Source organism: Podarcis muralis, chromosome 2 (genome assembly GCF_964188315.1).
Source record: "Podarcis muralis chromosome 2, rPodMur119.hap1.1, whole genome shotgun sequence".
In the NCBI taxonomy this organism is placed as follows: domain Eukaryota; kingdom Metazoa; phylum Chordata; class Lepidosauria; order Squamata; family Lacertidae; genus Podarcis; species Podarcis muralis.
The window spans coordinates 99,982,114-100,227,835 of NC_135656.1; the positions used below are offsets into that span (position 1 = coordinate 99,982,114).

General features: G+C 43.3%; 7 protein-coding genes across 10 annotated transcripts; 4 read left to right on the top strand and 3 right to left on the bottom strand.

Annotated features, from left to right (window-relative positions):
* The first annotated feature begins 18,117 nt into the window (after positions 1-18,117).
* Positions 18,118-27,235, top strand: PSMD6 (proteasome 26S subunit, non-ATPase 6). Its single transcript, XM_028719496.2, has 8 exons — positions 18,118-18,390; positions 21,190-21,395; positions 22,475-22,620; positions 23,779-23,998; positions 24,101-24,209; positions 24,995-25,163; positions 26,256-26,333; positions 26,919-27,235. Exons 1-8 carry the CDS (start codon positions 18,246-18,248, stop codon positions 27,013-27,015), a joined length of 1,170 nt encoding a protein of 389 aa, XP_028575329.1. The 5' UTR covers positions 18,118-18,245; the 3' UTR covers positions 27,016-27,235.
* A 2,765-nt stretch (positions 27,236-30,000) lies between these two features.
* Positions 30,001-132,845, bottom strand: ATXN7 (ataxin 7). Of its 4 annotated transcripts, none has more exons than XM_028719498.2 (13): positions 132,718-132,845; positions 117,623-117,715; positions 101,005-101,301; positions 99,603-99,671; positions 82,963-83,067; positions 47,028-47,283; positions 44,472-44,731; positions 42,864-42,946; positions 41,231-41,496; positions 39,329-39,527; positions 38,710-38,831; positions 37,056-38,001; positions 30,001-35,033 (listed from the first exon to the last, which is right to left on the bottom strand). In XM_028719498.2, the coding sequence occupies exons 3-13, from the start codon at positions 101,288-101,290 to the stop codon at positions 35,016-35,018; spliced, it is 2,610 nt and encodes an 869-aa protein (XP_028575331.2). In that variant the 5' UTR covers positions 101,291-101,301; positions 117,623-117,715; positions 132,718-132,845; the 3' UTR covers positions 30,001-35,015. The 4 variants fall into 4 exon arrangements, with proteins under 4 accessions (XP_028575331.2, XP_028575330.2, XP_028575332.2 ...); XM_028719497.2 differs by lacking the exon at positions 132,718-132,845 and adding an exon at positions 132,441-132,578; XM_028719499.2 differs by lacking the exons at positions 117,623-117,715; positions 132,718-132,845 and adding an exon at positions 101,969-102,254.
* Positions 132,727-144,076, top strand: THOC7 (THO complex subunit 7). The gene is made up of 8 exons (XM_028719501.2): positions 132,727-132,866; positions 134,628-134,745; positions 138,037-138,164; positions 140,629-140,715; positions 141,638-141,695; positions 142,490-142,556; positions 143,530-143,599; positions 143,852-144,076. The coding sequence occupies exons 1-8, from the start codon at positions 132,848-132,850 to the stop codon at positions 143,917-143,919; spliced, it is 615 nt and encodes a 204-aa protein (XP_028575334.1). The 5' UTR covers positions 132,727-132,847; the 3' UTR covers positions 143,920-144,076.
* Positions 143,409-151,588, bottom strand: C2H3orf49 (chromosome 2 C3orf49 homolog). The gene is made up of 5 exons (XM_028719502.2): positions 151,373-151,588; positions 149,054-149,388; positions 148,106-148,236; positions 146,029-146,139; positions 143,409-145,201 (listed from the first exon to the last, which is right to left on the bottom strand). The coding sequence occupies exons 1-5, from the start codon at positions 151,492-151,494 to the stop codon at positions 145,007-145,009; spliced, it is 894 nt and encodes a 297-aa protein (XP_028575335.2). The 5' UTR covers positions 151,495-151,588; the 3' UTR covers positions 143,409-145,006.
* Positions 151,589-155,526: 3,938 nt separating this feature from the next.
* LOC114591875 (cadherin-related family member 3-like) lies at positions 155,527-206,140 on the top strand. The gene is made up of 16 exons (XM_077923506.1): positions 155,527-155,605; positions 156,636-156,785; positions 162,460-162,653; positions 167,428-167,599; positions 169,170-169,258; positions 177,950-178,050; positions 181,780-181,890; positions 183,014-183,210; positions 184,296-184,473; positions 186,828-186,990; positions 188,480-188,582; positions 189,770-189,868; positions 193,979-194,214; positions 200,318-200,489; positions 201,304-201,548; positions 205,657-206,140. Exons 1-16 carry the CDS (start codon positions 155,527-155,529, stop codon positions 205,867-205,869), a joined length of 2,502 nt encoding a protein of 833 aa, XP_077779632.1. The 3' UTR covers positions 205,870-206,140.
* A 139-nt stretch (positions 206,141-206,279) lies between these two features.
* LOC114592777 (cadherin-related family member 3-like) lies at positions 206,280-209,319 on the top strand. The gene is made up of 3 exons (XM_077923479.1): positions 206,280-206,453; positions 207,354-207,402; positions 208,140-209,319. The coding sequence occupies exons 1-3, from the start codon at positions 206,400-206,402 to the stop codon at positions 208,301-208,303; spliced, it is 267 nt and encodes an 88-aa protein (XP_077779605.1). The 5' UTR covers positions 206,280-206,399; the 3' UTR covers positions 208,304-209,319.
* A 19,172-nt stretch (positions 209,320-228,491) lies between these two features.
* On the bottom strand, positions 228,492-234,507 carry SNTN (sentan, cilia apical structure protein). Its single transcript, XM_077925067.1, has 4 exons — positions 234,354-234,507; positions 233,450-233,484; positions 231,063-231,202; positions 228,492-229,065 (listed from the first exon to the last, which is right to left on the bottom strand). Exons 1-4 carry the CDS (start codon positions 234,467-234,469, stop codon positions 228,907-228,909), a joined length of 450 nt encoding a protein of 149 aa, XP_077781193.1. The 5' UTR covers positions 234,470-234,507; the 3' UTR covers positions 228,492-228,906.
* Positions 234,508-245,722: the final 11,215 nt, after the last annotated feature.

Sequence of the window (245,722 nt, forward strand, 5' to 3'; positions counted from 1 at the left end):
AAGCAGAAATCTTTGTGATTTCTTCTGGCTCTATGGAGACGCTGAGATTGCTTTCTCCTCCCTCTTACTGGCCCCAGCTGAAGATACATCTCTTTGTACAAATGATCATTATCTGTTGCTGGGTTTCAGACAAGATGGGATACAGTCCCCCCACCCCCACCCTCGACACAGCAAATATTTTTGCATTTGTTATTTCGGCCTTCTTGCCTCAGCTTTTGCTCTTGGAAACCCTGGCTAGCTCTTTCTGCAAAAGATTGGCTGGTTGCCTGACACAGCATGTATTAGTTATGAAGTTTAAAAAACCACATATCCATATCTTGAGGATGTTCTTCTCTCCTCCAGTAGGAAAAAGGTAGAATTTGTTTTCCTCTTTTTAAATAAACACAGGAAGAAGGGGGTTTTTTAGAACCCACATACACAAACAACATCAACAACATTTGTTGTTTAGACCTCCGGGTATAGGGCGGTATATAAATTCAATTAACAACAATGACAACAACAACAACAACTGTGAGATCTAAACTATGCTAAATGAAAAACTTCCTCCTTGATTCTCAGAGACGTGTGGACTGATTCATTCAGTTGCTTTCCATTCTTAGGACCTTTCTGAGACTTGAGATAGATGATAGTGAGGGACCACTTCTCAGGGCACACACCCATATTCCTTTTGTTCCACTGCTTCCTGAGCTTAACAAAGTTTCAGATGCACAAACCAGAAAAACCCAAGGTGAAAGTGAGATGAGTGGGTCCACACCATGTGCACCAATCCCTCTTTCAATCCTTCTTCAAATATCTTAAGAAAAGGGTTAGATCCATAGATCTAGGCACACCCTAAAGTTGTAGAATAACAACAGGGATCGTGGCAAGGAGGAGAGAATATAGAGCAGGAATCTGTCTCCCTCAGCTGCCACGTGGGGAAGAGGCAGTTGGGGAGAAACAAAGGCAGAATGAGAGGTGAGGGAAGCAGACAGACAGAAACACAGAAAGAAGAAAAAGATGCCTCCTCCCACCACTGGAGCCACTTCCACAGACACAGGCAGAAGCCGCAGGTCCATTCGAGACTTTTTCTTCTGCCTGCATCTGTTTCTGTTTCATGCATCTGTCTCCCTCTGAGCTCTGCTTGCCACTTTTTGTGGAGAAAGACCTGTGGGGTGAGGGGCTGTTTTGTGGGCATGCCTTCGGCCCTCCAAATCTGCCGTACCTCTGGTCAGCTTGGCGCAGCTCTTTTTTTCTGCAGGAAAACCTCCCATTTTGGCTTCTTAAACTCTTGGTTGTTGTCATTTTGGTGGTTTTCTTCCTCTTTACCCCTTCCTTGTCAATATTAGTTTGTCTTGTCACTACCCCACTTCTTCCTCCTTGAAATAAATAAATTCCCTGGGTGCACACACACCTTTATGAAATGTACTGTGCATGCTGTAATGGTTCTAGGGGTTGCTCGTGCATAAGCCGGTGCCAACACCTGGCTGTGTTGCCTGAGTGAACCTTTCCTGTCCGGACAGCCACTCACCCGTGGCTGTCTCAATCGCTGGCAGCATCCGTCAGTGGGCGTTTCTTAAACTTCTTCCAACATAGAAGTTCTTTCACACCCAGTCTCCTCCTACTCTCCCTGCGCAGAAGCCTTCTGCGCAAGGAGGGCGTAGGCAGCGGAGGACCCTTCCTCCCCCTGCTGGTTCCTGGCAAGGAGTCATGTGACTCCCTCTCAGATTCCCCCATCTACCCCCCTTCTCCACTGGAGCTGAGCTGATTCCCTTCCCCAGAAGATGGGCTGCCTCTCCCAATCCCGGGACGCTCTCTGGGATCCCTCTGGAGCTCTCTCTCTCCCTCCAGCACTGATGGCAGTTCCCTGACACATGCCTATGGCAGGATCATCAATCTTCAGTCTGATTTACTTCCTAACTATAGAAACCCTCTGTAGGTATTCTGTAACAATAAAAATGAATGCGTGAAACAGGGAATTGGGGTTGTGCCCACAAACATCCGCTTTCAGGGACCTGCATGTATTTTAAGATCCCACCTGCACAGGAGCTTATGGGCTAAGCTTCCCACCTGCTCCTTATTTCAAGGAATGGTTCCTTATCTATAAAGCAGAATAACTGCAACTCTCCTCCACAACTTTTAATGAATTGCCTGGGAGTAAGTCCTTTTGTACTCAGTGGGACTTACTTTCAAGTTAGAGATGGGGAAGAAATTCAATTCAGCCTGCATTTAAAGGCAAATCTGCTTGATTTGCACTTTCTGAAACAGTAGGCAAAACAAAAAAAAGCCACCCTTCAAAATTCATTCTTCTTTGAATTTTGCGATACAGTTCTCCAGCCAAGTCCTGGTTAAAAAATGCATATGACAAAGTAAAGTGTGCATTAAAATGCACTTGTTCATGAAAATAGTATGCAAAGGGCATTAAATTAGGAGCGAGAGAGAGAGTCAAAATTACATACCAGTTTGCACTAAACTGCTGATTAATTTTTTTTTTTAAAAGCAAACTGATGTGGAAATGTGAAGAAGTGGAACTTAAGATTGGAAAAATGAGAAAATGGGAGAAACAGAAACAGATATTTGTTCATCCCTAGTTGCAAGCTGTGGGCAAATAGCAGGTAAGGAGCAGCATTGATGGAAAACACAAGTCTATGAAGGCCAGTCAATAACTATTAAGTGCATTCAGAACCTTAACCTTATTCATCAGTTGTTTTTCATCATGGCTTATATGCAAAATCTGTTCTGAATGCTTCTCTTTAATTTAAAAGGAGGGGGACGAGCTGTTTGAAGCAGACAATCACTCCTACTGTTGTTTGCAAAAAAGATTCTAGTTTTGAAGGCTTACGGGAAAGGTTCGTTTTTACTACAAGCTTGAGATTCCACTTTCTTGGAGTTCATTGGCACAGCTTGGTCGTTTTAAGAGCCAGAGCAAATATTTCTTTGGGCATCTACTTACATTGAGTATGTTTTCGATCGCGCATAAGAGAATTCAGAGGAGGAAGCTGTAGAGGAAAGGAACAGAGTTTTCAGAACAAAACCAAACAAAGTCTTACCTATGGGGACATGAGATTTAATATCCCCCCCCCAAAAAGGATAATGGGGCACAGAAGTAGGGGAAAGAAGTTACAAAATCTATAGTCCAGTTCAAAACGGAGATTGCTGTCTAGAGGAGAACGCACAGACATCCTACCCCATTGCAGGTAAGAAGAAAAGTGCAGTGACAGAAAAAGAAGATTAAGTTTCTATTGTTCCCCTTCCCACCAGACAAGTTCAGAGGATATGACATCATAGAGTCGTCTTTTTGTGATTTTCTAGCAATCATGCATTTGTGATTTGGCTGCAGATCCTCACACACCACTGATCTGATCCAGCAGGCTCTGACTGTGTATGTTATGCTTATCTGGGACAAGGAAGTAGACTCTGGAGTCTCTAGCATTATGTGGAAACACGTCCAAGAGCATCCAGACAGCACAATATCATCCTGGCATTGTGACATCATTGTGCAGCACGATGCTGCTCTGAGCTAATTTAATGATGGCAATATATCTAACATGATGTCTTCGCTAATACGAAGCACCTTCCAAGCAATTCATGCTGGAAACCTTTGGCTCATTTTTCATGAGTGCTGCTTACCTAAGTCACCCTTCTCAAAACAATATTTGAGCACAGATAGTCTCAAAAATTCACATTTCTCTCAATTTTGCGATTCAGTTATCTAACCAAAAGGATGTGTGCAGAAGTGTGCATGTCAGGGAAGAAGTGTGCATACAAATACAATTATTAGTGCAGATAATGTACAGAAATGCACATTATATTTGGGGAAATTACATACCAGAAGTTATGCAAAGCAAATTTCTAATGAATTTTTGCAAGAACTTTTTTTAAATAATAAAAAAAAAGAAATAGGCAAAATGGTGTGGAAATGAGGTGAACTATATGCAGTTATGATGGGGGGGGGGGCGGAATCTGAGAGAAACTTCAATGCAGATTTGCCCATCCCTAGTGGCAGCTCAGGGAATTATCCTGAACAGCTTACCCTACACCAAACACATTCAGGCTGCCATCTTATATACACTTACCTGGATGTAAGTGCCATTTAACCCAATGAGACTCCCCCCCCCCCTTGGATATGTATGAGTTGCTGCTGTTAGACCCATAAAAAAAACAACAGTAACCCCTACAGAAACCTCCTGTTTAAATCAGACAGGAGCAAACTGGGATTGCTTTTGCACTGTATGCAATCAGAACATCAGGCAGACATAGACGACACACACCTGTCAACTCAGCGCAGCAACTGCTCCCATTCATACGGCAGGGCACAATAGCTACGTAGTGCAGAAGAACAGCCAAAAGCATCTCAGCAGCTCACCAAGGCCCCAGGGGGGCTGTCAGCTGCTGCAGCTGGGTATCTGTCCAACTCCTCTCTTTCTCTCTCTCTCCCTCTGCATTTCGGTTGTCATCATCAGCCGGCACAGTGCCGGAGGAGCCAAGCGCTGCCTACAAAACACATTATTGCTCTATGATCAGGCTGTCTCCTCTGCGGATGGGAGTGGGCGGAGGGGCAGTGGAGAAATCTTTGTTCATCCTAGGCCGGCATGTCATCTGTCAGAGTCATACAATGCACCGCTGTGCCTGCATTTCCCCCGTGAACCAGTGTTCTTCTTGCCTTGATTGTCAATTTGATAAACTGCAGTTGTTGCAGGCGCGGTTCACCTAAGAGTGGTTCAACAAGCAATCCCGCTTCACAGGGAACTCTGGGAATTGTAGCTCTAGGAGGGGGATAAGGGTTTCCTAACGATTCTCAGCACCCTTAACAAACTACAGCTCCCAGAATTATTTGGCGGAGGGAACCATGACTGTTTAAAGCGGTATCAAAGTGCTGAAATTTGTGATGTGAATGTGGCCTTATACTTCAAGACCACTGCTTGGCGATCTAAGGATCTCACTGCTCTTTCAACGTTTGAAAGTACCATACTTTTCCATGTATAAAGCGATGTAAAGTAAAGGTAAAGGGACCCCTGACCATTAGGTCCAGTCATGACCGACTCTGGGGTTGTGGCGCTCATCTCGCTTTGTTGGCCGAGGGAGCCGGCGTACAGCTTCTGGGTCATGTGGCCAGCATGACTAAGCCGCTTCTAGCAAACCAGAGCAGCGCACAGAAATGCTGTTTACCTTCCCGCCGGAGCGGTACCTATTTATCTACTTGCATTTTGACGTGCTTTCAGACTGCTAGGTTGGCAGGAGCAGGGACCGAGCGACGGGAGCTCACCCCGTCGCAGGGATTCGAATCCCCGACCTTCTGATCGGCAAGTCCTAGGCTCTGTGGTTTAACCCACAGCGCCACCCGCGTCCCATAAGGTGAGGTATTTTTATTTTAAAACTATGTTAAAAATAGGGGGTTGTCTTATACAAAAATAGTGTGGGGTGGGATGGGTGATTGGTTGCAGCTGCAAGCAGGAGCTTGTCTTCGGTGATTTGGTGGGTGATTGGTGGCTGTGTCAAGGGCTGCTTTGGATTGGTGGCTGCTGTGGTAATTTGGCTGGAGATTGGTGGCTGCGGCAAGGGCTGCTGTGGATTGGCTGCCACTGGGGCAATTGGGCATGCAATTGCCGGCTGCTGTTGGCGAGTCGGCAGACACTTGGCGGCCTTAGTTTTTGGCATTCCCCCCCCAAAAACCCCCCTGAACAACTCTGGGCAACCCCCCCCCCCATAAGCTCAACAACCCTAGGCCATCTCCCCCCAAATATAGGGCTTGTTTTATACATGGGGGCATTATACACAGAAAAATATGGTATATTTTAAAATAACCTATATTGCTTAGATAGCTACAGTATTTGGACATATGGACTGCTTATGTTAACATCTGTGTTAGAATTGATGGACTCTTTTTGTTGGCAATGTGAGCTGCTGGTGTTTCTTTTGTCTTTTTGTTATATTTTTTATGTATACACCCACCAAGGGGAAAAAATAAAAATAAAGAAAAATGCCTTAAGCCGTAAGGTATTGGACCATTTATCCAAGAAAAAAGAAATATGCACTGGAAGTTTTATGGGAAATGTTACACTCGGGATTGGCCGTCAAAATGCAAAGAGCATAATTCGGTACGATGTCTGTGTCCAAGCAAGTTCCAGGTTGTCAATCAAGACTGAAAAGTAGATTATCAGTGATTTTCAGTCAATGGAAACCCATCAGTGAGGGACAAAGCAGAAGCAAAAAACTAAAGTGTTTAGAGTTAATTGCCAGTCCCAAACAGGAAACATGAGGACTAGTTACAAAAGAGACGGATCATCAATTGAAATGGACCGTGGGGGTTAATTACATGGATTTCCACTATGCTGTTAAAACATGGCATAGCTGAGATAGGCAGGTGAAGCAACAGCTAGACAAAACAACAAGCATAAACTAAGTAGACTGAAAAGGGAATAGAACTTCATTTCTAACCACCTAAGAAGGAATTGTATTTTTAAAAAAGAGGATTTTGCTGCCACATCTGTATTTTTAAAGAGATGAGCGTCTAATTCAAATGTATGCATTTCTTTCTCTTCATGGTTCATGTATGCATCTTGTAACTGGGTTCTCCCCCTCCTCCTCCTCCTCCTCCTCCTCCTCCAGAGTAAGTGTGGGTCGCCATCACATATCACTACTTCTGGGGCCTTTTTACTCTAAAGCTTTGAACAAACACAGCCAGCGCTGCGTTTTCTTAGCACACATCCACAGCATACATTTAAAGCACAGGACTTCCCCCAAATAATTCTGGGAGCTGCAGTTTGTTAAGGATCCTAGGAATTGTAACTCTGGGGGGGGGGGGGCAACAGTTCTCAGGATTCTTTGGAGGAAGTAATAATAATAATAATAATAATAATAATAATAATAATAATAATAATAATAATAATTTATATCCCGCCCTCCCCAGCCGAAGCCGGGCTCAGAGCAGCTAACAACAGTAAAATGATACAACATTCATTATAAGCCCTGGATTCTTCTGCAGCCTGCCTCGTCTCTGCCTCTTGACTCCCCTCTGCCTCTGCTTTTGCTTCTGGACTGCTCTCTGCCACAGCCTCTTCCTGCTCACTAAACCTTGTTGCCTCTTCAGCTTCTGTCACCACCGCCTCCCAGTCTGCTCCCTCTTCTCCCTCTGACCACTCACTGCTGTCCCACCACCAACCCCCTGGCTCTGAGCCTTCTTCCCTTCGGGATTCCACAGACAATGCCTTCCACTGCTGCTCTGAATCCAGCCAGTCCATGACACGCACCACCTCATTAACAAACAAAGAACTCTGCATAAATTGGAGCAGACCTTGCTTGGGAAAGTTCGTAGGCATGTGATCAAATCTGCACTTCTATGTTCTGATCTAAGCATGGACCAGGAAGGTTCTCATCACATTGCAGAATGAACCAAGATTCTCCCCCATCCCTTATCTCATTTACATGTAAACAAAGAAACCCCAGAAGGGACAGTATTAAACCAAGGAAAAGGCCTTGCTCTCAAAAAGTTCCTTTTTGTGGTTGGCCATTTTTGTAGTACCCACGTGGAGGAGGATCATTGCGGGTATGCTTACTCATTTGCCCTCAATTCACTATTTCTGCAGGTACAACCATTCATTGTAGCAAAGAGCCGCGATACAACATCAAGTTGCGCTGAATTTAAAAGGCCGCATTATAGCTGTTATCACAGTATTGTATGCTGCAGCTGTTCTCCGGAGATTAGCATACGCATTTGGATAATGTGATAAAAGACCAGACCTAAATAGAATTCATGTAGCACTTCTCTGCAGAGGCGCACGTCTTCCTGGCATGAGGTGAGGAGGAGTTTGAATGCGCTCTTTGTAGAAAGAGAGAACAAGAACAACAGAATCCTCCAGAGAGGCCTTGGTTTTGGAAGGGAACCTGATCACAGGTAACTAGAAAAGATGGGAGGAAATGATGCTTGTCCTTTATTCCCTCTCCCCAGCAAAGACATAGAACCCAAGCAGGGCCCTGCAAAAGCGGTTACTCCAGGGTCAAAATCGGCACTAAGCTGCCACGTGTGAATAGAAGGAGAAGGAAGGCATTTGTGAAGGTCAGCCAAGAAGGAATGAAAACAATGTTTGGAATGGGAAGATGCTGAAATGATGCTCCAGTTCTCAATAGGAGCATTTCAGAGGAAGAAGAAGGAGAAGAGTTTGGATTTGATATCCCGCTTTATCACTACCCAAAGGAGTCTCAAAGCGGCTAACATTCTCCTTTCCCTTCCTCCCCCACAACAAACACTCTGTGAGGTGAGTGAGGCTGAGAGACTTCAGAGAAGTGTGACTAGCCCAAGGTCATCCAGCAGCTGCATGTGGAAGAGCGGGGAAGCGAACCCGGTTCACCAGATTACGAGTCCACTACTCTTAACCACTACACCACACTGGGTCTCATATACCAGCCACTATCAATCTATGAATGGGACGCGGGTGGCGCTGTGGGTTAAACCTCAGTGCCTAGGACTTGCCGATCGTATGGTCGGCGATTCAAATCCCCGCGGCAGGGTGCGCTCCCGTTGCTCGGTCCCAGCGCCTGCCAACCTAGCAGTTCGAAAGCACCCTCGGGTGCAAGTAGATAAATAGGGACCGCTTACTAGCGGGAAGGTAAACGGCGTTTCCGTGTGCGGCTCTGGCTCGCCAGAGTAGCTTCGTCACGCTGGCCATGTGACCCGGAAGTGTCTCCGGACAGCGCTGGCCCCCGGCCTATAGAGTGAGATGGGCGCACAACCCCAGAGTCTGTCAAGACTGGCCCGTACGGGCAGGGGTACCTTTACCTTTACCTTTTATCAATCTATGATAGGTGGAGAAAACCATCCTTTGACTTTCAGACTGATTCCCTGATTGGCTGATGGTATGGACCCTGGAAGTGCGGGCAGGGTGGTGGCAGCACGGGGACCTACAGATCCCCACCCACCAGATTGGCCAGTGAGGGCTGAATCTCCTTCCATGCTGACTGGTGGTTTAGGGATGTTGGGGACTTCAGCTGAAGACAGAAACAGGAGTGGAAATTGCTGGTTTGCTTATGGGTTCCATGTCCAGAATGGAAACCAATCCAGTGAATACAATTGGTATTTGCTGCTGCTGCTGCTGCTGTACTGCGTTTCCTTAGCACTGAAATGAATGGGGTGGAATAATGCTGATGACACATTATTGGTTATGTGAATTTAATAAGCTACGTAATGTCACCACAGTGGATGGTGAGACAAATAGCAGAAAAATACGAATAGGAAAAATGACGAATAGGAAAAAGAACAACAGAGGAATGGTGCATGCAAGGAATACAAGGGGGAATGGAAACTGATGGCTTCTGATCTGCCAAGGCAGATCAAAAAAGGAGAGAGAAAGATGCCAGCTGCTGACCACAAGGCCTCGTTGGCTGTGCCTAGGGAAGGACCCTGACCTGTAGAAGGACAAATCGAGCTGAGTCAAGGTGTGAAGAGAGGGAGGGAGAAAGAAATTGGGTTTGAAAAAGGAGAAAGGCAGGGGAACTCATTCCAACAATATTGAATGCAATAGCTCATTTGCCAATGAAACGTTCAAAACTAAAAACACACCTGAAAAGCAGATAACATTCCCTGCGACCCAATCGCCTTCAGTCCTTCTCCCCACCTCCACCTTCAGAACACTTTGTGGGCCATTATTATAGGAGCTGCTTCTCACATGGGCTTATAGGTGCTGGTGCCACATGCAGATGTATTCATCCGATGTGCATGCAGAACTCTCTCTCTCTTAATATTATTTTATTAATTTTCCAAAAACAAAAAATGAAAGCAACAATACATATTCAAACATAAAAAAGTAGAGTTGACTTCCTACTCCCTTCCCTGGTTCCACTGTTTATCATCATACCGCATGTCCATTTTAAATGATAAAATCATTAAAATTACTTATTGTCCAGTCATTATGTCTTTACAAGTCTTTTCAAAATCCTGCTAATGTGTTAACCTGTGTGCATTGCTTCTGTATATATGCAATAAAGTCCTTCCAATCTTCTTTAAATTCATTGTCATCTCTTCCTCTTAATTTCAAAGTCAATTTTGCCATTTCAGCATATTCCATTAACTTCACTTGCCAATCTTCTTTAGCTGGGACACCTTCTTCTTTCCAATGTTGTGCTAATAATATTTGGCACCCACAGTGGCCAAACTGATGGGAACCAACCCCTCAATCAGGATGGGAGTGCAATAGCACTTTCCTGCTACTGTTCTCAAGCAACTGGCATAGACACCCCAATCAGGCATCCACACGCCAACCAGGCATTGCCATCAAGTGGATGGGAATGACTAGCTTATGTAAACAGAGACAAACTGGGGCTGCCGATTCAGGAAAACAATGATCAAACTCAATAAAGTATCTAATTGTGTAAATGAGCTCCCCAGCCAAACCAACAACACTGCTTCTATTGCCAACTCGTGCCAATAGTCTCAGTCCTTGGCTGCTCTTCACCTCCCCCAACAACATTGTGTTTTTTGCGGGGGGGGGGGGTTAAAAGAGCATCTTGTAGTGCAATCAATACCCAGAATGTAGCAGAGTGATGGCAAAGAAAAGGATGTAATTTGTGCAATCACGCGAGGGGGAAAAAAAATAACCACTCTGCTTTGGACTTGTGAAAGACAAGGGCAATCAGTGGTGCTTCTGAAGACCTTCGGAATGATGTGGAAGAGATGAAGAGCATGCAATTATAAGTGAGCGCAGCAAAGCTGTTCTCGTTAATTATACACTAAAGCAATGGGAAATTAACTAACCTGTGGATGCCACTGATGTGGCTATAATCAGCCATCAGCCAAAGTGTTTCAGCAGAAAGAAAAAGATAGTTTGAAAAAAGAAAAACCCCACAGCCAAGAGTCACAAAAATCACTCTGAAAACAAAGACACAGCCATTCAAGCATTCAGCAGGAAGTGTGAAAACAAAGCAAAGAAGCAATAAGGTTGCAAGACCAAAGACGTGCACTCCAGACAAATAGGATGGCACTTGACAGTACCTCTGCCGGTCTCAGGTCACAGCCACACCATACACTTAAAGCACGTGCTTCTGACTTCTCTCAAACTGTAGGATCCTTGTACCTCATTGCAGCTCTTCTGCTAGAGCTCAGTCCCAGGTTCAGGTTATGACAGCTGAGGGGCTGAAACACAGACGCGCTGGGAGAAGTGAGTTCTGCTGGCACAACTCTGTGCCAAAGTTCTCTGTTTTGCTGACACAGCTCTCCCAGTCTAAGACCCAAAACAGGTGAGAGTGTTGGGATTCACAGGATGCTGTGTAAATAAGTCTGCAGGCTTCAGTTTGCTAGTTGATGCAACAGGCTGGTGCAATACTTTTTGTGAAGGTGCTGGGTCAGAATGACTCAGCAGCAATGTGCTGACAGTTGATTGGCTGTCATCTGTTTAAAAGGGAAGCCTGTCCAATAGTGGGCGTGGTGTAGATGAGTGTGGAGACTTCTTTTGCCTCAAGGTGCAGCCAGGTACTCTGATTATACGAACTGCTTCTGTAGATATTTGTATATATATTTTGCTCACAATAAATAATACTGACTAAAGAACCTGGGACTCTGAGCATTCTGCTAAAGCGCCACGAGGAATTCGTGACAGAGAGGTGTGGTGGGACATCCTAGTCTCCTTCAGGCTCAACCATGCCCCAATGATTATGCAAGTTTGTGTTTCTTGGATCTAACTAAAACTCCTTTCCAAAACCCTTTGCCTGCCTTCGAACCCCAGACCCTCAGCATGTTACAAAGGCCTATGAGGCAAGAGGAGCTAGAACACAAACCAAACATTGGAGAAACAAACCATGGGTTGTTGGGTTTTTTTTAATCTTCTGCGGAACAGCTTGTGGTTTGTTAAACAAAACCATGGCTTAGCTCTATGTACAAAGCTGGCAACAATGAACTATTTGTGACTACTGTATTATTTATTTGTATTATTTTCCCCTTGAAAAGCCTGGCAGCGGGGAGGTATGCTTAAAACAGAGGTGTTTTTGAAGATTTCATTGCAGCTGATTACTCACCTGAACAGAAAAGCTGGCTTCACATAGATGAAGTGCCTTGTCCATTCTGCTGTAGTCAGAACACCTCTCTGTTTCTCCTGTGTGAAATTGTGGCTGTACTGTCTTGCTGATGCCGACAAACGGTCATGGATATGGTCAAGAATATTTTGCTGAGACTGAGCAGCTGTGCAGGTTGGCATGCCTCTGCCAACTATCTGAAGCAATGTAGCAGGAAAGTTGAGTGACAGAGGTCTGGAATTCCCTAAAAATCATTATTGAATTGTAGAATTGGAAGGGACACTGAGGAGCATCTTGTCCAATGCCTGCAATGCAGGGATCGAACCAGCAACCTTGATTTTATCAGCACCATGCTCTAACCAAGTGAGCTACAAAGTGCACACAGTTAAAAAGAAAACCCAACAAGCAAAGATGAAACACATGTGGGTGCACATTAATTAATTTAATTAATGTTAAGGGGGTGTCTCAGAAAAATGAATTCTATTCACATTACTAGAAAGGTTCCTTATGGTATCCCCCACCGCCCCGTTAAATTAAACTGTCATAAAGGAAAGACTTCCCCCCTCCTGAACATTATTAGATTTAATGCGCTCATGTACTTAAGAGAATGTTGTTAAACTTTCCTCTGGCTTAACTTCACCAAAGTCAATAGAGTCACAACGCCAATGGAGCATTTTGCTCAACATAGCTAAGTTTATGACAATTAAAGAGTATTATTTTTGGACGTGAAGACTTCCACGGATTGTAAAATGTCAACAATAATTAGTTATTTAAACAGCCCATAATCTTCTAGAAACCTTTCTCAGCAAAACACAGCATGCAATACACCCTCTGGGTTTGCAAAAAGATGCAGAGATATATGTTTATTAGATGCGATGTATAAATCAAGGATGTATCAGTATTCCTCTAGTCAAGGCTTTTAAAAGCACCAAAAGAATAAAAGAGTAATGGGGGGAAATGGGCTTCAAATGCCAGTTGCTTTGAATTCCCCCATTCTGTGAGCGGTAGGAAGCTGCAGAGTAGCTTTGCAGCAGCACCAGTTTCCTGCGGGATAAGAGACCTTTGAAGACTGCATTGCACATTTAGTAATAAACACAGGATCGCTTTTCTCTACCCGGTCAAAATCAAATAGCCCAAATTGCCTTTTTTTCGACCGTGCTTCACATTTAGGTCGGGCAAAAGAGCCCCACAGTTTCTGGTCACCCTACAGGCCGGAGTGAGTGAGAGCCATTCTAATGATTGCCACCATTAATTCATACCTTCCAACATTTCTCCGATGAATATAGGGACATCTTATTCCATAATAATGATAACTTTTATTATTTATACCCTGCCCATCTGACTGGGTTGCCCCAGCCACTCTAGATGGCTTCCAACATATATAAAAACATAGTAAAATGTTAAAGATTAAAAAAAAACTTCCCTATATAGGGATGTCTTCAGATGTCTTCTAAAGGTTGTATAGTTACTTTTCTCCTTGGCTCAGGGGTCGTAAAACCACATACCATCTGATGAAAGTAGGGATGTCCTGCCATACCCTCGAACAACCATACCCTCAAATCAATCCGGGATGGCTTCTGTAGATCCAGGAATGTCAGTATTCAATTGTTTGAGCCAAATGGTGCCAAAACAAACATGAATGCTGGGGACCTAGATGCTCTACTACTGAGTTATGGCTCCTCTTGTAAACTGTCGTGGGATCGCCAGCAAAAAGGAAAATGTTGATGCAAAGGAGAAAACAAGAATGTGATTGTTTGAATTTTGCATAGGTGTCTTATTCATTCTTCATTGTTGCACATGCAACAAAGGAGAGATCTATGAAGAAACTCATTTTTTTTAAAATGTCAGGTGGACATGCAAATGTCTTTGGCATAAGGATAGGATGTGCAAAAACTGTAGCACTGGTAGCAGAGGCCACTATTTTTGAGGGAAAATAAACCTCAGAGAATTCATGGCTGGGCGGGGAGATGGCAGGCCTCAGGAGCACTGCTCTTGGAATTCAAATGCAAGACCTTTCTCAATTATGCCTTCAATTGCTTGCACAATTCAACTCATGCTGCTTAGCAATATTTTGGAGAAACAGGGTGTTACAGTTAACAACACATTAGTAGTGATGGCACCATTTCACCTTAGGATGCCCAGAGGAAAAAGAGGCAGCAGAACATAGAGTAACTGTGCTGGGGGATTGCTCTGAAACACTGCCATCTTGCGAGTATTTAGAGATAATACAGCATAAATCTGCTTTAAAGTTTTGGCAGCAGCTTCATTCCCAGCACTGCTTTAGGAATTCGAAGAAACCGAAAAACCCCCCAGGGTGGTTTTGAAATTAGTGGTTACAGTCAATGCACTTCTGAATAGAATCTAATTATATCCCAAACACAGAGGAAAACCTGATCTATGATCTCAGGAACCTCCATGCAAAATATGGTTACAATATCTTAAAAGAAACATACAAGGGAAACAACTTTCCAAAATATACAGCAATGCTAGTGCTGCTGGATTCATCAGTAGGACAAATATGTTGTAGTGTAGCAGTCCAGGAAAACCTCCTAAAATATTTATCCCAGTTGGAATCCATGTTGGATTAGATTTGTGCTGCTGTTTATTTGTTTTCAAGCATCATTTACACATTACTTGGTTTTTTAAGACTAATCCCAAGCCCCTATATTCTCACTCAACTGCTTTGTTCTGCAGAACCAGAGGCAAACAAGGTGGTCACATACGCAAGTCACACGATAACCTAAAATAAACCTTTTCAAAAATATAACAATATGAAATTAAAATATAAAATTTATATTTAATGACACATCATTTATATCAGGCAATATAACACTTGTATGACAGGAGCAAGACTTCCAGTGAAAAGGAGGCATGACAACATTTTGTCATGACATCAAGTCTATTCTCCTTATATATATTTCATATGTGACAGTGTAAAACAGAGTGTTACTGTGATTGTTTTCATCATCCCTTTCTTCAAGGCTTTTGGTTTGCTCTTGTGACTGTTCTCATCATTTCTTAAAGTACTGTTTTTATTAGCCATCTATTGGAGCATGAGAAATGAAATACAGTCGTACTTTGGTTCTCGAACGCCTTGCGACTCGAACGTTTTGGCTCCCGAACACCACAAACCAGGAAGTGAGTGTTCCAGTTTGCAAACATTCTTTGGAACCTGAATGTCCAACGTGGCTTCTGATTGAGTGCAGGAAGCTCCTGCAGCCAATCGGAAGCCACACCTTGGTCAAATGGACTTCTGGAATGGATTCTGTTTGAGAACCAAGGTAATGCTGTATAATAAAACCTTATGGGATCAAATTCTGGTGAATTTCGCTGGATACACAAAGGACTTCCATGTGTGCCTTGGAGCGCTTCCAGACGATCTATTTATTGAGCATTCATCCGGATTTGTTTGCAGGGAGAGATTTGACAACGTTGCCTATTTAATGAGGATTCATTCTGGCTTTCTTCATGAGGTTAGATGGCGTTGCGTCAAAGCAAGTGCTATCCCACACTTTTCTAGAGCATGTCCCCATCCTTTTATCTCAAGAAGCCTGATCTTTTGGGAAAGTTTGTTGTGCAAGAACTCTTCATCAACTGTACCTGTGCAACCGGCATTTGCTGGCGTGCAACTGAGTCCAACCCCATAACAGCAACAGCCTGGACGCACCTTTGGTTGTTGCTCTCAGATGTATGGATAAAAGTGTGAACTTTTGAGGCTGAGTTGGGACAGTTCATGCCTCATTCATGGAAATACTTTGTGTGTGGTTTCTCTCCTTCTCTCTACCTCCCCACAACCGTGCAGCTGGATTGCATCTCCAATAAAAAAGTGACGAAATGTTGTCCTGTAATGTTCCGTACTGATGCATATCTTTAGGCTCTCCATCAACTGCAGGCCAGCTTGGAGCAGCGCATTAACCTTCTTGCTTTGATAGCTGCGGTTGTTCTCTGAGCGGTATTCAGATAGCCAGCGTTCACCGCCAAACAGGAAAGTAGATTATTGAGAGCAAGCTCAGTAATGAAGATACATTTAATAAGCAACTCCTGCAAACATTTTCCGGTACCAATTAGGGAGAGGGAGTGAAATGAAATGCGGTCGGAAAATTACTGTGAGCTGTGCACTAATGAAGTGACAGAACAGAATGCAGAGGGAACCTTAGAGGAGATGAATACATGGTAACAAGGCAGGGAATGATGTGGACCTGCTGACACTGTTCCACTGCCTGCCAAATTGGATTTTGAACATGTGAATTACCTAGACCACTTTCCCCCCTTCGCCGTCAGTCCAAGAAGAACCAAGAAAAGTGCATAGCCGTACGAAGCTGCCTTGTAGTGAATCAGACCATTGGCCCATTTAATTCTTAAGTCAGTTCCAGGCTTATTCAGTCATTCTCCTTCCACCACCAGAGTGCACAAGGAGGAAGGAGGAGGAGGAGTCCATTGGCCTTCAGCTGTCCCACCCCCAAACAAACTTGGTAAAGCCATCAGGGACTCTTTCCTACTGACTAAGCTGCTGGCTCGTTTCCTGAACTTGTTTCATGTGCACACATTCTAGGAGTCTTGTGAATTTTGATCTTGAGACCGTGGTAATAGCGCATCTTAGCAAATTTACCCAGTAACATGCACTCACACAGGTCTTCAAATGCGGATGTTCTCCGTTTCCTGTGATGTGAGATTGAGTGTTAAAGCATTATGAGAATTATATGCTCTGTGAGGGCAACAGGGGTCTCTTAACAGTCCAGGCACCCTTAACAAACTACGACTCCCAGAATTCCTTGGGGGAAGCCATGGCTGTAGTAGTATCATAGTGCTTTAATGTGGCCCATGTGTTTATGAGCAGGACAGTTAAGGGAAAGGGCTGTAGTTCTGTGATAGAACCCTCTGCCTTGCCTCCAGAAGGTCCCAGGTTCAATCCCTGACATTTCCAGGTAGGACTGTGAGAGATTTCCCCTCTGAAACCCCGGAAAAATCATTGCTAGTCACTGCCAGTAGTGAGCTAGAGTCTAGACAGACCAGTGGGTCTGACTCTGTATAAAGCTCATTTATAACGATGGTAATTTAAAAGCAATTCCAGACAATGTATTTGTCTCATATGGTTTTAATTATATATGAACATGAATGAATCTGACACCTATTATTTAATGTGAGATTCTTGCTGGCAGAAATTAGGTAGCAAGCTGTGACTGCAAATAATAAGCCTGTAGCAAAGCAAGCTTGAAAACAAACAAGGTAAGCAACAGAGTCCTTCGGTTCCGTAAGAAAATAGATTAAACATGGGCATGGTCTCCCCGCGACCTTTTTAATCACATTTGTCAGTGATTTACGGTTTATCCGGAGCAAGTCCCTAAATCCTGAATTCAGCAGCACCTATGAGCTCTGAAACAGCACCATCTGGTGACTTCATGTAAGATTACAATGCAGTGAAACAAATGACCAGCAAATTTGAAGTTGTTGAGAGGATCAAATGGGAAGGAGGGAGATAACCACATGCTGAACATGGGATGGAAGTGGGATTTAAAATTAAAATAACCAATCTGGCTTTTTAAACAGTGTCTTTCTCGCTATGTTATGTATTTTTGTGTTTTATATTGTAAAAACCGCCCTGAGATCCTTAGATGAAGGGCGATACAGAAATATAATATAAATAACTAGATAGATAGCTTAGCCTCTCCTTAGGAGGGAAAAATGTGGGATTTTAATAATAATAATAAGAAGAAGAAGCAGCCTGTCCTCTCATGGTGATGGGGGCGGCGGAAAATAGGTCAGATTTCAAAATAAATAAAAAATAAGCCACTCATTGAGAGGGGGGGGTGGAGTTGGGATTTCAAATAAGATAAATTAAATAAATAGAAATGAGCTTGCACGCTCATTGGGAGGAGGGAAAAGTTGGGATTTCAAATAAGATAAATAAAATTAAATGGAAATAAACAGAAATGAGCTCGCCCGCTCATTCGAGGGGAAGAAAGCTGGGATTTCAAAGCAAACCGAGACGCCCACAGGAGGAGCCTGCAGGGGCGTGACGGACTCCTCTGGCCAGACCGAGGCCGCCCCTCTCGCCCCGCACATGGCGGGCTCCGCGCCGCGAAGGCGGGACCCGGAAGTGCTCCTTCGGCGGCGGAAGAAGATGCTTCCTCTGCCGGCTGCTTCCGGTTCCGGGTGACGGGCTGAGTCACTCCGCCGCTGCCTCCCTTTCTCGCTCGCCCGCCGGCCGACCGAGCTCCTGTCCTCGCTCAGCTGCCGGGTCCGTCCCCCCCGCTCCGCCCGCCGCCGAGATGCCTCTGGAGAACCTGGAGGAGGAGGGCCTCCCCAAGAACCCCGACCTCCGCATCGCCCAGCTGCGCTTCCTCCTCAGCCTCCAGCCCAAGCGCCCCGACCCGGCCGTGCGCCAGGAGCTCATGGCCGCCATCCGCGAACACGGTGAGTGAGGAGTCAGGCGTCTGTTACCCCGCCTTTTCCCTGACTGGGGCTCAAGGCGGCTCGCAGATCTGGGAAAAAAGGGCAGCTTCAAAACATGCGGGGGGGGGGGATTTACAACATTTAAAACTTTAAACTTTAAATGTCGTCCTGGGACTGATTGGGGTAGAAATTCCCTAAACGGCATAGGAATTTATTCATGTATATAACTACCGCGGCCAGAATGTCATTTGCCCCAAGAATGGAAAGAAAAGAAAGATTGGGTACAAAAGCTCACGGACTCTGCAGAAATGGCGAGCGGAACTTACTGGGAAAATAAGAAATCGAGAGAAGAAGCTTTTAAAAAATAAATTAATAAAAGAATGTAAATGATTTGTTGGATATGTACCAGTAAATTGTAAACAGATAAGGACCTTGGCAGGATCATTGTAATAACCTGCAGTTTCGCAAGAGTCAATAAATAAAGTAGATGAATGAAATAGTAAGTTGATTTAGAATATGCAGCAAATGATAAATATAAATTTAAGGAACCGCAGAAAGAGGAGGAAGGAAGTCTGGTTCTGAAATGTTAAAATGGCTGTAAAACTATTGAAATGTGTTTAACTGAGAATCACTTGTTGTTGTCATTTATAGTATGTACATCTTCAGGGAGTGTTTCACAATCTCTTTAGCCGTACTGGGGACTGTGAATAAAATATTCCAGTAGCATTTAGGTTCCACTATGACCTCCATTGTGTAAGATCACATCATTTCAGAGATCTTGTGTTTGGAAGATAGCAGCTCCTTTAGGTAAGGGGTGGGCACTTCTAGTAGATCTCTGGGTGATGTGCAGTACACCTGTAAAGGTTTCTGACTCCCATTTGTTGAACAATGGCAACAGCAGAATGACACGCTCTCCAATATCCTGGAGGTGCTCTGGTACTCAAAGCAAATCTTGGGATCAGTAGACTTTGATAATGTATGTCTTTAGAATCTGTCTCTCTCTGGTTAATTTGGGGGTTCTAGTAAAAAAATAAACCTAGATTCTGCAATCCTGAAATCTCCCCACTGCTGCGCTAGGTCAGGCAAATAGGTAGCTGTTGCAATTGTATGGATTTTCTTTCAAATCTGGATTCAAAATGAGTAAATTTTTTGGCATGTGCCTTTACTTTACCTAGTTCTGCTGGATCTCTCAGTGGCTTTTGATACCATCGATCATGACATCCTTCTGGACTGTCTAGAGGAGCTGGGGGCTCTGTTATACAGTGGTTCTGCTCCTTTCTCCTGGGCCATGTCCAGAAAGTGGTGTTGGGGGATGAGTGTTCAGACCCCTGGGCTCTCACTTGTGGGGTGCCTCAGGGTTCCGTCTTCTCCCCCACACTTTTTAATATCTATATGAAGCTGCTGGGAGAGATCGGGGGTTTGGGTTGGGTGTTCATCAGTATGCAGATGATACCCAGCTCTACCTCTTTTTCAAATCAGAACCAGTGACGGTCCTGTGTGAGTGCCTGGAGGCGGTTAGAGGAGGGACGATGGCTAACAGATTGAGGTTGAATCCTGAAAAGACAGAAGTACTGTTTTTGGGGAACAGGGGGCAGACAGGTGTGGGGGACTCTCTGGTCCTGAATGGGGCAACTGTGTCCCTGAAGGAGCAGGTGCACAGCCTGGGGGTCATTTGGGACTCACAGCTGTCCATGGAGGCACAGGTCAATTCAGTTTCCGGGGCAGCTGTCTACCAGCTCCATATGGTATGCAGGCTGAGACCCTACCTGCACGCAGACTGTCTCACCAGAGTGGTGCATGCTCTAGTTATCTCCCACTTGGACTACTGCAATGCGCTCTACGTGGGGCTACCTTTGAAGGTGACCCGGAAACTGCAACTAATCCAGCATGCAGCAGCTAGATTGGTGACTAGGAGTGGCTGCCGAGACCATATAACTGGTCTTGAAAAACCTACATTGGCTCCCAGTACGTTTCTGAGCACAATTCACAGTGTTGGTGCTACCTTTAAAGCCCTAAACTGCCTCGGCCCAGTATACCTGAAGGAGCGTCTCCATCCCGATCATTCAGCCTGGACACTGAGGTCCAGTGCCAAGGGCATTCTGGTGGTTCCCTCGTTGTGAGAAGGGAGGTTACAGGGAACCAGGCAGAGGGCCTTCTCAGTTGCTGTGCCCGCCCTGTGAAACACCCTCCCATCAGATGTCAAGGAAATAACTATCCGACTTTTAGAAGACATCTGAAGGCAGCCCTGTTTAGGAAAGCTTTTAATGTTGAAGTTTTATTCTGTTTTTAATGTTCTGTTGAAAGCCGCCCAGACTGGCTGGGAAAACCCATCCAGATGGGTGGGGTAGAAATAATAATAATTAAAAAAACAACATCAACAACAATAATAATCAAGCACAAGTTATGAAGAAGTGGCCTAATCAGCTCAATGTGGTACTCTTGGATGGATCCAGAGATAGTGGATTTCAGGGAGCTGTTTAAGATTTCAGTGTAGGAGTGTGCCATTATTGAATGCACTCTCACTTTTAAAAAGCATACACTATGATTTTCCTGGTTTTATCCTCGCAAAAACGCCACGAGGCAGGTTGGGCTGAGAATGAGTGTGAGCTGGTCCAAGGTTGCATTTTTTGCCTGAGTGAGGATTTGAATTTAGGCCTCCCCAGTCTCAGGCCAAACACTTCGATTCACTGCCTCATGCTGGTTTTCTGCTTTTGTGAGGGGACGAAGCAATGTTAATTTCTTCTGAACTTTTTGCTGTTGTGATCTAAGATATGATTTTGGCAGGGCTAATTGTTCAAATGGTTATGTTGTCGTCCACAGACATGGCCCCGTATTATGAATCCCTCTGCAAGTCACTTGATTGGCAGGTAGATACAGATCTCTTGAATAAGATGAAGAAGGCAAATGAGGAGGAGTTGAAACGCCTTGATGAGCAGCTGGAAGATGCAGAGAAGAACTTGGGGGAAAGTGAAATCCGTGATGCCATGATGGCCAAAGCTGAATATCTCTGCCGAATTGGGGACAAGGTATTTATTTTTTTACATAAAATAAAATGTGTGTAAAGCGCTTTCTGGGTATTTGCCTCCACATTCTCAGAACATGGGGTGGGAGGGAGGGGCAGGTGGGCATGCGTTGGCCCTGCCATTCCGATTGACTTTTGTGCATTGAGCAGGGTGATTTGAAGAGGATCTCTTTGTGTGCTTGGTGATCAGGAACCCCGTGTGATCAGAGTTCTCAGTTGTGTGGAGGATTCTGAGCGCATTCAATTGCATGCATGGAGTTCCCCTCAATGTGAGAAGGCCTGAAGTTGTAGCCAGAGAAATACTGGGAGTGGGGTCAGTGAGCACAACCCCACTTCTGCTTCCATGAGTTCTCAGATTGTGGTTTTGCTTCTCCCCAAAAAGCCACAATCACAAACCATCTTTAAGCCTTGGTTTGTCGTTTATTGTGCTTGCACCAGGGGAGGAGAAGTCAGGAAAGTTGCATGAATATGCTGCTCATTTGTGGTAAACCATGGTTAGCCAGAAGCTGTGGCTTATTGTTACATGTCAATGCACTCCTTTATCTCTGTTACAGTGGTACCTCGCAAGACGAATGCCTCGCAAGACAAAAAAAACTCGCTAGACGAAAGGGATTTTTGTTTTTTGAGCTGCTTCGCAAGACGATTTTCCCTGTGGGCTTGCTTCGCAAGACGGAAATGTCTTGCAAGTTTGTTTCCTTTTTCTTAACACCGTTAATACAGTTGCGACTTGACTTCGAGGAGCAACTCATAGAACGCAGTGTGGTAGCCTTTTTTGAGGTTTTTAAAGACTTTGGTGATTTTTGAAGCTTTTCCAAAACTTTCCCGACACCGTGCTTCACAAGACGAAAAAAATCGCAAGACGACAAAACTCGCGGAACGAATTAATTTCGTCTTGCGAGGCACCACTGTATTTGTTAGCTGAAAGGTTCATGCTCCTCATACATACCTGCTTTCCTTCAATCAGTGGGGGAACATAGTGCAGAACCTCGGATGGGGCAGGGGGTACGTGTTAGCAAATTAGAGATCTGTTCTCCAGAGCGTCAAATCTGCGGCATCTAACTTAAGCAAATGCTGTCTTGTCAGGAAGCTGCTCTGACTGCCTTTCGGAAGACATATGACAAAACTGTGGCTCTAGGACATCGGCTGGATATTGTGTTCTATCTCCTCCGAATTGGCCTGTTTTATATGGACAATGACCTCATCACCCGGAACACTGAAAAAGCAAAAAGGTACCATTTCTGTTGTTGCTGCTGCTACCTTGATGTGCAAAGCATTAGTCTCTTGCTTAACAGTAATACAGGTTCTGAAGATATAGTCTGGTTGCTAGGGAATGGCTTCTTTATGTAGCAGGGAGTGTATACTTTAGATGAAGTGTGGCATGAAATTCAGAATTTTCAGAAACATGATGATCCTTAAAAGGATTGGATACTTCATTTCATATATTTTTAAACAGCATGTTGGGGAAAATCGAAATACACAATACTTATTGAACAAAAAAACATTTTAGGAACCTGAAAGGTGTTAAAGATACCAGAAGAATACACTTTTATGAAAATTAAAAGTGCCAGTAGCTTTTATTCAGTCAGTGCTGACAAACACAATCATCTTACATAGGATGCATAGTCATATGCCCACTTATCTGGGAGTTAGCCTCATTTATCTTAGTTGGACTTGGGTTCTAAGGAACCACGCCTAGGATTGGGATATGAGTGTCTTAGAAGGTAGTAGGCAAAATTAGTTATCCTTAACTTAGAATTAGGGACGCGGGTGGCGCTGTGGGTAAAAGCCTCAGTGCCCAGGGCTTGCCGATCGAAAGGTTGGCGGTTCGAATCCCCGCGGCGGGGTGCGCTCCCGTTGCTCGGTCCCAGCGCCTGCCAACCTAGCAGTTCGAAAGCACCCCCGGGTGCAAGTAGATAAATAGGGACCGCTTACTGGCGGGAAGGTAAACGGCGTTTCCGTGTGCTGCGCTGGCTCGCCAGATGCAGCTTGTCACGCTGGCCACGTGACCCGGAAGTGTCTTCGGACAGCGCTGGCCCCCAGCCTCTTGAGTGAGATGGGCGCACAACCCTAGAGTCTGTCAAGACTGGCCCGTACGGGCAGGGGTACCTTTACCTTTTTTTTAACTTAGAATTACTACTTCATTTATATCCCACAGGATCATTGTCTAAAAGAGTCATAGATCAAGCCATACATCGGAGTAGTTGATAAGAGCTGCAGCTGAAAGCACACCGCTTTGTCAAAGGTTGCAGTGTAGTCTCAAAGCAAAACCATCCCATAGCTTTTGTTTGAACTATTGTAATAAAGCTAGTTAAGCAAATGGATGAAAATGCTTGTGCATGGCTAAGGATGCTGGGGAAATAACACACATACCTGTTTTCTTTTAAAAGCCTAATAGAGGAAGGAGGAGATTGGGACCGTCGGAACCGCCTTAAGGTCTACCAGGGTCTTTACTGCGTGGCCATTCGAGACTTCAAGCAGGCAGCTGAGCTTTTCCTGGATACAGTTTCAACATTTACGTCTTATGAACTTATGGATTACAAAACCTTTGTAACATACACAGTCTATGTCAGCATGATTGCATTAGACAGGCCTGACCTTAGAGAGAAGGTACGCCAAGCAGCTACTTCCACAGAGAACCTTCAGAGTGTGCTTTGTGTTCCTTATTCCTTTCATGTCTGATTTTTGCTGGCTTTGTCTGATTTCTTTTAGGTTATCAAAGGGGCAGAGATTCTGGAGGTTTTGCACAGTTTACCCAAAGTCCGGCAATATCTTTTTTCACTCTATGAATGTCGGTATTCAGTTTTCTTCCAGTCGCTGGGTAAGGAAGTGTTTCTGCTTTTTTGCTCTGTGGGGGGTTACTGGGCTGTTAGGTGGGCAGCACACAGCTTGTGGGTTACATGTGCAGCCAGCCCACCCAGACTTGCCCCCCCCCCCAACTCCTAGGATTAGACAGAAACAAAAAGCACACATCCACTTCCCTGTACCCACCAAGACTTGCCCTCCCCATCTCCTAGGGTTAGCAGTCTCAAACCTTTTGGCCCATCCTCAATCAAAGGAGGGGCAAGAATTAAGCTGAGATTTCCAAGAGGTAAGTAAAGCTGATCCAAAGCTGGTTCTGGATGTAACTGCTTCAGCAGGCTGAACAAATGAGAAGGAAGGTGGAATGTGTTTCATGAGCGCAGAAGTAAAATGCCCACAAATAACATAAGATTTGGTCCTCGCCACTCAAGTTTAAATACACTATGTTTCCCATGTTGTCTCCTGGATGAGAGAAGCTAGGTTTATTCAGTCTTTCTTAAGGGGCTGGCCACACAGGAACGCAGGTGCTGATGTTAGCAGATACACAGGTCTCCCCAGATAGGCTTAACCTGCCCTCGCTTGTTTGCATCAGGCGTAGCCAGCGTGATGTCCTTCAGATTATGTTGAACTCCATCTTCCATCATCCTTGCCCATTGGCTATGCTGTCTGGGGCTGATGGGAGACTTTATAGTGTCCACCAATATTCAGTGGCACATGGTTCATGCTGTTAAACTACCTTCCGGGGAGAAACAAAACTTTTGTGAAACACAGACCTCATTTTGTGTTCTTATGTTTCCCTTTCAGCCACCGTAGAGCAAGAGATGAAGAAAGATTGGCTGTTTGCGCCCCACTATCGCTATTACGTTCGGGAAATGAGAATCCATGCCTACAGCCAGCTCCTAGAATCCTACAGGTCGCTTACACTAGGTTACATGGCAGATGCTTTTGGAGTCTGTGTAGAGTTCATAGATCAGTAAGTATATATCTCTCTATATATTTTAAATGCATTTCTACAGTTTATAGTGATTCCTGTCTAGATAAGGGGTTAGGTCATTTGATGATATCTTTGTTTTTTTAAAAAAAACCGTGAGGAAGAACCATTGATTGCAAGACTTGCAGAGGTTGGGTAAGGCAAGAATCACAGATTTGTAGAGTTGGAAGGGACCCCGAGGGTCATGGAGTCAAACCCCCGCATGTCATCTGAGCAGAGGAGCCTTGGGGTGCTTGTGGCAGCTGCACTCTGTACAGACTCCACCCTTCAGTTTTGGAACAGGAAGACTGGAACTCTTCCTGAGGCTTTTATAACCCAGGATCTACTATACAGTAATATGCTAGATGGGTGTGTGTATGCCTGTGAATATGGCAGTGCTGCAGCTGGTGCAGGGTGGTTTGGTGCGCCTCCTGCTGATGGAGGGAGGCAAGAGCTTGTACAGCTAATGCTCAGCAGCTACACACTTGCTTCTTCTGGGCCCAGTTGAAGATGCTGGTGCTGTATTTGAAGCCCTTTATGGGCTGGGAGCATCACTCCCTGCGGTTATCAAATCCGGGCCTGCTGTGCATCCTTGATGTGCTATAAAAACTTGCTAGGAAGGCTCCGTAGATTAAAGGAATACTGCTGCAGCATCTTATTTGATTATGCCATTGCATACTGCACCAGAAATGCTAGCCCACGTGTTACACAGGTGTAAGCTGCAAGAGCAGAAACGTCTGTGAGTTGCACTGCAGCAGCCACTAAGCAGTCCTAGCCCCATTGTGGTTTGCTAATTGCAGTTCTTTAGTTTGATAGCTGTAAACAGAGCAGAATTATGCTGGTCGAAGCACTTTCCAACATCTTTCAAGAAGTGATTGCTTGCATCAAGCTAGCATGGCTGTAGGCCACAATGTTAGGCTTGTACCTGCCAGCCCTGAGGCAAGGCCCCAAACTGGACCAAAAAATGCCAGTCTTGCATCATCCACCATGAAATTTCAGGTGCTTTGCAACAGATACAGATGGTGGTGTCCTAAGCGCGCGCTCTCTCTCTCTCTCTCTCTCTCTCTCTCTCTCTCTCTCTCTCTCTCTCTCCAGGGAATTGTCAAGATTTATTGCTGCTGGGCGACTACATTGCAAAATAGACAAAGTCAACGAAATAGTAGAAACTAACAGGTACAGTATGTTGGACACCACACCCACTAACACCAAAAAACTAGTAGTGACATCATGCTTAACATTAAGGACTTTGCAGCCTTTTAATTGCTGCCCAACCAAACGCATTGCATACGTTTTACAGATGGAGAGGTAGTAGCTTGCCCAAAGCCAGGTGAGATAAGCTCTGCTCACCCAACTCAAAATACTCTTTCTACTGGAACAATATCTTTATTAGAGATAGAACCGTGTGTTTCCAAACTTTCTGCCTTCTCTCATCAGCTCATCTGCCATGGAAGATACCAGGGTAGGTGACACGATTCACTCTCAGCAAATGGGGTGGGGCAGTACTGGCCAGGCTTGTTGCCCAGCTGAGCTAAATATTACTGAAGACACACCCATGCTCTCCTGCACCTGTGTGTTCCAGGGAAGGATTAGTAGTGATGAACAAGCTGCCTTTCAGGAAACTTTGCCTGCCATTACTGCTTTGCTCATAATGAGCTTCCTGTTCAGTATTTTGAGGAACTCTTTAAACAGTTTTTGGGAGCTGTTTGATAAGTCATTCCTAGTGAACCACCTGACTAAATTCTCTCTCTGTCTCTTTAGGCCCGACAGCAAGAACTGGCAGTATCAAGAAACCATTAAAAAAGGAGACTTGCTGCTAAACAGAGTGCAGAAGCTTTCTAGAGTAATCAATATGTAACTTTTAAAAAAGCAAAAGGGGGAGTGCGTAATTGAGACTGAAGCATTTTGGAAGTCATCGCTGTATGGTATTACTTCTGCTATTGCTGAGGAAATTGGAACCGTGGTATAGTTAAGGGTTGTTTTTTTTATAGGCTACTTCCATACGCTAACAAAACTGTATAAATGTTCTGTTTGTGTTTTCAGATCAATTTCATTTATTAAATGTATAATACAGTTGATTTTCCTGTTCCTTGAGTGGGCTTAATTTGGTTAATGAAATTGGTTTATTTTAAAGCAGCAGAGATGCTGCTTGAGATGGCCTGAGTGGGGCCACTTGCGTTCCTGCTGCCCAAGTGATCAATGACCAGTTGAGCTGAACCAGGAGCATGGTGGGAGGTTTAAAGCTTCCCCCCTCGCCATTCTTGTAGCAGACAGTATACATCTTCCTGGGGTGTGGCTGAGATTAACCAAGAACCAGGTGAGGGTTGCCCACTTGTAATTCAAAGCTAGAGTTTGTCCCAAAACTGGTGGCCTGTTCCCTGTGGGAGAGCATATATTAAGTTAATTAACATTCTCCCCCCTTCCTCTTTTGACCAATAAATCTATCCAACACAGCTGGCCAGCTCCCCCCACACAGGTAAATGTGCTGCTTAGATAAATTGCTGCCATGCAAAATTATGTGATGCTAAGCTTCTGTGTGAGATTTTAGTGTCTGCTTGGATAGGGAGAGTTGGGTTGGGGGCTGCAGCAGCAACCTATTGAGAGATGAAATGGGATCATAAATATTGGATTGCTCAAGCAGGGGAACAGAAAGCAATTAGAGCATCATTAGGCCTCTGAAGATAAGAGACAATATTGAAAAGCAGGCTTCTAGAAGGTACATTAACGGCCTTGATGAGGTGTGGAGAAACTACTCAGTTAAACAGTACATCTAACATGAGGCATCCAAGGAATGTTGGCTGACACAATCCACACTTCGCAACCTGCTGTGCAAGTAAACAACAGCTTCCTTCTAACCATAGTTTCCTTTATCTTGGAGGCAAAGAAACCTGAGCAGGTCTTCTAGAACTGAGAATGAGCTTAGCATTTATGATTAACCCTTAAACAAAACCTACCTTGTAATAACTGAAAAAACCTCTACATTTCACTGCTGTCCTTTAAATGACAAGGGTGAATGTTTCTAATAATCAAGCATTTTGTCACTATAAGCTCTACACAGTATGTTGTGTACGGTCTACAGCAGGTGTGTGGAGCCCAACCTATGGCCAAATCTGAGGCTGCCATGTTTACTCCTTCAACCCATGAGGCTGTTTGGGGAAGCCATGTCTGCCCACCCTACACCTGACATCATATAGGCAAAGACAGGGTTTGACAAAAGCCACTTTGTGCAGCTCCCAAGGTACACAGCAAGCAGCTGTAGACAATTAGAACGCCTCAAAGAATAGTCAGCGCACTCCTGTGATATTTGTTCAGGCAACCATGTAGAGGACATTTTCCTTAAACGTTCATGAATGAAGAACAAACATCAAATCTCTGTGAGACTTTCTCAAGATGCTGCCCCAGCATAAGAAATGGCAGCTATAGATTAGGGCTTCTGCAGCTTAGTTTGTTCCATTTCACTTGTCAACCCGTAGCTTTTATCAAATCCTTCAGTATAGAGCAGGTATGTGCAACCGGTCGATCACAGGGGTGTTATTGGTTGTTCCTGGTTGATCTTGGGATCCTGATTGATAGCCAGCCAGAGCCGGGGGCGGGCGGGAGCTCAACAACTCTGGTCAATCCTCCCCTTCCACACACCCACTCTCCTCCTGCCTCCAATAACTTGGGAAGACAGGCGAACTAATATCAGTGTACTGGAAGAAGCAAAGATCACCAGTGTTGAAGCAATGATTCTTCAACATCAACTTCGTTGGACTGGTCATGTGCAGATGCCGGATTATCGTCTTCCAAAGCAACTACTCTATTCTTAACTTAAAATGGAAAGCGTAATGCTGGTGGTCAACAAAAGAGGTTTAAAGACTGTCTCAAGGCAAATCTAAAAAAAATGTAGTATAAACACTGACAACTGGGAAACACTGGCTCGTGAGTGCTCCAGTTGGAGAACAGCCTTTACCAAAGGTGTTATGGGTTTTGAAGACTCAAAACTAAAGACACAAAGGAGAAATGTGCTAGGAGGAAGGCATGCTTGGCAAATCCACACTGATCAACTCCCGCCCAGAAATCAATGTCCCCACTGTGGAAGGACGTGTGGATCCAGAATTGGCCTCCACAGTCACGGACTCACTGTTAAAACCGGGAAGACAATCTTACTCGGCTACGAGTGATCGCCAAAGAAGATCACTGCCAGTTTTTTTATCCTGTGAGTAGATCGCAGTCTCTTGCAAGTTGGATGTGCCTGGTATAGAACAATTGCCAGTGGGAGATGGGATCTCTTTTACTTGATGGAAAACTAGAAAATGTGTTGATGCTCCCAATTGCTCTTGACTGCCTCTAAAATGTGGGATGGAAGCAATGAATTGGGCAACCACTTCCCTTGATGGACTTTTGAGGGCAGGCAGTGTCAGTGAGATATTCTCTCTATCTGCATATGCCATAATCTGGTTTAGTGAACCCAGAGAGGGGCGGTAGCATTCACTCACCTTATGCCACGGCCCTGGGTATTCCAAATAATTGTTTAGCCCACTGTTTCAGCACTGATTAATGTAGGAACAGAAACTGGACACACTCAAAGTAAGGGAGACTGGAGAGACTCATAATCTGAACTTGCAGTGTAGGCAAATCACCGTCCATACCAAAGCTGTGTCCCTTTCTTCCTGTTCTTTAAAAAGTTTGCCTCAAAAACAGTAGCAAATGAACACTAAACCAGCTTTGCTGTGCATCTACCTGACATACATGGGTTGGGATTCTTGGCAGGCAGAAGCTAACATGGCCCATCTTTTTCCTTCCGCTACGACTAATTTTTGCTGGTCTTCGTAATGAAGCAGAAACATAATTGTGCATCTCATAAAGACAACCTAATCAATTTTATTGCCTTGTTTCAGTAACATCTTGTTTACACAACAAGCTAATTTCCTGGTCATGAAGCAAAAGCACAACTTTTTTCTTATAAATAGTATAAATTATTTTATTTACAGAAACTTGTTACAAAACAAATAGACTATATATTTATTTTCTTCTTTTAAATATCCAAAGTAATTTTTTTTCTACCCCATGACATTTGTTCATGTACTATACAGCAGCCAACACAAAAAAGTTCAGCTCTGAGCAGATGCTCTTGAATATGTATACAAATTATCAAACTATTCACACATTTTACACAGGAGATTGCTTTTTCCCCCCTTTCTATGGAGCCGGGCTCAACTCCAAAAGCAAGAAGCTTCCGCAGCCTACATTCTTATTGACATTATGTAGTGCTCATTAAAAAATAACAATAATCACCTTTCATAAAAAGTAGGATATTTTGCACAAAAGCATTTAAAATAAACGACCTTCTGCTTGAGGAAAGCAGAACAATCTTTTCAAGCCCAATCCCCTTCACCGTACAATTCCCCCCTTTCCCAAAAAGACAAAACAGAAACAAACATCCTTGGCAATAACAACTCTTGCCGGAAGACGACTTACCGGAAGATGATAGGTTGAAACCACACTATGTGAACCGCTCTCACTCAAACCTCACTGGAACGAAGAGGGAGTTACGCATTTGCTAAATCCCATTCATTTCAGTGAGGCTTGTGTAGAGGATAGCCTGGCGGCGGCTTGTGTTGGTAGTTTGTAAAATTGCTTTGAGAGGTAACTTTCCCCCCCAATAATACAAAATAATGTCAACATTCTGTTGTTGTTTCGTTTCGTTTTTAAGTTCTAGCTGATAGCAACAGAAGAAAATATTCAAATTTACTTGTTGAAAAGTATCTCCAGAACCCTTGGCATTATTTATGAACTAGGGAGACTCGCTTCAATCGGATCTTTTGATTTTGTCTTATCCCGCCCCTTCCGCCATCCTCTCTCCCGCATTAATATGTAGTCATATGTAGGTGGGGAAAGCAAGCTCCGATTCTTTTTTCCAACAGAAACATTCAAGTCTTTAAAGGAGAAGCTGTCTAAAAAACAGTCCAAGCTTAAAATCTAGATATATAAATCAGGCACTTTCAGTTTTTCCATTAGTTTTTTAAACCACGTAAAGACTCACATACATGTGCACACATACACAAATGCTAAAAGAAAAAGGAAAAAAAAAGAATTAGAAGCCGTGGGTCATAACTAAAAGGTAGTCTTCTGGGACTCAGGTAACTGTAAGAAATGTTGTGTATACCAGAGCAGGCCAACCATATGCATCTAAATGCCACACAGCCTTCCTGCTTAGAGAAGTGGCGCCTGCGGGCATCAGACTGCAATGCCAGAGCCTTCGTCTGTATCCAGCAATTCCCAAGACATTAAAAGAAAGAGACACAACTCTTCCCCCCTCCCCAAACAAGAGACATCCCTTAAAAACTGCAAAGTAGGCATGTTATCTATTGGATTGGCAGTGAACCACTTCAAATTATAAAAAAAGTATTTGCTTTTCTCTTTTTAATTAATAAATACTAGATGATTTTCAATTGTACCAAAACTGGATATAAGAAAAAAAGACCTGTGCAAAAATACATATTTAAATATGTACAATCAATTAACAAAATATGTCTTCTGAAATAGGGATACTTCAATATTTATAATAGAACAAGAAATTCCAAAATAAAGATACAAAAGTATGGGTTTCATTATTTTCGTATAATTCTTTGTTCATCATTGCAACATTTTTTAATTTTTTTATTTATTTTAGGTTAAGAAAACTGCAGGAGTCATAATGAGAAGCTGGAAAGACTATAAAAATTGTATCTCTTAAATTAATACCAAAATCTTTCTAAGAAACAACCCAGCCACTGCAAATCTTGCAAGATAAATTAAATCTGAAATTTCCTTAATTATTTACAATAAGAATGTTGTCAGACAATAAAAGCTTCAAATACAATCATTCCATTTATTACTAAGCCCCCAAAATGGAATATTGTTTGTATAATATTTAAGCAAGTCTACACTTTGAGGGCAGGCATAAATTAAGACGTCCTCTGGTTCTATTCATGGCAAGTTTTAAAATTATAAGCCATAACAGACAGATACAGGCCACAATTCCATCCTGGAATGTCACTTACATAAGCCCCACTGAATGCATCAGGCAGGCTTTGCGCAAGAGCATGGCTGTGTTTGTGTGAAGCTCCCGTTTCAACATGGCTTGCAGTGGAGACATTCACAGTGGGAATTGGGCCCAGAGCTGCAACTCATATAAATTAAACACAGTGGTTAACTGCTGAACTTTTTACAAAGATCTGCATGTCTTTTAAGGAGCCTAAGACTTGCTTTGATGCTTTCAGAGCAACATAATATTTATAAAACAGACATTTTTGAGTACTTAAAGCCACTAAAGGTTTAACTTATGAAAAATTTGTCAGCCTTCGAAGGTAAATCTATCAAAACCAAATTGCACTTGTGATCAAAAATATCCAACACATGGGAAGGAGTCAGTATCGATTTTCTCTCTGCGGAGCAGATACATTACTTTGGTCGTCTCCTCCCATGCCCCAGGTAAGCCAATTAAGAGGTTTTAACATTTTATAGCATCCTCTCGAAATCTCGAAACTGAAGGGTTGTTCAAGCCCTCCCTTTTAAATATTTGCATAATCATCACCATCCAAAATATTACTCCTTTACTTAAAAAACAAACACATGATCTTTTGTGAATTCAAGGCTTTAGAGTTGTCTGCATAGAGTCTTGTTGCTTCACTGTGTTTTAATAATCGTAGCAAATTGGAAAACCTCAACAGGTTTAAAAAACAAAACCCAAGCAGCTGCTGCTTGTGGCGGTTTCAGAATCCCTGATGTGCAATGCACCACCATGGTCGGGAGAGAGGCTGGGCTGTGTGAATTAGATAGGCTCAGATTGTCTAATCTCAGCAAGATCTGGTGCCCCTTTAAGGCAGAAGTCTACAGGCACACATTCCACCGAGAGCTTCTCCTGCACAAGCCCTGTTGAGGATCGATTCAGACAATCAGCTTTCTTCCTCAATGAGTCCTGCTAACCATTTGGCCACGCATTTTACCAAGGATAGGAGTGGAACAGAGCTAGGTGATCTGATGGGGTACCCAAGGTGCAATGGATTCTGCACTTATCACTTTGAGAAGTGATGAAAACACAGCATGCTGAGAACTGTAGCTTCAGCAGAGTCTGCAATTAGTTGGCACCCTCAGACAATCTAGCCTCACTTGATTATTGCAAGAGCAAATTCTCATTGGGGAGGCCTGTCTGAATCCACAATCCAAAACACACCCCATTGAAATGGATAGAAATTTACTTTCTACGGGCTTGCTGAAGGAAAGCTCTGCCTGTGTTATGACCTATGGTTTGGGGTTTATTTTTATTTTTTTCCTTTCACGTGATAAAATGTGTAGAAATTCCAGGTTGTAGTTGGAGATTCACTAGTGTCACAAACATCCAGATCAAATGATAACATTAAAGCCCTTCTGAGGATATTACTTTAAAACAAAACACTTTTTGCTCATGGGAACGAGGGGAATGACCACTTGGGACTGGATGGCGTTTAAAACACTCCCCCTTTGCTCACAAGATGGCTGTACAAGGGGTGCATTTAACACTGAGCTCAGAATTTGAACTGGCACTTAATGCAGTCATCCAAAAAATCTGAATGTGGACTTTATTGAACGGAATGCTAATTTGGTTATGTGAACAAGGCATCAACTTACTGGAAAAAATCTTTCAAGAAAAATAGCAGTGAGATTTCATTGTTTTAAAGGTTTGCATTTTAGTTTTATAAGGACTATTTTGTGTTCTGTTTTTTAAAAGGTTGGATGGTACAACCAACTTAGATTGGCATTTTCAGTTTCCCCCTACCCACCTACCCAAAACAACAAAGGCTTATGGCATACAGTATAGGTCAAGAAATATATTCTTTGGGAATAGTTTTAGAGGTCATTCGCCATTTTGGATTTGAGAGTTTTGCATCTGGGTTTGGGGGGATATATTTTTTTTAAAAAAAGATCAAAGCAATTTTATTCAAAATCAAGCAGGCACAGCCCTCCTCCATACAATGTCGCTGTGCAACCTTATTTCATTTCAGTGGCAGTTGTACAGGACCCGACGAACGCTCCACTGGAATGAATGAAGAATACTGAGCAGCTGTGCTTGGTAGATGATGCTCATAAAATTGTTCTGTACCATGTGATTTCACTATTTAAATATGCTTCTTCTTTTTAAATTTTTTTCAGTGATGGCCATGAACATTTTTGTGTTTGTTTTTTAGAACTCCTGACAGCTTCTTATCCCAAATTACTTGCAAAAGGCTGGGCAAAATGTAGACCGTTTTTGTTTTCTAAGTTGTGCTATTTTTGCATTCCAATCAAGGAACATTGCTATAAAACACTAAAGCCGTATTCCCTTGTTGAGGGCTTCTTCTTCTTCTTCTTCTGTTTATTGTGCCTAACACATTGTGCCCCCTCCTTCGTGAGGGGTTTTCACTGGACAGTGCCAAAGGGGCAGTTAATTATGCCTATGACACTATCAGAAGAAAAGAAAAAAACAAGTCCACAGTAATGTTCTTTCCCAAACATTGCTTTGCCCAACCAACCTAGATCAAATAGTGGCAAGGTGATGTACTCCTGTAAGTGAAATCTCACAGGGCTTTTGTAGCAAGCTGTCCAGACCACTGGTAACACTGAGAGGAAACATCCTGTGGCTGAACGGCAATCCAGAGTCCATTTCCAAGCTTCGCTGCTACAGACATGGCTTCAGGGAAACTCCTTGATTGTGTGACAGTCCAGTAGATTTCCACAACTGAGGACTGTGGGAAGCTGGGAGAACTCAAAAGGCATCTTGGAGTCCAGGATTTCCAGATGGAGATTTATTCATTTTTCCCCGCTTGTAGTGAAAATAATCCAGTTCTTTTCTTACCATGGCATTGTCTGTGTCAACTGTTAGGGACGAGCCTTTGGCTTTTGCACAAATGAAAAGAGGAAAAACAGATAAATAAATATTAAATATTTTAAGTGATAAAGCTATGCCCAATTATATCATCGGGGATCCCCAAAACATGCTTTGGCAAAATTCAGTGGCACAGGTTAACAACCAAACATCTACTTTCTTGGGGTGGGGAAAAGCTATATGCATTTTATTGCTATATCATCAGATTTGTTAGGCATATTTCTGTATAGGGTTCTTTGTCACAGCAACAGCAAAAACTAACCTACTTGACCCCTCCCTTTCTTATGCGTCAAAGGAAAACCTTTTTTTATTATTACACAGTATATGAGCAAAGTTCAATCAAGGCTGAAAATTATGAAGTGGCTCCTAAAATTTCAGTAAGGTTACTGATTAAAAAAACATGAATTTCTGTTTTATTGCCCAGTCCCATATCCTCCCTTTAGTTCACTGTGGTATAATATTGTCAATTCCAATCAGCAACTTGTTCATTTGCAACAAGGCACCTGCCCCCGGTTGCTGAGATGACCAGTAATTATCAAATAAATAAGTATGGAACCGATTATGCCCTGTTTCTTGGTGGGTGCAGCAGATTAAAAAACACACAAAACTATTAGTTGATCCACTCATGGTATTTAAGCTACAAGCTGGCAATCTGGCGAAAGGCAAACAGACTTGAATCCCACTGGCACAAAGCTATCTGTTTGAGTTGTTTTCAAGGGCACAAACTAAGCTCTTCCAACTTGCAAGCAGCCCCATGGGGTACCCGTTTCTGGCTATGTGAAGGAATGGACTGGATGAGAGCCAACAAACGGAAGCTCAAGCCAGAGAAGACTGGGGCACTGTCAGTGGGTGGTTCCCTAGACTGGATGGGTGGGAGGTCGCCTGCTCTTGATGGCGTTATATTCCCTCGATAAAGGAGTGGGCACACAGCTTGGGAATACTTCAAGATCCTTTGCTGTTGCTTCAGACTCAGGTGGCCTCAGTGGTGCGGAGTGCCTTCCCTCAGCTTCGGCTGGTGGCCCTAGTCGAACTTCCATTGTCTCTGCTCTGATAACAGTTAGGTTAGGTTACTGCAACGCATTATACATACGGCTGCCTCTGCTAGGGCAGAATTCAGTGGCCAGGCTGCTCACCAGGGCAAAATGGTTTGAGCATATTACATCAATCCTGGCCCGACTGCACTGACTGGCTGCCGATTAGTTTCCAGGACCAATACAAAGTGCTGGTTCTGACTTATAAAGCCTTAAATGGTTGAAGAACGCAATACATCAAGGACCACCTCTCCCTGTATGAATTGACCGGGACCCTGCAATCATCTGTTGCCTTTCTTTGTGTGCCTCTTCCATGAGAGGTCTGGAGGGCAGCAACACAAAAATGGCCCTTTTCTGTGGTGGTTCCCTGCTTGTGGAATGCTCTCCCCATAGAAGCTTGCCTGGTGCCTTTATTACATATCTTTAGGCTCCAGGCAAAAACTTTCCTCTATAACCAGACCTCTGGCTATTCTATGGCCTTTTAAATGTGTTTATGGAAGCAGGGTTCATTGGTTTGTTTTTGCTTTTGCTTTATTATGTATTTTGAGTTCTCATTTTGTATTTTTATTTTGTGTACTGCTCTGGGATCTTTGGATGAAATGTGATATACAAATTTAATAAATAATAATAATAATATCCTCAAACATGAAGGAGTCTCTGGTTTCCCATAGCTGAAAACAGGAAAGCCCTCCAGGATATATAGGTGAGTCCAGTTGGATCGTGCTATTTCCCCCAACAAGGAATCTGTGCCATGTCTTAAAAATTCAACAAGTCCCAAAAGATGAAAGGGAATTATGCTTCTAAGAAGCAACAGCATCCATGGGGAGTTAATAATAATAATAAACCATTTTGCAAAGCAAAGCATACACACACCCAAGATATCCAGCGCCAACATCTCTGACAAGAAAAAAATCATCTCCAGTAGGCAAGTAACTGTCCGGAATGGGAATTTGTCAAAGTAACTTGTCTGGATATCAATATGGCCCAAGTAAGATTTCATACCTGATGAAGGATAGAATTGTTCATCAGTCCTTGTGTCCCTGGGATTGCACCAGTGTGTTTCGTGTGAATGTTGTTCACTGGCGGCAATTTGGCAACCTTGTTTGCTTTGCTGCTGCTGTTTATGCTGCTTGAACCAGGCGAGCACTTTCTTTTCTTTCCTATGAATTTGTCTAGGGAAGGATGTGAATGTGAAAACCCGCCGTGCGAGTTGACCGTCAGCTCGCTGGACTGGTGAATGAACGGCCCCAATGACAGGGTGGAATCGCCACTGTTCACCATCACACTCATTCTTTTTATAGATTCTGCAGGGCTCCCAGTCGGAGGGCCCCTCCCTGATTGGTCATGTTTGAGGCTAACCGAGTTAGCTTTACCAGTCATACAGTTGAGGCTGTGGGACGAAGACATCCCAGGCGAGTGATAAGAAGCCCCAGAGTTTCCAGAGTTCACCACACAGTTCTTCCTAAAGGACTCTGTGGAATGAGAAGAAGGTGCTGGCAGCGCAGAACTGTTCTTACGCTTCTTTCCTGAGCTGCCACCGCTGCTGTTGCTACTGGTACTGTTGCAGTTGGCACTGCTAGCAGAAGATTCCTTAGGCTTGAAAGACTTGCTGGATTTCAATTTCTGAGGTTTGCTGGACAGAGGCGACGGTACCGAGGAAAGCACTGGAGGCGTGGAAGGGGATGTAGACACTTGTCTTGATTGCATACTGCAGGCAGGTTCTGCTGCACCAAAACTTGCAGGGTTGGCATTGAGCGTAGTCCCGTGGGATGGTACCGATTTCCCACTGAGGGATAAACAGGAAGGAGACACGTGTGCTGGCGAGGGCATAGCTGTGGTGGGCAAGAGGAAACCTGTTGTGCTGGAGCCGAACTGTGACACAGGCGTCGAGCTTGTCCGGTGTGGAGCGCGCAAGGATGTAGTGTTGCTTGTCGCTGGAGGAATTTTCCTAGGCAGCAGGGAAAAGCAGGTTGTTAATGCTCTGTGGGTTAATTCTATTTTGCCCGCTTGAAATAAAAAAAATCTGCTACCTTAACAGAAAGAAGACTGAAAAGGTACAGTGGGCACAGAGTCAATGAATTCTTGCTGGCAACCTAACAGATTAATTTTGAAGGAAGAAAGCAATGTCCAAATCTCTCCTCCTAAGAACCTGGTTAATAGCTCTGCTGGACCAAGCCAATGGCACCTCTAGTCCAGCACTCTGTTCTCACAGTGGCTAACCAGAGGCCCATGGGAAACCTGCAGGAAGGCCTGAGCACAACACTATTCTTCTCTCCTGCGGTTTCCAGCAACTGGTATTCAGAAGTTGTCAAGGAAATCTGGTTTTTCTGCTCTCTTCTGTCCAAAAGGGTTCTCTCGCTCAGACCTCTGGGTTGGCTGCCTGAAACTGGCAAATGATCTCACAATGTATACAAGTGTTACCTCTCTTGTGCTGGGTACTCAAGGCTACGCTGGTAGTTCATTAATTGGGAAGGATGCCTCAGTTGAGGAAATGGATCATTTCCATTAATTTAGAAACACCTAAGACAATGTGTTCATGCTTAATGTTAACACTCCTTAACTGCAAAAGAAAACACGTTTTCCTCCTTCACCCCGTGCGTGCAAAACACCCCACTTCACAATGAGATATATGACAGCCTGTTCTGTTTCTACTCACTTCCACATCTGTGAGTTAAGATGCTTGTCCACCATGACATTAAGTGCACATCGAATATGGTTCCACCGCTTATCAAACACGTAGTAACCTCTTCCAATTTGTCGACTACCAAATGTGCAAAACTGGGGGAGAGGGATAGTTACTTTAGTAAATTTCTCAACCAGATGTTGCATATTAGCAAATATAAAATAAAGCAAGGACAAATAAAACAGTTGCAATAAAACAATACAGAAAGAATTACAAGCATTCATGATTATCTGTGGCTCTCTTACAACTCAGAATTTCCATCTGAAGGAATCCAACAAATATACTATATATCTTATAGAGCAGCCGATTCTGCCCAAAGATCTTATTTCTCTGTGGAATACTGATGCTAAAAGCAGCCTTTCAGCTTCTCTGTCACCAGGCCAGCTTCTTGTGTCTCACAATAATTTAATGCCTACCACAGCAATTGCAACCAACCCGTGTGATTCAGTATTCAGCAGAATTCTGTATCCAGACCCACAGCTACATCTGAATGCTCCTTCCTCTAGAGAACATGAAGTATTGCTGCTTATACACACACATTTAAAACTCCAAGCAAGCGAAATACAAGGAAAATATAAATTGGGAAACGTACAGCAGCTGGTTGAGGATGATGATCTGAATAAAGACAATCCAGTTTTTCAACAGGCTCTTCTTTTTCATCACACTCTCCCTCATCGCTGGATAACCGAGATGCTGGCTCAGCTGCAGGTAAGGGAGCATGTGGAGATTCATGGACTGATGGAGATTCATTTGGGGCATTCCCACTTTGTTGGGCTGGGCAGCCGGGAGGCCTTCATAAAAGAGGAATCACAGTTAAATACCAACGAATGTTTTATAACTTGGCTTAAAAATGTATTAATGCATTTTTATAGAACAAAGGTCTTAGATTTAGAGCACAGGACATATTCCTATATAGGCAAAATGGCACAATAAATTGGCAGACCACAACAGTGTCAAAAGTAAGCAATAAGCACTTCACTAGAGGTTGATGACAAGCAGCCTAAGAAGAACAGGAAACAGAGGGAGATCCATATGTTCTCTCTCTCTTTTCTAACCTTTCTGGTGGTCAAAGGCTTCAAGCACTCTGATGAACTGAGAGTTGGTGTAAATTCAGCCTCCCCCAACCTGGTACCCTTAGATGTTATGGACAACAATTATAGTACCAGTACCAGACAGCATGGATAGTGGCCAGAGATAATGGGGGCAGTAATCCAACAATATCTGGAGGGCAGCAGGCTGGGAAAGGCTGGTGTAGTGGTTTGAGCGGTAGACAAGGACTGAGGAGACCCAAGTTCCCATTTGCGCTTAATCACAAAACTCACTGGATGCCCATGGACCAGTCACTCAGTCTCGTACATTTGACAGGGTTGTTGTGAGGACAACATGGGGGTGGACAGCAATATATACATGTATTGTCTTGAGCCCCTCTGAATAGAAACAAACATCATCTATCTCACATATCCAAGCTGTTAAAATTTGTATTTTAACATGAAATTACAACACATATGCACATGCATGAAGAGTAATAGTTTCTTACAAAAAAATAATAATAATCACACATTGGACCATTGTAGATCCCTGAAAATCCGTTCTAGAGAGTTGGGGAACCCTACAGAACCACACAGAATTGACAGTGTGGGGGGCTGCAGGGGGAAATTGGTGGAAACTCTTCTCTCTCTGTCTTACATTAATGCACCCCTCTGCTGAATTAAAGGTTGCACAGCTCTTTCGACACAGAAAGTACAAGGGGTTCATATGCCAAAAATACAGCTAAAAACAACTATGATAACCAGCCCTAAACTGGGCAATAGCCTTTGGTAACTACAATGCCTTTTGACTTAGAGCGCTTGCTTAACAGTCGTTCTTAGAAATTAAAGCTTACCTTACACAGATTGCCTGGAAAAACCTTCTGCTCACACAATGTGTTGATAGGATTTTTATTTTTAACCAAAGGCAGACTAATCACAGAAATGTTTCTCGGCTTTAGAGAGAGGCATATGGTGACTCCTGGCCTCCAATTCAGAATAATGGAGACTTTGACCAAACCTTTTCAACTATTTGGCATTTACCGCCTTCAGCCGCTGCTCTATTAATGTTCTCATGCTTCTCGACTGTGGAACAGGTCACAGTGATCTGGGCTACCGCCTTACCCTGAAAATATCTAAGTGGTCTGATCATTTATCTTCATTAACTTGTTACCATGCTAAGCTTAATAAGCAGAGCTAATTCAGATCAATCCAGAGTTTGTGAGAGTGCAACATAAAAGCATTCTGCACTGCCTATACTGGTGTCATAGGAATTCTAATGTGAGACTGTGGTATGGGTCAGTGCAGACACTGAGGGCGAAAGGATCTTAAAATGGGAGAGCTGGCGCTACCTGGAGTGGCACAAATGGAGCAGATGGACCAGACAAGCAAGTATTCACCAGACCTAATGCAGAAAGTCACAATTCCTCAAGTTCCCTCACCAAAAGTCACTGGATGATTTTATTTACCTTGGAAGACTGGGGGTGTGAGGTTTGGGTTTAGTAGGTACTAAAGGCTTTGATTCTGTAGGAATAACTCCATGAGAATTTTGGTGCAGCTCCTGGGAAGTTCTTGAAGGTGAGGGATGTGGTTCCCTGAGAGGGGGCATCTGCTGATGATGATCCAAATGGCGGAGTAATTCTTTTTCCCTGGTTTTGCTTTTGTGCTCAGCTAGTAATAAATCAAATCGTTTCCTTCGACCCTGTACAGCTCTCCGTTGAGTTAGGGAATGTGTCTGGAAATTAAAAGGCAACCGATTACTCCAGGTTGAAGAGGTATACCTGTGCAATATATGTAAAACCAAGCCTTGAATATACCAAGGTATTGTTATGTCTGGCATTTCACTAGTGCAGATTTATCCTGTTTGCTTTTAGGAAAACAGAGCACAATACATATGGGGAGGTGGGTAGTGTGGTCATTTATGAAGCATTTTTGGATCAGGAACAGTGGAATGGGGAGAATTGGCAGTGGTGGGGAGACCTGGCCAAGAAGGAACTCCAATCTAATCCACAAAAATGGATAGAGGGAAGAATACTAGGAATACAGAGAGGAAAATGGAAAAGAGCCTATTATATGCATCATATGTCTGGCTGCATAAATATATGAACTGGCATGAAGTGACACAGGCCAAACTTTCAAACAAGACCTGCAAATGCCATGTGCCATACTTGCATCTGGCATTAATAAGATATTAAAAATGAGCATTAAACCCATTAAAACGTCATAATCATGGAGTTTCTTAGCTCATGGTAAATCAAATTCAGTACATATGCTCCTAACCATAGATAGTACAGGAATTAACGCTGGATTTGTGTATCCAAGTTCCGCAGTGTTTGTGATATAATATAGTGGTGTTTCTTGAATTTCATTAATACCCACTTAAACATAGAAATGCCATTTTGTTAAATTACATTAGCTGCTGCTCCCTCTGCTGGAAATATAGGTGCTGTGCATAGCAGTTAAAGGGTTTTGTGTACAAGCCATTCTTCAACATGTTATAGCTATAAATACCCTACCCTACATTTTTAGTACCAGTTCAAACCCAGCCACAGATTCACAGTTGCACATCATCTTTGGTAATAAGGACAGCAAAGAGGTTTGCAGTATTGCCCTAGTAAAGGAGCTGAGGTGACAGTGTGAATGCAATTCAGAGCATATCTGATCTATATTTTTATACTGCATTTGCTTATTTTCTTTAATCATTTCATTTGCATTATTTTAGGATAGTAATTCCAGTATCTGAATTTTCTCATCAGAATTTCCTGTGGCTTTGCCTTGTTTCCCCATGTCAAAATATGAAGTCGTATTTAAGCAGAACTCCCTATTTTGCCAAAACCTATTTGAGTATCTCCCATTTTTTTAAAAAAAAGTGGGTGGGAAGGAGGAACTGGAACCATTTAGCTGCATTGTCTGAAAACACATAAATGAAGATTTAAATTAAACTAGATTTTCTTCCTATTACAGTCTAGCTCTAACCTTCTTACTAGCTTCCATAACAGTTTTCCAAGTTGTTTTCAGGGAGTTGTCTGAATCACCTAAATCATACTTTGACTTCTCTGTCCTGACGTTCAGAAAACTTAGTTCATTAAGAAGGTATCTTACCTTGCATGTCAAAGACCTAGTACAGGGTTTCTTCGTTTCTATGTCAATGACACCACAGTAGATATCAGGATCAAATTCTCTCTCTGTTAAATACAAATAATAATACAAATAATAACAATGCAAACAACAACAACAGCAATTTGTGCTTCATTCAGAAATTGAATTTGTTTATTTCAATGCAGAACTAACCCCAGAGTTGCTTTTGAGTTTAAGATGTGAAAGCAAGTAAAGGTATTGCCATACTTGAATTTTTCTTTACACCTACGCCCCTCTTCTTTATAGAATCCGTGAGAAAGAAACCACACAGACTCAAAGACTATGCTTTGCAAAGAAATATAAATTAAAGTAAAACTAGAAAAATGAATCATACTGTCATATTCTAACAGTTCAGTGTTACTGACATATACTATACATTTTAAGTCAAGTGGAAGCCACATCTCTCTTACATTTATATAGAAATCTACCCATTTATATAGGTAAGAAAATGGGAGGAAAACCTTCTTAAATTCATATATTAAGATTTCAAAAACACACAAACTGAAGAGATTAAGGAGCAGGTCATTTATTTTTTATTTTAAAAATAACAGTGCTCTTCTTTAACTGTACATGCTTCAATAACTGGCAAAATTCCGTAACTGTGGGTCCATAAATGGTCACAGCAGCTAAGACCCAAGAGATCTATATGTGCAACCCCCCATCCCGTAAGTGCTTTTCTTCCGATCCCCTGTCCAAGAGTCAACACACTGTTCATGGCTTGCCTCATTTGCTATCAAAGCTTCCAAGTTGAAAACTATATAGCTGTGTGGACTGTGTCGGTTCTTGGCCTTTATCTAGGGCTATTTCTTGCACCAGGGAAATGATTTCATACCACTTAATTCACCTAGGAGGATTAAAAAATATATATTATACTTCAAATGAGGGACACTTTAAAGGAAATAGTGAACGTTTTCACTATTAATCAGGACTTGCGTATTTCGTTTTGTGCATTTCTAGCTCATGCCACATTATGATGATTTAAGGCACATTTAATAATGTTGGCTAGGATCCAAGGAAGGCTGGGCGTGCATATGCGGCTGATTTTTCTGACCAGCAGGATCTCAAATAGTGCTGCACCAGGAGAAAAAGGGAAGCTGAGTAATATCTGTGCTTTGGAACCAACCAAGAGTTAGCATTTAGATCAGGCATAGGCAAACTCGGCCCTCCAGATGTTTTGGGACTACAACTCCCATCATCCCTAGCTAGCAGGACCAGTGGTCAGGGATGATGGGAGTTGCAGTCCCAAAACATCTGGAGGGCTGAGTTTGCCTATGCCTGATTTAGACAGCATTTCTAGTGCCCAAGATTTATTATCATACAACAGCTCTGCTCAGATGTCACACTAAACTTTGGTACAGCAATATGTGAAAGAGCCCAAACCTTGCATGTTTCATGTCCCCTCCCAGACCCAGAACTTTGGCTAACCAGTTTCACAAATCGTTGGCTTGTTAGAAATTAACCATAGTACATCTGAAGCCGGAAGACTATGCTTCTGAACCCTTGCCAGTTGCTCTTTTATTTTTATTGTTAGGAAGCGAGATTAAAAAAAAAAAAAAGCCTTATAAAAATTACCTGACAATCTTTTGTGTAAAAATTTCCTATTATTTGTACTCTCGTCTTGCTTCTTTTCCGAGTATGGAGGCACAGAGAGAAGACCTTTACCATTCAGTATCTGTCCAGGGGAAGGCAAGGGTGGCTTTGGTATTGAGGGATTAAGGCCAGTCTTTATTGAGGAGCTCACAGTAGTAGAACAGGTTGGACCAACAGCAGGTTTCAATAGTGCACCATCTATCTTTGGATGTATTTTTTCCACTTTGACAGATGGAGTCATGCTGCAAGGAGGAAATAGATAATTTATTGTAAAAAATATGTAGACTGCTTTTCATCAAAGCAGTTTCCAACACAAAGTAAAATACAGCTGAAACAGAAATTAGGAGCAGCGATACATAAAACAAACAACCCTAAACTCCAGAGCAGATCAGCCAGGTCCTCTAAAAGCCTGGGAGAACAGATGCATCTCCATTAGATATGTAGCCATCCATAGGCCTCTAAGGGGAAGGGAAATCCACAGCTGGGGTGTAATTACTGAGAAGGCACAACCTCACACAGCAAGCAATATTCTCTGATAATCAGTGCCCCCCACAAATCTGATGGCACAGGCTGGCTGATATGGGAAAAGGTGGTTCCAAACCACATTGGTAGCCAGTGTAGATCCCACAAAATAGATGCTATATGATGTGTAGAGCAAGCAAAATTGTGGCCAAGGTGTTTCAACCGAGGAACGGCTATAGCTGCTGAACCGGCCATAGCTGGCAATAGGTACTCCTAGCCAACAAAACTACTCGAGCTCCCAACAAAAACAATGGATCTAGCAGCACCACGTACCTGCTGCTTCAGAGACAATGCAAACTCCACCCAGAACAGGCCAAATACACAGTTCCCAAACATTAGAACCACCCACCAACAGCACCCCTCCTTTTGTCAGAATCCACCTTCCGTTTACTAGCCCTCATCCAGTCCATTACTACCTCCAGGCACCAGTTCAGCAGAGATATAGCTACATCTGGTTCAGATGTTATGAAGGAAAGAGCTGGGTGCCATCAGCATACTGATACCACCATGCCTTAACCCTCAATGAGTGCATCCAGCAGCTTCATACAAATGGGAAACAGCACTAGGAACAGAATGAAAAAACTGTACTGTGCTTTTTGATGACTAAAAAACTGTGGAATAAGTTAGAGCCTGCATACTGATTATGTGGGTTTTTGAATTTTATGGCGTTTTTTAAAACAAACAAACCTTTAAATCAATTTTCAAAGAGAAAATACAATAAAGAAACATATTTTGCATTTTTTGCTGTTGACCCCAATGATTTATGTGTGTCACTATTCCGTTTTACCAGAAAAGTGAACATCTCAATAAAGGCTCCCTGCCCCTTTTTAATTTGCAAACGGTCCCATGCTTAATACAATCATTAGGCATAGTTGCGTGTTTGATGGGTGCACAGACCACAATGTGAATTGCCCATCTGGGCAAAGGTTGCCACTAGATCCAAAGGAACCCATGGACTGAAAGGGTGCTTCCGTTAGTGGAGGACAAAGTCTGGATCCAACTTACTGTGTTCAATTCAAAATAGAAAATAGGATGTCTGGCTGCTCATCTCCCTTTTATAAAGCGTATGCACATTTTATTCGATCACGTTTGTTCTTCTTTCTCAGGTACACAATATATCAGATTCAGCTGTTCACTTTTTAGAGTATGTGCGCAGAAACCATGTGACATTTAATACATTCCTACTTCAATGTTGCACCAGTATGATTTCTATGTCCAACAACTTTATAATGTAAACCGCCCTGTGATCTTTGGAGGCAAAGTAGTGTACAAAATTAAGAAATAATAATACACAAAATATAAAAATGAGTGGGTGGCCCTGACCTTCTAACTCAGAAGTTTCCAGCATGCTAAGGAAACTCAGGAAACATATTTAATCCCAGTTTGCAACTTGTAACCAACTCTTAACTTTCTTTTTGCCGTATGAGTATGTTTCCTCCCCCCCCCCCCATTTGATATGGTTTTTTCTCTTTTTCTTTATCATCCTTCCCCTTCCAGAAACATTAAAAAGTGCAGCAGTGATGCTGCTGGTGCAGCCTCCTTCATATTGGATTGCAATATAATTTTAAGTCACAGCTCAGCAGCTAAAAGACCAAAGCCCTACCCTGGCGCAGATCAAATATTCTGCATGAATCCTATAGGCTAAGCCCTTCTTTTGTACCCATGTGAATTATTCTCTTCTTTCCCTTTCCAGCACTAGTGAAGTATATAGGTCTACACACTATATTTAATGATAACCATTGTTACCTCTAACAATTATTTGCAAACCACCCACACCCCAGTTTAATGCAAGCATGGTTCCTGTTAGCTCCAGAACATTATGTGCCACTATACTAGTGACTGGACGAGAAAGGGAATGGGTGGGTGGAAGATATGAATCGATCTTACGCCAGTTACTGGGAAGGAGCCCTAGACCAAAATGAAATATGTCTTTTCAAAATGAGATATACAAAATTGAGATAGTATTTGTATCCATTGCTAAACATTTAGTGCCTCTCCTTATAAGAGCATACTCACATTTTGTCATGGGGACCTTTGCTATGTACCAGGTGCATTGGCCTATTGTTTCCACTGATTGGCGGCTTGTCTTTGGGTGACTTCAACAACTTGGAACTGGATGATGACGATGCACTAGTACCTCCGCCACTGGATGAACGACTGCTCCCACCTCCGCTGCTACCTTTGCTTTTTGAAGTCAGAGGCGAAAAGAGGGAGAATACTGAAGAGGAAGGAGGGGTTAAAGGTGGCTTGCTGGAGGAGCTGTGTCTTCTTTCTGGAAGGGAAAAAGAAGGAGCATGTTAGCAAACACCGAGAATATGGAACTGGTTCTAAACCAGGTTGGAACTTCTCCTGCTCCACTGCATGTGGAAATAAAAAGCTGCTTTTTCTGGACACAGATTGCTGCTGTGCGTTGGCTTTCCACATTGTGCCCACTGTTTTTCCATACAGCTGTTGTTTTACTGTTTGTTTTGCCATTGATTGCTTGGTTATTGTTGGTACTGTTTTAACTTGGTAAACCACTGTGAAAATGTTACATGAAGTAGTGGCACACATTTTATTATAATAATAATAGAAGGTAAAGGGACCCCTGACCGTTAAGTCCAGTCGTGAACAACTCTACTTGCGCTTTGATGTGCTTTCGAACAACTCTGGGGTTGCGGTGCTCATCTCGCTTTACTGGCCGAGGGAGCCAGCGTACAGCTTCCGGGTCATGTGGCCAGCATGACTAAGCCGCTTCTGGCGAACCAGAGCAGCGTACGGAAATGCCGTTTACCTTCCCGCCGGAGTGGTACCTATTTATCTACTTGCGCTTTGATGTGCTTTCGAACTGCTAGGTTAGCAGGAATAATAATAATAATAATAATAATAATAATAATAATAATAGTGTTCATTTGGGTAAGCGTGAATATCTCTTTGCTGTAGCTTGTCTTTTGTCCCCCAGGGATCATCCCACTTTCTCCAAGCTATCAGTTGGCAATGGAAAGAAGTGCTGGAGAAGGTGGCAGGGCAATTCGTCTCAAGTGGGAAAACGGCCTAGTCTGGCCCTGGGCAGGGTCCTAGCAACCTCAGTTTTTTAGTTGGCAGCCACAGCCACCTATTCCTGTTGTGGTCATGCACATCTCCCATTTATCCACTCTAACGTGGCTGGCAGCTGAATATTCGACTTAAATCCCTTGAACAGCAGCACTGCATTGAAATCATTATGAAAGTTTTATCTAGGGTCATTCAAACTTATTTGTTACATTTATATACAACTCAAGTCCTCTTGGCAGTTTACAAACTTATTTGAAAACCCCCACTAATTATCATTTAAACTTTTGCCATCACCATCAGTTGTAAACAATACTAATCAGAAGGAATACAATCTAAAAGTCAGCAAAGACACAGCACTGTAAAACCATTTCAAAACCAGCAAAAGAACACTGTCGAATATGCCTTTTGTAATTAAAAGGCCTGGGCAAATAAAAAAGTTATGGCATCTAAAGTATTCAGTGGGTGTGAACAGTACTTTTTTTCCTTTAAAAATGTTTAGGGGTACTCTCATTTTGACTCAAGAAAATCACCATTTTATAGTTCAAATCAGGGAAAACAAATACAGTAAATGGACAAAAGTACAAAGATTCACAAAATGTTTAGGGGTATGTGTACCCCTGTGTCCCCCCAGGAAAAAAAGCACTGGGTGTGACACAAGCCTCTTGGGGGAGGGCATTTTATAAACAGGGCATCAACACTGAAAAGGCTCTCTCCCTAGTAATACCCACCTTGTATTAAGAAGTGGGAAACCTAGAGAAGGACCTCCAGTGAAGATCTCAAGTACTAGGCAAGTACCTATAGGTGAAGGAGTGCAAGTTTCTGGTCTGCATGTCATGTTAAGCCAAACCATAACTTAAGGCAAGAGCGTGCAGAGCTTAGCATGTCATATGAATGCAGGCTTGTGGTTTAGATCTCCTGGACAAACCATGAGCCATAAACGCCTGAAAGAATCTTGGTTGTAGCTTGTGGGTAGTCTGGCGAAAGCTAAACCATGAGTCAAGTTCGAACGACATGCTAAGCCAAACCATGGTTTAGTAGTCAGGGACGAGCTAGGTGGCCATGATCTCTTCTTTGGAAACCCATGTGCTTGTGGTAATGTGTGATGTGCACACCAGGCCATTCATTAAGCAATACTGCATCCATTAGGTTATGAAGAAGTGTCAATCTGCTACATTCACCTGTTGATGGAAATCGTAGGCGAGAAGAAAGCTCTATGCTTTCTCGTGGGCTTCCCATTGGCATCTTGTTGGCCAATGTGAGGACAAGATGCTGGGCTGGATGGGCCACTGGCCTGATTTTGCAAGCTCTTATGATCTTAACCAGGCTCAAGGCTGATAAGTGTAGGCTCCTGAAGCTTCTAGCTACTGTAATTTAATCACATCCCTTAGATTCAAACCAGTACAGTGGTGCCTCGCAAGACGAAATTAATTCGTTCCGCAAGTTTTTTCTTCCTGCGAGTTTTTCATCTTGCGAAGCACGGTTTCCCATAGGAATGCATTGAAAATCAATTAATGCGTTCCTAGGGAAATCGCCTTCAGACCAGGTCCGGGGACAGTCTGTCCCCCGACCTCTTCTGAAGGCTGGGGGGGGGGAACAAGGGCTTCTGAAGGCTGGGGGGGCTGGGGGGGAACAAGGGCTTCGCTGCCGACCCCCAGCATTTTAAAATCTCACCGGGACACGGGGAGATTTTAAAATGCTGGGGGTCAGCAGCGAACGCTTCGCTGATCCCGGGACGGCAGGCAGATCTGCACCGCCATCCAGAGCGGGGCGGGACTTAGCCCCGCTCGGGATGGCAGTCCCGGGATGGCAGACAGCTCTGCGCCGGCATCCAGAGCGGGGCGGGACTTAGCGCCCCGCTCGGGATGGCGGCACACATCTGCCTGCAGTCCCGGGATGGCAGACAGCTCTGCGCCGGCATCCAGAGCGGGGCGGGACTTAGCGCCCCGCTCGGGATGGCGGCACAGATCTGCCTGCAGTCCCGGGACGGCAGACAGCTCTGCGCTGGCATCCAGAGCGGGGCGGGACTTAGCGCCCCGCTCGGGATGGTGGCGCAGATCTGCCTGCAGTCCCGGGACTGCAGGCAGCTTTGCGCGGCCATCTGTAGCGGGGCGGGCTTCGCCCCCGGCTCCCGATGGCCACGCAGAGCTGCGCTGATCCCGGGATGGCAGACAGCTCTGCGCCGCCATCCCGAGCGGGGCGGGACTTAGCGCCCCGCTCGGGATGGTGGCGCAGATCTGCCTGCAGTCCCGGGACTGCAGGCAGCTTTGCGCGGCCATCTGGAGCGGGGCGGGCTTCGCCCCGGCTCCCGATGGCCGCGCAGAGCTGCGCTGATCCCGGGATGGCAGACAGCTCTGCGCCGCCATCCCGAGCGGGGCGGGACTTAGCGCCCCGCTCGGGATGGTGGCGCAGATCTGCCTGCAGTCCCGGGACGGCAGACAGCTCTGCGCCGGCATCCAGAGCGGGGCGGGACTTAGCGCCCCGCTCGGGATGGCGGCACAGATCTGCCTGCAGTCCCGGGACGGCAGACAGCTCTGCGCTGGCATCCAGAGCGGGGCGGGACTTAGCGCCCCGCTCGGGATGGTGGCGCAGATCTGCCTGCAGTCCCGGGACTGCAGGCAGCTTTGCGCGGCCATCTGTAGCGGGGCGGGCTTCGCCCCCGGCTCCCGATGGCCGCGCAGAGCTGCGCTGATCCCAGGATGGCAGACAGCTCTGCGCCGCCATCCCGAGCGAGGCGGGACTTAGCGCCCCGCTCGGGATGGTGGCGCAGATCTGCCTGCAGTCCCGGGACTGCAGGCAGCTTTGCGCGGCCATCTGGAGCGGGGCGGGCTTCGCCCCGGCTCCCGATGGCCGCGCAGAGCTGCGCTGATCCCGGGATGGCAGACAGCTCTGCGCCGCCATCCCGAGCGGGGCGGGACTTAGCGCCCCGCTCGGGATGGTGGCACAGATCTGCCTGCAGTCCCGGGACGGCAGACAGCTCTGCGCTGGCATCCAGAGCGGGGCGGGACTTAGCGCCCCGCTCGGGATGGTGGCGCAGATCTGCCTGCAGTCCCGGGACTGCAGGCAGCTTTGCGCGGCCATCTGTAGCGGGGCGGGCTTCGCCCCCAGCTCCCGATGGCCACGCAGAGCTGCGCTGATCCCGGGATGGCAGACAGCTCTGCGCCGCCATCCCGAGCGGGGCGGGACTTAGCGCCCCGCTCGGGATGGTGGCGCAGATCTGCCTGCAGTCCCGGGACTGCAGGCAGCTTTGCGTGGCCATCTGGAGCGGGGCGGGCTTCGCCCCGGCTCCCGATGGCCGCGCAGAGCTGCGCTGATCCCGGGATGGCAGACAGCTCTGCGCCGCCATCCCGAGCGGGGCGGGACTTAGCGCCCCGCTCGGGATGGTGGCGCAGATCTGCCTGCAGTCCCGGGACGGCAGACAGCTCTGCGCCGGCATCCAGAGCGGGGCGGGACTTAGCGCCCCGCTCGGGATGGCGGCACAGATCTGCCTGCAGTCCCGGGACGGCAGACAGCTCTGCGCTGGCATCCAGAGCGGGGTGGGACTTAGCGCCCCGCTCGGGATGGTGGCGCAGATCTGCCTGCAGTCCCGGGACTGCAGGCAGCTTTGCGCGGCCATCTGTAGCGGGGCGGGCTTCGCCCCCGGCTCCCGATGGCCGCGCAGAGCTGCGCTGATCCCGGCACGGCAGACAGCTCTGCGCCGCCATCCCGAGCGGGGCGGGACTTCTCTGCTGTCCCGGGGAGATTTTAAAATGCTGGGGGTCGGCAGCGAACGCTTCGCTCCCGCCCGCCAGCATTTTAAGATCGCCCGGGGCAGCGGAGAAGTCTCCGCTGTCCCGGGAAGGCAGGCGGGGGGGGAGCAAAGACTTTTGCCCCCCGCCGGCCTTCAGAAGAGGTCCAGGACCTCTTCTGAAGGCCGGCTGTGGGCGAAAGTCTTTGCTCCCGACCGCCAGCAATTTAAAACAGGTCCCCGGAGATTTCCCTATGGGCTTTCGTCTTGCGAAGCAAGCCCATAGGGAAATTCGTCTTGCGAAGCGCCTCCGAAACAGAAAACCCTTTCGTCTTGCGGGTTTTCCGTCTTGCGAGGCATTCGTCTTGCGGGGTACCACTGTACAGTGGTACCTCTGGATGCAAATGGGATCCGTTCCGGAGCCCCGTTCGCATCCAGAAGCGAACGCAACCCGCGTCCGTGCATCTGCTGGTCATGATTCGCCGCTTCTGCGCATGACATCATTTTTATCGTCTGCGCATGCGCAAGTAGCGAAACCTGGAAGTAATGCACTCCGTTACTTCCTGGTCGCCGCAGCACTCAACCTGAAAATACTTATCCCGAAGCTACTTCTACCCCAGGTATGACTGTATTCAAAATTCAGCATTAGGACTTATGATACAGGCACGGGATTTTCTCCCCTTACTGTAACAGAAGAGCCAGACACTTTTAAAAGGAATGTGTATTTCCAGTTTTATCAGTTGTTAATTTAAAAAAATATAATATGAAATGAAATCTAGCAACATGACTGCAAAAGTATATTACCATTGCACTATCTGGAAGGGCTACAAAACCAAGCTTCCTTGCAGATTATCTAGGTATTTTTTATTTATTTATTGCTAGTCTAGTATTTCCTATGACTGAAAAAAAAGCACAAACTTGGCAGGGACTATTTCCTCCATTACCTAACTCTTGCATCCAGAATACACATAGTCCTCTATTTAGGTACTGCAGAGATTCTATGAGCAATACTTTTCTCCTCCCCTTTCCCTGTTCATAACCTGACCAGACCAGTTATGGCAGAACTCTGACAAGAAACCAACACCGGAAGCTCAACACAAATCCCCAAAATGATTATACAGATTTTTGAATATATTTAGCCTTGATTATAAGGGCTGCTGGAATGGCTGTATAGTTAAGGCGAGTTGCTTTTTCACCTTTCTATCATTTTAAAGCCTGAAAATCCTATTCATCATAAAATCAAGACAAATTATATCAGTAAGAAATTTGGCTTGAAAATCTGCCTTGTGAAGGATATAAAGAGTAGCTGAATCACGGCAGTTTTAAAACCTTTCTTTGAACTACACCCTTTTCATTCAATTCTTTGCTCATCCAATACATACACTGAATATGTAGAGGGAAATATGATTTAGGGCAGAAAGATCAAGGGAAAGTGTGAATGCCTGGAGGCTAAGGTGTAAACTGGCTGAGTAAGAGAACGTATTTAGATGTTGAGGTCGAGTACCTTAACTTCTAATTTCCTTGCTCTCTGGTGCAGAAGCAGATCTGTGAGCACCTTAATGTTTCTCTGGAACTGAAGGTTTTGGATCCAAGAACTGCAACTAGAGTCTGTTCTATTCTGGGCACAACTAGAGAAACTGTTTTGTGTGTTTTTTAACCTTTGGGTTTAACAAATATCCGACCTGCTTTAAACCTGTTATGAAAGAAGTTACTAGTAAGCAATAAGGTTGTATAGATAAACCTGTCAAGTATACATTCCTACTGCATAACTGTCCGTTCAAACACACACAAAATCTGAGAAGAGACACATCTCTTCCTCTTTCCAGAGTGTCTACCCACCAATTCATCACATAGGAGACAGTGGCATTATTCATTAATCAAGTCATTACCGGCTTAAGGATCTGCCGCCCCCAGATATCTCATAAGGAATCACAAGAAAAACAATGGTATCAGGAAAACTCTGGAATAGCCCTGCGTAAGCCTCACTGACTCTTCATACGAAATAAGAAAGGGCCTGAAATAGCCCCTTCAGATTAACCTAATATTTTTTTCAACCAAAAATCTGCATAGCTATTTTTTATACCACACATAAATGAAGACTCAGCAATTGGTAGCCCTATGCAGTATGTCTCCTCTGCGAGGTTCTCAAGATTTACTGATAGTTTATAAACATCAGCTTTCTTTTCTTAAATTAAAGTCTACATCCTTGCATGAGGTTCACAGGCCATCTAATTTTGGTTAGCTTTCACATCTCAGGGATAGGAATGAAAACCAGACATCTAAATGTGCATTTTCATTTTTATAAATAATAAAGGAATATCCCATGTTTGTACATCAAGACATTAAATAATACTTGGGGAGAAGGTCATTACCCATCCCAATATGGATATATCACTTCCTGAAAAGGCAGCATTGCACAGAGAACAGACTGGGGGAACTGCAAAGCCAGGATGAAGGATCTATTCATCTGGAGTTCCAGCAGCCTTTTCGGTTTTGTGTGTAAATTTAATATTTCATGTTCATCTGTGTACACATTTGTGGCCAAACTATAAATTATCTCAAAGCATGCTTGCTATTTCAGGGTCTGTGATAGTAATTGCACAAATAGCGACAAAAAGAACTACAATCGGAATATGTTCATATGCAAGTTTGCTGCTCTTGCTTGATTTATGACCAAATTTCACTGTGGCAGCCAGTGGTGCACTAAATGCAAACTCTAAATCCTAGGATTGCCATGCCATCCCAAGAACAACATAATCCCTGGATTATTTGATCAATCACATGATCAATCATAGATGGGGTGAAAACACCACCACCGATTAGTAAGAGGCACAAAGAATCCTAATTCAAGTTTATTCTTAATTGTTAGGATTAGCATTCAAGCTAATCATCGAACACCTCTAAATCAACCAGACCCTCCCAGCCAATCAGCAAAATAAGGTAGGGCTCTCTGAGGTGTCAAAACTACACATTTAAACTTAAAAATGAACCATATGCTTCTGTTGTAATTCTGAGTTCTAAATAAAAAGTGGGGGGACCCCAGACGTCTGGGAGCAAATAAATCTCTGCATTTATTCACTTCTAGTTTTCCTCTTAGTAATCTTCCACCATATCCGAAAACAGGCCATTTAGTCTATTTACAAAACTACGTGCTGTGCAAGTATATTTGCATTTTATAGCCTAGTAAATTGTGTGCTTCTAAATAGGACAAAGTACTAAGTGCCAAGTGTCTTTTTATAACAATGGCGAGATTCCCAGAGTGGATTTGCTAACTTACTATTTGGAGGCCTTAAAAGTTCAGCAGTGCTTTAGGACAGTGTTTCCCAACCACTGTTCCGCGGCACACTAGTGTGCCGCGAGATGTTGCCTGGTGTGCCGTGGGAAAAATTTAAAAATTGAAAGATTTTTTTTTAAAGTCAAATTTTCGATTGGGGCGCCGTCACTAGATGACCCCTGGGGTTCCCTCCCTCCCTCCCGCTCTGCGCCTCCCTCCTCCTCCTCCTCCTCCGGGGAGGCCCTTCCTGGCTCTCGGCCAAGGCTTGGCGGCTGCCACTCACTCACTCGCTCACCCACCCGTCCCTCCATCCCTGCACCCGGCCTCTCCCCCTCCGTCCCCGGCGCGGGGGCTGCCGGGATCCGTAGTCCCCTCGCCCTTGGGCTCCGCGCCCGCGCGGGGTGCGCGAACTACGTTTCCCAGCGTGGCCTGGCGGGCCCGGCGTTTTGTTTGAAGCGCTCTTCTCCCGGCCATGGAATGAGCGCGGTGGCGGCGGCCGGGCGGGCAGGGGCTCTTCCGCGCAGACCCCACGCAGCCTGCCTGCGCCCCCGCGGAGATCGGGCGGCAGGATGGAGGCCGGGGATCCCCGCGGAGGCGGAGCGGCTGCCCCCCAGGTAGGGCTGCGTTGGGGGGTTTTTATTTTTGCAATGCTGCATCTGCGCCGGAGGGGACGCATCGGACCGCGGGGAGACCCCTTAGCGGGCGTGCAAGGCAATGCATGCGTGCAGGCGTTGCATGGAGTGCAGTGCAATGCAATGGCAACGCGGCGCCCTGCATGCATGCATGCAACTTCCACCGGCGCTCCGGACTTGGCAGGTGAGGGGGGTCCCCAGTGGGCGGCAGAGAGAGCCGGGAGGGCGAAGGGGAGCCGGGGGGGAGCAGCGCTGCTCCCCGAGCCGAGCCCGGGGGGAAACTTCGGCGTCGTTGCGCCGGGTGTTGGAAGCGGAGGCTGGCGGGGGCCCCTCACCTGCAAAACCTGGTCGCCTCTCATATATTTCGTGCATTGCATTCATCGCCCGCTTTCTCCTCCAAGGAGCTCCCGGGGGCGCGCGTGGTTCTCCCCGTGTTATCCTCGCAACAACAGCCCTGCGAGGTGGGTCAGGCGAGTGGCCCAAGGGAGCACCCAGGGATTGTCCTGGCCAGGTGGGGTGATTTGAACCCTGCTCTCTGCCCGGTCTTCGTCCTCATTTAGCCCCCACATGTGCATGACTGTGCATGACTGAGGTTTTCCCCCCTCGTCTTGGCTATGGTGTGAGTCTGTGCTGTTAATTAATGGGGTTCTGCCTTCAGAGAAGATGAGCCAGCCCTCAAGGAGGTGATTATGTAATTTGCTAGCAATTCATGTCCCTCCCGGCGTGACGCTGCGCGCTGACGTCACGGGGCTGTAATGGTGGTGTGCCTCGAGATTTTTTTCATGAAACAAGTGTGCCTTTGCCCAAAAAAGGTTGGGAAACACTGCTTTAGGATTTTGCTAGAGCCAATATTAGTGATACTGAACCCTTAAAAGAAGCAAAAACAAAAAAGAAAAGGCTGGATATTTCTACCTTCTTAGCTACTGTACACTTAGCAAATCTTAAATGCCAATACAAGTCAATGTTAAAAATAGTATCTGATCCATTCATTGGCAAGTTACCAGTACTGTGTCTTCTATTTTACATCGTCTTAAAATGACAGCGGAGTTACATTGTAACACACACATATATAAACTATTGGTTGAGAAACTGATGTAACAACTAACACTCATTAATTTGCAATGTATAGTTTTGATTGACAGAAATATCATTAACGGCATTTTTCACTAGGCTACTCAGGCAGTGTTTGTTAATCGTTTTGACAGTGAAGTCTTCAATGGTGATATAAATTTCAATATTAGACTAGGATGGTAAAGGTAGAAAAATGGCACATCTAGACAAAATTACAAATCCAACGTTTCTTGTACCAAAATATTTTTAAGAAGGAACTGAGCAACAGATGTAGATTTTGGATATCCAACATCAAATGAGACCTTCATGTGAAGGGGCTTTTGTGAGGTAACTGATGAAATTATATATTATGTCTTCTTTTGTTTGAAAAGTGTGAATACTTGGACCTAATAAAATGGGAATATAACTGGACTATTTTTATCTGTAAAGCCACCCTGTGAGTAATATTATATAGGGTATTATAGTATGAAAATCAAGGCCTAGAGAGAGTGCATCTCTCTTATCTGGTAGTAATTAAAGAGGAGATCTGAAAGACAGAATCTGCTGCTTATCCAGTATTAAGCTGATACTTTGCAGGAGAATATGGGACGCGGGTGGCGCTGTGGGTAAAAGCCTCAGCGCCTAGGGCTTGCCGATCGAAAGGTCGGCGGTTCGAATCCCCGCTGCGGGGTGCGCTCCCGTTGCTCGTCCCAGCGCCTGCTAACCTAGCAGTTCGAAAGCACCCCCGGGTGCAAGTAGATAAATAGGGACCGCTTACCAGCGGGAAGGTAAATGGCGTTCCCGTGTGCTGCGCTGGCTCGCCAGATGCAGCTTTGTCACGCTGGCCACGTGACCCGGAAGTGTCTCCGGACAGCGCTGGCCCTCGGCCTCTTAAGTGAGATGGGCGCACAACCCTAGAGTCTGTCAAGACTGGCTTGTACGGGCAGGGGTACCTTTACCTTTACCTTGCAGGAGAATTACTCTTAGATTTCACTGGCAGCACCCTCACTCCCCAGCCTAAAGAACCCATGTGAGATCAACTATCCCTTCTCAGGACATAAGATCATGGCATTACACCTCAAACCTCACACAACTGTACATTAAAGCATGAAGTATGTGACAAGAACAGCTCATATCACATGTCCCATCTCTTTGTGTATGATATGACAGATACCAGAATATAAATTTGAGAGTTGTCAAAATTGTATTTTAAAAGCATGAACTCACGCTGAGGTGAAAGGTTGAAATTCAATGCTGGCATTCCATTTGCACAGCTTTTGATCCCATAGTGGAGTCTGCTCACGTAAGAGAAGGGAGACAATTTTCAGCAATTCCCCCTTCCCTGTAGCTCCCCACACCACATCCAAAACTATTCCACACAGATTTTCAGGGATTACGTGCAGCTGCATCAGAAAAAGGAAACTGGCTCTCAGGGATGGTTGTCTTTCTAACTTTCTGTTATGCCACACCCCATGGCAGCCATTTTCTGTTATACCATGTGTGACTGGTGCCACCAGCACTCTCTCAAAATTCAAAATGTGTCCACTAGTCCAAAAAGATTTGGTGGCACCTGGTCTACACTGCTGCTGATTCATCACTTTTTTCTTTTAACTGTTTGCCTCAGGAACTGGCGAATAGAATGCCTACACTCTTCTTCTCTTCCTCCTGCATCAGGAGGTTTGAAACTAAGAAAATGAGTTAAAATTCCACTGGCCCTTCTTTAGATTTAGGATCCTATTAGTTACCTTAATAGATCATAATCTGGCCAGTTCATTTGTCAGCTGTACTGCATTTAAAAAATTAAAATTCTTCAATACACAACTTCTAATACATGAGCAATCGTGCTCTAAAGATTTACGACAACAGGTTCATAGATAGTTTATTAATCTGATGGATTCCTAAAATGGTAACACAAAATGAAAATAACAGTCTGACCTGCTATCACAGAGCACCTTACACCAGTTAAGACAAACATATGTTTACTGAGATTCTGTGGGGGTGAAAACAAAAGCCAGACTATGGTACTAGGCACAGAATTCAGCACTGAATAAATTTCTCCCTCTGTGTGTGTGCAAAAATCCAGAAGGATGATAGAACAGTTGGGAGTGGGATTTCCCACTGTGAAAGAAGCACAATGATGGTGCCTACTAACAGAAAGAATTTCTCCCATTCCTGGTTATTACTACAATAACTATGATTGAATAAAGATGAAGCCGCCGCTAACGGTCATAAGATCTGCACTTCTCTCCCTCCCTTTTATTGACAATCATTAATGTGCAAATCAGGATACACAGACAGTTCCTGTCCATCAGTTCATGCATTTCCCACTTCTAACCTGTTGAGAAGCACTTCAAAATGTTTTTAAAGCTTTGTAGAGAAGAGTTTTTAAAATTCTTATTAATATCTCAATATCAGGTTGCACTCCCTATCTTCCCAGGGAGTGGGAAACCCCCACTCCCCACACTGCTGCTGTTGCAAAGTTTACTCTTTTTATACACATCTGCTCCACTATCACAGACAAACTCTGAACAGGAATCATCTTCAGCAGTTCTTGTAGCAGACGGAGTAGATAAATTTTATTGATCCTTTTCTGGGACAATGCATCAGCCTAGAACTTCCTTTAGTTATGCTGTTCTACCGCCAGTACAAAAGACAACAGCTGAAATAATCTGTATGATAAGTCAGACGCTAGATAGAAACATCAAGTCCAATGGCTATGGAAAGCGCAACAGTAGTTCAAAAACAGCAGACTGAGTGGCAGGCAGTAGTCTTAAGCGGAAGCTGTCAGGAGCAGCTACCAGAAGAACAGGAAGCCAAGGAACATTGTAAATACGTCACAAGACCTTTTCACTGTTTTGCATCAGCTTTAACAAATACGCCACAGGGCTTTCTAACATGTGGAAATTTTCTGCCGTCATAATACTGGCAGTATAATATTTAATATATGAATTAATGAACTATTTACCCTTTGTACTAGTTTCCCAACAACTTTTATCCCAGCTTCTGTACTTCAATAAAAACAGACCCCAATGTTCTTCTTTAAAACAAATATTTTTAACATCTGTCAATGCCTTGACAAACATTAAGCTCTGAAAAGGTTTCTAGACAGTTATTGAAAACAGAATGGATAAAAAATAAAAGATCTCAATTTGACCTTGCTTACTGCTTGTCTTTTGTCTTGAGCAAGACCTGGCTTTGGACATTATACAGTACTACACTAATCTATGGTTTTGCCCTGGATAGTACAGCAGTAACAAGAACTGAGGAGAAGCACTGTGGCCGCAACCTTTGGTACAGAATCCCACATGGATTTTTTCCTCTTTTTTTGCACATGGTGTGGCTTACTGTTACATGTGAACCAGAACTATGGCAAAGAAGGCACATTTTCTGACTGAACCACCTACTGAAACCCTACAGTGTTTCCTATATTCAAAAATCAGAGGTGGATTTAGCTCAATGGGATGTTCTTCTGCTGATGTGTCTGTGTGTGTAGGGGAGAGGGACACAGCTGTGCTATCTTGGAAACAGAGGGGTGAAATTTTCATTTATTGTACTTATTTTCCCTGTCTTACAGGTTTTTTGAATTCCCAAATTTATATTCTGATAACTTTAGGGTCAATTGAAATTATAAAATATGCCCAGAAACAGAATGTTGCAGCGTAACTTTTTGTGGCATGAAAGGGGTTCAAGCAGGTATAACAGGCTATTAGACAAAGCATAACTGGATAGAAACAAACTGCTTTGTTGACGTGAGGATATTTTTTTAAAAAAAACACCTTTGCAATACCCAGCAGCACTTCTGATTAAGAAACAAGAGACACTTGGTCATTCAATTAACTTTAATGTAGTTATGTTGGCAAAATATTCTGGACTCTTGCAGTATAATTACTATGTGCTGCCTAGAAGGATTACAACAGAAATTCTAGTATACAGGCAGCTTCGTGCTTTGTCACTGATAAAATTGAGTGATGATTCAGAGTAAACAATAAGGGCAAACCACACTATGTTTGCACGGTAAGATGCTCTTAACTTTTATTTTATATTTATACACGTACATAAAACTCAGCGAAATGTTATCGGGGGTGAGAGGAAACCTCTAGTATTATGGAAGTTGGGATGCAAATTTTTCAATTTTTTTTTAAAAAACAAACAAACAAATAATCACCAATTGTCTTAGTGTTAAAAATATAACTACAGTATATGTAGTGTGATAAGGCCACCAATTTATTTTCACATTTCAGCTTCAAGAGATTTACAATGACAAAATTATTACTATCTCTTGTCGTAAACAAAAGTCTTGTGTTTATAGCACTCTGACATGTAAATTTACGTTGCTCAATTGGGCTATGAAGGGGTGTTAAATATGCTTTTCAGGTGATTAGCTTCTAAAATTAGCTTATTAAGCCAGTGCTTATTAATAAATCAAACAAAACAAACACAGCACTTACATTCAGAAGGCTGAAATTACCAGATACAACTTCCTTTGTATCTTTTGTTGCTTACCCTTGTCAAATGTTTTTTCTTTTACAAAAATGTGCATTTTAAACTTCTGCAGAGAAGCCGCTTTAACCCAGATCACATTCTGTTCAGGGAACTTATTTTGATCACAGAAGCACTTTAATCATAAATATGATTAACAAAATAACAGCTTAAGCGTTTTAAGCACGCAGAAATGTTAATCTTAGACATCAGTCAGCTTTGTAAACAATTACAAGTCTTTGCGATACAGTTTAAAAAGAGCTACTATGTTCCAAAATACTGTGATAGCTCCATGCAAACACCAGCATTTCGTCTGAGTTAATAGCAAACTCAACTCCCATCTGTGTTTGAACTTTGGCCAAATCACATTTCAGAATGGCTTATGTGGGCCGCTTGCAGCAGTTAATCCCTCATTTTGAGATTATCCACTTTGATCAACTAACTCTGCAAAGGCCATCTACGGGACTTCAACACTATTCACAGCTCCACCTCTGGCAGAGCGAGAGAGAAAACAAACTTACAAAAATGCACACAAGTGTAAGTCTCTCCGTTTCATGTCGTGTTAGTACAGAACTATACCAACCTTCTGCAAACTCCATTCAGATCTGGGATCCCTGCCAATTCCTGCCTCTGAAAACTGCACCAGAAAGTTACCCAGAGCTTTCAAGCCCTGTCTAAAGGGAAAAGGCTGTTCTGGAAAGCCTTCTTGTTTCACTCCCCCATTCACATAATTTGACCGTGCTTCACTGCACACTTGCCACTGAAGCTTGCATCATAATTTGGGTCTGCCCACAAACTCCAAATAGGCTCCATGTTTGGGTTTATGTAACGTTTGCTGTTACAGTGAAGTGCGCTTGAGTCACAAAGGTCCTGGCAGATAACTAGTGAAAACAGGGAGGAGGAGTCTAATTTTATCTAACATGGTCACACCAGGAATCCTCGCTGATGTAAATTAATCCCTCTGTTTTCAGACAACCTGGCAGAGTTTGAGAGGCCCGTACTTAAAACAATCTACCATATAATGTGCTAATCAGCTACTGCCCCAGTTTCCTTTACAACAGCTATCATTCAACATGCAATAACAAATCCTGGCACAATATGAACTGCATGATGAACACTCATGCAACACTGCAGCTTTCCAAAAGGATTATTTAATAGAACTTTTCACAACTAGCATGCTTCAGAATTACTCTATAAAATTGCTTAATATTCTGAATACTAAATTCTAACCCCTCCCCCCGCCCAGCCACTTAATATACTTTATCAGAGCTTTGCTGTGTACATGAATGAATGCATGTTCCTTTCCTGCAAACATAACTCTGAGCCGCAAAATAATCTAGACAACCAGTTAACACAGAATTAGTTCATAAACAAGGATGCGAATAACTCTGCATGCTTGGATTTTACCTGAAAAAAATTCTCCCTCACTTTGGAATGTTGTGAGATCTTTATGCCAGTCTGAATATATATTGGAATGATTTTTAACCACTATTGTACGTGGAATTGCTTTTAAACATTTTATATATTGAATTGTTTTTACCATTTTTGTAGTAGCTGTTTTATAATTGTATATTTTGTTGCTGGAACCCACCCTGAGACTTTATGGTAAAGATGGGTAAAAAAATCTAATAAAATAAAGAATAACCAAAAATTTTGCAAAGCAAGTATTTCTAGAACCATAGAGGTGGAAGGGATCCTGGAGGACATCAAGTCAAACCCCTTGCTCAATGCAAGATGCAGCTGCAGCATGCTTGACAGTTGATTATCTTTAATTACGGTATCTGCAGTGAAAGAAATCTCTGCGTCTTCAGAATTTTGACCCATTGGTTCTACTAGTTCTTCCCTCTGGAGTAACAAACAATATCTAACACCCAGCTGTCTGGACAGTCCAAGTTGAGGATAAGATATGTTATCCCCCTCCCAGTTTAAAATTTAAACCACAGAAGGGGAGTGCCTGTTCCTACATTGCCACATCTTAAAATATTGTTTGCAAATTGTCCAGAGGAAGTGGTTATAGAACAGTCTATTAGTGAGAAGTCAACAAACATCAAGAATAAATAAATACTAATATTCCAATAAAAGTAAACACAAAACCAATTCCTGGATTCATTCCAAGGTAAAATGTAAGCAACAACAACAGAAAACCCTCACATCAAGAACCTTTGGCTACCAGGGAAAACTCTGAGACACCTAAACAGAATGTAAAATCAATATTGCATACTCCCCCCCTTTTAAAAAATAAAAATAAAAATTGATGACTCAGTATAACACCTGTAAGCTCTTTTGCTGTATTTGGTGTTTTATATTTGCTAAATAAGATCCAAATTTATTTCAGGCATTTTCCAAAAAACTTATAGTTTCAAGTTTGGTTTAGAAACGAAACTTCAATAGGATTTAACTATCAGTGTGCAGCTCACAATTTGTAATGGGGCTGTGCGCTGAGCGATGACTTAAACCACTTGAGGCATCATAGCCAAGATACCTCTTAAGAAAGATGATAAGATGAAAAAACAAGTAGGTGCAAATGTAATAATCTAGCTATCCAAAAATGAACAACAGCTATTCCTTATTCACCACAGTTGCAACGGAGGGCTTGATACTGGTTATCAGCAATGGTATCAAATAAATTTAAAAACATTAAAAAAGAGTGGCATCTAACTTTTCTTGGTGCTAAATCCAGACAAAGCCATGGAAACATTTTAATTCCCGAATCATGATTTAGCACCTGATCACATTGACAAAGGAATTTTTTCCAGTACTTCGTACTAGAAGTGTTTCTGTTTCATAAGAACATTAGTGGGTGCCATTTGCAAATACAATATCAGTCAAGTTGGGCAGTGCCAAAGTTTATAGCATTGTTTACTAAATACAAGTAAAGCAAACATAATAAATAAGATCATTCTAGAGCATCAGAGAATTCTCCTATGGATAATAAAAAATATGGTAAAAATTACCCTAATTTGCATTGATATTTTTTAAAAAATCCTAATTCAATTTGTTTGTTTTTGAAAGCCCACAACAGTGGCAACACAGCATTTCATATAAACACATTCTGTTCTGTACCACAGAACAGAAAGCCCCAAGAGTGCTGGCTAGGAACTTCAGATACAGTGCGTTGTAACAGTAGTACCAGGCAAAACACAAAGTCCCTCCATAACCTCAGACCAATTAGGATGACTCCAATTCCTACAGCTAACTGACAGGCTAGCTGAATCAATAGATTGTGAAATTGAAGTTCAGGTTGCACAGCTGCTTGACAATCTCACATCTGCTAGGGGCTAAAGTCAGTTCTGCAGAATTTAATCACTTGTTCAGAAACAATGACATTAGGAAACCTAATTACTAAACATCTTCGAGGTGAAGCCTCTTTTATCCACAACCTCGACAGAAATTTGACAGGCAATGCATGTTGGCTAGGAAGTATAGCATGGAGGAAGCACAGTCCAAGGGAAGGAACAGAAGACCAGTCTTTTTTTTTGGGGGGGGGGGCAGAAAAGTACAGATGAAATGAATAGAGACCTTCATAAACATAAAAGTATTGTTGTAGGATTGTTTCCAGAGATTGATTTGATTATTAGGAGCACTCTATATGAGTAGGGACACGGGTGGTGCTGTGGGTAAAACCTCAGCGCCTAGGACTTGCCGATCGTCAGGTCGGCGATTCGAATCCCCGTGGCGGGGTGCGCTCCCGTTGCTCGGTCCCAGCGCCTGCCAACCTAGCAGTTCGAAAGCACCCCCGGGTGCTTTGAAGATAAATAGGGACCGCTCTGGCGCTGGCCCCCGGCCTCTTAAGCGAGATGGGCGTGCAACCCCAGAGTCGGACACAACTGGCCCGTACGGGCAGGGGTACCTTTACCTTTTTATATGAGTAGGTAAATTCAGGTGTAGAGGCAACTTTCCATTAACAAAATGAAGTGGTAAGCACACCAAAAAAGACCAGCAACTAGAGCTATAAAAGATGGGGAGCCATTTTTCCTTCTTCAACTATAATGGCATAATTGATTTTAAAGTTTGAAATTTTTAAAAAGCAAACATTTTACATTTGAGAATGACATTAGCAGTTGGAATATACCTGCTATATTCATTAGTGTTATTGTGAAACAATTTCAGCTGCCCACAAAGAGAGATATTGCTGGGACAGAATAGCAAAAATTAGATATTGTAAGTGTTAGCTTTGGGGGCATGCTGCCCCATGCCACCCAGCTTGCCTGTTCAGTTCTACCAAGCTGTATACTGAGATGACAAAAATTCTGCTCTTGTGTATCAGTCCTCTGACAAGAACAAAGATGACTTAAGTGACGAGGAGGAGGAGAAAAAGTCTAACTCTACTAGCCTCGTTCTAAGATTACCCTGCAAGACTAACGCTAGCAATGAGTTAGTTTAAACTGTCATGCTTGGAAGAAGAATGTGTGAACTAGAAATACTTCTACCCAGTGCTTTTTTTTCTAAAAAAATGTTTAGGGGTATTCTCATTTTGACTCAAGAAAAGCGCCATTTTATAGTTTAAATCGGGGAAAATAAACACAGTAAATGGACAGAAGTACAAAGATTCACAGTCTGTTTAGGGGTATGTCTACCCCTGCGTCCCCCCAGAAAAAAAGTACTGCTTCTACTTTTCCAAACAACACAAAACACACATTTCACACATTATTCTTCATGCTATTCCACATGCACACATTGCAAGTGATTTAGCAGGAGAATTATCACAACCGCAGCACGGAGATGATGGTGGAGATGGCACTGCCTAAGATCGGAAAAGCCAAGAATATGTTCTGCAACTTGAACTCAAGCATAACATAATTCATTTGGCACAGAACACATGTGTTGCAGAACAACTACTTCTGGAATATTTAGTGATCTTTAAAAATTTAGAGATCTTTAAAAACATGTACCCTGCACAGATAACCTTGGTTTTGGACTGAGTGGCATAGAAATACCACCTTAAGTAAAGGTTTTCCGTGTAACTTTACTTACTTGAATTCATGCATTTGAATTAACAGCAGGGCAACTGTATAGAAATTTCAGACATGCCCGGTGAGTTTTGTTTTATTTATTTTTAAAAACCCACAAACCATTACACCATTTATGGATAAACTAATGTAGGTGTTTTCCATGTTTTCAGTATCCCTGTACCAGAATAAAAGTGTTGCCTTCCTTACGGGGTGCAGAATCTTGGCAAACCATATGTGACTTTGTATCTAGGGTGGGAGTTTCTGATGGTGTGTACTGCCCTGAGTTTCTAGGTAAAAGAGTAGGATACTAATGTGGTAATATTGCTATTAACAGTGCTATGGGCTGCATTTATAAACAGTTTTATGAACAGATCAGAAGGTCAGCGGTTCGAATTCCTGCGACGGGGTGAGCTCCCGTTGCTCGGTCCCTGCTCCTGCCAACCTAGCAGTTCGAAAGCACGTCAAAGTGCAAGTAGATAAATAGGGACCGCTCCGGTGGGAAGGTAAATGGCGTTTCCGTGCACTGCTCTGGTTCGCCAGAAGTGGCTTAGTCATGCTGGCCACATGACCCGGAAGCTGTACGCCGGCTCTCTTGGCCAATAAAGCGAGATGAGTGCTGCAACCCCAGAGTCATCCGCGACTGGACCTAATGGTCAGGGGTCCCTTTACCTAATTAATATTAACAGAGATAGTTATGCAACACTGGCCTGGCTGTCAAACAGCAAGCAGCCACACTCTGTGGGTTCCTTGCCCCCTCCTCCCCTTGTGCAAATGCCCCCTTTCTTCTCTGGGCAGCAGTAACTATGCTTAGAGTTACATCTGAACCAAGGTAGCAACAGTGAACAAAAGTTAGGTCTCAACCGAAAAATTAAAACCAGATCCAGCCCCAGTTTCAATGATTAGTCTGCAGGGTAAATCACAGTTACCAATAACCAAGGAAGTGAGAAGGAAGTGAGTGCACAGATTCAAGGGGGAAGAAAGGAAGAGGATGGAGGAAGGCTTATGCAAGCTAATGGGAGATGCTCCTGGTCAAACTACCATGATTTGGAAGCTGACCTAGCACGATGTCTGATCTCAGCCAGTACATTTTTAGTTCCACATAGCTGCAAGACACTAGACTCTGAAGTCATGACATTTTCATGTCCAACCTTCCCCTCCAAACCTTTCACTATCATAGAATTGACAGCTTCCCCTCTAAGACCTTACCATGTTGCTAAAATAAAGTATGAGGAATCCTCTAAATACTTTATACATTCAGGAAGTTTATATAATTATGTGACATGCTATATGAATGTCATTATTTATATAGCAAGGATTCCTCCCCGCTTCCAACAATGGAAATATATTGGAAAGAACACAAGGCAACATTAAGAAGCTTACTAGTCCAGTAACCTGCTTCCTATACTGGCCAACCAGGTGCCTCTATGAAGCCCTCAACCAAGGCATGAAGTTAATAATAATAATAATAATAATAATAATAATAATAATAATAATAAATTTTATTTATATCCTGCCCTCCCCAGCCGAAGCTGGGCTCAGGGCGGCTAACAACAATAAATAATATATATAACTGGCTCCCACAGTTTCCCCTAGCAACTGGTATTCAATAGCATATCCCTCTGAGCATGGAGACGCTATATAGTCAGCATGATTAGTAGCCAGTGGTAGAGTTAAGTTAGTGGCCACCTGCACAACTTTTGGAATAGCTTTACAATTAAGTACATTCGCAAAGCTCACATTCATGTAAGCGTATTATTACAATGCAGAAAAAAGCAAGAACCTACACATTACACACACAGACATTCATACATGCACTTGCATAGGCCTTTTTTAAGCTTACAAAACGCTATGGGTTGGATGAAGATTTGCTCTCATCCACTGTGGGAAGTGGCACTGCAGGCTGCAGGGGGGAGGGAGAAAGGGGCAAAATCCCCACCCTGTCATATTCCTCTAGTCCTAGAAGAATTTCAGTGAGCAAAAGTCTGGATGCAACCTCTTGTTGGTATATTTTAAATTGTGGAAATCAATATATATTGGAGTATGCAAATACATTAATTGCAATAGGTTAGTACCAAAAAATAATATTCATGTTCTTTCTTTAGGCATAAGGTTCTTGTATCTTTGGTTGTCTCTGGTATGGTTGCAAAAGGTATTTATTTCAAAGTTTAATACCTGGCTGTTGTCAGACACTATCCATTAGCTTGATCATAAATGAGTAGAGAAAAGAGTTCATCAACATTCCTAGCATGCTTTAAAGAGGAACCGAACTTTTACTGCCTTGGATGTAAGCTTACATTTCAGCAGCGAGAAAGGAGTATTTGTTATTAAGAATGGAAAAATGTGATGCAGAAAATTTCAGCCACTATAGATGACATAACAAACAGCAGACTCCCTGAATAGCTGAGAATACTTTTTGACACCAATATAGAAATGGAATGTTCTGTGGCCCAGATCCTCAGTCATGACCCATGAGTTCACAAGGCCCCTAAGGATACCTTATCACCATCTAACCAGGATTTCAGATCCAGCAAATATTACCTAGAGTCCAGTTCTAAAGAGACTCCGTTTACTGGGAATTGCATAACAGGACCAGGGGCTCACCAAGATGTCATCTATCTTACTCAGAAATATGAGACGTTCTTTTTAAGCACAGACACAAACACACATGTGAATGAAGGGCAACTGAAAGTGAATACATTTGCACAGCATTTTCCTCCTCCTCAAACCAAACTCTCATTAAACGTTTTAAAGGGGAACTGCTCAACTGACTAGTGTACTAGGAAGGATAGACAGAAGGGGGTGGGAAGAAGCATGCACAGAGGCCCCCCCCCAGGAACTTTTTGAAATTAGGCATGAAAAAAGCCTTCTAATGACTTCAACAGAATGCTCCTTTTAAACCTAATGAGAACAGAAATGATGTGATTTTGTGGCGCTGTTGCATTTGAGTTCTAGCATAACGTAGGTGTCTAAACTGAACTAATTCTAATATTAATGGATGCAAATTATTCTCCTAACTTTACCATCATTGTAGGTCAAATTGCTGCCCGGACACTCAGGTCCAGCGCCTAGGGCCTTCTGCCAGTTCCCTCGCTGCGAGAAACCAAGTTACAGGGAACCAGGCAGAGGGCCTTCTCGGTAGTGGCACCTGCCCTGTGGAACGCCCTCCCACCAGATGTCAAAGAGAAAAATAACTACCAAACTTTTAGAAGACACCTGAAGGCAGCCCTGTTTAGGGAAGCTTTTAATGTTTAATAGGTTGTTGTATTTTAGTGTTTTGTTGGAAGCCGCCCAGAGTGGCTGGGGAAACCCAGCCAAATTGGCGGGGTATAAATAAATTTACTATTATTATTATTATTATTATTATTATTATTATTATTATTATTAAGAATATGCAGCAGCAGGAACTTTTAACATCATTCTGCTGTTTGCTGCCCTGGGCTCCACTGGAAGGAAGGGCAGGATGCAAATTTAATTAAATAAATAAAGGTATGGCCCTTTTTTCCTCTTTTCAGTTTTCAACGGTTGCAGCAACAGCCATTGTGCGGGGTAACTATGGTCAGCTGGCAATCTGACATTAGCAGAAGGAGCACTAAGTGGCACTGTGTTCAGCTGCCATCTGCAGCATTAGCAAAGAAGAGAAAAGAGGCACTCTTTAGGACCCAGAAGCACAGTGCAGAGCCACAGTGGACAGGCTCTGGCTGCATGCAGCAGCTAATGAACTAAATAAGTCATCCTTGCATCACAGCTCCTTGTCCCTTCCAGTACTTGCCCTAAACAAAGTTTATCTCTTTTGAAGCCAAGTGCAATCAGGGCATGTAGGAAAGAGAGGAAGACGGTGTCCAACAGCTGCTGATTGAACTTCGAGAAGTACTTCCAGTTCTTCAGAGCTGACAATTTTATTCAATTTTATTGCAAAGAAGGTCCTATTGTATTAATGAATGGTGTATTTTTCAGTAATTTAGTTGGAAACTCCTCTTAATACACAGTCCCACTTAATTTACAGCTTGCTCTAATCCTTCGAGATAAATCTAACTGCTCAGTTCTATGCCAAAGATAATTCCAGTATAGTCTGGCGCATAATTAGGAATAAAACAAATTCCTGGACTCAGAATCCTGTAAATAGTAGAACTGAACTGAGTTCACAGTTCTTCCAAACAAAAAATGATTCCTGGCTACTCGAACCTTTCTTCATTTGTGGAGTATAATTTAGGACAGGGCGGCGGCGGAGTCATTTTGTTGCTGCCATGATTAAACAGTGGGGAGTCAGGAATGCTTGCCATTTGCACTCAGATCTACAAGTAGAGTCTGATGGGTCTTCTGCCCAGCCTTGCTACATTATTAGATATGGAAACAAATACACAATAACTGGAAATGGATCAGACACCAGAGCACAACAAGTGCTCACATATGAAAGCCCACATGTTTTGGTTGCAACTTGGAACCAGAGCATCATGGGCAAAAAGCCAGTGCCATTCTCGGATGCCTGTCTGTGAGAGAATGGGATTGGGTGCGATGACACTGCATATGTACAATGTCACCTTGGGTCGCTTGATTTCTCACTCCTCGGCACAGTATCTTCCTTTGTTTGGAGCTGTAGTCTGGATTAGGTCTGAGTTTTTTCTATGCACTCTGCTGCCTGATTCGCTGGGCTTCAGCCCCAACTGGGCTGATATCATAATATTGCCTGGATCTCTATGAACCCACCTGTTTGCCCTTGGCTGTTGCCGAGCACAAACTGTTCGCAATTGAGAGATTAAAACTCAAGGCATGTAAATCTCATTTCTGAGGCAAAAATCAAAGAAAACAGTTTAACCACTAATGCAGAAATCCAATTGATATTATGAGCTTTATTTTGCAATTCTTATTCAAAGATGAAGACTTTAACCTTTGGTTTTCATGCCATTGCCAACATTAGGAATGCAGCTCTTGCATTTCAATGTGTTAAGCTACAGTCTGTTGAAAGGCAGCCTGATGAAACAATTTTATTTAAAAACTCAAGGATTTGGGTTTAGCGCGAACAAAATGAGTAATTTTGTTGAAACTGAAATGGATTCCTTGCTCCTCTCCCTTATAGCACAGTATCAGATGCTTAAAAAGCACATCAGAATGTAAATATGTATATGGCATATTTTAAGCACTATTCCTTCCCCTAAGAATAGGACTTCTAAGATATATACAATCAATTTATGTAAATCAAGGTAGATTGCGAAATAACAGTAGTATGTTTTTGCTCCTCTTAGCTTTGGCAGCGAGAAATCAAGCAAACCATAAACTGTAATAAGGAGTGCCAGAAACGTAACACCCTAATGACGCCTTCTCATAGTTCCATAGGTGCATGCCTATATATTATGCTGCCAGCAACACAGCATATGATGCAATCAAACTGTGTGCATGGCGGGGGAGAAGCAAATAAAACATTATAATCATATAATGATTATATGATGATCTCTAATTCTTTACAGTCGACAGGACTATTGCAGTGCCAATACCTAACATGGCTAATAAAGGTGGATAGCCTGAGCCTCAAAACAGTTAGGAGGATGAAAAGCAGCAGCCAGGTAGGATCTAGGGCAGCCTTTCTCAACCTGTAAGTCCTCAAATGCTGTTGAACTACAACTCCCATCACCCCTAGCTAGCAAGGCCAGAACTCAGGGATGATGGGAGTTGTAGTCCAACAACATCTGGGGACCCACAGGTTGAGAACCCGCTGATCTAGGGGAATAGCTCAACAACATGCACAGATGGGAAACATCACAGAACTCCATCCGAAGATGGTTAGCTGCTGAAAGGAGGATCTGGGAGACAAATGGCAATAAGGGTTCAGAATAAAGGGGGATGCTGGATCCATGAGTTTCAGGAGCTGGCATGTGAATGTAGGCCATTAGTTAAGCCTCAACACAGTAAGAAGGTGCTATATATCGCCTTCAGAGGATATATACTTAGTTAGCAAAAATCTCTTTGGTGTTCCTTCCAGGATTTCCCTACCCCAAAATGAACCAGAAATGGCTCGTTACAGTAAAGGTAAAGGGACCCTTGACCATTAGGTCCAGTCGTAGCCGACTCTGGGGTTGCAGCGCTCATCTCACTTTATTGGCCGAGGGAGCCGGCATACAGCTTCCGGGTCATGTGGCCAGCATGACTAAGCCGCTTCTGGTGAACCAGAGCAGCGCACTGAAACGCCGTTTACCTTCCCGCCGGAGCAGTACCTATTTATCTACTTGCATTGACATGCTTTCAAACTGCTAGGTTGGCAGGAGCAGGGACCAAGGAACGGGCACTCACCCCGTTGCGGGGATTCGAACCGCCAACCTTCTGATCTGCAAGTTCTAGGCTCTGTGGTTTAACCCACAGCACCACCCGCGTCCCACGTGTTACAATACAATACTTTTAAATAATTTCTGGAGGCTGCTTTTAACACATTAAGTTGCTTTTATAGAAAAGGACTAAGAAAGACATTGAACAAAAAAGGCTTTACTAGCAGGAACCAGTAGGCAACCACCTGGGATGGAAAAAGGTTTTGCATCCAATAAGCCAATTGTCTAGATCATGCTATCAAGTGAGGTTAACAATTAAAATTTACCACACATCCGATATAGCTGTGTGGCCAAATGGCCATCTGTTTCCTCTATCTCATCGTCAGTTCCACATCTGATAACAGGAAGTTTCATGACAAGCATGTAGGGCCGCTGTCAAGATAAATGAAATAAATACACCAACCACATGCATGTTGGAAAAACACTAAAGGGATTCTAAAACAAGAAATATCTATCGGACAAATACTGAAAATGGATGCAGGACTAGGCTAGAATTTCTCTCTCTTCTACGATGAGATTCCTAAAATTGTCTTACTTCAGGCAAACATTAGCTTGAAAGTGAATCTTTAGAATCTCGCTGCTCTGTTAAGCTCATTTATTTATTGTTTCTTAACGGTTAAAATTATCATTTCACCACACTATGCATACAAAAACTCTGGGCTTGAGGCCAGTTTTTATGCCAACTGTCTTCTCATGGGCCACCTCTGCAAACTGGTTTGCATGGATAGCAAACTTTGCAGAAATAACAAAAACTTCTGACAAGCAGGACTTACAAAGTGACTGTATTCTGCAGCCAGGCTCAAATACACCTAACAGTGATGTGGACGGTTCAGTGCATTTTAGTCATGTTAAATATGAAACCTACATTATATGTCTGATGAACAAAGCATGATTGTGCAGCTAAAAGGTTTATTTTGTGCATCCAAACAGTTCTATTTTACCCAAGCCTTTAAATGGTTAACTGGTCTTTCCCCCCCCATGCGGCCCTCCCTTGGACGCAAGCATATTTATAAATACAAGAATGTGCAAAAATTAGTATAACAATTTTCAGTGCCTTACTTTTTTATTAAAAAAAACTTAAAATAATGTAAGGAATGCGTGTTATTGAGATTTCACATCTCAAAATATTTATTGATACTCTAATAAATTCAAGTACAGCTTTTAATTTGCATATAGAACACTAAACATCAGCAAAAGATACTGGCCAACCCCTCTCTCCCAGCTTTTTGCTCAGAAAAGCATGGGAAATAGCCTCACTTTTTGGGAGCACTTTGAAAGTGAGAAAGTATCATTCCCCCTCCTGTGGAAGTGCAGACACACCAATTTCTGCAGTTTATGTACTCGCTTTAGCATATTAAAGAGAAAAACAATTTATACTAATAAATGTTAAGTCAAGAAGAGAACAGTGTGTACCGGACCTATTTTACGTTTGGTGTTTTGGCACACACCGTACTTCAGCAAAAAATAAAAATAAAAAAAATATTCTTTGCAGATTATGCAATTTAAAAATATCGTTTTATTTCATGCAAATAGCAACTAATTTAAGTGCAAGTAGAAAGTTCTCTCCAGAGCCATCAGTGACTTAAAAGAAAATTTTATGCTTATGACAACTCAACAGCATATAAACTATATGTAATATAGGGCATCATATTAGAATTCAAGTATGTCTTGTGGCTTTTTATTGAATAATGTGATAGCATTTGTGACTGTAGCCAACCTTGTTGCTTAAACTTGTTAAAGAGTGTTTCCAGCTTCAGGTTAATAAGTGCCAAGTGTATATTTTCAAGCCTCCCCTCACATCCCTTGTTTGTTTATTTTATTGGAACAGCGATCTAAGTGGAGATACTTTATTAAATGATACGCTGTTTTAAAATAACCAAGTAATTGGTTGAAGTGTCTTTACTGAGACAAATCCAGCGGTAAACTTGAAGTGCAAAATGCTTCTGGGGACATGCCAGAGTGTTTCTTGTACGAGCTATAGCATTTCATACAGCCTTGCCAAGAAGAAATTAAATCAGCCATTACTAGAACTGGAGATTAAAATCCAGCTGCTGGTATTCAGAGTTAGTGAACTACTGTTTGAGGAATGGAGAAGTATTTATATGCAACCGACTGAAGCTTCTAATGGTAATTTCCTAACTGTATAATTATCTCAGGCCTTTTGGTAGTCAGCTACCACATGTGCCTTTCTGACATTAGCTTGATAGGCTGAGGGTCCCTTTTGTGAAGAAACAGAGGCAGTACAGATTTTATTTTGGCAACTGGGTGACAACAGATGGAGGATTTAGAGTTTTGGGTGCCACATGAAGCTCAACAAGCTTTTTGGAAGGTGGTTTTGTTTTGCTTTTTAACCATAACTGCAATATGAGGTATAAGAAGCAGGTAAAAGTACTCTATACAGCTCCGCTTGCTGTTAAGGAGCATATCAGTGTAATAGGATCACACCGAAATGTCCTTACACTGCGGTGCCATGCAAAGGACACACTTCTGCAAAGTCGTGCACAGCTTGCAAGTACAAAAACTACATCACTGGAGGTATGGAAGAATAACTGCTGGTCAGTGTCCTGTTCCCAATATCAAGATCACCTCCCTCCATAGTGACATGCTAAAGACCTGAGTTTTAAGTCAAACTATGTGCCCCTGCCCTTCACCCATCCATGTCCTGACCTCTGCCATCAAGACAGAAACACTTCTCTCCAACACTGCTCATCAGAGACAATTCGTCAATGTACAGCCCCAGCTTCCACAGGACAACATGTGGTATAGACTGATCACAAAGAGACAAACTCCAAAGCTCATCTAAGGGAGGAAATGTGCATTTTCCAAAGGTGATATGTGTATTATGTCTGCATAATAGGAAATGTTGGAAAACATCAATCTGCCACCTTAAGAAAAAACCCCAAAGCAGGAAGAAGCAAACATGATCACTTACCAACAGAACAACCCTCTCCTCCCACTCTCAAATCACACAAGCCTATGATTATGTGACTACCCAAACTGCACCTAGCTATCCAAGCCTTCAAGGCGACAGACTGTGCTTCAAAAGTAACAGAGAGCAGTTGATGTATAGGTAATAATGTATACTGCTGCAACATAATATTTAATTGCATCTGTCTGCAATACTGTACTGTCTTTAACTTCTCAGATTCCATTGCAACCTAGAATAAGGCTATCATATGCATTGACACACCCTAACAGCAACCTAGGAGTCACAAATGAATTGGCATGTTAAGTCAAGTTTAATCCTACTGAACTGTCCGTTCTTTGATACCAGTGGTTGGTGGACTAATCTGCTTGCTTTCAGCTAAGAATATAATATGCAATGAGTACTTCATCTTTCTGACAAACCAACGTTGTAAAGTAACACAGGTTACAAAGAAGATTAAAGGGATTATAGCACAATCGCATCAAGACCATACTGTGTTGAATACTAATTTAAAGCAGGAAAACTCTTATCAGAAATCTGACTTAGAAAAATACTCACTTGCCTGATCACCTGTGCTTTGTTAAGAAATGTTTCTAGGTGACTGGGTAGGGAAGCTTTCAAGAAGTTGGTTGTTTTTTCCCTTTAGGCCATATATGACTAATAGGGACATTTAAGGCAGGTGAACTAATAAAAACGTTTGTGAGCAAGTAAATTTGCTGGACCCTATAGTCAACAGAGTATTAATATTAGCAATAGGATTTCTTACCCGCCCTTCACCATAAGATCCCAGGGCGTGTTACAACACTATCCAAATGCAAAATTAAAATCAGTCTGAATAATTTACAGCATGAAAACAGCTGTTTTTTTAACTCTAATGATGGCTCCAAAATTAGCTTCTAATAAACAGCAATTTCCTCTTCAAGCCAGGTTCCAACATTTGTTCATCACCTTTTAGGACAAATATCAATAATACTAGTTTCTGTAATCAGCTTCACTAATAAGCAGACAAAAATCATGACCATAAGACTTCAGTCTAGTGTAACTAGAGTGAACACACAATAAACACTCAACATAGACCATATGAAAACACAATATACTGCAAGGTAGCCTAGTGCAAGAAGATGGGGAGGAAAAGATACATAGGTTTGACATCTGAAGAATAACATTCAGTTGGTATACAAAACGTATCCTCAAAATATTTCTGTACATGTCACTCTTAATCCCATTCTACAGAAAGGAGGCAGAGGTCGAGGAACAGTGACTATAAAGCACACACCTATAAATCCAACGGGACGCGGGTGGCGCTGTGGGTAAAAGCCTCAGCGCCTAGGGCTTGCCGATTGAAAGGTCGGCGGTTCGAATCCCCGCAGCAGGGTGCGCTCCCGTTGCTCGGTCCCAGCGCCTGCCAACCTAGCAGTTCGAAAGCACCCCCAGGTGCAAGTAGATAAATAGGGACCGCTTACTGGCAGGAAGGTAAACGGCGTTTCTGTGTGCTGCGCTGGCTCGCCAGATGCAGCTTTGTCACGCTGGCCACGTGACCTGGAAGTGTCTCCGGACAGCGCTGGCCCCTGGCCTCTTAAGTGAGATGGGCGCACAACCCCAGAGTCTGTCAAGACTGGCCCGTACGGGCAGGGCTACCTTTACCTTTTATAAATCCAACTATGCTTTTTTAGCAAACTCTCTCTCACTTTTTTGGCTCAATTCAAGCATCTCACCATGCCAGAACATGGTTAAGGAAGCTTAACTGTAGTTTTCCATAATGTCCAGTTCAAAGGAACTATCTATACAGTAGTTACAAAATCCCACAAAACTATCATTTTTAATATTTGTAGGCATTCTAACATTTCCTCCCTCCCATGTCTCATAAAACTTGATTGGTTTTTATAACATGTCTCACTTGGCAGTTCTAAGAACTTTGCCATTTCCATCAATGGTTATAAACCTGCCTTGGTCTCAGTCATGGATATAAATTAGATTTCATGAAAATTCTCTCTTTCAAAAGCGTTACACTTGTATTAAAATACACTTAAAGCTACCAAAACAATCAATTGACTACCACTTCACTTCTTTCAAATAACAACAACAAAAGCTGACTCAATCCTCAGGTGGCACAATGGGTCAGTGAGTCTGGCTGTTAACTGGAAAGCTGGTGGTTCGAGGCTACCTAAGGACAGCCATTGGCAGGAATTCTGCATTGCAGGGATGGACTAGATGACTCTCAGGGTCCCTTTTATCTCTACAATTCTATGATTCCATTATTGTTTTGCAGAACCTCCTTACTCATACTTTATTTTAATTAGTGACTGTCTATGGAAAAACTGAAATGCCACTATACATTTACAGATGGCAAGATTTCTGGATTGTATTTATAAACACTTTACTGAAACCAGCCTTAAAGTAATGCTAATTATATATTTACAATAAAAATAATAAAAATAAAAAATTGTCCAGTAGCACCTTATAGACCAACTAAGTTTGTTCTGGTATAAGCTTTCGTGTGCATGCACACTTCTTCAGATACACTGAAGCAGAAGTCACCAGACACTTCTTCAGATACACTGAAGCAGAAGTCACCAGACTTCTGTCGTTAACAGTTGCCAACAGGTTTACCATACCCATTGAGCCTTATATATAGTGGGAAGGTGGGGTGGGGTAGTAGGAGATGGGTGATTGGCTCAATGGGTATGGTAAACCTGTTGGCAACTGTTAACGACTGCAATTAGTCCTACAGGAAATATATATATATATATATACAGGAAATATATATATATATATATATATATATATATATATATATATATGCAGGTTTTGGTGTCCTCGGGTGTCTTCCCGTGTAAAAGTTGGGGTGTCTAGGCGACGTTTCGACGAGGTCTCACTCGTCATCTTCAGGCTGGTGCTTTCGGCTTCTTGTTACTGGAACAGAGCAGGATCTCAGTGTTTGAGTTCCTATAAATACTGTGGGGAGGTGTGGTGTATAGCCTCCAATGTTCTGGGCAGAGAGGAAGTTCCCAGGCTAGTGTGCCTTTTCTTCTTTTGTTCCTTAATTGCTTGAGGGATATCTTGAGTGATTTCTTGAGTGATATCCTGAGTACCACTTAGGTGGGTCATTAGGTGTGGATTAGTTGCTAAAGCCTTTGTGTCTTGACCTCTTGAACTTTGTGAAGAGTTTTTCTGAGAAGAAGCCAGTGCACTTAGTTGTGCTCTGGCTTGGCTTCGTGTATAGGGGCGAGCTGTGGTTTTGTGGCCTGTGCCAGCCAGTTCTGTGTAGGGATTGCAGAGGGGTGCAGCATCCGGAGGTGCCACCATGGTTTGGCTACTGGATGGTGTCTGTAATTTATCTGTGGAGAGGGTCTGGGTTTGGGTCTGGTGTGGTTGATTGGTGATAGCGTTCTGTGTGCCTCTGGATCTGGTGTCAGTTTTTGTGGGGAGGGCTAATTTCCAGATGTCTGGCAAGCGGGATGTGTCGTCACGCTTGTTCATGTTGTGAGGGTGTTTCTCTATCTCGATGGCTTCCATGATTATTCTCTTGTGGTGATGTTCCATGTTAGAGAGCAATTTGGAATCTGCAAAATTAATTTCGTGTCCTGTTTCTTTCATGTGTTGGAAAAGAGAGGAAGTTTTTTCTTCTTTTTTGACGGCATTCTTGTGTTCTGCGATACGTGCATTTATTCGTCTGTTTGTTTGTCCAATGTACGTTGCTGGGCAGACTTTGCAGGGTATTTCATAGACCCCTTGGTTTTCCAACTGGATTTTATCCTTGGGGTTTCTGAGGATATTGGCTATTTTTTGGTTGGCGCAAAAGGCTGTTTTGATATTGTGTTTATGGAGGATTTTGCTAATTTTATCTGTAGTGCCCTTGATATAAGGAAGGAGGGCCATGCCATTGTTTTCTTCTGTGTCTTGGTTTTTGGGGGGTGTTTCTTTTTGGATTAGCTTCGTAACCCTGTTTTGCTGGTATCCATTGGCAATTAACACATTTGAGAGATTCTGTAACTCAGTTGTCAAGTGGTCTTTGTCAGCCAGGCGTTTGGTTCTGGAGATGAGAGTTTTGGCTACGGAGTTTATTTGTGCAGGGTGGTGGTGTGATTGTGCATGTAAGTAGCGGTTGGTGTGTGTTTTTTTCCGGTAGATAGTGTGTCCTAGGGAGCCATCAGGTTTTTTGTAGACTAGGACGTCAAGGAAGGGAAGTTGGTTGTTGGCTTCTATTTCCATAGTGAATTGTATTTTGGGGTGTAGGCTGTTGAGATGTGTGAGGAAGCTGTCCAGTTTTTCCTTCCCGTGTGGCCAAATTACAAAGGTGTCGTCAACATATCTGAGCCAAAGTTTGGGTTTGTGTTCTGACTTGTCTAAAGCATTGGTTTCAAAGTGTTCCATGTACAGGTTTGCGATGACCGGTGAGAGGGGTGATCCCATAGGTGCTCCTTCTATCTGTTTGTATCTTTGTCCATTGTGGATGAAGTACGTGTTGGTTAGGCAGTGGTTGGTCAGGTCCAAGATGTATTCGGGGGGATTGTATTTGTTTTGAATGGCTGTCAAGGCTTCATTAATGGGCACTTGTGTGAAGAGAGATACAACATCGAAGCTCACAAGTAGGTCATTGGGATGTAGGTTTTGCTTCTTTATTGTTTCTATGAACTGGAAGGAGTTTGGAACGTGTGAAGAGATGGATTCTGCATAGGGCTGAAGTTGCTTGGCGAGAAATTTAGCGAGATTTTGTAGAGGTGAGCCTATGGAGCTGACTATTGGTCTGAGTGGTGTTCCTTCTTTGTGTATCTTGGGGAGGCCGTAGAGTTTGGGGCATCTGGATGATTTTTCTCTGGGGATGATTCTTAGCTGGATTTCTTCACTGATAGGAGAGGCTTTTATTTTGGATTTGGTGGTTTTTTCCAGATAGGTGGTGGGATCTGTTTTTATAGGTTGGTAGGTAGGGTCTTGGAGTAGATTTGATAGTTTTGCTTGGTAGTCCGATGTGTTCATGACAACAGTGGCATTACCTTTGTCTGCTGGGAGAATGATTATGTTGTTGTCTTTCCTCAGGTTGGTGAGTGCTTTCTGTTCTTCTTTGTATATATATATATAGATAGATAGATAGATAGATATATAGATATATATAGATATATATAGATATATAGATATATAGATATATATAGATAGATAGATAGATATAGATATAGATATAGATATAGATTCCCACTATATATAAGGGTCTGATGACTTCTGATTCAGTGTATCTGAAGAAGTGTGCATGCACACGAAAGCTTATAACAGGAAAAAACTTAGTCGGTCTCTGAGGTCCAGCACCGAGGGCCTTCTGGCGGTTCCCTCACTGCGAGAAGCCAAGTTACAGGGAACCAGGCAGAGGGCCTTCTCGGTAGTGGCACCCTCCCTGTGGAACGCCCTCCCACCAGATGTCAAAGAGAACAACAACTACCAGACTTTTAGAAGACATCTGAAGGCAGCCCTGTTTAGGGAAGCTTTTAATGTTTGATGTATCACAGTATTTTAATATTCTTTTGGAAGCCGCCCAGAGTGGCTGGGGAAGCCCAGCCAGATGGGCGGGGTATAAATTTATTATTATTATTATTATTATTATTATTATTATTATTATTATTATTATTATTATGCTACTGGACAATTTTTTATTGTCCAGTATATATTTTTTTTTATTTCAACTGCGTCAGACCAACACTACCTTAATATATATTTACAAATTGCAAACTCAAGATGAAAGCTAGTAACTGCTCAAAGTAACAAGTAGAAACCCTTCATTTTATTAGCATATGCCCTAAAATGCAAAGTGTAAATTCCACTTAAGGATAAGTAAGAGCTGACTATGCATAGTTGCTGGCTACAGGCTACAGTGGGGAGGAAAGCCATGTCCTTTAATATCAGACAAAAAGAAAGGGGGGATATGGGAGAATGGGGGGAAGCTATGGTGCATTTATTTTCATGTTCCTTATAGCTTCTGGAAATTTGGTTTAAAATTACTGACATTTTCTGTGAGTTAGTTTGACCTCACCCTTGGAGGTGCACTCCATTGTCTCTTGAGACAGAGGGATGCCAACAAGATATCCCACATACTAAAATGGGAATTAGAGGAGATGAAAATGGACTTAAACAACAAACTCTCTTAGAAGGGAACAGAAAACTCGGCCACAAGGCAAACTTCCATCACCAGAATGTTATCCGAAGTAATGAAAAATGTGAATGTGAACAAATTCGCACAAATTACAAATTGGATCCCAGCTACAATAGTTCTCACTGAAATTTTCATTAGTGGCTCCATGTGCTTTTGCTTGCCCCAATAAATTTCATTATTTTCTTTTTAAACATTATTTTAAATTTAAACAGTTGGCCTTGTTCTATTTCCAAAAGGTAACAACTCAATTAATTTCAGTGGGTCTACTCTGCATTGGATTTAAATCAGATGCAATCCTGAGTGTTTATCGACCCTATGGACAGCATTTTATTTCCTCACCATAAATAATCTGTTAATACCAACACGTCCAAATCAGAACTCACATAAAATTCACTACCACTATATCTAGTATCAATACACTCTATTCTGCAATACATATGAACTATGATGGTGAGCCACCCATCTAACAGGGTTGCCCCAGCCACTCTGGGTGGTTTCCAACAAATTAAAACATCCAGACACATACGCTCTGCTTCTAACATGTTCAAGTTTAGCATTTTCTGAATTTTTGCATCATTGCTGCAATTGTATAACTGGTTTCAAATGAGACAGGCCAGATTCTCCTTATTTTACAGCAGGAAAAAGGTCTTAGTGGAGGTAATATATGGTCACCTTTAAGGCCAATTCACATACCCCAAAAAGTAACTAATGTAAAGAACATTTTTAGTCTTGTGTAAAAGCTATATGAGAGTAAACTCTAGGTTCTGTATACGAGATAGCATCAACTCAACTCTTTTTCTTCTGTATCTTTCTCTTCTGTTTTCCTTATTTATAATGCTGTTCAAATCTCTGTATGTTTAAGAAATATTTGCAAACCTAATAAACAATATTTCAAAAATTATAAAATAAAACATGGGCTATAAATTATGCCATTTAAAAAATTTAACATGGGGGAAATGCAGAGAATACTTCACAAAACGGTGCCCTAAAACACATACCTGGACTTGTTTCGATTAATGTCTGCAGGAGATTTTGTGGATATTTAGGTTATAATTAGAAAAATCTTAATAATTGTTCATAAAGGAAACAGTTATAAGAAGTAAATAAAGAGGCCAAATACAGGATAAAGGAAGTCTTTTAGCTGGTTGTTTGTTATGTTCACTGTATGTTATGTTCACGTTTAATGAAGGTGGATTTGTGTATTGGGGTGGGGGACTTGTGTTAGGTTGTAAATAAAATTCCAATAACATAACAATAAAAAATTAACATGAAAGTGCAATCATATGCACAATTCATATTTGTACAATATTTACATAATGCCATGAGCAACATCGGCTGGAAAGATCACAAAGAGGGATAATCTAAAATTGCCAGGCTTAATCCTGATTTTACCTCACCCTAATGATTAAAAAATGGTTCAGTACTTACCATAATGTGATTGAAATGCCTGTGGTTTTACGACCTGATTACAGTGGTTACACATCACCAAATAGAAATCATCATGAGCTGGGCATAGGCCAAATATTGGCATATCTAAAATAAAAAGACAAAGGGTATGTCTCACAAGTATTCAAAATGGTGGTACAACAATTTATATAAAATAACCATGTAATGTTGCTGTAGGTGAATCACTGAGACGAAGTTTCAAAAGCTACATGTGGGAGTGGAGAAATGAATAGTTACAGAATTAAGTATTACAACATATCTACTTCAGAGTGAACACAAAAATAGCTTATTGACAGTCATTATCTATAGGTACTTGAATACAGAATTGAGTTTATACTACTTTAAGAAGAGCATTAGAAACTAGAAAGAGCACATAAATATTTTTTTTTTCTAAATTGCATGCAGGTTGGGAAAAGTTATTACTCAAAGGCATAGGAATTTAACTGCTAGCAAATATTTCCTAGCAAACATGCATACGATCAGACTGCATACATTTTAAAGGCATAGCTTTAACTAGACAGCGTTATGTATCAAGTAGTTCTATTTAATAGGATATTATATCCCAGCCATCTGGTACCACAGACCTAGAAAACACTTGCAAAAGGGAGTGAAAAAAAACTGAGCAGGAAACTTGGCTGTACAATGACATTTGGACAAAATAATAAACCTTACATGTAGGCTACTATTATAATAGACTGCTAAATTGGAATAGTGTTTCTATATTATCCTCCCTGACTACAAACAGAGGTAATATGCTAGAAAATCACCTTCAAAATGGCTTCCTGCTATGTTAATGAACTAGTGGGCTCATCCCCACTTTCACACCTGCAAGAAGATCAGAAGTCTCGGCTTTTAAACAAGCCACTGTTTGCTGGCGTCCTGGGGAGGTCACTTCCGTGCTGCTAACACAGTGGTTTGACTTCACCCCCAGAAGTGCACTCCATTGCTCTCTCGAGACAAACAGATGCCAGTAACAGCAGTTTGCCACAGTGTAAGAACTTGGGGAAACTGTGATTACTGAATAAGCCAGGATCTGAAACCAGGCTCTGAATCTGGTTTGCTCTCACAAAGTAGAGTTTGAACGTCCCTTGCTTCTTCCTTGCAGGTACAAAAGATGAAAGGGGTGAGGCTGTGAGACTGAGCCTAAGCCTGAGGCAGGAAACCATGGTTTCCAGTTATGTTTGAATCAGGTCTGTAAGTTCAAAGCACAGGCTGCCCTGGCACTAAATATACCAATCAATATCATTTTAATCTGGATAGCAGGCTGTACTCAGCAATTAAAACAGTTTTAAGAGATACATAATGGACAGCTAAATCATATTTCTTCAGTTTGCAAGACAGCCTATGCAATAAGGGCCAATCATTATCAGTTTTGTAACAACAGCTTAGCTTTTCTACAGAACATCATAAAGTACATTCCGTGGCAGAATGACATTTATAACTACCATTGTATGGACAAAGAACAAACAAAACACACAGTCAACGAGTCTGGACGATGGTAAAACCTCCAAGCATATCTCTTTAGGAGGTAGAAAACTATTTTCTCACTCACAGCATATCACTTATTGATGCAAGGAATCTGCAACCGAATACTTGAGCAAAGGTTCATAGCCAGATCAGTCACAATGCCTCAAACAAGTGGACCGTGTCCACCCTGCTACTACATTCATGTAGAGAACAAGATCTTATGAATGGGTTGCCATTCTGAAAATTTATTGCCTGGTTATTTAAAAACACTTGGAATGGTGTTGGAGTACCATGGAAACTGCTTGTTTACAAGTATAGCATAGTTTAACCGTAAACAACATGAAAATCACTTGCCTTGATTCTTAAAATTTATTTTTTAATTCTTATTTAAAACAAAGTTGCACTTCATTTTGACATTTCCAATCTCAAGTATTGAAACTACAGTGGTGCCCTGCAAGACGAATGCCTCACAAGACGAAAAACCCGCAAGACCAAAGGGTTTTCCATTGCGGAGGCGCTTCGCAAGACGAATTTCCCTATGGGCTTGCTTCGCAAGACGAAAACGTCTTGCGAGTCTCGCCATTTCCCCCTGCTCCCCCCCTTTTTCAAAGCCGCTAAGCCGTTAATAGCCTTTTAACAGCTTAGCCGCTAAGCCTTTAATAGCCGCTAAGCCACTAAATCGCTAATAGCGCTAATCCTCTTAGCCGCTAATGGGGTTGCTTCGCAAGACGAAAAAACCGCTAGACGAAGAGAATCGCGGAATGGATTCTTTTCGTCTTGCAAGGCACCACTGTATTTTGGAAATGTGTATCAGGTGGCTTCCTGTGTTGCTAAAATGTATTATGCTAGCCTCCACAGCACTCAATCAAATTTTAACCTTCGTGACTTACTGTAAGCAATGAATTATTTGAGCACATCAGTTTATGTAATTTTTATACCATTAATCTCAACCCTTTCAGTCATGGGACCAACCTATAACCTCCCCCTTTCCCCCCTACATATTTGTATGGTGGTAGTGCTTTGGTTGCAACCCACCTTGGATTAGGCCGTGAACCTGAGGGTGCCAATCCAACATCTGAAAATCAATGCTTTATGCCCCTTGTGGGAGCTTAATCCTGGAGTCCTAAATGAGATTATGGGTTCCTTTGTCTGGTGGCCAAAATTTGCAATACCAAGAAAAGCAGCAAATGGTAAATTTCTTGGGTAGCATCTAATGGTTGCATGAGTGCTATGCAATTTATGCAAGTGACTGCTCTCTTTCCCTCCTCTGGTCCCCGTAGCCCCCCGAACCAACCAAAAACTCTGTCCAGAGTGACACTCCTCCAAACAGTGGGGGCTGTGTCATACAGGGTTGCAATGGGAAGGCAGAGTTCCCTGAAACTGAGCACGGGGATCTTGTGTCAGCAGAGCTCCCAATGGAGTAAGATCCCTCTGCCCAATTTCAGGCAAATACACCGCCTCCACACACACACTGCGGTGGTATATGACAAAGGCCCCACTGTTCATGTCATGTGGGGGTGGCAAACCCACTAGAAAGCTTAACAGAGGGAAAGGCCCCAACCACTAGCCAAAGAGCCACCAACTGCTATTCAAGAAAGAACACTGACTATTTCAGGCTAGACATTAAATACCCACAGATAATTTCTTCTGGCCTTGAAAAATGAATCTCCCTCTACTTTTTCCTTTACCGTGGTACCTCGGGTTACAGACACTTCAGGTTACAGACTCCACTAACCCAGAAATAGTACCTTGGGTTAAGAACTTTACTTCAGGTTGAGAACAGAAATCGCACGACGACAGCGGGGCAGCAGCAGGAGGCCCCATTAGCTAAAGTGGTACCTCAGGTTAAGAACAGTTTCAGGTTAAGAATGGACCTCCAGAACAAATTAAGTTCTTAACCTGAGGTACCACTGTATTTCCCTTCTCTCTATCTTTTTTGTTACGATTGTGTATTCTGTTCCCCGCCTACCACTGAATCCTGATATGCTCTGAACCACAGTTTCCCCTAATTTTGATGTAAAGATAAACTATGGGTAATTAATCCTGAAAAAGTCTTCAGTTGCAGTATGTGCAGAAGCGAAAGAGCTGGACAAGGGTAGAGGTGAGATTTTTGCTTATGTCCAAACCAGGCCTTATTTCACTTTCAATTCACTTTTAATTTAAATATCAACTTTCTATATTGCTGTACAAAAGGCAGTTTGTGCTAGCTTAGGGGGCGGGTGGGTAATGTATTGTAAAACTACCCTGAAATAATAAGGTGTGGTATATAAATCCCCCCAAACCCCTTTGCTTTCATCTATTTATGCTACCAACCAATACAAATACCAAGACAATTACATTATATAAGAACAAAAAGTTCAGCAGTGAATAAACATTCTAAATGCCAGCCTAGAAAATCTGTTGCCTGCTATCTAAAATCTGCAATGAAAGCAGTTTAGGCAAGTCTCTAAGGAAGTGAATTTCATGGGTTATATGGCCAGTAGGTTAAACATGGGGCATGATGCCTCTGAGTCTTACTCTTAAATTTAGGATGGATTGAAATCAAGAAAAAATTACTTGAAGTCACATTTCCCACTATACAATTCATACATTTCCTAAGTAACAGTACACATTAACTGCCATATATTAAAACACACCAGTCTGAAACTAAAGAAAGCCTTTATGGTACCTAGGGGCATAATCCAAAACATATTGTCATACACCCATGCGCCATTGGCACTGCATAAATATTTTTCCTAAGAGACAAGAGGAATAATTGAGAAATTAGTAGATTTCCAATTAGGATTACTGCATATATCCTAAGGGCCACAGTAACAGAGGTCCATCAAACCTGTGGACCTGTGTGCAAGTACTGCTCTCCAACTCCACTGCTCTATCTGGAGATAGAGACAGGCACTCTAGGGAGCCTTAGCACCCAAATGGACAGGCCCAGCCCCTTTCTCTCGACAGCTTAAAATGAGGGCTTGGGCTTGTTTTGGTCTTGGCATGCAAGGTCCCATCACCTCCACCGTCCCGCACCAAAAGAAGTCAGCCCCAGCTTCACTTTTCAGAGTGATGTTTGTTTTTAGCACTTGCCTGACCAGTGCTCTGAGCATCCCCACAACTGAGTGTCAAAGTGTTTAGGAAACCTGTTGAAACTGCTGTCAATCAATTACATCTGCTAACTCCAGATAGACTTCTAAGATAATACTGAAGAATCCTTCTCTATACCACAAAAGTTAGGAAGAAATCAACTTATATTCAAACGAACAACAAAACCATTCAGCTATTCTGTAGATTAATAATGTTACATAAACTGCTGCAATGCATTGCCTACTCTAGAATTCACATTTTAAAAGGCTGAGTATTTCTATTCATATACTTTCAGGATTCCAATAAAACATTCAGTGTATTTGCCTGACCAATTGTCTCAAGAAGAGAAAGTATCCTACTGCAAATACGTCCAAGAAGACAACTGATCGATACGATAACACATGTATGATAAGTAACACAAGAATACCAAGACTTCAAAAAAATATGCAATATAAAAGATAGCAGATCTCATGAGTTAGCATACATGTGTTATCATATTGATCAGTTACCTTTCTGAAATTCAGAAGGCAATGCTGGTACAGAAGATTATACAAACGTGAAATTTAAATGCGTTAAAATTAGTTAAAATGAAATAAAACAGAATGCAGCAATTATATTAATCACTATATTAAAGCCAGAACTAATGAGAACTCACATATCTAAAAGGAGAATGTAGGGAGCTCTAGAATCAGTTGTGTGGTATAGAAAATATTTCATACTATTTCTCCATAGAAAAAACCCACTTTTAGAAACGCATTGTTTCAAAACACTGATTAGTAACATGATAGATGAACCCAGTATGAGTTAAACTGAGCAGCTGGAATAGAGATAATTTATTTGTTTGTTTGAACCAGGCGTGAGAACTCAGAGGCTTAGAGAGAGAATGTGTCAGAAAGAAAATGAACTGATATTAACATATACGTACGTGTGTGTGTAACTTTGTATCAATGTAACATTTTTATCTGTAACTGTATTTTTGTAATATTTTGTTTAAGGAGAGAAAATGGGAGGTCTTTCCATCAGGCAAGAATAAATGCTTAGTGTTATGATGATTTCCAGCCACTGTTCTTCAAGCATGTAAAATCAGTAACTATTCAGTAATTAATTCAATCTCTCTTTTTCTCCTTCCTGCCTGGAGTGGAGTCCCTAAGACAGCTGGATGGAGTCTTGTAAGCCTCCTTCCAGTAACTCCTGCAGCCAAGCTGGTGCCAAATGTACTGCTCTGCTTTCCCTAGGACTACATCAGTGTGGCTGAGAGGGGAGTCGTGTCACCTGGGCAGCCCAGAACCTCCATACACACTGCCCAGGCTTGCACTCCCAGGGAAGTCACTTTGGTGCTCTTATTGAAGCAAAAAGAAGACTGGAGGCAGCAGTTACAAGTTACCAGTCTCTGCAGCCACATCAGGTGCTGAGATTCTCCAGCAGTTTGACTTCACCCTGGAGGCACACTCCACTGTCTCCCAAGACAGCTGGATGCCAACATTAGCATGTGCTATTGAACTGACGTGTTTGAAACTTTTACAAGCATTCCAATCAAAATAATCTCCAATGGTTTCCAGTTTGGATCTGGCATATGCTAGAAGGCAATGTCTGCATATATACCATGCAGTTTGGACCATACTGTTTACAAGCACTTTTGTCTTACACCACAGGTTTTCAGCTCATGTCTGCACAAACTGTAGTGCAGCCTACAGGGTGTTTTTTCCTTCTAACAATAATCACTGCAGTCAAACTTGTCTGGCTAGTCCTATCAAGCTGTCACACAAGGCAACATTTCAGGTGCCTCTCATTTCAAAATTGTTTGCCAAGCCTTAGTCCCATGAACCTGGATTCTTTGGGACAGGTTCTTAAGGAGTTCCAGAAAGTATTCCTTATTATCTGCACTGTATCCATTTGTAGCTATTATTTTATTTAATAACTTTATGTGTTCCCATTCAATATGCAACATGTTAAAATAATTTAAAACCACACAAAATAGCAAGACTATACACAAATGATATTAGCAATGTGAACCATAGTCCACTATTAATACACTATAGTTTAATAAAACATTGTTTAGCATTTTGTGTGAACCAGGCCATTATGGAGACCTACTTGTATGATTTGTCGTTAACATGTGATTTGTTGTTAACATCTTTAAATAACAATTTTTATTAGTTTTCAGTTTATACATCTCAAAATAAACATTTTACATAATGCCATGTAACATTTGACTTCCTCCCTTCCCTTTTCATGCTTCATTTTACTTATATATCATTCCTGCATATTTTACTATAACCAATCTAATCATTTCTCCATTTAACATCCTTCAAATATTTACCATACTGTTGAATTTATCTAAATGCTACCAGCAATTATATTCTAAATATTCCACTCCTCTTTGAATAAAGATTCTTCTTGCTCTTTTATTCTATAGGTTAAAGTAAACAAATTCTATCATCTTAAATTTCCAATCTTCCTTATCAGGGATCTCACTCACTTTCCATCTTCGCGCTAGCAAAATTCGAGCTGCTGTGGTTGTGTACATAAACTTTTTTTCTCACAACTGGGAACTTCAGACTTAAGTATTCCTAACAAAAAGGCCTCAGGTTTTTTTGGGGGGAATGTTGTTTTAAACATTTTTTAAACTCATTGTAGATCATTTCCTCATAGCCTTTAACCTTTTAAACCACCCTGAGACCTCTGGGTATAGGGCGGTATATAAGTACATATGGAAAAATGTTCCTTCCGTTTCTCTGCATTACCAGCACAGATCTGATCCAACTTGGTACATCTTGACCAACCTACTCACTATTAAATGCCATCTATGCATCATTTTCATACAAGTCTCTTTTAAAGTAAAGGTAAAGGTACCCCTGCCCGTACGGGCCAGTCTTGCCAGACTCTAGGGTTGTGCGCCCATCTCACTTAAGAGGCCGGGGGCCAGCGCTGTCCGGAGACACTTCCGGGTCACGTGGCCAGCGTGACATCGCTGCTCTGGCGAGCCAGAGCCGCACACGGAAATGCCGTTTACCTTCCCGCTAGTAAGCGGTCCCCATTTATCTACTTGCACCTGGAGGTGCTTTCGAACTGCTAGGTTGGCAGGCGCTGGGACCGAGCAACGGGAGCGCACCCCGCCGCGGGGATTCGAACCGCCGACCTTTCGATCGGCAAGCCCTAGGCACTGAGGCTTTTACCCACAGCGCCACCCGCGTCCCTCTTTTAAAGTATAACATGCAGTAAATTTCAAATCATTCCTCCAGCATTTCTCCCAGAGGTTTAGGTCTATGTTATGCCCTATATCTATTGCCCAGTGTGTCACTGAAGCTTTTACTAACTCAATTTTTTGTTCCCCTTCTAATAAAAATTATACGTTTTTGACAATTTATCCTTATTCCATAATAATTCTCTTTCAAACTGAGCTTTGATCTGGAAACCCATTTTTTAAAAAAATCTAATTTAAACATTTCATATATTTGATGATACTGTAACCAATGTGTAATTTGGCTCCTTACTTCTTCCATTGGTTTCAATTGAGGTTCACTCCCTGCAAATTCCAACAGATCTGTATGTAGCCCATTGTCTATCCATGTTAATTCTCTTGATTGTGAGTCTTTTCTACATTTATTTACTTCTCCAAACTTTTTAAATTCATCTAAAACCTTGGGAATGCTTACATTAGGTTGTTCCACATTAGGTTTACATTAGGTTGTTAGGGCCATGTCATCCGCAAAAGCCTTTAATTTATAAGTTCTTCACCATGGGTAGGCAAACTAAGGCGCGGGGGCTGAATCCGGCCCAATCGCCTTCTCAATCCGGCCTGTGGACGGTTCGGGAATCAGCGTGTTTTTACATGAGTAGAATGTGTCCTTTTATTTAAAATGCATCTCTGGGTTATTTGTGGGGCATAGGAATTCGTTCTTCCTTTCCTTTTCAAAATATAGTCCGGCCCCACACAAGGTCTGAGGGACAGTGGAAAAGTTTGCTGACCCCTGTTCTACACCCTACAATTCCTTGTGATCAATGGGCTGCAATATATACAAGAAAATCTAAAAGGACTTCCCCATTCACTTCAACGGAGAGGACAGCTTTAGGTGAACAGTGCTGGATCTCGTAATGAAAAGCAATGCCACTTGAGCAGGAATTCCTTGTGTTTGCCAGGTTTAAAATGTGGCTCTGGACTGTAGCATCAATATTACTACTGTACAAAAATAACCTGTACTGAGGGTGAAATACTTCAAGCCATTACCTGAATACTTTGACTGAAGACATGCTGTTACTACAGATTTAGATAGCATTATTTGCATCTATGCAGAATTCTTCCAGCATCCCAGCTGCTTCAGGTCACCATCTCTACCCTGCTACCCTCTGCCAATTGGACACTCTGTTCGTTCGTTCGTTCTTGTTCAAGGACTAGCTTTGTTCTCGTTAATTTGTGACAAGCAAATCTAAGTAAGAGGCTCCACGCTTTGTGTTTAGATCAGATCCTTTTCTAAGAATTTCAAGTGCAAAGCAGAGCAAAGTGACAGACTGGCACGCCTGTTAAAAAGGTCACATATAACCTTTGGACTGCTGGATGCTCATAGAGTAGACAACTACTAGCAGTTTAATATGTGAACCCGAAACGTTGAAGAAAATTTCACCATCTGCATGCAGTTGGTAGGTGCCAATATACAGCTGATTGACTTATTCTATGTTGGATGGGTGGGAATTGGTTTCTTCATGCTACTTGTTAGGCAATTAATTAAATAATAATAATCAAAAAATGCCTTTGATAAACAGTATTTTGATAAGCAGCTCCTGACATGACAGCAAAGTTGTCTAGCAGGCTAGAGTGAGCTAGAGTGTCCTGGCAACTCCAAGTGTTCCAAGTCATGTTCCAATTTCTTAAAAACTATGAAAGCAATATGTTATCTTCTGGAATCAGAGCTTTATGAAGCCACTTCTTTTCCTCCTGCAAATGTGTTGATTGTGTTGAAAAATGATAGGAAAGCAGAAAAAAAAGAATTCTGACCTAGAGGTTCCAAGGTCCAATTTTGTGAGCAGTGTTGCCAAACAGGGATCACTTATTGACACTTAACTATACATATATTTTGAAAATACATGTGAGTGTTTAGACCCTGCCTTTAATTCCTCACTTGCTGCTGCTATTTTAAGCAATCTCCCCTGAGAACCCTCAACTCTAATGAAAGAACGCAATACCTTGCAATGTTTCTGCCCCATGTTAGAGCAGCACCAAAATACACTGCCAACACTTTCTAGCTAAAGTGGAAAACATGCTTGCTGGAACCATCCTGTTTCTAATCAGAACGTGATTTCAAGGAAGGTAGTATTGACATAGCTGAAGACCTTTTACACATTTATCTTTTTAATGTAAAAAAATGTTGAAGGTAAGGCTGAAAATATAAGAGAAAGATATATAATCTGTTATATCATTTAAATGAAAACTTACAAACCCACCAGCTGTTTGTACTGCACCAAGGGCCACATCAGCATGATTTTACTGAAAGGAAACATCTTTCCCCAGTTCAGAAAAATCTGTCAAATTAATCTGTTAAAACAGAAAGTGAAAGCTGCCAAAATCCTCCCTGCAGTAGCACCACAGGTGAAGCTGTAGCTTGATCTTATGCTGAACATCCATGTTTATGTTTACCAGAACATCCAAATTGGGCCACTGTAATTAGAGTGGGCGAGACCCAATCTAGTTTTGGCCAATAAAATAATATCTTATCTGTACTGGTAAGCAAACAGTCTATCTTATGGGACAATGATGCTCTAAACGTCCAGCCAGAAAAATGATTCACTGTGCACCAATTTTAATTTCCCAATATTGTTTCTCATAAAAAGGAAACTGCAATATGTTTTTTATAAATTACAGAACTGTAACAATCTAGTCTCAAGATGCTCATAGCATGGTGAAAAAATCTAGTATTTAAGAATTGGTTCAAACTACTAAGACACCAGGGATGCTAAAAAAAAAAAATCATATGGTGATATTAAAGGTAAAGGTAAAGGTACCCCTGCCCGTACGGGCCAGTCTTGACAGACTCTGGGGTTGTGCGCCCATCTCACTCAAGAGGCCGGGGGCCAGCGCTGTCCAAGGACACTTCCGGGTCACATGGCCAGCGTGACAAAGCTGCAGCACACGGAAACGCCGTTTACCTTCCCGCCAGTAAGCGGTCCCTATTTATCTACTTGCACCCGGGGGTGCTTTCAAACTGCTAGGTTGGCAGGTGCTGGGACCGAGCAGCGGGAGCGCACCCCGCCGCGGGGATTCGAACCGCCGACCTTTCGATCGGCAAGCCCTAGGCGCTGAGGCTTTTAACCACAGCGCCACCCGCGTCCCATGGTGATATTAAGAATAGACAAAACAAGAAAACACAAGTCACCAAACTGCCAAAGGATTTTTAAAGGAAAAACAAAGAAAAAGTTATGTCTACTACTTTTTTGTTTGCAGGTTGGTTCAGTGCGCTCTCTCTCTCTCTCTCTTACTGTTCAATGATTTTTCAAAAACCAAACTGGAAAATCATTTAGGAAAAAGCAAAGAAGGTAAAAAAGGCTGGGCACTTTTGAGAGAATATGATTGCCATAATCAATGGGTATTCCAATACCACAAGAGAGAAACTAAACACCACAGGACATGAAAAATGTAAACAGATACTCCACAATTAAAATAAAGAAGTTCAAGTCTCCAAATTAGTTATAATCAAAGAAATGTAAGGTATAGTCCAGTTATGCTAGAAACTGACAAGGTGAAGCATAGATGAGGGCCTACTAATTTAACTTTGACATGAATTATAACAAACCATGAAAATCATAGTAATCAACCACCATGACAAGTCAATCTGCTTTCATTCTTTAGACAAAGTTAACTGCAGCTGGTAAGGAGACCGCAGTGGACATGGGATACATCAGTTAGGATGACAACAAAGCTCTGCACAATATTTCCTCAGTAAAACTAGAGAAATTTGGCCAGCAAAAACTACAATAAATTCAAAATCATTAATAGTAGGCAAACGATTTTAAAGACACATTTAAACTCCTCTGAAAATTATTTAATTGTCTGAAGTGGAATCTGTTGTTAAAGCAATTATATGCATTAAAGCTTCTCATAAACCCAGTTTCCTACATGTACTGTAGCATCAGGGACAGTTCCCTGGCCAGAGCTCAGACATATGTACAAACTTCTGTAAAATTATATACCCAATGAACATGAGCACAATGAAGGACCCATTCATTCAAGCGAGCGGTCTTCCCACACACCACATGTGACTATGTACTCATTCATGAATGTATCAAATCCCCCTTTTAAAATCTTCTAAGCTAGTGGTCATCACCACATGTTGTGACAGACAATTCCACAAATTAATTGTTGTGTGAAGTAGTTCTCCCCCTTTGTCAATCCTAAATCACTAATCATTTTTATTGGATATATAGTTCTAGTATTTTGAGGGGGATAAAAACATTCATATGATATGTAAGCGATGATCATTCCCCCTGCCACATTATTCAACTTTCTTCTAACCTAGAAAGCGCCATTCCCTAATAATTTTGGTTGCCCCTTTTTAGCAAATTTGTACATTTTAGCTGTACATTTATTTATTTTTGAAAAGCAATAAAATAACTGTGCACAGTACAGTGGTACCTCGGGTTACAGACGCTTCAGGTTACAGACTCCGCTAACCCAGAAATAGTACCTCGGGTTAAGAACTTTGCTTCAGGATGAGAACAGAAATTGTGCAGTGGTGGCACAGTGGGAGGCCCCATTAGCTAAAGTGGTGCTTCAGGTTAAGAACAGTTTCAGGTTAAGAATGGCTCTCCAGAACGAATTAAGTACTTAACCTGAGGTACCACTGTATTCCAAGTGTAGCCACATTACAATCCTGACAGTTTACTGCATGTAAACTGCAGTACTGCATGTATATTATTCAGACAATCCTTACAACAACCCAGCAAGGCAGTTCAGTCCCCTGCACCTTGGGCATCATACTGCCTCTCCTGGTATGCCCCATGGAGGACCTTACAGTCTGCAAATAACAACACCCTGAAGATTCTGGGCCCCAGGGAGATTAGACTGGCCTCGACCAGAGCCAGGGCCTTTTCGGCCATGGCCCCGGCCTGGTGGAACGCTCTCTCACAAGAGACCAGGGCCCTGTGAGATTTGACATCCTTCCACAGGGTCTGCAAGACAGAGCTGTTCCGCCAGACCTTTGGTCAGGGTTCAGTCTGACTCTTTGTATAAGAATAAGCACAAAGCAGGTCTCCCAGCCCGCTCACAGGTCCTTATCATATCAGTGGAAACAGTTGGTCCTGGTGAGTATTAACCACTTTCAATTTTAGGATTGTCATTTGTCCAGTTTTAATTTTAATTTATTTGAATTAATTTTGGGATGCATTTTAATCAATTGATTGCTTGTTTTTATGCATATTGTATTATTCATATGATGTTAGCCGCTATGAGCCCGGCTCTGGCTGGGGAGGGCGGGGTATAAATTATTATTATTATTATTATTATTATTATTATGAAGCTGAGGTTGACAGGCAAGGACTTTCCTAAGACCACCTTGCGAATGTAGCAGAAATTAATTCTTAAGCAGTGAATACAACTCACACTGTTAGATTCCACACTAAACCAGGAATAAAATAACTAGGATGCTCACCCCGCTCTGGCTGCTCCCGGCAACCTAAACGTTAATATATTTCCCACAGGGCTCTGTATGTTTATGGGCAGGGATATGTGTCTCTTCTATATCCCAAGTAAGCCAAATGAAATTAATCACACAGTTAACAATTCATTCCTGAAGAAAATGTTTAAGATAACTTTCATAAAAAACCAGAAGCCTTTTTTACTAGGGTTAACAGGAGATGAAAAACCAAAAGATTTAAAAAGACTATTTATGTATTCGACAACAGCCGCAAGAATGCTACTCGCCCAGAAGTGGAAGGAAGAGAAAGTTCCAACCAAAGAAGAGTGGATAACCAAGATGACGAACTATGCCGAAATGTAAAGATGACCGTGAAGATCAGGCACCAATATGATAAAAAATTTAGTCAAGAGTGGAATAAAATTATAGAATATCTTAAAGACGGCTGTAGATACTTAAAAACGTTAGGAGGATTGTGATAACACTTATAATGTAATATGATTTAAGGTAAAAAAAGGAGATAAAATGAATTAGGTAAGGTACCCCTGCCCGTACGGGCCAGTCTTGCCAGACTCTAGGGTTGTGCGCCCATCTCACTCAAGAGGCCGGGGGCCAGCGCTGTCCGGAGACACTTCCGGGTCACGTGGCCAGCGTGACATCGCTGCTCTGGCAAGCCAGAGCCGCACACGGAAATGCAGTTTACCTTCCCGCTTGTAAGCAGTCCCTATTTATCTACTTGCACCCGGGGGTGCTTTCGAACTGCTAGGTTGGCAGGCGCTGGGACCGAACGACAGGAGTGCACCCCGCCGCAGGGATTCGAACCGCCGACCTTTCGATTGGCAAGCCCTAGGCGCTGAGGCTTTTACCCACAGCGCCACCTGCGTCCTCTAAAATGAATTAGAAAAATGTAATTAGATGCAAAAATAGGGGGAAATTGGAAACTGGAAGTGGGGGTTGGGGAAGTTTGAAGGCTCTAAGTAATCCCAGAAGTGTAGAAATTGAAAATGATGTGAATGTCTAAGAATATCGTTTTAAAAATGGGGGGGGGGGCATTTTTAAAAAACACACACACTCAATTCATTCCAACACAAGTTCTGCAGAATCAAGGCCAGTGCCTTGACACAATGTGAGCACATACACAGGAACAATATATACACTTTTAAAAGTATGAATTGTGTCTGGATGGTAACTTTGAAATAATGCCAAATTTGGGGAGGCGTGGTTTAGAAGTTTTAGCAGCAATCTAGTTTCCCAGTCCTGAACAACCAAAGCTATTTTGTCACTCTACTGTGAAAACACAACAAAGCCACAGTATACCAATAGCTAGATTCTGTGCAAATTACATGGGTTTGTATTAACAACTGTTTTGTGCATACACAATTACTACTTAACACTGTAGAGCAGCTGCAGTAGTAGGCAACTTCCTTGTTTTAATATATTCTCAACTCTGAGGCCTCAGCTGTGCTGCTAGGGATGATGGGAGTTGTAGTCCAAAATATCTGGAGGACACCAGGCTGGTGCAAGCCCAGGCTGCTCCTTGTGGGTTTGCCAAGGAGCACCAGAGATTCAAAGGGCAAGAAGAAAAACTTATGTAAAATGGAGGACTGTTGGTTCTTGGCTTCTTTCAAGTTATCCATATATCCCCAATGATTACTATATTTACTTATTTTTTTTAATTCATTAATGTACAGTGGTACCTTCAGTGGTACCTTCATTCCGGAGGTCCATTCTTAATCTGAAACTGTTCTTAACCTGAAGCACCACTTTAGCTAATGGGGCCTCCTGCTACCGCCGTGCCGCCGGAGCACGATTTCTGTTCTCATCCTGAAGCAAAATTCTTAACCTGAGGTACTATTTCTGGGTGATTTCTGAGGTACTATTTCTGGGTTAGCAGAGTCTGTAACCTGAAGCGTATGTAACCCGAGGTACCACTGTACCCTCAGGGCAAGAAGGTTTTTGAGAATTCTTATAGACAGTTTGAGGAGGGAGAGGCCACCTTAGCTGGACCACTGGGAGCTAGATGATGGACAGTTCTCCAGTCTATTCTGTCTCCTCTCTCCCCAATATAGGTATGTTGTGGGTTGGAGAACCAATAGCACATGGACTAGCAAATTTTGTGCTGTTGATTTGAACACTGAATTAGTTCTCCAAGTACTGCTGCTGCACATCTCCCTCACCCCGATTCATTTAAGTGGCCTTGTATAGGTTCCAACTTGATTCTGTGAAGTTTTTTTTAGCTGAGATACGAGTTTTCTGATAGTTAAATCTAGCTTTATTGATCAAATACATATTTTCTATTTTAAAAAAATGAGTGTTCTTTTAAATTAGCACTCCTGACTAAGCGGTCCTTGCAAAGTAAAACATTTCTGAAACTAATCACAATTGCCCTTCCAGCATAACACACCGCAGAATTACTTAACACGTCCGAAAACTATTTTAGTACTCAAAATGTACTAACAACTGTAACCCTGATCAAAGTACTAAGTGTGATCTCAAGATGGACAATTAAATCTGGAACAAGCAAAAGAGATATTACTACTGTTGTGATGGACATTAATTACCCTTATGGAGACCTGATTTGCATTCAATGCAGAGCCAAACCATAGCTTAACAACAAGCAAGCATGCAGGTTCTCAGAGAGAATATTGCGGCCACTTTGCTCCTGCTCCAATCCTGTTTGTACCATGCTCCTGTAAAGTTAAGCTACAGTTTGGCTTTGTGTTATAACTGAACCAAGACTCATGGTTTATTTCGCTCCTGACAAAACATGAGCTACAGCCAAAGTTTGTTCTATGGTTTACTGCTCATGGTTAAATCTGCTCCCACGCCAAAGCCCAGGTTCAGGTATAACACTAAGCCGAACTGCAACTTGGCTGATAGCAGCACAGTAGTATCAGGCCTAGAAGGGGAACAAAGCAGCCACACTCTTTTCCCTGGGAGCCCACACATCTGCTTGTTCATACTAAGACACATTACACTGGCTTAGTGTTACATGTGAACTCTAGGCCATAAACTGGGTAAATGCACGTACTGGCCTCAACGAAGAGGTAAAATTTCTAATAATACCCTCAACAATCATGCCCTAGAAAAATCAATCCTGAAACTGACCAGAGGGGAAGTGACCCTGGACTTAAGTATATCCTAAATGATATCCTAATATCCTAAATGATATTAATGACTTAGTGAGAGATACAAGCATTGCTAAACTGATGGGAAACAGAGACCATGTTATCAAATTCAACACATATGCATCAGTAAAACAGCCAATAAATAAAGGGAAAATATGATAATGGTTTTAGACAAAAACTAGCCACTGGACCAAGCTTACAAGAACCTCAAAATATTAATTTCAGGTTTTATACAGATTTGGCTTGCAAACATAGGCCTTTGCAAGACCCTACATCTGCCCATTTCACTGACTAGTCTATGAATGGAAAGACCTTTTCACGTCAGACTCACCTTCTCTACAGAGTCGCATCGCTTCTCGGTTTTTCCCATATTCCTTGAAATTTTCTTCCAAGGTTGCTCCTATGTGGCAAACAAAAATAAGAACTTCAGTTTAAGGAGTCCTTGTGGAATGGTGACTATGGAGCAAATGACATGCTAGACACTGTTTTTGCCAATGTTAATAAGAAACATTTGTTCCAAGGATAGCTATAAAATATATTTGCTGCAAAAGTATACAACACATCCTTTCCCCTCATCTCACATAAGCAAGGTAGCTAGAAAGGGGTGAATTCATTAGATAGACAAAACAGAAGTAAGGTAGAAAAAACAGCTCCAATCACAGACACCTACTTAAACATAGTACATACAGTAGCACCTCAGTTTAAGAACAACCCTATTTACAAACTATTCAGTATACGAACTCTGCAAAACCAGAAGTAGTGTTCCGGTTAGCGAACTTTACCTTCGTCTACGAATGGAAGCCAAACGGTGGAAGGGCACCTGCAGCGGGAGGCCTCTTTAGGGAAAGCGAACCTCGGTTTAAGAACGGACTTCCGGAACAGATTAAGTTCGTAAACCAAGGTACTTAACTTCTCACCATCAGATATAAGTCACCATTGCAGCAAGTCCCTAAACATAAAAGCTGAATGCACTACAACCTCAAAAGATCCATACATATCATTTGATAGATAGATGGGTTGCATGCACCTGTATATATTTATTTGGAAACACTTCCCATGTGACCATTTTTATTCGCAGGCAGACGATGTAAGTCAGTCCCCCAAATACCTTATTAGTCATGGGAATGACTTGTAGGAACACACAAGTGAGCACATATTGTAAGATGTAAAAAAGCAAAAAGCACATCGATTAGCAGTTATTGTACAGTTATTATATTAAACAACTTTAAATATTCAGAATAATGCCTTCCTAACAGAGAGTGGTAAACACATTAAAGTCTTTTGCTTGATGTGGCTTTTGTGTTCCAGCTCAAAGCACCTGTAAACAAAAACTGCAACTTAGGAATGGGCCTAGCAGAGACAAAATACCTGGAAGCATGCAGCTGCTCTCTTGGTTACTCAGGTAAATGAGAAGCAGAAGATACCCTAAATCTGCTCTCAGTTGAGGAAGCATACCTATACCTAAGGATTGGAGAGCAGCCTGTCACAGGCACACTAAGGATTACCCACATGCAGATAAACCTCGGAGAGCGGCAGGGTGGAGTTGGCTCCGGGTGAAACCTGGCTCTTCCTGGCCAATCACCGCAACTCCCCACCTATCTCCGAGCCTGGGACAGATTCCGGGGACAAGAGGAAGGCTGGAGCGCCTCCCCCGCAGGCGACCAGCTGGGTTAACCCCTTGGCTGCCGGGCCGGACCCCTCTCCTGTCCTTCCCTCCCCCATCCACCTCTCACCGTCGTTCCCGTGAAGTTTAGCAGCATCGACCCAATGGCTCCAGGGCTGCCCCAGCATCGCCTCCGGGCTGGGCAAGGACTTGCGCTCCCCGACCGTCGCCATTGCCGCGCTGGTGGCTGGGGTCGTGCTCGCGGCAGCAGTGCTGGCGGGGCCGGGGCCGATCTCGCCTCCGCCTCCTCCTCCTCCGCCGCCGCCTCCGTGCCGGGGCCGCCGCTGCTGCCTGCTGGCCGCCGCCGCCGCTCTGCGTTGCTCCCCTCTGACGTCAGCCACGGCCCGCGCCGACATTCTTTCCGCTGCTACAATGTAACGAGAAAAGTCATCAGGCTCTTTAAGGTGGCGCCGCCGCTTAAGGAAGCTCCGGCAGAATTCCCCTCTCGCCAGGCGGAACCGGGGCTGCCGCTACGGGCGCAAGGCTGGCAGGGGCAGAAGCGGCACCAGCAAGAGGCCTCGCGCCGCCTTTGTTTCCAGTTTCCCATTAACCCGCCGCTGCAGGTTCATAATCATCGGCCCGGGGAAGCGAACCAGTGGGCTTTTCTTTCCCCCCGCTGCAGCTATTATGGAAAAGGCGAGGAAGCGCGACGACCAGCACGATCGCCGTCATCGGGGATCCCGAGGCGACAGCCGGGATCGCGAGGCGCTTCCCTCCAGCAGCCCAATGCGAGACCCGCAGGGCGCCGGTTCCGAGGGCGCCATGGAAGCGGCCTAAAGCTGGACCGCGCGGCCCCGCGAACTCCAGAAACTTCAGCGAAAGGAAGTCGGTTAATTTTAGGAGTCTCGCAAAGCTCCGCGCATATTATCCCAGTCGGGCCCCCGCCCCGCCGCTTTCCTCTTAAGCAGAGGCAGGCTCTTAAAGGCACAGGGGCCCTTTCCCGCACAGCCAGGAAGCCCGGGAGGCAGCTCTCCCCCGACTCGCCGTCCCCGCACCGCCCGATTGAGTCTCGTTTCCACAACCGCGTAACCCACCGAATCTCCTCTCATGACACACACTGCTCAACCCCGCACTCTTCTTTTTAGGCGCTCCCGGGAGCCCGTCCCCTCTCGAGGCTACCTTAACGCCAGACGCCTCCCTCTGGCCTCCCTCCCACCTTAAAAGTTTTCAACGTCAAGCACAGGGACGGAGGCTGAGTAGGAAACAAGCAGGAAACTAACCCCATCTATGTAACTCATCTCCCGCCCCCAGCGCTGCCGCGGACACCTTCCTCTCGCAAATGTCATCCGCCGATCTTGCCTTAAAAGGTCTCATTTAATATTTAAATCGCTCCGCTCCGGCGCACCAATGGGATGCGGCGCGCGGCGACTTCCTCGTCGAAAGAGGCGCCGCGCACTCCCAGAGCGGGGCTTTATTATCTGTCAAAAGCATGAATGAAGACCGAGATTGCCAATTCCCCCCCCCCCCTCGCCCTTACCCCACCCACCTCCTCTAATGCTAGGGAGTTAAAGAAAAGAAGCGCCAGAAAAAAAAGGGGGGGGGAATCTCTCTCTTAAAATAAAAGGTTAACCGCTTTAAAAGATGATCAGGAAGAAATATTATTCAGACAGACCCCTGCTTAACCCTTTCATTGTCCTCAGAGGAACTGTGCTTGCAACTTCGCAATTTTGTACTGTTCTCGATCTCAAAGTGAAATCTAGTGATATTAATCCTGACGTCAAGTATTCAAGAGGTTTTACTTCTTCCAGTGAGGACAAGAATGGTTTTACAAGCAACCGTCTTCTTTATAGGAGGTTGTCATTACACAGCTTTTGCAATGTATATTAATTTTTTGTAGCATCTGCACAAATTTCCTTAGATTATTTCCTTAGAATATTTTATTTTAGCATACTTCAGTGGATCACAAAACACTTTGGTATAAAAGAACTCAAGACACATAAATACACACTCAGTCATTCAAGACACAGTCATTCAAAAATGTCATCAATACATAGATACTGAGAGTATACTCAGCAGACTGAGCACCTAACTAGTTGAAAATAAAACTGGGCCACTCACAAATAAGATAGTGGTTTCTAAGTTATTAGGGGACTCCCTAGCCACGCAGAAGTGAAAAAGTAAATACTAAAAATAACCCAACTCCTAATGTAGATCTAGTGGTCTCCAAGAGCTATAGCTTGGTGAGTTCAGTTCAAGAAGAGTGTTACTTGGGGGGTGAGAGGGAATTGGCTTAAAAGCTTATCACCTCCTAGAGGTTTGCTGTCTGAAGTACTGAACAGAAGCATTTGATGTGGATCAGGATATTTTGCAACATCTAACTGCAGGTCCCACTTACATTTTAGAAAATAGTAGGCATTTAAAAAAAAAAAAGGTCTATCCTGAGAGTGCTAAAAACCACACATCATGAACCAATAAGATATTCATATGTAAAATGCAGGTGCTGAAATGCTCTTTTTAGTAACAAGATTGCTCAAATTTAGCACACCAAGCAATATATGCTGCTTATTCAACATGCTCTGTATTTCAAAACCACGTTCATGCCTTATACACCCAAATCACGAACAAACTCTGTGATAATATATTGCCATAAGCATTATATACCCTTTGTAATTATCAATATACACTTCTACTGTGTATTTGTGAAAGTGAAATTGATTTCTGATTTCTATAGAATTTACGTCTATCTATGTAAGTACATAGCCATGGAGACTGATCTTACACAGTTTTCCTCAGAAGTAATTCAGTGGGGCAGAGAGCTGTTTCCAACTAGGTCCTGCTCAGAGTAGATATGTTGAAATTGATGACGACGACTCATTAAAAGGTAAAGGGACCCCTGATCATTGGGTCCAGTTGTGGCCGACTCTGGGGTTGCGGCGCTCATCTCGCTCTATGGGTCGGGGGAGCCGGCGTTTGTCCGCAGACAGCTTCCGTGTCATGTGGCCAGCATGACTAAGCCGCTTCTGGCGAACCAGAGCAGCGCACGGAAACGCCGTTTACCTTCCCGCCGGAGCGGTTCCTATTTATCTACTTGCACTTTGACATGCTTTCGAACTGCTAGGTCGGCAGGAGCAGGGACCGAGCAACGGGAGCTTACCCCGTCGCGGGGATTCAAACCGCCAACCTTCTGATCAGCAAGTCCTAGGCTCTGTGGTTTAACCCACAGCACCACCTGTGTCCCTGATGACTCATTAAGATGTATTAATTTCAATGAGTCTACTCTGAGTAGCTGGATACAACTCATACAGTCAAATACTGTATTTACTGGAAAACTCGTAATCTCTGTGTTCAATGGGGCTTACTGTCAAACAAAAAACAGAGGAATGCACCTTACTGGCACAAAAATACAAATTATTTTTTCTATATTATCTTTTGCAAAAAAGATATGAAAGGCTGTATGTCAGCACTTTGTACCAGTAGTGTTTTATTTACACTTGGGAGCAGGAGAATGTCTCCTTGGCAAGACAGAAAAGATATTCATTGCCAATTTTTCTACTGGCATCTGATAGGCTTTTCTTATTACACACCCCAAAAGGTCTTAAGAGACAGTTGGCAGAATACTGTGCTTACTGAAGAATCATTGACTATTAATTATATGAAACAAAATTTGTCTGGTAAATAATGCTAGATTATCTCAAAGAGTAACTGCCATGTAGATTTTTCTAATTTCAAGAATAATATAGCAATACAGCTAACTGACTATATAGTTATTAGTTATCATGAGGATAAATGTACCTGAACCTACACTAAAGTTTTATAAAGTATGAACACTATGACAGTTTGCCAAATAGATGGCTCAATAGCATGGAGAATGTCCATGCCACAGCCACATGTTACAGGAGCATCAACTGAAAGGAGCAATAGCAAAACTGCTCCACACATTGAAGTTGCTGTGTGGAGTAGTCACCGTGTGGAATAATCACTGTGCGGAGGCTATTTCAAGCAGTGATGACTACAAAGTATAAAGAATATGTAATGAAACAGATGAGGCACCTACAGAGCCTTTGATCACCACCTGTAAAAAAACCCCTGCTGTCGAAGAAGAATCATACACCATTCTAAGTATACAGTACTTTCATTAATACCATAGGCTCATAAGCTTTTAAATGTTTGGGTTTAAGTTACAACTTTTTTGCTAGCTCATGATTTAATTAAGTTGCTGGAAGTCCAGTAATCACATACATACAGTATCTGTTCAGTCAGTGTATGTTACTAATGTATGGGATGATGAGGTGTCTCAAGTTCAACAAACACTGAATTTCAAGGTCCACAAGCAAATTCTAAAGCAGTGGTGGCTAATCTGTGGCACTTTGGATGTTATGCTGAACTACAACTCTCATCAACCCTGACCATTGGCTATGTTTGCTGAAGCTGATGGGAACAGTAGTTCAGCATAACCTCTCCATGGCCACAGGTTAGCCCCCCCCCCCCCCCGTTCTAAAGTGTTCCAGGTCCCTATTAACACTCAGCCACCAGACAAAGGCTGTCTAGCACCATTTTGACAGTATAATCAAACGTCGGTTGTCGAACATAATCCATTCTGGAAGCCCGTTCAGCTTTTGAAATATTTGACAACCAAATTGCAGCTTACAATTGGCTGCAGGAACTTCCTGCACTCAAGCGGAAGCTGCGTCAGGCGTTCGGCTTCCGAAAAATGTTTGAAAACTGGAGCATTTACTTCTGGGTTTTCAGTGTTTGGGAACCGAATCATTTGAGAACGGAACCGTTCAAGAGCCAAGGTTTGACTGTACAGCAGATCAGCTAATGCAATCAAGAGAACCAGGGCAGATGGGGTGGTTAGAGAATGATGGAGAAAGTGCAATTTTCAATGTTAAGCAAGTGTACTGACACTTATGTAGTCAAAACAGTGCCATCCACAAACAAGCAAGAGGTTATCATTATAGGCCTGTAACAACTTGAAGGTTTGCTAAAAGTACAAATATTGAGGAAGGAGGGGGAACCGCAAAAACAATCCAATGAGCACTGAGTGTAAGTCGCCACAGAATGCTGAGTGTTGCGGAGCAGGAAATGAAAGAGCCCACTTAACTTCTCTGCCCATATGAACCAACCCAGACTCTGCAATTATCATCTGAGATCCTTCTTCGTGTCCCTCCCCCACTAGAAGTCTAGGGGATGGCAACACAAGAATGGGCCTATTCTGTGATGGGTCCCCATTTGGGAAATGCTCTCCCCAAGGAACCTTGCCTGGCACCTTCATTATACACCTTCGGGCACTGGGCAAAAATGTTTCTCTTCAACAAGGTGTTTTGCTGATTAACTGTCTATGGCTTTTAAAAATGTGTTTGTGGGAAGCTGGTTATTGGTTTCTTTTTGTTTTATTATGTATTTTGTATTGTTATTTTGTATTTTTCTGTTGTGAACTGCCCTGGGACCTTTGGATGAAGGGCGTATACAAATTTAATAAACAACAACATATTATGGAAACATTTTCTATGCAAGTAAGGAACATATTTCCCAATGTTGATGTTCATTTTGTTGCTTAGGTGAATACTGGTTGTTATACACATCCCTTGGATTTGGTCTTCTTTTGGTCATAAATAAGAAAATGTGCATAGCATACTAAATAAACTGTCTTCTTCTACAGCTCCGCCCCCAAGTAAAATACTGGGTTGGATCCAGACTAACCATGAGTGGCGTTCTGCTCATTGGACACTCCTGCAGGAAATGAGGGGGCAGGGGGAGCCTTTAACAAACAGCAGAGCATCCCACCCTGAGTTCACAGCTGTCTGTTGCACAAATTATGTAAAACATCATTTGGAGAGAAACTAGGGACAATTACATGGTCATGAACAGGGCAGTTTGCCTCTCAGTCTCACTAAGAGGTACTTTCCTCTTACAACTCTTAATATTTTGCAGAATAGCTTACCTCACCTGTAGCAAGAATGAAAAGGTGATAGACATAACTTAGAAAGGGAATCAGTCAGAATTTAAAAGCCTAGTGTGCATAAGTATCTATTAAGGACAACCTTTTCCCCCTAGCCTTTGACACTTGCGATGTATATTTTATGTTCCTGCCTTATTTTTGTGACTGTGAGTTGTTTTAAATTGCTTTTAATTTTGTATTTTAAATTGCTGTGCTGTAACCCACCTTGAGACCTCAAGGAGAAGGGCAGGTAATAAATGAACAACAACAACACTCTGCACACCTTTGGACCACACAGACTTTCATTTCTTGTCAAAATTGAATAAAATATTATACTGAGTTGAAGGCAAGTAACGTTCTCAGATACATGTACATAGGAATTGCACAAATGCAATTGGCCAGCCTATTTCTGGCAACCTTTGCCCAGAATGTCCAGTACAAGATGAGAGAACCCTTCACTTCTCCAAAGGCAGAGAACTTGCGGGGGGCTGGGGGGGGGGGCGGAGGCGATGTCTTTTGCTTTATCAGAGATGGGAAAACCAGAAGTTTTGTTCCACTTTTCACCAGGCTTTTGCAACGCTAAGAAACAGCAAGCAACCACATCACTGCTTCAAAGTGTTTACAAACCCTGGGGGAAAACCAATCCAGGCCCTCACTCAAATCCAGAAGACATGTGAGAGAATCAGTGGAAATCAGAATACCAAGGGCAGCCATCATTTTGGATCCTTAGGTAGAAAGCAAGTCCTTCCAGAATCTCATTTGTTTCTTAATGTGAACTGTAAAAGTGTAAGTAGACCATTTTGAGTCCCTGAGTAGGCTATAAATTTTAGATAAAATGCAATCAATCAAGAGGATGGGAGGGCTCAAGACAGCTACTACACCTCCTACTTTCAGAACTATGGGTGTGATAAACATATTTCACCTGTAGAGAATGACAAGCACTCACATATTTTTGAACTTCCAGATGAGGGTTATTTGCTGTGTCAAGGTATAGCAGCACAGGCTTTCAGAATCAGTCACAGGCTCCTTCATGAGGAAATGATGCCTTAAGACTTAATTGTTAGAGCATAGCTATCTGCTCTTTATCACAACTAATCAAAGTCATTAGAAAGGGCTTGTCCTCCTGAAAATGCCTGTGGAAATCCAGCTGAGCAATTACTGCTCATATAAGCGCTCTGTGAAAATCAGATCTGAGAAACTAACAAGTTGTACATGTAATGCTGATAGAAATGTAACTAGGCATTTTTGGTAGAATGAAGGAAGTCAAAGTACTTCCATACTTGGACTCATGCTAAACAAAGTTGTTGGGTTGGTTTTTTGTGGGGGTTTTCGGTCAATTAATGCTTAAGTAGAATTTTCAAGCCCTGTTCTGTCATAACACCATTCTTTGTTGTGAAAACGAGGCGTAAGCACAAGAGAAAAGAAAGCAAACATCAAAACAGACAGATGTGGCAAGTGTAAAATAATGATTGCATTAGCTACTACAACATGAAATGAAACTAGCTTGTGCTCCATTATACCAAATCAACAGCTTTTTTTGTTTTTTAAAAAGAGAAAAATTGTATCCTGGTTTTCTAGGCACATGCTAACTCAAGGAAGCTTGAAAGAGGTACAATAAAAACAAACAGCAATAGAATTAGGAGAGTAGGGCTGCAATCCTACACCCATTTATCTAGAAGTAAATCCTACTGAACTCAGAAAGGCTTACTTCTTAGTAGGCATCTGCAGGAATGCACTGTGAATCAGTTGAGGCCCTAGGTAAAAATAAAAGTCCAGTGGAATAATACTATTTTCAGAGTCCACTTGAGGCCCATTTAATCACTATTATTTGACTCTGCAACTGAAATATATAAGGAAAGGGGCCTAAAGATGCTGATTCTGAACTGATACCCCTGCCCGCCACAATACTGCTCAGTTATTGCTCTATGGCTCACGTAACATAATTACTTTTAAAGCTGGTGTGCGTGTGTGCGTGCGGGTGTGTGGGGTGTGTGTGTGGGGTGTGTGTGTGTGTGTGTGTGTGTGTGAGAGAGAGAGAGAGAGAGAGAGAGAGAGAGAGAGAGAGAGCGCGTGCATGCTTAATTTTGTTGTCCACTTCTGGCAGCTATTTTGCATGTTAAGATGTCACCTTAGGCTGGCTGGTGATATACTATTCTACTACTGAAACATTCTTTCAACATGCCATGAATCCCTCAGTATTCCAGTAGAAAGAGAAGAGTGGCAGCAGAAAGATCAATTCATCACTTCAATGGAAAAGATTACGGACTGTCAAGTCAAACCAGGAAAAATAAAGTCAGTTCAGAAACTGATTTTTCTTTTTCTTTCTGTGGGGTTGCAAGTGGGGAGCCAGCTTCACATGTTATATAGTGCAAGCAAAAGAAGTTAATGAAAGAGAGAATGGTTAACTCTTAAATCAATCAAATTTTATTCTAAAAAGTTAGTTCTCTGATATAGTTTGGGGGAGTACTAAAACAAATGGTAGAAAAATAAAGATTATAAATACACAGACAGCACCTGAGAAACCCTCTTGTCAGATATGGAATTTGACATGCCTGCGTAGGGAAGCAAAGAACCGGTCAGGGGGTGTGTGCAACATTCAGCAACTTGAAGAAAAAGCAATGTATGGAAACAGGCCTGCCTGAGGAGAAAGGAAGGAGAACCAAAAGCATAACAGTACAGTGGTACCTCAGGTTAAGTACTTAATTCATTCCGGAGGTCGTTCATAACCTGAAACTGTTCTTAACCTGAAGCACCACTTTAGCTAATGGGGCCTCCTGCTGCCGCCGCGCCGCCGGAGCATGATTTCTGTTCTCATTCTGAAGCAAAGTTCTTAACCCGAGGTAATAATTCTGGGGTCTGTAACCTGAAGCGTATGTAATCTGAAGCGTATGTAACCCGAGGTACCACTGTATAAAAGGTAAAGGGACCCCTGACCATTAGGTCCAGTCGTGACTGACTCTGGGGTTGCGGCGCTCATCTCGCTTTAATGGCCGAGGGAGCCGGTGTACAGCTTCTGGGTCATGTGGCCAGCATGTCTAAGCCGCTTCTAGCAAACCAGAGCAGCGGACGGAAACGCCGTTTACCTTCCCACCAGAGTGGTACCTATTTATCTACTTGCACTTTGACATGCTTTAGAACTGCTAGGTGGGCAGGAGCTGGGATTGAACAACGGGAGCTCACCCCATCGCAGGGATTCGAACCGCCGACCTTCTGATCGGCAAGTCCTAGGCTCTGTGGTTTAACCCACAGCACCACCAGGCCTTCCCAATATCATTTAAGCTTACAGAGCAGGGGTGAGGAAACTGTAACCCCTCCAAATGTTGTTGGGTTACAACTATTGTCACCTTTCATCACTAGCCATGAAGACTGAGGCTGATGGGAACCGAAGTCCAACAACATTTGGAGGGCCACAGGTTCTTCATCCCCATTATAGTGCTATCTGGATATACACATGCTATCAATTCTTTTTTGTTTTGTTGAGAAGCTTCCCCAAAATGAAGGTGATTAAATTAGAAACCCAACGGAAGGAAGCACACCAACTTCTTGAATCAAATATGTCTTTCAGGAGTCCAAGTTTCTGTTTCAAAGAAAAATCTGAGAGAAGCTCCAGGAAGAAGGATCAACAGGAAGGCCTAGAGCTTTCAGTTCACTGGTTTTCATGACTCATTTACAAACTACTCTTTGCTCACTGTCATGACAATAGTGCAAAGTACATGAGTACAAATATTGGCTTCCTATTGTGGGATACGGCTCCCGGTTAACAAATCCTGATACAAGCTACTGTACAAAAGTATTTGGGGAGCAGAAATGTTCACACAAATGTATCTCTTCAACTAAGTGTAGGACTACAGCAATGCATTCTACATGACTATGCTTGAAAATTCAAGATTCAAATGAGTATTTGGGGATGTATTTCACAAGCATTCCAAAGTTGGTACTGTATTTCCACCATCTCCTTGTGGCATGAAATTATATAATGATTCAATTCACCTTTCACAACACGTTAAGCCAAGAGAATGGTGTGTAAAAGTAGCTGATGTAGTTCTGTTTCTAAATCTAGGCAGGTATGTGAGAATACCTGCAGTATCAGTGAAGTACCGTACCTATATTCCAGTGTAGTACCTACATTCAAGACAACCTAGGAACTCCATTAATCTCATAACTAAAAGGTTGGGACAAACCTTAGGAAAAAAAACAGGAAAAAAAACAACCAAAAACTATTTCCTTCCCCATGTCCCACAACAATCTCTCAAACATTCTTGTTAAGTAATTCTGCTACTATAGTACTCTTTCTTACTCGAGGGCCTGAGTATCTTCCATAAAGATTTGTTTGATCTCATCTAAATTGGCTTATAAGGGGTACATTTAAGATAACACTGGGGAGAAAGGGATACTTAATTTTTTTGGTGGGGCTATCAGTTCTACCACTGTGTTATATTTTTAAGGCAATAATCTACTAAAGCTGCCACAGGTGGGGAAATAGCTAGGGAGCCTATGAAGTTCTATCTATCACAGCAGACAGAGAGCTCTAAAGAAGAATCTTAAGAAGTCAGGTTACTTGGATTTTGTTAAAATATTATGATCCACCTGAGGATTTGGGACAGTGTGGGATAAAAATCCAAAATTTAACTTCCAGAATAAAATAAAAGCATCCAAAATAAAAAGAGAAATCCTAGCTCCCTGGCCAGGAACAGTGGGATTGGAGCAGATTAGGAAATTGGGCACTGCATTTGAAGCTCTGTCCACTTGTGGTGGCCAGAGCAGAAGACAGTGGTTTTTTTTATTTTGCTGCACGAACTCCAAGGTGGCACAGTTGAGGGATCCATACCAGGTCCCTTGAAGAGGAATTGAGTTGCTTAGGATCCAATGGATCCCGGGCACGGGGTGTCCTGCCCCCAGGCACCCTGTTTTAGGGCCCTACACCAGCAACTGGTATGCCATCTGCTATGGTTTCTGCAGCTGTTACTATATCCCACCTGTTCTAGCAGGAACTATCCGGGGTTAGGATTAGTGATTCAAATTTGCATCTGAAAAGTTTTGGATACCCTAGAGTGTGATCTAATTTGGCAAGTTTATTTTACCTGTATTTAGCAAACCAAGGTATAAAAGTGAGCCATGTTAATTTTTTGTCCCAGTTCACCACAAGTATTTGACCCAAAATACTGGAGGTATAAAACTGAAGAACACCTAATGTGATTTAAATGTTATTTTATGTAGATTTTTAATGGGAATACTGTAAAAGCAAAAGTGAAAACCACTGCTTGTACTTCATTCATGTAGTTTAAATTTTAAGGACGGAAAAACCAAAGACACTGAAAGCTGTTAATACACTAATACATTTAGTGATCCAAAAAAGCTGACTCACATACTTGTTAGGATAATCAATTGAAAAACATTAATTACAACTTTGAAACCATCAAACCTCTCTAATATTTTATTTGTAGTTATCATCCATTAATTGCTACTAATAAACCTATGAAATAAAATAAAAAAATCTGCAGGGGGAAATTCTGTGGGAGAAAATTTTATGGCCCGCATCACTGGTTAGGATTGCTATTTAAAACATTTTACCTGCCTAATAAAACTACTGAAAATAGTTTTGGGGATTTTAAATTATTAAGCTAGAAAGCAGAATACATATAGGAAGCTCTGCCCCACTTTATAATGAATTGTAGGTACAAAGTTGTATTGGCGTTAAAGTGACAAGGTCATTATAAAGGCCAATCATTATCTTAAAATACTTTCTATGCAATGCATTTGGAAGCAAGGCTGCCCTCATCTGCAAAATCCCCTTCCTCCAAAAATATACTGGAGCCAATTAAATCATCTCTTCCAATAAAATATTTTATTTGAACTAGGCCTGAGTGGTAGGAATTAAGCTGATATATAGATGAAGTTTTAGTATTAAGTTGTCAATTTTGTTTTATCTGGTTGGCTTTGCCATAAGATTTTAACATACTGTTATCTGCCCTAATTTTCTGGAATGAGGTTTATTACAAATCTAAAACAAGAACAAGAATAACGAGTTCAGTGGGTAGCCTTTGGTGAGTCACTCTTTCTAAAGAATCTGCTCTTATCTACAAGACTGAAACAGAAGTGATATACCTGCCAAAACAGAGCTTGGAAAAACTCATTCTAAATACCAACACTGCCAAAACTCTCCTAAATATAATACCCATAATTCTTTTCCTTCTTTAAGGGTGAAAGTTAAAATTCTTACAATTACTATAAGCTACAATAGCTATAGGGAAGCGGGTGGCGCTGTGGGTTAAACCACAGAGCCTAGGGCTTGCCGATCAGAAGGTTGGTGGTTCAAATCCCCGCGACGGGGTGAGCTCCCATTGCTTGGTCCCTGCTCCTGCCAACCTAGCAGTTCGAAAGCACATCAAAGTGCAAGTAGATAAATAGGTACCACTCCGGCGGGAAGGTAAACGGCGTTTCTGTGCGCTGCTCTGGTTCGCCACAAGCAGCTTAGTCATGCTGCCACATGATACGGAAACTGTGTGGACAAACGCCGGCTCCCTTGGCCTATAGAGCGAGATAAGCACCACAGCCCCAGAGTCGTCCGCGACTGGACCTTTTTACAATAGCTATATGATGGCCATCCTGTTTCATTACTGATATTTTATTTCTATCTTATGAATCAGTGCTGGGGAATCTGTGGGTCTGGGGTTTCATTTGGAATTTCAAATCTCATGCAGAGCAGAGCAGAAGCTGCTTAAATGATAGCAACTGAATAGTTTAGCACCTAGATAATATAAAACAAGAGAGCCTAACCCTTTGGCTCTCCAGATTCTGCTGGATAGCCTGCATGGCCACTGGTCAGGGATAATGTGAGTTGGAAGTCCAGCAACATCTGAAGAATTACAGGTTAGCGACTCTTAATCTAAAATACTAACACCTTCATCAAGCAGCCAGTGTAAAGAGGCTGGCAGCTGCATTTAAAGCTGAGGTGAGTCAGACCAAAAACCCCCCACAAAACCCTGATACTAGATATATTAATATTCTATAATGAATGAGATTTCAACAATGCCATTACATTTTCCAAGACACAATTGGTTTCTGGCTTGTACTCACTAGCCATAGTTTAAACAAAACACAGTTCGCTTAGTTTAAATGTCACAGGCAACTGTGGTTAGTTTAAAAGCAGAAGTAAAAGCTTTTGATATCTTCCTTTGGTGCATGATGGAAAAGGAGTAAGAAAGGGGGACAGGAGTGTGGGAGCCTGTGCCTTGGGAAGGCTCATTTATATAGTTAGAAACTTGTTTCTATAGTTAGAAACTGTTTTCTTGTTATTGCTGAACAGAGTCATTAAGTGAACATGATTATATTGCTACTTCGTACAATTTCTCTACAAAACTTTGTACATGTATCTCCACACAGAAAACATGGAACGTTCAACTGAGACTGGTATTTATATGCTCCTACTTTTAAAGGAGCACATAAATCTTATATGCTCATCTTATAAAACTGCTCCTCATCCAACAATTCCAAAGTAGCTTTTTAGCTGAGTTTCATGAAAATACATATTGTAAAGGGGTGGGGGTAGGTTGTACTGTGACTAGCATTCTGTAATATTATCTTTGTCATTTAAATGTGTTCTACTTCTTTCAGCTACATAAAGCAACCCCTTTAGGCTTTTGGTAGAACAGTCTATTTTTTAAAGCACATAAAGCTGGTTATCACAACAAAATTAACACAACTAAAATAGGCTAAGCTCTATACATCAAGACTCCAGTATTAGAAGTGTTGAATTCCATTTTATACAACTATCAAGCAAAGGCAATAATATATAAATCAACAGAACTGAAAATATTCTAGAAAGCTAAGAGAATTTTTTTTAAAGGAACTGTAATGTGATATTGTCACAAGGAAAGCTTCGTATTACAATAAAATATTATGTTCTCCAATGTTACCCTTTAGTAGAGGAAACATACTCTATCACCTGCGGAAAGACATATTCCCTCCCTTGCTAATTAAACAAAGTGCTGATTTTGTTTAAATTTATGTAATATAACTCCCAGTGGTCAATGTGTAGGACATGATCCAGGTACAAATCTCTGCACATCTTCGGTCATTGTCTTTTAGTGTCACTGTCCCACTTGTAAAATGAAAATACAAGACATACGATGCATAAAAGAAGAACATAATCACTTATAGGAAGTTGTTTAAAAATACGAACAAATTTACATCCATGGGCTGCAGAAATTAAGGGGCTCATACTCCAGTCCCATGCACCCAACAGAACTATGGGCCATTTCCCAGCTCCCACTAACAACATCATAGCAGAGAGAAGTCCAACCTAGGTGCAATCACAAGCCAAAGAATGATCAGCTGCAGGGAACTGCAGCTGCAGTGTTCAAGAAGGACACTGACAAACTGGAACGTGTCCAGAGGAGGGCAACCAAAATGGTCAAAGGCCTGGAAATGATGCCTTATGAGGAAAGGCTAAGGGAGCTGGGCATGTTTAGCCTGGAGAAGAGGAGGTTAAGGGGTGATATGATAGCCATGTTCAAATATATAAAAGGATGTCATATAGAGGAGGGAGAAAGGTTGTTTTCTGCTGCTCCAGAGAAGCGGACACGGAGCAATGGATCCAAACTACAAGAAAGAAGATTCCACCTAAACATTAGGAAGAACTTCCTGACACTAAGAGCTGTTCGACAGTGGAATTTGCTGCCAAGGAGTGTGGTGGAGTCTCCTTCTTTGGAGGTCTTTAAGCAGAGGCTTGACAACCATATGTCAGGAGTGCTCTGATGGTGTTTCCTGCTTGGCAGGGGGTTGGACTCAATGGCCCTTGTGGTCTATTCCAACTCTATGATTCTATGATTCTAACTTATTTCCCCACTTCCTACCAGAAAGGACACTCTGTCCAACTATCAGTTTTGCTTAGGAAGCATATTGTGGGCCCATTCTTCAGTCAGGGCTGCTGGTATATTTGTACAGTATCTCTGTGTGGTGTGTGTGTGTGTGTGTGTGTGTTGTACTGTATAATTACACTATTGTAAGTCACATTGAGAATCATTTAACTGAAAGGCAAGGTATAATTTTCAAAATAAATAGATATTTGTGGTTCAGATGGACAACATATACAGCTCATTGTGGTATTCAGTACTGTGTTTTGTTTTATTTTGGAGATGTAACTTGTGGTAAGTGCTTGTCTAGCCAATCATTTCTAATATGTGATGGCAATGGTTTCCCTCTTAGGCTTAACTCACACTAGCGGTGATCCTGCAAATTTAGGAGATAAGTTACAGCTCAGTTTTTCTTACAGGATGTCACAGTTTCAGTTCCTGGTGTCTCGAGGGTCAAGTGATATGAACAACCTCTCCCTGGGATTCTTGACAGTCACAAGCAGTGAGAACAAACAATCCTGGGATAGGTGGGCAAACAACCTGACCTTCTATAAGCAAGCTTTCTATATTCCAAACATAATGAGGGAGAAGGTGGAGATGCCATTCACTACTCAAAGAAAAAAAGGGAGGAAGAAGCTATGACAAACATAAGTTGCTTTGCTGTGTTACTGAGAAACCTCAATTGCTATGGAGGTGTTTGCTGGGGGAACTAATGCATTTAACCAGCAACATAAAATTGTAAAGCAAACGTTAGGATCCCAGAAACAGAGTTACATCTGTATTACTTGCAACCAAAGGGTTATGGTGCTGTTCTTATTTCTTTAAACACACATGCGTACATAAACATTCTGAAAACACCAGCTGAACATGCCCAGTGCTTCTGTGAGAACCCAAATACGATATAACAGAAATGTGATCCTTTTGTTCCTATATGCACAAGGGTGGTTAGAAGGCTGACCATGGTACCAGTGGACCACTGGATCACTTTCACAGAATGCTGGCTGGTTGCAAGTTTGCTGGGGATCTTACAAACCATGCTAGAGAAGGAAGTCTTGATCTGATTTACGGGACTGTTAAAAGATCAAGTACAGTATATACTCTTGCTTTGCTAATCTAAAATAATAATGATGATGATGATGATGATGATGATGATGGTGAAGCACAGAGGTCCTAGCATTCTTTTTATAAAAAAGACCAAAAAACAAAAACAAAAACTGTAGACCAATCAAGATTGAAATCAGTCTATCTTCACTGTAACTTGGGGAACCTTTGTTTAAATGTTATTTGCTAGCACAGTCTTTCTCCCACAATTTACAAAATCCTGTTCTTTGTTTTTCTTTGAACAGTATATATGTATCGCAGCCCTTAAAAAACTAGAAGGGGGAGAACAGGTTTTCCCCCTACACCAATACTCTCTATCGCTTTTGAGACTTGTAGCACAACAGAGTGGGTGAAGTTGGTGTCATTGGTCACAATATACCGTATTTTTCGCTCTATAAGACGCACCTGACCACAAGACGCACGTAGTTTTTGGAGGAGGAAAACAAGAAAAAATATATTCAGAATCTCAGAAGCCAGAACAGCAAGAAGGATCACTGCGCAGCGAAAGCAGCGATCCCTCTTGCTGTTCTGGCTTCTGGGATAGCTGCGCAGCCTGCATTCGCTCCATAAGACGCACACACATTTCCCCTTACTTTTTAGGAGGGAAAAAGTGAGTCTTATAGAGCAAAAAATACGGTATTATGCTCAATCATAAAACCCCTCCATCACAAAAACAATTATTTAACACCTAGCAGCTCTTAATATTACTGTGGCATTCCTAGCAACTTTTGTGTCTGCCTTTTTCAAATTCTTGCTGCCCTTTGTGTCTCAGTATCTCTTGCATCTGTAGTACCCAGACATAATAGTTGAGGAACATACTTATATATATATAGGTTAGTAGGTCACAGTACCTTAAAAGTCTGGTAAAATTCAGGGTTAGGATATCAATTGATCATCATCTGTCTCGACTGTGGAAGTTTCCTCTTTCTTATATTTGATTAAATCTGCAATGAAACACATGGTAACAATCACTATTACAGTAATAAGATTTTGCCATCTTATCTTGCAGAAGCGAAAAACATTTAATTGAAATTACCCTGATCATTCTCTTCTATGCAGGCCACTTAATACTACTATTAATATTGTCTCAAGCTTATTTGAATAGAATTGCTTGAAGCTAAACTCTCATTACTGTAGATTCTGCATTTGAATAATAGAATGAAGTCTTAAATGCAAATGGTTTAGATTTATTTTTTTTTGTAAGAACTAAACTAAGAAAATCTAAGGTAAAGCTAACAAAGGGGAAAGCTCTCTTAGTCCTGAGATTACAAGAACAAGCCCAGCTTGCTACAAACTTCAGCAGCTATCCAAACCTCAATTGCTTGGGAAGCAATCCCATTGAACTCAATAGGACTTACTTCTGAGTAGACCTGGTTAGGATTGCCCTGTTAAGCAATTCTTTTTCTTTGTGGAGAACTTTACTGTAGATGTATGTATGAAAGCATACTTTCTAGGAATGCTGTAATTTATGCTGACAGAATGTCAGCAAACTCCCAGAAGTAGCCCAAAATATAAACAATACTGAAATCTTTAATTCATAGGCACAATATTTGACTGTCAACTGCTGACTTTCAGTCTCTTTAATGCAACTATCTAAATGTCCTCTTAATGAACAACCTGTAGAACCAACTCTTTCGCAATAAAGTATGTTCAAAGCATTCGCACTAGTGTTTGACTTCTCTATTTGATGTTTCTTTCTCTGCGTAATTACAGCACACAAGACATTCAAAGTTCTTATTTCTGCCCCAACAGTCAATCACAGGCTATTGTCAATAGCAGATTCAACTCCATCTGCAGTAATTTTCCTTTTAACTTCCGGATAATCTTCAAAAGTAGACAGAATTGTTAATGAGATAATAAGATGTATTCACACAAAGTAATTCTGCTTTTTATGTAACTCAGGTAGCTGTTTTTATTTAAACACTGAGTGGCAAAAATGTGTATGCTGATGTTGTAACATTCTCTCACTAAAATACTTCCATCATTTACTCATTTTCAAATAACTGAAGGCTTAGTTAGATAAATTATATTAATATACAGTGAGGATATATTATATGTAAAGATCTCTCTTCATATTATGCCCAACTTTGTATGCAAAGAAAGAAGTATAAAAGTTTGAATTGTTATGATATATTTTCTGTTAATCTTGATTTCCTTCTGGTCGAAAATTATTATAATTAATAATTTTGAAAGATTTCACAGAAAAGATGGGGTAAGTCAGTCAGTAAGAACACATTCTAATGCTTTCCCCATAAAATGCCCAAGATTATTTACAAACTACTGACAAAAACATAAATTAACCAAAATGTAAAACACATTATTCTGCATCTGAGGGAAGGAGCACATGGATATTAAAAAATGCCAAAGCTATTGTTAAACCTCCATGTGCCAGAAAGCTCATTTTTCAACAGTTATGGCTACCATAAACAGGATGTTCAAATGAGTTCCCTAATGTTTCACTACTGTAAATGACTGCAAGTTTATCTGTACAGTTTTAATTTACTATCCAAAGACAGAAAAGGAAAATCTGACTAATAATTTATGTGCCACACTACTAACCTTAAAGAGGAGATTTGTTCATTTACAGGTACAACGCACATCGCTATTCTCAATGTAAACAAAAGACGGCGGCATGCACCCCAGGCTAAGGATGTCAGCATTTTTCAAACACCTTTCTGACTGTTCCATTTTATGGTGATGCAATCTGACCTACATTTTCAGTGGCCAAAGAGAGACGGAGATACAAAGGGAGGTGGAGATGGCAAGCTGAAGGGGGGGGGGGTAGCGAGTGAGAGATTGAGATTCTTTACCCACCAATCCACTAACTGGGGTTTTAATTGGCAGTACAAAGGGTCTAAAAAAGCAGCTGCAGAGATAAAAACTATTTCAAGGGTAACTATACTGTGCTTAGAATACAAAAACTAAAGGAGGTAGGAAGCAGAGAGTAAGCATTGGATTTTTGATCAAGTGACAAAATTTAGCATCCTCATTAAGCAGAGTGGAATGCTATCCTAGAAGGAATGCTGAAATATAGATGGCAGAGGCAAGCAGCATTACAGTATTTTCAACCAGAGCACTCATCAGAAGTGATATCTAGCCTATTTTGAAACATACTAGCGTTAATAAATCATTATTATTATTTATTGAATTTATATACCGCCCTATACCCAGAGGTCTCAGGGTGGTTAACAGAATAAAATCAAAATATAAAACCACAAAATACATAATCAAAATAAAAACAATAACCCCCCCCTCAAAAGCCACATTTTAAAAGGGCATAGGATGTAAATCAAATCAACCAAAGGCTTGGTTAAAAAGGAATATTTTTGCTTGACGTCTAAAGGTGTATAATGAAGGCGCCAGGCGAACTTCCCTGGGGAGAGCATTCCAGAGACAGGGAGCCACCCTCCGGACCTCTCAAGGAGGAGGCACACAAAGAAGGGCCTCAGAAGATGATCTCAGGGTCCAGGTAGGTTCATATGGAAAGGTTCATATGGTCCTGAACCATTTAAGGCTTTATAGGTCAAAACCAGCACTTTGAATTGGGCCCGGAAACTAATTGGTAGCCAGTGCAGCCAGACCAGGATTGGTGTAATATGTTCAAACCATCATGCTCCGGTGAGCAACCCGGCTACAGAATTCTGCACTAGCTGAAGTTTCCCAACTATCTTCAGAGGCAGCCCTACATATCACACATTGCAGTAATCTAACCTTGAAGTTACTAGAGCATAGACAACAGTAGTTAGGCTATTCCTGTCCAGATAGGGGTGTAGCTGGGTCATCTGCTGAAGCTGATGGAAGGCACTGCGGGCCACTGAGGGCACCTGAGCCTCGAACGACAGCAGAGGATCCAGGAGTACCCCCAGGCTACAAACCTGCTCCTTCAGAGGAAGTGTAACCCCATCAAGAGCAGGCGATCTCCCACCCATCCGGTCTAGCGAACCACCCACCAACAGTGCCTCAGTCTTATCTGGATTGAGCTTCAGTTTGTTGGCTCTCATTCAGTCCATTACAGAGGCAAGACATTGGTCCAGCACTTTCACTGCCTCACCTAAAGATATAAAGGAGAAACAGAGCTGAGTGTCATCAGCATACTGCTGACAACATATTCCAAACATCCAGAAAACCCCACCCAGCCGTTTCATGTAGATGTTAAACAATGTAGGGGATAGGACTGAGCCCTGCAAAACCCCACAATGAAAGTTCCATGGAGCTGAAAAGCATTCCCCAAGCAACACCCTCTGGGAATGACCATCCAAGTAGGACTGGAACCACTGCAAAGCGGTGCCACCTACCCCTAGTTCAGACAGTCACTCCAGAAGGATGCCATGGTCGATGGTATCGAAAGCTAAATGCTATAATTACATTAGTAATACCATACCCTTCAACATTCTTCATGAAAATAGGAACGTTCTATTGCTTTTAATGCAGAATGGAGACCTCTTAGTTTCATGAAAATATTGTTTTCTGTACTACACAGGTATATGTACATGCACACATACACCCCTACATAAAGCCTTTACAGTGGTACTTCGGGTTAAGTACTTAATTCGTTCTGGAGGTCCATTCTTAACTTGAAACTGTTCTTAACCTGCAGCACCACTTTAGCTAATGGGGCCTCCTGCTGCTGCTGCTGCTGCTGCGCCGCCGGAGCACAATTTCTGTTCTCATCCTGAAGCAAAGTTCTTAACCCGAGGTACTTTTTCTGGGTCAGCAGAGTCTGTAACCTGAAGCGTATGTAACCTGAAGCATATGTAACCCGAGGTACCACTGTATACTGATGTTCCATCAATAATGATGTTCCATTGTCGTCCAGGAATTGCTCCAATAGAACTGAAGAAGTATATTTCAGATATTTACTATATGCTAGGCCTTCAACTGCACCAGCTGTAACAAAACATGTCTCTCCCATATTGGTTCCTACACTCACAACAAGCACTGCAACCCTCCAACAGTTTGACTTTACCCCCAAAGGCACACTCCTCCATTGTCTCCCATGCCAGCAACAGAATCACACACAGAGTTGTACATGCAAACTTTGAACATAACAGTAGTACAACTGAGCTTGTGGGAGAGGGAATAAAAACAAACTACTTCAAAATATTTTTTGCTGTTGTGATATGCAAACCACTCATTCTGTAGTAGCCAGGAAATAATTTCATTTGCCTGGATAGAAGCAGTTCCTTCTGCACATGGGAGTACCACTACTTTCACATGGCAAACAGGCAATGGCTATTAAATTACAGTGGTGCCCCGCAAGACGAATGCCTCGCAAGACGAAAAACTCGCTAGACGAAAGGGTTTTCCATTTTTTGAGTCGTTCCGCAAGACGAATTTCCCTATGGGCTTGCTTCACAAGACAAAACGTCTTGCGAGTTTGTTTCCTTTTTCTTAAAGCCGCTAAGCCGCTAATAGCCGTGCTTCGCAAGACGAAGAGACTCGCGGAACGGATTAATTTCGTCTTGCGAGGCACCACTGTACTTAAGAGTGAAGCTCCACATACACAAAGTGATTTCTACGGCATATTTCTATTGTTGGCAAAAGCCTTCTCAACTAACACACAACAAAATGGAAACCTGCTGCGGAGGGTAGGCAGGGCAGCAAGGAGTGAGAAAAAGAGGCTTCTCCTCTCCTCCCACATTGCTTTGGTTTCTGGGGAGAAAAGAAGAAAGCCTTCTCCTGTACTCTGTACCATAGCTGCCTGCTGAAGGAGAAATTTGAACTACAGTAATAGTGCATGCGACAGAACTATGTGTACTTCAAGTGTGGTTTTTTAAAAAAGAAAATAAAATAAAAATTATGCCAAGCTCAAACTGAATTGTCCACTGTATAAAATGACAAAATATCAAAACATATCTGCCTCATATATTTGCTTATTTGCAATAATTTACTTGTCTTCTCCTATTCACCGAGTGGGGCAGAGCGATAAGCATAATTGCAAAGCACCCTGTAAAACAGAAATGCAAAAACTATCTGCAGTATTTCCACACCAGTTTCAACTAATATTTATTTTTCATTTAAAATATTTATATACTATTCTTCAGCAAAGTTTCCAGGACTGTTTACAGAAATGTTGGTGGCAGGTGAACTCCCTAGGGAAGGAATTCCCTAGGCAGGCCTACACAAGGCTCTCTACGTGGTTGCCATTCACCTTAGAAATACAATTGCAGCATTTGACATAAGCTTCCTTCTTCTTGCCTCCTCCTCTATTCTATGAGCTGACTCATAACACTGTAGTTCAGAGACTGAGCTGTAATAAATTAAGAAGTCCCCAATTTGAATCTCAACTTATCCATGAACCGTCCAAACTATTATCTTGGCCTGCCATGCACAATATGGGGATAACAGTACTGGTTTGATTTGAAGGAATTACAAATAAATAAATAAATAAAAATGTGAAGGGCTATGAACAGGCCAATACAGTATCGGCACTAGGTATCCTTGGGCACCTACTGCAACCCCATCAGGGCTCGCTCAACATTAGCTGATGTTTTGAGAGTTAACTTTATTGTGTACTATTATATTCTAATACATAATAGAATATTACTTTATTTGATATTATTTGTTCCATTTTAAAGTTATGTTTTATTATGACTTCCTGTATCGGATCAGATTATTATAAGTTGTGTGTTCTTTGTTGTATATTTTGTTGCTGTAAACTGCCTTGTGCATAGTAATATAAAAAGGCGGTATACAAATTAAAAGTGAAATGAAATGACATGAAACATATTGCTTACAAGCTTGTTCCTTGAAACACATTTATTCCCATATACATTTTGTTCTTTTAAATGCATGGCATCCTCAAAAACCAGACAAACCTTGCAAGTGGCTTCAATTTTAGAGAGCAACAAAAAACTATAAGAGGACGGGATATTTACAAATTAGGTATGAGAAACGGAATCGCTTAGTATCAACTTCTACGAATCTTTTTTGGGGAGGGCAGATTAACTGTCCTCCACTACTCTTGCTCAACCCACCATAGCAACAGGTAAAAAAATTGCCTCTACCACATACCTGCCATATTGGATGTATGTGTAATATAGTATTTTATATAATACAACAAACATAAAGGATGTTGATTTCCCTGTAAATAAACTTTTGATTCTGTGACATTAAGAATCCTGCAAAAGAAAGAGAAACTGAAAGAGTCTGTATTTTCAAGACACTGCATGATTTCATAAACAAAGGCGTTATTTGAATATCCTTCCTCTTTCAAACAATGATTAACTTTGGTAGTTTCCCTTCCCAGACTTTTAAACTGAAACTCTGACAATCCTTACGAAACATTATAAACTTGCTGAAAAAGTCACTTCACCTATCTATATATGTCAGCATTTTAAAAATAGCCTTTGATTAATATTATAATGAAATACTGAAATATTGTTTTGAGTACAAACGTAAAAGGAATTTGCCCTGTAAACGCTACTGAAAGTCTATACAGCTGAGATATACACAGTCCTGCTAACATCACTGATGATGCTGGATGAGGAAGAGGGAGGGGCATTAATTACAGAGGAAGACAAAACACTTGTAAAGCATGAGGGAAAACTGAGTAAGAAAACTTGAATGCGTTGCCTTCAAATTAAATGGGTGGGGAAAATAAAGGGGAAATCTGTTATTTTTTTCACTATGAAAACCTAACAGAAAAGTTCCTAGTCATTGGAATATGTACTAACCAAAATAAATATCAAACTGAAGTCTCACTTATTGACAGCAGAATCCTATACATTTCTACTCAGAAGTAAGCTGAACCACATTCAACAGGACTTACAAGTAAGTGTGCATTGGGGATTGCAGCCTGATTTATGTGATAAATCTGCATTTTCTTATATTTAGTAAAGGTAAAGGTACCCCTGCCCGTACGGGCCAGTCTTGACAGACTCTAGGGTTGTGCGCCCATCTCACTCAAGAGGCCGGGGGCCAGCGCTGTCCGGAGACACTTCCGGGTCACGTGGCCAGCGTGACAAAGCTGCATCTGGCGAGCCAGCGCAGCACACGGAAACGCCGTTTACCTTCCCGCTAGTAAGCGGTCCCTATTTATCTACTTGCACCCGGGGGTGCTTTTGAACTGCTAGGTTGGCAGGCGCTGGGACCGAGCAACGGGAGCACACCCCGCCACGGGGATTCGAACCGCCGACCTTTCGATCAGCAAGCCCTAGGCGCTGAGGCTTTTACCCACAGTGCCACCCGTGTCCCTTCTTATATTTATAAGCACACATAAAACCAATGACTCTAATGGCACTTCCTTGATACAGTTACTATGAAATCAAGACAGCAACTTATTTCTAAACCTCTTGGCCTAAGCTACCTCACAAGGTATGAGAAGGTGGAGAACCATGTTCATCACCACCTTGGAGAAAAAGGTGAGATATCATGCAATAAAAATATATATGGTGTCAAAAGAATCTTATTACTTGAATACTGTTCTATGGTTAAAAAAATGACTTTGTGTCATGTACTTTTGGTTATGGGTGGTGGGGAGCAGGAATGGAAATCTATTTCATGAAGCCATTCAGCCATCTTTAGGGCTGAACCTAAAATAAGATCTCCTGTAACACAGGGGACAACTAACAGCACTCCTCCGGATGATCTCAGTGGTCTTTCAGGTATCCTAGACCCAAGTAGTCTTTAAAGTATCCTAGACCCAAGTTGTTCAGGGCACTGTATGTCAACACAAGAACTTTGAACCAGGCCTGAAAACATATTAGCAACCATTTCAGATGTTTCAACAGAGGTGTGACATCCTGTCAAATCATCTGTTCGCATCAGCAGTATAACATCTGCTTTCTGCACCAGCTGGAGCTTCTGGACTAGGCTCAAGGACAGCCCCACAAAGAGCACATTGCAGTAATCCAGTCCTGAGGTTACCAATGTATGGACTGCAGTGGCCAAGTTATGCTGCTCCAGATATGGCCAAAGTTAGCAAACCAGAGTAAGCTAGTAAAAAGACACTCCTCGCCATAGAGGTCACTGGGCCTCTAGTGACAAAGATATATCCAAGAGTAACCCCAAGCTGCGTACCTGCTCCTCTAAAGGGAGTGCAACAACCTCCAGAACAGGCAACTGGCCAGTCTTTCAAAGATGGGAACCACCTACCAAAAGAAACTCCACCTTCCCAGGATTGAAATTTAGTTTACTGGCCCTCATCCAGTCCACCACCGCATGAAGACAATTGTACAGAGCTTGCACAGCCTCTCCTTATTCGGGTGTCATGGAGAAGCTGAGCTTATATTTAGTCTATCCATAAAGAAAGACAATGATTAAACTGATTATTCCTCTTATCTAGAAGAGTGAAACTTTCCTCACGAGAGTATAATATGATGAGACACTAAACCAGCGTGTGTCATTCTAGGACAGTCAGTTCCTCAGGATGAGACCCAAACCTAATTTCTGAAACACACTTGACAGTGGCGATATTGCAGCATGACACACCTTGTTATGCTCTAAGAGAACAATAAAGGAGCGCTTCATAAATAGCACTAAAATAATTACAGGGTTTACCTTATTTTTTTAAAAAAAATGTTAAAGCAGGCACAGAAGATCCTAATTGCTGCAGGTATAATTCATGAAGGATTGATGCTGTGCGAGAGCTCCTCTGATTTCACAAGGCTTGCATGAAGCAACTGAGAATGTACAACTGTAATTCTCACCACAGCAACAACTGAAACTAAAATTCTCATTGTTACAGCCTATTAATTTAAGTAAACTTTTAGCTCCTGTGGTTGGGGACCAAAATGAGACCACAATATTTATGTGAAACATTTCTTAGGCATCATATGACCAAAGCAGAGGCTCCTGCAACCTCTCAGCATGTACTCTAGGCTAACCTGCCAGTGAAGAACCTAGTTACCAAACTAAAAAGACAGAAAGAGACACTATGTGGTAGAGCAGCTATCCTTTGAACTTTCTTCCTCTGCAGTCACCTGACAGTTGTCTCAACCATCCAGTATTGTGACTAAGATCCCATGTATAATCAACCCTGCTTTCCCTGCAAGGTAAATATTTGGGTCCCACTTAATGGCAACAGACAAGGGAGGGAGAAGCAGAATCAGCTGAACATACTTAATGGAGGCCTGATAGGGGACTACAGATAAAAAGAGGAAACTTGCCAAGCAAAACACATCATTTTCAAACAAATTATCCGAGGCTGAATACAGGCAGTGGCAAATTCCATTTCAAGTAAAGGTTGCCCCTGAGACATAAAACAGTTAGGGGGAAACCTAGCAGCATGATGAAGCTTCTCCTATCAGCTACTGCAATTCAATATGTCCATCTTCAGGATGAGGATATCTTTGTTCTTCCTGTCTAACTTACAAATGAGCGTTCTGAAAAGTATGAACAGTTGCTCAGGAAGAACAACATTTAACAAGTTAACAAAGCAATCTGAAGCATGTCTGCTCCGAAACACCTATGAGTTCAAGGGGTTTTATTCTCAGGTTAAGTATATATAGAAGTGCAGCTTACTACCAAGGAATCTTTAAACAGAAAAATTACAGGGACAGATGACAGACTGAATATTTCTATGTAGGGTTTTCTATTAGGATACAACATTCTAGTTGAGGTTATCATTTTGCTTAGTTATTTCCCTTCTACATCTATTATTTCAATCTCTGCTTCTCCAGTTACAAGGATATCAGGGAACAAGGCTGGGGAAGACCTCCATCTATGACTCTGGGGAGTCAGTACTAGCTTGAGTGTGTTGTACGGGTACATGAATCAATGGTGTGACTCAGATTAACGCAACTTCATTATGTACACAGGGGGCTAAACTTCCAAAGTGAGAACTAGAACTTAAGCCTGCTCAGAAGTCACACACAAAGATTGGGAAGGCCTACCACAACTAATATGTTGGGAATAATGTAGTTACTATGCACTGAAATATGTGATGTTCTTACATCTCATATTCCTGGAACTAAAAACGGTTTCCATGGTTTAAACTGGGGTGATCCCTGGCTCAAAATGAACACTTTATAACAACCTGGCTATCATTAGCAGTTCATCTCTAATTACCTCATTTGATCGTGTCCTATCAGAGAGAGGGTCTTTTAGGCAGTGACATCTCACTGCTGGAATTCTGCCCCCTTATTTACTCTCTTGGCATCAAATCAGATTTATATTAGATGACAAGTAAAAACTTTTGGTTGATGATGTTTCCCCAGGCTTTTAAGGGGTTTGAGATTGGTTTTGGCTCCTGCTCAGTATTTGCCACTGTTAACAATGTTTTAATGATACTATTCTTATTTGCTATTATATTATTCTATTTTGTTGGGATTTCAAAGGCAGTTATTACAAAAAGCAGTGGGTGGGTGGGTGTTATAAATAAAAATCAACCAACTCATATTGTAATGGGGACATATTAAAAGAATGATTACAGAACTGAAATCCAAAATACATACATGTATGTGGTTAGGCAGGCAAGAAAAATAAGTATCAGTGTTAATCATTTGTTAATCACTTACAAGGAAGAAGGATAAATGTTTGTGGACTTTCCCAGCTTAAAGACTGTTCATTACTTGCCACAGGCAACTAGCGATTTACATCAAGTATTGGCAGGTAATACACCAGAAATATGATTACTCACTTAGGGGCTGTCCCCTTCTCCAAATGTGGCCCCATTTATATTGCATCTCTGTGATTAACACTGGCTAAGAATGGCACTGAAAGTAGGCAGAATTCATAGTTAAGACTAAGGAACTCCTTGATTGCTTTGCAATTATATCTCCCCCTCTACATTTGTATTTTTCCTGCAATCATTTATGCAGAATATGCATTTCTTTTAATGCTTCTGTTAGGGCTTCCCACTTTTTTCTGGGCGGCTGCAGAAAAACAAAACAAAATTCAAAAGCATGGAAATGCACCTCACCTGTGGAATTTTTTGCCTATTACACAACACTGTCATGGGTAGAGCGGAAGGCTGACAATCTAAGCCAGTACCATCCTGAATCACATAATGCTCAACCTGTCTAATTCAATCATAGAAAGAACTAGAGGCAGTATCTGCTATCCAAAATATATTAAGTAGCCCACATCATGCCGATATTGCACTACACAATTGGAGTGTTCAAGGTACACCACACCAGAGGTGTCTATAAGGGCAAAGAATGAGCTTAATAAAACCAATGCAGCTCACTTAAGCAAATCAGTTGTTCCACATAGTCACAGGAAGAAGAAAATGTTCAGTGTTACCAGCTAAGAGTCAATACAATCCTTAAGTCTCTTGCAACAAAAAACAACACAGATATACTCTTCCGGAAATTGTTACAATCAGGATGGCTAGGCTTCCAGAAAAGATAAGGTTGCATTTTGCCCTGCTCCCAGTTTGTAGTCAAAATGAAATGGCAATTCCTGTATCAAGCAGGAGTTGAACAAGATAACCTAAAAGGTCCCCTCCAACCCTAGGATTCTAATCTGTATTAGCAAGCATAAATATTGAATCAGATGGTGTTTGATAAGAAGTAAATGTGTACATGGGGACTTTGGGTCTTAACCCTGAAAGTTTAATGCACAGCAGCCCTAACTGAAGTAAACAGGACTCTCTGAAGTAAATTACCGGTACTTAAGGGTCTCTGCAGTAATCAATATGAATATTGCCACTTCAGACTGGATTTCAGTGCTGACTCACAAAATATGCATTTAGATACACCAAAGCAACGTATTTGTAATATAATCTATCCTTCCAAGTTTTCATATTGTCACCTCTCAAAAGGATAGCATATACGAAACTACAGATGATTTTGGGGGTTAGGGTGCAATTTCCCTCTGAACAATTTGCTAAAAGCTGAAACCCTAAAATATAACCCCAACACTACTGAGCTCTCTTTGTCCTAATGAGATCTGCAAATTAAGAAGCAGTTTTACATTTGCAGCTTAGAACATACTTGTGATGGCTAGTAAAATTTCAGTGAGAACAAGGGCATATAAGATTGACCAAACCACTGGACTAATCTTGTAAAACATTTCCTGTTTCTACCAGAGGTTATCTTCAAGTTCGAAATGAATCCCTAAGCCAGTTCACATTCAAAGCAGGACAAATTAGAAACTATTGCACCTTCATGTTCTTCAGATCATTGTTCAGAACATTGTAAATCATTTATTGATACTGTCAAAATAAAATAAAGGCCCTGCAAAGGAAAACAAATGTTCTATGTGAGAAATGGATTAATGCATTTTACAATGTAAGAAAGAAACTGAGAAATGGAATTACTGAAAAAGAAGATGAAACATGCTGGCCAGACATTCAAACATTTGAGACATGTTTTGCCTGAAAAAATAAATAGATCCCATATGGTACAGCTCATGATCTCTGCAATATCAAAGCCTGTGGTTCTATAGGCCTACAGCTTTCACTAACATCACTGCAGTTTTCAGGGTCTGTCCTCCTACAGACTACAGCACCCTACAGTGCTTCTGTAGCTTCACTACTCCTTTAATTTCTTTTTTCTTTCCATACATTACCATAACTCACTCTCTCTCCCCCACATTCTCACCTCTAAACCACAGCAGGAGCTTTGACTGGGTCCAGAGGCAGTTGCTCCGAAGAACAGGGAGACCAATAAGAACACAACTAAAACAAAATATACCTCTGCTTCTTTTCCTTACACCTCTCAGCATGAACACCATTCCTCATTCCACTGTCAGCAGCTGATACTTAAATTGTTGGGAAACAGTAAGTGAAGTCCTAAAGACCAATATAAATATGAAAGCAGCTATGCTTACACCAAGTCACTCTTCTTCCAAATTCACACAGAATTTACTGATACAGTTCCTGATGTGGATTAGCCACTAACCATGTGTAATCAGATAGCCAAAACTGAACATCTGACAACCAAGGTTCTGTGTCTGACAGTTCGTGTTTAGTATTAGCCCAAAATCTGAATACAGAAAAGTGAATTTCGGAATCCAGACGTACTTTAGACTGCTTTCAGCTTGAGAACACAACCAATGCAAGAGGACTGTATTCAATGGAGTGAGTTAAAGATATCCTGCCACTGAGCTATCTTGTCAGTTTGACATGCTCCGACTTCCCTCAGGACAACAAACAAGAGGAAGAATAATTCTGTGGTCAAGTACTCTCCTATTGTTTGAATTTACCAATAATATGGCACTGTTGCTCCTCAGTTGTTATAGAGTGGTAATAGGAGCTTGGCCAAGCATTATGATCCATCAACGTGTACCATGACGGCAACAGAATCAAATGTAGCAAACATGCACAAGGGAAGTAGAAAAGAAAAACTGCAATAGTGATGTATCAAACAACAATGCCAAAAGCTAAGATAAACACACGAGCAAACACAAAATCTACTGTATGGCTTCACAAATGGATCAGAGCAAGAGATACTCTCATCAAAGGAGCTCAGAATGACATACTTATCACTGTTGGAAGAATGTCAAAGAGAGCAGAAACAACTACTTTAGCACTGTAATAGTGAAAATCATAGACATGGATGCTTTAGCTGAGATTCCTGCATAGTAGGGGGTTGGACTAATTGACCCTTGGAGTCCCTTCCAACTCTACAATTCTATGATTACATCAAAAGTAATGACAGAAAGAATTTAAGTGGAGCTTGTGATAGTAATTTCAGATAAAGCAATGGGAAATAAATGGTTTCCCCAAAATATTTGCAGATCTAAGAAGCATGAAATCAAGAAAGTCAACCGTGCTAACAAAGGCCACAATAACAATGCAAAACATTTCAGAAACAATAATAAGCAAAACAGATGCCACAACAATTATGGGCTGGAAAGGAAAATGCCATAAACACCAGCAAAAGGAGTAATGAGTATGGACGGGCTTCTTGTATGGTAATGAGATAAATGGCAAGGATGACCAAAAAGGCAAAAGACAAAAGGAATGGTGGCAACATCAAGCATTCTTAACGTATGTACTATTCTGGTAGTGGTGGTTCTCCAATAGCGTAAAGAGAACTAGAAGAGTTGTCAAACCTGACCTAGAGAAAACACGGAAACAAAGTGATATGGGAGATATGAAAGTGAAAGAAACAAGGGAAGCAACTGCAATGATGGCGCCACAAGGAAAGTTGAACTGGCACAGACAAACTGATGAAGTGATTAGTGGGGAGGCAAGAGAAGCTGTGGTAACAGCGGCAAAGAAGATGGCGGTACTATGGGAAAACCCAATGGAACGGTATCACCAGCGGAGATATAGCAGCAATTCTTATATAGCAGTACCATACTATAAAACCAGCATGGCAATAATGGGGTCGGCGGAGGACGCTAGAGAAGAGACAGTAAGCAAGGGGGGTGGCAACAAGACTGTCCAAAGAAGCTGCCACACCACGGCGCAACAGTGCAGGGCATTGCGGTGGAAATGACAGCATGACACCTGTCCTGGCGGCAGCGACAGCACGGTGGCGACCACGGAGGCCGGATCTAGTGAGGCTGTGGAAGGAAAAAGTGGGGCAGCGGGTGTCACGAAGGAGACACAGGTGACGCCGGCCCCAGGTCTTTGGCGGTTCTGAGGGTGCTGTGCCCATAGCGCCGGCCCGGACAGTTGTGGTGGCAGCGCTGGGGTGGCTGCGCAAAGGTCACCAAAGGTTAGGTGGCTGCTGGCCAACAACCAGGCCACGACCCTGGGCAGCGTGGCTGAGGGGTGGAGCCCCATCCCCTCGCCCACCCCCCACCCCACCCCACCGCCTGCCTCGCCCTCACCTGGCGGGGAAGCAGCCCTGCTGAGGGGCTGCTGGAGGCCGGGGCCCACGGGGCGGGGGCTCCTGCGCTGCCGCCCGCGCTCGGCTGCCCGCCCGTGCCAGGCCTGCTCGCTCGCTCGCCCCTTCCTGGCCGGCCGGCCGGCCCAGCCACCGACCACCCCGCCCGCCCGCTGCCCCGAAAGCTCTCCCGCCTCGCTGCTCCTCAGGCCCCGGCCGCCCCCGCCAGCGACGACGACGACGACGACGCCACCTCCTCCCACTCCATGGCCGCCGCTTACCCGGCTGCCGTCGCTGCTGCTGCTGCTGCTGCCGCCGCCGCCGCTGCATTGTGGGAAGCGGCCGCCTGAGCCGGACCCACCTCGCTCGCTCGCTCGCCGCCGCCGCCGCCTGCATCAGCCGCTCGCCGCCATGGGCGCCGTCACCGATGGTAAGAGGCTGGGTGGCTGGCCGAGCGACCCCGCGGCGTTGGCCCGGCACCGGGGGCGGCCTCTTCGCGGTCCTCTCCCCCGCGGCGCTGCCGCCTCGGACGGGCCCTGTCGCCGCCGCCGCCGCCGCCTTGCTGGCTTTCCCCAGGCCTTCGCAAGCCGGCTTCCCTCAGCCGCCGCCGCCGCTCCTCTCTGCCCGCCCAAGAAGCCCGATCTCGCCCACCAGCCTCGTTTTCTGCTCCTTCGCAAGGGGCCTCGCGAAGCCTTTAGTTCACGTGCGCGGGATCCCCCCTCCCCCAAATAACTACACTAATAATAATAATAATAATAATAATAATAATAATAATAATATAATGCCGGTTCCTCTCACTCCCCCCCCCCCCCGATCACATTTTAAATCCTCGCGAGCGAGACCCCCGTCTGCCCCCGCCCCAGCCTCTTCGCCCTCAACCCAACCCAGCCTCCCCTCTTGAAGATGTATGGAGGTGGTGGGCGAGTTTGCCTACAACTGAGCACATGGCGACCGTCAGAGCCGCAGGTGCTGCTAATCCAAAATAAATTTGGGGAGCCCCGATGCGCGGCTGCTCTTGCGCCGGGGAAGACTTGCATCTTTCAGCACTGCATCTTGCCATTATGCCCCCACCCCCAGGGCGGGAAGCCCTTGGTGAGAGAGGGGCGCAGAGTGGGAAAGGGGGGACGGCGCAGAGGGAAGATGTGGGGGAAGATGCTTAACTGTGTGCATTGTTGTGTTTTAGGATCCAGAGATCTCGCCTTCCGAGAAATTAGGAACTGGGATTTTTTTTGCGTAGGTCTGTGTGGATTTCGTCCTCACAGGGCAAATGCTAAAAATGTGTGTGTATGCTCGGTACATGCGCTCGAGGGGCACAGTGTGAGCTGCAGATAATGACGCTTTTCTGTAACAGGGCCTCTCGCCCCACATCTTGTGTTTGCGTCCCATGGCAAAGAATGGTTAGTTCTGAGAGGCCAATGGTGCATTGTGTCCCCACCCCCGGCTCAGTTCCAGGTTTTGTATGAATGTATGTTTGTTTGTTTTTGCAACATAGCCTTCTTCCTCTTCTGTAGCCACCCCCTTTGATATATTTTTGACAACAAAGTCAGTAATGATAAGCTCACGACCTGACGCTGTGGCCATTTAGCTATCCTCCTGTACCTCCTGTCGTTCACACACTCTCTGGCTTCAGAACTTATTTCTGTGGTGATATAAACATTTCTTGACCATTTCCCCTCTTAATTCCGCCTTCATAAGTTTGTTTATACCTGTAATGACGATAAAAGTTTTCTTTGCATTAGAAAAAAAACCAACCCTATTAATTTATAATATATTGCCACATTTGTGTGAGTCTCAGGCTATAATCCTGTATTCACTTACGTGGGAATAGGCCCCATTCAAATCACCAGGTCTTATTTCTGAGTTCACATGTGTAGGATTGTGTTGAGATACCTCATCTGTGTTGCTTGAAATCCATCCATCAATTGTCTCTCAGGACTAAACACTGTATGAAATCAACTAATAATTAAATAGTCCAGTGTAATCCTATGGGATGGCATTTCGGATAACAATATATACTTACAGACCCCCTCACCCTAATACATACTTTCACTAAGTAAACCCACTGGAACCAGGATTTACTTTTAAGTAAACAGTTTTAGGATTTGGGCAGTTGCCTTATCAAATGGCTGCTTTCTGTGACAATAACCAACATATCATTGTTGCTCATTTTAAATTATTGCTTCTGCCTTAGATGAAGTTATTCGCAAACGACTATTGATTGACGGAGATGGTGCTGGCGACGACAGACGAATTAATTTGTTGGTGAAGAGTTTCATCAAGTGGTGCAACTCCGGATCTCATGAAGAAGGGTATTTCTGTCTTACCTATAAAATAGAAAGTGGGAGTAGGTCATCAAACACCAGTTCTGCATAAATAAAAGCTTTTAGTTTTATGTGGGAATTGTGTCCAGTGGCAGATGTTGGTAACAACATTATACAGTCGTACCTTGGATCCCAAATGTTTTGGCTCCCAAATGCCGCAAACTCGGAAGTGAGTGTTCCAGTTTGCGAACGTTCCTTGGAACCCAAACGTCCGATGTGGCTTCTGCAGCTTCCAATTGGCTGCAGGAGCTTCCTGCAGCCAATCAGAAGCTGCACCTTGGTTTCCAAACATTTTGGAAGTCGAATGGACTTCCAGAACGGATTCCGTTTGACTTCCAAGGTACGACTGCATCCAAATTTCAGAGTTTGAAAGTGTCTTTTGGGAAAACAAATATTTAAACAGTCTAAATACTATAGTGAAGTGTAAACAATTGAAATCCAGCTATGATACATCAGTTCTTTAATTACTTGTCAATTTCAAGTATATTCTGTTGAACACCCACTCTTAATAGTAGGAATGTTTTTGGCAGCTGTGTTTTATAGCAGCTGGTGATCAGTATGAAATGGGCGAAATCGTTTGCCCTGGAAAGGTGTATTGATCAACTGACCTTAAACAAAACACCATGAGAGTCTTCAAACACAATCCTTTTAGTAAAGTAAATGCATAGCTGTGTTGTGTGCAGTCCAGATGACTTCCTTCAGAGCTGTGCTTCTTCTGTAGGCCTACCACATTCCTCACATTAGGCTTGCTTGATTTTATTATTATTTAGGAAAATGCAATTCTGCCTCCAGATAATGGAGCCATTGCAATGCAGTTGCCATGCGGAATGTTGGCTGTTGTGAGTGTTGCAGGCACCTTGAGTACTGATTGTAACATCAATGCTACAATGTAATACAAATGTTGATTGTACAATATTGTCATTGGGTGACACTTGGGAGATTATTATTTTTTCTTTCTTAACTCTTTGGGGAGCATCCTATAGCAAGGATGAGCGGGTTAGGATCCAGCGGATCTCTAGCTGAGCTGCGACATTTCTGGCACGGTCAGGCTATGCCCTCTTAACTCCCTCATCCAGGCTAAATTAAGCTGGCAAAAGGGTGGTGTACCTACAAGGCTTGTTTTTCTTTGCCAGAGCTCAAACCAGCTCAGCCAGCAGGAGGCCTGCTGCTGAAAGGAGTTTGGTATAACTTTATATCAGCTTAATTTGCACCAATTTGCTTCATGCCAGTTTCTTGTGTATAGGATTGCTCCCTTAAAGTGTTTCACTGTTACACAGGAACACTCACTTAGCTTTGCTTTTTGTGTTTGTTTTTTGTAAAGGCAAACAGAATCAAGGATACACACTCATGCTCCTTTAAAGCAAGCCTTTGTGGTTTTTTTATCCCGTTGATACAGCTCTTGAAGGCTGTATGTTCTTTCTGTTTAGCATTGGAGTTCATCTCTGCTTTCAAGAAAAAGTGAATGACAGGATAACTTTTCCCAATGCCGCTATCTATGCCATCCATTCCATGTGGGTTGGATGTGGCATTATTGCTTTCGAACAGGAACTTCCAAGGCTATCACTCAGATGCTAAAATGTGATAGGGCAGGCAGGCAACACTGGTCTGAAACAAACTTTGCTTGAGATGGAATGGTTTTATCAGAAAAAGTATTTCTAGACTGGACTATAGCCATTTTTCAAAAGTGCTCTGAAGTACCAGACTTTTATGCAAAAAGGATGTGTGGAAGGATATTCTTCAAGGCAGGGACCTGATCCTGGATTGACCTCCCCTTAGAGGTGTGATGGTCTCCCATGTTGTTGGGTTACAGATGCCAAGGGAAACATTTCTCTTTGTCAAGGCCTTCATGCTTCGATAAATAAGAGGTGTCCACGACATCAGCAATGTGTGCATTCTGTTTTAATTTGTTTGTTGCCTTTTTTAGTGTATATATGTTTTTTTTTTAGTTGAATTTTGTTCATATGTTTGGTGTACAGTGCCCTGGACTCTATCTGGCGAATCGTGATCCATACATAAGTAATAGATATAGTACAAAGGGCAAAGGACAGGATAGCATGTAAAATTAATTTTAGTAATTATCATTTATCATTGATGAATACTTCCACAAGCCCAAAGATTCTGCATCAGGAAGTTGTATTTACACTTCTAGAAGTACAAGCGGTGCAGATCCATTTAGAATTAGAAGTATAAACATCTTAGGTCTGTCAAGTGATGTAGTGAGCTTTTTGTTGCTGATTTCTCATCCAGATTTTAATCACTTGCACTATTCAATTTAAATACATTTGCATTTCGCACAGTGCTCAAGGACTGCTATCATCTTTTTATTAGCTCTACTTATTTCCCTTAAGATTGAGATTCTAGGAGCATTTAAACCTCAGACTATTTACTGTGGCCCCATTTATGTCTGAAGTAAACAGTTTAAGGTATACAGTTTGATTACCGTAAAAATCAGCTTTCCTTGCTGTTTTGAAGCTGATACTAGCAGCAATTAGGGAACTTAGTTAGAAATGTGGATTCCCCCCCCCCCCCAAAATAACAGACTGATGTTGGGGGTGCTGCTTCACATTGTTTAAATTAATACACCTATAGCACCTGCTCTGGGCTTTTCAATAACTAAGGCCTCAACCTTAACCGTGCATACTCTGAAGTACATCCTGTAGAATTCAATGGGGCTTACTAGCAGGTAGGTGGGGCTAGGTTTGTCTCCTCAGCCTCACCCCACCCTTTTAGAACAGAACCAATGACTGCATCTTGCCTTTGTATAAACTTTGTCTAAAGGATTACACAGAAGAATACTGTGCAATGCCTGTTTTACCCTTACTAATAGCCAACACAATGATTTAGGCAGCTGCTTTATGTCTTCTTGGCATCCCCTCCTCCTCCAGACTATTCTGCATTGCTCAGATGTTGGTTAAAGGAAGCCTACCTCCTCCTTTTGCATGCATTCCCTCCTTGCAACTAATTGATATCAGTTAACCTGTGCATTTACAGAATGACAATTTGATAGCTGTAATAATAGACACATATTAGGAGTGTAAGGGATCAGCTTTACAACAAATGTTCTTTTTTTATATAGTGACTCTATTATGGTGATTATAAATGCCAGAAAAACACCACTAAGAGCAGGTAGCTTTGAAAGTAGCTGTGGGAGCCCTTAAATACACAAAAAAACATTAATTTGTATTGATTTGCATCAGGCTTCAATTCAGCATTGAGCTCCCGAGAATCATTGTATGTCCATGAGATATTAAATTATTGAAATGCATAATACCTTTTCAGCTACACCCAGTACCAACGCATGCTGAGCACTCTGTCACAGTGTGAATTTTCAATGGGAAAAACCTTGCTTGTATATGATATGAACCTCAGAGAAATGGAGAACTACGAAAAAATCTACAAAGATATAGGTAAATACTGGATTTCCGTCTGAATATTGTCGTCTTGGAATGGTGATATAATTGTTTTATATAATATAATTGTTTTATATAATATAATTACGCAAAAAGCAATCCATTCTTGCCACACTGCAGTTCTTTCCATTTTATAAATTGAAACCTGAAGCTGCCAGCTCAAGTCGAGATAAGGCAGAGGTATGGTTAGCAGGTGGTTCATCTATTCAGATGGGTGGTATTCTCCCTGTTCTGAAGAGGGTTGCACTCCTGTGGGATTGGGGGGTAAACCTGTGACCCTCCAGGTGTTGTTTGACTTAAACTCTCATTATCCTTGACCACTAGTTGTGCTGGCTGGAACAGATAGAGGAGTTCTTGTCAGTTGACATGTGGAGAGCTACAAGTTCCCCAATGGTACTCTGAATGCTCAGGTATATAGTCTGGAGGGCTTCCTGATTCCTCCTTGCCATTGGAGATTAGGGTGGATAAAACATTTTTTTAAAAAAAAGATTTTGTTTCATATGCATGTTAGCCCACCTTTGTATTTAAGCACAGGCCTGATAGCATAGAGGATATGCAAACAGGTGAGTGAGCGGGCTGGTGGAGGAGGGATGGAGTTCTCATCCAGCATAGAAAAGCCATCCCTCCTCTGCCGGTCTCTAGGAAGCCAGTGATTTCTGTGAGCTTATTCACAAGGCTGTCTTAGCCCTGCAGATAATCACTAAGCAGAGTCAATGTGTCCTACCAGACGTAGTGCTGAAGGAGGCTTGCTTTGTAAATGAAGAATCAGTTTGATAATTTCTTAAACGTGAATATTTACCCTTTTCCTGTCAAACACAGATCTGATAAAAATAGCATATCAGTCACTGTGAGTTCATTTTTGTTCGCTTCTTTTTTGTGAGGCTGGGCTGAGGCAGACTGAAGCACTTTTGAGTAAACATGGACAGGATTGAACTGTTAACCTCACAAACTGTCATGGGAGCCGGTCATAAGAAAGTCCCTATAGGGGAATACTTTTTAAAGACATTCCCTCTATAGGTAAAACAGGGGAGTACGGAAAAAATAAATGCAATGTGACAAATAGATGCAAGGGCTGCTTGTAAAGCATGCAACTTAGCATGATTTAGTGGTCAGATTTGCACACTTTTTTAGAAGAAGTACCAATAGGAAGCTTGAATTAAACCATTGATTTAAATCAGTTCAACCTGCTGAAAACTCATGTTGTCTCTATATGCTAATGGCTGTTTAGCAACTTAGGCTGCTGCACCTGTTATGATCCTACCTGGATGGGAATAACCTGGCTTCCATTATCCCTGCCTTGGTAACCTCCCATTTGGACTACTGCAAGGTGTTGCATGTGGGACTGCCACGGAAGACTGTCTTGAAACCTCTGTAAGCTCCAAGATTAGTAACTGGGACTGGGAAATATGACCGTATCAGACCACTGCTTTGCCAGCTTCCATTTCTGAGCTCCCAGTCCATTTCAGAGCCCAAGGCAGAGTGCTGGTTTTGACCTTTTAGACCTTCATGGCTTAGGACTAGGGTACCTGAAGAATCCCCTCTCTCCACATGTGTCTTCCCAAACTTAAGATCTTCCTAAGCTTTCTCAGGGAGCACCTGCTAGAGAAGATGCTGGAGGTAATTGACCTTTTCAGTGGTGGCATCCTGGCTAGGAAATGCCCCCCTCCATGGGCAGCTGCTTTGATGTCAAATGCTTCTTTGTTTTCCATGGCCTTTCAATCTACAGTGGTACCTTGGGTTACATACACTTCAGGTTACATACACTTCAGGTTACAGGCTCCGCTAACCCAGAAATAGTACCTCAGGTTAAGAACTTTGCTTCAGGATGAGAACAGAAATCGTGCTCCGGCGGCGCAGCAGCAGCAGGAGGCGCCATTAGCTAAAGTGGTGCTTCAGGTTAAGAACAGTTTCAGGTTAAGAACAGACCTCCGGAACGAATTAAATACTTAACCCGAGGTACCACTGTATTCCATTTCTGATTATGACTATTCTGGCACTGCTACATGGTGCTGCTTTTGTATGTTTTGCTATTCATTTGTTTTATTTACAAATCTCTTACCTCCTCGTAAGTTTCCCTGAGAACGTGGCTATAGAGTGTCATAGAAATATTTTAAATAAAATGTTTAATAATCCTAGCTCCACATCAAAAAAATTGGCCAGTAAACAGATCAGATTTCATGGAGCGTACTAGAAATGGATCTTTTATTTGTCTGGTATATCTACAGAAATATTTATTTCAGAAGATCTGCATTCTGAGCACTCTGACAGTAATTACAGTATTAGAATACACAATGTATTGTGATTTATGGACCTATTCACAATGACTAGAGATGAAACCTGAAAGCCAGATGTTTATATAATGTTGCCACTTAACAGTACAAGTTTTCAAATTTTAATAAATAGGCATTGTGACATTTATAGATTTGTGTCAAATTGTTTTTTTATTTTATTCTTCTGGAAGAAAATAACATAGCTGCTGCACATGAGAAAATTGCAGAGTGCAAAAAGCAGATTCTTCAGGCAAAAAGAATACGAAAAAATCGCCAAGGTAACTATTTATTTTGCAGTTAGTAATTGCTAGTTTTATATGAAGGGGCATGTAACATTAGTGATTTGATGCATATGACAAGCCTTCTCTAACTTGCCATGATTATTTTCACTTGTTATGAAAGATCTCGTTTAGAAATAAATATTGCCTATGCTGTCAATCACTCCTTAGACTTGAACTTAAAGCATAAAGTGCCTGCCCTTTCATTGCATTTCCTTGTGACATGAGTGGAAATAATGTCTTACTCGAAGTGTGGTTTCCCACAAATCATGATCGCAATCCATGTTTCAATCATGTGTTTGTAATTCTGGTTTGCTGGAAATCTGTACTAATAGATGGGTTAAAACATGTCTCCCCTATGTGAGAGAGGGTGGTGTGGATCCTGTGATTGTAAGCTAGAGGAATGGGTGAAAGGAGTAGAGACATCATACCCATCCCTCTGGTGAATGAGTGTTATGAACTAGGGAGATTTCTTTTCAGAAGGGAGACTGGTAAAGAAGTGGGCAAGCCAGTATCACATCTGAAGGCAGCCCTTCAGGGAAGTTTTTAATGTCTGACAGGTTATTATTTGTTTATATTTTGCTGGAAGCCGCCCAGAGTGGCTGGGGAAACCCAGCCAGATGGTCATGGTGTAAACAATAAAATTATCATCATCATCATCACATGGGCAAACATTGAGATGTTTGGTATGGAGTTAAAGTTGAGGCTGTGCATATGCCAAGCAACAGAGCATTCATTCACCTGTCATCCCAGTTATATTGTTTTAATTATATTTCTTATGCTTTTAATTGTTTCTCGTCTGAAAGTTTGAGAATGGGCCAAGTTATAAACAGAAATTTAAAAATTAGTGAAATTACACTCTATAACTTTGTGAAACTGAAATAAAGTCAGATATGATGCTTATAATCTTTCATTCTTTCAGAATATGATGCTTTGGCTAAAGTAATACAGCATCATCCGGATAGGCATGAAACACTCAAGTAAGTATGGGTCTAACACCTGAAATGAAACTGTGATAATACTTTATCAGAGCATCTGAAAGCTAGCAGTCACTGAAATTAAAACAATATGGTGGTATTATTTGAAAGTGCACCACAGAAACTCGCACAAAATGTTCACCTGTACAGAATATGCCTAGATTTAGTAAGTAATTTGTAATTACAGTCACTGTGATCATGCAGAGTGGCATAGTCCAGTTAACACTGCATTTGGGTGTTCATTCAAGGCAGCAGAATTAGACTGTACTTTTTCTATAAAGGTGATGCTTCTGGGATTCCTCCATGCCTGTTGGACATCTTCCCTGGCACAATTCTGTGTGCTGGTTTGAATCATTCTAAGTGACTTGGAATCTAGGTAGCTTCTCCCACACAAATGTGCCCTTGTAGTATTTCTAGGCTGCCAACACCACAAGCAGAGGTGGAGCTGATGGTAGGAGATAGGTCCATCTCAGTTGTGGTGCCCTTCAGAATGTGGTTCCCAAAGTCATGCCTGGTGAGGGTTTGCTTTCTTCCCAGTGTCTTTTTACTTCCCGGGCGTCTTAAAAATGACTCCTCTATCTTACATCGTTTTGCACTGTTTTAAGTGCACGTGCTTTCGTATACTTGTTATTATTTGTGTAAGCTGCTCTGGGAACCACTAGGCAGTTGCAGAGCATAATATAAATGATGAAAAACTTCAGGTTGAAAGTTGAGTTATAAATGGAATTATTAATTAATAAATAGTACAAAACAAAGATAAGGTGTCTTCAATGGCAGTATGCTAAATCTCTTCTCAGGCAGTTAGAAGCTCTGGGAAAAGAACTTCAGCATCTCTCCCATATCAAAGAAAATGTAGAAGACAAAGTAAGTTTTGCTGATTTTTTTCTTCTTCTTTTACAATGAAATACTGCATGGGTAATTCCGTACCGACCAGTGTAACATCTATAAGCTTTTTTTTACAAAATATTTTGTGTTTTTGCTAATATTTTAGCCCTGCCCACCTGTCAAATTTGGCCTGCAAGGCAGATCCTGATAAGAATCTGACCTTTGGGGTTTCCCTATGCCTGTTCTAGATAAGCCAACCTATTCAGCCTAGCTAGGGAGAGCCAATCAGGACTGGTCTACCTCCTCCATGGATGTGAAGGGAAGCTGGTAGAAGCTTTTACATGCTTCAAGAAATGGCGGGGGGGGGGGGGGGGCTAGTAGAGAAATACCAATTTTGTACTTTTCTAAACCATAACATAGGCTACAAGAAATGTTGCATTTAAAATACATTGCAGGTAATATATTTTCTTCATGCTAAGAACCTTGAAGAAGAAAATAATGTTAAAACATAGATTTTCATTTGCCGTGGAGGGGGGAAAGTATGTGTTTATGTGACAAACGTAATGCACTCAGTAAGTGTTGTTGTCCTAATTTCCTTGGATTTTGTTCCTAACATAAAATTTCCTGTCAATGTACCAAACGAGCAAGCGAAAACTATCAATACAATAAAGGGCCATTAACCTATTGTCTGTTTTCTTGGAAAGGTCTTTAACTGAACTTTAGAGGGGGGGGGGAATAGAGTACTGTAAATCTGAGTCATAGGGCATGCCATGCTTCTGGTTGCTTTACTCATGTGTAAAATGCCATTTTGCAAAATGAAACTTTGGCAAATTATTTTTAGAATTAGATAGAACATGTTAACTATATGAAAATGAAAATTGGGTCTGTAGGTTGACATTTTTGTGGCTTCACCCACATATGTTTACTTAGATGATGATTCATTGAAGCAGTACAGAGAGAATCCAAAAGAAATATTTCATATGCTTCAGATTTTGTTTTTGTTTTCTTTTAGCTGGAGTTGAGGCGAAAGCAGTTCCATGTACTTCTGAGCACCATCCATGAACTTCAGCAAACACTGGAAAGTAAGTGAGTTCAGTATATAAAGGCATGACTTACTTTCCTTACTGCGTGGGTTCAGGTTTATTTGTTGCTCCTTCCCTCATACACTCAGCTTGCCAAATTCCTGTCCTCCCCTAAATTTCATCATAAGCTTCAATACGTCTACTTACCTTTTCAGATTCAACTCAGTAGCACTCAAAATAATAGGGCATGACTTTTTCTATGTTCATTTTAAAGTGAATGTTTTTAAACAACAAGCACAATATTTATTTCAGATGATGAGAAGCTTTCAGAAGCAGAAGATGCCTCAGATACACCAATGGTATCTGCAGATAAACAATAGACAGACCCTGGATATAGCTCCAAAGCCTGGAAGCCAATGGATACTTTTTTTTTCTTTTGGTCTCCTGAGAAACTAGATTGTATTTCCATTGGAATGCATTTGACTTAATGTTTGAAATGTCTTTTTAATACAATAAATACTTGGTATTACATACTTAGTCTTAGATTCACATTGCATTTGTATTCTGGAATTAAAATACTCCTTTAGGCTTTGAGCTCTTTTCTGTCTTTTTCTTATACAGTTTTTAAAAACCTCCATATTAATGTTAACACATCAGTACAGCTATTTGCAAACAACAAAAAGAAGAGGAAGCAAAATGCATAAAATATAATACAGGAGCATGACCTTATATTGGTCACTTATTTGATGTCACCTTAGCTCACATTGCTATAAATTTAGATATAACGTAGAAAAAAATGATATAAGGTTGAACAGTATTGCGATATTTCCAAAAACCTGTGAACAGGAATAATATCTCTATAACGTCGTCATTTTGAGAGTTACATTTCAAGTAATAGGTCAGGTTTTTTGAGGAACAGTATATCCCATATTATTTTAATCCATTCTGCAATGTTAGGTGATTGTATTTGATTTCCAGTGTTGAGTAATGTATGTTCTAGTCACCACAAAAACCAACAGGTCACACTTAAAGCATAACTCGTAAATATATCTTGCATGTGTTGCCGTTTGAGGTGTTAGCAATAAACAAAGGAACACTCTTGCCTTCTGAGCTCAGGTTATTGAAGCTGTGAAATAGAGAACCTTTGGACCACAACAGCGAGGCCAAGAGCCTTGTTGTCTGGGCAGCCCAGGACCTCCATACACTCTGCCCAGGCTTGCACCCCAGGGAGGTCACTTCAATTGGACTTTCCCCCCGGAGGCGCACTCCATTGGCTCTTGAGAAATATGGAGGCCAACAAAAGGAAGAAATAGCAAAAACATGAATTGCTGCTGGCTTTAGCAGTAGCATCAAATCTTAAATCTGCTTTGACCTTACTGAGACAGTTAATCAGCTGTTAGAAGCGTCCCAGCAAATGGTTCACTTTCAGCTTGAGTAATATTTTCAAAAGAAAGAAAAAGAAGGATATTAGCAACAGCATTTACACGGAAAGCATGTGTTTTTCCGTTTATGCTTCTTTGTGGTTCTTAAGGAAACCCTTTGGAACTGCTTAGAAGACTGCAGGATCCTGTCTCCCAAAGACTCGCACTGCTGCAGCTCTGCACTTCTCAGAGCCAATAGCTGGATGGATTTTTCACTGATGTTATCCAAGAGATTATCCACCTGTTGAGAAACGAGGATAAAAAATGGTGAAGTATAACAAGATAAAACAAATTTGTTTGAACTGAAAGAAAAATGAAGGGTTTCAGTCACTTGTAAAGATAGAAAACTGACTATACTACACTATGTTATCAGCGATACAAAATTTGCCCATAGAACTGCAATGCGTGCAACACAACAGGCTGTGGACTTAATGTACATGCATTTTCCTACATGTGCAGTACATAGACAGAAGTACATCCCTCCATCAACTCAGGAGCTTCAACTTGAGAAAAGAGCTGAGCGCTGAACTAAAATAAAAGATTTAAAATAAGAATTTATCACATGGGGGAGTCCAAAGAGGAAAAGTCACAATAAGAGCGTCTCATAACCCCCATAATCTGGAGCAACCATGGCTGGTTCCAGGATGAATCGACAGTGAAGTTTGGTCAACAATTCTTAAGTGCAGCTCATGGGCACTCTAAAATGAGTTGGGCTCACTTTTAATTAATGAGCGATACACAAACCCACTGAAAGAAATGGGTTTGCTCTGAGAGTGACTAATATAGTGTATCATTCATACTGTTCATAGTTTGCTGGTAGGCAGAAGGAAGAATTGGAGTCTGAAAGATAAAGGCCTATGGTGGAATTTAGATACATAAAAAACACTCTGAAAATGCTTTTTTTAACGTTTTGAAAAATATATTGAATTTGCCATAGCTCACCATCGCCATCTAGTGTCACAGTTGTATAATGCACCTTACAACACACTTAAAAACGTTTTATTTGCAGCTGTATAGCCAAGTCCTATGTTGCACCGTATAATTAAACAATGCTTTGATTCAAGATACCTGCATTTGAAGCTTCCCTAGTGTTATGTCTGAATGGTACCATACTGGTGGCATACTTTTCTTCTTCTTTTTGAACACTGAGAAATTTTTCTTGTTTGCCAAATAGGAAACCTGTTTTTTTGGGGGGTGGGAAACAAAACATTCAGACAAGAACAGAATTCTGTGATCCGCATGAATCGGTGCTTTCCATTCTCTTCCATGAGAAAGGAACATGCCATGTCTATGTATACAATTTGCATTGTGAACACGGAAGATTTCCAGCCTCATAATAAATGGGGAAAGTTCATACAGGGAACTCCCAAGTCTGTTTGTCTCTATCTTAAATTTGCACCCCTTGTTTCCGCCACATGGTGCCCAGTTGGCTAATACTAGTACAGTATCATAAAATGCAATGAAACAAAAAAATTAAAATGCAGATAAAAATAAAAACAGTTAAAATTAATTTAACACACTTATGCATTGGCTTATAGGCTACAGGCTGTCAAAAATGTATCTTGATATGTTCAATAAGTAGGAAATAGCTATATATGTGCAGTGCAATCCCATTTAAAACATTGTGGATGACTTCTCACCGTGAAAGCTCCTCTACCTTTATAGTGCATTCCTATAAGACAGGCATAGGCAAACTTGGCCCTCCAGATGTTTTGGGACTACAACTCCCATCATCCCTGACCACTGGTCCGGTTAGCTAGGGATGATGGGAGTTGTAGTCCCAAAACATCTGGAGGGCCGAGTTTGCCTATGCCTGCTATAAGGTATATGTCTATAAGAGCTATTACACTTGTTAGCTTTACAAAAATGGAAACAACATGTTTAAACAATGGAAGTTAAGCAACATAAGTTCCCTGGGCCCTCTGGTTGGTAGCAATGGAGTACTGGAGAATATATACCATTTCTCTGATCTAGCAAGGCGATTTTGTGTTGAATTTTCAGGGTATGCTGCACACAAGCTTCCCAAACCAAGATGAATCTATTTTCATTTATTCTTTTTTTTCTTCTTCTTTTTTAAAGATTCATCAGGCACAGTTGTCTTTTGCCATATTTATGAACAAATAAAAAAAAAAAAGAACGAACTTAATTTCGGGTCTGACCAGCAGAGGGCTTCATCAACCAAACAAAATTTGAATCGGACAAGAAGTCCTGTAGTTTTCCCCCCTGAAGAAACCAGCTGCTCAAAATTGGGAAACAACGCTGAAAAAAAGAGAATTCCTCCTTTGGCAGGAAGTTGTCTTTGAATTGGGTTTTAGAAACTGAAAGCCTGTTTCCCCGCAAGCTTGCTCTTTAATCTAGCCTGCCTAGTTTATTAACCTTTTCCCCCACAGGTCAAGTAGTTATATTATGGGCTGCATCCTAATCCACAAGACATCTGCATTATATTAACCTTTATGCTTCTGCATTTAACAAAACAGTTGCACAACGCAGATAAGATCAAGCACTCTAGAAGCAAGAACTGTGCAACCAGTGATCACCCTTCAGTCTGATTATAGTGAGTTTTTTTCCAATGTCTCCTTTAATTTTGCAATATCCTTTTTTTTTAATGGAGTGATCAGGGCTGTACATAGGTGATCAAAGGAGCTGTAGGTGTGGATGCTAGCACAGAAAATTCGTTTCGAAAGAGGAGAAAGAGCCATTGCGAAGGGACAGCTAAATAGCTCAGAAAAATATTGTTATTGTTATTGTTAAATTTTGTATGCCGCCCTTCATCTGCAGATCTCAGGATGGTTCACAACATAAATAGCTACTTTTACACATGTTATGTTTGAATTTATTCAGGAGTGCCCCATTTCAGCAGCTTACTTGACAGAGCTCCCTCTCCTCTCCAGCTGTGCCAGTACTTAAACTGAGTGACTTAAAAACTTTGTGCAAATGTACATAAATGCCATATTTTAAAGTGAGCATTTTATTTCCAAATATGCGCACTGAGTTGGCATGTATATGCATGCGTAACGTGAATAACATAGAAGCTCTAGGGTCTCAGCTGATACATAGGTAAAACACCTGACTCGCTCTATAAAGAAACGAGCCAGTTGCCATTTAATAAATGCAACAAATTTAGTCTGATTCCCAGCAATCATACCTTTTGGATCCCAGGCGGCAGAGACACCACTGAGATGCGGCGCATCATCCGTCTTGCTTGCACAACTGTGTTTGTCCCGTGCATGCTTTGTGCATGTTCTTCCACAATGTTTACATCCAGCTGAATTGATGCTTCAGAGAGGAAGGAAGAGGAAAGAAAGGATACACAGCGAGTCAAGCTGAAATGGCGGCAGTTTCATTACCAATAAAAGATCTGTTCATTCTAGATTAGGTGACCTGGAATTAATATGACTGTTCCTTGGGCCAGGAGCAGATCACAAAAGACCCTTATGCAGATGCAGTACATAAATACACAATGCCTTTTCCCCTTCCCCATGCACAAAAGGTAAAGGTAAAGGGACCCCTGACCATTAGGTCTAGTCGTGGCCGACTCTGGGGTTGCGGCGCTCATCTCGCTTTATTGGCCAAGGGAGCTGGCATACAGCTTCCGGGTCATGTGGCCAGCATGACTAAGCCACTTCTGGCGAACCAGAGCAGCGCACGGAAACACCGTTTACCTTCCCGCCGGAGCGGTACCTATTTAACTACTTGCATTTTGACGTGCTTTCGAACTGCTTGGTTGGCAGGAGCAGGGACCGAGCAAGGGGAGCTCACCCCGTCGCGGGGATTCGAACCGCCGACCTTCTGATCGGCAAGTCCTAGACTCTGTGGTTTAACCCACAGCGCCACTCGCGTCCTTTCCCCATGCACTACATTATACTTAAAGGTAAAATGATCCCCTGTCAATTAAGTCCAGTCACGAACGACTGGGGTTGTGACACTCATCTCACTTTACAGGCCATGGATTTTATGTGTTGTGCTTAGGCCACAATACAGGGACTACATTATATATTTTAATAGGCACCCTTGAAGCATGCTATGTGTGCCCCGTTTGCCTTAATTTAAATGATGCGCACAAAGTGGTCGTTGGCAAAGCGAGTTAAGTTACCGTTCCGTAAAAGCTTCTTCCTTTTCAGTGTTGGAAATACTTTGGGAGAAGGTAAGGCCAGAATAGCCCTTGGAAAGGCATGATACTTAGGGGGAACAGAAGTCGTCTTAGACACCACTGGTTTTGGAGAGCCGTCTTCCCCATGGAGCTTGGCCTTCTTCCTTGCCCTTTGATAGAAAGGGAATAACTTCCTCATTGTTGCCCTAAACTGTTTCATAAGGCTCTTTTTCTTGCCCACGTGGAACTCAAGAGTTTCAGAGCTGTCAGACAGCTGTCCTTGAGGCATCCGCCTATCCTCCTCTCTCACCAAATGAATAGGCATGACTCTTTGCCATCTGATAATGGATAAATAAAGATAATGGATAATTACTGACTCTCCCAGTGAGTAAGCCGCCCACAGTCCTGGTTTATGCAGATGGATCGCTGTATTGTTGTAGACATACTGAAACAAAATTTTGCACTGACACGTGAGGCTGCATTTCTGAAATTCAAAATAGGGCTTTTCGGATTTCGTACCATTCCAATTTTTGTTTATAAAAGAGCACCTTTCTAACAAAGTAAAAAGAAAAGTAGAGTCATACCTTGTGTTGGGTTTGTTTCAGGTTGAGCGTTTTCAGGTTGCGTCCTGCGGTGACCCAGAAGTACCGGAAAGGGTTACTTCTGGGTGTTGCCACTCGCACATGCGCAGATGCTCAAAATGAACAGATCCCATTTGCAAGGGATCAGAGGTACCACTGTACAAACTTCAACCTTAACTTTTGTAAATGAATTCCCTGTGCATAATGGGTTAGCAATAAGGTTAGCGATTGAACTCAATGATCTTGGATGCCTTTCAGCTGAGTGGTTCTATGGCTGTAAGGTTGGAGTCTAGACATTAGAAGGACTGCTAAAGTGGTCCAACATGCTGGACAGGTCTGGTTTGGCCAAGTACAGGTGATTTGTTGCTGTAGGACCTAATGGTTGGAGACCTCCTAGGAGAAGAAAGAGCCTTGTCAGGGTGGGGGTCACCTTCCCCCTCCACCCTCCCAGCTGTGGATTGTGCTAATTCTGTGTATGCAGTAAAGCTAACAGAAGGACAGAGGGCTGAGTTGTCTTCTGTAAGAATATTACGGTGCTGCTGGCATTTCACTGAAAAATCTGATGGGAGCTTTGGCACCTCTGTAGGAGTTCGGCTGTATCTTCTTCTGTGCTCAACTTCCAAAGCTCGCAGCTGGGAAATAACTTTCTTAGGACCAACCCAAAAGCCACCCCTCAAAAATGAAGAACTTGAAAACTTGACATGTTTTGATGACCCTATGGTTGCTCCTAATTACCCAATTTTGTAGAGTTTTCTTCTTATGGCTCAACATGAGTAACTTTGCTTCTCTCTCTCTCTCTGTCTCTCTCTATATGCAAATAAAGCAGATATCACAAAATGCCAGCAAGCCTCCAGAGACCTCTTTTCGAGAAAACAGAATTCAACAGGCATTCGTAGCACCTGGCTCTCCAGAATTTTCACCAAGCAGAGAACTGTGGCATATGTAGCTATAGAGCTGCCTTCCCCAACAGGATGCCCTCCAGATGCTTTGGACTACAACTCCCATCAGCCCCAGCCAGCATGGCTGTACAATGCCAAAGCTAATAGGAGCACAACATTATGGGAGTTGTAGTCCAAAATGTCTGCAGGTTGGGGCAGGCTGCTATAGACATCTCTCTGTGCATGTCCAAGGTTGTTGTTGTTTAGTACATTCACCGGAAATACAAAAATTAGTACCACCATAAAAGAGTTAAAAACAGAGATCGGAGTACCAGGCACAACCCTAAAAGGCAGAGGATCAGCCTGTTAAAACAACTCAAGCCAATAGACTAGATGTCTCCTGGAGCAAGAACACTGTATTCATTCATTTCACTTCATATATTTATATAGTGCTTAATACTAAGACAGTCCCAGTTTACTAAACACCCTATCCCATGTATGTATTCTGTACAACGAACAATGTCATTGAGAAACAACAGTGCAAACCAAAGAATAGAGGCTTCGCACACGCCATAAACATCCCACCCCAAAGAATCCTAGGAACTCTAGCTTGCTAAGGGTGCTGGGAATTGTAGCTCTGTGAGAGCAACAGTTCCCAGATTTCGGGGAGAGGAAATGTGCTCTAAATGTGCTTTGCTCGTATGGTGTGTATACAGCCAAAATCCCCACAAAGCAAAAAGCATAGCTGTGCCTTTTGAAAACTTCTTCTGAGTCAGGGAGCCCTTGACCAGATGTGTGACTGAAATTCCTGGGGAATTTCCACAACTTGTTTAAGGTGCAAGTGAAGAATTAGTGTGGCTCACCTCTTTCTCTCTTTCCCTTTCACTTGGATGGCTTTTCCCTGAGCTTCATGCATCTTTTCACTAGGAGGTCTGCGCATGCAGCTCCGAAGAGGACCAGGAAAGCACCTTGGGTTGCGGCGCATAGCTCTTTCCTTCCCAGGCTGAGTAGATTCCTAATACGGGACCTTTATGTGCATTCAGGGCTAGGCGCTTCCTTGAAACACCTTTCCTTGCCTTGTAGAGATTCGGGCAGGTTGTGTCACGAAATGGCTCTACTTATTGAGAATCACACGGCCTAATAACAAATTTGTCAAAGCCCTGGGAAATTCCACAATACACAGCTCCTCATGGCGTGGTAAATTCCTCCTCAGAGACGTGACACATTTTTGGACTTAGCACAAGAGGACGGAGTGAAGTCTATTTTATCCTCACTGACAAAGGTGTGGATTCTCCTCAAAGGCTGCCATCTTCCACCTTGCAACTCCTGGGTTTTCAAGATGCCCCTTTGTTTTGATGGCCGTGAGACAGGAGTTGCAAATGTGATTCCCTCCAGAAGTTGTGGACTATACAACTCCTATCAGTCCCAGCAAGCATGGTCAGTAGGGATGGAGGGAGCTGTAGTCCACAACACAGGAGTCTAGGAAACTGTGGGTTAGCTCAGTCGGTAGAGCAAGAGACTCTCAATCTCAGGGCTGTGGGTTCAAGCCCCATGTTGGGCAAAAAAAAGTTTCTTGCACTGCAGAGGGTTGGACTAGATGTGTTCGTGGGAGGGGGGTTATTTGTTTGTTATGTATTTTGAGTTCTTTTTTTGTATCTTTATGTTGTAAACCACCCTGTGATCTTCAGATGAAGAGTATAGTAGTAGTAGTAGTAGTAGTAGTAGTAGTAATAATAATAGATTCAGGTAGGTAGTTGTGGTCTGATGCAGTAGAATATATATACAAAAGAACAAAAGAAGAAAAGGCACACTAGCCTGGGAACCTCCTCTCTGCCCAGAACATTGGAGGCTATACACCACACCTTCAACAGTATTTATAGGAACTCAAACACTGAGATCCTGCTCTGTTCCAGTAACAAGAAGCCGAAAGCACCAGCCTGAAGATGACGAGTGAGACCTCGTCGAAACGTCGCCTAGACACCCCAACTTTTACACGGGAAGACACCCGAGGACACCAAAACCTGCATTCCTGTACCCGTGAAAATCTACGAAAGCATATATATATATATATATATATATATATATATATATATATATATATATATGTGAATTGTCCAGTAGCACCTTAGAGGCCAACTAAGTTTGTTATTGGTATGAGCTTTCGTGTGTATGCACACTTCTTCAGATACACTGAAACAGAAGTCACCAGAGCTTTATATATAGTGTGAGAGGGTGGGGAGGGGTATTACTCAGAAGGGTGGTGGGAATGGGTGATTGACTGATAGGTGTGGTAAACCTGTTAACGGCTGCAGTTGGTCTTACAGGAAAAAAGCAAGGAATGAGATGGCCAAAAATAGCTTTATCATGTATAATGAGATAAGAATCCAATGTCTCTCTTCAGACCAGGTCTCTCTGTGGTTTTAAGTTTGGTAATAAGTTGTAATTCAGCAACTTCTCTTTCTAGTCTATTTCTGAAATTCTTTTGTAATATGACAGCTACTTTGAGATCTTGTATAGAACGCCCTGGGATATAATAATAATAATAATTCCTGTTTTAAGATGCCATTTAGGAATTATTGCCACCTTTCACTCACCCTTTCCTTCTCCTTGTACCTAAAATACTGATGGCCACAGAAAGAGAATTTTGCTGTGGTAGGGAAGAGATATGTTCAACAGTAGCTGCAGCCTTCAGCTATCAATGAAAATACAGTGGTATCTCAGGTTACAGACTCCGCTAACCCAGAAATAGTACATTGGGTTAAGAACTTTGCTTCAGAATGAGAACAGAAATTGCGCGGTGGCAGCGTGGTGGCAGCAGGAGGCCCCATTAGCTAAAGTGGTGTCTCAGGTTAAGAACAGTTTCACGTTAAGAATGGACCTCCGGAATGAATTAAGTTCTTAACCTGAGGTACCTCCTTGAAGCAAGGAGTCTTTGGTGGCATTCACTGCTTTCTGTGTGCACACAGGAAGTCTGTTTCGGTGAATGAATCCAAGTCTGCCCAAGAGGACTTGGAGATGGATTTTACCTGAATGCAAGTGAAGACACCTGTCAGTCACCCCCCCCCCCAGGATATTCCCTTCCCCTTTCCACTGCATTTTCAACCCACCCACCCCACCCCCCCCATCTCCAAGTCAATTAGCATTCCATAGCATGGCTACTGAGCAATCTCAATCTTCATTGGTCTGTTTTTGGTGTTCTCCCCTTAGCTTTCCTCCCCAAAAAGGTCCCCCCTCCCATTTCTCTTAATGTTGGAGTTTCCCCAAAATGGCTAGTCCCTCCCTCTTGCATGCAGATGGTGCCATTCTGGCTACATAAAGCTTTGGCGCTCAAACCTGAACATTGGAAATGGAGGCTGTAGCTATGGGGGGGGGGGGGTTACTAGCTGGGGTGGTTTTTTCCTCCAGGTGAACCCTCCAGTGGGGCGCCATTGAGGCTCCCAGCCTGTGTGCGTATGTACGTGAATGCGTGTGGAGGGAGTGCCAAACTGGGTCTTTGACCCAGGTAAAATAAAGCCTAGTTTCGCCTCTGTGAGGGAATGATTTGTGATCCCAAATGGTCAATTGTTTGGTGAACTAGTGATGAAGGTCCTATCTCCACTATAGTCACATGGCTTTTAATACCACATTAACTGGCAGTTTTTCTACCAAAGCCTGAGTTTTGCTGAAAATTCTGAGTAAATGTGGTGTGTGGCCCGTCTCTTTACGGGACAAGCCTGGTCTGTAATGGAAACTTCTTTCCCCTCCCTGGGTGTGGTTCATTCCCCAGCTGAGTGGGAACTAGTTGCAATTTTAGACTTTCCTGTGCAGCTAGTATGCCGAGTTGTCCATCTGTTGTTTTCCAATGAATACATCTACAGTGGTACCTTGGGTTAAGTACTTAATTCGTTCCGGAGGTCCGTTCTTAACCTGAAACTGTTCTTAACCTGAAGCACCACTTTAGCTAATGGGGTCTCTTGCTGCCGCTGCGCCGCTGCTGCACGATTTCTGTTCTCATCCTGAAGCAAAGTTCTTAACCTGAAGTACTATTTCTGGGTTAGGGTTAAAGTATGTAACCTGAAGCATATGTAACCCGAGGTAACCACTATATTAAAATACTTTAAAATATTAATACTTTGAAATATTAAAAGAACTTTGCTTCAGGATGAGAACAGAAATCGCCCGGTGGTGGCACAGCAGCAGCAGCAGGAGGCTCCATTAGTAAAGTGGTACCTCAGGTTATGAACAGTTTCAGGTTAAGAACGGACCTCCAGAACGAATTAAGTTCTTAACCCGAGGTACCACTGTATTAGGGCAGACGGGTTGCAAGGCCTTCCTTACACAGTGAGCACCCTTCCTACACCCAAGGGATACCATCACAGCTCCCTTGACAGGACTAAAATCCCCAGGGTTCCCTGGGCAGAGGAAATGGCTGCCTTACCTGTTTATGTGTGGATTATGCCCAAAGTCAACTGTAGTTCAGCAGAAGGCATTGCAGTAGCGCTTTTTGAACAGCAGAGGACAGCAGAGGATCACAGTGTCCTCTTACGATGCCTTGTTTTCTGATGAAATTTGCCTGTATTTTCTTAGCGGCTCTGAATTGGCAAAAGGGTAAATTGCGCATGTTTGCTATGGTCTTTTCCATTTCATATATTCAGAAGTTTAAAATGTATGTCTAGAGTTGCATAATATGTTGGTCCTTTACAGTGCTTTGATACCTGTTCCAGAGGATCTTGAAAACACACACCTGGAGCATATCTTTCCGGGAATGTCAAAATACATGCCATTTCATGTTGTGGAATTTCTTCCACTCTTAGACTCTGCATCGCAAGGGGTTGGACCTCAGGGTGCCTTCCAACCCTTCATTTTTATGATTCTGTGATTCCTTATGTCTGGGTGCTGGTGGCGGGTGGGAATTACATAAGAACTGTAACTTACTTGAGGAACATAATAAGCCGAGGTAGACCATTGGTCCATCTAGCTTTCTGTCTTCTTTGACTGGCAGAAGTCCTTTACCTCACCTGCTTTCTAATCCTAAAAGATGCCAGAGCCCAGGCCTGCAGGGAGCCTCTGTCGCATGTCCTTCAATGAACCCCTGCTCTTTGATTCTAAGTATGTAGGTATGTATATCTGCATAATTGGGGCTGCTCACTTTGCTCAGAGAAAACCACCTGAAATTTTTGCCAAATGAATTCTGAGCAATTTTGCTTGTTTTCCAGAAGTGGCTTTTATGATAGAATATCTGCAACTAGCAAAATTGACTGGAAAAATTAGAGGAGTGTCAAACCAGAAGGTATATAGGGAATGGAAAATATTTAAAGAATGCTTAAAAATGTACTGTACGAACAATAAGATACTTGCAGAAATAGAGTGATACTGGTAACCAAGAATTAATAGTGAACTATATATCTATATACAAAACAAAATAATTTAAATCTGTGCAAGGAATGCAGATAAGTAGTATAATGAGAATTATTGGAAGTTATATATTTTAATCGTCATGTAAGTGTAATATATTGTATTTGTTGTTGTTTGTTTTTTTATCTTTTCTTATTTCATTGTTTCTATTCATTTGTATCGTTTTCTGCTTTATATGTTATGTAATTCATGTATATTTGTCTATGTGAAAATTAATAAAGATTTTCTAAAAAACAAAACAAAAACCAGAAGTGACTTTTACGCAGACCCCCTCTAGTGTCCCGGTTTTTTCGAGACATCGCAAATTGGGAGAAGCCACCCGGGCTTCCATTCCCAACCCCCAATGTCCTGATTTCGTTCCCCCACATTCATCGTGCCAGAGCAAGGGAGGAAAAGATGGATGTTTGGGGGTTCTGCTGTAGCACAAGTCCACAAACAGAACAAAAAAACGGAAGAAAAACTTGCCTTGACCTCCTCTTCTGGAACTTTGTCTGTGATGCCGGAGGAGGAGGTGGAGATATGTCCAGTCTGTGCTGCGTCAGGAGATGTCACACTGGCAGGTCACACCCAGATGCCCTCTTTTCCAGAGACGGTGGAGGCCGGCTGGCCTGCTTCTCTGGGGGCAGTGGCTTGGTGCGGCCTGCTGGAAGGCCATGCTGGCTTCTGCTGAGTCTGGAGAAGTGATGCTAGAAGGCTTCACCAGCATCCGCCATGTCTCCTGATGTTCTCCAGATGCTGCGGAGGAGGAGAAGGAGAAGGAGGAAGACTGCAAATGTAGGGAGGGGGAGGGGGCGAGCGGGTGGGCGAGGAAGGAATCGTCAGCAGAGAGGGGGCGAGGGATGGGCTGGGGTGCCCTGAACTGCCCTTCCAAAATGTTGGACGGTATGTTTTACGTCATGCGACAGATAATATAAAATGTGGAAATCATCAGGTAAGGAAATGCTGTGAAAACAGAATGAAGTGCCACTGTTATTACCTCCCAGAAGGAGAGTGCCTCTCACACAGGGGGGGGGGGGGACAACTTTAATAAAATACAGCAGTACCTCAGTTTTCAAACGTAATCCATTCCGGAAGACCGTTTGACTTCCGAAGCATTCGAAAACTGAAGCGTTTACTTCTGGAAGCATTTACTTAAGGAAAACTCAATACAGAAGCCATGTTGGACTTCTGAAAAGCATCCAAAAACTGAAGCAGTTACTTCTGGGTTTCGGCATTCAAAAACTGAAATGTCCGACTTCCGAGATGTTTGAAAACCAAGATCCCACTGTATATGCACAATCAATTACATGACTGTGCACACATCATTTGGATGGTGATGGCCACCAACTTTGGGGGGTCCCACCCCCCTCAGATATTTTATGGGGTGGCTCGAAGACCCCTTGGCCCCTAGTCGTTGACTCCTATGCTCTCACACCCCCGTAGTGCCTCTCCCAGGGCGCCACCCAAAACATTTCTCCACTGTAGGAGAAAAACAAGGTGGCTAGCAACCCCCAGGAGAAAGAAAAGGCAGATCTCTAAAGGCCTTTTGTTTCGGAGACATTTCTGTGGCTCTCGCTTGCATAAGACACCATCTAAGATTTCCAAATCTCCAACCGTGCCTGAATTCAAGCAAAAGGAAGCTGTTCACATTCTGGCCCACCTGGGTCCAAGTTTCTTTGCAGAGTGCCAAGACCTGTCATTCACCGGGCCTCCCTGAAACTGCCGCTGTTACGTTGGCAGCAAAAAAGGCAGCTCCCCGTTTTAAGTGGTAACCAGACTCTGCCGTTGGCTTAGAGAAAGAAAAACCAACAAGTTCGTACGGAAAACTTGGAAACAAACCCTGTCACTCAGAACACTTCATGTTAACGCTGTGGAAGAGCTTGGGTTGCCCTTACACTACAGGGTGTGCATCAAAGCAGAAGGCATTGCTGTACGCGCATACAAATTAGTCAGTAGGCGACTCTGGAAGAAGAAGGAAAAGAGGGGGAGAGAAAATGTTTAAAATTTTTATTATTTTTCTTTGGCTGGAAACCACACAGGGTGAGTGCCTCTACTTCCAATGATACAAACCTGAATACATGGTCATAGTTATTTATTTCGCTATATGAGATGACCAGTGCTTGTGTGTGTGTGTGTGTGTGTGTGTGTGTGTGTGAGAGAGAGAGAGAGAGAGAGAGAACTCACCAGTATGGAGTACCACAATGTCCTTTTTTTGCTGCCTCCGGCAGCCATTTTGTGCTGATAATCACAGCACTTATACCAAATGGGAGTACCAGCCCCTCATTTTTATCCCCTTTCCCCCCGAAAGCACTGGAGATGGCTCCTCTTTACAGGGCAGAACCCCTATGAGCTAATTGGCAGGTCCCTCATGAGCTAACTCATTTTTCTAATCAACAGGCATTTCTTTTGCTGCCAGACCAACCACTCACACTCCCAAGAGGGACAGCTATTCAGGTTGCTAAAAATGGATGAGTGCTTTGGGGTTTGCAGAGCTAGCAGGAAGAGCCATCCTGGAGCCTTAGCTAGTGAGGAGCTAATTGCCAAAAATGGAATGAAATGTGATAATAAAAGGATTAAGGCTCAAATGGCATGTTGTTATATTAACTGCATAGCTAGCATCTACACCTGGTTCTCCCCTCTCCCTTTTCTTACTGGGTGTGGAGGGGATTTTCACCAGGATTGGAGTGAAAGGGCATTATGATTATCCCACCTTTCCTTCAAAGAGCTCAAGGTGCAGTATGTCATCCTCTCTGCCACCCCATCTTATCCTCAGAACAACCTGAACTGTAGTGAGATTCATAGAATGAAAGAATTGTACGATTGGAAGGGACCACAAGGGCCATCTAGTCCAACCCCCTGAAATGCAGGAATCTTTTTGTCCAATATGGGACCCGAACCCACAACCCTGAGATTAAGAGTCTCCTGGTCTACCAAACCCCCCATCTCCAAGGTAACCAGACTACAATCACATTCATTTCTTCTCCATGAGGACACTTTGATTTGTTGTGTCCCAAACCTAGCTGAAATCTGGTTTTACTTGATCTGCCCAATGGCTGGTTATGAGCACCATTCCAACAGCATCAGCACAGGTCAAATCTCTCTCTGCAAAAGCACTGCACTGGTACAGAGGGGGTGGAATATTAATTTGGCTGAACTGCTATTGTAGTACTAGTGGTGGTGGTAGAGAAGTGGGTGGCGCTGTGGTCTAAACCACTGAGCCTCTTCCATTTGCCGATCGGAAGGTCAGCAGTTCGAATCTCCGCAACGGGGTGAGCTCCCGTTGCTCTGTTCCAGCTCCTGCCAACCTTAGCAGTTCAAAAGCACACCAGCGCAAGGAGATAAATAGGTACCGCTGCGACGGGAAGGTAAATGGTGTTTCCGTGTGTTCTGGTTTCCATCACAGTGTTCCATTGCACCAGAAGCGGTTTAGTCATGCTGGCCACATGACCCATTTGTCTGTGGACAAACTCCGGCTCCCTCGGCCTGAAAGCGAGATGAGTGCCACAATCCCATAGTCACCTTTGAATGGACTTAACCCTCCAGGGATCCTTTACTGGGTGTGTAGTAGTAGTAGTAGTAGTATAGGTAAAGGTAAAGGGACCCCTGACCATTAGGTCCAGTCGTGACCGACTCTGGGGCTGCGGCGCTCATTTCGCTTTATTGGCCGAGGGAGCCGGCGTACAGCTTCCGTGTCATGTGACCAGCATGACTAAGCCGCTTCTGGCGAACCAGAGCAGCGCACGGAAACGCCCTTTACCTTCCCGCCGGAGCAGTACCTATTTATCTACTTGCACTTTGACGTGCTTTCAAACTGCTAGGTTGGCAGGAGCTGGGACTGAGCAACAGGAGCTCACCCCGTCGTGGGGATTCAAACTGCCAACCTTCTGATCAGCAAGCCCTAGGCTCTGTGGTTTAACCCACAGCGCCACCCACGTCCCTATAGTAGTACAGCATGTCCCCTATTTTCATGCAGAATGTTGGAGGGTATGTAATACAGTGCTTTCAATATTCAGCGACTTCATTACATACATTGTCCCTGCTCTCCTTAGAACAGCCTTGCAAGATAGGTCAGTATTATGATTAGAAACAGACAACTGCATCCCAGCTCACAGTGGATCGATTGGCTGAGAAAACAAGCTGAAGTATTTTACACCGAAATAGCTCTGCTTATTTGCCAAAGCCAAGCCAACTTTATGATGACGCACAGAACTGTGTCCTCTAACTTCCAGAGTATAGGGGATGGCAAGCAAATACAGGGGCACTGAATGGGGAAGAAAGGGGGAGATTAGATCTCTCTCTCCCATGGTCAGAACACCATTCCCAGAGACCTCCGGGTATAGGGCAGTATATAAATTCAACTAATAATAATAATAATAATAATAATAATAATAATAATAATAATTGCTGCTGTTGCTGCTGCTGCCCCAGCTAGTAAACTTTGTTTAATTCATCTTTTTCTTGCATTTTAATGTAAACTGGAGGAGAATTCTGGAGCCTTGTAAATGCTCGGGTCTTCATAGGGCCCCTCCAGACTGGGTTGGGGTTTTTTTTTTTGCTTTTTTTGTGGGTGTGCTCTTCAACATGCCATTGACACTGTCTGTAATAGTGCACTAATGGTGAATTTATACTGGACTATCCGCAAGGCATCTTGCTCTGTTAGTTGTTCTGCAATGCCACTGCATTATTGCCATCTAGAGGGGCACTCTTGCACTATAGCCGATCAATAACGGGGAAAAAGCAGTGTTAGAATTCCTGCTCCATGATTGCAGTCATGGGATTGTTGTCTATCACATGATGGTGTATGTTTTGACTCCACAGAGTGGGAAGAGATAGACAGGATGTTTATGTTACTGTGTTCCATGAGGTGGGACAATTGTCCTTTGTTCTTTTTCTCTTTGCTGTCTGATGCTAGAGAGAGATGGAGCCATGTTGCAGTGCTCCGTGTGTGTTTATACGTAAACAAAGTAGATTAGCCAAAACGCTGAGTTGCTGAGGTCTGTTACGCATTGTGTGCAAACTCTGTGGATCCCTAAGTGTGCCAGTGTCGGTTGGCATCGGTTGCTGTGGTGTTCGGGCAGAAGAAAGCTTTTGAAGCTCCCGAACGATCAACCAGGAGGGAGAGAACATGCCAGTCGGGCATGTGTCTCTACCAGGGTCCTACTCAAGTGTAGGCTGAGCTGCTGACAAGCAGAACGTTCATGAAAAGTTGCAGGATTCCAGCAGTGAATTACAGGGCATGCAGTGATTGGAAACAAAACAGTATTCCTGCCCTGGAACTTCCACAGGTACAAATGGTATTGAAAGCAGGATACCGGCCCTTACATCATCATGAGTACAAACCTTCATGAATGCACAATAAAATGGACACCTTGAACATTTCTTTGTTGTGAGCACAATACACCCCCTGAAGTTTGTAGCTGGACCCAAGCCTGGATTTCTCAATAGCCTGAATTCTGATCCCCATGGGTTATAGATGGGGGTGAGGCTGAGAGACAGGGGCTTGCCTAAGATCACCTAGTGAATTCATGGTGGAGATGGTATCTGAACCAGGCGGATCTCAACTCACACTGCAAACGTATCTACTCAGAATTAAGTTCTATTGAAGGCGTCCTTGCAAAAGGCAAGAGACTGTTTTGCCCTGAAGCACTCTATGGCCACTAGTGGAGAGAACCAGTTAATATACAGCTGCCTGTAGGATTGCGAACTGGGACTGACTGCAGGTTGGCTGCTTTAAAACGACTCGTGTGCAAATGTATGCAGTTTTAATCAATTAAAAGATGGATTAATTGGATGAAGCTTGCAGGATCAATCAAGACTTCTTTAACTGGCTTTATCTATTTATGTACCTTTTAAAAGGAACATCTGGTTCAATGGCTAAGATGTGATGCAGGAAACCAGCTGCATACACACCAAACATTTAAAGCACATTTAAAGCACATGACTTCTCCCAAAGAATCCATGAGGACAGCAGTTTGTTAAGGCTGCTGCAAATTGTAGCTCTGTGAGGGGCAAACTACAGTTCCCAAGATTCGAAGAAGAGGAGGAGGAGGAGGAGGAGGAGGAGGAGGAGGAGGAGTTTGGATTTGATATCCCGCTTTATCACTACCCTAAGGAGTCTCAAAGCGGCTAACATTCTCCTTTCTCTTCCTCCCCCACAACAAACACTCTGTGAGGTGAGTGAGGCTGAGAGACTTCAGAGAAGCGTGACTAGGCCAAGGTCACCCAGCAGCTGCATGTGGAGGAGTGGGAAAGTGAACCCGGTTCACCAGATTACAAGTCCACCACTCCTAACCACTACACCACACCGGCTTGAGAGAAGTTGCATGCCTTAAACAGTTTTAAATGTATGGTGTGTACACTTTAATCATAAACCCTCTTACCCGAGAGTAAGACCCACTGTAAACAGGATTTACTTCTGAGTGGACATGGTTATGATTGTGCTGCAATTGTCTTGTTTTGTTTGTTTCTAATAAAGTAATAAGTTTAATATTGGCAAACAGACTGCAATGCGTTGAAAAACTGAAATAGGTTAAATGACGAAAAGTGTCAAAGTGGCATATAACTTCTTTTCTTTCAGGTCTCACGTTACTCAGCGTAATGTCTGAAAGACCTCGGCCTTTGGCAGAAAACGCACCTGAACATACGTTAGTAACCAACATCACCGTGGTTGTTCCTGACCACAGTTCTTTAGTTGGGGGACCAGCCATAGTTAATGCTCACCCAATAGAGCATCCTTTTGTCATTACTCCAAAGGGCACAGATCAATGGCAGGTGGGTATTAGTACTAAATGGATATAGTGAATTACATCTGATCAAAACCCCACATTGCCCACTGGAAATACTGTATACTCCTTTCATTTGTGTCAAGGGCCTGGAACTTCTTGGAAACTTCCATTCCCAGAGCTTATTTATTTACTTAAGATGTGAGGAGGAAGACGATGAAAGTGTAACCAGATCTGACAGAAGCCAAGGCTCACTGTTTGTCCATGTTACTTGTGATGCTCTGTTATGTTTTAGAGGGGCAAATGGGGCTCATCAACCCAGGAAGGTAGCCCATCTAGGAGAAGGAAAAGTCTGAAGGAAAAGGGCCTTCTCGGTAGTGGCACCCACCCTGTGGAACGCCCTCCCATCAGATGTCAAGGAAATAAACAACTATCTGGCTTTTAGAAGACATCTGAAGGCAGCCCTGTTAAGGGAAGTTTTTAATGTTTGATGTTTTATTGTGTTTTTAATATTCTGTTGGGAGTTGACCCAGAGTGGCTGGGAAACCCAGCCAGATTGGTGGGGTTTAAATAATAATAATAATAATAATAATAATAATAATAATAATAATAATAATCCCAAATCTCCACTGCCTTGCGGCTATATTCATGGAAAGGCTTCGGGAGCAAACTCTGAGGAACAGTGCTTTCCCCCTGGGGGTACCCAAGGGTACACAGTACCAGCACCTTTGTTTTCTAGAAGAAAAGCACTTCTGAGGAACAATCAATACCTGCTACCTTGTGGAGTATCTTTGGGAGAAGAAAGGGTTAAGGAGTAAACCCCACACAAATCTGGAGTCCCTAAGGCAACCGCCTAAGGATGGCACCTTGTATGCTTCCTTCCGGCAACTCCTGTAGCCAGGCAAGTGCTAAATGTATTGTTCTGCTTTCCTTTGGGCCGAGAGGCTGAGAGGCTTTGTCATCTGGGCAGCCCAGGACCTCCATACACACTGCCCAGGTTTGCGCCCCAGGGAGGTCACTTCGGTGATGCTAACACAGCAAAAACGGCATGGGAGGCAGTAGTTATTATGTCTTATTATGATATTATTATTGATTGTTTGTAAGCTGCTCTGAGATTCATTTGAACGAAAAACAGTATAGAAATACAATAATTCAATTTATGGTCAAATTATTTATCAAGAGGAATGCTCAATACAGGGCCGGCCCTACCATTGTTGTTGTTGTTTAGTCGTGTCCTCGTGTCCGACTCTTCGTGACCCCATGGACTAGAGCACGCCAGGCACTCCTGTCTTCCACTGCCTCCCGCAGTTTGCTCAAACTCATGCTGGTAGCTTCGAGAACACTGTCCAGCCATCTCATCCTCTGTCCCTACCATTAGATGGAGTGAATTGGCTGCCTCAGGTAGCAGATACTGAGGGGCAGGGAGTGGACAGAGCAATGTGTGCCATATGGCCTGCCCTGCACCAGGGCCAACCCAAGTCATTTTCCTGCTTGAGGCAAAGATGACTCTCCCTTCCCCAGTTCCAAATTCAGAAGCATACCAAACTGGCAGTCAAATACAACCTATAAGCCAGAAATGGAGAAGCTTTTTCATCCCAAGGGCAACCTTCCAGAACCTCTCATGGGCAACTTTCCAGAGGATGCGCATCAGTGGTGGGTGTGGATTAAAGTGATCATTGCTACTATGCGGTTTTCTTCATGAATTAACCCATTCATTTGAAGAAGAAAAATTGTGATTAGTGGTTTATTTGCTAACTGATTCTTCTTCGACTACTAATATACGATGATCCATTTGTATTTTTCATTGAATTTTTTTTTCTCATTCAGAAACCGCAAGCTGATTCCTCTACATGTGTTGACGAGTTGACAAACTCGACAGGTGTTTATTTGTTAGTTCATTTTAAAAACGGACTTGTTGCTTAAGGATGAATTTGTAAAGTAACAGTGGAGGAAAACAGTTGCAGTTTACCCTTGCTGCGGCTGCTGCTTTGTGTTATATATTTATTTTTCCCTGACACCTTTTATCATGCATCAGCGAGCAATTGTGCTTTCCTGTATTTTGCATTATCATATCATTACCCATTGTCGAGCTCCTCTCTCCTTGCTCGTTTTACTTTACAATTATTCCTTCCACCTAGCAGGGGGATCTGGGCAGTCAGTCAAATTAAGCAACAGCGATTTCGCCAGGAAACAATAGTAAGGCAACAAAATGCACTGATTGCATAGGCACATCAGTTTGAAAAGAGGCACGGAACGCTCTGCTCTATAATCTGCCAATTGCTACCTGTCAGAGCACAATTAGCTGCAGAAAATAAGCCGGGAATGAGGGGTGGCAAGCCGAACTTGGGATGGTGTTTGTGTCTGTCTCTTATTAATTTTTATGGCGGAACTAGCACTGAGCTCAAGTAGAAAAGAACCTTGATGTACCGGTATATGCTGTTATGGTGCTGCTCCTGACTGTGTATCATCCCTTCATTACCTGCGCAGTGTCTCCCTAGACCCCCGAAAGCTTTCATGTTGAAGCATGGGCTTGCTGACTTCAACACTGCTTGACATTAGGTGGGCTATATCACCGTGGTTCTTTAGATGCCTTCCAAAATTTTTCTATTTCGGTAGTCCCATCCAGACACGTGATTTGGTTATGCATCTGTTCTTAAATCTGTTTCAGATGTTTAGATGTTTTCGGCAAATTTTGTATTTATTTTATTTGGAATTGTATTTCTGATTACAGATGCGTTCGCCATCCCGGGCCCCTTTGGGAGGAAAAGGGTGGGAGATAAATTTAATAGATACAGGGAGGGAGGGAGGGAGGGAGGGAGGAAGGAAGGAAGGAAATTCCTCCAGCAAGGGTCAGCTACTGCGCACTGGGTATAAGAATGCAAGAATGAAATAAAACCTAATTTGACTACATCTAGTTTGGAGTTTTCCCCGCGATGGAGTGAGCTTCCATTGCTCGGTCCCTGCTCCTGCCAACCTAGCAGTTCGAAAGCACCTCAAAGTGCAAGTAGATAAATAGGTACCGCTCCAGCAGGAAGGTAAACGGCGTTTTCGTGTGCTGCTCTGGTTCACCAGAAGTGGCTTAGTTATGCTGGCCACATGACCCAGAAGCTGTCTGCAGACAAACGCCAGCTTCTCAGCCTATAGAGTGAGATGAGCGCCGCAACCCCAGAGCCGTCTGTGATTGGACCTAACTGTCAGGGTTACCTTTACCTTTAGTTTGGAGTTTGCAGGTGTTTGTGGATGGAAATCATAGAAAAAAGTGCAGGAAGCCTCAAAGCTTATATGCATTGCCTACCTCTTTCCCCATCACCAGTGCTGGATTTACATATTAGCTAAACAAGCTATAGCTCAGGGCCCCCTCTCGTGGGGGCCCCCCAAAAATTTAAAAGGGGAAAATCCTGGATGTATATTTTCCAAAATATAAGATAAAAAAAAACAAATAGTGTTTTATGTTGTGGAGGCTCCTATGATGTAAGTAATGGACCCCGCCTGCTAGCCTGCTCCCTAAAATCTCACTGGTTTGCTCATTTCTATATATAGGGTGCCTACATTCTGCATGGACTGGTTGCAGGGCAACATGTGCAAATGGCTTTAGATACCTATTAGGTCCATAAATTACCACAAGCTGCTCTTACAGGTGGTTACCAAGCAGCATACAAAAATCAGAAGCCCAACTCACTATGTTACCCTGAGGACCGGAAGCACAGATGGCAACCCATCACTCCCTCCAGGACAGGCCCACCAATTCTTGCTTTGCATGATGCACTAGTCCTCAAATCAAAGGGGCTGTAAACGGCACCCTTACCCATCACCCCCCTATTTGTTGGTCATCCCCCTCCCCTTCTTCACGTTCTGCAACATAAAAAATAGTGACAATTTGTTGTTGACAAAGGACAGCTGGACATACAAAGGGCCCCATTACCTTCAGTAGCTTAGGGCCTCATCAAACCTAAATCTGGCCCTGCCCACCAGGCATCAGAAATGCAGCCTCCGTGTTGCTGCAGATGAAGGCACTGACAGACATATTACCTGACCATATACACACATTTAAAATAATGTAAAACATCTCTTGGGTTGCACCGGTTGCTGATGCTTCCAAAAAGCCAGTAAAGGACCTGTTTGTGCATGCATGGATAGTGGTGGTATAGAGTAGACGAGGCTTCTTCAACCTCGGCCCTCCAGATGTTTTGAGACTACAATTCCCATCATCCCTGACCGCTGGTCCTGCCAGCTAGGGAGTATGGGAGTTGTAGGCCAAAAACATCTGGAGGGCCAAGGTTGAGGAAGCCTGGAGTAGACTGTACAATTGGTAGAGCAGAGAAGAAAGTCTGGGCTCCAGGTTTTAGGTCATATAATGACAGGGAACCTGTGGCCCTCCTGTTGATGGATCCAGCATCCCACGGCCCTGACCACTGGCTCTGCTATCTGCAGCTAAGAGTTGGCATCCCAAAAACATATTGAGGGGTTCTCTATCCCTGATACAATAGATCTCATTCCCAGAATCTCACCACACCTTTTTTTTTTAACAGAAGATGCATCTCAGTGGTGCTTTCTTGCAGAGGCACTAATGGGCATAGCCCCCTTGGTCACAGTGGGCGAGTTCATATGAATGCCTCTCAACAGTCTACAAATTAGGGCTCAGTATGACTCAGCTCTTGAGGCAGAGAAGACATAAGTGACAGCTGCTGAACTGCTAGCTTCACATCCATCTCAGTTTTGCTGAACAGGGTAAAATAAGAAAAATGCTACAAGCTGGAAATAGTAGTCTGTGTATTATTATTTTTATACTCACACTTAGTTTTCTGAATTTCTAACCTGTCCAGTTAATGACCACTGCATTACCCAAGTTGGATTTTGAAGTCACAAGTCTTTACACAATTCCCATCCTTGTGAGAGATGACAAGGGGAGTTCGGCTTCTCAGACCATCTTTGTCCAGATTGTTGATGTCAACGAACCACCTGTCTTCACTGGGCTTCTGACTCAGCCTAGCCGAGGTATGAAGCAACTACATTTTGATGGCATGGTCAATGGCTGGTTTCAAAAGGTTCACACCCTCTGACCTGTCTTTGACCCCCTTCTGCCAATATGATCTGCTCACATACAGATGAGGCAACTGTAATGTTCTTTATATGGGGATGCCTTTAAAGACAGACTGCAAACTTCAGCAGGTTCAAATGCGGCTGGTGGAGTCCTGAAGGGTGTAAAGCTTCTATAGCACCTATATTATACAAGCTACACTGGATTCCATTGCATTTCCAGAACCAATTCAAGCGGCTAGTGTCACTCTTCAAAGCCCTAAACAGTTTGTGGCCAAACTCATGAACATCCCGCACCTCTACCATTTTGCCTGCGCATTAATATCTCCACCAGAGATCCTTTTGGTGTGTCTGGGGCCTAAATCTGTAGGATGGGTAACCACCAGAAAGAAGGCCTTTTCTGTGGTGGCACCACACCTTTGAAATACCCTCCCAATGAAGCTACACCAGATAGGGTTGCCATATTCCCAAAAGTGAACCAAGTTTTTATTTTCTTCTTACTCAAAGTTGTTGAGCTTGTGGGGGGAATAATATAACTCCCCTTACCATACATTTTGCCGAGTGGCCGAAAATCTACCTGGAGGCCATTTTCCAGACATATGGCAGCCCTACGACCAGCAGGCTACATCTCAGGCTTTTCAGAAGGTCACAAACCCATTTATTTTGATTGCCATTCTCTGTGTAATTTTTTGTCCCAGTCACTCAGTAGAAAGTTGGATTTTTTCATTTCACATTTAATTTGTATACCGTCTTTCTATTTTACAATACCCAAGGCAGTTTACAAGTTGAAAAAACAAAGAATGTACACCTTATAACAATCTAATCCAATACAACAATGTGATAATAAAACGTAACTTTAAAATAAGCAACTAATATCAAATAAAGTAATATTCAACAATCCATTAGAATAGTATAGAATATTAAATATCAGCATATGATATTTAATGGACAGCTGGAAACCTCTCCTCTCACAGTTCTTCCTCTAAGCACAGCTCCCTTATGAGAACTCCTAGGGGTGGAGGATGGGGTACGTACTGTATTATGTTATTGGAGTTCTGAATTGGCTTTCTCTTCCTGAGTATAGTAGTAGAGGGGAGGTCCAAGTCATGGGGTTGCTACAGAGAAGCAATCATAGCTCCACCTAGGGCAATGGTGTGTTTTGCATTGGCCCTGCCTTTCCAATGTTCCGGGAAGAACTCTCCTGGACCTTGGTCCCTTTTACAAATCTGTCCATGGAAGACAGACTCTGGGTCCAACTTTTGCTCCTAGGATGACTTCAATCCATGCAGAATATCCCAAGCAGGGGTAGAAAACACTGTGTCCTCCAGATGTAACTGGACTCCAAATCCCATCAACCCTAGCTAGCATGGCCAATTCTGTTTTGATTGTTTCGGGATTTTAACATTGTCTAAGGAACGGTGTGAGGGGCAGAAATCAAAATAAAGAAGCCTGTAGGTGGGAATTACAGCTGCCAGATGATTAGGTAATAATAACAAATGAATGATTCATCAACAATATTTATCTGCAGCTCCTGAAATTTATATCACAGAGGATACCCTGCAAAACACTGGAATTTTTAGAGTCACTGCCAGAGATCCTGAGGGAGCCCCTCTGAAGGTAATTCTCAATAACTCTTAGACTTCTATAGCTTAATCTACGGAAATAAGGTGAGGTCTCAAATTACTTCCCCCCACCCATGTTCCTTAAATTGAATATTGGGGAAATGGACAAGGCTTCACCTCTGTTTGTCGTGTGTGACACAGACACAGAACTCTTGGCAATGTAGCACGGTGCTTAAGAATGTCAGTCTGGGACTGGGAAGACAACTCATCCATGGTCCTGGGCCAGTTGCTCTCCCTCTCTCCTTCTAACCGCTCAAACTTGTTGAGCTTTTTTTAGGGGGGGCAGCTCACAACTCTGAGGCTTGGGAGGGAAGCTGTGTGCCCTCCAGCCATGTAGGTGGCAGGTGCACAACTCTCTCCAGTGTTTTGGCTGTACATCTGAGTTTCTGTGTAAGGATACGTGGTTGTTCGTATAGCTCCATTTGTGTAGACGGTGTTACTTCCCTCCACATACTGCACCTGGGCTGGGTAGACATGCTGGACCTGTTGCACCGTTTGCACTTGCTCAACCTGTTGTTGCACTGGTAATTGCTGTACCACCTGGGTAGGCACGGCTGCTTGGCCAGCTACAGAAGTCTGTAAAGTCACTGTCGAACCTGTGTCCGAACCAGTCTCTGATGTCTGCATTGTCGTTTCTGGGCTGAGGGGGGCTGCTGGGGCGCTGCCACTGCTCTGGCTGCTGGTTGTGGTGGTGGTGGTGGTTGTGGGCGAGGCTGAGGCACCGCAGGGTGAGGAGGAGGAGGACAGAGGTGAGGAGGAGCTGCGGCGGGAGGAGAAGGAGGCGGCGGTGGAGTCAGAGCGGAGCCATTGTTGTTGGTGGGTAACAGTCGCCAGGACTATAGTGACTATGGCCTGCATGCCTCGTGTGAGCAGTGTGTGTGCGCTGGGCAGGCCTCTCGACGGCCTGCCAATCCCAGGTGTGCAGGAGGACAGAGCCAGCCAGCTGCCTCAGCGCCCACAGCAGAAAAGCCTGCAGCGCTCCGACGGGCTCTGATCCGCTCGGCAGTGGCTGTCGAGTGGCTTGGCTCTTCAATCTCCGGACTCCAGACTCTCGGCCCAACACCCCTGAGAGCCCAGCGCTTGGGTGCCCCACACCCCTAGTGCCTATGGGTAAGCCAGCCCTGCAGGTGTCCCACGGGCGCCTGGTTGACAACTGCAATAACATTCGCACTGCATTGCAGGCCCACCAGGCATGAAGAAATGTAATTCAATTTTCTTTTTAAAAAAGTTTCTTGTGTTTATTGCTGCTCCTTAGGCCAATGCTCCCACAGAGAGAGAGGGGGAGGGAGAGACAGGGCTGAGCAACATACTGCAATACTGGGTGGTTTAAAGTGCAGAATGGAACTGGCGGGCCGGGGGAAAGAGAAGACAGCTTGCCCTGGCTCCTGACCTGAGATTTCGCCCCTTCCTCCATGTTCTCCAAAAGAAGAATTGTGCCTTGGCAGCCCTGCATTTTGGGGCTACTTTACTAGGAGATTCATTTCAAAAATAAAATAAAATAATTAGTCATCTCCATGAGGAGTAATTATATAGCAAGGAACGATACTTTAGCAATACCTGTAATTAAGGAAGAGTTTGGATTTTAATTATAAACTGCCATCTTCTGTGGTTGATAATTCAGCTATGAAACAAACTTTAAACACAAGCAAGGCATTTTTCAATGTACGGAACAGGCCATCAGCTTTATTTATGATTATAGCTTGTTCCCTTGGTTGTTTTCTTTTAAAAAAACAAAAAACCTTTGGGGAAATTCATGCTAAGTTTTTCAAATGCTAGGCTAGAATATATATATTATTAAAGAATGTATGTAATGTATTTTTAAGAATACATTATTCAAAACTGTGGATGTTCCGCTAATGAGCATGACTCCCTCAGGTCTACTTTTGCTCTTGTTTTATGACATTATAGCACCAGTGGGAATTGTACGACTCCAGCCCAGATTGAATGTTGTTACCTTCTTCAATGCAAAAAATAAAAATAAAGATATCCAGCTTCAGGTCATAGACCCATTTCCTTTGAACAAGCGGATCCCACATGATAGATCAGTCCTCGTGAAGTGGAATTTAGCATTGTCTTTGGGCAGCTAGGTTTTATTTCAGTGGTGTTGTTACTAGGAATGTCCATTTTGTTTTCTCCCAGTTTCTCATTTTTCAGTTCTTCACATTTCCACCTCAGTTTGAGAGCTATATCAAGAAACAGAAATTTATTTTAAAACAAACAAACAAACAATTTTAACAAGTGGGACCGGCAGCAAAAGGTTGCAGAGAAGTGTTCCTGTTCAATGTGTCAGCCAAGCAGCTGTGCCCTTTTAGAGGGTGCACCATTAGAGGGTTTCCCAATTCTGTTTTTCAGTTCTGGCTTCTGGGGTTTGTTTCATTTTGTTTGCTTGCCCCCCCCCCTCAAGAGTTGTTTGCATTTCTGCAAACATCCCCAAGCATGCTGATACCTCCTGCTCGTTTCTCAGTGGCTCCATTTTGTGTTTGCTACTGGTGTAATTATCCAGTATAGCTAGTTGCATACTGTATATCAGAAGCACAGGCACCCTGTGGATTTGGGGGAGTTAAAATGTGTTGTTAAAGTGTGGATTTGTGGAGAAGGTGGCTTTTACGAAGGATGCTGAAGAACAGAGGGTGCAAGAGCACGTTTTCCAAATGTAGGATGGTGTCAGGCTTCGAGGACTCAGCTTCCTCCGCCCCTTTGGCCGTAGACAAGCAGGACAAAGCAAAAAGAGTCGCTTACCATTTAAAGAGTCTTTAATGATCATAGCAAAAGAACAAAGCAGCCATTCTTGGAATGATGGTGTTCCCAGTTAAGGTTTCCCCCCACTTCCCCCCAGTCACTTCTGCGCCTTGCAACCTGAGCTCGCAAACACTTTGCTTTCTGGGCTGCCACCTTACCTGCTCGTTGTGACCTTGGACTGGGCAGATATAGACTTTCATGTTAAGGTTGGAACTTAACTGGTTAAGAAGTTCCCATGATGCCTCAACATTCAGACGTCAGCTGGGAAGCTGGGAGGAGTCTGGGAGGAGTTTCTGTTCTGTTCCCCTCTGGTCTTTGAGGGAGAAAGACGTAGCCGGTAATGGCTGAAAGGAGCCCAGGAGATCCCTGGGGGAATGTCGGAATAAAGAGCTGAAATGGACAAACCTGGACTCTGTGTTTGTTTAGAAGCTAAGTGAAGGACGTGACAGTTTCATCACCGCTGTGCGTATCTCTGCTAAGGCGTGACTGAAGAGCTGCTGGAGACGGAGCAGAGTCTCGCAGGGAAGTGTGTGGGCGGCCATGCGTAGCTAATTGAGGACCAATAAATCAATTAGCGGGGCCCCAAATTCCCAATTTCGTCACAGGTTATGGGTAATTACCGCTTGTAAAACTGTCACAAGAGGCTGCCGGAATGCGTCTGAAGTCTGCGGTCGAAGGCAGAGAAATACGGCAGGAGTTTGGCGGAGTTTTTTTTTGCCTGGTGTTAAAAGGCAAGGAGAGCTGCGGAGTCTAAAAGCAGCTGGCTGAAAGACACAGAGTGTTTGCCTGTGCCGAGGAAACGTTTCTCCACGGAAGGGAGAGCCAGAGGAGCTGAAACTGGTCCGTAAGTACAGCTTGGGGCCCCTTGGGAGAACGGAAGAGGATGGCAGGGTGCCAGGTCTTGGAGGACATTCCATGCTCACTTTAAGAAGTTGGGCAATCTGGCTGCTGATTTGAAGTCTACTGTTCTGGGTGCCAGGAAGCCAGAGGCCACTTGGCTAGTGCTCCAGGGAGTTTTATGAGGCTGGAGGCGGAAAGCAAGGGCCGGGAGATGGCTGCTTCAGGACAGAAGGCAAGATGGCGCTGACCACCTTCGTGAGAGCCGGTGCACAGCTGGGAAGGGCTGTGGGCCCCAGAGGGGGGGCAAAGGGACTATTGGCTTCAGCAAAAGGCCAGAGCCCTGGAGAAGGAATACAAAAGCCTAGAGACGGCTGGAGCCCCTATCCCTGATGCTTTAGCCACAAGGAGTGCTGCTGAGCAAGAGGGGGGGGCGGACTTTTCCAAAGGCACGTTCAAAAAAATTTTTCCACTGTACGTGCTGGAATGAAGTGGAGGTTCAGAGGGGGCGGAGCTGGCAAGGAGTGCTTTTCCGGAAGAAGGAGAAGGAGGCCAGCTGGGAGGAGCCCAAGGCAGTGTTTTTCCACTGGAGTTCGTCATTGCTACACGTGTAATGCAACGGGACGCTTGCGACGCTGCTGCCCATGGAGAGCGGAGACAGCTGGGCAGGAAGGTCCCAAGGTCAACCAGCTGAGTTCCCACAGGGAGTCAGTCTGGGAGAAGAAGGCCAGCGTGGGAACGCAAGGGAAGGACGTGTCTCGGACGCTGGGGAGGGTTGTTTTCTCATCACTGCTTCTATGGCAACTGTGGAGAACAACTCCAGCCAGGGCACAGTGACACGCTGGGTGTTTTGGTTTCTACTATCAGGCAGCACCTGATAGGCAAACTGCGGAACTGCAGGGCTGTTTTCAACAGGAACAATTGTTGTGCCGGGACTGAATTGTTGTCGGTTATCTGTATCTGCTCTAATGACGCAGGGGTTCAAAAATATGCTTTGAAAATGATACCTGTTTCATTTTCAGAGGGGGGCGACAACGGGTCAAAAGCGAAGAGCAAAAACACTTTCTTTGTTCTGGAGACACCTCTGGAGGGTGGTGGGAATGCTGAAAAAAGCACAGGTGCAGTGTGCTAAGGTTCCCAAAGATGTGCAAAAGTTGCACAGGTGCACAAAAGGGTACAAACTCCGGAAATGTGGGAGGTCCCAAGGGTGCAGGGCATGCAAAGGTGCAAAGGTGCTTGGTTTTCCCGGGTTTGGGAGGGTAGCCAAGGAAGCTTTTGAGCTTGTTCACACACAGATCTGTCAGGACCCATGAGATGAGAGTCTGGGTGGGGCCAGGTATGTGCCATCGCTGACAGATGACCACAGCCAGGTTGGCTGGTGTCTCTCTCTCAAATCACAGGGGGAGGAGGCGCAACTGATCCAGGTTTGGATTGCGGAGGTGGAACTAAAGTTCTCCACCAAGGTGCAAGGGTTCAAGAGCGACCGAGGGTCACAGTTTACTGGGTCTGCTCTGGAGGAATTTTTCAAGGAAAAGGGAATACGTCACCAGGTGACGGGTGCAAAGTCTTCTCAAGGGAGAAGGGAGGCTGTGGCTGAGCCCGGTGACGGGGACCAGGTCCAGAATCAGGGTTCAAAACCCGGTGATGGGGACCAAGTCCAGGGTCAGGGTTCAGGGCAGGTTTGGGCATCTCCAAGGGTTGTGAAAGGAGTGTCCAGGTGTGAGGCTTCATCTCCGGTAATGGAGAAAGCTCACAAACAGGGTGTCAAGTCAGAGGGGGAAGAGTCTGACGGAGAAGACACAACTGCTGGCCCTAAAGGGTCAGGAGGGTATCAGATCACAGGTGCGTGGAAAAGTGTCGCACAGTGTGATTCTGGGAATGTTAAAGGGGTTCAACAGGTGCCTGGGAAAGATGCCGGGAAGTGGCACAAGGCAAAGGGGAAAGTGTTGAACTCAAAAGGGTCTTGTCAGAATGCGAGGCATAGAGGGGGTGTTAAGGTTGGAACTTAACTGGTTAAGAAGTTCCCATGATGCCTCAACATTCAGACGTCAGCTGGGAAGCTGGGAGGAGTCTGGGAGGAGTTTCTGTTCTGTTCCCCTCTGGTCTTTGAGGGAGAAAGACGTAGCCGGTAATGGCTGAAAGGAGCCCAGGAGATCCCTGGGGGAATGTCGGAATAAAGAGCTGAAATGGACAAACCTGGACTCTGTGTTTGTTTAGAAGCTAAGTGAAGGACGTGACAGTTTCATCACCGCTGTGCGTATCTCTGCTAAGGCGTGACTGAAGAGCTGCTGGAGACGGAGCAGAGTCTCGCAGGGAAGTGTGTGGGCGGCCATGCGTAGCTAATTGAGGACCAATAAATCAATTAGCGGGGCCCCAAATTCCCAATTTCGCAACATTTCAAGCAAGAAAGAGAGTCAGTTAACTCTCTCTCTCTCCCAGTTCTTCTTCTCCTAGCTGTTTGCCCCCCCAGTTCACCCCAACTTTTGTCTTCAGAACTATGCCCCTCTGCAAACCACTGTTCCAAATCTATACTGTCCCACTGCTCCTGGGAAGATTCAGGATCCTGCTCAGGGGGAGGGGGAGGCTCCCACAATTCTTCATCAGAGTAGTACTCCTCAGCCTGGTTTCTAACAAATGGTGATAAACCACACACACTGGCTTTGCCCAGCTCGAATAACAGGCATGGAGACATAGAAAGAATATGAAAGTACGAGTCAGTGTTCTTTCCCGGTCTTGCTGCAACCATTTCTCCTGTCAAAAAGATAAGCCTCTCTTGAAATGGCACAGCAAGCTCTGTCAGTGCATACGATTCCTGAACATTCATACCCTCCTTAAGACTCAATCCCGCAAATTCAAGAACTACTACAGCAGAACAAAGGTGGTGGCGGTGAGTTGCAAACCATATCCTTGGGTTTTAAAGGCAAATTAGCCACCAGGCGGCAGACTAGTTCACAACGTTACTGACCACAGCAGAAACGCCTTAGCTAATTTTTCCATGGAGTTTTCAGAGATGGAGCTGTGCGCCTTTAGTGCCTCAAATGTCAATGGCCTACTAATCTACTTTTAGAAGTATCTGCACATTATTATTTTTGTTTATGTCCCTGGATGACCTTATCAAATCTCACAGCGCTGAGATAACACACTGGTTGTATTCAGCCAAGCCCCACGCAGAGTAGACCATTGAAACCAATGTACTTCAGTTAGTCATGTCCATTCACTTCAGTGGTTCTACTTTAGGGGAAAGACTTGTGTTGACATTTAAGCGCTTTCTGCCCTGGCCCTGTTTCCAACAGCCAAATCCCGGCCATGTCTGGGAAATTCCAGACATATGGCAAAACTAGGTGGCAATACTGTATCGAAAACATAATCCAGACAAATTTCAGCACTTTTAAATCTCACAGATTTCAGTGAGAGGTAATTAACATGTTTGCTCTCTCATTGAAACCATTTGGATTGAAATCACTTGGATTGAAAAATTGCTTTCAATCCTTAATGTGTCCTTAATGACTTAAAAAAATCTCCAGGGAGCATCAGCCTGTCCATCTGCTGATAATAAAGTCAAGCCAATTGCTCTAATACAGAGGCTATTTGTGTTCTCACTTGCTGGCTGTGATGGTTCCAAAAACTCAAGCAGAAAACTTCCTTGTTCCTCCAGCTGACTTCCAGTCTTTCTGTTGCCTAGTAACCATGTGAGTCCTTTTGTAAACAGAAGTATATCAGACTGTAACAAGCCATCAGCCACACTTTGTTTGTGCGGGGGGGGGGGGAGAAAGCTTTTGTGACATAACTCTTCTCTTTCGCATTAAAAGAAAGCCAATCTGTATGAATTTGCACAATGGTCTTAGGGGACAGCAGTTGGTCTTTGGCGATGGCATTGAAATAGTGGGCACAGGAGTGGCCCAAGCCATTTTGCTGCCTGAGTCGAAGGACAAGGCATTCCCTACTCCGTGCACAAATTCTGACTAGGCTGGTAACTGAATCATCCTTAAGCACTGGTGATGGAACAAAGCCCGACCTCCACACCCTAGGGAAGGAATCTAGACTGCATGGCCCACATTTCTAGCCACTTTCTGTTCCTCAGAATTTTCCGCCTGCGGCAGCTACCTCACTTTGCCTCATGGAAGGGCTGGCCCTGAGTGGAAACCTGGTGGAAGGGAGAGAACCTGTGGGACATGGTTATTATTATGTACTGAAGTTCTCACCCTGGGCCAGCAGGGGGATACTGTAGATAGTTTGCACTCAGGTCCACATATGCAAATAAGGGATTGAAAGTGACATTCAGTGATTGAATAGTTACAGAAAGTTGCTACTGTTGCATTGTACTGGAGCTTTATATAAGCAGGCTGGCTGAACCCTTCAGTTCAGTTCTGCTCTGGCCTGTGAATAAACAAGAGCTGTCTGAAGAATCACTGTGTCGTCTGATATGTTCACCCACAAATTAACAGTTATCTCCAGCTATAAACTCTATAAGAAGGACAAGGAAGGGTATACCAGAAGTACTCTGTGTGTTAAGAAGGAAGGCATTGAGTCCAGCAAGCCAGAGACTCCTCTCAAGGGGCAGACTCCTCCGCAGCATCATTGTGGGTAATGATGCTAACTGTCCCCCTGATATAAATCAGAACTGGATCTTTAGGGAATTTAAAGAAGGATTTCTTCTTCTCTCCCCAGCAAGTCCCCCTGTGCCACATCCCACAGGCCCCCTCCTACCACTCTCCAGAGAGGCTTATGGGAGCAGGGGAATAGAGGGGATGAGGAAATTTCCTTCAATGAACTTCATTTGACTTACTATAGGATTTAAATCAAAATCAGAAAGTAATACAAAGAGCCAGTGATAACCAAAAGCAAATTCAGCCACCCTCCAGAAAGCCAGTCAGAAAATAAATGTTGCTTTATGAGTAATGTTTGAAGGAAGAAGGGATAACAGTTCAATAGATCTATAGCTACTATTGCTACTATCCTGTGGATTCACTTGCATAGGGATGGACTGGGCATTCAAATACAGCAATACTTCTAGTATATCAGATTATTCTTTGCTATCTTTGTTTTCCAACCTCTGACATTTTGCATGAGCCGTAACATTTTAAAAATTTATGCCATCCTTTCCTACTAGTTCTCTATCGAGATCTCACCAAATCTCACAGTATTCAAGATTGATGGCGCAGGGACAATTTCTACGACAGAGACCTTCAGATCTGAACACAGGGAAAAGAGGTAAGCAGATATCTGTTTTGTGGTTTTATTTTGTTCAGAAGTGGAGAAAATCCCAATTGTTTTTCATTTAAAATTATTTCTCACATGTGGTTGCTTGTGGGGGTGTGTGCACTGACCCCTCTTGCTCTCCAGGCTTCAGCGAAAGCAACGCGAAGCCTCCAGAGTGCGGAGGGAGCGCTCCCTCTGCTCTTCGGAGGCTTCGCGTTGCTATCGCTGAAGCCAAGGAGCCTGCATTTGCTCCATAGGACGTACACACATTTCCCCTTAATTTTTGGAGGGGAAAAAGTGCGTCCTATAGAGTGAAAAATACGGTATCTACTTTAAATATGTACTCTTATGAAACTGCAGGTTATTACAATAATCCTGCCAATGTTTTTATCTGTTTGCAAGTTATCTGTAAATATTCAATAAACCATTTCCATTCTTTTATATAAAAAAGTTTATCTTGATTTCTTATTCTTCCAGTAAGTTTCACCATTTCTGCATATTCCATAAGTTTTTGTATCCATTCTTCCTTTGCTGGGACTTCTGCTTCTTTCCACTTTTGGGCAAGTAGCATTCTTTCTGCTGTAGTAGCATACATAAATAAATTTCTATACAATTTAGGTAGTTCTGCCCCTATAATTCCCAAAAGAAAAGCTTCTGGTTGTTGTTTTTTTTAAAAAGTTATTTTGAACCTCCTTTTCAATTCATTGTATATCACAGCATTCCTGTGACTCATAAGGAGTAACAAAACAACAGGTGTTTCAAATCATTACCTCAGCCGCTTCCTGACCCTTTCAGTGTGGAAGTTCCACATCATGTGGTCGTATCATGTGACATCGCCCCACAGTTTAGTCAAGGACATAAATCAGGGGGAGTTGGGAAGGAAAACCAAGGGAACAAAAACATTTTGATTTTGATTTTTGCCCAAAGCTTAGAAGAACAGTTGATTCATGTGTATATGCAAAAATAAATTTAAATTAGGCATTTGAAAATGACAGAATGGAAAAAAACTAGTATTGCTATTAATAGGTTTCTTGCTTATTGCAGGGTTTGTTTGTTTTAGCTCATAAGCTTAAAAGACCTTCAGCTTTTAGCTCTGTATCTATCCTTCTGGTGGGATTCAGGATGTGCCTGAATTCAGAGGGGGGCGGAGGGAGTCTGGGATGTCTAATTAATTCTAACTGCCTCAATGCTGACCTCACCAGCCCTTGCAGGATGCAACAGGGTTATAGCTGTATGTTAATAAGGCTGAACTACATTAATTAGTCATTTCCCTCTACCTGCATATTAATACCGCCTGGTGTTGTTTAAAAATAGAAGGTGTGTCTTTTTTAATCAGAGCATTTCTTACTTGGATGACTTGGAAATGCATGAACATGTCTAGGGAAAGTATGCATAACTCCCCTCTTGCTCCCTCCTTTTTGTCAAGTGGAAGAGAGACTGTTACCCAAATGAGATCTGGAAAGCTCTTCATCATATTCCCAGAGAGACTGCAGAGCTTTCTGCTCAACCAGAAGGAACTTTCTGATCTAATTATTCACTTTCCAATTACAGGCACTCATTGTTTATCATTCTAGTTTTACTCCAGCAGGCTAAAGTGACAATTGAAGCCACCACTTGCTGTACCTTTCAAAGTTGAAACAAAATATTGCGAGAGACAAAATTTCTACTCTGGAGAGTTTTTCAATTAGATATGATTTAACTAGCTAAGACAGACAAAGAGAAGATAGAGAAATGGTACTATAGAGAAGGAGTGGAAAGTTGCCTATGGACATATTCGGCTTTCTGTGTAGGTCATTTATTTAGAGGCTGTTTCTGCTGCATTTCTACAACACAATGCCCATGTTCAAACAGTCGTATCTTGGCTTATTTGGCTTATTATTAGTAAAGAGGATGAGATAATTTCATGGGACCTGATTCAACTATCTGGCCCTACTAGCAGAAGCCTGAGCGAGGACTTATGCTAGCGCAACTGGGCTCCCCTTGTTCCTCCCAGATGCTTAGAAAGCTGATTTGAGTTTTAACTTGTTTTAGTATTTTAGACTTTTGTATGTCTAAAATACACACATGCAATATGTGTATGTATTTTTGTGATTGTTTTCTTTGTGATAATTTTATTGTTTAATCTCTTTCGTAAACTGTTTTGAGGTTTATTGTACAAACTGTTGGAGGAAAGCAAATACACCTCCTTCTCAAGAGGTCACAGTTTAATGATCTAGCCACTCTGCTTATGCTTGTCGTCTAAATTAACTCTAACCCTAAAAGCTGAGCCATTTTGTCTACTGTTCTCTCTAGATAAGATGTCCTCTATTTCCTCTTTCCACTCATCCTGTAAATCGTTCCTGCATGAATAAAGCCTTTGAATTCCAGAAACTGTAAATGATTATTCCAATCCAATTCACCCAAACTGCAAAGTCTGCTGACACAATCAAGTGGTGTATAAGTTTTATGAGTATGAATATAACATATATAAAACCAAACCTCAGCAGATGAAATAGTGGCAGGGAAAACTAAGCGGTACCTGCGAACCACAGATGATAGAAAGCAGTAACCAGTAACTGAAAACAACTATGCAAACCATCAAACAAAAGCTCTTGGGTAAACCAGAAAACCTTTCCTTGGCCCCTGAAGTATATTGAATTCGAGATAGTAGGTAGAGTCACAATCAGGACAACATTCCTAGGGTAGAGTTACTCAGAAAGCTCCTTTCCTAGTGGCCACTTGCACCACCCCTGAGTACAAGAGCACAGGAAGTTGCCTTATACTGAGTCACACCATTGGTCCATCTCTTTCAGTATTGTCTACACTGACTGGCCATGGCTCTCCAGGTTTTCAGACAGGGACATTACCAGGCCTATCTGGAGATACTAGGGATTGAGCCTGGGACCTTCTGAATGCAACACAGCTGTTTTGCCACTAAGTCATGGTCCTTTCCAAAGCAAAGGCAGGGACATAGAATGATGGACCTTAAGCTGTTTGGCAGGTTTATATGGGAAGAAGCCTTCTGAGCACCTGGCACCAATTTTTATTATTTTTATTTCTTACCTGCCCTTCACCATAAGGTCCCAGGGTGAGTTACAACAATGCAACAAGCGATTATGAAAAGTGGTAAAACCTTTAAAATTATAACATCCAATGAAATCTTTCCACCCTGAATGGATCAGTATAAATTCATCAAAAGAGGTGGATCCCACCAAACCAAAGACCTTAAGAGTCTCCTGGCACCTTAAAGACCAACAAGCTTATTATGGCATGAACTTTCACGCAACACAGTCCATTTCATCAGCTGCACGACTTACGATCCTAAATTGGCAAGATGGGAGGGGAAGAGAAGAGAATGCAGAGAATTGAGGCCAGAGGAAATGAAATGTAAAAAGAGCAGAAAGTGACAGCTACCTGAAAGCAAAATAGTTACAGTAACCAATTAACAATGCAGCAGAGTGGCCAATTAACATGGTAGTGTTGGTGCTAATGCAAACAGCCTGGCATTAGTAAACTAATTAGCACATGTAATGTGATTAAAAAAAACAAAACAGCACAGCAGCAATCTTGATGTAACCCACAGGTGACATAATTGAATTGCTTGATAAAGGTCAGTTACAGAGTGTCCTGGAAGATTGATAGGTGTTCCTGTTACTTTCTGGATATCCCCATTTCTGATGTCAGAGAATGGTGTTGGGGTTATTTGGGCTGAGGGGAAAGCAGGATATCACTGCAGTAGATAAATATATAATTTGCTTACAGCTATTCAGTAAAGGTGACTGTGGCTGATCCAGAAGGTCTCTCTGCGACTGGATATATCAACGTGTTTCTTGTGGAAGTAAAGCACAGTGGGGATGTCTTTCTTAATTGCACGTAAGCATCCAAGGTAGTGCTTGGTTCTATAGGGTGTGTATCTTGTGCTTGTGTATAATTGATAGACTTTTTAAGAGACCCTTGATGGTGGAATAAAGTCTCTAGAGCTTCCTGTAGGAACATAGTAGGACTGCGGGGCTGGGCTTGGAATGTAGGAACAGCTATCCATTTTCTGCTGTCTCACCTGTAGGAACAGGTCTCATTTCCCCCACCCCATCCTAGTCCTAGTATGGCCTCTGCTAGTCCAAAAGGTTTTGCAGATTTCAGAGACGTTACTAAAACTACTATAGCCAGACTAGGGATAATAGTGGGGAAGATTTTTTTATTATCATTACAGTTTCATTATGCTGCTTTCAAGACTATTTAAAAAGTAAAATGCACACAGACACACACAGCTATCTTCCCTTCACAGCCATGGAAATATAAGTTCCTTATTGCCATGTGTGGAAAACCATATCACATTTCTGCTTGGGAGAAGAGATTGTCTGAAACTCTGAAATATTAAGAATGATTTTATTTTATTTGTACCGCACCCATCTCTCTCTCTCTCTCTCTCTCTCCCCCCCCCCCTGAAATCCTTCAGTTATTGATCTGTCCCCACCTAAGAGCCAGTGTGGTGTAGTGGTTAAGAGCAGTAGACTCGTAATCTGGTGAACTGGGTTCACGTCTCCGCTCCTCCACATGCAGCTGCTGGGTGACCTTGGGCCAGTCACACTACTCTGAAGTCTCTCAGTCCCACTCACCTCACAGAGTGTTTGTTGTGGGGGAGGAAGGGAAAGGAGAATGTTAGCCGCTTTGAGACTCCTTCGGGTAGTGATAAAGCGGGATATCAAATCCAAACTCTTCTAAGCTCCTTAAATAAGCGAAGTGGTACCTGAGAGTAGGAACTATAGGCCTTAGAGTCACCAGTTCAAAACTTCCTCTGCCCAGTGCATAACTATTTCATCCTCATCTTCCCACTGTCAATATGAGAATTATAAATCTGCCACATCTTGGATAATTACTGTCATATCCACACTTGTTAAAGTGAAGACTCAGACTGTGCTGGCTCAGTGAAAAAGATATGATCCGCTGCTGAGCTGTACATTGTAACTACTGTTTATAAGCTGTGTTGCCTTTCTAGTTTTTTCAGTATTGGGAAAGGCAGATTGACTCCTAGGACAGAAGACTCAGTTTCAATGGCTCTGGTGGACATTACTTTGGATGAAGAAATTCCCATTGGGATGACAGTTGGCAAGTGCCATGCTGCGGGAGAAGATCCAATGGATCCTATCACCTTCGTTCTCGATCCAAGCAATCCTTACTTCATGATTGACAAAGGTAAGCCATGACGGATGTGAATCCTGGCAAAACCCCACCCCTACCCTTAATGCTTTGTTTTTGATTACAACCACAGGAGAAGAGGATAGCTCACTGTCAGTCTACATAATTCTCCTGGAACAGATGTTTTGGACTACAATTCCCATCAGCCCAAGCCGACTGTGCTGGCTAAGACTGATGGGAACTGTAGTCCAAAATATCTGGAGGGCACGAGACTGTCAATAGCTAGCTTATGTGAAAAACAAAGGTAGCCAAGGTGTGTGGTGCATAAGGGTGAGGGGGATACCATTATTTCAGTGGGCGATGGCTTTAAGAGGACCAACCAAAATGTTGCAAAATAATGGCAAGTTTATATGAAGTTTGTATCTTCCACAAGGGGCAGCATAGCGCATGGAATATGCAAAGAGGCGCTTGGGATTTTACAGGGCAGGCATCAGGCATCAGCATCCTACCTTAGGCAGCTGCTGATACCCCAGTTGGAGGCCCACTGCCTATCCCTGGGGTCTCCTAGTCCTGTTTCTGCTCTACTTCCTCTAATACCAGGTCAGACCATCATTCTACGGTAGCTAAATATTGTCAACATTGAACGGCAGCTGCATTACAGGGCTTCAGGTAGGACGTTTTTCGAGCCTTAACCTGAGGCCTTTTGGATGCCAAGGATGTGTTGTACCGTGGAGCTATGGTCCTTCGCCATTGCTGGTGCCCATTTGCTTTCAGGCTTCCTTAGACATCTGGTTGGCCATGTTAAAAACAGGATGCTAGATTAGGTGGGCTTTGGGCTTGACGTAGCAGGGCTCCCCTAATGTGCTTATAAGTTAAAACAGGAGTTTCTGAAAACTTAATGAATGCCAGAATAGAATACACCAAGGAAATGTTAACTGGAAGAGAATTCTGCAACTGTGGGGCCACCACCAAGAATGCCCGCTCATGTGTTCATTAACGTAACCAATTTCAGTAGAGGGCACACAAGCAGAACATCAGGCGGAGGTCTTCGATTATGGGCAGGTTCATAGTTTAGTAAGCATTACTAAATGTTCCAGGCCAGGCCACAGATCACCATCATTATCCTAACAACTATTTTGCAGCTCGTGGTACTCTAATAATTGCATCTAGACTGGACATGGAAGAGGCTGGATTTATCAGTGCTCAGTCATTCACCATTGTGGCTTGCAGCAGTACCCGGAGGTGTGCAGGCATTCCTGTGATAGTGAATGTACGTGGAATCAATGACAATGTGCCATTCTGTCATCAGTATGTATACAGGTGAGCTAGTGAGTCAAGAAGCGGCAGCAAATGGTTAGCTATGTTTTTCTCATACAGTGGTACCTCGGGTTACATACGCTTCAGGTTACATACGCTTCAGGTTACAGACTCCACTAACCCAGAAATAGTGCTGCAGGTTAAGAACTTTGCTTCAGGATGAGAACAGAAATCGTGCTCCGGCGGCAGCGGGAGGCCCCATTAGCTAAAGTGCCTTGAAAAATGGGTTGAAATCAGATGCCGAGTCCTGTGATGCAGGCAGTTACTGGAGCATTAACCAGGGCAGTTAAACACACACACAAAAGAACTGAAAATAGATCAGGAGAGTGGAGACTCAGTACAGTGGTACCTCGGGTTAAGTACTTACAGTGGTACCCCGCAAGACGAACGCCTCGCGAGACGAAAAACTCGCAAAACGAAAGGTTTTTTCGTTTTAGAGTTGCCTCACAAGACGAATTTCCCTATGGGCTTGCTTCGCAAAACGAAGCTTGCCCAGGGGACAGCGGGTCTTCTCTTTTGAAGCAAGGGGCGGCGGGGAGAAGCGATCTTCTCCCCGCAGCCCCAGGTCCGGGGACAGCGGGAAGCGCTTCCCGCTGCCCCCGGACCTCTTTTGAAGCAAGGGGCTGCGGGGAGATCGCTTCTCCCGGTGCTCCGAAGCGGGGTGGGGGGGCGGGAACACCTGCCCCAGCCGCGGGCTTCGTAGCGCTGCTGCGAAGCCGGGCGGGGGGCGGGAACACCTGCCCCAGCCACCCCGCTTCGGAACGCTGCTCCGAAGCGGGGTGGGGGGCCGGGAACACCTGCCCCAGCCACCCCGCTTCGGAACGCTGCTCCGAAGCGGGGCGGGGGGGCGGGAACACCTGCCCCAGCCACCCCGCTTCGGAACGCTGATCCGAAGCGGGGTGGGGGGGCGGGAACACCTGCCCCAGCCGCCCTGCTTCGGAACGCTGCCCCGAAGCGGGGCGGGGGGCGGGAACACCTGCCCCAGCCGCCCCGCTTCGGAACGCTGCCCCGAAGCGGGGCGGGGGGGCGGGAACACCAGCCGCCCCGCTTCGGAACGCTGCCCCGAAGCGGGGCGGGGGGGCGGGAACCTCTCACCCCGCTGCCGGGCATCGGAACGAGGTCCTGGACCTCTTCTGAAGGCAGGCGGGGGCAAAAGTCTTTGCTCCCCCCGCCTGCCTTCCCGGGACAGCGGAGACTTCTCCGCTGCCCTGGGCGATCTTAAAATGCTGGCGGGCGGGAGCGAAGCGTTCGCTGCCGACCCCCAGCATTTTAAAATCTCCTCGGGGCAGCGGAGACTTCGCTCCCGCCCGCCAGCATTTTAAAATCGCCCCGGGACAGCAGGGGCTTTTAAAATGCTGGCGGTCGGCAGCAAAGCCCTCCTGTCCCCGGAGCTTGCGGGGCGGGAGGTGGGAAGAAGGGCTTTTCTTCCCACCGCCAGCCTTCAGAACAGCCTTCTGAAGGCTGGCAGTGGGAAGAAAAGCCCTTGTCCCCCCCCCCCCCCAGCCTTCAGAAGAGGTCGGGGGACAGACTGTCCCCGGACCTGGTCTGAAGGCGGTTTCCCTAGGAACGCATTAATTGATTTTCAATGCATTCCTATGGGAAACCGTGCATCGCAAGACGAAAAAACCGCAAGACGAAGAGACTTGCGGAACGAATTAATTTCGTCTTGCGAGGCACCACTGTAATTCGTTCTGGAGGTCCATTCTTAACCTGAAACTGTTCTTAACCTGAGGTACCACTTTAGCTAATGGAGCCTCCCACTGCTATTGTGCCGCCGCCGCGCAATTTCTGTTCTCATCCTGAAGCAAAGTTCTTAAACCGAGGTACTATTTCTGGGTTAGCGGAGTCTGTAACCTGAAGCGTCTGTAACCCGAGGTACCACTGTATTGTTTTAAGGAGACTTCACCCCACTTCCCTTCATCCTGAAAATTTGTGAGTATCACTGTAGCGCTTAAGAGAGACGGAAATCTTACTGGAATCCCCCTAAAAATGTGAGGGCAAAGTAGTCAAGTTAAGTCTTTTCTTTCTATTGAATTGAGTCTTACAAATATGTTTAAAAGAAGCATTCATGACAGTGCAGTTATAGGACTATAAAATAGGGTTCCATTATACTCCTGCCATGGTTGCACTTGAACTACTGGGTATAAAAAAATTCAGACGGATTACAGTCAGTATAAATCGCAGTGGGCCTTATGAAGCTACACATCCAGATTCTCCCAGTCTGAGCACCTTGTGGAACATTGTCTTAAAATGATAGGCATTATCATTAACGGCTTCTGATTTGATGGACATTTAGAGAAGAAAACTGAGGTCTCTGGAACAAGCATGTCACATTTTGATGACTTCCTTTTAATCAGATATACCAGCAGAGAAGTTATTGCAATTAATACAGTGGTTGCTAATGTCAGATGTCACGATACGGACAATCCCCCCGATGAACTCCATTATGAACCCAACAGTGGCCCGGTTGGCGCTGGAAAGCTGTTTGAACAAGTTCCAGGTGCTAAAAATGCCATTCGGGTGAGTAAATGAAGATGTGGGAGAAGACAAGTCAGGGACACAGGAGCTGAACAAGGGAGGATCCATCATAGCTCAGTGGCAGATTACCTGCTTCGCATGCAGAACATCCCAGGTTGGATCCCTGGCATGTCCAGGTGAAAGAAGCCCATGGCAGGTCTGAAACTCTAGTCAGCCAGTCAGAACAGAATAAAACATATTGGGCTAGAGGGACAACTAGTTTGACCTGATCTAAGGGAGCTCATGGATGCTACTGGACCTCCTAGGTTACTTGGCGAAAAAATTCCTTTAGTAAAATGCACAAATTTTAGTCTGGCAATGATGGGGTTCTCTCCCCCCCCCCTTTTGCAGCAGAATCCAGCCAATTTCTGGTCTTAGCTTACTATTTTTGAATATTTTGTTTTTAACAGTTTTTATTGATAATCTTATTCTTTTTGTAAACCAGTTTGAGGTTTTATTACAATTAAGCATTATATAAATGTAATATTATAATAATATAATATAATATATTATAATAATATAAGTATATTATATAAATATAATATAAGCATATTTTTTTAAGAAAACATATGAAGGCAGACCAGTATTGGAAAGTTTTTAACATTTAATGTTTTATTATGTTTTTATATTCTGCTGGAAGCCACCCAGAGTGTCTGGGGAAACCCAGCCAAGTGGGCAGGGTATAAATAATAAAATTATTATTATTTGTTATGCAGCAACAAGCCTGGGTTTGCCACTGAGTGGCAAGTGGGAGCTAACGCCATTCCTGGCTGTCCATCACTGTCCAATAATATGCATAGTTTGAGCCACTCTGGCCTTCTTTTGGAGAAAGGGTGTTGTGTAAGAATAAGGTGATGATGATGAAGATGATGATGATGATGATATTTGCATTCACCTTTTTATTTTTAAGCAAACTGGCCTGTAATTTCCAAGATCCCCCATGTTCCCCACCACCACACTTTTAAAATAGCATTTCATTGCCATTTTCTACTTGTCAGGTATGGAAGCTGATCTTAGGGACAAGTACATACTTTTGTTACTGGATCAGCAATTTCACATGAGTTCTCTGGGAACTCTCAGGTGGATGCCATCATGCCATCTGGACCTGGTGGTTTATACCCTGCATTCCAATCAAATGATTCTCAAGGCAGTTTATAAGCAACAGCTTGTAATGATAACACAAACTCCGTTCCGCATTGAAGCTCCCACACACACACACACAGACAACCCAGCAGCCTTTCATCCTCCAGGCGATGGGTAGGACCAGCACATTTCAGTTCTGCATTCCTATGGAAACTGGAGCCAAGTGTTCTTTCTAGCAGTCCTCCAAGTGTGAAATTGCCCCTGGTTGAGTCTTATCCATAGTTGCATCTGCATTTCTAACAGGAAAAGTGAGATACATTTAACTGTTAATCTGAAATATGCACGAGCTTCAATCTTCCTTTGATATTATGCTGCTTGGTTTAATTGTTCACCCTTGCTATGTTGGAAGGTAACACAATATTTGGACTATGAAGACCCACGGAATCTTGCAGTTGGCAGCACCCATGAAATGACTCTCTCTGTTTTCGATGATGCAAATCCGTCACACACAGGTGAGAATTTTTATAAGAACCCAAGTGTTTCTTAGCATGCCATGCCTTTTGCTCTTCTGACTGTGTCCTCCTTTGAGATTCTTGTGTGGGGAATCCATCTTTTCTCTGTGTCTTCTTAGGCCCCCCAACTTGCCCCAGCTTTAGGTTGGAAACCTTTGTTGTTGTTGTTTAGTCGTTTAGTCGTGTCCGACTCTTCGTGACCCCATGGACCAGAGCACGCCAGGCACTCCTTTTTTCCACTGCCTCCCGCAGTTTGGTCAAAATCATGTTAGTAGCTTTGAGAACACTGTCCAACCATCTCGTCCTCTGTCGTCCCCTTCTCCTTGTGCCCTCCATCTTTCCCAACATCAGGGTCTTTTCCAGGGAGTCTTCTCTTCTCATGAGGTGGCCCAAGTATTGGAGCCTCAGCTTCACGATCTGTCCTTCCAGTGAGCACTCAGGGCTGATTTTCTTAAGAATGGATAGGTTTGATCTTCTTGCAGTCCATGGAACTCTCAAGAGTCTCCTCCAGCACCATAATTCAAAAGCATCAATTCTTCAGCGATCAGCCTTCTTTATGGTCCAGCTCTCACTTCCATACATCACTACTGGGAAAACCATAGCTTTACCTATACAGACCTTTGTCAGCAAGGTGATGTCTCTGCTTTTTAAGATTCTGTCTAGGTTTGTCATCACTTTTCTCCCAAGAAGCAGGCATCTATTAATTTCGTGACTGCTGTCTCCATCTGCAGTGATCATGGAGCCCAAGAAAGTAAAATCTCTCACTAGGACCATGAAATAGTAAGTGGCACTTTTGAGGACCACTGTGCCTTGATTCTGGGAATGAAATACTGGCCATAGCTTAGTATTTATTTATCATTACACCTGGATCCCATATTTTGTCCAAGGAGCTCAAAGTGGTATACATGGTTCTGCCTTCTCCATGTTATTCTTGCAACAACCCTTTGCAGCACAGTGATTGGTTCATGGTCTCCCAGCGAGTTTTGTGCTCCACTTTGGATTGAATTATGGTATCCCAAGTCCTAGTCCAGCACTCTAACCAACACACTGGTTCCCTCTGACACAATGAAGACCTGGGCCTCTTATTTCAATTTACTCTCCTGTTGGTTGTTTTCCTATTTGCTGTCAGCTGGGTGAATTCTCAGGTTAATACTTGGAAAATGCTGGTCTGCTTGTTCTTTTATTAGTAACTGCTACGATAATTGTGGAAGTCTTACCTGTCAATGAATTTGGGCCGGCATTTAGTAAAGCAGATTATGCGTTTGTTGTTCCTGAAACGGCTGGAGGTACGTCACAATATTTGATTGTTCCTTTTTAAAATTAAGTAAAATCTATTAACTGCTTTGCCTTATAAAAAAAGCTCAGAGAAGCATAGAATGATAATCCTTTTTTTAAAAAAAAATATTGAGACGCAACGAATAAAGCAAAACTTGAGCTTAGGACGAGAGCTGCCGTACTAAACTTGAACCAGAAGCTCAAAATTAAGAGAAATTAAGTCATAACATGGCAATGATCATTATACTGTGATAATTGTAACACTGTAATTATAAAAATTGCAGTTCTTTGTGTTAGTGTGTATGGTTTATTTTATTATTTTCTATTTCTTAAAAAGTATACTCTTATTGTTTCTTGCTTATTATTAGTCGCCTTTGGAACATAAAATTACATTGAAGGCATGGAATAGAAATTATGGGAAGGAAGGAAGAAAAGAAAGAAGGAAGGAAGGTTGTCAGCTGCTCATAATTATCCATAATTATTCACACTTTTACTGGCCTTGACTTGAAATTTGAACTGGATACCGTTGTCATTAGTCATAGGAAGGCGTCATATTTCTCCACCTAGGCCACCAATATTGTCAACTTTGACTGGAAGCTCTCCAAGGTCTCAGGCAAAGGTCTTTTCTTTCACCAGCTACTAAATTGTTGCTAGCTGGAGATGTGGGGGATCAAACATAGAGCCTTCTGTTTGCAGAGTTTGTGACCTGTGTACCACTGAGCTATAGCAATGGGCATTGACTTGAATCAGTTGAGGGAGGGTGGAAATCAGGTAGGTGAAAATAAAAAAATACAGGAACTTCACGATGCTGTAACTTCCTTCATAGCAGTGCCCATAAAAAGGCCAAAAGAACGAGCTGCATTTTTTTTTTTATTTTTTTTTGCATTAGTACAAAATTGCCTTGTATGGGGTCTTGGTAACTATATAATTTGAACACAATACAGCAATCTGAAATATTTAAAGTAATTTTCTCTGATGAAGTTTGACACATACACGGATCCGCTGCTGACAGCAAAAGAAAAAGGCACACACACACATGAAATTAGTTTCCTTTTAACCACCACCTCCCCATCTTGTTTTAAAAGATCCGAAACAGCTTCATGGTAAACGGAAAAGCTCAATCACATTGTGCCGGAAGCCACGAGGGAAATGCAATTCGCTTACAGTAGTTTTTCAAGGAGAAAAGTTGGCAGCCTTTCAGGAGCCTTCATAATGGCTCTATTTTAAACTCGAGCTTGAGAAGTGCTCAGGTTAGCTTTTTATGCTTTATTGAAAGGTTAATTTCATACCCACGTAAAAGTATCGGCTTTCTATTATGTTTAACAGAGTTACAATGTGGAAATGAGAGAAACACTTAGTACAGTGGTACCTCGGGTTAAGAACTTAATTCGTTCCGGAGGTCCATTCTTAACCTGAAACTGTTCTTAACCTGAGGTACCACTTTAGCTAATGGGGCCTCCCGCTGCCACCGGCGCGCAATTTCTGTTCTCATCCTGAGGTAAAGTACTTAACCCGAGGTACTATTTCTGTAAGGCCTATTCCTATGCTACACGCTTTGTTAGCAGAACCAAGGCCCAGTAGTAGACACCTTTTGTCTGACTGCAAAGGTTTCAGCTCAGGCTTTGTAGACATAAAAGGTAGTGGAAACATTTCTTTTTTCCTCCTCTTCTCCTTTGCCCACCCGTCACCCTTAAGTCCTGGGTCAGTTTACAATTAAAACACAATATTATAGGCAGTTTCAAACAACTTACTATTCTAGAAATTAGGTGGGTACTGAGGTGCACCTCTTTGACCTGGCTTTTGACGCTTGAGGTGTATATTCAGCATTTGCCGAAAGCTAAATAATAATAATAATAATAATAATAATAATAATAATAATAATAATAATTTATTTATACCCCACCCATCTGGCTGGGCTTCCCCAGCCACTTTGGGTGGCTTCCAGTAAAATATTAAAATACAATAATTCACCACTTCTTGGTTCCCTGTAACTTCGCTTCTTGCAGTGAGGGAACTGCCAGAAGGCCCTCGGCGCTGGATCTCAGTGGTCGGTCTGAGTGATGGTATACTGGGCCAAGGCTGTTTAGGGCTTTAAAGGTCAGTACCAACACTTTGAATTGTGCCCGGAAACATACTGGGAATTGTGCCCTTCAAACGTATGTAATGAAGGTGCCATATGCATCTCTGTGGGGAATGAGTTCCACAACTTGGGGATTACCACAGAGAATACCCTCTCCCTGAGCTTCTGAGGCTGGTGGAACAACCAAAATGGCCCCCTCTGCTGATCTTAACACCTTAAGAGTGAAGGAGGTGATCTTTTAGGTGTTGGGGGCCTAAGACCTTTAGGGGTTGGAGCACTAATGTGAACACCTTGAATTGGGGCTAGAAATGAACTGGCAACTGGGGCAGCTGTTTTAAAACAGTTCACTAATAAACAGAACCACATTAGCTAGTCACTACTTGGCGTCTGCTTGCTGCGTTTACATGAACACTAGGCACGCTATTTCAGAAATCCCAAACGGTTTCAGGCTGGACTCATGTGAGTCTCGCCTATGGACCTCAGATTTTAATCGGTCAGCATCTCCTCCTGCTATTGGTCTGGGCTCCTTTCAGCCTTATTATGTTCCATTGCTCTGAACATTTAAAAGGACACCGCGGGAAAAGGACAACGGTGGCAGCAACTTGCTGAGTTCTGATGCAGATGCTGCAAAGAGGTGGAGACCTATGTATGGGAGGTAGGATAGAAGCCAGGGGCCAGAGCGGAGCTGATACAAAACATTTTGCAGCTTGAATGACAAGCTGGAATACCTCCCCATTCCATGTACGAAAGCTGTTTCGGCTGACAGCTGAATCGTACTTCAGCACTGCAGATGGGATAGCATCCTCCATGGCACCTGAGGAAGCAGAGCAGTTTAGGGAGGCCAGGACAGGCGACAAAGCATACGCAAATGGGTCCTCCAACAGAGGGTTTAGGAGGAAAAGCCTGAGAGCTGCTGGTCTGATGGTATGGCCAGAGCCATACCATCCTTGTTTTGTGACATTTTAGGGCTATTTATTAAGCAGTACACTATGTGCGGCCTAGGACCCACGTACCTACAGGACCGCCTCTCCTGGTATGCCCCGCAGAGGATCTTAAGGTCCACAAATGACAACATTTTGGAGGTCCCAGGTCGCAAGGTCATTAGATTGGTCTCAACTAGGGCCAGGGCCTTTTCAGTACTGGCCCAGACTTGGTTGAATGCTCTGTCACAAGAGACCAGGGCCCTGCGGGACTTGACATCTTTCTGCAGGGCCTGCAAGACAGAGCTGTTCCGTCTGGCCTTTGGTTTGGACTCAGTCTGACCCTTATATTTCCCTCCCCTTACGGTCTTGATTTATCGGCTACTTTAAAATGAGACTGCATTCTAAATTCCATTTTAACCTGTATTTTAAATTGGTTCTCTCTCTCTCTCTCTCTCTCTCTCTCTCTCTCTCCCCCCCCCCTATTATGTTTTTACTGTGATTTTATAGGTGTTAGCCGCTCTGAGCCCGGCTCTGGCCGTGGAGGGTGGGGTATAAATAATTTATTATTATTATTATTATTATTATTATTATTATTATTATTATTATTATTATTATTATATAAATTAACAGCACTGATGTGTGCAAGAGGCACAGCTGATCTCCATATTTAGCGACAGGTGGGTCCTTCCTCTTTGCCCACCACTCACCTTTGAGTTCTCTCCTTTGCCTGTAAACAAAATGCCACGCAACTAGTTCGGGGGAAGATGCACCCCTAGAGTCTTTTATAGAGAAAAGAAATCAAATTGGAGAAGAATTTAATGGTCAATTACGCCGCAGTCTCATCCCAACAGCGATAAATGCAGCTTATGCCTTGTACTCATTGTGAGGTAATTAAGGAGCTCCTGTTTGTGTCATTTTTGCCCTGTTATATGGCTAAATAAGAAGGGATTGCTAATAAGCCTTACAAAGGCAGCACAGTAATAGGCTCATTTTCTGAGCGCTCGGCTTTCACTGTTGAAAAAGGAGAGGGCTCCACTTAGTCACTACTACATTAATTCCAGGTAAATGAAATCGAGTCTGAAAATTAGCACTTGTAAAACACCACTGTCTTCTTACAGCTCACCATAAAGTTGGACAAGTAACCGCCACAGATGAAGACTACCCATCAGACTGTGTGACCTATAGAATAGGCCGTGGAGACATTTTTTACCCCGTTGAGATATTCTGGTTGGATCCAGTGTCTGGAGTGATAGAACTGATAACAGAACCAGACTACGAATCTGTCCAGCAGTACAAACTGATCATTGAAGCTGTTGACTGTGATCTGTTTCATCCCAGAACTGCTAGTACTCTAGTAAGTCTGAGTTAACCATTTTTCTTATGGACATTATCCAGCCAGTTCTTTTAACTTTCCTTTCTATAGTAGCTGAATTATGCGCAATCTGTCCACTAGAATGGGAAAATCAAAGGCAGGAGGGTGTCATGCAAACTGTTTTATTTCATAGGGTACCAATGTAAAGAAACTCTTGTGCCTTTGCCACACCATTTCATGAACTCCAAAAGTCCAAAGTGGGCCTTGCCTTTGTTTTCACTGCTTCTTCCCAGTCAAACCATCAACATGACCGGAGAGCAAATCTCTCATATCGCATACCCCAGAGGAACTTATTAAATGGCTAGATATGTAGTGCTAAGTAGTAAAAGTAGCATTTCTTTTAGAAAAGAAGGAAAGGTAAATTAAACTCTGGAATTCTCTGCCACAAAATATGGTAATGGCCACCAATTTAGACATCTTTTCAAGGCGGGATTGGATTGAGACTACAGTTTCAGGGTTCCCACAGGCCACTGTAAGAACAGGATGCTGGACTTATGTTCTTATCACAAATTTTGGGCTGTTGGAAAGAATTAACACAAGGGGTGTTTTTTTTACAAGGTAGCACCATGCATCACGTGAAGCCCTGTCTTGAAAAGGAGGCAAGGAAGTCATGGATGAAGAATGATAATGTCAAAAAATGGAAGGCCGTCTGATTTCTTTCCACAGGGCCTGTAAGACAGAGTTGTTCCGCCTGGCCTTTGGCTTGGAATCAACTTGATCCCCTCCCCTTCTTTCCTTTTTCCTTTCTTCTTCTGTGATGGAACTCCTATTTGGGGACTTCCCTGGCTTTTTTCTGGCCCACATAGGACCAGTCTGTATAGTTGGCCTTGGTGAAGATTTGACATTTTCATCCGCAAAAAGTTTTTAATTTGAGTTTCTACTGAAATGAGGCTGCATTTTAATGTTGTATTTTAATCAATTGTTTTTATACCTGGTGTTAGCTGCCCTGAGCCCGATCTTGGCTGGGAAGGGCGGGGTATAAATAACATTTATTATTATTATTATTATTATTATTATTATTATTATTATTATTATTATTATTATTGGGTTGCAGAGGGTAGAGGCAGATGGGGGGGGCAAGGGAACAGATTAAACAACTAAGAGTAGGGAAGGAAGGATTACCTGGTGAGTGATATGGAGACAATAACACAAAGATCACTAAATCTTACCACCAAAAAGCTCTTTGCAATAATTTGGTCTGGCATTCTGCAAAGCAGAAGTAACCGAAAAACAACTTTCAAAAGAGCTCTAGTCCTATTTTGCAGGTAAAGGTCCCATGTGGATTAGTGGAGACGAGAAGGTGCCACCTTTCAACAGCACCCTGTGGCAGTGTGCCAAGCATCAAGTCAGACCAGGAAAGCTCTGAACTCTGGAAATATGAAAAGCTCCATTTTGGGCTAGGGTTCTCAGTGGGTCTTGAGGAAAGAGACATATTGGAATTGACATCCCAAATTACAGCATACTTTATATACGGGGCCATGAAGGGCTTCAGTATAAAAACACGAGTACAGTTGTACCTCGGGTTACATACACTTCAGGTTACATACGCTTCAAGTTACAGACTCCGCTAACCCAGAAATAGTACCTCGGGTTTGCTTCAGGATGAGAACAGAAATCGTGCTCTGGCGGTGCAGCGGCAGCAGCAGGAGGCCCCATTAGCTAAAGTGGTGCTTCAGGTTAAGAACAGTTTCAGGTTAAGTACGGACCTCCGGAAGGAATTAAGTACTTAACCCGAGGTACCACTGTATATCAGAAATGAGCAAAGACCTCCCCTTCCTCATCTAGAGAGGAAGGCGTGGCTCTATATGCCAGCCTGCCTTTTTGTCATGCAAAGTCATGACGGTTAGCACTGGATGTCCTGGTCACAGCTGGGGTCAGCTGGAGCTGCTGGCTGTTGCAACGGAGGCACCGCAAGCAAGCAGTTCATCTGTTGAGCATGTCTCTGTACTGCTGTTCTGTCCCTAGCTGCTGGGAACATTTTAATTAACACCTACAAGCATAGGATTACTGTAACACAGAAAGCTCATTCATTGATAATAAATTACAAGCTTGCAGCACTTTCTTCTGTAACACTAGGGTGTAATAATGATAGGTACAACAGAATATATATTTTCAGGGGGGGCATGTGGAACACATAACAGCAGATCGTGCCTAAGCCAAAGAGACTGTTCTGGTTGCTTTTCCATTTCTCCCTGTATTATTATTGTTATTGTTATTATTATTATTATTATTAATAATCTAGATGCACCTCTCCTGCAATCATCACAAAGTATTTAGATTTGTTACTTAAATTTGATGACTTGATTTTGGTGATTTGGATTAATCCCACAGAAGTCAAGGAGCATAGCGAAAGAGCAGAACAGGGTTGCATAAATCCAAGAAAACAATTGCTTGCAGCGGGACACATTAAGCGAGCTACTAGTACAGTGGCCCAACAAAGCTCAAATGAATGATGTCTCAGACTGCCATAAAGAGGTGTGTCAAGTATCTGGCAAGCCAGAATACATGGCTTGCTGGGCCCCTTTTGGCTTGGCAGGGTACAAAAACTAAAGCATTATTTTATTGGGTGGGGAAAGGAAGTGTCTTAGAAGCTTTTACAGTGGTACCTCGGGTTACATACACTTCAGGTTACATACGCTTCAGGTTACAAACTCCGCTAACCCAGAAATAGTACCTTGGGTTAAGAACTTTGCTTCAGGATGAGAACAGAAATTGTGCTCCAGCAGTGCGACGGCAGCAGGAGGCCCCATTAGCTAAAGTGGTGCTTCAGGTTAAGAACAGTTTCAGGTTAAGAACGGACCTCCGGAACGAATTAAGTACTTAACCCAAGATACCACTGTACTCTCCTTACCTACACAAATGTATCTTTTTTTTCTGGTGGAGAGGCAACAGTGATTAAAGTACACGGACTTAGGATGCAATTAGTCTGCTCCAACAGGAAATGAAGCTGTAACCTGTCGTGTAAAATGCCACTAGCTGTTTCTCTGTCCTTCTTTGATCAGAGCAGCTTCTTCTCTGACTTCTGGAGAGCAGGTTTCTGCTTAAGCAATGCCCTGTTGCTTGTGGACTTTTGTTGCAGTGATTTAAAAAATGATTTGAAAAATTCAGCTGCACTGATTTTCTCAGCAGCAGTAGCACTTTGCTAACGCTTTCTGTCTCCTACATGCTGCTACAAAGCAGATAAGCTAATTACAGGTGTCATGGGCCCTGAGGGCAGATGGAGTTCAGTCAGCCAAGCAGAGACCTGGCCCTAGGGTGATCTAGAAGTGCAGAGGCGAAGCAACCAGAATAGGTGTCAAATACATGTGCTCAGTTAACACCAAAACTTCACCTTGGGACAAATGTATACGTCTATGCTGCATTTTTTAAAATTAACAGCCCTTCCCCAAGTGTAATGTATCTGAGGAATGCAAGAAGCTGATATATACCAGCTTGGACCTTTCATCCATATGGCACACCTTCCAACAGTTCTCTGATGAAAATAGGAATGTCCTATACAACATCAACAACAACAACTTTTATACTGACCCATCTGACTGGGTTGCCCCAGCCACTCTGGGCGGCTTCCAACATATATAAAAACATAATAAAACATTAAACATTTTAAAACTTCTCTATACTGGGCTGCCTTCAGATGGCTTGGGGGCTTGGATAATGCCATACCCTCCAACAATTCTCCGATTAAAATAGGGATGTCCTAAGGAGAAGCAGGACATTCTGGGGTCAAATCAGAAACTGGGACGGCTTCTGTCCATCGGGAAAATAGGGACACTGGGAGGGTCTGATATGGATCCCTGTACTGTCTACTCAGGCTGGCAACAGCTCTCTGGAAACTCAGGGAAAAACTCTTTTCCATCACTTGGACTGGGCAGGACTTCAGATACAGGACACCTTCAGGAGGACTGTTCTTTGTAAAACAGGACACCTGGCCAACCCACTTGGAAGAGCAGCTGCCCCACATTAACATGTGGGAAGGGTCCCTGAAATACCTCTTTGGCTGTGTCTCCTTGTCCACAGTGGCTCTGGAATATTCAATGTGTTGGATGAATGCATCCAATCTGTGAGAGAAGCAGCATGCTCCTGTCCCCTGAATCTCCCATATTATGCATTGATAAGGACTGCTGTTTTCTGCACCTGTAGACTTGCTAGTGAGTGCCTATTAGGTTGTACAGAGAGCTTTCCTCATCCTTTAGCCCACAGGGGCTCATTATGCAACCAGATCTCAGTTCCTCAGGCTTTCCAAGTCAGAAGATTCTGTTTCAGACTGGCTTGAGCTCCAGCATCTTTCATTTTAAGCCTGGAATAAATATAATTACTTTAAAAAAAAAAGATAATCGTAAAAACTGCTGAGAACCATGCCTTACTATTTCAAATGCTACTGTCTCCTTCTTGCACAAGTAGATCAAGGAAGAGTGCTGGTACTTTCGGTTTTCCTTTGCTTGCAAACAACTGGAAAATGCCATTACTGCTTTTCAGTTCCCACAGCTGCAGGGGAAAAGCTTCCTGAAGCAATTCTCTTTGGGAATTATTAAAGCAGCTTTCCCGAGGTGGAGGCAAGCCGGTGACTATATTTCACTTGGCTGCTTAACAAAGGCATTATGCTTCTGAACCCTAGTTGATGGGGGCAAAAATGCAACTGAGCTCATGTCCAGCTTTCAGGCTTCCTGGTGGCCACTGGGAGAACAGGATGCTGGACCAGATTGGTCCAAAAGACTCTTCTTGTGCATCTTAATTTTCTAGTGTGCTTCTGTGTCTTGCCTGGGGGGGGGGCATTGTTACAGTGTTTCTCATCCAAATGCTGTTCTGAGAGAGGAGCTTACTGAGATTACTCATGAATGTTTCAGGTGGAAAACCATTCATCATCTCTGAGGCAAGGTAACCCTTAGGCTGAGTCTGGCATTTCCAGCTTGCTTGGTGTTTTGATCTTTTCTGTGTAAATGAACATTGCCGATTCCCCTGCCTCCCACCCTTTGGTTTCTAATATGTGAGTAGAACCTGCAACAGAATGGGGGTACAGAACACCAAACCTCACCACTGCCTCCCTCTTCCCATCCCCAGTAAACAGCAGCAGCATGGGTGATGGGAGGTATTATTATTATTATTATTATTATTATTATTATTATTATTATTTATTTAATTAATAATAATAATAATCTATAGGGATGTGGGTGGTGCTGTGGTCTAAACCACAGAGCCTAGGGCTTGCCGATCGGAAGGTTGGCAGTTCAAATCCCCGCGACGGGGTGAGCTCCTATTGCTCAGTCCCTGCTCCTGCCCACTTAGCAGTTCGAAAGCACGTCAAAGTGCCAGTAGGTAAATAGGTACCGCTCCAGCGGGAAGGTAAACGGTGTTTCCGTGCGCTGCTCTGGTTCACCAGAAGCGGCTTAGTCATGCTGGCCACATGACCCGGAAGCTGTACGCCGGCTCCTTCGGCCAATACAGCGAGATGAGCATTGCAACCCCAGATTCATCCCTGACCTAACAGTCAGGGGGCACCTTTACCTTTTTAAATATCTATACTGTCATTCATCCAAGGACCACAGTGTAGTTTCAATATAAAAAAACACAAAAACACAAACCATACTAACAAACAAAAGCAGCAATACCCCCCCCCCCAGTTTAAAAGGCCATAGGTTGTTTAATTAGCCAAAGACCTAGGAGAAGAGGAATGTTTTTGCCTGGTGCCAAGAGATATGTAATGAAGGCACCAGGCGAGCCTCCTTGGGGAGAGCATTCCACAAGTGGGGAGCCACCACAGAAAAGGCCCCGTTCTCATGTTGCCACCCTCTGGACCTCTCGTGGAGGGCCTCAGGCATTGATTGCAGGGTCTGGGTTGGTTCATATGGGGAGAGGCATTACAGTGAGCCCCACTTCTGCTACTGCCTTGACAGACTCATCCTTCATGAATCGTCTCATTCCCTTTTATCTCCTCTGAGCCAGTAGACACCGCTATGTCTTGTGGCAGTCTTTCTTCCAGGGCATTAGATCCTGTTAGCCACAGTAGATGAGCCATGCCCCTTCAGCACTCTTCTGTGGGCCCCCTTTATGTATGATCCTCTTGATTTGCTGTTGTTTCTTTTAATAGGTGACGATAGATATCAGAGAAGAGAATGACGAAGCCCCCCTATGCACACCTCTTACCTATAGAGCAACAGTGCTTGACAGTACCTCCCCAGGAACAAATATAAATAGCTTTCGGCTTACCTGCCACGATAGAGACTCTGCTGATACTTCAATGCGGTTTGAGATTGTTTCCGGTAAAAGTTCTCGCATCACGAAATGTCTCCTTACGGTTTTCAATGTGGAACAACACTTTCCAAACCTTGTTGGGCTTAGCTAGGGTTGCAGTCTCCACCCTAACCACCAAATGGAGAGGCTCTGTGCTTTGAAGAGCTGTGCGCGAGTCATGCAGGAATGCAATAAGTGGAACCTTTTCTGGCATGGATATGTGCTGGTGGGAGAAGAAACGTCATTTGTTGATTTCTGTGTTATGGATGGTTAAGGGCATAGGTTCTCGGGCCTCATAAACTCATGGCTTTCCTCAAAGAATCCCGGAAACTGTAGTTCAGCCTTAACAGAGCTACAGCTCCCAGCACCATTTAAGAAACTACGGTTCCCAGGATTCTTGCCGGGTGGGGGAGTCGTGCTTTAAATGTTTGGTGTGTACACAGGATTAGTTCCATGAAATTGTAGTACACTGTAATGCCTCTCAGGCCATTGTAACCACTGATACTCTCAAGAGAGAAGAAAAATTCCCTGCTCCTGCAAGCCTAGTTTGTACCTTTGTTTGACACCTGCTTTTCAAATGTGCATCTTTTATGAATATTCATTTTTAAAGGAACCATTATCATCATCATTCTTAAAATCAATGCTTTACTGAATTTTGCATATTTCAAAATAGAAAGCATATATATATATACAGACAAAAGAAAATAATTAAAAGGTACCATTATTGCCATTGATGATACCACTAAAAGTGCATTCATTGTAAGCCTTTTTGTATAAAAATACACCCGAGATAAGATAAAATTTAGAGGCATTCTAATCTCTCTTTCTGTTCTTCACACAAAGGAAATGGTGGTAACCATTTTGGTTTTGACCCAATTCGAGGGTCCAGTTCACCGCGACTGATTGTGAAAAGCCCTTTCGACTTTGAAGATAGAATGGACATGCAGACCCAGTATCATCTTGTGGTTCACATTATAGATGACAACTTGTACAATAACTCTGTTTCCAAAGCTATGACAGGAACAGTCCTGATAGATGTTTCTGTGGTTAGAACCAGGACTCCTCCTCCAACAACGCCATATTTTGATGTAAGTAGTACTTTGCGTTTAGCAAAGACCAAGTGAAACAAACAGGTGTCCAGTGGGAAAAATGCTACCCATTGGTGAGAAACCTATGGCTGTCTCGTCCTCTCTGGCAATCATTTATAGCCGAGTAAGATTGTCTTCCATAAACACAGTTTTAACAGTTACAGATAGGTAGCCGTGTTGGTCTGCCATAGTCAAAACAAAAAAATTCCTTCCAGTAGCACCTTAAAGACCAACTAAGTTAGTTCTTGGTATGAGCTTTCGTGTGCATGCACACTTCTTCCAGTTTTAACAGTGAGTCCGTAAGTGACTGTGAAGGCCAGTTCTGGATCCACATGTCCTTCCATAGTGGGGAGTTAGGTTTCCAGGTGGGATGTTGATCACAGTGATGGTTTGCCAAATGTGCCTTCCTCTTAGCACATTTCTCCCTTGCGTCCTGAGTTTGAGTGTCTTCAAAGTTCATGACACCTTTGGCAAAGGCTGTTCTCCAATTGGAGCACTTGCAGGCCAGTGTTTATACTACATTTTAAATTTTTTTTTGCCTTGAGACAGTTTTTAAACCTCTTTTGTTGACCACCAGCATTATGCTTTTCATTTCTAAGTTCAGAATAGTTTGCTTTGGAAGATGATAATCAGGCATCTGAACAACATGATCAGTCCAACAGCGTTGATGTTGAAGAATTGTTGCTTTGACACTGGTGATCTTTGCTTCTTCCAGTACACTGGCATGAGTTCGCCTGTCTTCCCAAATGATATGTAAATTTTTTTGGAGACACCTTTGATGGAATCTTTTGAGTAGTTGGAGATGGTGTTTATAAGTGGTCCATGTTTCATCCAACTCAATGGTGTAACGTTGGAAAGTGTCAATCACTTCTCCTACCTGGGCAGTTATTTTTCCCAAGGGCCAATATTGATGCCAAAATCCAGCATCGCCTGTGAGTGCAGCTTTCTCCTGATTGAAGTGCAGAGTGTTTGAGGACCAGGACATTTGCAAGGAAACCAAAATGCTTGTTTACAGAGCTATTGGACTAGGACTACCAGCCTGTGGCTGTACAAATACTGTTAGATTACAATTCCCATCATTCCTGACCACTGGCTCTGCTGGCTGGGGCTTATAGGAGCTGTAGTTCAACAACATCTATGGAGTCATAGGTTCCTCATCCTTATTTTAGAGTAAGGGTGAATTGCAAGTGGCCCCTGAACATTGCAACTCAACTAACTTACTCAGGACTCAGCTACACTCAGTCAGTTATATTGTTGTAACTCCATTGTAAAGATGTGGCACCAGATGGCGCTGTAGAGCACAAAATTTGTCTATGCGAATCCACATAGGGTTTTTTCTTTTGCTATAACGATCTAATTTATGACTTAATTATAGCTCCCCCCCCCCCCCGTGTGTAGATCCAGCCCCAAAGTCCATTTATTAAAATGAATGGCCATGACTAACTTAGGTCCATTAATTTCAATGGGTCTACTCTTAGTAAAAACTACTCAAATCCAACCCCCTGCCTTCCCGTAGTACTTTTCTTTGAATTACTGATATTAGAAATCCAAAAAAGAAAAGGCCTGGGTCTCGTTGTTCAGAAGACTGAATTAGTTACAGAAGATGCTATTAACAAACTTTCTTTCCCTGGGGTGGGGGGCTACATGGGGGAAGTGAAGGATATGTTTGTTTTAAAGATAACAAGTCAAACTCTTTCTGCTTTTGCCTGTTAAAGCAATCCCTGCCTGGCAAGTGCAGGTGTGGAGAACAACTCAAATTGACTCTTCCCTCTTATTAAAAGTCAGGAGGCTGTTCAGAGCCACTCAATATCCTGGCTGTCAGCCACACTTGCGGCTTTGTTCAGCGAATGCAACAGAGAGCCCACAGCAAGATGACTATAGCGGAGATGGAGGGGGACACTTCTGCCACAGCTTCAGACAGGCTGCCAAATCTCATGAAAGGACAGCCTTGACTACTTCTGTTTATCTGGTTGCTAACTTGAGCATAAAATTAAAAAGGAATGTATTCCTTAATTGGTTAAAAGCAGAATGTAGAAATCCCAGAGGGGGATTAGCTGCAGAATGGCCAAATTGGAAGTAACCTCCTTGAGTTTTCAGCCCTTTGGGAGTTGTCAATTTTAGCAGTGTTTGACACAATGGCTTTGAACAAACTTTGTTAAAGGTCTTTATCAAACAACATTCAGGACTAGTGATGCTGGTACTATGCTTGAATTCCAAGAGGACTCCCCCGACCCGCCCGCCCACCTGAAATCATTTAGCAGCTGCCCAGACTTTCAATCTGGTCCCCTGACTCCACCTTTCCCCCCAATATTCCTTTTTGTGGCCTTGCTGGCTATGCCACAATAGGAAGGCACAACTCTCATAGCTGCACAGAAATGTTAGGTACACCCCTCCGCCTATCTATAAAGGCTAGGAATGGGGGAGAAAGCTCATCCAGTTTCTATGCAAACCTGGCTAATTCACATTTCCTGAACCGATACATGAAGCAAAAGGCAGCTATCCTTCAGAATGCATGCTTCTCCAAATATCGCAGCACAGAAAATGCAAAGAATAAATGTTTACATTTTGAAAAGCGCAGAAAAGAAAATGTGTATATTAGTCACACAAAAATATCATTGTACTAGGGGAAATCGGGCGCAAAAATGTGTTTTCCTGTAAACTTAAAAATAATAATTTCGAAGTGATGAAGGAATGGGGGCAAACTCAATTTAAGATTTGGGGAAAAAAATTATGAGGTATTGGAAAAAGCCAAAAATGACAGATCCATCCATCCCTAGTGAAGGCTGCACTAGGCCAGTGGACTGGGAGGAGTTTGCTCATGCAATCAGTAAGTGCTTTTCATTCTGTATCCCTTCTCTGTAGGCTTGGGATATGAGCAGGGGGAGTGAGGCAGAAAAAAATAAATCTGTACAGCATAATAATAAATAATAATAATCATATAATTTATTATTTATACCCCACCCAATCTGGCTGGGTTTCCCCAGCCACTCTGGGCAGCTACCAACCAAATATTAAAAACACAATACAGCATTAAACATTAAAAACTTCCCTAAACAGGGCTGCCTTCAGATGTCTTTTAAAAGTAAGTTTATTTCCTTGACATCTGATGGGAGGGCATTCCACAGGGCAGGCGCCAGTACCGAGAAGGCCCTCTGCCTGGTTCCCTGTAACCTCACTTCCCGCAGGCTGAACGATGGTGGTGGAGATGTTTCTTCAGGTATACAGAACCAAGGCCATTTAGGGCTTTAAAAGTCAGCACCAACACTTTGAATTGTACAATGCCTTCGTTTCTGCAGTGTCTTTATACAGTATACACATTTTATTGCGTGTTCCCCATTCTTGGTGTAGATTGTCCTATTTAAACAATCCTTACATGTCATTTTTGTGTTCTGAATAGTTTCCCACCCCCTGGCACATTCTTTTAGTTAGCCTTTTTTTTTTAAAAGATATTTATTAGAGTTTTACAAAATGAAAAAAGAAAAAAGAAAAATACAAAATAAAAATAGTTAAAAAACAATTCCATCTTTCCATCACTTATCTTTCATTTGCTTGTTTCCCGGACCTCCTCACACCTCCCTTTTTGTATTCCCGTTCAATTTGTTAGTTCAGCAAATCCTTTCCCTCTTTGTTTATCCTAGTCTTTAATCTTAAAATATTATAACATTAAATTTTTGTCTGTTAATAGTCCCTTTTTTTTCATACTCCTTATAGCGTTATAGCTGAAAACCACATAACTTTTGATCCAACATCATTCTAACATTCATTAATTTTACAATATTTCTGTAGGTAGTCTTTGAATTTCTTCCAATCTTCTTCCACCGACTCTTCTCCCTGGTCTCGGATTCTGCCGGTCATTTCTGCCAGTTCCATGTAGTCCATCACCTCCATCTTCTTTTAGTTTGTCTTAATCACACTCCCCCAGAGCCATCATACAGTGTCTTGTGTTGTTGTTGAGATTTAGCTTGGATTTGCCATTCACTGCATCAAAACTAAAATGGTTTCAGAGTTTCCTCTCTCTCTCTCTCTCTCTCTCTCTCTCTCTTTCTCTCTTCCTCTCGCTCTCCCTCTCCCTCTCCCCCTCCCTCTCCCTCTCCCTCTCCCCATACAGCCAAAGAAAGGTCTGACTATTGTATACACATCAGTCAACACATTCCATTCTGATAACTGGTATGTTCCGTTCATCTTCACACTGGCGGCAATTATGGCTGTTGGATTGCTTGCTTGGTCGTGTTTTCTGATATGGAGATATGGCGGGTGTAAGGAAGCATGTCTGAAACAGCGGACCAAAGCTCCCAGGGAAATAAAAAGGTATGTCTTTTGACATAATGGCCAAAATCCAAAGAATGAAAATCTGTGGAAACCTGTGAAGGACAGGAAGATGGTGCATACAATTAGAGTTGGGATTCCTTTGTGGCAGTTCTGTTTTCTATGGAAGGCTTGGGCAGTGTCGGCGGGGAGTTGGGGGCACAGATGTCTTTAATACCAGTCTCGTAGCCTCCCTTGTTGTGCTACCATTTCCCACCGCAGACAGACTTCCATAAGCCAATCTGGTAAGTTGATTCAAGGACCTGAACTTTCAGCCGCCAGTGAAAATAAATGCTGGGCCACATTTTGATCCACCTGCTGCAAGCATCTGTGAGAATTGATGCCTTATGTTCTATATGCATGGAACTAAAAGTATTATGTCTGATTTCTATTAAATGTCTTCTGTTACAGAACAAAGAAATATAGTTTAGGTAAGTCCTTCTGTGGAACTATAAATACAGTACTGTTGCTATGATGTTTGTTTTGTTATATCCATATCATGGATAATGTGTGTCTGTGTTCATTGATTTTATTCCCATAAGTAAAATGCCTTTTATTGTTGATGCAGGAACCCAGAACGAAAACATGGAAGTGATAACAGTAAGTAATATTGTGACACTGGCTGAAAAAGGACACAATTGGTAAAGAATTTTATTATGAAAGTTCACAATAATTAAATAAGTATACATTTTTGCTATGAGGTCAAAGTAAGTCCAGTCAAATGTGACTATGGGGTGCGGCACTCATCTCAGCTTTCAGGTCGAGTGAGCTGGCGTTTGTCTGCAGACAGCTTTTCTGGGTCATGTGGCCAGCATGACTAAGCTGCTTCTGGCATACAAGACGCCATGATGAGTGCCAGAGCATACAGAAATGCCATTTACCTTCCCGCCACAGTGCTACCTATTTATCTACTTGCACTGGTGTGCTTTCAAACTGCTAGGTTGGCAGGATCTGGGACAGAGCAACGCGAGCTCACCCCATTGCACGGATTCGAACTGCTGACCTTAAGATCAGCAAGCCCAAGAGGTTTGGTGGTTTAGACCATAGCGCCACCCGTGTCCCAGTAAAGAAAATATATAGAGAGAGAGCCATCACTTCCATTAAAGCAAACATGGAAAGAATGCATCAGCCCCAGGCAGCTTGGCCAATGGTTGGCTATTATGAGAGTTGTAGTAAAACAACATCTGAGGAGCTAAATAAGCAACTATTCCCCCTCCCTTTGACTTCCCCACCCAAAAATCTGGTATCCGGCTGTTGCAAATCAGTGGTAGGTGTGTCCAGCATCTTCCTCCAGGGATGGTCCAGCATCTCTCCTCTTCCTTCAGTGGAAATCAGCATCAAGGCAAAGAAAGGTGATGGTAGCAAAACTTTTACCTGCTTTGCAGTTGGTCTGGCTGCTGCTTCTCTCCTGCTGCTGCTGAGGTACTGATGTTAATGGAGACCGAGTCATTTATTAATTACAATGTTTATGAAACTTGACTGCTATTGTTTTCACTTCAGGAAACCTCCACTTATGAAACTGTGTTCAATGGAGAAGCCAAAGATCCAGGTAATATATCCTCCCTAGGAGGAATGTGGGGAGCATTCACACGACACACTGACACACTAGCGTGTCGCGACACACAGTTTGGAAAGCTCTGATATAAGGAAACACACTAGCACAGAGAGATCCAGCCTGTATAGCAAATCTGTTTCCTTTTCCAGAGTTCAACTGTCCCAATCTGGTCAGTATTTGAGGAGTAAGATGATTTTCAGCAATCATTTACACATGCCTTCTATGGGTTGTACGGAAATACCTTTCACAAAATCCTTTGGCAGTAGATGGTGCCACCAGGCCTCCTGGAGCTCACCTATTCATTTGTTCCCTTCAGTACTTCTTATTCAACAGCTACTACCTATGATGACTATGTTCTTTTTCCACTCTGAATACCAGTTACTGGGAATTACAAAGGAATGACCCTGCTTGTGGGCTTCCCATAAATAGCTCAGACAGTAGAGCATGAGACTCTTAATCTGAGGGCCCCACGTTGTTCAAAAAATTCCTGCATTGCAAGGGGTTGGACTGGATAACCCTCATGGTCCCTTCCAACTCTAGGTTTCTATGATTTGGTTGGCCAATGTGCAAACTGGATGCTGGACTACATGGGCCTTTGGTTTCATAAAGCAAGGCACTTCTGATATTCTTCATCAATATGAAGCAAATTTTTCAGAAATGAAACTAACTTTGCATTCATTCTAGTCACAGCTAATAATGCAACGTTACACCATTTTTCTTTTCTTCCTTAGTCACAGGAAATCTTTATCAGTATAACAGCAAGTCAGGAGCAAGAAAGTGGAAGGTCCCTCAAGAACCCATCAGAAACAATCTGGATCTCACAAGCATATCTTCGGTGTCTCAGAGTCTCTCTCCTGAAAAGAACATGCCAATGAAATTCCCTAAAGATCCATAACTTCTTCAGCCTTTAAAGCCAATCATTTAATCATAACCCATCTATTTCTCTACTAGTCTTCAGCGGGAAGATGGATTTAGTATCAGGGAGTGGGGTTCAGATGGACTTTTGAAAAGAAACGTTTTCAGAATGAAGCCATGTATGTTTTTGAAGGCTTTTGAGACATGGGCTCTCTCCTTGGAAAGACACAATACAATATCGTTGTATCACCCTGCATCCCTAAGCAACTGCCAAAAATAGAGCGAAGCCAGGGAAGCCCACAATACAAGGACACCATGTCATGAGTTTTGTATTATGAAATTATGGTAGGGAACATTATTAAGCCTGAGGTCCACATTCACTCATGGGCAACTTTCCAGGGGGCAGATCCAGAGGCAAAAGTGGACAGAGCAATATATTACACATTTGTCTCCTCTACCTAGGCAAACAAGAGGCATTATCAGAGTGCAAGGACTCATTCTGGGCAGGCAAAAAAAACACTCAAATAGGATGTAGGGCTATGTAGGATCTGGTACCACCCCATTTCTAGCTCATTCATATAGTGCTAAACCCTGATTTAGTATTATGTGCTCATAGCCAACATGTAGATCTGGCATGAATTTGACTAAGGATGCACATAGTCCAATAGCTCTCCAATATCTTTGCTACCTGATATCCTTTTTCTGGGGATGTTAGAAGTTTATACAACTCCAACTTGTGATCTACCATTGAGCTAAAGCCATTTTCCATATGAAAGGCAATTTCTTGATTGTACTACTACTCCTGGTTTTTGTATATCTAATTAGGATCCATGAAACTTTGAAAAGGGCCTACGTTTTGCTATGATTTCCCTGAGCATCTGAGTGCTTTATAAATCAACAATGTCTAATCCAATAACTCTGATATGAAAATGGCATTTAATCATTTTTTAATTTTTTAAAAAGAAAATTTGATCAATTGCTTTCTTTGTATTGAGGTTTATTAAAAAGAGGAAAAAGAGGAATGGGGAAAACCAATTCCCTTAGAAGTTTAATTTACTTATTACCTATTGATCTGGAGGCCTCTATAGGTTGGATATTGGAGCTGTAAGCAAATGTTTTGACTACATCTCCATAGTGACAGCAGTGACAGCAATCAATTCTAGGTGGCCCTATCTTGGATCATCAATAATGTTGGTTTAAACCATTAACACTTTGCAATTTTTTTTTTGTTTAAAATCTGGACACACTGAAAAGATTGTCAGGATGAAATCTCAGGATGCTTGTTGCTGCTCTGAAATATCAACTATGTTTCCTTAGCTAGATACGGTAAATTTTTCACATCGGCTCATCCTTTTTCATGGGCTCTAAATTCATCTTGAAATTTGACTGAGGAAGCAATGCTGATCAAAACTAGAGCTGGTGGAAAAGAGTGATTTAACCAAATAAAATATCATGGAACTGAGTCATTACAGAAGGAATAGTTTCATTGAATCACCCACTCCCACCATTTTGTTTCACTGATTCATTCCACTGGTTCATCAGTGCATTTTCTGGGGAGCAACTGCCATTGAACTCAGTGGGGTGACATGCTTGTTTTTTGTTTTTAAAAAGATGGCTAATAGCAGTAGATGGCCCTCAATCCTATTTGGACCATGGTGAAATGAAGATTTTTTAAACTTAGCTGGAAACTACACAAAGAGTTTTGATGCATTTCTTATCTTTGCTACAATTCCTAGTCCATCACCTTCCCCTCTGATCATGTGCTTTTATTATGACGCTTGGATTCCTGACAAAAGGAATGAAATTAAAAAGAAGAAATTGGATGCCAAAATTTGCAAGGAAGTATATTTCTCTTCTTATTTTCCAGCACCAGATTGCTGATGATTTCTCTAGGTGGCTCCATTTAATTTGTTTATCTATATCACATTGTGCTGGTTAAATGAAAACTAAAACCTGTTTGGATCGAGCAGGGGAATCCTGATTGGTATCACATACCAAGGCTCTTCAAAATCTGGTTTCTATGCATATCTAGGAAGTTTGGAATTATTAAATTTGCACCTACTGTCTCTTCCCATCACTGAAAAAGACAATATGTGAAGCAGGTAGAGAAACAAGTTAGCAGAATGCACGTGCACTTTTTTTGGAAATTTGCAGCAAATTCACAGGAGCCCATCAATACTACCCTCTGATTTCCTGGGCTTCCTTGAAATGCAATTGTTTTTGGACGAGTGACTCTCAATGCATCTCATTAGTTAAGGCTGTCCAATAAACGAGGCCTTAATATTCATGGAGTTTGTGACAGGCACTCATCATTGTCATCCTCGTGCCTGGGAAGCGATGGGCAGCCACACTGGGGAAATCTATATGCAGCTACAGAAAGAGACTAATTTCACTTATTGATTGGTTATGCCAGGTGACTTGTTAGAGGTTAATTTGACAAAGGGAAATAATTTGCACAGCCCTCAACTTAGGCACATTTCTTTGTTTGCAAGAGATGAAACGATGAATTGCCAGCAAATGAACATGATCCCTTCCCCTACTCCCATTGGCCTGGTGCTGGGAAGCCTCCACCATGGTGCTTAGTGGTCCAGGTTGAGGCCAGTTACAGTTGTTGTAGCACTTCCTTGCTTTGCCTCCATTGGAAGGAGCCCTTGGCCATACTCATAACGAAGTACCATGAGGGCCAAGGCCATTTCTGAAAGGAGGCCCAAAGTCTGCCCTGCCCCAGTGGAAAATCTCAGTTGGCAGTACTATATGTTGGGTTTGGGTAGTGACAAATTTGTCAGGGCTTGCAATGGTCAACTGGAAGGCAGGGGTGCATCTGTAATATCCGGTCAGTGAAACCTTCCCATTTTGAACCCAAGAAGTTCCTGATCTTCAAGACTATGCCATATGCACAATAGATATTTGATCTCCAGTTGACACACAGGCATAGAAATCTGTAGCTCCATCTCTCCAGTGTAAACAACATGGGGTACGTCTTCTCTTATGTCTCTTATGTTTGTGTTGGTGTGCATGAAAGCAAAGATGGGCAGGGAGGAATACATCTGAATATTCCCGATGCCTCACACATCTTGCCTAGATAGTGACAGCTACTTCTTTGATCTAAGGAATGACAAACAATGTGCCTGCTCCTTTCCCATGATAGGTATCTATCGTAGTCCCACCATGAATCACTGGGGTTTTTAAGTTTACGGGTGGATCTACACAGAGGAAAAAACAAGCATAACTATAAACAAGTCAGAAATTAAATCTTTATAATAAAGCTTCCCGGGAACAGTCCCCAGATTTATAAATCAGTCGCCTGACAAAATCCTATCATTCCGACTCATTTCAATGAAGTGTCCCCGGATTCATTGGAAAAAAAAATCTGGTAACCTTACATTATAACAAAAGAAAAAAAATCACTATGGAAAACCGCTTAGAAAATTCTTTTGCTCTCTGGTGCCATCTGGTGTTGCATGTATATAACACATTCAAAACACTGTTTCTTGACTAATGTAGCTGAGTCCCAGGTGTTAGGGAGATACAAGGAATGGTAGGAGGCTATGCTTCTCAGTATCAAAATGCCCTGCCCTGCCATGACTGGCTTTGCAACCAGCTGTAATGAGCTTTGAATTTTCTGGATGTTTAGAGCTGGTTCAGAGGGGGCCGTAGGAATCAGTCCAAACTGGCATTTCAGCTTGGTGGGGGGTCCCCCCCTTTAGATTGTTGCAGAACTCCTTTATTCCATTTCTGTGCAATTTCTTTCCTTCCTCCTTTCTTTTTTTGACAGAACCCAGTAACATTAATTAAGCACAGAGTCTCCTGGATTTTGAACATGAATATACATGATTGTCTCTAACAGCTTTCCTAGTGCAATTGTTCAAATGATGAATGGAGCGGGTTGGAGAATAATTAGTGTTCTCATGAAAATGCTCTTTGATGCAGAGAGGCTTAAATAACCTTAAATCGCGGCTGCTAACCAGTTAGTGCCAGAAGAACATTAGAAGACCTCTCTGGATCAGACAAATGACCCAGCTAGTACAACATTCCGAAAGCCATGGGTGCTTTCGGAATGTGCTCTGCCACTCATTATCTCCAGTTATGAGAATTCAGAAGAAAACAACTTCTGGACCTTAGCAGCCATTATGACAAGAAGCCATCAATAGTGTGATCCTCCAGGAATTTGTCTAAGCTCTTTTTAAAAGATGACCATGTCGGTGGCCATCATCGCATCTGGTAATGGCAATTCACGTTGTCAGAGTGAATGGAAGTACAGTTGTGCTTTGGCTTTCAAACACAATGCGTTCCGGAAGTCTGTTCGTCTTTCGAAGCATTCAGAAACCAAGGCATGGCTTCTGATTGGCTTCAGGAGCGTCTTGCAGCCAATCGGAAGCTGAAGAAGCCGTGCCGGACGTTTGGCTTTCCGAGGCAAAGTTTGCAAACCGGAACACCTACTTCTGGGTTTGCGATGTTCGAGTTCCGAATTGTTCGTGAACTAAGCTGTTCAAAAACCAAGGTACGACTGTACAGCCTCCCCAGTTTCCATATTGTTATGTACTGAGTTGAATAGGATCCAAAATGCAGCAGTCTGATTGGTCCTAGAACAATAGGATCCAGAATGCAGCAGTCTGATTGGTCCGAGAACAATAGGAGTCAGAATGCAGCAGTCTGATTGGTCCTAGAACAATGCAGCAGTATGGTTGGTCGGCAGGAGCCACCCAATCCAGCTCCAGGTGGAAGTGAATCCGCAACCTGATTGGCCTACAGGAGAATCCCGGAATTAGCCAATCACAAAGCAGATATTTTGGGGAAACTTCAATTCCTCGCTACCATGAGCTGAATAAAGAGCATGAAATCCACTCTTGACTCCAAGTATATTTCACATATTCACAAAGGATGCTGGGAGACGCATCCGCCAGACTTGAAACCGCCAAACTTCTCATACTCCGGGCAGGATCAAAGCCTTTTTCTTTACGCCTTCATTTGTCAATCACCCCGAGGAACCACAGGAGGCAAATGGAGACAGATAAAATATGGTATTGATGAGCTGGATAATGCATGTGCAAGAGAAAGGGAGCCCTCTATTGGATGCCAGAGAGTGACAGGCACAATGCAGCAGATGGTACCCTGTGGCGTGATAAAGCTGGGCCCTCCACGATGCTCACACAGGCATGACAAATGATGTACAAAGTAAGGGTTGTTTTTTTTAAGGCCTGTGCAGTGTCGTGGAGAGATGTGCTGGATTTGATCATGCTAAAGCAAGATTGGGTTGTTGTGGGTTAAATGCATTTGTCTGTAGCTCCTTCCCAGACCCTCATATTTAATTTGAACTATAGAGCTCTGACAAACTTCTTAGTGGCCTCTCACCATTTCGGTGCAGACTGCCCAATGCATCATTTCCCAATACGCCCGTCTCTTACTGGCACGGCCGCTGGAAGCCATCAGACTTAAAAATATATATATAATTTAAAGTCCCCCTGCTGTAGTTCACATTAACCTAATTAACCACCATGATGAGCTTCGGCATTTCACATAATTAGACGGCAGAAGCAATTTTTCACATTTTTAAAAGCAATTCATTCAGTCTGTAGGGTGGAATTCAGTATCACACAGTTCCCATTGTTCTATCTGCACAAGCATTGCAGCTTGTGGGATGGGATGATCCCTCCTCTTCTCCTCCTGAACACTGCTCTGGGGTCTCTCCTGGCCCCCCCCCCCCCAGCCAATTGGGTGGGGGGAAAGTGGGGAAAGGCTAGGGCAAAGCCGTTTTGTGCAAGCAGAATCTTGTACAGCCTGCCATTCTGTTTTTGTCTACTTTGCTCCTCTTTTTCCCTCTTTTTTTCTATGATTCCTTCTTAAAGTGATTGCATCCTTAGGATGTGAATTCATTCTAACAAGGCATCCCAATCTTTTTCTAACTGATTTTGGGTTTGGGGACGTAAGACGTAATTTACTACATACATTTCTCGCTGCTATGTCCAGTGTCAGATGGAACTGTGATTTTTAACTTTTCTTTTTAAAATGATTTTATTGATACATCAGGACAACAAAACAGAAGAAAAAAATATATACAGCAATAAAAAGATATTAGGAATTAGATAATGACAATAAAAGTTACAACCAACGAAACCTATACATTTACACCACATAAATATAAATAACATAAAATTTTGACTTCCTTCATCCTGATAACAGCTTTTAAATTTATTTCTTTTCAACAGTTTCCTTTGTGAATTATTATTATGATTGTCTCACATACATAACCTAAGAATCATAAATCATCTTGCAGAAATTAATCAAAATCAAAACTGTTTTATAAAGTAATCTTTACACTTTCCCTACTCTTCTGAACTTTTGTTTAGGTTGGTCTCTGATTACCTCTGTTAGTTTAGCCAATTCAATGTAATGTAATTTTTAACTTTTTCGATTTCCACAAGGGCTTTTCTTATCAGAACTCCAAGTGGCTCCTATATCTTGTCCTACAGTTTTCATTAAAATATCAATAAAAATGTAAATATGAAAGATAGAGAGAATGAGAAACAATCGAAGGTAGTTTAAGTCCGGGGAATTATGGACCTGGGGATGTAGGAGAGCAAATAATAAAATGTTTAGGCGGCAATCTAGTCCATATTTATACACACATAAATCCCATTAACTTCAGTGTACATATTGCTGTGTTCAAGATTTCCACCTCATGTCTCCATCCCATAAATCCCTTTTGCTGATATGAGAGCTCTGATATATTTGTTGAGCTCACCTGGCTGCCAGGGCTTCCTCAGTCACTTCAATGGAGCTCTGTGTGTCTCAGGGCATGCATATTTTTTGCTCTCTCCACTGAAGTGAAAGAGAAAACCCAATCAGGTAGGAACTCTGACCTGTCTGTTGGAAACCATGCCCAGATCTGTCTCAGGTGCTTGTACTGCAATCATTTTGCTCATGTTCTTCCCAAATAAAGCTCCATGGGAGAGAATTCGGAGGTGGAGGAGAATTTCACTGACTTCCTCACCAACTGAAAGAGTTTCAGAAAACCAGGCATTACTCTACACAGAAACACAGCTTTCACCATTGCTGCTAGAATGGAGCAGTTGGAGATGTGTTGAAAGGATCTCAACAAACCTCTGTGTTGCATTGCTTCCTTTATACTACTGTATCTGAACTTTCTTTGCCCACCTAATCAATTTCTATCCCTTCCAATACAGTGGTACCTCGGGTTACATACGCTTCAGGTTACAGACTCTGCTAACCCAGAAATATTACCTCAGGTTAAGAACTTTGCTTCAGGATGAGAACAGAAATCGTGCTCCGGCGGTGTGGTGGCAGCAGGAGGCCCCATTAGCTAAAGTGGTGCTTCAGGTTAAGAAGAGCTTCAGGTTAAGAATGGACCTCCGGAATGAATTAAGTACTTAACCCGAGGTGCCACTGTACTGAGTCTCCACTCCCCTGATCTATTTTCAGTTCTTTTTTGTGTGTTTAACTGCCCTGGTTAATGCTCCAGTCACTGCCTTGGCATCTGAATTCAACCTATTTTTCAAGGCATCATGTTTTGATCTAGATATGTTGTCAGTGAACATTCACGAATGCCAGGATAAGTTACCACTCTAGCCCCTCCTCTTCTCTACAGTTCTGCTGCGAGTGTCAAAAACCAAGTCCATTTAAGAACTCTTCCTACTGTGTGGGCGAATACCATTTTCTTGTCACAGGAAATTTGTCAATTGAACAATCGTTTTGTGATGGGAAGAGATGTGATCTCCTGCAGGGCAAAGGTCAATTGAGTTTCTGTCCAGTTTGTACCATATCAAGCCCACTAATCTTACACTTGGCCAAAATGCCGCTGCTTGGAGACGGAAGCAGAACGGATGGCGAAATCCTCCTTTGCCAAAGTGGCAAAACTATATCTCACACTATTTTAAAAGAAACCTTCTTCACCACTATACTAAAGACTTCTGCCTAGATGCTAGCTCTTTTTGAAGCATTTGATAGATCAAAATAATTTATTTGTTTTTGTTCTTTTAAATCTATCCCATCAGTAGAGAGTTCATAATATCAACTAATTTAAAACATATACTGCAATTTGAAAAGAGCAATAAAACGATGCCAATAATCAATCAGCAGAAAATTCAGAAATAGAGCTCAATAGAGTACAGTTGAACTGAGCTAGGCTGCATTCTCATAGCAGTTTATTTTGTTTCCCTGATGTTTCCCTGCTAATTTTTGCTTTATATCATGGCTTTCGCATGACATAAAAGTGACTTCTGGAAATCTGATGCAATATGGCAGAAGTTTTGTGCTCATCTATGTCTTAATTCGTTCCAGAAAAAAAATAAATCTTTTTGCAACCCTATTAACCCAGAAAATCACAGGACTTAAATGGTGGATTTTTGGGCGGTGTGACAGCATACATTTCTTTCCAGCTATTTTCATAGGAGAATCATGAGGGAACAGAAGCATGCATGCGCAGAAAGGGCAGGGGGTTAGCAGCACCGTCCAATGACATTTGTTGTTGTGTAACACCATGGTCACTGGTACAAATGAGATTCAGTGTGACACCCCAGGATGTCACCAAAAAGCCGCAGTTCCATAATGCAACAGGTACTGCAGTGTGAAAGCAACATTAGAAAGCAGGACAGAATTGCTAGCATTGTACTCAATAATATTAATACAATGGTACCTCGGGTTACATATGCTTCAGGTTACAGACTCTGCTAACCTAGAAATAGTACCTTGGGTTAAGAACTTGGCTTCAGAATGAGAACAGAAATTGCTTGGTGGCGGCACAGCTGCAGCAGGAGGCCCCATTAGCTAAAGTGGTGCTTCAGGTTAAGAACAGTTTCAGGTTAAGAACGGACCTCCAGAACGAATTAAGTTCTTAACCCGAGGTACCACTGTACTATGAACTACAGATATATTAAACATAAATCAAGACAAAGAAACATGTCGTCTCTCCTTGCCGTCTCCTCGGAGAGAGAGTCAAAGCAAAAGAAAAACAATACAGCGGAAGTTGAGCTTGTGCAAGCAAACTGTCCTGGAATGTAAACAGACATGTGACAAGTAACAATCCCATGCCTGCCACTAAAGGTGGAATGGAAAATCCCAACAAGTGAACCCTGCAAGGGTCCGGCGGGGGGGGGGGGGGGCTCTCCAGGCGCTCAGGGCTGCAAACCCGCGGCCTGGATAGAGGAGGAAGAACAGGGGCGAGTCGGGGCGCCTCTCTTCTTCCTCCATGGTGGCGGTGCCTTCCTCCTCCTCATACTCCACTTCCCCTTCCCCTTCCCCATCACCCACCTCCCTCTTCTCACAGGGCTGGCCGCCTCAGAAACTTGCAGCAGTGCAGAGCACAAGGCGGCGGTGACTGAGCGAAGCCAGGTGCCTGGGGGGTGAGCAACGTGCGCTGGGTGGGCGGGCCCCTTGATAGCCCTAGACCAGTCCAAGGCTCCAGGCACACGTGCAGGGCAGAGCCGGCCAGCTGCCTCGTCATCACCTCGCTGGCCCCGAACGCAGAGCACGCAGAAGAAGAGCACATGGCACTCAGACGGGCTCTGCTCTCCCCAGACTACAGCTCTCCTCCCTGGGCACTCAGGCTGGCGCTCTTCAGAGCTCGACACCTGGGTGCCCCACACCCCTTGAACCCCTGGGTAGAGATGAACCTGGCCACAAAGTCTGAAAAAGAAAGAAAGATGACTTTGGCAACTGGGCAATGTATGTACAATGAAGAAACCTGCCCCAGGGTTTTCCCAACTAAGAATTATCTGGTAATTTTTGTTCTCCAGTGCCTTTAGTCAAGCTTTCTAAGTAACCCTTAAAATTTCAGAAAGGAGTAAGGCAGGGGGAGTGATTATAGTTTTGAACTAGCAGCCTGCCCAGTACCGGATTTACGTATAAGCTAAACAAGCTATGGCTTAGGGCTCCACTTTCTTGGGCACCCCCCAAAAATGTCACTTTTAATATACTTCTTCTTAACTGTATTTCAGTTCAACAATTACTTTGATAAAATACATATTTTGTTATGTGCAAATGGCTTTAGATACCTAGTAGGGCCAGAAATTACCATATAGCATATATTCAACACACAAAAGAGTGACAATTTGTTTTTGACAAAGGACAGCTGGACATACAAAGGTCCCCATTTCCTTCAGTAGCTTAGGGCCTCATCAAACCAAAATCCGGCCCTGAGCCTGCCAACCACAAGGGGCATAGCTCAACGGCAGAGCAGCTGCTTTCGCATGCAGAAAGTGTCTGGTTCAATCCACACCATCTCCAGGTAGTTAAAGAGACCCTGCCTGAAACCCTGGAGAGCCGCTGCCAGTCAATATTGAGTTAGCCGGAACTGCAAGCCAATACTGAGCTTGATGGATCTATGGTCTGACTCAGCAGAAGGCAGCATCCCGTGTGCCAAATTGATGCTAATCCACAAGGTTCTTCTAGAAGGTCACTGGTGGCCATTGATTTCATCACTTATGCTGCTGGGTGGGAAATCACTGAAGGTCCTGATTCGTCCCTTTGGCTTCTTCTATTGAGGTTTGCCCACATATATATTTACACTCCTAACAGCTGGATATATAGGAAGCTGTCTTAGTCCAGCTACTTCAGTCCCAGCAACACTCTCCAGCAGAGGTCTCTCTCTTTCCTCTTCACCAGCATCAGTATCCTTTTAATTGGAGATGGCAGAGACTGAACCCTGGACAAAACAGAATCGTAAAATTGGAGAGCTGGAAGGGACCGCAAGGGCCATTTAGTCCAACTCCCTGAAATGCAGGAATCTTTTTTGCCCAATGTGGCACTTGGACCCATAACCCTGAGATTAAGGGTCTTATGCTCTACTGACTGAGGTATGTGCTCTACAACTGAACAAACTCTGCTTCCATTATTATTAATATATTTAAGGGAACAGTTATTCTATTTTTAAAAACAATTATACCACGAGAAAGCCCAGCCACTAAATGAAATTCCAGAGTCTACACAGCCAGGGCACAGGTACCACACACACTTTGCCTCGCAAAAATATTGCTGTCTAATAAAGTTGTTCCCTCTAGTGCTGACATTATAAAAATAGCAAAGGTTCTAAATAGGAAAAGGATCTGTTTACCAGCCTCGGTTAGAGCACTACCATTTTTCACTACATTAGTTCCTTGGTACGTTTCCAGGTATTAATATATACCCATTCCAGCCATGCCACTTCCTTAAAAAAAGGGGGAGGGATAGCTAATTATATGGCATGGATCAATTCATCCAGACAGCTGCTGGATTGACTGCCATTTCTTTTACCGGCAGTTTGTTTTGTGCAAGCTCGGTGACATTCCTTGGTAATTGCTAGAAGAAGTTGTTCTGCAAATATGTACAGTAAGACAAAGTTTTGCCATGGGGATCACTTACCCTGATACTTGTTTGCTATTGATTTAGCCGGTGTGAGAGTGGCAAGCGGCCAGCTTCCTCAACGTCTTTTGAAGACATTCTTTAGGTTTGTTGGTTTGGGTTTGTTTTTTTAAAATAGAGCCACGCACATTTTGAATTGAAGAGGCACATGCCTGAACTTGCAGTTGCTGAAGGCAAAAACCTCCACTGCCCACACACCGAGCTATAGAGACAAGCAGACTCAAAGCAAACACCGAACACAGGTGACTAGACTGTAATAGTAGCCTTGCTGGTCTCACCAAATTAATGGAGGTGATGACTTTTACAAGGGAGAGCTGCAACGGAAGTGTGCAGCATGGTATGCTTCTGTTCAGGACTCTAGGCAGTTTGTTCCATTCCCTTACCCCTCCCCACTCTCTGTGGCCCCTGAGTATTCCTAGGGTGCATTCAAACACGGTGAATATTGTGTTAGCTTTCTTGAATACAATGCAAGTTCTTTTGCCCTCTTTTCCAGTGTTCCTTTCATATAGCAGTCCCTGTTGTGTTATAGAACGGTGGCTTTTTGATCAATATGCCAGCGTGTTGTGCTAAATTTCATTCACCTGAGTGGGCAAGGTGTGACACAACAGCAAGCTTCATTGGACAACCTCGCTGCTGCTGTTCCCCCATGATTCCTCCATAAAAACAGGAAAGAACCATATTCACATGAGGAAACATGAGGAATTTCCTATTTGCCTTGAGAAGACTCTAGGGTGAGCAGATCCACAAGGAAGCTGGGTTCCTGCACCTTCAGTAGTTGTGCAGAAGAGGGAATTTCAGCAGGTATAGCTTTTGTGACCTGCTGGAAACTATTAAAAGAGCAGGAGGCCTGTTCTCCTTTGCATCTAAGAAGGCTCACATGGGAACTCCTGCTACATTCCAATATAGTCCAGCCTTGAGAGACACTATAAGAGTGTCACACTCGGATGGAAGTTGCCTTCTACCAAGTTAGACCTTTGGTCCATCCAGCTTAGTATTGTGTATCTATGTCAGGGATTCAGAAAGGCATCTCTCTCAGCCCTACCTAGAGATGCTGGGGATCTCTAGTGGTACCTTGATTCTCAAATGTAATCCATTCCAGAAGTCCATTCCAAAACCAAAGCGTTCCAAAACCAAGGCACGCTTTACCACAGAAAGTAATGCAAAATGGATTAATCCGTTCCGGAGTTTTAAAAACAACCCCTAAAACAGCAATTTAAGATGAATTTTACTATAAAATGAGACTACTGATCCATAAAATGAAAGCAATAAACCATGTACTGAGGTCACACAATCAATCAATCAATCAATCAATCAGTAGCTAAACTGGGTTCCACACAATCACAAAAACAAAACAAAAAGAGTCACAAAAACAAAAACGCAAAATAAATAGCAAAACCAGACAGTCCTCAGCGTAACACTCAAAATGGAAGCGTGGCACTCAAATTGGAAGTGTAACGCTCAAAACAGAGCACGTTCAGCTTCCAAAAAAAGTTCGCAAACTGGAACACTTACTTCCGGGTTTGCATTGTTTGGGTTCCAAGTTGTTGGAGTATCAAGTTGTTTGAGAACCAAGGTACCACTGTACCCACTTCCAAGTGTGTGCTCTGCCATGGAGCTACAGTCCCTCTGGGTGCCTGTCTGTCAATCTCCTTCCATCCTAACTTGCATCACAGGGTTGTTCTGTTCATAAAAAGGGGGATGGAGAGCTCCTTGGGGGGAAGTGTGGGTTGAAAATGCAAAGTCAATCCACCCTAGCCTTCCTCTTTCAGGTGGACTGCATGGACATGAGAAACACAGGTTGCTATAGCACAACGCTTCTGGTGTCAGTGAGCTAAATCTGTCCTTAAGCCCATACATTGTACTCCTTCATTAGCACCGAAGGTCACCAGTGAACGGGTTAATTTACCCCCATTTCTCTTTCTTCCTGCTTAAAGAAAATAAGAGCATGCCAAGGCAAAAGGACCGCCCGCCCACCTCCTCAGCTCAGGCGAGAGAGAAAATGAAAGGGTTGGAACATTTGTAGACACATTGATATCTCCAGGGCCTTTTAGGGGCATTTTCCTTCCAACTAATTACTTAGACATATTTTTTGCCTTTTTAAAATAGGGGAATTAGAAACATATTTAGCGTGGAAGGCAAGGCTTGCTAGAGTTTATTCATCTATCTTTAACATGCATGTTGCTCTCTGAAAGCTTGCTGCCTATGCTTAGTTTTCCTAAAACCCACTACCTTGTGTCTCCGCTTAACTGTCTAAAGCTGTTGCCGGGGATTGCATCTCTCCCATTAAAACCTCTGACGCACCAAGCGAAGATGCAGCTGGTGAAAGTCTGGCCCCAGTGCTCTTTCCGTCTCTTTGATGGCCACCTGGTTTTCTCCGCCGTAAGACCTCGTTTCACCCCACAAGCAAGAAAGGAGGCATAGCTAAGGGAGAGGCAGAACAGGGGACAGGAAGTACTCCAGCTAGTTCATCTCATAAGGAAAGCACCCACCATTTCGCAGCGGGACCCTGACAAGCCTAACGATCATCCAAATGTAGCCAGGAAATCATCTTCATTGTTGGGTTGCACTTCCCTCTAAGAGATTAATGTTTCCTTGCTAAATCTATTCTTGTGTGTGTGTTGGGGGGTGTACATTAATATGCAGGCGTCAACAGCGATGGGGAACAGGTTCAATTCAGTCTGCATCTAAAGGTGAAATTGCACTTCCTGAAACAATGCACAAACTAGAACACAGCTGTCCTTTGAAATTCACGCTTCCCTGAGTTTTGCAATGCAGTTCTCCTGCCAAGGGATGAGTACACAAATGCACGTGTTAAAGTTAAAATATTAAAATGGCATACTCAGTAGAGTGGCCAGATTTCAAAGGAGACAGGGCTCTTGAACCTTTTAAGAGGTGTGTAAGAATTTTAGAATTTTCATGCAAGTTACATCTGCCTAAAAATCTTCTTAGGGTCCCTCCCAACTCTAAAATTCTATGGTTCTATGCAACTATGAATGGTGCCAGAGCCAGTGTGGTGTAGTGGTTAAGAGCGGTAGTCTCGTAATCTGGTGAACCGGGTTCGCATCTCCGCTCCTCCACATGCAGCTGCTGGGTGACCTTGGGCTAGTCACACTTCTCTGAAGTCTCTCAGCCCCACTCACCTCACAGGGTGTTTGTTGTGGGGGAGGAAGGGAAAAGGAGATTGTTAGCTGCTTTGAGACTCCTTAGGGTAGTGATAAAGCAGGATATCAAATCCAAACTCCTCCTCCTCCTCCTCTTCTTCTTCTTCTTCTTCCTCTTCCTCTTCCCCTTCCTCTTCTCCTCCTCTTCTGTATCTTTGCATTTTGCATCCACTAGTTTTCCGCCATTTTATTTTACTGCATGTGCATCCTACTCTTTTTCCAAGCTGCTCGGGGGCATGCATGGCTCTCTTTTTCACCCAGTTGATTCTTACGACAACCTTGCTAAGGTTGGTTAGGCTGTGAGCTAATGATTGTGGCTAAATTGGTATTTTGGGACCCCAGCTAATTGATTTATTGGCCCTCAATTAGCTATTTATGGCAGCCCGGTCCGGCGCGCTTCCCTCAGCTGCGCCACTCAGCTCCACTCAGCTCCGTCGTCCGGTAGCTCTCAGTCACACCTTAGCAGAGATACGCACAGCGGTGATGAAACTGTCACGTCCTTTCACTTAGCTTCCAAACAAACACAGAGTCCGAGGTTTGTCCATTTCAGCTCTTTATTCCGCCATTACCGGCTACATCTTTTTTCCCTCAACGACCAGAGGAGAACAGAACAGAAACTCCTCCCAGACTCCTCCCAGCTTCTACTGCTGACGTCTGAATGTTGAGGCATCATGGGAACTTCTTAACCAGTTAAGTTCCAACCTTAACACCCCCTCTATGCCTCGCATTCTGACAAGACCCTTTTGAGTTCAACACCTTCCCCTTTGCCTTGTGCCACTTCCCGGCATCTTTCCCAGGCACCTGTTGAACCCCTTCAACACTCCCAGAATCACACTGTGCGACACTTTTCCACGCACCTGTGACCTGATGGCCTACTGACCCATTAAGGCCAGCAGTTGTGTCTTTCCCGTCAGACTCTTCCCCCCCTGACTTGACACCCTGTTTGTGAGCTTTCTCCATTACCGGAGATGAAGCCTCACACCTGGACACTCCTTTCACAACCCTTGGAGATGCCCAAACCTGCCCTGAACCCTGACCCTGGACTTGGCCCCCATCACCGGGTTTTGAACCCTGATTCTGGACCTGATCCCCGTCACCGGGCTCAGCCACAGCCTCCCTTCTCCCTTGAGAAGACTTTGCACCCGTCACCTTGTGACGTATTCCCTTTTCCTTGAAAAACTTCTCCAGAGCAGACCCAGTAAACTGTGACCCTCGGTCGCTCTTGAACCCTTGCACCTTGGTGGAAAACCTTAGTTCCACTTCCGCAACCCAATCCTGGATCAGTTGCGCTGCCTCCCCCTGTGCTTTGAGAGAGAGACACCAGCCAACCTGGCTGTGGCCATCTGTCAGCGTCAGCACAAACCTGGCCCCACCCAGACTCTCACACCTCATGGGTCCTGACAGATCTGTGTGTGAACAAGCTCAAAAGCTTCCTTGGCTACCCTCCCAAACCCGGGAAAACCAAGTACCTTTGCACCTTTGCATGCCCTGCATCTTTGGGACCTCCCACATTTCCGGAGTTTGTACCCTTTTGTGCACCTGTGCAACGTTTGCACATCTTTGGGAACCTTAGCACACTGCACCTGTGCTTTTTTCAGCATTCCCACCACCCTCCAGAGGTGTCTCCAGAACAAAGAAAGTGTTCTTGCTCTTCGCTTTTGACCCGTTGTCGCCCCCCTCTGAAAATGGAACAGGTGTCATTTTCAAAGCACATTTTTTTTGAACCCCTGCTTCGTTAGAGCAGATACAGATAACCGACAACAATTCAGTCCCGGCACAACGTAGACCTCTTACTCCTCCTGTAATGGAGAAAAACACGTTAGCCAATTGTTCCTGTTGAAAACAGCCCTGCAGTTCCGGAGCTTGCCTATCAGGTGCTGCCTGATAGCAGAAACCAAAACACCCAGCGTGTCACTGTGTCCTGGCTGGAGTTGTTCTGCACAGTTGCCATAGAAGCAGTGATGAGAAAACAACCCTCCCCAGCGTCCGAGACACGTCTTTCCCTTGCGTTCCCACGCTGGTCTTCTTCTCCCAGACTGGTTCCCTTAGAAACCCAGCTGGCTGACCTTGGCAACATCCTGTCTTGCCCCTCTGCTCCGGTGGGGGCAACAGCGTCGCAAGCGTCCCGTCAAATTGTACACGTAGCAAAGACGAGCTCCAGTGGAAAATCACTGCTCTTGGGCTCCTCCCAGCTGGCCTCCTTCTCCTTCTTCCGGAAAAGCACTCCTTGCCAGCTCCGCCCCCTCTGAACCTCCACTTCATTCCAGCACGTACAGTGGAAAAACTTTTTTTGAACGTGCCTTTGGAAAAAGCCGCCCCCCCCACCTGCTCAGCAGCACTCCTTGTGGCTAAAGCATCAGGGACAGGGGCTCCAGCCTTTTTAGGCTTTTGTCCAGGGCTCTGGCTTCCTGCTGAAGCTTCACAGTAACCGCAGCACATTTCCAAGTGCCAATAGTCCCTTTGCCCCCCCTCTGGGGCCCACAGCCCTTCCCAGCTGTGCACCGGCTCTCACGAAGGTGGTCAGCGCCATCTTGCCTTGCCCAACTTCTTAAAGTGAGCCTGGAATGTCCTCCAAGACCTGGCAGCCTGCCATCCTCTTCCGTTCTCCCAAGGGGCCCCAAGCTGTACTTACGGACCAGTTTCAGCTCCTCTGGCTCTCCCTTCCGTGGAGAAACGTTTCCTCGGCACAGGCAAACACTTTGCGTCTTTCAGCCAGCTGCGTTTAAACTCCGCAGCTCTCCTTGCCTTTTGACACCAGGCAAAAAACTCCGCCAAACTCCTGCCGTATTTCTCTGCCTTCGACCGCAGACTTCAGACGCATTCCGGCACTTCCAGTGACAGTTTTACAAGCGGTAATTACCCATAACCTGTGCTAAATTGGTATTTTGGGACCCCAGCTAATTGATTTATTGGCCCTCAATTAGCTATTTATGGCAGCCCGGTCCGGCGCGCTTCCCTCAGCTGCGCCACTCAGCTCCACTCAGCTCCGTCGTCCGGTAGCTCTCAGTCACACCTTAGCAGAGATACGCACAGCGGTGATGAAACTGTCACGTCCTTTCACTTAGCTTCCAAACAAACACAGAGTCCGAGGTTTGTCCATTTCAGCTCTTTATTCCGCCATTACCGGCTACATCTTTTTTCCCTCAACGACCAGAGGAGAACAGAACAGAAACTCCTCCCAGACTCCTCCCAGCTTCTACTGCTGACGTCTGAATGTTGAGGCATCATGGGAACTTCTTAACCAGTTAAGTTCCAACCTTAACAATGATTACTTCACACAGTCACCCCTCATAGCTGAGTGAGGAAGTGAATCCAAGCTACATTAGTCAAAAAAAGCAGTGTTTTAAATGTGTTATAAACATGCAACACCAGATGGCGCTGGAGAGGGACAAATATTCTTTGTGATTTTACATAGCGTTTCCCCCCTTTTGTTATAACAATTTAATTTCTGACCCTTTCTGACCCTGTGTGTAGATCCACCCCTGGTCTATAATAGTGCAATATTCAAACAGCTATATAAGGCAGCCATAACCATGCCTGCAAACCAGGGCAGAGCCAAAAACTCTGAATTGCATTGAATAGGTTCCTTATACAGTCATACCTTGGCTCCCGAACAAATCGGCTCCCAAATGATTGAAACCCAGAAGTGAGTGTTTCGGTTTCCAGACGATTTTCGAAAGCCGAATGTCTGGCATGGCTTCCGATTAGCTGCAGGAACTTCCAGAATGGATTCCGTTCGACTTCCAAGGTATGACTGTATTTTGTTAAAAGTCCTATTCTCTTTTTGCATCTGGTCATCATCCTACATGGAGGACCAGATTCCACAGAACAGGAAAGAATATCTGGGGTCTTCCCTTCAGATCTCTGGAGTCTTCACAAAGTACAGACACTGTGTTTACGCTAATAGACATTTGCTCTAACACACTCTGCTTGAAGTTCTGGAACTTTTCATAAACAGGAGCTGGTAAAGCTAAAGGGTAGCATTCAGACTGCCCTGTTCCCAGACACATCCTCCAACTGTTTCAGTCTCTCAGGACAAACCAAGCTATATCATTTATAAATGTGTTTTCTGAGAATGATGCCCAATGCGTTCAATGGCATTTAGGCCGCACTCCTAAACACTTAGTAGGGAATAAATATCTCTGGACACAATGAAGTTTATTTCCAAGGAATGGAATCCATAAGATTGTGTTGTCAGTAACCTTACAGCATTATGTCATTCATTTCCCTTCAGAAGTCCCACTGTGATCTGTTGGGCTTACGTCCAAGTAAATGTGCAGCCTTCCAAAGTTATCATCGCTCAGGGCTGCTTTGTGAGCTGAAAACCTGACATTTGAATAATCAGTGTACAGGTTATCAAAGAAATGTCCCCCCACTACTTTTTGCGCAACATGGACCATCTGAAAAGAGAGATTCTAGCTGTCACAAAATTGTCCAGAGGCAAAGCCAAGATAGACCAATTTCAGGATGCCTGAGAATCTACTTCATGTGAAATAACATTAAGGAAATTCTGTGCTTTTGACAGCTCTTTACCTTTTGCAAGAATAAATAGATAAACCATTATTTGTCTTGGTTTAGCATTAATTTTATTCGTTATAATGCATCAGGCTAAGATTCAATATAATCTTTCAACTCAGCTCAATAAGCCAACATTTAATTGCAGCACCCAAAGTCCTCAATACTAACTCTAGGTATTTTCCTATACATTTCCCACACAATACCCTAGTCAATGACATACCTAGGAGATGAAACTATTTGTATTGTAGACCTGGTCCACCCTTAAGGCTGCTTCACATGCTCACCCAGCTGGGGTTCTTGTGGAGGAGACGGTACAAGGGAGTGTGTGATGCGGGGCATAATGCTTATGTAATCTAACAGACGTGGGGTTGCAGGTGGCGTTCAGTAAGGGCAGGACACTTATGTGAGTCAACTCATGCCTTCTCCATTGCTCCAGAAAGTGCAATGTTTGTAAGGTATTCAGGGCCAACATACAAAGCCTTCACACCCCCATTGCTTGCTTCATGCAACACCTTCTTGCGCACCAGTATCTCCGGATTGGGGCCAGTATCTCTTTTTCACCATATTGCTTTGCCCTTTGATGTGCAATTGAAATGCAAATTGCTCTTACAGCCCAAACCTATGCATATGTACTCAAAAGCTTATTGATTCAAAGGTTTCATGAGACACTCTCGGATAAGAGTGCGCAGGATTGCAACCTCTGGCAGCCAAGTGCATCCTTACTTGCAAATAAGCCCCACAGTTCAGTGGGCAAACCTGCAAAGATTTGGGTTGTTGGTTACTCATCTGATCATTGATGGTCACACTAGAGCCTAACGGAAGGCAGGTAACCTTTGTTTGAAAAGACTTTTCTCCCCTTTTAGAATACTGGCATCCCCCAATTGGCATGTGATTAACTTGTGTGTAAACCGCGTATATGCATGGTGCCAGGAAATTAAATCATTCCATTTACACCAGGAAATGGAGTGCGCAAGAGAGAGAGCTGGAGAGCCCTAGTGGCTTGTGAGGAGACTCTCCCCAGAGTCCGAAGAGGACTTCAGTCCTCTTTAGGGGCAGCCCTCTTTAGGGAAGTTTTTAATGTTTGATGCTGTACTGTTTTTAATATTCAGTTGGAAGCCGCCCAGAGTGGCTGGGGAAACCCAGCCAGATGGGCGGGGTATAAATAATAAATTATTATTATTATTATTATCAGTGGGGGCAGAAAAGAGACTGGAGACACAGTGGGAATTTGTTTAGGCTGCTCAGCCTCCCCGCCTAACAGCTGATGTGTGGGATAGCTGCCCCCCAGAGCTTCAATCCCATTGCGGATATTTTTGGTACAGCATTTTTGATCTGAATTGGAGAGACAGTGGCAGAGAGGGCATGAAAAGTGTATTTAGAGTGTGCTCCCCACTTACAGGAATTTCACTTATGCACGCAGGGCACCAGAACGAAACCCCCGCATAAGTGGGGAGTCACCCATACGTCTGTGCTCCACAATTCTGCCAAGGATACCAGTGATCTATCTTTCATTCTGGAAACATGCCATAAAAATAAGATGCTCCCCTTAGTTTCTCTCCCCCCCCCCCATCCCACCACCCAAAAGATCTGTTCAATCCAGCATCCTTTATCACTTTGTTTTTTTCACGTTTCGGATCTCTTCCCGGAGATCAGACATCAGGGTGAGGCTAAGCAACTGAACCATGAAGTCTTCAAAGTCAATTTCGCCGTCCCTGTTCTCCTCAAGAGCAGAAATGATCTCTTGGTATTTTGGCTTGGTTTCCTGACCCTGTGAAAAAATGTGAATCATGTTGTGGCAAAATATGGAAGCTGCTTTCATCACGGCTGCTAATGAGGGAGAGCAGAACAGTTACAAAACATGCTTCCTAGACAGGTTGCAGAATCAGGGTCAATTTAAGGGGAAGTGCCGCACGTCAAGAGACTATTAACAGACACAATCAAATGCGTTCGGTGCAAGAATGCCAAAGGCACAAATAGCTATGCTAAAAAGGAAAAGAAAAGAAAGGGTATGTGTGACCAGCTGACATGGATTGATGTCAGAAGAAGTAGCCAGAAGAAAGGCTCTGAAAACACACTGCTTTTTTTTAAGGCCTGGAGAGGAGCTTATACTAAAATCTCATATGCTGCTCTTTGTTCCTCTGAGCTGACAAAATAGAAAACTGTATTAAGAGAAAAGCAATAGAAAACGTAATGAAAACAGCAGCAATAATACTAAAAAACCAACAACAGGTTCCCACATAAGATTAAATGTTCACCAAATGTTGTTTACCCTTCAAAGGGAGAAGAAGAAGAAGAAGAAGAAGAAGAAGAAGAAGAAGAAGAAGACGACCATCAGAAATGGGAATTCCAGATTCTGGGCCCCTAAACCCTCACCAGCCCCTGCTCAGCTAGCAGTGGGATATGGGGTGCCTTGCAACTCCTCACCCCCAGTAGATCTCAGCAGGTGGTCCTTCACATATTCCAAACCCCAGAAAGTTAAGGCTTTATTAAAGGTGATATTGGTACTTTCAGCTTGGCCTGGCAATGTTCTTGGCCTAGGGCTGAAGAGTTTGGTCCCTTCGGGGGCTGCTAGGGGCGCATTGGAAGATGGCCGACAATACCATCTCTCCGGCTCACATGAGGTAATTAAGAGGCTGATACGGGAGTATGCAGCCTCCCTTGTTACCCCAAGGGAATGGGGAACACTGCCTTGCCTGCGGTTGCCATAAATCACCCCCGGATTCAAAAGAAGGGGGTGAGGGCACTAGGCACACAGCCCTCATGTGAGACGGCTCTCCCGGACGCTGTCTCTGATTGCGCGGCCTGGTTGCAGGAGCTCAAAATAAACAATTAGAGAGAAACAAATGCACATATTTCGAGTGAAGAACGGGAGTTAAGACTGCTAATTGAAGTGACCTCTGTGAAGTGGAGCAACCGGTTGGATTTAACAGGAAAACATAACAAGAGGAAGATACATCAAAGGGTCGGTATGTCGGAATGGGACGGAATGGGGGGGGAACCTTTCTTTTCTTTTATCTTATGTGATTACCCAACAACCCTCCCCCCAAGAAGAACCGTTGCGATTACTGATTATAAGTAGGATGATTAAGAACTGTGTGGAAATGAATTACTAATCAAAGACATGGTTTGTGAAACATCGGGGAAGGAATGAAGAGCCTTTGGAATGACACAGTCATAAAAAGAGACTTGTTTAATAAGCAGGCCTGGCTACTGGATTTATGATCGAGGGGGAGGAGACCATGGTAATTGGAATGTGAGTTCGACCTGGCAGAACCCCCTAAGATTGAGGAGAGACTGTCAGACCTGCGAGGATTTAATGGGCAGACTTTAAGAATGTTTTGTTCGGAAGTGTGGAAATGGCGTCTGTCTGTTTGAAATATGGCTCTTGGAGGAACGGAAAATCCACACAGGATAAACAACGTCTGTTTTCAACCCGCTTGTGGAGACTATCAGAGGTCACAAAGAAAGGAATATATGACAACAAGAAAATGAGGAAAACAATAAAGAGAAGATTGGATAGAACTGTGAATACTATTTGGACAGAACTGTAACATTAAAGCAGCAGCAAGAGAGATGTTTGGATCCCTTTCTGAGCTCGAAGCATGGGTACCCCCAACAAAAATTTAAAAATTTGGCTTTGTAATTTGGAACTAATGTGATTTGATTGGTTTGTTAATAAAAATTATATTTTTTAAAAAAAGAGTTTGGTCCCTTCTCCCGATGTTCCCTTTATACCAGCTTGATTACTCCCTTCAACCCACTTACCTGCATGAAATGCACAAACTGAGTCTCGAGCAACTTTTTTGCTTCGGCTTTGCTGAGCTTGCCCTCTGTGTCTGCAACATTGTCATAAACCAAGGCTGCTGTCGCAACAGCTTTCTCCAGATCCGAGCCTTTCCCTAGAGCTGAGGCGCGAAATACAATAAGTGGGAGGCCAACGGAAGCAGTTTTTGAAACAGCAACAACAAGAAGAAGAACAGTAGAGTCCAGAGTCAGCGAGTAAATTATTCTGAGCTTCCTGCAGTTAACAGCAATGACACTGCATACTGCATTTGTATGGCGAGGGTGTTGATGGTTGTGAGCTACCTGCAGAAGAGCCAGCTGCAGGATTCAAAGGAAGGCTTAGAACAGTGTTTCCCAACCTTGGGCCTCCAGCTGTTTTTGGACTACAATTCCCATCATCCCTTGCCACTGGTCTTGCTAGTCAGGGATGATGGGAGTTGTAGTTCAAAAACAGCTGGAGGCCCAAGGTTGGGAAACACTGGCTTAGAACAGTGTTTCCCAACCGGTGTTCCGCGGCACACTACTGTGCCGTGAGACATCGGCTGGTGTGCCGTGGGAGGGAGGCGGGCGAGTCGGGCGGCGAGACGCGGGGCGGCGGCGGCGAGCAGCGGCTGCCCAGCGCGGGGCTCTCGCCGTCTGCCTGCCTGGCTGCCTGCCTGACGCGCAAACCCCCGGCGCAGGCGCCCCGCTTGTTGACACGGGAGGGGAGGGGGGAGAGGAAACGCTGCTGGTGTCGCTGCTCCTCGGCGGCGGCTCCTCCTCTCAGCCCGCCCTGCCTATATTTGCACCAATCCCCGCCCACTAAAGCATTCGCGCCTCCCAATGGGAAGCCTTGCCGGGCGGCGGGTGCTGCTGCCTGAGAGTTCTGAAGCCAAGCCCACTTTCCCAGAGACTGGCGGTTCTGAGGGATCCAGGGCAGGGCCGGCGCGCGCGCGCTTCTTGCTGCCCGGGCGCTTGCTCTAATCCCGCCTTCCCTGGGAGGGAGGGATGGCGGTGGCCGCGAGCGTCCGGGGTGGGGCGCGCGCTGGCTCTCCCTGGCGGCCCCCGTGCCTGGCGTTCTATCAGTGCGCCTCCTCTCTCTTTCCCCACCCATCCTCCACGTGCTGCGCTCTAACCCGGAGTTAGAAGCAAATTAGAACACGCCCCCCGTGTGTGGTGTGTTTTTTGTGCTGCTCCTCTTTTTTTAGGGCTTTTTGGCGGCTTTTGGGACGGCGTCGAGGGGTGGCCGCCTCAGCTGCCGCCGTCCCTCAGTCCCTCGCTCTGCTGCCTCCTCCCACCCCGGCAAGGGGGAGGGAAAAAACTTTCACTTTTGTGCGTCCCTCCCGGCGTGACGCTGCGCGCTGACGTCACGGGGCGGGGCTTTAATGGTGGTGTGCCGCGAGATTTTTTTCCGGTAAACAGGTGTGCCGTTGCCCAAAAACGTTTGGGAAACACTGGCTTAGAAGACCCTTAGCGGTGGCCCGGTGTGTTGTAATAGAGCCCAGCACTATGGATGCCTGCTTAGAGGTGGAACAAACTTGCAGACTAAGAGAGGGCTGTGTTTCAGGCTGATGGTTAGAGTTGCCATTTTGCAAAAATAGTCCTGAGCCTGCCCAACCCTTAAAATCTATAGAGGGGCCTTGTTAGCATCCTGGTGTGGGAAGAGATTCATTCTGTAGTGATGCAGGAATGGGCTTCTCAGCGGTGGCAACTCCATTGATGGAATGCCCTCCCCTCTGAGTAATGTATGGTAGGTAAAGGGACCCCTGACCATTAGGTCCAGTCGTGGCCGACTCTGGGGTTGCGGCGCTCATCTCACTTTACTGGCCGAGGGAGCCGGCGTACAGCTTCCAGGTCATGTGGCCAGCATGACTAAGCCGCTTCTGGCAAACCAGAGCAGCGCACGGAAACGCCGTTTACCTTCCTGCCAGAGTGGTACCTATTTATCTACTTGCACTTTGACATGCTTTCGAACTGCTAGGTTGGCAGGAGCTGGGACTGAGCAACGGGAGCTCACCCTGTTGGAGGGATTTGAACCGCTGACCTTCTGATAGGCAACTCCTAGGCTCTGTGGTTTAACCCACAGCACCACCCGCATCATACCAACTCATTAAAAAAAAAATCAGCATCAACTAAAAATGTATTTGTTTCCTCAGACGTTCTTAAGAGAACCTCAAAAACATTTGGCTTTGGGATGGGAATGATATGTGCTCTGTTTTGCAATATATTCAGGTTGCAATTCTAACCCCAATAACCTGGGAGTAAGCCCAACAGAATAAGGTTAGAAGTAAATATGGTTAGAAATGCTATGTGCATCACAGCATTTTATGCTGCCCTGTCCAGGAAAATAGATGAATGTATAAAGGAAACAAGGGGAGTAGCTCACTTACCTTTTATAGAAGCCAGCTGCTTGGATATTGGTATACTGGAAATTAAATAGACATTGTTACTGGTATATCTGGGTGGTTAATGTAGCAAGAAATGATTTTTTTTTTATTATCTGAGAGCATAGTGGGAGGGCTTTTAATATTGGGCTGGTCACTCTCCTTTTCGTTATAAGTTTCTTTTCTTTTCTGAGATATAGGATAAAAATGTAATGCCCCTCAAAACATAATCAGATTCTGTTGCATGCAATAATAGAATCTGTGCCTGTGTATATTGAACACATCTTAAGAAAAGACCTTTAGAACCAGGGGTGCCAACTTGAATATAATATTGGGGGGCAGGTAAGCCCTGCCCCACATAATCACATGACGTGGTGCAACCTACACCATTTGAATGGCAAAGCTCATTAACTTGGGGGGCAGCCCCCCAAATATTTTATAAGGGGGTGGCAAAGGGACCTCGGCCCTTAGGACTTGGCTCTGATGTTTTCAACTCATTTTGGACAATTCCGGCTTCTGTTTGTGGACTCTACTCCTGCCTTAGTGAAGCAGCCGCTAGGAGTTGACCTGAGTTTGCTAGTTGCCCAGTGAGAAGCCCATCTAAGTGGCTCTGGGATTTCAAAAGGAAGTGTGGGATATAAGTTTGAAAAATAAAGTAATCAATTTTTTAAAGCGCCTATCAAGAAAATGCTCTTGGAAGATTTTCCTATTCTCCCCTAAGATTTAAACATTTTAATAGACAGTATGATTAGTTTTGCCGAAGTGTGAGAAACTCATTACAGCCCAGCCCACAAGCTGTGAAACCTCTGTCTTTTCCTCTCCTGTGGAACCTCATTCACACACAGAGAGAGAGAGCAAGGAAAATGTATGAGAGCCTGCTAGAGGGAAAGAGGACAGGATTAACACTTACGGCTTGGCCATCTTCTTGGAAGTTGAATTTGTGCCTTTCTTCGAAGAAGAAGCATCTCCTGGCTGATTTAGAGAATATGACTTTTTGTCCGCAGCGCTAGATGCACAGCCACACATCTTTTGCTACAGACTGAGCACTGTTTACGATCTCTTAGCAACTTCCGAGGTTGTAAAAAAAGACAAACACAAGCTGTGAAGGGGGAAGGGGGTGCAGCCTAAGTTGATGGCAAAATAAATCAGCCCGGGAGGACATTCTAAGAGATTAACAAAGGAAGCTCATTGCTGCTTGGGCAACACACCTGGCTCAGGCTGCTTCAGTGCATGGGGCTAAGAACCATCTTGAGCAGGGAAGTCTTTAGCATACGCGCCGCCGGGGTGCAAAGATCCGCTCAGTGCCCCCTAGTTTAGTTTAGCCCACAAGTTACTTTTATTATGCTTATGTCAGACACCACGCTTACGCCTTATCTCTTGTTTACGAAAGAAGGGAGGAAAAAGAAACAAACTTTATTATTTGCAATAGACTTACTGTATACTCGTTGAGTCTGACAAGCGCCGCCGTTGTGAATGACAAGCGCTGCCGCTGACGGCGCGTCTTTGGCAAATGAGCGCACAAAGTTGAAAGTCCTTTAGTGAAACAGTAGGTATGCAATTCGGTAATACCTAGGTATAGGTGTATTTTGTTTTTCTAGCTTGATCAAAATTATTTATTATTTCATAACAGGTAGATAGTTAAGAGTTTAGGCGGCTTAGCGGTGGGCACCTGGCACCCCATCCCCCAGAATTTGGTGCCTGGGTGCCCCACACCCCTTGCACCCACGGGTAAATACGGCCCTGATCTTACGCTTCCTGCAAACACTTTGTGAATGTGAGTTCACAACAACATGTGAATGCTAACGTGAGATTGAAATTGGGGTGGGGAAATCACTTTGTTAAAGGAATGCAGTACTTTCTGGTCAATGTAGATACTACATTTAGATTTCACCCAGCACTTTACAGGCATAATGCAGCCATAATGTCCTGTTTGAATAAAGTGGTATCTCGGGTTACATACGCTTCAGGTTACAGACTCCACTAACCCAGAAATAGTACTTCGGGTTAAGAACTTTGCTTCAGGATGAGAACAGAAATCGTGCAGCGGCAGCAGGAGGCCCCATTAGCTAAAGTGGTACCTCAGGTTAAGAACAGTTTCAGGTTAAGAACGGACCTCTCGAACGAATTAAGTCCTTAACCTGAGGTACCACTGTATACCTTCAGAAGGGACCCAGAATTTGCTTCTGAGCTAGAAAACTACCGTGATTGCTACCCATCATCTCTAAAAGAAAGTGATAGGTGGTCTCACCTTTTGATATGAATTTTGTATGGAAGGATATAAATTTTAAATCAAGGGATATCAAATTTATATTAAAATTTTATATCAATTCTATATCAAAGGATTTCAATCTGATCGATTTGATATCAAATTTATATTAACCATTTTTCAGGGTATAATGCAGCCCAAGTACATAGAATCAGCATTTTGTCGAGTTGGAAGGGACCACAAGGAAGAGTTAGAGGAGTATTGAATCAGAAAATATTTGGAGAACGGAGAATATTTAAGGATTATAAGATCATATTGTACCAATCACACCATATTAGCAGAACTTGAGTGATACAACAAACAGTTACAGATGGGTAGCCGTGTTGGTCTGCCATAGTCAAAACAAAAAAAATTCCTTCCAGTAGCACCTTAAAGACCAACTAAGTTAGTTCTTGGTATGAGCTTTCATGCACACGAAAGCTCATACCAAGAACTAACTTAGTTGGTCTTTAAGGTGCTACTACAACAAACAGTGTTTGTGGAGTAGACGGGAACAATATTAAAGAATATAAAGCTGTGCGAAAAAAACAATGACAGTATAAACAGTACAATGAGAATGATTGGAAGACTCATTTTGTCAGAAGCCTTTTTTATCTAAGTGTTTAATTAAGTATTAATTAGGAAGATTAAGGTTATTTTATATACGTAAATTTGCTTTTTCTTCTTTCTTTTTTCTGTATTTTCTTCTTTTCTTTTTTCTTAATTGTTCTTTCTTTAATTTTCTTTTTGTAGTATGAGATTGTAAATTCTTTGTATAAGTGTTTAATTTAAATTAATAAAGATTATTTTTTTAAAAAGGAAGGGACCACAAGTGTCATCTAGTCCAACCCTCTGCAACGCAACCATCTTTTGCCCAATGTGGGGCTTGAACTCATGGCCACGAGATTAAGAGTCTGATGCTCTGCCAACTGAGCTATTGCTGAAAATGTATGACCATCTCGCTTCCCCAGATCTGGAGGACGTTTTGAGCCCACCCTAACCTATGGCGTGAGTGCTAATCCTCCTTGACAGTTTATGAGGGGCTTAAACACTGGGATTCACCTCAGCCCCCTTGGGTGTATGGCATGTTTTATGAGTCCTAATTCTGCCATTGTGAGACATTAAATTATTATTATTATTATTACTTATTGAATTTATATACCACCCTATACCCAGAGGTCTCAGGGCGGTTCACTTAAATGTAAATTTGCTTCAGGATATGTCAAATAAATTCGGTATTAAAATACTGAACACTTGTTTTGAGCATCCCTGATGCTACAGAATAGTTTTATATCAAATTTTATATTTAGAAAATCGATATAAAAATTATATCCTTTCATCTGTGGAAACCAACTCTGGAATGCCGAAAAAAATTCATACATAGTTTGCTTGTACGTGGTTTTGAAATGAAATAATGGTATTGAAATTTGTTTTTCTGCTTTGTAACATTGGCAATGTGTTTTGAGACATGCAACCCTTTTGTGAAAGCAACTGAAACTTTTTTAGATAGAACTGCTATTCAGATTCATTTCCCCCTCTGCCCTCATTATTATTTTGGTGTTCCCCAGCAGTTTTCCTTTGGACAATACGGTTGCCACCGCAGCATTGAGCTCTTTGCACTGCTGGTGACGTGAAATTTCCAAGCGTGGTGTAGTGGTTAAGAGCAGTAGACTTGTAATCTGGTGAACCGGGTTCGCGTCTCCACTCCTCCACATGCAGCTGCTGGGTGACCTTGGGCCAGTCACACTTCTTTGAAGTCTCTCAGCCCCACTCACCTCACAGAGTGTTTGTTGTGGGGGAGGAAGGGAAAGGAGATTCTTAGCCGCTTTGAGACTCCTTCAGGTAGTGATAAAGCGGGATATCAAATCCAAACTCTTCTTCTTCTTCCTACCAACCCATCCCTATAGGTCACTGCATATCACTGCTTCTCAAATTTCTACCTAGTATTTCCTGTGCCGTGATAAATTCCAACGCCAAAACTCTCTGGAGCGACTCTTTATGTAACATGATGATGACACAGAAAGAAGGTTGCAACAGATGGCCAAAAGAATTAAGACTTCTCCCTCATTTAGCTGCAGTGAAATTACTGAGGCCAAAGCAAATATAGATATCTACAACCATCACTCTTTCTGGATTTTAATTATCTTTAATTATCTAGGAAAATATCACCCCATACACCTCACCTCATCTCACCCACACCATATTTAGTGTGTCATCTTTCAAGCCATTCTTTTCCCCACCCTTGCCCTTTTTGGAAGTGCTTTAAGATTTCTTACATTCCTGGTGCCTTCTTTAGGGAAGGCTTATGAATAAAAGAGAGCCTGTAATTGCAATGTCACTGCCAAAATGCATGTAATCCATGCTCATTATTCCTTCAGTTAACACACTTAAATTACACAGAAATTTATCTGCTCCCAGCTTGAAAATTAGAAAGAGCTTTCACATGAAGTGTGAGTAATAATCTGGATTGTTTTCCCCATCAGCTGAACCCCACAATATGGCACGCAACGTTCTCAGTCATGCTGTTGGGAAGATTAGAGTCACTTGCCAGGAACCAATAACTGCTTTGGATGTGGGAAGGGTGAGTCTGTCAATTTCAGCTTGTCTCACTTTCTGATTTCCCCCCTTTTCAGTGCAGTTCTCCACACTTCTACATCAATTGTGAATTTGTGCCTGTACACATGTTTTTATGTAATTCTGCCTAACGTGCAAATTTCTTTTTGCAAAGCACTCTTGCCTAATGTAGCACACTTTTGCTAACATGTGCATTTGCATCGAAACATTACTAGCCTTTGCGCATATTACGCGGCTGGAGGTGCGCATTGCAAAATTCAGAGAGCTGCGAATTCCAAAGGATGGCTGTTTCAGTTCTCATATTGTTTTAGATCTTGTGAATCGGGTAGGTTCGTCTTTCTGCCCCATCTCTAGTTTAGACTGTGTACCAGCTTTGGGCAGTGTTGTGTGTCAATTTACTCTTGAAACTTAGGGGGCTTGCATTTGTGACATGACATAGGACTAGGGACATAGGACATAGGACATAGGACTAGGACTACCCGCCTGAGAAATAGTTTCAATCCAAATGCAATTTTGGTTTTAAACACAGTATAAGGTAGTCTCTGGAAGGGATGCGGGTGACACTGTGGGTTAAACCACAGAGTCTAGGACTTGCCGATCAGAAGGTCAGTGGTTCGAATCCCTGTGACGGGGTGAGCTCCCGTTGCTCGGTCCCTGCTCCTGCCAATGTAGCAGTTCGAAAGCACGTCAAAGTGCAAGTAGATAAATAGGTACTGCTCCAGCAGGAAGGTAAACGGTGTTTCCGTGCACTGCTCTGGTTCGCCAGAGGGGGCTTAGTCATGCTGGCCACATGACCCGGAAGCTGTACGCCAGCTCCCTCGGCCAATAAAGCGAGATGAGCGCCGCAACCCCAGAGCTGGCCACCGACTGCACGGGTCTCTTTATCTTTAAGGTAGTCTCTATGGCAGTATATTGTTTTTAATTACGGGGTATCAGAGTTTTTAGGGGGTTAACCAGGCTGGGATAGCAGGCATGTTGGTTTTTGAATGTCTGATGTAGATTTTTTCAATTTCGTTGTTCTGTACGGGACAATGACAATAAAGATTATCATATCATATCATATCATATCATATCATATTGTATCGACATGAAGGAGGGGCTGGCCCTGGAACTCTAGCTGCTTGGACCCTACATGCACACCAAGAATCATAGAATTGTAGAGCTGGAAGGGACCCCAACGGTCATTTATTCTAACCCCTTGAAGTGCAGGAAGCTCAACTAAAACACCAATGGCAGATAGCCCTGCAACCTCTGCTTAAAAATACCCAGGGAAGGAGAGTCCACCACCTTCCAAGGAAGTTTGTTCCACTGTCTAAACAGCTCTTAATTTCAGAAAATCTGGAATCTCCTTTCTTGTAACTTAAAGTCATTGGTTTGGGCCCTACCATCCAGAGCAGGAGAAAACAAGCTTGTTCCCTCTTCCATGTGACAGCCCTTGAGATATTTGAAGACGGCTATCATATCACCTCTCAGTCTCCTCTTTCCCAGGGTATAGGAAAGTCATGAGTCTCCTCTTTCCCAGGGTATAGGAAAGTCATGTGCTTTAAATGTGTGTTGGATGCGCTTTAAATATATGGTCTTTTAAAGTGGTTTGTCAGCGCAGGATGTTACAATGGTGTTTAGCCTGTAGGTGTGAACAGCAAGACTCAGGAGTGGTTTGGTTGTGGTAAAACTCAGCTTTAGAAATCCATTATGCTCTTCAGCTGACAACACACTTTGTGCAGCTCTGACAGTTAAATTGAGCTCTGTGGGTCACTAATGATTAAAATACTAATCACTTGTTTCTGAAGATAAAGCTGGTAAAATGTCATTCTGAGGAGCTGCTATAATAGGCCTATGACTGCGCAGGTGAGGGCATATCATTTATCGCTTCAATTCCAGGCATGCTTCAGAAAGAGATCACCATACTGAATGTGAAAAGGCTATTTTTGAATTTCAAGGTACCTCGGGGATTATGGAGCCTCACCTTGCATTTGTAGATAATCACCTGCATGTTCCTGTGCTCTCATCTTAAAATGCAACCCCCATCTCTTTGTATCAACTGGAATGGAGAACTGGATCATCATCAGGGAAGTGTGGCTGTGTGGTGATTTAAACTGTCTCCCCAGCTTCTCTGTCTCCCCAGCATAAAAAAATAAAATAAAATAATCTGAAAAGAATTGTGTGAAAGCTGAGCACCCATTTGCCAAGAGGGTCCACAGGACAAATTTCCTATCTTTGGCTGTGTCATTTTTAAAGCTAACTTACGGCCCTTTGAATGTTGCTGGACTAAAACTTCCGCCGTCCCTGACCATTGGGAGCCAGTGCAGTTGGACCAGGATTGGTGCTACATGCTCAAACCGGTGAGCAACCTGGCCACCAAATTCTACACCAGCTGAAGTTTCCGAACCATCTTCAGAGGCAGCCCTGTGAATAACACATTGTGTCTATCTAACCCAGGGGTTGTCAACCTGGTCCCTACCGCCCACTAGTGGGCGTTTCAGGGTTCTAGGTGGGCGGTAGGGGGTTCTACGGCACAATCTGAATCCTCCTTCCACCGAGCACTGGTGGGCGGTAAGGAAGCTTTACCATCAAGAAAGATGCATTAGTGGGCGGTAGGTACAAAAAGGTTGACTACCCCTGATCTCACCTAAAAGTTACCTGAGCACAGACGACAGTAGTTTGGCTATCTCTGTCCATGTTACATGTGCCACAAAGTGAATTTACATGTGCAACCCTTAAGATGTAACTGCAGTCACCAATCTGGATGGCTTTAAAGAAGGATTAGACAAATTCATGGAGGATAAAGCTGCCAAAGGCTACTAGCTATGATGGTTATGTACTACCTTCACTGTTGGAGGAGGTATGCCAGTAGGGGTTGTAGGTTGTGAACAGTGCTTTTTCTGGGGGTACGCAGGGGTACGCATACCCCTAAACATTTTGTGAATCTAAGTTTGGCCTCATTAGGGGCGGTATTTCAATATGAGTAGGAAAATGAGAGTATCCCTAAACAGTTTTTTTAGGAAAAAAGCACTGGTTGTGAATATATATTTTAGGTTACATTGTTTTTTCCAAAAAACCCTAGGCAGTTGTCAGGTACTGGGCAGAGGAGGAATGGTGGAGATTGCATAGCTAGACAGACCTTTCCAGAGAAGAAGACAGTTCAGAATGACAACAGGGGTTTGAGGGAGATCACAGCTCAGAGGCAGATGAGAGGGAAAACTGGGGAATAATGGGAGAGGAGGAGGAGGAAGAAGCACCACCAGCAGAAAGCATTCCAGACCCACCCCTATCCCAAAACCTGGCTAACATTGAAAGTGGGAGAACAAAGAGCTCAAAGGCAGAGGGCACTTTTCAGCACCTGTACATGAGGGAGGGGGTGTGTGGAGACTCACTCAGGACAACGTCATTACTCCAAGAGGCTGCATTCCCAAGCCTCTCTCTGTGAATATTGAATAAAAAACAGATAGTAAGGACTTTTCCTTGTCTTATCTGTTCCTGGCTACCTGGCGTGGGGGTTGGTTCCTCTGATGCCTGACAGCAGTAGATGGTGCCACCAGACCATACGCGAACCAGACAACATGTGGCCTATTCATTTGGCTCCCTCAGTACTGTACAACAAGCTTCTTCAATAGTTACTAGCTCTGATGGCTATGCTCCACCTGTCCTGTGGGGGGCAGTGGTGCCTCTGAATCCTGCTTGCTGGAAATTGCAAGCGGGGAGTGTGCTGTTGCACTCAGGTCCTGTAGGCCACTCTGAGACCAGGACACTGGGCTAGATGATTCTTTGGTCTGATCCAGCAAGGTGCTTCTTATGTCCTTATGTTCATCCCAGCTGGAAGAGCACCCAGAGTTTATCTGGTAACAAACAAATGAGCATCTGTTCTGTCATGCTGAGGTGTCGATGAAGATACCATCTAGTAATGATGGATTTCAATTAAGGTGGTTACCAGCATGATCCTATACTCAGAAGCAATTTGAATTTGTTGAGTTCAGAGGGTAAGTGGATATAGGATTGTAGTTTAATGCTCCAGGAGGAAACTAATGATAGAGACGGAGGGCCAAGTCACATGTTGGGGTGTGTGTGTGTGTGTGTGTGTGTGTGTGGTATCTGCAGTGGCGTAGCGTGGGGGGTGCAGGGGGGGCCGGCCGCACCGGGCGCAACATCTGGGGTTAGGGCAAATCCACAGGTTAGGGGGCGCAAATCCACGGGTTAGGGGGCGCAAATTACTTGCCTTGCCCCGGGTGCTGACAACCCACGCTACGCCACTGGGTATCTGATCATACAGGAATGCTTGCCAGGGACCCTGTAAATGGCTGCAGGTCCCTGTTTCATATGCACCGAGTGGCAATCTGCGTCCCCTCTTGTCTAATGTGAGAAACGACCTTTGTAGCTTAGATTAAATCATTTAGGGAGCAAGCAAAGATTGGAAAAGAAGAGTTATATGAATGATAACGGTAGGTGGCAAAGACAAGGCAAATGGAATAAATGTCGCATGCAGCCTCTTTTCATCAATATATCAGAGGCCCTGCTAAGAATAATTCAGAACCATCCTGCAATTCAAGCAATACTTTGTGATGCAGAGTAGGAATTCATCAGGGTGTGTGTGTGTGTGTGCAGTGGTACCTGCTGATAAAATAATGACCGACTTCATTGATATTAATTTACTGATGAATAGCTAACTGCGCTGGAATCCTGAACACAGATTGTAGCTATTCCATTAATAAGGGAAAGGGTTAAATAACAGGGCTACAAGTCCATGCATGGTTATCCTGGGAGATATAAGGGACGTGGGTGGCACTGTGGTCTAAACCACTTAGCCTCTTGGGCTTGCCAATTGGAAGGTCAGCGGTTCGAATCCCCACGATGGAGTGAGCTCCCGTTGCTCGGTCCCAGCTCCTGCCAACCTAGCAGTTTGAAAGCATGCCAGTTCAAGTAGATAAATAGGTGCCGCTGTGGTGGGATTGTAAACGGTGTTTCTGTGTGCTCTGACTTCAGTCACGGTGTTCCATTGCGCCAGAAGCGGTTCTGTCATGCTGGCCACATGACCCAGAAAGCTGTCTGTGGACAAACGCCGGAAAGCGAGTTGAGCACCGTAACCCCATAGTTGCCTTTGACTGGACTTAACCATCCAGGGGTCCTTTTCCTTTTTTACCTATCCTGGGAGTAAGGTCTACTGAACGCAGCATGACTTGCTGCTGAGTAAGCATGCCTGGTGCAGCAATACAATAAACTACTATCAAGCTGCTATAGTTTGTGGTGCCCTATGCATTGTTCCAGAATGCCGTTACTAAAAGTCTGTCATTTGCAAGGTAGTACAAGCTATAGTACAGAAACAGACTATTTGAGGATGCATTTGCTTAGATTTATAACTTGGGCTACATCAAAGACTCAAGGCGCAAAGTTTCCACTTAGGGCCAACTAAATGTGTCCTAAGACAAAGCATGTCAGGGATATATTGGGACCATAGTCATGATCAGGGGTAGGCAACCTAAGGCCCAGGGGCCGGATCTGGCCCAATTGCCTTCTAAATCCAGCTCATGGATGGTCCGGGAATCAACGTGTTTTTACATGAGCAGAATGTGTGCTTTTATTTAAAATGCATCTCTGGGTTATTTGTGGGGCATAGGAATTTGTTCATCCCCCCCAATATAGTGCGGCCCCCCACAAGGTCTGAGGGACAGTGGACTGGCCCCCTGCTGAAAACGTTTGCTGACCCCTGGTCATGATGGCATGCTCAGGGGACCTTACCCCTTCCCTCCCTGTTATCTCAATGGAAATTGTCTCCTGTGCTGCTATTAGTGCCCATTGTGCCAAGCAGCGCAGGATGAGGTGGTAAGTGTTTATAGAGGTGCATTTAGTGTCATATGTGGTTTGGCCTTTGCCTTGTATCTATGAGTTGCAGAGCCCTTTGGCTAGTTATTACTATGCTAGCCAAATGTACTGACCAGGGGTGAGGAATCTATTGAATATCCAGATGTTGAACTACACTTCCTATCATCCTTAACTGTTGGTCCTGCCGATTAGGTGTCATGGACTGGCTGAATGCAGAGGAGTGGTGGGAGGCATAAGCTGGGGAATCCCCAAGGGATGAAGGCTCAGAGCCAGGGGATTGGTGGTGGGACGACGATGCGTGGTCAGAGGGAGAAGAGGGAGCAGACTGGGAGGAGGTGTTGGAAGTTGAAAAGGCAACAGGCTTTAGTGAGCAAGAAGAAGCTAGGGCAGAGAGCGGTCCAGATTCAGAGGCAGGAGAGGAGGGAGCCAGGAGACAGAGGTGAGGTAGGCTGCTGAAGAAGCCAGAGAAACTCCCCCTCCTACTGCGACCAGCTCCCCTCCCCTCTGGTCTCCCACAACACAAAGAGGAATGAAGAAGGTAGAGCAATGAGATACAAGGCAATTGAGCCATCGGCTTCTGGGGAAGGACCCAGGGCAGGAGCTTTAGAGAGTGTTGAGAAGGCAGGGGTTTTCAGTTCTTGTAACTGTCTGATTGGGGCAAGACCTACGGGAAGAGTTGCTGTGATCACTAGGCCGTCACTGTTTTGTTTTCTTCGAATAAAGAGTTAACTTCACTAACAGAGGACAGAGGTACATCAGAACAAAATGTCATGTTTTTCCTAACCAAGAGTCTTCTCCAGTTGCCTAAAAGAAAGTCTTGTTAGAAGGCAACAAATCTCTGGCGTTCTTTATAAGATTAAGATACATGATGTGTCCATGTTGAGAATTCCTCTACATTCTTGTCACCATGCAAGCCCTCCGGCAAGAGGTTCATCACCCTTTTTTATTGTGATGTCTCCAGTCTCCTCCTGACAGCAAAGCTAGTACAACCTTAACAGCACAGATTGAAAATAGCCTATGATTCATTGCTTCCCCTTCTTTGCTAAATGCATAATGATGTGCCTTCTTCAGGGTTGGCATGTGCCCTTATGGCAAAGGAGGCATTTATGCTAGATTTTGGGCTTTGCAGAAGGTGTCAAGCCATCAGCTGCTCAACTCCCCTTCCATCTGTTTCCTACAATGCCTCTTTACGACCACTCTGTACAACCACTCTGTTTTCACCCTTTTGCCAGACCGCAAGAGACAAGGCTGACTGCTATGTGCTTTCTTCTTCTCCTTGTGAACTTTAATTCCTGGGTTTGTTTTCCGAATGTGCTGTGTAGGTTTCCTGGAGGAAAAATATATCTGTGAAGCTAGGCAGTCTATGAACTCTAGTCTCAAGGTAATCCAGAGCAAGAATTTATTGATTCCTGTTGGTAAACAGGAAATCTTGCAACACTCTCAATGCCACAGCCAGGCATTTCATTGGCTGTGGTTCAAAATAGGGTGTTGGAAAAGATGGATCCTTTTGATCTGATCCTGCAGAGTCTCCCCTCCCCCCATTTTTATGCCTTAGAATCAGATGATGGTGGTGGTGATGATGATGATGATGACGATGATGATGATAATAATATCCCACCCATCTGACTATGTTTCTCCAGCCACTC

Bases quoted from the DNA above. Each gene is read 5' to 3' on its own strand.
- LOC114591875 (XM_077923506.1), top strand. From the start codon at position 155,527: ATGCCAGAGCCCAGGCCTGCAGGGAGCCTCTGTCGCATGTCCTTCAAT. The intron at 183,211-184,295 runs GTAAGCCATGAC...ACTATTTTGCAG, and splicing joins TTACTTCATGATTGACAAAG to CTCGTGGTACTCTAATAATT. The intron at 184,474-186,827 runs GTGAGCTAGTGA...CCTTTTAATCAG, and splicing joins TGTCATCAGTATGTATACAG to ATATACCAGCAGAGAAGTTA.
- C2H3orf49 (XM_028719502.2), bottom strand. From the start codon at position 151,494: ATGCGCCGCAACCCAAGGTGCTTTCCTGGTCCTCTTCGGAGCTGCATG. The intron at 149,389-151,372 runs GTGAGCCACACT...ATCCATTATCAG, and splicing joins AAAGGGAAAGAGAGAAAGAG to ATGGCAAAGAGTCATGCCTA. The intron at 145,202-146,028 runs GTATCTTGAATC...GTTTCTCAACAG, and splicing joins TAGGGAAGCTTCAAATGCAG to GTGGATAATCTCTTGGATAA.
- PSMD6 (XM_028719496.2), top strand. From the start codon at position 18,246: ATGCCTCTGGAGAACCTGGAGGAGGAGGGCCTCCCCAAGAACCCCGAC. The intron at 18,391-21,189 runs GTGAGTGAGGAG...TGTCGTCCACAG, and splicing joins GGCCGCCATCCGCGAACACG to ACATGGCCCCGTATTATGAA. The intron at 24,210-24,994 runs GTAAGGAAGTGT...TTTCCCTTTCAG, and splicing joins AGTTTTCTTCCAGTCGCTGG to CCACCGTAGAGCAAGAGATG.
- THOC7 (XM_028719501.2), top strand. The intron at 140,716-141,637 runs GTAACTATTTAT...TCATTCTTTCAG, and splicing joins AATACGAAAAAATCGCCAAG to AATATGATGCTTTGGCTAAA. The intron at 143,600-143,851 runs GTAAGTGAGTTC...TATTTATTTCAG, and splicing joins ACTTCAGCAAACACTGGAAA to ATGATGAGAAGCTTTCAGAA.
- ATXN7 (XM_028719498.2), bottom strand. From the start codon at position 101,290: ATGTCGGCGCGGGCCGTGGCTGACGTCAGAGGGGAGCAACGCAGAGCG. The intron at 42,947-44,471 runs GTAATTTTTATA...TGTATTTAACAG, and splicing joins TTTACACAAAAGATTGTCAG to AGAGAGAATTTGATCCTGAT. The intron at 38,832-39,328 runs GTACGTTTCCCA...CCTCTCCCCCAG, and splicing joins ATCATCCTCAACCAGCTGCT to TTTTGCACATTTGGTAGTCG.
- LOC114592777 (XM_077923479.1), top strand. From the start codon at position 206,400: ATGCCTTTTATTGTTGATGCAGGAACCCAGAACGAAAACATGGAAGTG. The intron at 206,454-207,353 runs GTAAGTAATATT...TTTTCACTTCAG, and splicing joins AAAACATGGAAGTGATAACA to GAAACCTCCACTTATGAAAC. The intron at 207,403-208,139 runs GTAATATATCCT...TTTCTTCCTTAG, and splicing joins TGGAGAAGCCAAAGATCCAG to TCACAGGAAATCTTTATCAG.
- SNTN (XM_077925067.1), bottom strand. From the start codon at position 234,469: ATGTGTGGCTGTGCATCTAGCGCTGCGGACAAAAAGTCATATTCTCTA. The intron at 231,203-233,449 runs GTAAGTGAGCTA...TTCGCGCCTCAG, and splicing joins GCAGCTGGCTTCTATAAAAG to CTCTAGGGAAAGGCTCGGAT. The intron at 229,066-231,062 runs GTAAGTGGGTTG...ATTTTTTCACAG, and splicing joins AGTTTGTGCATTTCATGCAG to GGTCAGGAAACCAAGCCAAA.